At 57.9% G+C, this 253,853-nt stretch overlaps 62 protein-coding genes across 62 annotated transcripts in view; 30 read left to right on the forward strand and 32 right to left on the reverse strand.

Annotated features, from left to right (window-relative positions):
- The window catches only part of BJ171DRAFT_221151 (uncharacterized protein), a 2,965-nt gene extending 2,932 nt beyond the window's left edge, over positions 1-33 (reverse strand). Inside the window, exon 1 of the mRNA XM_053106483.1 lies at positions 1-33. This exon is cut by the window's left edge and continues 315 nt beyond it. The gene's annotated coding sequence lies outside the window, so the exon portion shown is untranslated.
- A 1,503-nt stretch (positions 34-1,536) lies between these two features.
- Positions 1,537-8,003, reverse strand: BJ171DRAFT_570694 (uncharacterized protein; the record flags this gene model as incomplete). The annotated part of the gene is made up of 14 exons (XM_053113651.1): positions 1,537-1,806; positions 1,949-2,113; positions 2,297-2,417; positions 2,628-2,929; positions 3,084-3,259; positions 3,389-3,456; positions 3,643-3,820; positions 4,043-4,294; positions 4,502-4,585; positions 4,777-5,102; positions 5,360-5,676; positions 5,832-6,314; positions 6,438-7,157; positions 7,422-8,003. 14 exons carry the CDS (start codon positions 8,001-8,003, stop codon positions 1,537-1,539), a joined length of 4,044 nt encoding a protein of 1,347 aa, XP_052963123.1.
- A 4,725-nt stretch (positions 8,004-12,728) lies between these two features.
- BJ171DRAFT_602098 (uncharacterized protein) lies at positions 12,729-16,044 on the reverse strand (the record flags this gene model as incomplete). Its single annotated transcript, XM_053115138.1, has 4 exons — positions 15,590-16,044; positions 13,663-15,462; positions 13,097-13,412; positions 12,729-12,937 (listed from the first exon to the last, which is right to left on the reverse strand). Exons 1-4 carry the CDS (start codon positions 15,884-15,886, stop codon positions 12,729-12,731), a joined length of 2,622 nt encoding a protein of 873 aa, XP_052963124.1. The 5' UTR covers positions 15,887-16,044.
- Positions 16,045-16,501: 457 nt separating this feature from the next.
- On the forward strand, positions 16,502-19,036 carry BJ171DRAFT_221192 (uncharacterized protein). Its single transcript, XM_053106484.1, has 2 exons — positions 16,502-16,946; positions 17,251-19,036. The coding sequence occupies exons 1-2, from the start codon at positions 16,752-16,754 to the stop codon at positions 18,886-18,888; spliced, it is 1,833 nt and encodes a 610-aa protein (XP_052963125.1). The 5' UTR covers positions 16,502-16,751; the 3' UTR covers positions 18,889-19,036.
- A 172-nt stretch (positions 19,037-19,208) lies between these two features.
- BJ171DRAFT_445839 (branched-chain alpha-ketoacid dehydrogenase) lies at positions 19,209-21,903 on the forward strand. The gene is made up of 7 exons (XM_053108180.1): positions 19,209-19,526; positions 19,881-20,072; positions 20,353-20,439; positions 20,746-21,114; positions 21,269-21,388; positions 21,522-21,557; positions 21,740-21,903. The coding sequence occupies exons 1-7, from the start codon at positions 19,319-19,321 to the stop codon at positions 21,853-21,855; spliced, it is 1,128 nt and encodes a 375-aa protein (XP_052963126.1). The 5' UTR covers positions 19,209-19,318; the 3' UTR covers positions 21,856-21,903.
- Positions 21,904-22,888: 985 nt separating this feature from the next.
- On the forward strand, positions 22,889-23,694 carry BJ171DRAFT_519644 (uncharacterized protein). The gene is made up of 2 exons (XM_053112365.1): positions 22,889-23,367; positions 23,492-23,694. Exon 1 carries the CDS (start codon positions 22,913-22,915, stop codon positions 23,219-23,221), a length of 309 nt encoding a protein of 102 aa, XP_052963127.1. The 5' UTR covers positions 22,889-22,912; the 3' UTR covers positions 23,222-23,367; positions 23,492-23,694.
- A 5,877-nt stretch (positions 23,695-29,571) lies between these two features.
- On the forward strand, positions 29,572-30,572 carry BJ171DRAFT_477829 (uncharacterized protein; the record flags this gene model as incomplete). Its single annotated transcript, XM_053108889.1, has 2 exons — positions 29,572-29,619; positions 29,718-30,572. 2 exons carry the CDS (start codon positions 29,572-29,574, stop codon positions 30,570-30,572), a joined length of 903 nt encoding a protein of 300 aa, XP_052963128.1.
- Positions 30,573-31,342: 770 nt separating this feature from the next.
- On the reverse strand, positions 31,343-38,840 carry BJ171DRAFT_477830 (uncharacterized protein; the record flags this gene model as incomplete). The annotated part of the gene is made up of 26 exons (XM_053108890.1): positions 31,343-31,549; positions 31,588-31,720; positions 31,927-32,123; positions 32,230-32,297; positions 32,411-32,496; positions 32,676-32,707; positions 32,790-32,912; positions 33,061-33,382; positions 33,509-33,678; positions 33,837-34,110; positions 34,146-34,351; positions 34,488-34,697; positions 34,878-35,010; positions 35,082-35,172; positions 35,321-35,448; positions 35,633-35,722; positions 35,906-36,117; positions 36,254-36,355; positions 36,494-36,763; positions 36,900-37,078; positions 37,240-37,468; positions 37,598-37,712; positions 37,869-37,928; positions 38,001-38,152; positions 38,256-38,465; positions 38,631-38,840. The coding sequence occupies 26 exons, from the start codon at positions 38,838-38,840 to the stop codon at positions 31,343-31,345; spliced, it is 4,209 nt and encodes a 1,402-aa protein (XP_052963129.1).
- Positions 38,841-39,465: 625 nt separating this feature from the next.
- Positions 39,466-41,684, forward strand: BJ171DRAFT_221240 (HotDog domain-containing protein). Its single transcript, XM_053106485.1, has 9 exons — positions 39,466-39,566; positions 39,701-39,795; positions 39,956-40,085; positions 40,184-40,475; positions 40,547-40,591; positions 40,662-40,709; positions 40,849-40,993; positions 41,189-41,242; positions 41,364-41,684. The coding sequence occupies exons 1-9, from the start codon at positions 39,527-39,529 to the stop codon at positions 41,520-41,522; spliced, it is 1,008 nt and encodes a 335-aa protein (XP_052963130.1). The 5' UTR covers positions 39,466-39,526; the 3' UTR covers positions 41,523-41,684.
- Positions 41,685-41,995: 311 nt separating this feature from the next.
- Positions 41,996-44,567, forward strand: BJ171DRAFT_519688 (26S protease regulatory subunit 6B). The gene is made up of 6 exons (XM_053112366.1): positions 41,996-42,201; positions 42,552-43,144; positions 43,376-43,652; positions 43,834-44,002; positions 44,097-44,173; positions 44,267-44,567. The coding sequence occupies exons 1-6, from the start codon at positions 42,160-42,162 to the stop codon at positions 44,357-44,359; spliced, it is 1,251 nt and encodes a 416-aa protein (XP_052963131.1). The 5' UTR covers positions 41,996-42,159; the 3' UTR covers positions 44,360-44,567.
- A 1,271-nt stretch (positions 44,568-45,838) lies between these two features.
- On the forward strand, positions 45,839-46,598 carry BJ171DRAFT_221328 (uncharacterized protein). Its single transcript, XM_053106486.1, has 2 exons — positions 45,839-46,208; positions 46,318-46,598. The coding sequence occupies exons 1-2, from the start codon at positions 45,932-45,934 to the stop codon at positions 46,554-46,556; spliced, it is 516 nt and encodes a 171-aa protein (XP_052963132.1). The 5' UTR covers positions 45,839-45,931; the 3' UTR covers positions 46,557-46,598.
- A 5,955-nt stretch (positions 46,599-52,553) lies between these two features.
- On the reverse strand, positions 52,554-53,573 carry BJ171DRAFT_221342 (uncharacterized protein). Its single transcript, XM_053106487.1, has 4 exons — positions 53,463-53,573; positions 53,246-53,320; positions 52,824-53,032; positions 52,554-52,717 (listed from the first exon to the last, which is right to left on the reverse strand). The coding sequence occupies exons 1-4, from the start codon at positions 53,521-53,523 to the stop codon at positions 52,682-52,684; spliced, it is 381 nt and encodes a 126-aa protein (XP_052963133.1). The 5' UTR covers positions 53,524-53,573; the 3' UTR covers positions 52,554-52,681.
- A 1,755-nt stretch (positions 53,574-55,328) lies between these two features.
- BJ171DRAFT_428056 (uncharacterized protein) lies at positions 55,329-55,738 on the reverse strand (the record flags this gene model as incomplete). Its single annotated transcript, XM_053107839.1, has 2 exons — positions 55,329-55,468; positions 55,573-55,738. The coding sequence occupies 2 exons, from the start codon at positions 55,736-55,738 to the stop codon at positions 55,329-55,331; spliced, it is 306 nt and encodes a 101-aa protein (XP_052963134.1).
- Positions 55,739-58,584: 2,846 nt separating this feature from the next.
- On the forward strand, positions 58,585-61,287 carry BJ171DRAFT_221365 (kinase-like domain-containing protein). Its single transcript, XM_053106488.1, has 10 exons — positions 58,585-58,673; positions 58,816-58,900; positions 59,091-59,212; positions 59,401-59,509; positions 59,750-59,873; positions 60,029-60,191; positions 60,368-60,469; positions 60,606-60,718; positions 60,838-60,944; positions 61,053-61,287. The coding sequence occupies exons 1-10, from the start codon at positions 58,617-58,619 to the stop codon at positions 61,214-61,216; spliced, it is 1,146 nt and encodes a 381-aa protein (XP_052963135.1). The 5' UTR covers positions 58,585-58,616; the 3' UTR covers positions 61,217-61,287.
- A 2,196-nt stretch (positions 61,288-63,483) lies between these two features.
- Positions 63,484-65,066, forward strand: BJ171DRAFT_519703 (uncharacterized protein). The gene has a single exon (XM_053112367.1). It carries the CDS (start codon positions 63,866-63,868, stop codon positions 64,814-64,816), a length of 951 nt encoding a protein of 316 aa, XP_052963136.1. The 5' UTR covers positions 63,484-63,865; the 3' UTR covers positions 64,817-65,066.
- Positions 65,067-65,378: 312 nt separating this feature from the next.
- Positions 65,379-69,772, reverse strand: BJ171DRAFT_562705 (uncharacterized protein). Its single transcript, XM_053113279.1, has 10 exons — positions 69,531-69,772; positions 69,059-69,209; positions 68,669-68,930; positions 68,387-68,528; positions 68,014-68,199; positions 67,787-67,878; positions 67,243-67,437; positions 66,847-67,125; positions 66,332-66,706; positions 65,379-66,036 (listed from the first exon to the last, which is right to left on the reverse strand). Exons 1-10 carry the CDS (start codon positions 69,643-69,645, stop codon positions 65,791-65,793), a joined length of 2,043 nt encoding a protein of 680 aa, XP_052963137.1. The 5' UTR covers positions 69,646-69,772; the 3' UTR covers positions 65,379-65,790.
- A 439-nt stretch (positions 69,773-70,211) lies between these two features.
- Positions 70,212-72,681, forward strand: BJ171DRAFT_519707 (S-adenosyl-L-methionine-dependent methyltransferase). Its single transcript, XM_053112368.1, has one exon. The coding sequence runs from the start codon at positions 70,365-70,367 to the stop codon at positions 72,183-72,185; it is 1,821 nt and encodes a 606-aa protein (XP_052963138.1). The 5' UTR covers positions 70,212-70,364; the 3' UTR covers positions 72,186-72,681.
- A 160-nt stretch (positions 72,682-72,841) lies between these two features.
- Positions 72,842-74,667, reverse strand: BJ171DRAFT_585597 (acidic fibroblast growth factor binding protein; the record flags this gene model as incomplete). The annotated part of the gene is made up of 4 exons (XM_053114372.1): positions 72,842-73,544; positions 73,778-74,112; positions 74,347-74,432; positions 74,589-74,667. The coding sequence occupies 4 exons, from the start codon at positions 74,665-74,667 to the stop codon at positions 72,842-72,844; spliced, it is 1,203 nt and encodes a 400-aa protein (XP_052963139.1).
- A 337-nt stretch (positions 74,668-75,004) lies between these two features.
- On the forward strand, positions 75,005-84,232 carry BJ171DRAFT_519710 (proteasome stabiliser-domain-containing protein). Its single transcript, XM_053112369.1, has 25 exons — positions 75,005-75,090; positions 75,277-75,575; positions 75,841-75,930; positions 76,069-76,247; positions 76,405-76,702; positions 76,795-76,846; positions 76,960-77,091; positions 77,231-77,295; positions 77,470-77,623; positions 77,721-77,911; positions 78,069-78,669; positions 78,896-78,999; positions 79,091-79,261; positions 79,341-79,730; positions 79,868-80,239; positions 80,358-80,412; positions 80,575-81,130; positions 81,252-81,489; positions 81,578-81,737; positions 81,874-81,962; positions 82,097-82,909; positions 83,026-83,284; positions 83,459-83,652; positions 83,764-83,824; positions 83,934-84,232. The coding sequence occupies exons 1-25, from the start codon at positions 75,075-75,077 to the stop codon at positions 84,068-84,070; spliced, it is 5,676 nt and encodes a 1,891-aa protein (XP_052963140.1). The 5' UTR covers positions 75,005-75,074; the 3' UTR covers positions 84,071-84,232.
- On the reverse strand, positions 84,233-87,556 carry BJ171DRAFT_519711 (P-loop containing nucleoside triphosphate hydrolase protein). Its single transcript, XM_053112370.1, has 4 exons — positions 87,468-87,556; positions 87,182-87,202; positions 84,979-87,033; positions 84,233-84,863 (listed from the first exon to the last, which is right to left on the reverse strand). The coding sequence occupies exons 1-4, from the start codon at positions 87,468-87,470 to the stop codon at positions 84,414-84,416; spliced, it is 2,529 nt and encodes an 842-aa protein (XP_052963141.1). The 5' UTR covers positions 87,471-87,556; the 3' UTR covers positions 84,233-84,413.
- Positions 87,557-89,642: 2,086 nt separating this feature from the next.
- Positions 89,643-90,876, forward strand: BJ171DRAFT_427932 (ubiquitin-like protein Atg12; the record flags this gene model as incomplete). Its single annotated transcript, XM_053107833.1, has 3 exons — positions 89,643-89,780; positions 90,510-90,572; positions 90,817-90,876. Coding segments are annotated over 3 exons (261 nt in total), but the record flags the coding sequence as incomplete, so codon positions are not given.
- An 856-nt stretch (positions 90,877-91,732) lies between these two features.
- BJ171DRAFT_519724 (uncharacterized protein) lies at positions 91,733-95,638 on the forward strand. Its single transcript, XM_053112371.1, has 5 exons — positions 91,733-91,809; positions 92,001-92,544; positions 92,714-94,297; positions 94,523-94,773; positions 94,967-95,638. Exons 1-5 carry the CDS (start codon positions 91,790-91,792, stop codon positions 95,241-95,243), a joined length of 2,676 nt encoding a protein of 891 aa, XP_052963143.1. The 5' UTR covers positions 91,733-91,789; the 3' UTR covers positions 95,244-95,638.
- A 322-nt stretch (positions 95,639-95,960) lies between these two features.
- On the forward strand, positions 95,961-100,788 carry BJ171DRAFT_462763 (MCM2/3/5 family-domain-containing protein). Its single transcript, XM_053108526.1, has 14 exons — positions 95,961-96,320; positions 96,458-96,613; positions 96,778-96,915; positions 97,179-97,341; positions 97,500-97,746; positions 97,871-97,918; positions 98,027-98,293; positions 98,373-98,514; positions 98,684-98,825; positions 99,010-99,198; positions 99,295-99,498; positions 99,584-99,650; positions 99,759-100,141; positions 100,321-100,788. Exons 1-14 carry the CDS (start codon positions 96,094-96,096, stop codon positions 100,702-100,704), a joined length of 2,757 nt encoding a protein of 918 aa, XP_052963144.1. The 5' UTR covers positions 95,961-96,093; the 3' UTR covers positions 100,705-100,788.
- Positions 100,789-101,199: 411 nt separating this feature from the next.
- Positions 101,200-104,156, forward strand: BJ171DRAFT_519726 (uncharacterized protein). Its single transcript, XM_053112372.1, has 7 exons — positions 101,200-101,227; positions 101,288-101,478; positions 101,739-101,791; positions 101,899-102,000; positions 102,256-103,682; positions 103,761-103,817; positions 103,934-104,156. The coding sequence occupies exons 2-7, from the start codon at positions 101,396-101,398 to the stop codon at positions 104,027-104,029; spliced, it is 1,818 nt and encodes a 605-aa protein (XP_052963145.1). The 5' UTR covers positions 101,200-101,227; positions 101,288-101,395; the 3' UTR covers positions 104,030-104,156.
- Positions 104,157-104,366: 210 nt separating this feature from the next.
- Positions 104,367-106,633, forward strand: BJ171DRAFT_221515 (Alpha/Beta hydrolase protein). Its single transcript, XM_053106489.1, has 8 exons — positions 104,367-104,511; positions 104,712-104,982; positions 105,092-105,172; positions 105,259-105,366; positions 105,524-105,610; positions 105,757-105,859; positions 105,979-106,061; positions 106,289-106,633. Exons 1-8 carry the CDS (start codon positions 104,425-104,427, stop codon positions 106,360-106,362), a joined length of 894 nt encoding a protein of 297 aa, XP_052963146.1. The 5' UTR covers positions 104,367-104,424; the 3' UTR covers positions 106,363-106,633.
- Positions 106,634-106,763: 130 nt separating this feature from the next.
- BJ171DRAFT_221525 (uncharacterized protein) lies at positions 106,764-113,046 on the reverse strand. Its single transcript, XM_053106490.1, has 14 exons — positions 112,979-113,046; positions 112,435-112,741; positions 111,707-112,011; positions 111,456-111,535; positions 111,185-111,374; positions 110,934-111,051; positions 110,679-110,800; positions 110,299-110,566; positions 109,925-110,134; positions 109,002-109,757; positions 108,403-108,846; positions 107,625-108,181; positions 107,055-107,306; positions 106,764-106,887 (listed from the first exon to the last, which is right to left on the reverse strand). The coding sequence occupies exons 2-13, from the start codon at positions 112,648-112,650 to the stop codon at positions 107,075-107,077; spliced, it is 3,498 nt and encodes a 1,165-aa protein (XP_052963147.1). The 5' UTR covers positions 112,651-112,741; positions 112,979-113,046; the 3' UTR covers positions 106,764-106,887; positions 107,055-107,074.
- A 3,905-nt stretch (positions 113,047-116,951) lies between these two features.
- BJ171DRAFT_407663 (Sec23-binding domain of Sec16-domain-containing protein) lies at positions 116,952-117,338 on the reverse strand (the record flags this gene model as incomplete). The annotated part of the gene is made up of 1 exon (XM_053107253.1): positions 116,952-117,338. A coding segment is annotated over one exon (387 nt), but the record flags the coding sequence as incomplete, so codon positions are not given.
- A 6,712-nt stretch (positions 117,339-124,050) lies between these two features.
- BJ171DRAFT_221569 (uncharacterized protein) lies at positions 124,051-125,567 on the reverse strand. Its single transcript, XM_053106491.1, has 2 exons — positions 124,599-125,567; positions 124,051-124,422 (listed from the first exon to the last, which is right to left on the reverse strand). Exons 1-2 carry the CDS (start codon positions 125,517-125,519, stop codon positions 124,162-124,164), a joined length of 1,182 nt encoding a protein of 393 aa, XP_052963149.1. The 5' UTR covers positions 125,520-125,567; the 3' UTR covers positions 124,051-124,161.
- A 140-nt stretch (positions 125,568-125,707) lies between these two features.
- On the reverse strand, positions 125,708-130,233 carry BJ171DRAFT_519735 (terpenoid cyclases/protein prenyltransferase alpha-alpha toroid). The gene is made up of 13 exons (XM_053112373.1): positions 129,801-130,233; positions 129,406-129,650; positions 128,930-129,148; positions 128,723-128,858; positions 128,453-128,561; positions 128,221-128,339; positions 127,653-128,059; positions 127,334-127,482; positions 127,079-127,184; positions 126,779-126,925; positions 126,362-126,560; positions 126,096-126,164; positions 125,708-126,017 (listed from the first exon to the last, which is right to left on the reverse strand). The coding sequence occupies exons 1-13, from the start codon at positions 129,948-129,950 to the stop codon at positions 125,922-125,924; spliced, it is 2,151 nt and encodes a 716-aa protein (XP_052963150.1). The 5' UTR covers positions 129,951-130,233; the 3' UTR covers positions 125,708-125,921.
- BJ171DRAFT_519738 (uncharacterized protein) lies at positions 130,234-131,897 on the forward strand. Its single transcript, XM_053112374.1, has 5 exons — positions 130,234-130,656; positions 130,859-131,008; positions 131,144-131,194; positions 131,333-131,379; positions 131,533-131,897. Exons 1-5 carry the CDS (start codon positions 130,468-130,470, stop codon positions 131,690-131,692), a joined length of 597 nt encoding a protein of 198 aa, XP_052963151.1. The 5' UTR covers positions 130,234-130,467; the 3' UTR covers positions 131,693-131,897.
- Positions 131,898-133,374: 1,477 nt separating this feature from the next.
- On the forward strand, positions 133,375-135,022 carry BJ171DRAFT_428009 (kinase-like domain-containing protein; the record flags this gene model as incomplete). Its single annotated transcript, XM_053107837.1, has 3 exons — positions 133,375-133,511; positions 133,901-134,271; positions 134,394-135,022. The coding sequence occupies 3 exons, from the start codon at positions 133,375-133,377 to the stop codon at positions 135,020-135,022; spliced, it is 1,137 nt and encodes a 378-aa protein (XP_052963152.1).
- A 311-nt stretch (positions 135,023-135,333) lies between these two features.
- Positions 135,334-142,813, reverse strand: BJ171DRAFT_519741 (uncharacterized protein). The gene is made up of 14 exons (XM_053112375.1): positions 142,679-142,813; positions 142,462-142,528; positions 142,039-142,348; positions 141,895-141,935; positions 141,113-141,716; positions 140,156-140,995; positions 139,601-139,979; positions 139,208-139,421; positions 138,675-139,079; positions 138,360-138,512; positions 137,829-138,192; positions 137,211-137,594; positions 135,620-137,048; positions 135,334-135,461 (listed from the first exon to the last, which is right to left on the reverse strand). Exons 1-14 carry the CDS (start codon positions 142,775-142,777, stop codon positions 135,411-135,413), a joined length of 5,340 nt encoding a protein of 1,779 aa, XP_052963153.1. The 5' UTR covers positions 142,778-142,813; the 3' UTR covers positions 135,334-135,410.
- A 127-nt stretch (positions 142,814-142,940) lies between these two features.
- BJ171DRAFT_221667 (4'-phosphopantetheinyl transferase superfamily) lies at positions 142,941-144,408 on the forward strand. Its single transcript, XM_053106492.1, has 4 exons — positions 142,941-143,206; positions 143,341-143,532; positions 143,649-143,996; positions 144,164-144,408. Exons 1-4 carry the CDS (start codon positions 143,138-143,140, stop codon positions 144,347-144,349), a joined length of 795 nt encoding a protein of 264 aa, XP_052963154.1. The 5' UTR covers positions 142,941-143,137; the 3' UTR covers positions 144,350-144,408.
- A 285-nt stretch (positions 144,409-144,693) lies between these two features.
- On the forward strand, positions 144,694-146,794 carry BJ171DRAFT_519743 (MRG-domain-containing protein). The gene is made up of 8 exons (XM_053112376.1): positions 144,694-144,814; positions 145,052-145,131; positions 145,354-145,549; positions 145,701-145,802; positions 145,920-145,999; positions 146,084-146,262; positions 146,409-146,493; positions 146,606-146,794. The coding sequence occupies exons 1-8, from the start codon at positions 144,740-144,742 to the stop codon at positions 146,691-146,693; spliced, it is 885 nt and encodes a 294-aa protein (XP_052963155.1). The 5' UTR covers positions 144,694-144,739; the 3' UTR covers positions 146,694-146,794.
- A 2-nt stretch (positions 146,795-146,796) lies between these two features.
- Positions 146,797-149,158, reverse strand: BJ171DRAFT_519749 (phosphatase phospho-type). The gene is made up of 8 exons (XM_053112377.1): positions 148,875-149,158; positions 148,712-148,775; positions 148,281-148,325; positions 148,086-148,163; positions 147,805-147,906; positions 147,592-147,730; positions 147,359-147,464; positions 146,797-147,141 (listed from the first exon to the last, which is right to left on the reverse strand). Exons 1-8 carry the CDS (start codon positions 148,913-148,915, stop codon positions 146,985-146,987), a joined length of 732 nt encoding a protein of 243 aa, XP_052963156.1. The 5' UTR covers positions 148,916-149,158; the 3' UTR covers positions 146,797-146,984.
- Positions 149,159-149,250: 92 nt separating this feature from the next.
- On the forward strand, positions 149,251-155,054 carry BJ171DRAFT_570720 (uncharacterized protein). The gene is made up of 4 exons (XM_053113652.1): positions 149,251-150,335; positions 150,421-150,561; positions 150,747-153,595; positions 153,766-155,054. Exons 1-4 carry the CDS (start codon positions 149,382-149,384, stop codon positions 155,024-155,026), a joined length of 5,205 nt encoding a protein of 1,734 aa, XP_052963157.1. The 5' UTR covers positions 149,251-149,381; the 3' UTR covers positions 155,027-155,054.
- Positions 155,055-155,782: 728 nt separating this feature from the next.
- On the reverse strand, positions 155,783-159,953 carry BJ171DRAFT_221722 (muniscin domain-containing protein). Its single transcript, XM_053106493.1, has 12 exons — positions 159,718-159,953; positions 159,412-159,495; positions 159,036-159,249; positions 158,804-158,846; positions 158,629-158,708; positions 158,402-158,500; positions 158,123-158,210; positions 157,955-157,997; positions 157,761-157,815; positions 157,469-157,590; positions 157,093-157,233; positions 155,783-156,942 (listed from the first exon to the last, which is right to left on the reverse strand). Exons 1-12 carry the CDS (start codon positions 159,870-159,872, stop codon positions 155,976-155,978), a joined length of 2,091 nt encoding a protein of 696 aa, XP_052963158.1. The 5' UTR covers positions 159,873-159,953; the 3' UTR covers positions 155,783-155,975.
- A 174-nt stretch (positions 159,954-160,127) lies between these two features.
- On the reverse strand, positions 160,128-161,126 carry BJ171DRAFT_519758 (uncharacterized protein). The gene is made up of 4 exons (XM_053112378.1): positions 160,995-161,126; positions 160,654-160,888; positions 160,491-160,561; positions 160,128-160,395 (listed from the first exon to the last, which is right to left on the reverse strand). Exons 1-4 carry the CDS (start codon positions 161,031-161,033, stop codon positions 160,285-160,287), a joined length of 456 nt encoding a protein of 151 aa, XP_052963159.1. The 5' UTR covers positions 161,034-161,126; the 3' UTR covers positions 160,128-160,284.
- Positions 161,127-161,319: 193 nt separating this feature from the next.
- BJ171DRAFT_519760 (uncharacterized protein) lies at positions 161,320-166,223 on the reverse strand. The gene is made up of 5 exons (XM_053112379.1): positions 165,822-166,223; positions 165,307-165,539; positions 165,145-165,223; positions 163,884-164,892; positions 161,320-163,764 (listed from the first exon to the last, which is right to left on the reverse strand). The coding sequence occupies exons 1-5, from the start codon at positions 166,163-166,165 to the stop codon at positions 161,335-161,337; spliced, it is 4,095 nt and encodes a 1,364-aa protein (XP_052963160.1). The 5' UTR covers positions 166,166-166,223; the 3' UTR covers positions 161,320-161,334.
- Positions 166,224-166,385: 162 nt separating this feature from the next.
- Positions 166,386-167,455, forward strand: BJ171DRAFT_519762 (uncharacterized protein). The gene is made up of 3 exons (XM_053112380.1): positions 166,386-166,519; positions 166,810-166,905; positions 167,081-167,455. The coding sequence occupies exons 1-3, from the start codon at positions 166,403-166,405 to the stop codon at positions 167,156-167,158; spliced, it is 291 nt and encodes a 96-aa protein (XP_052963161.1). The 5' UTR covers positions 166,386-166,402; the 3' UTR covers positions 167,159-167,455.
- On the reverse strand, positions 167,301-169,326 carry BJ171DRAFT_221809 (uncharacterized protein). Its single transcript, XM_053106495.1, has 8 exons — positions 169,100-169,326; positions 168,805-168,894; positions 168,646-168,693; positions 168,294-168,533; positions 168,027-168,127; positions 167,888-167,945; positions 167,703-167,776; positions 167,301-167,612 (listed from the first exon to the last, which is right to left on the reverse strand). Exons 1-8 carry the CDS (start codon positions 169,169-169,171, stop codon positions 167,438-167,440), a joined length of 858 nt encoding a protein of 285 aa, XP_052963162.1. The 5' UTR covers positions 169,172-169,326; the 3' UTR covers positions 167,301-167,437.
- Positions 169,327-169,844: 518 nt separating this feature from the next.
- Positions 169,845-172,748, reverse strand: BJ171DRAFT_221778 (uncharacterized protein). The gene is made up of 8 exons (XM_053106494.1): positions 172,480-172,748; positions 172,219-172,322; positions 172,062-172,142; positions 171,695-171,874; positions 171,337-171,583; positions 171,049-171,121; positions 170,861-170,932; positions 169,845-170,781 (listed from the first exon to the last, which is right to left on the reverse strand). Exons 1-8 carry the CDS (start codon positions 172,619-172,621, stop codon positions 170,058-170,060), a joined length of 1,623 nt encoding a protein of 540 aa, XP_052963163.1. The 5' UTR covers positions 172,622-172,748; the 3' UTR covers positions 169,845-170,057.
- Positions 172,749-173,135: 387 nt separating this feature from the next.
- On the forward strand, positions 173,136-176,004 carry BJ171DRAFT_221852 (uncharacterized protein). Its single transcript, XM_053106496.1, has 6 exons — positions 173,136-173,852; positions 173,948-174,068; positions 174,254-174,508; positions 174,638-174,735; positions 174,885-175,184; positions 175,284-176,004. Exons 1-6 carry the CDS (start codon positions 173,335-173,337, stop codon positions 175,894-175,896), a joined length of 1,905 nt encoding a protein of 634 aa, XP_052963164.1. The 5' UTR covers positions 173,136-173,334; the 3' UTR covers positions 175,897-176,004.
- Positions 175,979-176,878, reverse strand: BJ171DRAFT_221856 (uncharacterized protein). Its single transcript, XM_053106497.1, has 3 exons — positions 176,491-176,878; positions 176,176-176,361; positions 175,979-176,095 (listed from the first exon to the last, which is right to left on the reverse strand). The coding sequence occupies exons 1-3, from the start codon at positions 176,708-176,710 to the stop codon at positions 176,061-176,063; spliced, it is 441 nt and encodes a 146-aa protein (XP_052963165.1). The 5' UTR covers positions 176,711-176,878; the 3' UTR covers positions 175,979-176,060.
- A 7-nt stretch (positions 176,879-176,885) lies between these two features.
- BJ171DRAFT_570724 (meiotic recombination 11-like protein A) lies at positions 176,886-180,133 on the forward strand (the record flags this gene model as incomplete). The annotated part of the gene is made up of 9 exons (XM_053113653.1): positions 176,886-177,234; positions 177,338-177,495; positions 177,627-177,714; positions 177,882-178,324; positions 178,437-178,692; positions 178,815-179,125; positions 179,260-179,341; positions 179,459-179,533; positions 179,699-180,133. Exons 1-9 carry the CDS (start codon positions 177,034-177,036, stop codon positions 180,131-180,133), a joined length of 2,049 nt encoding a protein of 682 aa, XP_052963166.1. The 5' UTR covers positions 176,886-177,033.
- A 293-nt stretch (positions 180,134-180,426) lies between these two features.
- Positions 180,427-183,004, reverse strand: BJ171DRAFT_221883 (kinase-like domain-containing protein). Its single transcript, XM_053106498.1, has 11 exons — positions 182,854-183,004; positions 182,685-182,748; positions 182,410-182,540; positions 182,148-182,250; positions 182,014-182,066; positions 181,860-181,887; positions 181,738-181,784; positions 181,532-181,660; positions 181,303-181,372; positions 181,102-181,239; positions 180,427-180,981 (listed from the first exon to the last, which is right to left on the reverse strand). The coding sequence occupies exons 1-11, from the start codon at positions 182,905-182,907 to the stop codon at positions 180,713-180,715; spliced, it is 1,086 nt and encodes a 361-aa protein (XP_052963167.1). The 5' UTR covers positions 182,908-183,004; the 3' UTR covers positions 180,427-180,712.
- Positions 183,005-184,362: 1,358 nt separating this feature from the next.
- Positions 184,363-185,720, forward strand: BJ171DRAFT_221919 (uncharacterized protein). Its single transcript, XM_053106499.1, has one exon. It carries the CDS (start codon positions 184,584-184,586, stop codon positions 185,427-185,429), a length of 846 nt encoding a protein of 281 aa, XP_052963168.1. The 5' UTR covers positions 184,363-184,583; the 3' UTR covers positions 185,430-185,720.
- Positions 185,721-187,104: 1,384 nt separating this feature from the next.
- On the reverse strand, positions 187,105-190,485 carry BJ171DRAFT_585625 (uncharacterized protein; the record flags this gene model as incomplete). The annotated part of the gene is made up of 3 exons (XM_053114373.1): positions 187,105-188,100; positions 188,449-188,982; positions 189,121-190,485. The coding sequence occupies 3 exons, from the start codon at positions 190,483-190,485 to the stop codon at positions 187,105-187,107; spliced, it is 2,895 nt and encodes a 964-aa protein (XP_052963169.1).
- A 2,433-nt stretch (positions 190,486-192,918) lies between these two features.
- Positions 192,919-199,099, reverse strand: BJ171DRAFT_602137 (WD40-repeat-containing domain protein; the record flags this gene model as incomplete). Its single annotated transcript, XM_053115139.1, has 18 exons — positions 192,919-193,197; positions 193,317-193,580; positions 193,844-194,278; positions 194,400-194,524; positions 194,699-194,946; positions 195,086-195,210; positions 195,413-195,516; positions 195,683-195,765; positions 195,926-196,463; positions 196,738-196,970; positions 197,091-197,187; positions 197,368-197,433; positions 197,546-197,771; positions 197,871-197,968; positions 198,108-198,272; positions 198,525-198,717; positions 198,880-198,925; positions 199,071-199,099. 18 exons carry the CDS (start codon positions 199,097-199,099, stop codon positions 193,072-193,074), a joined length of 3,201 nt encoding a protein of 1,066 aa, XP_052963170.1. The 3' UTR covers positions 192,919-193,071.
- A 138-nt stretch (positions 199,100-199,237) lies between these two features.
- BJ171DRAFT_632482 (uncharacterized protein) lies at positions 199,238-204,330 on the forward strand (the record flags this gene model as incomplete). Its single annotated transcript, XM_053115653.1, has 20 exons — positions 199,238-199,282; positions 199,419-199,556; positions 199,713-199,892; positions 200,017-200,268; positions 200,524-200,548; positions 200,642-200,733; positions 200,844-200,918; positions 201,020-201,100; positions 201,193-201,224; positions 201,374-201,512; positions 201,665-201,754; positions 201,864-202,093; positions 202,249-202,373; positions 202,466-202,503; positions 202,575-202,740; positions 202,998-203,065; positions 203,168-203,243; positions 203,360-203,446; positions 203,565-203,826; positions 203,917-204,330. 20 exons carry the CDS (start codon positions 199,238-199,240, stop codon positions 204,008-204,010), a joined length of 2,295 nt encoding a protein of 764 aa, XP_052963171.1. The 3' UTR covers positions 204,011-204,330.
- BJ171DRAFT_445895 (uncharacterized protein) lies at positions 203,861-205,116 on the reverse strand. Its single transcript, XM_053108181.1, has 3 exons — positions 204,827-205,116; positions 204,292-204,617; positions 203,861-204,162 (listed from the first exon to the last, which is right to left on the reverse strand). Exons 1-2 carry the CDS (start codon positions 205,003-205,005, stop codon positions 204,293-204,295), a joined length of 504 nt encoding a protein of 167 aa, XP_052963172.1. The 5' UTR covers positions 205,006-205,116; the 3' UTR covers positions 203,861-204,162; position 204,292.
- A 1,366-nt stretch (positions 205,117-206,482) lies between these two features.
- Positions 206,483-207,666, reverse strand: BJ171DRAFT_221985 (uncharacterized protein). Its single transcript, XM_053106500.1, has 3 exons — positions 207,478-207,666; positions 207,015-207,173; positions 206,483-206,895 (listed from the first exon to the last, which is right to left on the reverse strand). The coding sequence occupies exons 1-3, from the start codon at positions 207,589-207,591 to the stop codon at positions 206,632-206,634; spliced, it is 537 nt and encodes a 178-aa protein (XP_052963173.1). The 5' UTR covers positions 207,592-207,666; the 3' UTR covers positions 206,483-206,631.
- A 248-nt stretch (positions 207,667-207,914) lies between these two features.
- BJ171DRAFT_477864 (uncharacterized protein) lies at positions 207,915-208,383 on the forward strand (the record flags this gene model as incomplete). Its single annotated transcript, XM_053108891.1, has 2 exons — positions 207,915-208,092; positions 208,214-208,383. The coding sequence occupies 2 exons, from the start codon at positions 207,915-207,917 to the stop codon at positions 208,381-208,383; spliced, it is 348 nt and encodes a 115-aa protein (XP_052963174.1).
- A 358-nt stretch (positions 208,384-208,741) lies between these two features.
- On the reverse strand, positions 208,742-211,052 carry BJ171DRAFT_222008 (subunit 17 of mediator complex-domain-containing protein). The gene is made up of 7 exons (XM_053106501.1): positions 210,734-211,052; positions 210,409-210,607; positions 210,141-210,321; positions 209,795-210,031; positions 209,582-209,673; positions 209,245-209,361; positions 208,742-209,089 (listed from the first exon to the last, which is right to left on the reverse strand). The coding sequence occupies exons 1-7, from the start codon at positions 210,958-210,960 to the stop codon at positions 208,934-208,936; spliced, it is 1,209 nt and encodes a 402-aa protein (XP_052963175.1). The 5' UTR covers positions 210,961-211,052; the 3' UTR covers positions 208,742-208,933.
- A 634-nt stretch (positions 211,053-211,686) lies between these two features.
- Positions 211,687-212,920, reverse strand: BJ171DRAFT_519795 (NifU-like N terminal domain-containing protein). The gene is made up of 3 exons (XM_053112381.1): positions 212,750-212,920; positions 212,213-212,519; positions 211,687-212,095 (listed from the first exon to the last, which is right to left on the reverse strand). The coding sequence occupies exons 1-3, from the start codon at positions 212,876-212,878 to the stop codon at positions 212,007-212,009; spliced, it is 525 nt and encodes a 174-aa protein (XP_052963176.1). The 5' UTR covers positions 212,879-212,920; the 3' UTR covers positions 211,687-212,006.
- A 668-nt stretch (positions 212,921-213,588) lies between these two features.
- BJ171DRAFT_445900 (S-adenosyl-L-methionine-dependent methyltransferase) lies at positions 213,589-216,698 on the reverse strand. The gene is made up of 10 exons (XM_053108182.1): positions 216,572-216,698; positions 216,348-216,415; positions 216,105-216,178; positions 215,914-215,992; positions 215,325-215,669; positions 214,952-215,075; positions 214,722-214,799; positions 214,488-214,617; positions 214,185-214,319; positions 213,589-214,027 (listed from the first exon to the last, which is right to left on the reverse strand). Exons 1-10 carry the CDS (start codon positions 216,624-216,626, stop codon positions 213,808-213,810), a joined length of 1,308 nt encoding a protein of 435 aa, XP_052963177.1. The 5' UTR covers positions 216,627-216,698; the 3' UTR covers positions 213,589-213,807.
- A 144-nt stretch (positions 216,699-216,842) lies between these two features.
- Positions 216,843-218,908, reverse strand: BJ171DRAFT_222055 (uncharacterized protein). Its single transcript, XM_053106502.1, has 3 exons — positions 218,282-218,908; positions 217,315-218,007; positions 216,843-217,195 (listed from the first exon to the last, which is right to left on the reverse strand). The coding sequence occupies exons 1-3, from the start codon at positions 218,487-218,489 to the stop codon at positions 216,954-216,956; spliced, it is 1,143 nt and encodes a 380-aa protein (XP_052963178.1). The 5' UTR covers positions 218,490-218,908; the 3' UTR covers positions 216,843-216,953.
- Positions 218,909-219,105: 197 nt separating this feature from the next.
- BJ171DRAFT_445902 (P-loop containing nucleoside triphosphate hydrolase protein) lies at positions 219,106-223,205 on the forward strand. Its single transcript, XM_053108183.1, has 9 exons — positions 219,106-219,676; positions 219,837-220,244; positions 220,435-220,813; positions 220,941-221,091; positions 221,204-221,303; positions 221,463-221,741; positions 221,843-222,326; positions 222,492-222,565; positions 222,635-223,205. Exons 1-9 carry the CDS (start codon positions 219,188-219,190, stop codon positions 223,010-223,012), a joined length of 2,742 nt encoding a protein of 913 aa, XP_052963179.1. The 5' UTR covers positions 219,106-219,187; the 3' UTR covers positions 223,013-223,205.
- Positions 223,206-224,496: 1,291 nt separating this feature from the next.
- BJ171DRAFT_427982 (uncharacterized protein) lies at positions 224,497-232,373 on the reverse strand (the record flags this gene model as incomplete). Its single annotated transcript, XM_053107836.1, has 22 exons — positions 224,497-224,640; positions 224,734-224,886; positions 225,016-225,075; positions 225,226-225,350; positions 225,442-225,682; positions 225,808-225,920; positions 226,041-226,497; positions 226,631-227,079; positions 227,183-227,338; positions 227,414-227,616; positions 227,728-227,867; positions 227,969-228,100; positions 228,406-228,712; positions 228,813-229,091; positions 229,241-229,453; positions 229,555-229,880; positions 230,063-230,336; positions 230,457-230,626; positions 230,711-231,017; positions 231,236-231,420; positions 231,525-231,670; positions 231,899-232,373. 22 exons carry the CDS (start codon positions 232,371-232,373, stop codon positions 224,497-224,499), a joined length of 5,055 nt encoding a protein of 1,684 aa, XP_052963180.1.
- A 721-nt stretch (positions 232,374-233,094) lies between these two features.
- On the forward strand, positions 233,095-233,355 carry BJ171DRAFT_405477 (uncharacterized protein; the record flags this gene model as incomplete). Its single annotated transcript, XM_053107234.1, has 1 exon — positions 233,095-233,355. A coding segment is annotated over one exon (261 nt), but the record flags the coding sequence as incomplete, so codon positions are not given.
- Positions 233,356-233,550: 195 nt separating this feature from the next.
- Positions 233,551-236,308, reverse strand: BJ171DRAFT_222078 (armadillo-type protein). Its single transcript, XM_053106503.1, has 11 exons — positions 236,141-236,308; positions 235,947-236,028; positions 235,783-235,848; positions 235,495-235,668; positions 235,206-235,316; positions 234,838-234,925; positions 234,405-234,694; positions 234,128-234,229; positions 233,948-234,040; positions 233,778-233,798; positions 233,551-233,677 (listed from the first exon to the last, which is right to left on the reverse strand). The coding sequence occupies exons 1-11, from the start codon at positions 236,148-236,150 to the stop codon at positions 233,668-233,670; spliced, it is 1,047 nt and encodes a 348-aa protein (XP_052963182.1). The 5' UTR covers positions 236,151-236,308; the 3' UTR covers positions 233,551-233,667.
- Positions 236,309-237,442: 1,134 nt separating this feature from the next.
- Positions 237,443-239,541, forward strand: BJ171DRAFT_222270 (uncharacterized protein). The gene is made up of 4 exons (XM_053106504.1): positions 237,443-237,737; positions 237,947-238,456; positions 238,555-238,911; positions 239,054-239,541. Exons 1-4 carry the CDS (start codon positions 237,480-237,482, stop codon positions 239,309-239,311), a joined length of 1,383 nt encoding a protein of 460 aa, XP_052963183.1. The 5' UTR covers positions 237,443-237,479; the 3' UTR covers positions 239,312-239,541.
- The last annotated feature ends 14,312 nt before the right edge of the window (positions 239,542-253,853 follow it).

The raw sequence follows: 253,853 nt of genomic DNA on the forward strand, positions 1-253,853 counted from the left end.
GGAGAGAGATTCCTCCGGGATTGAGTTTCCGGGCATGCCATCACCCAGTACTCCGATAGTATTCGCTATTTTCAGCCACATCGAATTACCAGCGGCCTCCAGTGTTCGCTGCGGGCCGGTGCTTCGTTGCTGGAGAATCAATTGGCGGGCTGGCGACGCGTCGACCCAGACCTCTATCGTAGTCGGAATGTCGTGAGTCGCAGTGGTGAGCAGACAAGCGGCTAGTCTAACGGCAGCGCCGGAGCACCAAAAGCAGTCTCCACGGGAGCGCGAGAGGGCATGGTCTCTGGCCCCTGCCGCACTCCAACTGCATCGGATGTGCTTGCGGGGCGTAACGGATGGTGCTGGATGCAAAACGAATGCGCGTGCGAACCTAGCGAAACCATCACGGTGCCGTCTGAGAGGCCATCCCAGTTGTAGACCGAGCATGTCGGACAGCTCACAAGAGACACTTTGTATCCCAGCTGCTCTTCGAGGATGATCTTTGCAATCCAGTTGGTGATATTTCCGGAACTCCAAGTGTAGTCGTCGATGGTGACGATGCCAAGCAGAGGATTGAAGACGGGATCCGTGCCAAGACAGTTCCATGCCGCCGCCAGAGGCAGCAAAAAGGAGGCCATCAACAGCATGGCTCTATGCGCTGACTCCATTTTCTTCCCGGCAGACGTTCGCGTTGAGCTACCCAGGAGAGAAAAGAGTAAAATGATGAGGCGACAGGCTTGCGGAGGCAAAGGCGTCTTGGTGAAAGCGTGGCCACTGCGATGCTCAAGCTCCCACGCTGCCTCGGTGTTGATTCGCAGCTCCATCAGGCAACTCCCTCGTCCGGAAGATGAAAATGACCGACACACGGGTCATTTGTGGATGCTACTGATACGAAGAAGGAGCTATGTAATCTAGTCACCTCGACTGATTGGACAAGTATGACATCACCATACCGAGATCGGATCATGCAACGGAGCACATGCGATGAAATGCACCGATCGACTGCCAATCTAGTTATTCCAATAAACCCTCAATCTTCCCACCGCCTCCGCTGTTGCTGTGCATACGCGTAGGCATCTTGCGCCAGGCCAGCCGAAATAGCTGTACTTGGACCCGTTGATAGTCACTGAGGCATGTTCTCATGTGCGAGCATGATGAAGTGCCCTGTCTTGACCGATACTATCACTGTCCCGAAAACACCACAGGTGCAATCTCGAATTGCACTATCAACATTTCCCAGAGCACAACCGGAGTGCGCTCGATCCGGACTCCAGAGGGATCGGCCAGTGTTGTCCAGATGCATGTCTCCTGCGGCGCTACGGCAGCGGGGACAATGCGCCAACGAACCTTTCCTGGATGGGAATCACTCTGATACATCCGGTATATTCTGAACCTGACGCAGTACCCCGCTTCCTCTCGGAGCGCAGAATAGTCTGGTGCACATGCAGGAACACTCGCTGTTTGTCTCCTTGGACACAGTACGCCGAGAGCAGCCGCAGCAAGACTGTGGGCGAGGGGGTAGACTGGGGAAACTGCCGCTGTTTCATTGAGCCTCTACACAGCTGACCCCGAGTCTTGTGGCAGTGACTTTTGGGTGTTTGTGGATTTTTCGGGGCGCAGATCGGCCCTGGTGTCTGATTGCACCTCGCGGTATCGGATGATGAGGTGGCTAAAGATATTGCTGATGCTCTCGAAAACGAGCGATGCAAGCGTGACACACAACGCTGCAATCGAAATCGCCACCCAGCCAGTCGTTGCAGAGACATAAATTTGCAGGCCAATCTGTGGAAGATCTTGGATAACCAGCGCCGACAATGATAGTATCTGGAGGAACCAGCGCGGAGTGTCAAATTGCCATCATGGCGCTTGCAAGGCAGAGTGTCCCACGACTGCTCGCCATCGTGCATTCCCACCAAAACCTCACACTCTCGAGACACTTGATGTGGCTCCTCGCAGGACTACGCACCTTGATCTGGCCCTCGAACTCGATCGAGTACGGTGCCCCAAAGCCCTTCCAGTTGGCAATCTTGGACGAAGATAGATATATGGTGTTCGGGCTCAATGATGCCAGCATCATGATGGCGCACAGTACCAAATTATGGCCATCCATGTACTTCCGGAACGAAGAGTTCTGCAGCAACAGTGTTAGATCAGCGACAAGGTTAATTGATGGGAGCACATGGAGCGAAGCAACAGCAATGCCGCCCAAGACCCAGCAGCATATTCCTCAGTGCTGATTCTGTACCCGTGTCCGCCTTGGAAGTCTCGATGTCGGCGGACCGCAACCCTGTCCAGCCCCTTGCAGACCTCATACCTCCTTAAGCTCGACACTGAGGAGCATCGACAGTACAATGAAAAAGAGTAGCGCTGGGCCGGCTATGAAGAGCACACCAAGTGCCAGCACATAAACAGACTTGGTCGTGAAGCTTGCATAGCTGCAAGCGACACCAAGCCAGTCGTGCCCACCGACGAAATGGGAATCGCATCCAAGGAAGCAAACAAGGCCAGATGAATGTAGAATCAGGTTTTGGTTGCTGGAGATAGCCAAGGGTCATACAGAGGCTCGTTTGCACGGAGTTTATAGGGAAGGAGCTGCAGATGATGACCAGCAGCAGCGGATGAAGCCCGAATGCGAGGAAACCTACCGCATCCAGAACCACGCATCCGCGACGTACTTGCAGATGCTGAAGCCAATTGTAAATACAATCGCGTTGTTGGCGTCGTTATTGGTGCGCCGCAACAGCACATAGACCAGTATCAGGCCGGTTAGGTAGCACACGGCCGTTACGATGATGGGCGTCTGGTAGGTGGGTTCTGGGATCGAGCAGTCTGAGCCGGACCACTGCCCATGACATAAGCACTGGTTGTTGAAGCAGAGCCCATTCGGAGCAGTACAATTGTTTGGGCACTGGCGAAACCACAACCACTGACTCCAAGTTTGGCGGTGCTAGGAAATCGAGGGTAACGGAGGAGCCAGCGTCGGGGGGGGGGAGCAGTCGTCAGTAGCAGCCCGCATCCATGTTGACAGCGTCAGGTCGTTCCTACGGCCAGAGTCATGCTTTGATGCTGTCTTCGTCGGCGTGTCGGGCAGTGCCACTCACAGTTTTGACCCATAAGCATGCCGCGTCTCGGTCTTCCAAACCGTCGTCGGAGCCAAAGGCCAAGAAGTAGTCGACATCGGCGTTGGATATCGTCCAGAAGCGAATCAGCCAGTAGATTTCTGGATTGGTGACCGACAGACCCGAATTGACGATCTTTTGCACGACGTAGTTGGGGTCTACGGAACAAATCGAGGTCGCAGTGCGCCGTTAGCGATTGCCCTTGTCAGACGAGGAGTGTGTGCAGAGTATTGCATCTAAATCGTATCCAGCATATGCCCTGCGTTCGGCAACCACTGCTAACGCACAGGCAGAGCACGAGTAGTTGCACATCTTTGGGTCGTATTCGGGCAGCGACACTTGTGATAGTCGATATCTGCACAGCGGAGGCCCGAGAGGGAAAATGGAGATGAGTGTGTGCTGCACCGTAGTATCGATCCAGAGCCCTCGCTCGGCCAACGATGTGAGATCCCAGACTGCAAATACACCGCACTGCTTTCTTTCTTCTCTTCCACAGGCACCAGTATGATGCGCCCGCTGCAGTCGCCGATCAAACACTCACCTCGAGTCGTTTCTGGCGGTCCATAGTGTAAGGATATAGTGTGGGTTGGGCAAGGCGAGAAGAACGGGCTGGCCTACGTTGTTGAGCTTCACAAAAGTGTCGGCCAGAGCAGCTTCGCTTCCCGTCCATTCCGTTACCAGGCTCAAGTTGTTGAGGGCGATATGCGACTGGAGATCACCTGAAGAAGAATAATCAGCAAAGCGCAGCCGCGGATCCTTTTCACTTGCCCCGGTGTCTGCTCTATGTCTGCTTGTGTATGTCGCTCAAACAACTGCTGCCATCGCTGCTTCCGCTATTGCCTCTGCTGAAGGCGGCAAGAAACCGCCAAGGAAGCGCCGATCATGCGATGCGTCCTGTGTACCAGCCCCGTCGTGCGGGTGTACCTGGATCCGTTCCTCACCTGCCCAAGACGGATCGACTGCAAAAAGCGCTCCGTATCCAGATGCAGTGGTATTCCATACACGGGCCCCACAGTCCGGACAGGCGTCTGGGGGGCCAAGGCCCGATGCATTGAGAGCCGACGATGTGAGGGCAAAGCGAGCCGATCCATTGAACTGCCGCTGCAGCCCGCGATAGGAGGCCAGCTCGGGATATGTGTCCATGGTCCACATCTGCGTGAACCAGCCGATCTGCGAGATCAAACCAGAAGGACCTGCAAACAGACGGATCAGTGTTTGGGCATCAAACAGGCTGCGGGTCATGGGAGCAGAGAGAGGGAGAGAGATTCCTCCGGGATTGAGTTTCCGGGCATGCCATTCGACATTGCCGAGCAGCTGGGATCTGTAACCTCTGCGTCAAAGTGACCCCTTCGCAACACAGTTTTGCTCGGAGCCAGAGCCAGAGCCAGACCGCCACTCACCGGCCCCTTCGAGCGTGCGGTACGGCCCAGTACTTCGATCGAGAAAGATTTGCTCACGATCGGGCGACGCGTCTATCCATACTTCTGCACTTATCGCGGGCCGGTGTGGAGAAGGAACAAATCGATCAGCAGATGGCTGGCAGTCAGGTCTCATAGCCACAGCCATAGCCCCGAGAAGATGGGCGCATCGGCAGGCAAAAGTAAACGACAACACATCGTCCAGCTCAATCGGAGGGACGAGTCTCGTCTCAATGAGTCAAAGAGCGTCTGCAAACCTAGAGATGCCATCACAGAACCGTCCGAGAGCCCGTTCCAGTTGTAGATGCAAGAGTTTGGACATGGCACGATCGTGGTGGGGTATCCCAGCGCCTCTTCCAGAATGATTTTGGCAATCCAGTTGGTGACGTTCCCCGTGCGCCAGTTGTAGCCGTCGAGGGTCACCGTCCCCCATTGTGAGTAGACACTGAGGTCGGGATCAGTGCCCAGGCAATTCCAACCTGCGACCAGTGGCAGCGATGCAAGCAGAGCATACGGCCTCCAGAGTTGCATTTGTCGTTTCTTCACCCGCTTTTTCCGATGTGTGGTCTCTCCCGACCGAGAGCTATCGTGGAAGTTGGAGATGGATTGGCGATGGAGATGGAGAGCAAACGGAGGCTCCTCGTCCTCTCCCTTCCCCAACCGATTCTGATGTCAGAGGACACCAGGACGATCCAATCGTCGCCAGCATCCCGAGTCGCCTGTCCGATCCTGGCGCAGCTCTCGTCAGTGCTCCTTGATTCGATAGCAGTGTCACAAATGGCATGTGAGCGAGGCTGTTCAGATGCACACATCTGCCGACGGAGGCAGCGGCTTCCGCACGATTGGAACTGCATGAACGACGCTGATCGAATCGAATCTGGCCCTGCCTGGCCCAGATATCGACCAGCAGAATGGCTGTAGCCCACATCTCCGTTGGTCCTGGATTGAGCACCGAGCGCTTGCCAGGCCGAGGACAGACGGGCGACAGAGAGGCGGGGGGGGGGAAGCAGCGGACTGAATCTGCATAGGCTCCAGCGGTATCGAGTCCCCCACGGAGGCGAAAGCTCAGAGCGATCGAAGGCTCGCAGCGGGCCACGCATGCGCAAGTACCGGAAGTACTTGTGCTGTGTTCGTGCAGACAGGAGTCCAGGAGCGATCTCGATTGTGGTATGCAGTACAAAGCAAATGCTCCAAATCTTGTTTCGGCAGATCATGCAAAAAGTCATGGTAACCTACTTCATGACGACGCATCCATGACAGCCCATTTGTCACTCCCCACTTTTCACTCCGTTGCAACCACTGCTCAGTGCACCCGTCGATGGCGCTTCTTTCGCTTCCGATGCAGCACCTCTGCCGCCCCAAGGACTGCCATATTCGCCTTTTTCAGTGTCGACGGAGCGTCTCTGGGTGTCGTCTGCTTCGAGTTGATCTCATGTCGATCCGGCGAGTGTTGCTTGACTGCCAAGAGTCCGTGGGCGTTCTGGGACTTGTGCTGGGGTTTTGTGGCTCTCGAAGCTGTGCGGGTGTTCTCAGGAGCGACGGCAGTCCGGGCCGCTCGAGTAATGGTCCGATTGCCGGGTGCCCTGATCTGTGCCATGTGCTCAGGGTCCAAGGACGATGGACAAGGTTGCCCCTTCGAGTGAACTCTCGAAGGAACGAGATCTTCGACGTCCCACCCGTTGCTCACAGCCGGAACGCTGGCACATGCGTCGACTACAGAGTCAGGGCGACTCGAAACGAGCACGCTGGACATGTGCATGACTTTGAAGTTGTCGATCTTGAGTTTGTGGTATCGCTGTGGTCACGGAGGCACCATGATTCAAGGAGATAGAGCAGAGCATCAGCCGGCAGAGCCCATTTCCTCCCCCCGAATTATCCGATTGCCATCGAGCGATTTGCATCACAGAGCGATATCCACCTTGTAATCCTCCTTGGCCAAGCTTTGGAGGGCTGCGGCAAGCACCATATTATGTGAAGGCTTGCGCTTGTGCGGCGATGGGCCCTCGTGATCGCAGGGTTGCGATTCGATTGCGCCGTTATCGTGCAGACGCTGCGGCCCTGTCGATAGTATCGAAGCTGTCAGGGAGCCCCGCCCGAGGGCAGGATGTCGATCGTGCGTCTTCGGAGGACCGATGCTGCTGTGGGTCGACATCGATGGATTGATTCTGGGAAGCGACGTTTGTAGTCGGTTGAGCTCTGGTGAGGTGTATGCCCGCGAGTTTTCGACGAGCTGCTTCACCATGTAGGTGATGTTGGTCAACGCTGGGGTGCCGTTTGAGGGAACCAGCGCATAGTACAGTCCACAGTGCGGGTTGTAGAAGGTCATGTTGTTCATGACACTGTTCATTTCCTCCTCCAATCGCTGTCGCTGTCGCTGTCGCTGGGTCTCTCGACTCCCCCGTCGCAAGGCGTCGTCGAGCGGTGGGGCCTGGGTCTTGGGAGTTGCGGGCTGCCGGGCAACCGGGGGGACGACGTGGGCGATGGCTGAGTGGACCCGGATCTGTGCTGCCGCTTTCCTCGGCCGAGTGCGTGCTGTCTTGGGCCGTCGATGAACGGCCTGTCGCGGCTTGTTGAATATGACCGGGAGATGTGACTCTCTGCGGTTCATTGTCGACGGAGTGGGGATCTCCCGGCTGAGCTTTGGATTGGGTCCAGTGACCGATTCCGAGCCAGACGTTTCTGCCGCACTCAGTTGCTGTTGCTGCTGCAATTGCTGATGCTGCAGTTGCTGCTGCTGCAGTTGTTGATGCTGCTGCTTTGGATGGTCGCAGGTTGTGGTTTCAATTGCGGGCAGCAATCCACTACCGGCCGAGGGTAATGGCTGGCGCTGTATAGCTTGCTGACTTGCAAGCGATTGGACAGCCAAAGTGCCGGTCTGAGACAGAGAGGAAACATCGGTTACGATATTGTGCGGGAACGATATCGTCGTCGAGGGCGTGGGCTCGGGAGCAAAGCGACCGTCGCCGCTGGCTACAACCATAGGGAAGTGCTTCGATACTGGAGGCCCCGGTGCCTCATTTCCCTCCCATGCTTCGGGATGAATCGAGGCATGGAGCTCGAGATCAGCAGCCGGTCTTGCGGGTACCACTTTGGCCGCAAACGTGGATGGCGGCAGGAGTGGAGGGGGGAGGGTCAGCGATGGCGGTGACATGGACGAGGACTTTGGCTTGGTCAAGGACTGCTGTCGCCCCTGGACGAGTTGCTTGGACCTCGGCCGGCGCTTTGCCGAGGAAGGAGGCAGAATGTACATCTTGGAAAGGGTGGTGGTGCCCTGGATGGCCGGCAGCGATGCGTTTGGTGTTGTCTGGGAGCTGCGCGGCGGATGCGGCGGCGAGACTGGCGGGGAGACCGGCAGGGTGGCTCGGATTTTGGTGACGGAGCGGAGGCCACAGAGCTGCCGGCTCAGATTCTGGTAGAACGGATCGAATCCATGGAGCTGCAAGCCCGGGAGGCGCGGGAGCTCGTAAGTCTGCGGGCTGAGCATGGCTTGAGGTTAGGGGAGGGAAATACTTGTGGGAACGGGGTCGTGGGAAACTGCAGTTGGATTGCGGGAATGTGCAGAGCAGAAGCCAGGTCGGGGCGGCCGAGGACGAGCTGACTTGGGCAGCAGCCAAGAGCAGAGTCAGCGCATGAACCTGTCGATGATGCACTGTCCGAATGAACGGGAGTGACCCGGGGACACCAGTTTTATGAGATGGATCTCGAACCGACGATGCCGGGCCGGGGGCGACTCGGACCAGGTTTGGCAGCCGGCGGTTGAGGCGACTGTCGCGAGGGTTTCACTCCCTCACCTCGTCAATCACAAACTCCCAGCAGAGGCACCTAATGGACAGAGCCTGTCTGAGAAGCAGGTCGGGTCTGTCGCTGCCCATTGCCACGTCCCAATCAGGTCACCGCCACTTCTCCCATGTGCGATTGTTCAAGGCAAAATGGAAGGCGTCGAGTTCCTCACTCTGTCGCGAGCAATCACAATGACCGGCTGCAGCCCTGCCTGCCCCCACGACGGCATCCTGGATGGAGCGACAGACCCGTGCGCTGAAAGCAAACCCCTTCATTTTACAGGCAATCCAATAAAAAACGGGACACCCGGGTTTTTGACCATTCATCGAATATTTTGTTACCCAATGTTATCGCACGCTGGCCATGACCATTCGCCACACATCCGACTTTCGCACCGCCGCATTGCGATGCTACGCCCTCATCCATAGCCTGCGTAAGGTCGCCTCCATATTCAGTGTATCCAAGAGCACCATCCATCGATGGCACCGAGGATGCAAGCTGGATGACCCATCCCGGGTCCCAGCTCGCAGATCCACTTTCTTCGAGCAGGCATGTCCAGTCATTCGCACCCTGATTGAACAGGATCCGTTCCAGACTGGTCCTGTGTTGCGATGCAAGCTCGAGTCCATCCTCCAGAGGAAAGTATCACTCTCACTCTGCCACACTGCCATCCACCGAGCAGGTCTCTCACACAAGAGGGCAACACACCTCTACAAGTCCAAGCGACTGGATGAGCGAGTGGCACAGTTCAGGGACCAGGTCCGCTCCATCGACCCACGACGATTCGTTTTTGTCGACGAGACAGGGATCAGGAAATCCATTTTCCCCCTCCATGGGTACTCTGAGAGAGGTGCCCGACTGCAGAGGCGCCACAACATGAAGCACAAGTCTGTCTCGGCTGCATTTGCCATCAACCACTCTGGTGTGCTGCATCGCATGTACATCCCCACATCATTCAAGACACACTCGATGGTCGAGTTCTTTGAGCGAGCGAGCTTCCCAGACGACTCTGTGGTTGTGATGGACAATGTCAGCATGCACAAGACAAGGGCTGTCCTGGACTGCATCGAGCGCCGAGGATGGTCAGTGATCTTCACCCCGCCTGCCTCGCCCGACTTCAATCCCATCGAGAACTTCTTTGGGGTTGAGTCCCCACCGATTTGGGGTTTAGTCCCCATCAATTTTGGGGTTGAGTTCCCTCCAATCAAGCCGCCACTTTCACGTTCACATCCCTGTCTTGAACCTCTCGGCGATTTTTGAACAGGTCACTTCCCCAACCAGCCCGCAACGACGGGCTCCTGCTCTCGGGTATAAATGCCACACCTTTGTCCTGCTGCTTTCTTCCCTCATCTCGCCTTGATCTGATCATCGCGCTATTGTACGATAAAAAAAAGTCTCTGCTCTGACCAGTACCACTGGCAGACATCCAGCACCCTCTGCCCCCATGCCTCCGAAGCGTAAGGGTACCGGTGATGGCCAGCCTCGGCCACCCAGGCCCAAGAAAGCCAAGTCACAGTCGGAGCCTGTCTCTGGTTCGTATTCTGACCCCACGCATGCTTGTTTCTCTGTTGCTCCGTCGCTCACCACCACTGCTTCTGCAGATCCAATGGATGTCGATCCCACCGAGCCTGGTCCATCCACTTCCTCGAGTACCGGCAAGCGATGTCGCCAGTGCGATGGCACCGATCACGAGCGAAGCAACACTAGCAAGTGTCCCAAATACCGGCCCCTCAAGAGCTCTGTCGTCTCACTCGTGGATGGAAGGTCATCCGCCCCTCAATACAGCTGCTTCAAGCAGACGATGGATGGCTGTTGTCTCAATCCCGCTCTCCGCGACAAGATCCAGGCCACCGTCGAGGCCATGACACAGATCCAGTTCGAGGCATCCAGGCTGCTCAACCTGCACATCCTCCGGTGCATCGAGCAGGATATTCCCATCCCCGTCATCTCCAAGTCCACCCCTGCTTTCATCCGCCAGTGCTTCACGATTGTCGAGGCCGGTGCCCTCTCCCCGACCGGGGACAATGAGAAATACAACGAGCATCTGGTCGCTTCCTTTCGCGACTACCAGACCACTCGGCACGCAGACCTGCCTCCGGCCCCTCGTCTGCCTGATGGTGCTCACAGTCAGCTTCTCACCCTGGCTGTCAATGCCTATGCCACCAACTGCACCACCCACCTCAACCTGGCATACTGGCGACTTCTTCGCCGCTTCTGCGCTGCCGTCTTCCCAGCCAACAAGCACAAGCACGAAGCCATCGAGGCCTGTCTCGAGCTCTTCGAGAAACCAGGGCAGACACCACCCAAGGCCGATCTCGAGTTCCTCTACCTGGACTTTGGCCACATCCTGGACGAGTTTCGCTACAGCAACGACCAGGACCGCTTCCGGGCCCTTCATCGCCTCTCACACCATGTGGGAATCCTCGCCCGGGACAAGATGGTCGACGATGTCCACAAGTGGATCGACTGTGACATGCCCGCCCTCCGAGTCACCGAGCTGCAGCGCCAGGCCAAGCTGGACAAGCTCACTGCCCGAGGTATTCCCTCCGACGACAAGAGGTTCACCAAGGCCAAGTCTGAGCTCGGCACCACCAAGGCCAAGATCAACAAGCTGGCATCCAGGATCAAGTGGGCTCTCAAGCAGCTCTCTGTCGACACTCCTCCGGCTGTGTGCACGATGGTCCCTCTGTGCACAGCCAAGGCCAAGTACATCAAGATTGATACGGTCACTCTCCGGCAACTCCTTGACACCGATCATCGTCTTGACCTCACCTGGGACATGCTCAAGGAACAAGGTGATGACGGCATCAACAACCAGGATCGACTCTGGCGCAGTTGCTTCAAGCTGCGTAGTTCCCTCTTCCAAGAGCGGGTCAGGGACAAGAAGCTGTTCAACTACGAGATCAGCACCGATGGCATTGGATGCACCATCGGTCTCGTCAAGTTTGTGCGTCGAACCGATCACACCGAGACCATCGAGCCTCCTCCGACTGCCGAGCAGCGTATCCAGGCCCACATTGGCGACCCAGACCCCAACCGCACCACTTGGATTGGCATCGATCCTGGAGTCGGCTCCATCTTCACGGCGGTCATCCAAGCACCGGGCCACCAAGACGAGGTGGTCTCGTTCTCCAATGGCCACTACCAGCACATGTGTGGCCATACGTCCAACACAAGGTGGCACAACACCATGAAGTATCGACTCGACATCGAGACCTGGATGTCGACCACTCCCTCGCCCAAGGTGTCGTCCTCGGAGGCTTTCAAGGTCCATCTCACCCATGTCCTGCGACCGGAGCTGCGAGTGCAGCTCGACTTCCACCTTGGCAAGAAGGCCCGTCACCATCGATTCACAGGCCGCAGGAGACGCCAAGTGGCCGTCGACAGGATGTGCAAGGCCGTCCTGAAGCACGCCCCGATACGGACCGATGTGGTGATCGCCTTTGGCAATGCGTCATGGCGGCAGGGCAAGGGCTATGCATCCAGCCCGAGGAGGCAGCGGTTTGCTCAGTACTTTGAGCAATTCGAGCACCACCGACGCCGTCCCAATCACCCTCATGGAAGCGTCAAGGTAGTCTCGACGAACGAGTTCAACACCTCGCAAGTGTGCTCCAAGTGCCTGGAGCCAGTTCGGTTGGAAGGACTCGATGCGCCCAGTGTTGCGAATTCCCACTTTGTCAGGAGCTGCAAGAATCCCAGCTGCCGGACAGTGTGGAATCGCGACGTCAATGCGGCGCGCAACATGATCACAGTATGCAGGTCGATTGTGGAGATCGGAGAGCGACCGGTGGTCTTCACTCGGAGGCTGCCAAAGTGATCTGTTTTATTTCTTGTGGCTTTGCTTGACGCATGCCATCACATACTACATGTTCATGGAAACGGCTATATTGTCCCGTTTTTTTCTGAATAAAGTGTACACATGAGCAAGAGACACTCCAAAACCTCCACCATTGTGTGTTTGAATGATGTGTGGCGAATGATCATGGCCAGCGCTCATTGGTTTTGGATGGATGACAATAATCGATCGATGCTCAAAACCCGAGGCGTCCGTGTATTATTGAATCGCATGCATTCCAGACGACGGATCCTTCAGGACAGTGCACCACTGCCTCCACCAGCGCTTCCTCCACTCAGTCGGACAGCGAATCGGCACCATCGCCATGTACAGTCGCGAGATAGGCGCAGCGAGGAGCTCGCTTCCGACTGTGCGGGTTCAGCGTCATCAAGGTCGACCGTGCTCGCGACCAGGGCTATCGGCAGAGCCCTGAGGCAGTGGAAATCCGACGCCGCGGCGACGGTTGCTCGGATATTCAAATCTGCGGCCATCTCAGGACGAGCGATGCAGTGTCGAGATGTGGACCGATCGGGTATCTTGTCGACAAAGCCTGCCACACAGGAAAGTTGAAGGGCAGATCCTCGGTGCCCGAGACTACTGTGAATCGGGATGCCTCTTGTGGGGATTGCTGGGGTGATGATATGGCTGCAGTGCCGGTCGCTGGAACGGATAGTAGGGCATTGGCGGCTGCATCGGATAGGTGGGATGCGCGAGCGGGTTTACCACGGGTGACAGGCCTTGGGTTGGAGGCAGTGGGCGCAAAGCCGGTCGCGGAGGGACTCCGGCATGGCCGACAAACCGGTCTATTGAAAACGGAGCCGGTGCTGGTCGTTGCGGCAACGAGGCGGGTGCGGCCGTCGTCGAGGGAAAACGGGGTGGTGCTGTTCCTGAATGGCTTGCTGATGCTGAGGTCCACAGGGCATTTGTCCTGGGGCGCTTGTGTGGTCTGTTCCTATCGCCACGAGCGTCATCGCGCTTGGGTTCCGGAGCCCGCTGTGCCGGCCCGGGGATTTCGTACTCGGTGCCGACCAGATCAACGAGCGCACGCTGGGTCGCATGATTCTTGGCATCTTGCTTGCGCACAAAGTCGGTGTCGCTTCGATACTCCCTCTCGCCGATGCGGAGGATGCAGCCAAAGGAATTGAGACGACGACTGTGGAGAAACTCAAAGTTGGCAATGTAGTTGTGGGCCCGAATGTATTCTTGCAGATATCCTCCGATAGGTTTCTGAGCCATCGGGGTGTGCTTCGCCTCAAGGCCAAGGCTCTTACACGCCACCTGAGCGAGGACGATCGGCAGCAAAACAACGATGAGCGTTAGCGTGGGTCCAGCAATGTGCCAGCAAGACTCCGCACGGAGACCGTGTGAATGCACAGATCCGCCAAGGGCGCTGCCAAACAGCACACGATGCGGATGCATCTGACATGGCCGTGATATCTCTGCATGCGCACACACAAGAAACGCCATGGCACGATCGAGCCGATGATCTCGCATGGGCTACGTCCAGCAAAATAAGGCATCTCAGTACCTTTGCGGCACTCTCTCGGGCCAACTTGTTGGTTTGGAGGGCTCCGATCGAATGAAAGACATCGCGATTGACAGTGAGCGTGCACTTGAAGCCCTGCAGTCGGGAGCCAGAGCACTGAAACGAAGGAGTAGCTGTCTTCTCGGACTTGGGTAGCTGGCGCCACCACGACATGACCGTCTCGATGTAATTGGTTTGCACCGTGACGCCCTCGGCCAGAATCTTGGACTTGTCGACATCATGCGTTGAAGAGAGGCTCGAGCCGGGGTGTCCAGGTGGATCGTATGTCGGCTCCACGATCTCGCCGTACTCAAGATCGTCCTTGAAGAAATCCTCGAGAGTGCCCCGGAGGTTTCGGGTGCGCTTGGCGGCTTCGAAAAAGACCTGCATGAACTGGCAGGCCAGCCGCGATGCATCCTCCTCGGCCTCGATGACGGTCTCGAAGGCACGCGCATTCTCGATATGTTGGTCGATCACAACGATGCTGCAGCGATATAGCGTGCGCGGCACAGCGGACCACGACAGCAACGAGGAATCGGAGGGGACGAGCTCGTAGCGCGGGGGGTCTTCGTTTGGATAATGGACCGACATGAACTCGAGAAGCTTTGTTTTGAATGACGATGATGCTTCGTGGGTTGCGTGTTTCTCCAAGGATGAATGGGAAACGGAGTCGACATTGGTTGGCCTGATGGTCATGCTGACATCGACATCGGCACCGGCATCGACATCGGCATCAGCATTAGCATCAGCATCGTCATCGTCATCGGCATTCGTGTCCCTCGTGTCCAGCATCTTGTCGATGCCGTCCGAGTCTTTGCCGGCATAGAGACTGTCTGTATCAATCGACGCCCCCTCCCACACATCCGAGTCGGCAAGTGGAGGCGAGCCGGGACTCTCGTCCTTTGGATGACTGGAGAACGCCACTGACGGGCCCGATACAGGAGTGGGATCTCTGTGGAGATCGATTACAGCTAGCGCAGATGTGGTCCCTGGATAATGTTCTGCGGTGGTCGATTGCGCTGCAGTGTCGAGTGGATCCGGCGCACCTGATCGATGCCATGACTCGGATCCGCCGATCGGATGCTCGGTACCTAGAGCATCATGAAGAGTCGGATCTCCAGGAGAATGGGTCGGCAGATTCGATAGAGGATGTGCATCCTCGCCCGAGACGGTGGTTGAGGCAGCAGTTGAGGCAGCGGTTGAGACAGCGGTTGAGACTGTGGCCGTCGCTGCAATTCCGCTGTGCTGATCTGGCGAAACCATGCGGCTGTTCCGCAGATCCAGGGTCGAGTGGACAAGATGAAGCAGATGTTGGAGACAGGCTCTTGATCCAAAGCGATATCGGCGGACCCGATCCCAGCTCTCGGCGAATATCAGGGCTCTGTGGACGACCAATCGATTGACCAGGAACGCCCAGAGATTCGACGCATCATCGAGCCCGGATGCCGATGCCAGGCGTGTGCAGAGACTGACGATATCGAGTCCGTCGAGGTTGAGGGCATCCGTGGGGTTGGCTTCGAACAGCCCCAGAGCAAACTGACAAACCAGGATGGTATATCGATCGAGGTCGGTAGACTCGTCTGGCCGCAGTGCCTGCGTTTCAAAGTGGGCAGGGAGATTCTGCCAGGGACTCGGTGGTAGGCAGTCTGGCTCGACAATCGATATCGAACGAGAGTGGCTACTGGAGGCGACCTGGTACTGCAGCGTCTTTTGGAAGTCTGGAGAGCTCTGGGAGAGCAACACGACAAAGGACACCGAAGCCGGGGCGATGAGGTTGAGAGCCGAGATATGGATCGTCATCAGCTGCGGATGAGGGAGGTAATTGAGTCAAACGAGGCAGACGAGGATGTAGCCGATGCAGTCGACAGCGAACAATCTGGCGAGTGGGCGATTGGGATTAGAGGCGAGTTAGCCTCAGGTCGATACTTGCCTGCTCGGCGGATTGGGTGGCATCGGTGGTGAGGAGAAGAATCGTGGGCGAGTCTTTGAGGGAGGGGGGCGTCCGCTTCAGCGAGGCCGAGGCAGCAATGCAGTGGTCCAGCGGGACCAGTGGATGGGACTCGGGCGATGCGTAGACGAGAAGGACGATATGGGGAGGGACAAAGCAGGAGCAGGCGAGGAAGGCAAGAGCCGCTGGAGCCGACTCGGACGGGATGAAGTAGAGACACCGGATAGTGGACGCATCGGGGCGGGCGAAGAGGCCAAAGACCTGGTGATGGAGGGCCATCGGCGGCTGGGGAGGATGGGCTGGAGAAGATGACGGAAGGGAGATGACGGGAGGGAGAAGATGATGGGAGGGAGAAGATGATGGAAGGGAGAAGATGATGGGAGGGAGAGGGAGCCAAAGATCGCGGTTGGCGGATGGGCTGCCATGAGATCAACCCCGGGACCTTCACTTTCAAGAGATGCATCCGGAGATACGTCCCGAGACATGCGATACGCTTTTATTCAGAAAAGAAACCGGGACACCACAGCCGCTTCCATGAACATGCAGTATGTGGTGGCATGCGTCCAACTGAACCATAAGAACGCAGAATGGTCACGGCCATGCACGATATTTTGAGGCAACAGAACATTCGGTCAATGACCAAAAAGCCAGGGTGTCCTGTTTCATTCTGTCTGTCAATGAACGATCGAGACATCCGATTTACACGATGCAGTTTAATGCGATTCAGCTCAATGCAATCGCTTCTATCGTCGCCTGGAATGCACATCCGCTCGCAGCGACCGCATCCCTTGCACCCCGGCACAGACCCTGCGCTGGCCCTCACAGACCCCTCCTCCCGCAGAGGACTCCTCCCGCTGCTCCCGTCGCTTCTCTCCCGCCGTTGCCGCCATTTCTCGGGCATGCATCGGAGCATCTCAGCCGGCGGCAGAAGCGCTCCCCGGGGACGGCCAGCACCCACCGCTGCAGACCTTCTTCCCGCTCGTCGCCGCTGCTGCAGGCGCTGGACTTTCCTGGGCTGCTCTGGACTGCTCCGCGATCCAACTCTTTCCCGGCGGGACAAGTAACTGCCTCTGATCAGCTCCATCAGCTCCATCAGCTCCACTTGCTCCATCAGCTCCACTTGCTCCATCCGCCCTCAGTGATCATGTCGCCAGACTGCAACTCGGACGATGAGGGCCAGGCTCCTCGCTCCGTCTCCAACCCGCCGCCGTCCCTCGACTACTGCCTGGTGCCTGCCATAGCCAAGGCATGCACAAAGCGCATTCAAGAACACATCGACGACACCGTCCGCCTGGACCCAGCCTCGCTCTGCGTGGACTTGGACTACCCTACCGAAAAGGTCAGTTTGGCTCTCGCATTGGCGTTTGCACTTGCAGATTGGGGCTCGCACTTGCATATTGGGGCTCGCACGGACATTTGCTTCATGTCTGCACGTCGCCCTGCAGCATGGCATGGCCTCGCTCTCTTCGGGCTGCTGGATGCACTTTCCTTGCGCTTTCTCTTCCCGAACCTCCAACAACCCCTGGCATATCCCCACCCTCAAACGGCCCCAAAGGCTTCTCTCGCACCAATCATGCACTCGTTCTGGCCGGTTGCATCTGGCCCATCCTCAACTTTCCTCATACCGTTATAATATCGCCCAGCACCCAAAAGGAAGATGCAAGACCTGGGGCCGCTTTGGAGCCAGCCGGAGTGCCGTGTCCCCCGCGAATCCCCGCCCCAGCCGAAGGACATGCAGCCCGGATTCCCAGGCTCTCTTCGACCGGCCGGACCCCATTCCGTCGCCGCCGCCTTCGGCACCGGTCTGCTGCTGGATGGAGCCGTCGGCCTCCGCCCCTGGCTGCAGCCCTTTCGACCTGGCCTCGCCGTCGGAGGCGTCGTCCTGTCAGCTCCGGGCGACGCCGGCCATGGATCCGTCTCATGGCCTCCGGCACGACTCGGAGGATCTTCCCCGGGCCCAGCCCTCTCGGATTGCTTCGTTCCCGGCCGAGCTGCTGATGCAAATCTTCCAGCAGTTTGTGCCGCACTACCACGAGTACCACACCTTGATCTCGAGAGAGTCGACGGTACTGTCGCTCTACCACTGCACGCTGGTGAGCCGCCGCTGGCACTCTGTCGCCCAGGAGGTGCTCTGGAAGTGTCCACGGGTCTATACCCTCGGCCAACTCGAAGCCCTGGCCGACTTTTGCAGCACGGACAGACCCGATACCTTGGGCCGTTGTCGTTCGCTGCGACCCGAGCCCACTACTGCCGAGAACTACCACCTCGTTCGCAGCTTCACGCTCACGGCCACCCTTTCGGAACAGCATCGCAATCACCACTCGCTTTCAAAGATCATCCCACGGTTCCTGATGCATCCCAATATCCACCTCACGGTCTTGGACGTCAGCTTCCTGCGGGGCCTGTCCAACTACGCCTTGATGAAGTGCTGCCCGTATCTGCGCTCCGTCGTGGCCCTCAACCTGGCCGGAGGCAACCGGAGCGCAATCTGCATCACCAAGTGCATCTCGAGCATGCCGAAGCTCACCCGACTCTCGGTCGCCTGGAACGCCAACGTCGACGACATGGTTCTTTACGAGATTGGAGAAAAGTGTCTCGGGCTGGAGTGGATCGATCTGAGCGGATGCGTCAAGATCGGCGACTCGGGACTCTTTGGGCTGGCCCGGCTCAACAACTGGACCGAAGGCGCCCGCGGCCTAAGATTTGTGGATCTGTCCTTTTGCTCCAACATCACCTATGTCGGTGTCTTGGAGCTGGTGGAGCGCTGCGTCGGCACCCTCGATGTCCTGAATGTCATTGGCTGTGGTGACGTGGGCCTGGGAAAGTATGCAACCGATCCCCTTCCGGCTCCCGCACAAGCCCAACCCGGCTCATATGTCGCCCCGTCCAAGACTCAGTCCCTATCCAAGCAGGATCCGCACGAGTCCTTGCTCGACCAGGACAGCGGATCCGGCAAAAGCCGGCCTGTCTCTGGCATGCCATCGTCCCCGAGCCCAAGCACAGATCCCAATGCGACGGGAGCATCCGGACAGCCACAGGAGCCCGGTTCTGCCACCAGAAGCCTCGCTGGCCACAAAAGCTGCTCCGCTCCTGCAGCCTCGGCAGACCGAAACAGCCCGGCAGACCGAAATGGCCCGGCTGGAGGCGGCCCATCGCTGGGCGATCAGAGCGCGGAGCACTCCAACCCCCCGCGGACAGCAGCCGGACCTGGCCCCGAGGAGATAGAAGGCGAGGATTGGCGGCGGGTCATTGTGAACCTGCCCGGGTTCGTCCCGTTCTAAGCGAAGGATGGTTGAGCAGAGAGCCATACGACCTCCCTCTCTCCCCACCCACACCCGTCTGCCTGTTGGGAGGACACTTGAATAGACTTGTGGCTACTTCTTCCTCTGTGACTACTTCTTCTTCTGCGGCTGCTTGCCCCTCTGCCTGAGCATTGATATCGGTCCACAGTCCGTCGTGCCTCGTCGTGCCTGTTGCGTTGCCGGCGGCTCCGTATCGGCTGCCCGAGTCATCCGAGTCACCAGACATGACGCCGTCACGTGCGCCGGCTATCGCCCGCTTGTGGCCTTGGGAAAAATGGCTCCTTGGCTCCGAGCCGACTGGCTTCTGTTGAGCCAAGCGCCGTCGCCCTCTCTCCTCCCTCCTCCGGCATCCAAGCGCACGAACGTCCCGGAGCGGCCTCCCCTCGTCGATTCCTCCCTCTCTGCCGCGATGAACAGCCTGCCAAAGGCCCTCCGGACCTTCTCCTCCGAGTCGGCGGCCTGGCACGTCGGTAAAAAGATCGGCCTCGTCGGCAAAGAGCCGACCACACCCGTCACTCTGCAACATCTGATCAAGCTCGGCCAGGCAAAGGACAAGCTCGCCTCCGCGCAGTTTCTGTATGAGGAGCTGCCCAGGCGTCTGGCCCGTCGGGTCATGGGTGCGTTCTGGATCCGCATTTGGGAGTTGCGTCAGGATCGGAATCGAGGATGGGTGGGAGGGAAACGAGGATCGAGAATTGGGATCACGATGAGACTCAGGATCGGTATCAAGGATCAGGATAAGGACTGGGCTGTCTCTGGACTCTCTGTTCGTGCACCTGTCGCAATTGCCCATGCTTGGGCGGCACTGCACAGCATCCACAGCGGCGAATTGGGGAGGAGGAGGAGCATTTTTCTCGCTTGACAGAGCCAAACAGACTCGTGCATGGAGTTTGGGCCGCCGGCTCTGCCGACATCCCTCCTCCTCCACCTTCTCACCATGACCTCTTGGCCTTCCCCCCTTTCATCAACAGCGATCCAGAAACTGCCATTCATCGTCGGCGTGAATCCCTACATCAAGAGCATCTACAACCTCTATAGTCACTCGTTCGAGACCCTGCAAAAGATTCCCAAGCCCGTCGATGAGCCCACTCTGAACGTGTACTCGGAGCAGCTGCGAGAGCTTGTGGATTCGCATCAGGACGTCATCCCGAACCTCGCCAAAGGTACCGTTCGTGAAAGCGCGAGAGAAGGAGGAAGAAACGACGAGATACACCTGCGAGGCTTTGGGTTGCCGTCGGGCTGGATCTTGGAGCACTGTCGGAGAGGAGGCTCTGGATTGCAGGCACGCACACGCCAAGCAAGATCACCTCCGATCTGCCGAATGCGATGCAGTTTCTGCGAGGACACTGCAGCATCCCCTGTGCTTGGCAGTACCAGAGTGCCCCCCCCCAGCGTCTCATGCGCAACCGTTCATTATGGGCTGATCCCCTGGGTACGTCACAGGTTTCTTGGAGTGCGGCAAGTACATGGACAAGCAGAGCGTCACCGAATTCCTGGATGGCATGATCAAGGCTCGCATCGGCATTCGAGGTGGGTTTTCTGGAGACCACCCAGGCACTTGGCTGCAACTGCAGTGGCAGATTCTCACTGGTGACATGCTCGCTGGATGGGCTTGTTGGCTGGATGTGGTCGTTCGCTGGATGGGCTTGTTGGCAGAAAGGATTGCCACTCTTGCAACTCGACTGCCTCTGCTGTCTCTGCTGCCTCTGCTCCTCTGCTGCCTCTGCTGTCGCCCTCCCCGCACTCACATCATACATCATACTGTTTTACCAATGTCGCTGCTTGGATGGTTGTCTTGCCTCGTATCGCCTCGCCTCGCCTCGCTGCTGATCGCAGTGCTTGCCGAGCACCACTTGGCCATGACCGAAACCCACCATAACTGGGTCGGCGTCATCGACACAAAGCTGTCGCCATCGATCCTCATCCGCTCGGTGGCCCACCGGGTCTCCGACATTTGCGAGATCAACTACGGAACCGCACCCGAGGTCGAGCTCAAGGGACACACCTCCACGACTTTCAGCTACCTCCACGTTCATCTCGAGTACATTCTGATGGAGCTCCTCAAGAACTCGATGAGGGCGACGGTTGAGCACTCCATGAAGCTCCGCCGTCGGGAGCAGCCGCCGGTCGAGATCACGATCTGCGAAGGCAAGGACGACATTCACATCCGCATCCGCGACCAGGGCGGCGGCATCTCGTCGGAAGGTAACTCCATCGGCTGTCCTCTCGATGTACTGCTGGGGAGGGAGAACGGATGAAGGCGGTGTGAATCGGGACTTGGCCACAGATGCGTCCGCGGCCTCCTCCCTCTCGCGAGTGACACTAATGTCTGCTTTGCCGCGGCCGATATACCCATTAGATCTGCCCAAGGTGTTTGATTACAGTTTCACGACCGTTCCAAAGATCAACGAGGACGAAGGCATCTTTGAGACGCAGGCCAGACTCGCGATGCAGTCGGGCGTTGGCGGGCCCATAGCCGGTAAGCGCCTGGTTGACTGGCGGGGTTGGCTGACTTGGCTTATTAATTGAGTGATTGGCTGGCTGACTGACTGACGCTGGATGTTCGATTTCTCACCCACTGTCTCTTGATGAACTCGAACCCCAATGGCCAGGCCTGGGCTTTGGTCTGCCCATGTCCAGGATCTATGGTGAGCATCCGCTGCATCTCGTCGCACCCGGCTGCATCTGGCATCATCGAATGGCAGCTAGCACTGCTTGCCGCTACATCGGGCCAAAACAACCACAAACGCTAACGCTCTGATTTTGTCCGTTGGACCTGCCCGCCTATCTCATCCATCTCCGCCGCGCATATCTGCCACGCGCCCTGCAGCCAAGTACTTTGGCGGATGCCTCGAGCTGATACCGGTCGCTGGCCATGGCTGCGATGTGTTTCTGACGCTGCCAAACATCAGCGGAGCCGCCAGCGCCCAGAATGTGAAAATCTAGTCATGGGCAATCCGTTCACAATATAGAGCATCGCATGTCTGCCCCCCCCCTCCTACACTTTCTCCCTCGTGTCCAGCCACAGCTTTGAATCGATGAGGGAGTCTGCCCGATGAAGGCCGAGTGAGTAATGAGTTTCCCCGAATGACAATCACAAAATGCCCCCCCCCTGTCTCGAATCACACCAGGCGATCTTTCAAGACAACTGACTATGTACACACGGATGGTGGAAGCGAGACCACCGGCCGCCTTGAGTGATTCGGAACTCGGCTGTGCAGCTCAAGAGCCTGTGGTGATTGAATGAAATGGCTGAATGATCTCACCAGCGACCAAGGACAAGTGACGTTGCCACCGGCAAGGAACTTTGCCGAGAGGGAATCCGTATTTGATCTTGCCGCTGTCCTTGCAGCTGCCCTTGCACTTGCCCTTGCTTCTACCCCCCCGGTGATGTCGAACCATGTCGTTCCCGAACGAAAAGTCGCAGGAGCCCCAAGGAGACAAGGCAGACAAACTTGCGCTTCCCACGATCCCTGACGGCGATGTTGGGCCGGCTTTACCAACCGAGGACGCCCATGCCCAAGAGGACGCCCATGCCCAAAACACCAACCCGAGGCCCTCAAACGTCATGGAGCAGACGCAGCGACGGTCCTTTCTCAGCTGCCTGTACTTTGTGGTCAGATACACACTCGCAACGTCGCTGATGGTGTCGATCGCCGCCGGCCTGATCGTCGCCGGGCTCTATACTCTGGAGCGGCAGCTTTCGGCCGGCCCGCTACCATTTTCCGGGATCCTGGTGTTCCGAGTCCATCTGCTGCTCTACTTCAGCATGGCAATGGGGACATATCTCAAACTAGGGCCCCTCCACAACATCCATCTCCTGCGGGCATCGATGGCGGTCGAGGTCATGATTGTCGCCGCGATCGTCGGCGCCCTTGGCTTGACGGTCGAAACGGCACTCATCATCCGCCCTCTGGTTCCCGTGGGGCGATGTATCGTCGAGGCTTTTATTATATTCCGGAAGGACTGGAAGTCGCTTGTCGGCTGGATCGTGGTGTGGACCATGCTCGCCATCAACATCGAGGTGGCTGCCTATGCGATTCTCGGCTGCTTCTACTTGTTTCAGCAGTTCAAGAACAGTCCCCAGATCATCAATGTGCTGCTCATTGGGCTGGTCTATCCCCTGATTGCGTGGTTCCAAGCGCTCTTGGGAATCATTCTGTACGAGAAAATGCCAGGGTCAAATCGAGTGCCCAAGGTCTGCGAGGACGAAGACTTTCGAGGCAGCCGGCAGAGCTTCATCTACACAGACTCGGGTATGCGCTCCGGGCATAGACAGCGGGCCGTCTACTCGCCGGTACAGTTAGATTGAGTGCCAATTAAGACGCTGGCTGACTTTCTGCGTTCAATCGCCATCATCCTTCCGTGCCTGTCGGTACCCATCGGACGGATGGGCGACGATGAACTCTGCTGCAACCGGCCATCGAACGGGTGCACCCACAGAAACCCTAAAGCGAGGTACATACTTTACTTTGCTCGCACTTTCAACGTGGCTCGAAGCAATGCATGGGAATGCAGCCAAAACGAGACCGAGCCAAGGCATAGCTAACAAACGGCTATGCTCCCGCTGGGTACGCATCAGGCTCGGTGCTGGTTCTCACCACCATCAGCCCGTTCATCAAGCTGATTTCCATGGAGTGGACGACGGCGTCGTGGATAATATCGCTGTTCGGCATGGGCGCGAGCCGGGTCCTGATTTCGCTTGCACAATACGCCCTCTTCCGGCTCTACCTTGCGAACGAGATGGAGCAACTCGCTGCGAATCGCAACCAGAGGCCGACCAGGACCGGAAACCAAACCAACAAGAGCAAGGACCTCGAAGCCAATGCCAATGCCAATCCCAATGCCCATGCCAACGCCAGCACCGACCCCAACGCCGATGCCGATGCCGCTGCCAGCGTCAACGTCCATTTCGATTCTAAGATGACAGGTGGCTCGACCAGCCAGGCGGGCGTTGTTTCCGGCAGATGCGCCGCCATGCTGAGCCAACCGCCCAGCAGGAGCTTCAAGGAGGCAGCAGAGGCATCCACAAAATCCAGAGGGGCACAAAGCAGACCCGATCAACGCTCTATGAATGAATTGGCTATAGAGGACACCACAATCGAAAGCCGGAAGAGCACTGCGTCGTCGCGGACCGGAATTTCGACCATCCGATATTCGATCGCAAGAGGAGGAGAGCGGCTGGTCAGCCAGGCTAAGGCGGCCATGGTGAAGACCGTCAGTCGAGATGGGACCAGTGAAAGCGAGGGCATCACGATCTACATGAGAGTGTCGATCCGGGCTGTGCAGGAAGTGGATGCGTGCATCATCGAGCAGAGCTCGATCTTGTGCAGCATCTTTGGCGTTGCAGCAGTCGGGCTGATTCCGAGCCTCAACTTTACCGACAACAACTCGGGCTGGGGGCCGTTCCTGCTGGATCAGTTTGTGTCCCGGGCTCTTTCGATCATCATCACGGAGATCTTCCTGGGAGCAGCGATCATGTATGTCAACGAAATGTATGGATTCCGGTATCTCCCGGGGATGGCAACAAGAAAGCGACTCGAGCGGATCGACTATGGAATCATGGTGGCGCACGGCATGGGCATCATATGCCTGTGTCTCAAGGCCCAGCAGTTCTGGCAGAGCCTTCTCCAGCAGCCCGACAGGACTTTCGTCAAGTGAAGCAGGGTGATCTGCATAATATATTGGGTACGGTTCGTCGGAGATGGACTCATCGATGCTGTCCACCTGTGAATATATCCTACACTTTATTCAGAAAAAAACGGGACAATATAGCCGTTTCCATGAACATGTAGTATGTGCTGTGCTTGCGTCAAGCAAAGCCACAAGAAATAAAACAGATCACTTTGGCAGCCTCCGAGTGAAGACCGCCGGTCGCTCTCCGATCTCCACAATCGACCTGCATACTGTGATCATGTTGCGCGCCGCATTGACGTCGCGATTCCACACTGTCCGGCAGCTGGGATTCTTGCAGCTCCTGACAAAGTGGGAATTCGCAACACTGGGCGCATCGAGTCCTTCCAACCGAACTGGCTCCAGGCACTTGGAGCACAATTGCGAGGTGTTGAACTCGTTCGTCGAGGCCACCTTGACGCTTCCATGATGGTGATTGGGACGGCGTCGGTGGTGCTCGAATTGCTCAAAGTACTGAGCAAACCGCTGCCTCCTCGGGCTGGATGCATAGCCCTTGCCCTGTCGCCATGACGCATTGCCAAAGGCGATCACCACATCATTCTCCCTCGGGGCGTGCTTCAGGACGGCCTTGCACATCCTGTCGACGGCCACTTGGCGCCTCTTGTGGCCCGTGAAGCGATGGTGACGGGCCTTCTTGCCAATGTGGAAGTCGAGCTGCACTCGCAGCTCCGGTCGCAGGACATGGGTGAGATGGACCTTGAAAGCCTCCGAGGACGACACCTTGGGCGAGGGAGTGGTCGACATCCAGGTCTCGATGCTGAGTCGATACTTCATGATATTGTGCCACTCAGTATTGGACGTATGGCCACACATTTGCTGGTAGTGACCATTGGAGAACGAGACCACCTCGTCTTGGTGGCCCGGTGCTTGGATGACCGCCGTGAAGATGGAGCCGACTCCAGGATCGATGCCAATCCAAGTGGTGCGGTTGGGGTCTGGGTCACCGATGTGGGCCTGGATGCGCTGCTCGGCAGTCGGAGGAGGCTCGATGGTCTCGGTGTGATCGGTTCGACGCACAAACTTGACGAGACCGATGGTGCATCCAATGCCATCGGTGCTGATCTCGTAGTTGAACAGCTTGTGATTGATATCTCGGTCACGGAAGAGGGAACTACGCAGCTTGAAGCAACTGCGCCAGAGACGATCCTGGTTGTTGATGCCGTCCTCACCTTGTTCCTTGAGCATGTCCCAGGTGAGGTCAAGACGATGATCGGTGTCAAGGAGTTGCCGGAGAGTGACCGTATCAATCTTGATGTACTTGGCCTTGGCTGTGCACAGAGGGACCATCGTGCACACAGCCGGAGGAGTGTCGACAGAGAGCTGCTTGAGAGCCCACTTGATCCTGGATGCCAGCTTGTTGATCTTGGACGTGGTGGTGCCGAGCTCAGACTTGGCCTTGGTGAACCTCTTGTCGTCGGAGGGAATGCCTTGGGTAGTGAGCTTGTCCAGCTTGGCCTGGCGCTGCAGCTCGGTGACTCGGAGGGCGGGCATGTCACAGTCGATCCACTTGTGGACATTGTCGACCATCTTGTCCCGGGCGAGGATTCTCACATGGTGTGAGAGGCGATGGAGGGCCCGGAAGCGGTCCTGGTCGTTGCTGTACCGAAACTCGTCCAGGATGTGGCCAAAGTCTGGATAGAGGAACTCGAGATCGGCCTTGGGTGGAGTCTGCCCTGGTTTCTCGAAGAGCTCGAGACAGGCCTCGATGGCTTCGTGCTTATGCTTGTTGGCTGGGAAGACGGCAGCGCAGAAGCGGCGAAGGAGTCGCCAGTAGGCCAGGTTGAGGTGGGTGGTGCAGTTGGTAGCATAGGCATTGACAGCCAGTGTGAGAAGCTGACTGTGAGCACCATCAGGCAGACGAGGGGCCGGAGGCAGGTCTGCGTGCCGAGTGGTCTGATAGTCGCGAAAGGAAGCGACCAGATGCTCGTTGTATTTCTTGGTGTCCCTGGCCGTCGAGAGGGCACCGGCCTCGACAATCGTGAAGCACTGGCGGATGAAAGCAGGGGTGGACTTGGAGATGACGGGGATGGGAATATCCTGCTCGATGCACCGGAGGATGTGCAGGTTGAGCAGCCTGGATGCCTCGAACTGGATCTGGGTCATGGCCTCGACGGTGGCCTGGATCTTGTCGCGGAGAGCGGGATTGAGACAACAGCCATCCATCGTCTGCTTGAAGCAGCTGAACTGAGGGGCGGATGACCTTCCATCCACGAGTGGGACGACAGAACTCTTGAGGGGCCGGTATTTGGGACATTTGCTAGTGTTGCAACGTTCGTGATCGGTGCCATCGCACTTGGGACATCGCTTGCCGGTACTCGAGGAAGTAGATGGACCAGGCTCGGTGGGATCGACATCCATTGGATCTGCAGAAGCAGTGGTGGTGAGCGACGGAGCAACAGACGACCAAGCATGCGTGAGATCAGAATACGAACCAGAGACAGGCTCCGACTGTGACTTGGCTTTCTTGGGCCTGGGTGGCCGAGGCTGGCCATCACCGGTACCCTTACGCTTCGGAGGCATGGGGGCAGAGGGTGCTGGATGTCTGCCAGTGGTACTGGTCAGAGCAGAGACTTCTCTTTATCGTACAATAGCGCGATGATCAGATCAAGGCGAGATGAGGGAAGAAAGCAGCAGGACAAAGGTGTGGCATTTATACCCGAGAGCAGGAGCCCGTCGTTGCGGGCTGGTTGGGGAAGTGACCCTGTTCAAAAATCGCCGAGAGGTTCAAGCCAGGGATTTGAGCGTGAAAATGGCGGAGTGATTGGAGGGAACTCAACCCCAAATCGGTGGGGACTCAACCCCAAAGAAGTTCTCGATGGGATTGAAGTCGGGCGAGGCAGGTGGGGTGAAGATCACTGACCATCCTCGGCGCTCGATGCAGTCCAGGACAGCCATTGTCTTGTGCATGCTGACATTGTCCATCGCAATCACAGAGTCGTCTGAGAAGCACCCTTCGGTGAGTATCCGTAGAGAGGAAAATGGATCTCCTGATCCCTGTCTCGTCGACAAAAACGAATCGTCGTGGGTCGATGGAGCGGACCTGGTCCCTGAACTGTGCCACTCGCTCATCCAGTCGCTTGGACTTGTAGAGGTGTGTTGCCCTCTTGTGTGAGAGACCTGCTCGGTGGATGGCAGTGTGGCAGAGTGAGAGTGATACTTTCCTCTGGAGGATGGACTCGAGCTTGCATCGCAACACAGGACCAGTCTGGAACGGATCCTGTTCAATCAGGGTGCGAATGACTGGACATGCCTGCTCGAAGAAAGTGGATCTGCGAGCTGGGACCCGGGATGGGTCATCCAGCTTGCATCCTCGGTGCCATCGATGGATGGTGCTCTTGGATACACTGAATATGGAGGCGACCTTACGCAGGCTATGGATGAGGGCGTAGCATCGCAATGCGGCGGTGCGAAAGTCGGATGTGTGGCGAATGGTCATGGCCAGCGTGCGATAACATTGGGTAACAAAATATTCGATGAATGGTCAAAAACCCGGGTGTCCCGTTTTTTATTGGATTGCCTGTAAGACGACGGGATACTGATATCATGTTCCCAGCTGGTGGAATACTGGTGGGATACTGGAGTGATACTGGAGTGTGGTGCATGTATTCGACTTTCAAGTACTCCGTGGTTTCTGGATATCAAGATGGTCGGGTGTCCGTTTCGCTTTGGGTACTTTGCAGCGATTCCAATCGTCAATCACACATCCGTGCCGCCGACGAGAGAGCCAGAGAGCCTTTGAGCGGTTCTGGCGGCCAGGTCCGCCGTATCCGAGCGATTGACCGGGCAATCGACCGGGCAATCAACCAGTGCGAGGGAGGCAATGGCGGGAGTATGCATTCGAGACCGCCGCAGACGGAACATGGTGCGGCATGACGATAGCCCCGAGCAAGTCGAATAACAATCGATTGCCTTCCCCGACCCGCCCTTTGCCCCATCTCTGATCTCGGCATTCGCATTGCATAACGGCGCACTGCATCACGGCGCATCGATCTGCCGCCGTCGGGCCGATTGTTGCGTTTGCCGCCGTCCCCCTTGGCCTGCTCAATCTGCGCTGCTCTCGTCATCCTGCTCTCCGCGCTCGCTCCTGGCCCGGCACTCGCCGCCTTTCCCCAGGGACATTCGCTGACGCATCGGTGCATCGTCATCCAGTCGGCTCTGCGACCCACGGCCCCCGATCATATATCCGCGCTGGGCACCCCGGTTGTGATCTCATTCCCCCCTCCCTGCCTCTCGACCGGGAGATCATCCCTTCCGCCTCAGCTGAAACGATCGCATCTGCACCGTGGCCGGCAGACCCGTCATTGCGGTCCAGCAGCAGCAGCAGCTCCTGCTTCACTGTTTTCGCAAACTGCTTCGTATCTCGCCGATCTGCTTCGTTTCTCGCCGAACCTGCCTTCGCGTCTTGCGTCCTGTCTTGACCCAAGCACATTCTGGCACTTTCCGGCACCCTCCCTTCGCCTGATCACATCCCCCATCTCGACCCACTACCCTTACGGATTCCATCGCCGGGACCTGATTCTGCTGCCGTTGCGCTGTGCTCCGAAACCGGCCCTGTCGGATCGCTTGCTCTGGCTCTTGGGGACCGCACATATTTCTTTTTCTTTCCTCTGCCCGCTACTCCATCCAACCACCTGCCCCACACACGCACCGAGAATCGCCAGCGAATGTCGCATCACTGGATCGGAACTGATCTGGGAAAGGGATTTTCAATCGTTGGTCTGCGCTGCGACTGTTTTGTCTGAGTATCTACTTTGCTTTATCTCTGCAGTTCCTTCTCTTCCTCCCCCCCCTCCTCATTTCCACCTTCCTTCTACCTTCCTTCTACCTTCCTTCCACCTTCCTGTTCGTACCCTGTCTTCTCCATCTTTCTGGCTCTGTCGATCCGCGTTCCGTCACAGGAATCCCTCGGCCCTTGTACGAGCGACGGACAGGTCGGTTCACCCGGTTTCGTCGCAACTCTGCTGGAAGATGGACTACCACATCGGGTGGTGTCTTGTCTGCGAACAGCAGCTCAAGGTAAGCCCGTAGAACCTATGTCCCGTTGCCTTCATGCGAGTTGCCCTGCAAGGGCTTGGGGCTGGACTCTGTGTCGTCGAGATTACATCTCGATCCAGCAACGGCAACCGCAACCGCAACCACAACCACCGCAATCCCAACCCCAATCCCCAGTTCGCTCATCTGTCCTTCCTCTCGACCGCCGTTCCCATCGCCATCGGTCTGTTGTCCTTGCTGCTCGCATCCCTGGATTCGGCCTCAAGCACAACCAGTTCGTCTACTGCTCCCAGACTTGCCAGCACCGAGACCTCTATGCCGCCGCCCTGCTGCCCCCAGGCCCGGTGATGCGGCCGCGTGCCTTGTCGTCCAATGCCGCATATCCAACAGCCCTTCCTTTCCATGAGCCCCAGAAGGCCATCAAAAGGGCCGATGCTGTTCATATCCCACGCCAGTCCAGCGATCGCTGTGATGTCGATGCCGCGCTGGCCGACCACCCACATCGCAGACCAGCCCAGCAACCAAACCATGGCCTGTCCGATGATCTCCCGCTCGGTTCTCTCATGGGCGAATCCGCCCCAATCGGCTCTGTCCACCGACTTCCTTCGCTCTCCATCCATCCGACTCCCCCCCAGATGCAAGAAACTTGGCCCAGCAGCCCGCCGTCATCCTACAAGGGCATGCAAGAGGCTCCCTGGCTGGGCGACCTCGCGACCAAGCTCTCGCTGACACCCACGGCGTCCTCGACCTTCTTCCTCTCGCAGTCGCACTTCAAACGAAGCTTCAGCATGTACGATCTCGGGAGCATCTGCACGCTCCCGGTCACGGACCACTGCTTGAAGCGCTACGATTCCCGTCCCCTCAAGCGACACTACCATGCCAACTCCAGGTCCGAGCTGGACCTCGCTAAGCGCAAGTTTATTCCGTTTTCCAAGCTCGTCACCGACGACCGACTCTGTGTGGGCGGTTGGAGCTAGCTAGTGGTTTGTGCTGTCTGCCTGTCGAGCAAGTCCCCCCCCCATTAGTTGGCAATCTTTGTTATCCGCCGAATCAGCCCTCGGTCGCCGGCCTATTCGACCACCATTAGAGCTATTCCCCTCTGCTGCCTGGAGTTCCTCCGCTGCTATGAGCTCAAGCCACCTCCGTCACAGCCAGCCAGCCAGCCAGCCAGCCAGCCAGCCAGTCCGGGCCTCGTTTCAAACAGCCCACTCTCGTTTCTTTCTTTCTTTTTGCTTCTCATTTTGGACGCTCAGCAATCCGCAACTGCGTCACCCACGAGGACAAGCAACCGCCTCGATTTGCTTTCAATTTTGTAATCGGCCTGTGTGTGTGGGGGGGAGCGTTTTTTGGGATATTGTTCTCCACCTGTTTTGATCCATAGATTCATTTTTTGGGGGAGGGGGTTGAAGGCGAATGCGTCGGGCATGCCAATAGCGATGAAAAACCCTGATCCAGATGAGAGCCCGCGCCAATCAACAGCCAACAATCAGCCCAAAGCGGCGAGACAGAGGCGGGTTTGGATGTGAGCCGGCTGGCATGGCGGGCTCCGGGCCTTGGGCGGGAGGGCGGTCTGTTGGGATCCGAATCGGGGCTGGCAGCTGGGAGACTGACTTGACAGGCCAGCGTCGTCGTCGTGGGGGAGTGCGGAGAAAGTGCATCGTCTGCGACTGCTCTCCCAAGAACAGAGCGCACCGCCGCTGTCTCTCGATTGCAGCGGAGCACGCCAGCCGCAGTTGATCCAGAGAGCTCAAAACTCGGACACGATCGACTGCCGATGGATTTCGGAGCAGCCGCTGCGAAGAAAGGGTCCGCCGGATTGCAGGACCGATGCGAAATCAATGTTCCGGTCGATGACGCAGCCAAGGAGACAGCGAGGGGAGGGCAGGAAGAGGTGTGAGTAGCCGAGACATATGGGCAGGTCGCCGAACGAGCCGTCCATCAGCAGGACATTGTGCTATGAACCACAGCACTACACCAGTGCGGCACAAATACATACTCGCTGTTCTTCAGCACCCGCCAGTAATGGTCGCAGAACTCGGATTTGCCCAGCAGCTGCATAAACTCCTCGTCATGGGTGATGATGATCAGCTGGAAGTTGGACTGGAGCCTCCGCATCTTGATGATGCTGTTTCAGCCCGAGATTGCAACCGCAGCGATGAAAAGTACGCGTGAGAACAGGAATGCTGGCCCCACGCTTCAACGAGTGCGGCTCTGGTCCACGACGCTGAGCGGGCTTGGATCGTGCGCCCCTGAAATCGCACGGCAAATGCCGCAGAGCATGAGCTTCCTCACCGCTACGCTCGGCTCCTTGGCACCCCGCCCCAGACCTACTTGACCAGGCTCTCTGCCAGGCTCTCGATGTTGGCGCGATCGAGGTTCGTCGTGGGTTCGTCCAGGGCAAGAATGCCGCAGTTCAGGCAGAACGACTCGGCCAAAGCCAGTCGGATGATCAAGGATGCCAGGACCTTCTGTCCGGCGCTGCACCGTCCTCGCATATCGAGTTCGATGTCGCTCTTGATCATGACAACCTGGACAAGAAGTGCCGCGTCAGCACATGGATGCCAAGCTTGTCACTCACGGATCGCTGGCTCGACAATGACGGGAACGACCGCAAGAGGAGCACTGGCAGCTTACTCTGTAGTTATAGGACTGGTTGCCTCGTATGCCTTCGTTGTCAGAGCGGATCTCAATCGTGTCGATGTCTGTTGCAAACACTTGTCGCTCAGCAAGCTGCGATGCGCATGCAACACTCCCACCACATCAAGGCAGCATAACAGTGCGGTACCACACCGCCATAGCACCGCGGGATACTCACCCGCCCCTTGGTAGGTATTGGTCCAGAGCTCACGGATCGTCTTGTTGATCTCCTCCATCTTCATTGAATGATACTTCATGATTGCGCTGCACAGCGATACCATCCGGAGCCGAGTTGAGCAATTAGCCGATACGATCGACACGTCCATAGCCACTCCATCCGCTTGTAGCGGCGCCGCCAGTTCGCACTGATCTGATAAACCAGCGTACGGAAGCCCTCGTGCTGCACACCCCAGATCGGTTACCTGTCCAATGCCTTTGCGTACTTTTCCAGATCGTAGTAGGCCAGCTCTTCGGTCTATGGGCAGAGTAATAAGCAATCAGACACATGGCGAGCAGATACGAGGATGCGCGTCCGAGCATGGAGAAGCAGATCCGACCTTGAGCTTGATTGTGCCCTCGTGGAACTCTTCGTCAATGTTCTTGTAGTCGCTGTCAAGCTGCTCGAGAAGATGCCGCTCTTGTTCCTCCAGTTGCTTCAGCTCGCCAAGAAGCGTGGCTCGCTAGTGTTGGTGGCGACAAGAACGGCGAGTGTAGCGACGGCAGTAATGGTCGTCGGCGATAGTAAGAATCAAAATAACCTCGACCGAGTAGCACAGCGGATGTCCCCTGTTCCTACAATGGGCTCAACCACCTATCCATCCACTTTACCTCGCTGATCAGTTGATCGTGCTTCTTCTTCACCCGCGCGTAATCCGCGGCAAACTCGGCGCCTTGCTGTCGCTGCAGCTCGGCCTTTGCAGTGTCCAGACTCCTGCTGATCTGCTCGATCTTCCGCTCCATCTGGCGGTACCGCAGGTTGTCATCGATCCCGCGCTGTAGAACCTGGATCTGGCTGTTGACCTTGAGGACCGACTCGATCTCGTTGCTCAGGCCAGCGATTTGCGTCTCGATGTTCCGCTTCTGGGTTTCTACGGCTCGGACTTCCTTGATGCACCGCTGGAGCCGCTCGTCGCCCCGGGAATTGACGTATCTAGCTCGCAACCCACAAAAGACCACCATTAGCCGCGGCTGGCGCACATCAGGGCCCGGCTTCCAACCCCAAAATCGGGCCTGGTATACAGCTGTGCCCTGTCGGTATGCGCGTCGATGTCCATACCGTTGGATATCCCGCTCGATGGCTTGGATTTGGTTGACAGCGTCACGGAGCTGCGCAAGGTCCTTGACAAGCACGCTCTTTTTGGCCTCCAAGTCACTCCGGAAGCTTGAGAGCTCCTTCTCAGCCGCGCGGATCTGGAGCGAACTGCTGCTGATCTCGCGCTCGGCGTTCTAGAAACACCATCCCGATGCCGATGTAGCAGATGAGGCTGTTAGATGTGTATCCTGCGCGTAGTGCTGCCTTTTGCACGACATCGCTACGTTGCCATCACTACGCTGTCAGCACTACATTGCCATCACTACTTGCCATCACTACGCTGGTACCGTACCTCAATTTCACGATTAAAAGCACTCGTCTCCTTCTGAAGCTCGTCCATAGTCTTGATGAGTTGAGCCTTCTCTGCATCTTTCAGCTGCTCCGCATTGAGCCGCTCGCGCAGATTGCGGATATGGACTTCTTTCGACTGGATTTCTCGCTGCTTAGCGCGAATGTCCCCGTTGGCTTGTTCGAGGCTCTTGCGAAGTTGCTTGCTGCAGGTTGCGGAAATGCGCATTAGAGCAGGTGGCTCTCGAATAACTCGGCAGCTGGCTGATGGGCACATACTGCAGACGCGGCCGCATAGGAAAAAACACAATACCATCGCGACGAGCACTCCTCTTGCTCCTGCTGGAGCTCGTCCATGGTCTTCCCACTACCACCAGCCTCAAGGTCCTTGGAGAGTCGATCGACCTCCTGGCCCAGAGCAGCAAGTTCGCTCTTGAGCCGCGTGTGCTCTCCGATTTTCGTCTTCAGGAGTATCAGCTGGTCGTGCTCGACACCGAGGAGCCCCAAATTGCCGAGAACCTGACAAAGTATGTGGCATGAGCAGATCGCCAATCTTATATCCTCCCTTTCCAGGCTCCGTGGCCAGACGCCAAGGACTGGCAGAGAGGTCGCACCGATCTGCAGCACACCTCCATCTCTTTGTGCACAAGCTCACATCGTCGTGGTCTGACCGACAGGCTTCGAGCTCTTCTTCGCACTCGCCGATCGATTTCCTCAATTCCGGGATCACGCTTTTCTTGAGCTTCTCGACCTCGTCGGCAACTCCACGCAAATTCAGCAGCTGCGTGCGGTGCTTCTCGAGACTGGCTAGCTCCTCCTGTGCATCTTTGACCTGGCCAGGAACCGCTTGAATGACTGCTTTGAGCTGCAGAGCCCAAGAGAGTCGTGCAAATCAGTCGAATGGCCCGTTGGGAGACGAGAGGCTGCCTTCCACGGTGCGTATACATTTCGGATGCATCAAACGATCACGAAATGCGCATTTCCTTGCATCGTTGGTCAACCCATGCGAGCCACTGTCCGCCCGAGCCTCTTCGCAGCTACATACTCGGGATGTAAACTTCTTTTCCTCCTCGCGGGTGCCAAACTGCCTGACGCACAGCGGACAGTGTTTCTTGGACTCGAACACAGCCAGAAACTGCTCGTAAAACTTTGCTGCACTCGTCATCGACGACGAGACCCTGGCAGCGAGATCAGTCAGCACAACTCAGCCAAAGTCGCAAAAGCGATGCTGCTGCGACACAAAACATACTCAAGATAGTCCTGGTACTCAATCTCGGCCTTCTCCATGGCGGTGGCGTAGTCGCTCTCGCCGCAGGCTTGCTTGAGCTGGGCCACCTTATCTGAATGCAAGTCCCAGCCCGCCCAAGCAAAGTAGGATTAGACCGGAGTGCTCTCCAGGGCGAGGACAGAGTGGCGAGCGATAGGCAAAGCGCTGGACAGTGCGACGAAAGTGGCACTCTTTGGCGCAGTTCTTCCGGAGACACAAACCTCGCAGTTCGCCCTTGGACTTTTCGTAGCTGCCTTTCATGATACCGAGCTTGGTTTGACACGCCGTCATTCGCTTCTGCTCCTCCTGCTCTTGCTGCTCCATTTCCTTGATTGCCTTCTCGGTTGTGCTGTATACACGGTACCGGGCCGGGTATGCAATCGCAAACGATCAAAGCACACAGCCAACCATCGTCAGTGTACCAAGTCAAAACGCTCGGTGAGATCGGACCGATTGACGACTCTTTTGGACAGCAACTAGCCGCATGCCAACATCTGTGTCGGCCCAATCGACCAGCTGGCAAGGATACCCACGCAATCATTGCCAAGACCGACTGCTCCATGCTGCTGGGGTCGGCCGGCGTGCCGAGCTGTCGCTGGTATTCGCCCGAGAGCTGCTTGAACCTGCTCCAGATAGATGCATGGTGAGTGCATGGTGAGTGCGTGGTGAGTGCATGGTGAATGGCATTGCCGTGAGCGGTCCATGTTTGACGTGACCAACTGTCGGATGCGTCGATGCTTATGTCGCATGGAGCCACAAATGCATTTGCCCCACCCCTATGGCCACGAGCATCAGCCCAACCATACATCTTTTCAAGAGCATCGGACTTGCGCTTGTGCTCGCTCTTCTTGATACCAAGTCGGGCGCGCGTGTCGGATTGCATGTTCAGCATCGTGAGTTCGTCGGCGAACTGGTGGAGCCTCGCTTCCTCGGCCGCGAGCTCACGCGACTGCTTGACAATGGCCTGTTCGAGGTCCTGTATCTGATCTGAGTGACCAGCCGCTGACAGCATCGATTCCTATTGCACATCCAAGTCGGGGTCGCAGCGACGGGTATCAGCACAGGCCACCACAGATTGTGCACCAAGGATACTGAAGCAGCGGAGGCTTAAGCAGGCCACAATTCGATAAAACCCAGTGGCTTGTCACGCATACCTCTTTGGCCAGGGCAGCGGCAATCTCCTCCGCCCCCCTGCCGGAACCTGACACAGCCCTCAGTCTGCTTGACGCCGTATCAAGTTTGGAGCGACTAGCTTCCTGTGGGGCAATTCGGTCGTCAGCAACGAATGTTATCGCCATCACGGGGGAAGGACGATACCGTGTGATCAGCACTCGAGACTGCAAGATCACCACTCGACCACTCGACCTCTCGCCAACACAGTGCAAGCCTCTCACCAGCTGTTTATGAGTGAGGTTTTTTCTTTCGATTTTGATGGACCACGCGGTTCGGTGATCGTGTATCGCCGAACGAAGTGCTTCTTCCTTGGCCCTTCCGTCCGTCTCCAAGTCCTTAAGGGCGCGCTCTTGAGTCTCTAAAGCTTCACGGGTCCGTTGGATGAACTGAGGCGTCGATGCCGAGTCAAGGCCCTCGATTCCTTTGAAGCAGCTTTGAGCGGCCAGCTCCTGGGCCAGATGATCGCGCTCCTTCATTCGTCGTTGGAAGGCCTGGCGAGACAGTCCACATTTTAGCCCATGAGGTGACCTCCCGAGTCGCGCTGCTCCAGTGCGCACACAGCAAAGTCCAGCAGCCTGTGGGGACGAACAGACAATGTCGTTGAGGAACCCGCGCGCCTATACTAACACTTTGCTCGGCCTGCAGTTGCCCTTGGGTTGTCAGCTTGAGCGACATGTCTTGCTGAAGATGTGATAGCTCGGCGGTCGCAGAAGCCTTCTGCCGCTCCTTATCTTCCAGGTCTTGTTTCTCATTTGTGATGCGCTCGCTGTAGGTCCGGAGCAGTGCCTGCAGTTCCTCGTCCGACTCTGAGGCATGCAATTCATAGTAAGAAACGACGTATCAGAAGCACATCGGATCGAGCCGATGGATTCTCCGCCCGCAAAGCCAATCGAATCCATCGGGCAGCTTTGTGAGAAATCGAATCTCCAGCCCCGGGACATCCGCTAGTCGGCACAAGTGCACTCACCGGCGTACTCCTCGAACGTGCCCTTCATGCCCTCCATACTCGCCACAACCATCTCATGCTCCTTTGCAAAAGTCTGGATCTCGAGCCGAAGCTGCTCTGTGCGGCTGTCTTGGGCTGCATAGTCCTTGAGCTGCTGCAGCAAAACGTTGATTTCGCTCCCTTCGATTCGGTCATACCGTTCTTTGGCGATGCGAATGTTTGTCTGGATGCCGCTAAGCAGGACCCGGGTCTGTTTCGGGATGGAAAGGCGGCGTATCAAGAGGCTGCTGATGGCTCGAGACAACTTTGCACAGCACTCGCAGACCACAATGCACTCCCGGCACACCGACCGACTCGCGAGAGGAAGCATGTCGCTCACTTTGTTGGCTTTGTCTCGGTTATCTCCAAGGTGCTGGAGCCGCTGTCGATCGAGCTTGAGGTCGACGGCTTGGTCTTTTCGGAGGGCCTTGATGTTCTCGATTGCTTTGGTGTATCTGCGTCAGCGGCAATTGAGGCCGTCAGAGTCTGCCCATGACACTACTGTCGCAGCAATAGCGGACAAGCCGGACCTGCCATCCTCCTTCGCGTGGCAGTGTCGCTGTGCCGATCGAGTCGCTACGGAATATGTATGCAGTGGGCAACAGACAAACCTGGTCGCCGCAAAGATGGCATCGAACTTTTTCTTCAAGACCGAGGGCTCGGAGAGCGGCCTGAATGGGACGACATGGCCAGATCAGTCGACAAGCAAGCGGCTGCCTGTTGCGTGACTTGCGATCGGGGACTGAGAGGACAGCGCTGCTGCAAAGTCGTCAACTTGCCAGAACGAATCCTCCTGGTGGCAAAAGATGACGTTCTCCAGGATGGCCTTGGAAACACCCAAGCGATCGGGCATCTCGGCATCCATGTCGGCGCAGCGGTTGCTGATGCTGATTTCCTGTTGAGCAACAGCAGCACCTGGGTGAGCGGCATGGCCGAGACCTGGTCCATGCTCTGGTCGTCGGATCGGCCACCCTCGCCGTCAGATCGGCCATCCTCACTGGATCGGCCGAGTTCCATCTGCTCGCCACGGCCAGGCCATTTACCTCCCCGTGCTCGTTGACCATGTGGAGGATGTTCTCGAGCGTCTTCATAGAGACAGTGGCCTTCTTTTGGGTCAGCGACAGCGATCGGGTCATGTCCATAACCTTGCCGTCCACCGAGCGAAAGAGCAGCTTGACCTGCGCCTTGACCTCGACTTCCTTGGCAATCTGCGAGCATAGCAAAGCACAATAGCCATTGAGAAATGTGGATGCTCAAAGGAAATGAGCTGATCGCTGAACGGGTCCGTGTTGGCTTGCAGCTTGCAGCTTGCAGAAACAGCACCCATCTGCCGCACGAAGACCGCGAAGTGCTTCAGAACCCTGCAGGCATACCTTGGGATCGTGGATAAATGCGCCGCTCTTGGAATTGGGAGGCAGGTCGCCAGTGGTGGCATACTTGAGGCACTCGATGACGGTAGTCTTGCCGGCGCCGTTGTGGCCGACGATGAGCGTCAGGGGGGTGTAGAACCGGATCTTGCTCCCTCGGCCGTCGGGTGAGAAGGAGCGGATGCCCTTGATGACGAGCTCTTCGATGGACGACATGGATGCGGATGCCGGTACAGAGCAGCTCTGGTGCGGTTCTGGCGATGGGAGTCGGCGTTTGGCCGTCGTTCGCTGGGGATGCGATGCAGGACAGAGCACGATCGGAGATGGTGCTGCATGTTCCCAGGGCTTTGCCCAGAACCGAATCCTCCAAAGCAGACTCTGCCCATGGCTGCCCAAACCCGCTGCTGATGTCCTGGGGCATCGCCGGGCTACTCGGATGCACCATGCAGACGCTGCGGCCTGCGAGCAGCACTGTCGATCCTGCCCATGCTGATCCCGATGCCCAGGCCCATGCCAATCCCGATGCCGATGCGGATGTCGATGCCGATCTCGATGTGTCAGCCCGCCCCAAAACTAACCCATGCCCCAAACGCATCAGGCTGGTTCGGCAGCTCCCGCCGCCTTTGGCTCCATCTCGGCTTCGATAGCCCTCCAGACACCTCTGCACTCCTCTACAAGCATCCGTCTCCGAACACCATGGCCGACCAGCAGCCCCATTCCGACAGCTTCGTTGTCGATCCCGCGCGCACCTCGACTCCGAGAGAGGCGTCCAAGTCGAGGTAGGCGATCGTCGGACGCAGCAATCCGGCTGTTGTCACGAACGAAATGCTATCGAGCCGTGCGGGCACTCATAAGCCTCGCCTTCCAACCAACCCAACCCTCGCAATCTTCCCAGAACAACCATGACCCAGATGATCCGCCCAGAACACACCGATAACCGAGGCAAGTCGTCGGGTGGATTGCTGCCGGACTCGAACTGATGCAGCCTCAGCTCTCCGGATCGGCTCTCCGGATCGGCTCTCGGTGCAAGGCCTTCGGATCGCCTCGCTCACCCACGCCATTTCCTCTGCTCCCAGGGTTCTGCTACGGCGGCACGATCCTGTCCTGGGTCGACATCTGCGCCGGCATCGCCGCCAAGAGACATGCCGTATACCCTTGCGTTACTGCCTCGGTATGGCCAAAGGCGGACCCGCATACGAGTCTGCTGTAGAATGCCAGTCAAAGTGCTCGGATTGGCGTTGCCAATTGATGCCTTGGCCCCTACCTGCATGTCTACGACGGGTCTGATGGACCCTGGCCTGCGGTCGCTGATGCCCACTTGTTCTTCAAAGGTCGATGCCGTGCACTTCCTCCATCCCGTCAAGTTGGGCGACATCTGCAACTTGGTGGCCACGGTGAACCGCTCCTGGAGAAGCTCGATGGAAATCGGTGTCCGGGTCGAGACAGAGGACATGCTAACTGGTAGGGGCGCATACTTCTCGCATCCCAGCCATCCTCGGTCGAACGCCATCGTAGCAATCGGGACTCATCACAGCCGTTTCATTGTCCGGTTTATCCAGGCGAGCGCAGATACTGCTGCCATGCCTATCTCATCTTCGTGGCCATCAAAGACGGCAAGTCTGTGCCTGTGCCGCCGGTTGTTGCCGTCACGCCCAACGAGATCCGCCGCTTCGAAGAGGCCGATATCCGTCGCATGGATCGCACGACCCGCAAGCGACTCTCGCAGGCCCATGTTCCCAAACCGATCACGGCCCCAGCGCAACTCGAGAGCACCGAAACTCCCCGCGACTCGACCATCAGAGCGCCGGTCATCGCATCGACATCGCAGTCCGAGCGCACTTGCGACGAAAGGTGGGACTTCCTGAATGATACTGCCTTGACTTGCACCTGACTGACCAATCCTGACGCCATTCTACAACCAGCTATACTGAGGTCGTCGAGATTGTGTTTCCAGAGCACGCCAACAGGTAAATCGGCGGTGACAGCCTGTACTTCTTGCTCGAGCCCGTACTAACGGCCAACCCCGACGACGCGTAGCTATGGAATCACATTCGGTGGCCAGATCATGAAGTGGATGGAGTATTGGTATGGACCCGACTACTTGCTCTGAAACAGCGCTGATCTGCTGTCTTTGCCAACAAACCATGGACCCATCGGCCTGCTTCGCGATTGTACAGACGGCGGCTGATTCAGTGTATCTGCTTCTTGAATCATCTGTAACCAGTGCTGCTATGGCTGGATATCGCCACTGCCGATCGCATCTCTTGACTGCCGGACTGGATAGCCTGACCTTTATGCGACCAACAAAGGTCGGCGATATCGTGTGCATCCGCGGTATTGTGTCCAAGGCTTTTGATCACTCCGTCGAGGTTAGTATCTACTGATATCACCGTGGTTTGAGAAGCCTATGTGCGAATGAACAGTGCCATAGCCATGGCCGTTCCAAACGCAATGTCAACCGCCGGGAGCAAGCCGCGCAAGAATTCACATTGAAGCCGCCCACACACTCCGGCGTCTGAGGACCGCCAGTACGCTGACTTTCAGCCAATGTTGCTCGCCCCCAGGTCTACGTTACGGTCGAGATCGAGGACATGCACACCGGCGAAGGCGTGATAACTGTAAGCGTCTCGGGACAGGATTAACGAGCAGCTTCAGGGCACCGCTGCATGCAACACGCGGCCCTTCTATCGCTGTCGAAAGCCCTGCTAACATACTCCTACAACCACATCGGCCCGTCAGAATGATGGCTGGCTCACCATGGTCGCAGTCAACGACGCCGGCCAGCCCCAAAAGATCCCAGCGACCGTCCCAGCAACCGAGGAGCAAAAGTCTCGATTTGCTCGTGCTGGCGAGCGCCGCGAGCGTCGTCTCCAGGAAAAGGCCAACATCCGGGGATAGCCAAGTCGCTCGGAACAGGGCGACCTCGGAAAGTCGATCGCCTGACTTGCACTTGGGATGCTGCCGCTTGCTGATCATCGCCATCGACCAATGGCTCCTCAAGTGTGCCGCGATGATACAGGCACCTCTAATACAGTCCTTCCACAAGCAAGTGGGGCAGAGCTGTGATCGCCGGTGGATCTCGTCGAGATGCGGTCTGGCTCGTGGTCCTGTCTGGTTGATTTGAGCGGGGCACAGCGTTGCATGAACCAGGGCCGAGGCTCGTTTGTTTCATGGTCCTGGGCAACGCGAATGCTGGCCGAGCCAGAACTCCGTGATTGCCACGTGGCATCACGTGGAGTTGACCAGGGTCGGTGCCTGTCTGGGTGGTCGGCGTCCTTGCCTGCAACCTCCATCGGCAGCGAGAGAAAGCTCTGCTGCCAATCTGTCCACCCAGGAGCGCAAACACACAGGTGGGCGAGGCGACCGGGCCGGCAATGCCGAGTGCAGGGCACAGGAGCTCCAGCGTTGCTGCGACGGCTCTCTGCAAGACTGCTGACCCTCTTTGTCTGGCATATGCAGCGGCGGCAAAGAACACTTGCAATCGGTCCAACGGCGTATCACGCAATCAGCGCTCATATTCAAGCCCAATACTACGATGGAGGAAATTGGAATCAAGATCAGCGCCTCGGGCTCGTTTGTATGTGATTTTTTGCAAGGCTTGGCGCCGAGGAACGGAGCCGGTGGCATGGGTCTCGTTAGCGATCAGGGACTTGACGAACGGCGACTCCGAGGAGCAGAGCTGCGAGTCTGCTGCCGATTCGAGTCGTCCAAACAAACAGCCATCTTTCCTATAGCCTGTTGGATGTCGGATTGGCTGCATCTGTCTGCACATCTCAACAACACAGTCACCGGGATAGCGGTGGAGGCCCCGAGGCCGCCGCTGGAATATGTGATCTGCTCAGATACCGCCGATTGACCCATCTGCTGACGCTCCTCCGATTCACTCGGTTGTCGTGCCATCGGTGGTCGTGCCATTGGTTCAACTAGCTCCCGGCGGGCGACGCAACCCCAGTTTCGGGCTATGCTGCCGAACTCGATCTGCTATCCGAGAAGGATCTGTACATGAAGCTCAAGAAGCTCCAGCAGCATATTGAGTTCCTGGCACTCCAGGAGGAGTACATCAAGGACGAGCAAAAGAACCTCAAGCGCGAGCTGATCCGAGCGCAGGAAGAGGTCAAGAGAATTCAGTCGGTGCCCCTGGTCATTGGCCAGTTCCTCGAGCCCATCGACCAGTACACGGGCATTGTCGGTTCAACCTCTGGATCGAACTATGTCGTGCGCATTCTGTCGACGATCGACCGTGAGCTGCTGAAGCCCTCGGCGTCCGTTGCATTGCACCGACATTCGAATGCCCTTGTGGAGGTCCTGCCGCCCGAAGCCGACTCGTCCATCTCGATGCTCTCGGACCAGGAGCGACCCGATGTGTCGTACCAGGATATTGGCGGACTCGACATGCAGAAGCAGGAGATCCGTGAGGCTGTCGAGCTCCCCCTCACGCACTTTGATCTGTACCGCCAGATCGGCATCGACCCTCCGCGAGGTGTCCTGCTCTACGGCCCTCCCGGAACGGGCAAGACAATGTACGTGTCGTTGAGCTTGGATCAACTGGATGATGGCGGGGGTTGAGCCCGTGTGGATCAGGCCGCTTCGGGATTCTCTGCAATGCTGAAGAAGGCGCAGCCTTCGAAGCGAGTGGCACGCGATGGGCATCGCATTTCTAGGGCCCTCTGCAGGGGAAGGTTGTGGTTGTTCTCGGTGGAGGCGCCGATCGTGTTGGACACGCCCCTGCTCACACTCGCTTGCATTCTCAGGCTCGTCAAGGCTGTCGCTCACCACACCACGGCATCGTTCATTCGTGTTGTCGGCTCCGAGTTTGTGCAAAAATACCTCGGCGAGGGCCCTCGCATGGTCCGCGACGTCTTCCGACTTGCCCGTGAAAACTCGCCGTCGATCATCTTTATCGATGAGATTGATGCGATTGCCACCAAGCGTTTCGATGCCCAGACAGGCGCTGATCGCGAGGTCCAACGTATCCTGCTTGAACTTTTGAATCAAATGGACGGATTCGATCAGACTTCGAACGTCAAGGTTAGTTTGATCGTCGAGATCGAGGGGAACGATGTTGTCGCCTCAGGGCCAACGGCTGCTTCTTGAGCGGCGTGGGGACGGAGCTGTAAGCCCATCCATTGTCCACAATCAGGATGCCACCCGTAATGCAGGCACTCTCGATGACTGGCCCCACAACTGACGACCGGTTTCCCCATCTCAGGTCATCATGGCCACAAACCGTGCCGATACGCTGGATCCGGCCCTGTTGAGACCTGGACGCCTGGACCGCAAGATTGAGTTCCCGACGCCAGACCGTCGGCAGAAGCGGTTGGTCATGTCCACGATTACATCCAAGATGAACCTGGCCGACGAAGTTGATCTCGAAGACTGTAAGTTGTCAAGCATCACAGCCTCGTACTGCTGGCATGATGGTCCAGACCGGGATCGCTAATATCTCATCCATCGAAACCGCTGCAAATCCAGTCGTCTCCCGCCCCGACAAGCTCAGCGGTGCCGAAATCGCTTCCCTCTGCCAACAAGCCGGCATGCTTGCTGTTCGGGTAAGAACGAAGGATGGATCGATGATGTGGTTCTTGGGTGGGATTGTGATGGGCCACTAACCTGCATTTGCCGACGCGGCTTCGCCCCTCAAGGCCAACCGATATGTGATCTTGACCAAGGATCTCGAGGATGCCTACAAGTCGATTGTTAAGAAATCGGACAACGAGCACGAGTTCTACCGCTGAGCGACAGATACAGTCGGAATCGGTGGATTGGCATGGATACAGTTGCCCGAGACCGATGCGGGGAGAGGGCGCAGTGCATTTCGAAATATAAAGTGCCCAGAAGATATGACATGCCTATTTCGGCCAATCCAGAAATGAACGGGATGCCCTGGTTTTGGTCGTTGACCGAATATTATGTTACCCAATGTTATCGCGCGCTGGCCATGACCATTCTGTGATGCGGTGATACACTGCCATCCATGCCTGAGAACCGTTGCCTCCATACTCAGTGTGTCCAAGAGCAGCACTCACCGCTGGCACTCTGAGACCAGTGTGCAGGTCGGTTGTGGAGACGGGTGAGCGACCCAATTTCTTCACTCGGAGGTGATCTGCTGAATTGCATATGGCTCAGTTGGACGCAAGCTCATCACATACTTCATGTTCATGGAAGCGGCTGTGGCGTCCCAGTTTTGTTTTGAATGAAATGTAAAGTGCAAATAGGGCCCAGTAATCAGCCTGGTGATGGTGGTGGTGATGGTGGTGGTGATGGTGGTGGTGATGGTGAAAGAAGAGTTCCTTGGAGAAATGCATCGTCTGTGAGAGCATTGCCATTGGTATCCCGGTCGTTCTGCACTGCTGCGATATGAAGTTGTGCCAGTCCGTTGTGCCAGTCAGCTGTCAGCTATGTCATAATGCACTGTGGCTGCCACCTGTCGAGCAAGACATCCGGGTGACTCCGTCCCGAGCAGATACAGGGTTCATGATGGTCCATTTCCTGGGGCAGCTGGCTGGAATGCTCTTGGTCATGAATGCACGGCACTTCCTGTGCTGGTCGGTACTTGTGCTGGGGGTGAGTGAGTGAGTTGCCCGATACAGACACCGGCCGCTGCTGCTCCTGCATGATGGTGATTCTTTGCTGTTGAGGTTGATTTCGTGAGATTGACGCCGCCAGAGCGAGCCGGGGAACTCATTCCCGACACCATGATTGCTGGGACTGCCTTGGATTCGACATACTTTGGCTCCCCAGCGTCGACGCTGCTGCATTCGCCAGCTGTAGATACACATACCTGAGCCGCAGACGAGCGGGCGTGCTGCCTGCAGTACTGCCCGGCAGTTCTTGACATTCCCGGCTGCCGTCGACACAAGCTGCTTGCTCACTCGCTCGCAGGCATCTCAACTCCCGATCCGCGCCTTGGATGGCCGCGCCATTGTCCTTTCCCCTCATCTGCCCAACCGTTCCCCGGACTCGTCCCTCCCTCGGATTGGCTGCTGATCGATGCCCTGGCTGTCCCCAGCCCCCTTCTCTGAGGCAGGCTACCTGCAGCCAGGACCAGCAGAATGTCCGTATCCTGCTCGTGCTCTTGCCACAGTCCCTGCTCGGTCCTTGCTGTGCATTGTTGCTGTGATGTTGGCTGTCTCGTTCGATCCAGCGACTCTGGCTGGTCCGAGGCATCGTCTGCTTCTCATCGACGATCAGCTTGCTGTGCGTATCCTCTGTGCTCGAAAGATGCTCGCTGTGGTCCTCGCTGTGATCCTGAATCATCTTGATTGGCTTCTGGCGAGTCTGCCGTCGCCGGCGGTATCCTGTCCTTCATGGCCCGAGAGAAGCACCACCCCTTCGAGCCCACCCTCAGCACCACACTGCAAGCCAGACAGGGCTACGAACAGTCCAGATGGCTCGGAAGGCTTCGGAGACATACGGGTAATGTAATTCATATGCTTGCTCGTGTTGGAAGGCGGGAAAGGGAGGAGGGGTTCCCGGTCGGCCATCGTGGGTTCAACCGCAGCTTCCTCCAGACATCGAACGAGGTATGTCTCTCTAGATCTAGACTGTCGCACACACGGGCTGCCTCCACAAGCAGAGGTGAATGTAAGTGATGCAGATGGGATGCTGGTGCAGATTGAGGCGGCAGTAGTGGCGGTGGCCGGTATGAGGGTGTCGATGGGCAACTGACAGCGAGTGCGTCATTGCGTCCCAGCATTCGGCCTCGCCTGGGAGTACTACCGGATGGGATCCAAGCCACGATGGTTCAGAGAGGCAGATGCGATGGCCACGGAAGAGCAGCCCTCGGTGAACCACAGGGTTTGTGAAGGTGAAGGAGTGGGAATGCGGGTGAGAGACAGATGTGGACTTGCTGGCCAGGGTGGTTCAGTTCAGTCGAGGATTGAGAGGCATGGTCGATCTGTTTGGATTGCAGATTGCAAGGATGCATGCTGACGCTTGATCGGAAACGAATAGCTCCGTCTTGTGGTTGTTGTTGGGGCTGGATGTGGATGAGACTGGGAAAGCGAATGGCAGGATCACCGGCGATGCGGGTGAGATGGATGGCGACGATTGTCAACATGCCCAGATGCCATCGTCAAGCACCAGCACCCCGGCTTCCACAAGCCAGGATCGAGAGATGGCAGTCGAGGGACGGCTTGGCTCTATCCTCCACCCTGCATCGGGCCAATGCGCTGATATCTGGCAGCGTCGACCAGGGTCCTGCTTGGATGTCTCGCGTTCACAGTGTCTGCTTGGATGGTCCGTGCTGCTGGTGCCTCTGGAAGATTCGGAATCAAGATCAGGACCAGGATCAGGAACATACCTACTTGAAGATGCACATCGAGCGAGTCTGTGCCGGCCTGTCTGGCGCGAGTCAAAGCCGGTCGTCGGGAAGGGTGGTCTTGATGGTGCTCCAGCCGGACGGCATGTCGGTGCCATCGACGACACTCGGATCCCAGTCCGCCATGGCCATGCTCATCAGCGAGCCCAGGTCGACTGCTGACCCGGCAGCGGCCACGTCAAAGACGCTCGGGTGTTCAGAGTAGCAGAGACCGGTGGGTTTATTACTCGGACCAGTCTCTCTGTTAGTCTGCATCAGAATGGTGCTGTCATGGCTGGCTGGGACGACGGCGCTGTCGGCTCCATGTCCGTTCACTTTGTCCGGGATACGATCAACGAGCCCAGAGGAAACTGGAGTCTGCAGCCCTTGCGGCAGATTGATGGCTGGCATCTGGCCGACCAGGTTGGTGTCGACGTTGGCAGCGTCTTTGAGACTTGGTTGTTGAATGCTGTCCTGACGAGAGCCGATATCGTCCGTCGCATCCGTGGTACTTCCCATACCAGCTGCCACGGCCGTCTTGGCTGCTGGAGCACCAGGGATCGTCGACAGAGAGTGTCTCGATGAATCAGGGGTGCTTCTTGGGTCGATATGGATCTGGTCGTCGCAACCGCCGAGTACTTCACCGACCTCCATGCTGGATGCATCTCCAGCAAAAGTGCTTCCGAGAACCGATCCAGTGCCGATGTGGGAGCTGCTGTAGTTGCTCAGGCGGACAGCACCTGGCATCTTGTTCCAGCTCCTGCTCGGACCGACTTGGTTGGTGCCTGTGGTCGCATTGGACAGAATTGGTGACGATTTGAGATGATGTGGTGCTTGTGCAGCGAGTGGGTTGGCATTCGACGGCGTTGATACACCCATTGGGATCAATGGTGTCAACACTCGCACTGGAGTCGATGACGATATGCTGGAGATACCAGGCTTGGACACATGATCGGAGGCAAGAGGCGGCACCAGAAAGCCTCCATGGCCAGCGAGCCTGGTTGCAGTAGTATCGATAGCTGCCGAGAGCCGACTGGAGCCTGTGGCTCTGGTGGTGTTGCTGAGATGCTGGAACAGGGCCAGGTGATTTGGTGGATATGCCTCGGAGAGATCATGACCAAACCCTGGCGGATCGCTTGGAAACGAGCCAGGAAGCCAGTGGTGCATTTGATCAAACGAATGGACTGCCTTGAAGAAGAATCCGTTGGCTTGATCGCCAGCACAGACAGATCCGGCGTTGAGAAGGCTGTTGCTGTTGATACCAGGGTCGTGGATGGACTGACGAGGCTGCGACTGATACGGATGTAGCTGATGCTGAGCGGGATGCGAGTGGCGCTGAATATGCTGCGATTGATGCTGAGTATGCTGAGTATGCTGCAATGGTGTTTGGCCCTCGATGGAGTGAATGGGGAGCGAGCGGCGGCGATAGGGATGAGGATGGAGTCGGGAGTGGCGAGTGATCGACTCGACAGCTACAGGGTCGGGTGCTGCAGTCGGAGCCATCAGCGACGATGCCGGCCAGGCAAGCGAGTCGTGGACAGAGTGTGGATGAGAAGCTGTCGGAAATGGTCCAGCAGCAGTGGGACATTGTCCAAGAGTCGATGCCGGGATCGAGAATGGATTCATCGAGATGTCTCCGTGGCGAGCAGCCATTGTCGTCGAGAATAGTGGCATCGTCCCTGGTGATGAGACTCCATGAGCAGGGAGCCTCGACGGCCGACCAAGCACCAGTGTCTCTCCCAGCGGCGACACATGCTGGTTGCTGTCTGGTGCCGAAAGAACAGCACCGATCGTGGGTAGAGTGGAATGACCAGGGAGAAGCCAGACGAACTCATCCAGATGGCCGCGAGGATGTGCATCAGACACGCCGACGGCCGATCCTGCAAGCGGCATTTGCAGACCGGCGGCATCGTGGCATCCAGATGGAGGCAATTCAGCGGCAACAGAAGCAGCAATGTCCAGGATATGTGCAGCGGGCCGTGGTCGAGATGCTGTTGGCGACAGAGTGGGGCGAGCATGAGCGGAAGAGGCAGCGCCGATGCCAGGCTCGTCGGCCGACGTCATTGCGAGCCCGCCAGGCCATAGCGGCGTTCTTGTGCCAGGACTGACACTTGCACCTGCATCTCCGCCATTTGTCGGCGGGCATGGAGACCGATGTGCATTCTCAATGGTCGCTCTGATCAGGCGAGCATATGTCTCGCCACGGTGGTGTGCTTGATCGAGATAATCGAGGATGGAGTCCAGAACCGAGAGGGCCAGATTCCTGTCGGACGAGTGGCCCAGTGTGTCCAAGTACACCGTAGCGGCGGTCATGACAAAGTAGGACATGCCCGGGAGGAGCAGGGAGGATGGGCCGGAAGGCATGTTCTCCTGGAGTGTGCGATCAGAATCAAGCAGACCCGACCCGAACGACGCTGATGTCGATCCGATGCCGACGCAGGAGAGAATGTACTTTGCGCTCTCGAGGGCCCTTGTGTGGTTGACGGAGACACTTGCCCGAGTGCTTGGATGCGTCTCATTCGACGAGAGAGTGCTGCTTCCCGTGGTCTGGTCGCCGATGGCATCGACCGAGGATCGGCTTGCCGAGTTCGCATGCGTTTCCACGGACTCGGCACGCTCTTCCGACGAGGCGCTTGTTGGGGTCGCAAGACGGTTCTCCAAGAGATCGCCAGCATCGAGTTCAAGAGAGCGACGATCTGCTACCGACGAATGGATGATGGCGGTCGCAGTGGGTCTGTTGTGGAGTGATGCCGGTGCTTTGCATGTGTCGGGCTCGCCAGCGACCGGGCTCGATCCCGACACCGTCTGGGGCAGAGGGCTGCTTCTGCTCTCGAGCATGCCACCCTTTGCTGCTTCTCCACGGCCGCTATGATGTCGTGGATGTGGATGTGGATGTGGATGAACCAGGAGCCCTGGATCGGCGTTGGTCTGCTTTGGGTGTGAGCTGAGCGGTGTTGTGTCGCTGTTGGTCCTGTGCAATGGCTGGCCGTGGGAGCGACCCGCGAGGGCCGTCGAGGCGAGGCGCTGGGCAATGATGTTGAGGGAGTGAAAATACGAGTGCAGGTGGTGATGGAGGCCGAGGGCACCTTTGGGCGATTGCTGGTGCTCGGGCGAGAGACTGCTCCACCACTGGCGCAGACCGACAATGACCTCGGCGGCACCCATCTGCCGCTGGTGGCTCGTCAGCACCGGGGACACCATCAAGGACGAGAGCCTGCCACTGATGTGGGCGAGGTGGACGTATATGCACATGTCCTCGTAGAGCGAGTCGAATCCATCGAGCAGGAACGACGAGTCCCAGCCTGGTGCGGGCGCCGATGGTCAGATGTGCGGGTCCGGGATCAGGACAGGGTTGGATGGCCGATGCACCGGCACGGTGTTGCAGCGACGGTGGTTGGCGAGCGGAGCCATCGAGTCATCCAGAGTGTTGTCGCCGAGTTGCACCGTTGAGCGAGGCGATGGAGGAGACAGGATCAGCGGGATGGATCAAGGGGAGCAAAGGCATCGGCACGACCGAGACGCCTGCCCGCCTGCACCAGCAGAATGCATCTCGGACCAGCGTGCGCCACACCCCATCCGTGCCTGCATCTGTGCGGGAGCGATGCAGCAACGGGGAGCCAGGGCCCTGGGCAGCAGCAGCACCGCCAGCCCGCCCTGGCCGGCATCCTGGCTCATGTTCGCAGCGACAGCCAGGGCCGTGTGGCGTGGCGCATGCGCCTCACGGGGTGGTGTCACAACGCGACGATCCCTTGAGGCGCTGCGTTTCAGGGGGAATGGTGCAGGGGAATGCTGCCACAGAGACCCAAGCGACGGCGACGAGGCAGGATGGGGGCTCTGTGGTTGCTCGCAGACTAGATGGCGCTCGGTGTCGGGCGGCTGCGTCCTTACCATCGTCGGGAATGGCCGGGCATCGCCCAGCCATCAGAGCTCCGAGACGATCAAACAGAATCAGGGCGAGAAGCGTCATCCGGCGATATCGCAGCTCCGAGGACACACGGCTTGTCGTTCCAGATCGTGCCATGGGAATGGATAGTGACTGGCATTCTGGGTCGGGGCGTGCAGACTGCGAAGAGGCGGATGCCGTGGGTGCTTGTGGCAGTGGGGTCTCGGATGGGTGACTCAGGGCCGATCCTGTGTGGTGCGGACCCGGAGCAGTCCAACTGCCGTGGCTGTCGAGACTGAGATGCAGCCCGAGATCCTGGGCCATGTTCCAGGCGAGCCCTGCATGATGGGGATCGAGTCACTCCCATGAACAGCGAGGCATCGCGAGCCAGGATCCAATGATCAGCAGTGTGTGTTACCTGTGTAGTAGGTGTGGCCGGTGCTGGCGCCGGATCCAGTCGACAGACTCGTTCCACAGATGATGACCACGGCTTGCAAGACTTGCAGACACGGGTGGTCGTGGAGTCGCTGGGTGTAGATGCGGCACTGGTCGGCCAAGGCTTTCCGGGTGTGGGCGGGGTCCGAGAGGCCGAGGGATGCGCTGAGACGGTCGTCGTGAGCGACCGCCAGACACATGGACCAGACGAGGAACAGGAAGGGCTTGAGTGTGCGTGTGGATTGGAGATGCAAGAGAGTGGCGAGTCGTCAGTGTCTGCTCGGGAATCGAGGCGCATGGCGAGGCAGATGGAGACATGGGTGGGCTTGTGGGAGAGGCAGTCGAGGACGTTGCGGCTGTCGATTGGCTCCCGACCGATCACCGAGACAGCGACGCCATCCAGATCCACAATGCCATCCTGATTCGTTCCACAGCATCGATGCCGTGCTCTGGTCGTCCTCTGGATCGCCTTGCTGTTCAGAGCGGCCGCCGTTGCCTCCATATGGCCAGATGTGTGCTCGGTGTCATCGACGACTTCTGCATCGCGACCATGCACAGCATCCGGCGGGCATCGATCAGAGCGACTTGCTACTGTCTGGCTCGCCAATCACACACCTATCTCCACGACCTCCGTCTCCGTCTCCTCCTGCGAATCGTCGTCCAAACCACCCGCTGTCGCCCTGTCCAGAATCGCCTGTACCTCGGAGTAGCGTTCCCTGGCCAGCTCGGCGCGGAACGCAGCCGGGTCGACAAAGTCCATTGTCAGTCCGAGGTGCTCAAAGAACATCCCAGTGATCTGCCCGGTGGCATTTAGTGGGAATGGAAGGACCTCGGATGTCGGTGCCTCGGGCTTGCCCGTCGGACGGCATGCGATGTCAGAGTCAATGTCGATGGCTCCTCGTGCAGACCGAGGAACGCTGACGACGAGGGTGGCTCCGCCCATGGCAGTTGCCCCCATGAGCACTGCCGAGTTGCTGGTCGTGCTCTTGACTGTGCGAGCGAGCGGTGAGTCCACCGGCATCGATTGGATAGTTGTCGGTGTGGATCGGGTCAGGCAGGTCCGATGCCAGATCGACGAGCACGATTCCGGGTGGCAGCCAGGGGCGGTATCCGATCAGCACGTTGGAGTGCCGCCCAATGATGCCGAGCGTGATGGATCAACGGCGAGGCGGCATTGGTGGTCGGAGCGGGCCAGGACAAAAGCAAGTCGGGTGAGTGGTCGGCTCCAGCGATCACGGCTTCCTGGTCGTCATGGCAACTCGCGGTGCACATCAGGCAGCCGGCGCCACACCCACTCCCACCAGTATTCATTCTGCCACAGCAAGCCGATGTCGATGCCGATGCTGATGCTGATGCTGATCTGCCCCAGAGGCCGATGTCGTCCGTGCAGCGCAGGCTTGGGCCATCCGCCGCAGCACCATCTGCAGCATCAGCAGTCGGTCACATACCCCAGTAAATGCCGAGGGTGTTTTGGCCCTGCATCGGTTGAGGATTCCGTTGCGAAGACGGCGGGTGGTTAGTTTTACATCCTCTGCTTTGTCCTTGGTCGAGCCAAGCGAGTGCGATCGGCATGGAGGCGCACCATGGCCAAACGGCGTCGATCGATCGGGAGCAGCCACGGCGTCCTGTGCGAGCCAATCTGCCAAGGCTGCATCAAAGACTCGGATCGAAGGGCTTTGATATCCGGCAAATTGGAGGCCGTCGCGCTGATCCACGAGTTGGACGAGTCTCCTGCAGCTGGGTGATGGCGAGTCTTCTGCGGTCCGCGTTTCCTCGGAGGAGTGTAGTAGGCTGGAGAGCAAGCAGGCATGCGGATCAGCGGGGACGCAGGCCAGCATGGAGATGTGCACAGTATGAGGAAGATGTCTGGCTGGTGCCTGCAACTCGATGCAGCTGCACGTCGTGAGCAGTGATTGCGAGGGCCCAGAGCCAGACACCTGGGTTGACGTCGTCGCATCGCGATCGATGGGATGGAGTGAGGCTGCTCGCCTGCTCGATACTCACTGCAGAGGATTCCGCTTGCCCGACAGGCTTCGCATGGGTATTCGCCGATGCACTTGACCCGCTTGATGCGGCAGACTGTGCAGATGCAGATGCAGATGCAGATGCAGGCGTGTGGTTGTGAGCGGCGACTCGCGGCTAATCTGGGCGTTTGGCAGTCGACGGACATATCGGCAACGGGGCCGGGAGCGATCTGGGGGCAGATGGGATCGGCACATACCATCACACGCCCGCTTGGTTTTCGGGGTGGGGGCGGGCTTGGGAGGACCCGGTGGGTCCATGCTGGATCCGGTCTGGAGGGCAGCAAGATGGAAGAGGAGGGCTCTGGGACGAGGCCTGAGGGCGAGTCTCGCCAGCGCTGCGAAACGCGAGGATTTGCTCAGAAATGCAGGTGTCGGAAGCGGCCTGCACCGTAGCCAGTTTTGCGGTACACCCGCCCAGCCAGCCAGCCAGCCAGCAATCAGCCTGGCAGCCCAAGACTCACAGTCAGCACACCGCACAACAGCATCGACAGCATCGCAGACGACAGAGAGTCGGCGGGCTTACAGCGCAGCCTCGTTTGCAGGGCAGTTGGCGCGGGATCGGCTGGGGATGGCGATACTCGGTCCAGTTGTCGCTGTGCAGTTACTCCGGTTCAACCGAAGAATGCCCATGGCCGGAGCCAGTCTCTGGCTCACAGGCCCGCTGGCCCGCAGGGAGCGCACCGTGATATATGGCGGCCGCACTCAGACGGCCCAGCACAAACAGCCAAGCGGGTCTGCTATATGCGGCAGATGATCGCTGATTGCCCAAGGCATCGAGTGCTCAGCCCAGCCCAGCAAGAGGCATGCGAGCGAAGCGTTATGCGCCAGCACCGGCTATTCCTGGGCTCAGACGACTGCCTGCTTCAAAGCGGGTAGCCGAGGCACCTGCCGGGCGGAAGGCGCCAACAGTGGCATACAAGGGTCCAGATGCTGGTGCTGTTGTCGCTCGACGACGAGATCGCACGGGTATGTCGGGGAGAGCAGGCACCCGATCGTCAACAAAAGGGGGTGGATGTTGGATCGCTGGGAGGTGCCAGGCATGGATGCAACTGCACCCGACTCAGCCCACAATCCCCGGCGGTGTGATGCACGAGGATGTGGGGGGTGGATGTGCATTTGTGGTGTCAGCTGGATTCAGGGGGAGGGGTGGAGAGGAGTGGTCGGCAGTGGTCGATAGAGTTGGGCCAATGCCGGTGTAGTTGGTGCTCGGCACAGGGCGCTGCTTGGGCTGCTGGTGTGTCCTGGGTGTTGATGTTTGTGTTGGCCGCGAGACAGCAACGTGCTGGCGGGGGCTTGGGTTGATGTGGCCAGAGTTGGACGACAGGGGTTGTGGCCGCCAGGGGTTGTGTTGTCGAGGATTGTGGCTGTCAGGTGGCCGCTGTCAGGGGGTGGATGCATCTCGGTCACCAGCACCAATGATGTGGCTGGTGTGGTGCTGGGGAATAGCTGGTCAGAGGGGTTGCTGGTCTCGAGCTGGATCGAGAATGTGGACTGGGTGTGGATGGAGAGACAGTCGGGGTGTCCAGATGGAGTGAAGGGAGTCAGTGCGATCCAGGGTGCAGCTAACTGGCAGGGACGAGTGCTGGTGTCGAGCGGGATGCAAGAACAGGTCGTGGTAGCTTCGTTGAGTACAGATGTTATGCTGATGTTGTGCTGGTGTTGTACATGAGTGGACCAGGCTCCAAGACGATCCAATGCGAGACACCCGCTGGATCGAGCATAGATTCGGCGCATCTCGTACAGTCCAAGGCTGGGGATACACATACGACCAAGTCGGTATTATTATCTCTGCTCCATAGTGTCAAGCCCAGTATCTGCCGCCCATATCCCACCAACCCAGCACATCATAACCGTGTGAGTGCCCATCAACGCCATTCAACCAAGCGGCCGAACAATATTATCCGTGTCCAGGCCGTCGTCGAGTACAAGCGATCACACTCCGCATCGAATGCATCCACCACAACGAAAGTTTAGCAGGCCTCAGGCCACTGATGTCCATAGAAAGCGGGACGCTGTCCCGCATTCTATGGATTTGACTATATTACTCAAAAACTTTAGAGATGTTACTCGAGGTCTGCAGCAGCCGTCCCGCACTGGCGGAGGACATGGCGAGCAAGGGCATCCTTGCGTGTGAATTCTTTGTCACAGCTCTCGCACTTCCACTCCTTCACCTTGGTGTGGACAGTCGAGTGTCGCGTCAGATCTGGAGAGGGCAGCAGCACAGCAGCATCAGTACCAGTCGAGGCAGAATCGGGCCGGACAGGGAAAGAAAGCTATCGTGTGAGGCTGGACGGAGGAGAGACTCACCATGATTGCGGAAGAATCGCTGGTTGCAGATTGGGCACTCGAAGGGGCGGTCGCGGCAATCTTCGTGGGTCTTCTTGTGCGCCTTGAGGTTGAACTGGCGCGAAAAGGCACGGCCGCAGCCCTCGTAGTCGCAGGCATATCTGCGTTCCTGCAGCTTCTCCTTCATCGCAGAAGGAGCGGCAAGGCGGGTGGACTCTAGAGGCGACATGGCCACAACAAAGTCGTCGGCGCTGCCAGGTTCTGAGGAGGACGACAGGGCAGCTTCGGCGGCAGAGGTGAGCTCCGCGGTCTTGTCCTGGAGGGCCTCGATCACAAGGTTGTTGAGGACGGTCTGCAGCCTGGCCTTGACCATGTTGTCGAGCAGGGCGCCGAGGGACGGGTTTCCAATCAGGCTGGAGGCGTCGATGTTGTAGGGCACGCTGGACGAGCCGGCAAAGGCCGGGAGGGCCGACACCAACGGCGTCACCATGGGGGTCTCGAGGCCGGTCATCAGAGGTGTGTCACTCAGGAAGGGCAGGAGGCCGGTATCCGGGGTGGACTGCGACGCAGACAAGGCGGCATTGAGGGCCGACAGATCGTGCGAGGTATAGCACGGGCCCGGAATCGACAGGGGCAGAGTGTTCTGGGACGGAAAGACATCGGAGGGAGCAACAAAGGGGGTCTCGACAATGTCGTCGATAGAAGAGAAGAGAGGAGTGCTGTCGAGCAGAGGCGTCGACAGGACGTTGTGGCGGAGCGAGTCCGCCAGGGGCGTGGCGCAGGCCGAAGGAGCCCAAAACAGGGACGACGACGCCGAGGCCAGAGGCGAGGCGCAGGCCGGAGCAGCAAAGTCAAAGAGCGGGGTGTCGGCGACGGCGCCAAAGTGATCCAGGGAGGCGGCGAACGGGGTGACGGCTGGGGTGAGGTCCAGAACGGAGGCGGCGGGGGTGGCGACGGTCGAGGCAAAGGGCGAGTTCAGAGCGCCAAAGAGATGGGACGGGTCATCGAGCGAGGGCTGCTGCGAGGCAAAGTCGGTTTCGAAGGAGAGCAGCGGGGTCAGGTCGACGGCGCCGCCGGTGCCAAAGTCGGGCTCGAGAGCGTCGGCAGGCGAGGCGTACAGGATGCTTGGGTCGAGCGACGGAAACTTCAGGATGGAGGCAGCGTCGCCAGAGTCCGGGATAATTCGAGGGGGGAAGAAGTCATTCAGATCGGTAGCGGGGGTCAAGAGCATTGCAGCGGTTGCGATCGGGTTTGTGGCAGGCTGGATGGCCGACACGGGTTCGGCGATCCGGCCCGCGACTAGAGCGGCGGCGGTTGTGGCGGCTGAAGATGAAGATGCTGGAGCGGCGAATCCTCCAACAGAGACCACAGGCCCGCTTGTGCGGGCGAGCAGGTCAGCCAGACGGAGTCGCTTGAGGTCATGCAGTTCATGAGGCCGCTGCTGCTGGAGGGAGCCGGCTTGGGGCTCGCGCAGGGAGGAGGCATTTGAGTAAGAGGAGACATTGCTGGGGAATGAAGAATAGCTACTAAATAAAGGGCTGTGGTTGCTTAAAGTCTGGGCAGATACGCTTTTTAACGAGGAAGTAGGATTCGTCAGAAGCGAGTACGACAGGTCTTGTGAATTATGAGAAGAAGCAAAGGGCATAAAAGAATCAACGACGGGGGTAGAGAGGGAGGAGGTGGAGGAGGAAATGGTGGAGGGGGTTGGGAGGGTGACGGTGGCGGGAGTTGCGGTGGTCGATGGGATAGTGTGCGTTGAAGCTTGGGGAGACGGGAGGAAACCGGACAGCGGGCGGATTTGGCCGGACGAGCTGGTGGTTTGGGAAGCCTGGGGAGCGATTCTTCGGGGGGGAGCCGATGCGAAGAACCGCGACGAAAGCGGCGGAGGGAGGCGGACTGGCTGAGCTTGTGCTTGGTGGGAAAGCGCAGGAAATGCGGCTGGACAGAGCTCTGGAGTTCCCTCGAGACAGAAGAAGGGAAAACAGGACCAGCAGAAGGGCGTCAGATGGGAAATGAGAGAAAGGAGGGCGACTGCGGCAGGCTGGGCGATATTTATAAAACAAACGAGCGCAAGGCAAGCGAGGGGCGGTGGCGAGGCGGGAGCGGGGCGAGAGCGCGGCGAGAGCCAGCGAGAACACGGCACACACAGCGGCGAGAGCAGCGGAGAGGCAGCGGGAGCGAGCGGGAGCCACCGAGAGCCACCGAGAGCCGCCGAGAGCCGCCGTTCCCACGCCGTTCCCACGCCGATCTGGCTAATTGGTCACGTGGCGGGTGGGACAGCACGTCGCACAGACCTTGGCGGGCGGCGATTGGCCGGCGGGCACGACAACAGGCGTGTGCAGGCCGCGGCGACACAAGGGCCTGTCCGCCCGGCGGCCGCGTCCCACGGCCAAAGCGGTCCCGGCTTGTCGTGCAGGGCCGCGACGATGGGGCCGTGTGGCCGTCCATGGGCGGCACCACCATCCCATGCTCGCGAGCGACAAGCTCCCCAGGACAAGGGCCCCGCCATGAACAGCAGGCGGCCGCGACGGGCGGAGCCTGGTGCGTGGTTCGCGTGACACGGCGCTCCAGCGCGGGCTGTGTGGTTGTTGGCGTGGCGCTGCTGGCCAGCTTGTCGATGTCCTTTGTGCATCTCCATGGCCATGAATCGAGGGACAGCGATGCCGACAGCACCGGCAAGCACTGCGAAGCACAACCAGAGGACGCATCGCATCGCATCGCATCGCATCGCATCGCATTGGGTGCTGCTGCTGCGCCAACGATTGGGGATGGCGGTCGGGCTCTCGTGATCCGGCAGAACGGTGTGCAGTGCCGCACATGTCAATGTCCGCAGCGGCGTTTGTGATGACGTCCGTACAGCCGCTTCATTTCGGATAAGACTGCCCGACACTTCTTTCTTTGCCAAAACTCACTTCCCCAAACCGCCCCTCTCGCGACTGTCTCTTCTTCCTCCCAATTGAACGCGTTCCAGTCTCGTGCCGCTCTTCCCGAGGTGCTTCTCCACCGCAACCAACCTTCGCGACAAAATTGGATACTCCGTCTGGATACTGTTCATTCGCCGGCTCATGTCGACGCGTCACCGCAAATCCTTTTCCAGCGGCTCGCAGAACAAATCAAGCATCGTCCGTATCTGATGGTGCTGCTGGTGGAGCTGCTCGCGGTCCATCCATCGTTGGCAAGACTCGGCTGTCTTTCTGCCGATCGTTCTCGTCGAGCCAACTGCAGCAGCCGCACTCATCCCAATTCCTCATTCTGCATGTGCAGTCGGGTCTGTTCCGAAACAAGACTCAGGACGAGCCAGTGCACTTTTCTTCTTCGATAGCGGATTATGAGCTCCTTGGCGACATTGGTAGGCTGGGCGACCAAGTGGACTGGTGGCGATGAAGGGGTCTGGATAGTACCCACAGGCCAGCCCACCACCGTATTCGGGAATGAGATCGTGGGATCTTGGTTGACGCCGACTCGTTTGACGCCGACTCGTTTGACGCCGACTCGTTTGACGCCGACTCGTTTGTCCCCTCCCGGCCCGGCCACAACAGGGGGAATCGATGATATCTCGTATCTCTACCTGGCTCGGTTCAACCCAACGCAGGAGCTGGTCGCTCTCAAATACACCGATCTGACGCTGTCGCCCGACTTTGAATTCGTCGAGGAGCTGATTGTATGGCATGCGCGATGTGTCTGGATTTGCATCGGCAAGCCATTCGTGGCGCACACCCTGCCTCGGCATCCAATTCCTTGGGATAGCATCGCATTTCGGTGGAAGTATCGATCTGTTGGCGGAAGCATCCCCGCTGATTCACCAATCCCATTCGCCTGCCTTTCGTTTCCCCTCTCTCCGCTCCGCAGAAAACCATTCGAAATGCATCACTCTGCCGACACCCCAACATCCTGCCTTACTATCGTTCGTTTGTCGAGAACGAGCGCCTCTGGACCGTAACTCTGCCGATCAAAGCAGGTTGGTCGTCGATGTCAATGATGATGTCAATGATGATGGTGGTGGTGGTGGTGGTGGTGGTGGTGACAACTTCATGTCGATGCGGATGCCGTCCCGACACCGATAACGATGCCGCATCAATACCACATCAATACCACATCAACGACACGGCAAACCAAACCGCTTTGTTTGCGTTAGTCCCTCCGGAATCAGATGCGCAAGCAATACTCATGCTATTCGAATACTCTCCCGTTGCATCAGGATCGTGCCGTGGAATCATGAAGAGCTACTATCCCAGTGGCTTCTCTGAACCTGTTGTCGCCACCATCTTGCTGGAGGTTCTCCGCGCCATCCAGTATCTGCATGCCAACTACATGATCCACAAGTGGGTGACTGTCGGGTGCTGATGTTGCGGTCGGTGCCTGCTGTTGCGGTCCTGTCCGCTGTTGCTTTCTGTTCTCCTCGGCTCTGATTGCATCGGCTGTGTCCGTCCGACGGACACCTTCTGACCTTGCCATGCAACTTCCCGTGTCGCGGCAGCGATGTCCGTGCCGACAACATCCTGCTGGACCTGACGGGCGAGGTCCGCCTCTCGGGGTTTCGCCAGCTTGCCACCCTGAGTCGGAACGGAGAATACCAGCAATCGGTCTTTTCGCTCGTCGGCGACAATATCGAGTGGGCAGCGCCCGAGGTCATGGCACAGGTGCGTGCGCTTGCCGTTGTGAGCCAGGCGACTGATGTGCTGTGATGGGCGAGCGGGGATGAGTCTTGAGTTGGAGTGAGCTGGTGGGGACTGCGAGATGGCAGCCACACATTTGCTGATTCGGTCCTGTTGCGCAAATACGTGTGGGTGGTGTCTCCTCCCCTTCCCATCGCTAGAATTCCAACTATGATGAGAAAGCTGATATCTACAGCCTGGGCATAACCGCACTCGAGCTGGCATTCAACCAGACACCATTCGACGACTGGCCGCCGATGAAGGTTCGCATCGCTTGAAGGGGAGAAGAGGCGCCGGCTGGGCTGTGTGGCTCCGGTGGGAATGCCTCGCCACCAGTCGAGGGCTGCACACAAACTGGTTGGCTGACCGGCAAGTGGATTGTGTGCGGAGCGGCGATAGGTGCTGCTGAGCAAGCTCGAGTATCCCTGCCCGGGCATCGCAACCGACAAGATCATGTCCAAGGCCTTCTTCCAGATGGTGGCAGCTTGCCTCCACAAGGATCCGGCCAAACGGTACAGAGCAACAGGAGGGGGATGGGGACAGCGCAGCAGCGGGCGCCGAGGGCTGCTGAGCGGGTGGACGGAACACAAATCGAGACTGACGCGAGCTTCTGGGTGGATGCAATCTACAGCTCTTCGGCCCAGGAGCTGGCCGCACACGCATTCTTCAAGAACGCCAGGAATGCGCACTATTTGGAGACGCACCTGGTCAAGACCTGCGATCTCGCTGTCAAGCACGGTGCGTGCGGGCTGGGCTTGACGGACGCCTCTGATCCCGACAGCGCTATCGACGCTGGCGCTGACGCTGCGACTGACACGAGCACCGACGCCGCTGTTCTCATCGCAGGGGTCGCTCTGGGCCAGAAATGTCTCTCGGCGCCGAACAACAACTTCAAGACCGAGAGCAGCCACAAGGGATCGCCCTTGCGCGATGTCGACGACGAGAGCCAGATGGTACCTCGAGGGCGCGGCAGCTCATTGGGCGGCGGGAACAGGGTTGTGCCAGTGTGAGCGACACAGGGCAGCACCGGCTGCGGCTGTGGCTGTGGCACGGGGTGGGGGCGCTTGCGACGCGCTTTGGCTGTACGACTGCGCCGTGCAACACGGTGCGCGGCACAACATAGCCAGCGCCGCACAGCACGCGTCGGGACGCACTGCATCGCCACAACGCGTGTTGGGTTTCAAGAAGGTGCGCGGCCACGGCGACCCGGAAACAAGGCGGCCAGGAGGCGAAGAGGAAAGGCTGCGCGGCAGTCTTGTTGCCGGCTTGTTGCTGGCTTGTTGCTGGCTTGTTGCTGGCTTGTTGCTGGCTTGTTGCAGCTGTGCCTCGGCATGGATTCGGCGTGGACTTGACATGGACCCGCCCCTTGCCGGAGTGTGCATGCTGTTTCACTTGCTGTTTCACTTGCATTGCTTACTTGCATTGCTTACTTGCTTGCTGGTCGTTCGTGTCCCTCTCTTCCTCGCCCTGTGCGAGAGCGGCGGCGTCGCGTCCACCGCCCTCTTGTCTCGGCCGCCTCCTGTCGCCGATCGGATGCCGATCGATCCGCCGAGCTTGGCTGCTGTTTCTCTGCCGAGGCCGCTCCTGTCGCTGCTGCTGCTGCTGCCTGAGCCCTGGCCTGAAACACCACCACCACCACCACCACAAGTTCCACCACCACCGCAAGCATTCCTCTTCCCCCACTCGCTGCCGCCGCAATTTGTCTCTTGGCCTGTCGGCTCCCCCGCCGCTGCTCTCTTCTGTCTCGCTGCGCTGCTTAGACCCGCTGTCCTGCATCGCTCTCTGGTCCCGCCCGTCTGCCGTTGCTGGCCCTCTCTCAATCCCAACAGGCAGCGGCTGTGTCAGCCTTTCCGCTTTATTCGGGTCGTCCTGGGGCTCCTCCTGGGCTCCTCTGCTGTCCTTCCCGCCTGGCCTTCCTGAGATCGCTCTGGACTGGTCCCGCAGCCTTTTGTTGTCCTGCTGCGAGCCGCCTCGGTCATTCCCAACGTTCCCCTCATCTCTCTTTCTCGCCCGGGGCTTTCGCCAAGTTGCTTCGTGTTCGCTCTCGCCCCCTCGGCCTGCTTCTATGCACAACTTGTACATCGATTTTCTCGTTCGTCCAAACGCACTCTAATCCGTCGCGAGGTACTCCAGTGTTCTATCGCATGCATGGAAGGATGGGGAGGCCACGGCGTTGTTTCTGTCCTGCCTTCGTTGCCCCATTGCTCCGAGGAGCGGCCGGCTCTGGCACCGACCCCCATCCTTGCACTTGGCCATTCTGGTGTCCAGCAACAACACCCGGGGGCGCTTCCTGTGCCCCTGCTGCTGCTTCTGCTCGGCCTATCTGTCCTGCTCCTCTGCTCCTCGCTCCTAACCTGCATTTCCACTATCCCCTGTCTTCCTCGCCAGCGCCCTTGCTCAGACGCTTCTCGTCAGCCATCTAAGCCTGTCCATCGGCCACTCGCCCACCTCCCGCTCGTCTCTCCACACTCAATAATCCGCGTCCGTTCGGGCTCTGTCTATCCCATCTCGCCCACCTCGAGTCTCCGTTTTTCGACCTGCCACCAATGCGTCTCTCTTCGCTGTGGCTCGCCGGGCTCGCGGCATTCATCCCAGGCTTGACACGAGCCGCCAATGTGCAGCTGACCGTAAGTCATTGTTCCACCATTCCCCATTCCCGCTTGGCTTATCTACGCATCGAATGGGGTCCTGTCTGCCCCTTGTCCCCTGTCTCCATTCCGTGGGTATGCTCAGGCGCCTGTGGACGATCGTGTCGCTGATCCATGCTTTTCCTGCAACTGCGCAAATCCTCCAACGTCCATCGGTTCACACCATTCTCACGCCCGACACGCCCGACATGCCCAACTCCCAAACCGTCGAATTGCTTGCTTGGTCCACAATCGGACGGGTGTCTTGGTGCCTCCCTCCTGCAGTCGCCGCAATCCGGAGCCATCTGGACCCTCGGTGTTCCGTACACCGTATCGCTCGTCGTTGATCCCAACAGCGGCCCCCTGATCATGGGGTCGCAGTTCGATCTCCATGTCGGCCTTGTCACCATCGCCGAGAACCAGATCTTGGGCGGGTCCGAGTCCTATACCGTCACCTTTGGACTGGGCGACCTGCGCGACGGCACAACCTATTCCATCGTCCTGGCCAGCACGAACCCCGACGGCTCCCCCATCCGCCTCTCGATCGGCTCCATCTACTTTGTCACGACACCACCTCCTTCCCCTCCACAACCACCACCTCCACCACCACCACCACCACCTCCTCCTCCTCCTCCTCCCCCGCCGCCACCACCACCACCGCCGCCGCCGCCGCCGCCAGCTGCATCTTCATCAGTCGCTCCTCCGGAAAATTCATCAACATCGGCCCCGGGATCCGTTTCCCACACCTCCGCCACAATCTCGGCTACGGCCACGACCTCGTCCTTGTCCAGAACTGTGGCTTCGTCAGGGGCTTCGTCCAGAGGCTCTTTGACAGATCTCCCTACTTCCAGCACTGCCATCCTCGTTGGCAGTGCCATCAGCAGTCCCAGCGCTCCTATCCCATTCGTTACATCTGACTCCTCTGCCGCCATCAAGATCATCGCCATCGTCTGCTCTGTCCTCGTCGCCATCATCATAATTGTCGTCATTGTCTATCTGCGTCGTCGCCGACAGTCGCCTGGGTTCCAGAAAATGTCGTCGCCAAACGAGTTCACCCCTCTGCCCCTGGACAAGTACAGCCTGGCGGACGATCTTGCTGCGCCCCAGCCCCCTCGACCATCGCACCAAGGCAGTGCTCAAAGCTCAGTCCGGTCGCCGACCTCGTTCCGATCGACGCTGCGGAGTCCCGGTCAAAGTGAGCCCTCGATGCCCACGCAGCCTGTCCCGTTGGTCGTCCAGGCGCAAGGGGCCACCAGCTCTGTCTACGAGTCGCCAGAGATTGTGCTTCAGCGACACACGCCGAGCTCGACCAACAACTCGCAGGTTGCTCTGAACAACCTCGGCGCGAGCCCGCTTCGCAATCCCTTCGAGTCGCCCAGCACCACGCTGTACTCGTACGGGATCACAGGTCTCACGGCCTCGTCCGCCTCGGCATCCGCCTCAGCATCCCCGGCTGCTCCCACTTATCCGGCGCCTTTCACGACCATCACCGCCATCATGCCGCCTTCCCCGGCCGAGGCCACTGTTGCCAGCTCCACCCTGACCCACGTCAGCCTCAGCCTCGACCAGTTCTCGGCCGATGAGACCGCCTCGACAACAAGCAGTGGATACAATAATCGGCTCCGGAGCGACTCGACCTTTGGCAGACCCCTCTTTGCCAACCCCGAGGCCATCTCTGCAATCGCCCTGTTCGACCCGCTCACCACGACCCCCGCCAACGCTATCACTGTCACGGACGTGTCCCCTCAGGTCATTCCCAGCGCCCCCATCCCTGGCTCGGGCCTGTCTGCTGGCCCGCCGACGCTGGACATGGGTGCTCTCTATGCCCGCCACCTCTCCCAGCCGATCAACACCGTCGACGGCTTCAACACCGTGTCGATCGTCAACCCGAGCCCGATCACCGACGGCGCCTCCTTCACAATCGACCAGGCGACCGCTTCCGAAGCAAGCCGGACCGATGACGAAGGAAGCCCGAAGCTATGAGCTCTGCTACAAGGCCTGTCCTCCCCGGACCCTATTGTTTCTCTACTCTCTCTTTTTTTTTTTTTACCCCCTCCCCTCCACTCTCTTCCTGCCATCTTTCCTGGTTGCTTTCCATTTCTCTCTCCCTTCCCTTTTCCTTTCTTGTTCCTTGTGTGCCGCTTCTCTGTCGGACTCACTCGAGAATACCACCCTCTCCTCTGATCTTCCATATACATATATACAAAAAAATATATACATTGCCTCCCGTGTATCTTCATCGATCATTCGCGATCCACAATGGTCATCTCCCCGTCGAGGTCAGGCAAGGGCGTCGCACCCCAAGCTGCTCGCTTGACCCGGCCATCGTGATGTCGAGAAATGGAATTGTGTGTGGGACTGCCCGAGTCGTCGAGTACACGCCAGATGTCAACAGAATACTGTCCCGAGACCTACAACGAAGCCCCTTCCCGGCTGTCAACCAATACGAGAGACAATCGCACGGGCACATGCTGCTCCCATCCCCCCCTCTCCCATCTCTCCCATCCCTTCTGCACACGTTCGTTACGCGGTTTACGACCAGGAATGAATATGAGCTCCCGCCAGCATATATTGAGAATCAAAGAATGTAAAGTGATCACATAAATGGTGCAAGGTTGGGCCGGGCAAAATCAAAGGAACACCGCAAGAGGTTTATCAAGGACAAAGATCGGTGGGGACTCAGTCGTACTGGCAAAGCAACAAGTACGGAAGCTCTGGCATGGTCATGTCTCTCCCCTCCCCACTCTCCTCGGAAGAAGCTGCTGTATGGCAAATACTTCCCCCCGTCTCGGACTTCTATCCTCTCAGCACGCTCCATTACCAGCCACTGGTCTCCCCACCCTTCTCCACAACCCAAAGCTTTCCCCTCACAGACGATGTGCACATAATCGCTATCAGCGGGTTCGTTCGTGGGAGGGGCGTGGCGGGAAACATGCCGCCCGTCGCCGCAGATCCGCTTAGGCGGTTGTGACCGACTTGGCGAGGTTGCGAGGCGAGTCCGGGTTGTAGCCGTACTGGGTGGCCAAGTGGTAGGACAGCAGCTGCAAGGGAATGATGTTGATGATTCCTTGGAGGGCGTCCACGGTGCGGGGGACTCGGATGGTGGACATGTTGTGGAAGAGAGAACTGTCGTCGTCTTCGTTGCAGATGACGATGGGGTTGCCGCCACGAGCCGTGACTTGCTTGAAGGCATTCTCGACGTCCTGGTGAGGAAAGATGCCGGTGTTGTTGTGAGACCACATGAACAGGACTGGCCGCAAGCAAGCGCCTCCGTGTTGGATGACGAGTCGAGCGGCTAGACAGCTGAAACAGGCGGGATGAAGCAGGTATGGGATCGGAAGCAGGGCCTACTGCCGACTGCGGATCTCCCGATCCCGAGAGCCCTGCAGAGTGCTGGTGCAATCGATTGTGTGATTTCAAGGGCACAGCCGGTGGTCTCCCGCCCCTTGTCGAACAAGCACCACTCATGACCCCGGTCATCAAAAGCCCCATGCCTACCGAGTAGTGTCTGTCCTTGTTCATGACCAAAATGATGGGCATCGTGTTGTCGATCAGCGCGAGGGGGCCGTGCTTGAGCTCGCCAGCGAAAATGCCTTCGGCGTGGATGTAGCAGACCTCCTTGATCTTCAGCGCTCCCTCAAGGCAGGTGGCACCTTGGTAGCCGCGGCCAAGCAGGATGAGGCTCGTGGCCGACTTGAACTGCTGGGTCGCAATCTTCTTGATCGTCTCCTCTTGGGCAAGGGCTTTCTTGATGTTGTTTGAGAGGGAATAGAGCCCCTCGATGATCTCCTTGCGGCGCGCGGTCTTCTGGTGGCTGTCATCCGAAAGCTGCAGCGCAATCAGGGTCAAGGCAATGTACTGCGAGGTGTACGCCTGTTTTTTTTTTTGCATAGAGACCATAGAAGCATATCAAATGTCAGCTTCGATCTTGGCACAACAACGACAGCAACGACAGCAACGACAGCAACGACAGCAACGACAGCAACGGCAGAAGCAGGTAAAAGCGTCCTTGCCTTGGTGCTGGCGACACTGATCTCGGGACCGGCATTGATGTGCACACCACAGTGAGTCTCGCGCGAGATGGTCGAGCCAACGGTGTTGGTGACTCCCACGCAGAGAGCGCCGCGCTCTTTGCAGTACTGGAGCGCCAGGAGAGTGTCCTTGGTTTCGCCCGACTGCGACACAAAGATGCAGACGTCGTCTCTGTAGACAGGCAGTCTCTCGTCAAGGAAGGTCGAGGAGAGCTCGAGCGAAATGGCCATATCGGTCAGCTCGGCAAAGAGCGACTTGGTCTGTTGGACAAGAAGATGGGGGAGGGGTATTTCCAATCATTCGTTAACAGAACCAGTCATGATGTGGTGGCACGAGAACCATGGGAGGAAAAACAAAATCTACCCCACACGACTTACCGCAACGCAGCTATGGAAACTGGTGCCACAGGCCGAGAAGATAATACGGCGCGACCGACGGATGTTCGTAAGCTGGGAGCGCAGACCACCGAGATTGACCGAGAACTTGTTGAAGTCAACACGGCCACGCATGGTGTTGATCACCGACTCGGGCTGCTCGTGAATCTCCTTGGCCATGAAGTGGGCATAGTTGCCCTGGATATACGCATCGACCAAATGGTGTTGTTGCAAACGCATAAACGGCACGAACCACGTTGCCCGAGAGCAGCAGAGAACGCATTCGCGGATGACGGCCGCAGCAGGAGCGATGCAATGCAAGATCAATGTGACCCAACAGGGAAACTCGTCAGTGCTAGAGTGACGGCGACGGCATCGGCCCTGCGTAGCCTGCCTGGGATCGAGTGCGGGCACGGACTAGCTAATGAAGACTGCCCTGCCCAACGGCGTCCAACGCAACCCACCAAAGCGTCACATATCCAAAGCGATCTATCCCAGCAACGTCATTTCCTCCCTCCCTCCCCCCAATGGCTGCCACGGAACCGACCTTCTGGATCTGGGCAAGCTCCTGGACAAGGGTCTGGATGGTGCGGATCGACGACATGTTGTCATCCCTGCGGAGACGGTGGATGTGGAGGTCTGGCATCGGAAGAAATAGCCTGGCATCAGATTGATGCATAGCGAAGCGTTTTTCCACCCAACATTGTCGAGCAAAATGGCAATGCAGCTGGCGTGCTGAGAGCAATGGGTGTGCACAACCATACGGTATCTTACCGCCAGCGGAGATGTGGGCGACATCGTCATCCTCGAGGTACAGGACCTTCTTGGTGTGCTCGATAATGGCCGAGGCATCCGAGGCAAGGATGTACTCGATGGGCTGCGGAGTGGTGTCCTCTCCAAAGAAGCTGCGGGACTGCACTCTTCGGTAGTTTTGCTGGTTGCCGACCTGGTCTTCACCAACTGCAGGGAACAGAGACGAAAGGTTAGGTCGGGAAGAGTTTAAGTGGCATTTCAGTAACCTTCGGGCACCAGTCGATGCAATTGGGCATGGGTACAGGCAGAACGCGGATGATCACGCCGAGCAAGAAGCAAATCGAGCTATCACAGAGGTGCCTGACCGGCCGACCAGCCTGCCAGTGATGCTTACGGACGACTTCTTCGACATCGACAAAGTCCACCTTCATCTTTTTATCGGTCCTGACGCCGATCAGCAGAGGCGAGCCTCGGCGGGCCGCGACCATCTCGTCGGGATAGTGGACGCTCTTGAAGATGAGGGCAAAGGCACCATCCTGTTGTATAGGATATGCATGCAGATGGCCGGATGGGCACAGGGTGGCGGTAGAGTTGCTGGTCAGCAAACAGTCAAAGCAAGGGTCGCCACAGCGCAGGCTGGCTGAGATCACTGCATCATTCGAATCGAGCGACTCACCAGCTCCTTGCACACTGCCTTGACCAACGCCGTGAACGACAGGGGATTGCCGGCCTTCTTCTGGCTGTCATAAATGTATTTGGCCAGCTTTGCGACGGCCTCGGTGTCGGTGTCGGACTCAAAGACAAAGCCATACTTTTCCAGGATGGCACGGAGCTCCTTGTAGTTGGTGATGATGCCGTTGTGGACGACGAGGAACTCGTTGGAGGGATCCGAGCGGTGCGGGTGGGAGTTTCGCTCGGAAGGCACACCATGGGTTGCCCTGTGGGTTCAATACAAGAGCTGTGAGTGTCACTTGGCACATACAATCGATCCCCTGTATTGCCACAGGCCGCAGCTGGTATGTCTCCGTGTCTCCGAGTCATCAAACAGACGCGGCGATATGCTCACCAGCGGGTGTGGGCCATGCCGCTGTGGGAAAGGAAGGTCTTGTTGAGATCAAGATCCTTGTCCTCCTCGATCTTTTGGCGGAGGGCCAGGACCTTGCCGACCTGCTTGTAGATGAGGATCTCCTGATCATTCTTGCCGTCGATACAGAGTCCTGGCAGGATACGGAGGGTGGGCCAGATGAGCCGGGTGATAAGCCAGGAGCCGGATGATGAGCCAGACGAGCGCGTCAAAGGCAGCAATAGCGATGCACCGAGGACTCATTCATTGAGCTGTGCACGGGCCGCTCCCTGCACCGCTGGATCAACATCTCCAACTGATCGTCCTGATCAGTGTTCACCACGGCCCTCGGTTCCCCAGATCGGTCGACGACGGCGGTCACAGACTCGAAACGGCCCGAACACGCGTCCAGCACAAGTAACGATCGTGCCGAGACAGCCAGAGAGTCAGCATCGAACGGCCACCAAACCCATACCGGCAGAGTCGTATCCGCGATACTCCAATCGCGACAAGCCCACGAGGAGGTTGTTGAGAATGTACTTGCGATCCCTCTCGACCAGGAAGTTGATATAGGCAAAGATACCGCACATGGCTGGCTACAGAAGTGGAGACGAGGAGGGGCAGAGAGCGATGCCTGAGTGGCCGTGGACGGAACGGAGACGAGGCGGGCGACGTGATGGGAGGGAAGAGAGCCAGAGGAGCGGAGCGAGGACGGTTGGAGGCGGGCTTGTATTTAAGAGGCTGGGACGGAGAGGAAAGGCGCAAGAGGCTCGACAAGAGGGGCGAGACCACGGTGGTTCCCGCCAAAGCGAAAGACAGCCGGGAGAGGGGACCGGGAAGGGCGGCGCTGCGGATGGCCGAAACGACGATGATAACCAGAGCGATGGCGAGTGGCACCGAAGCGACGAACGGTTAATGGTTACGAATGATGGCGCGAATGGCCCGAGTATCATTCATCGATGTGATTTATCAAACATAGTTCATCGATAGGGGTGATCAAACATAGTTCATCGATGCGAATGATCAAACGCAGTTCATCGATGTGAGTTATCAAACGCAGTTCATCAATGGGAGTTATCAAACGCAGTTCATCGGGCGCATGTCCTCCCACGACCGGCTTCATGGTCGCCCCGCAGCCAGTCCGTTTCGGCCCGAACAAACCGGCTGCTCGGCCGCGTTTTTTTCGGCTTGGTCCTGCGATCGGCTGGTGCTGGCCGTTCCACTCTTGTTGCTGCGGATCTGCGCTGGCTGGGACAACTCTCGCCCGATCGCATTCCTGGCGCCAGTCGCTGAAGCAAGATCGCTCCAAATGTTCGCCGCACGCATCGCCCAGTCCCTCCGGCACCCGGTCCTCCTCTCGTCGCCGCCGATCGCCATCAGGCCGAAGCGGTTCCAGCACAAACATGCTTCCTGGCCAGCCGGGATTTCGCAGCTCATCAAGGAGTCCATTCTGCCCTCGGACTTCCTGTCCAATTTCCGACCAGGGCTCGCATCGCTGCCGCCGCCTGTCGCCCAACGGCAGGAGATCGACCTGGTCATTGTCGGGATCGGGCCGCGCGGCGATGGCTTTGGGTTTGCCTCCGAGGCCGCAGACGCACTGGTGGTGGTCCCGACGACTCTACCGGGAGAGCAAGTTCGAGTGCGGGTCGTCAAGATCGCCCGGGACTACATCTACGCCGACCTCGTCAAGGTCATCGGCCCGTCGCCTTCTCGGATCGAGCCCAAGTGCAAGCACTACGATCTCTGCTCAGGATGCAATTTCCAACACATGTCCTACGAAAACCAGTTGAAGCACAAGGCCAAGGCCGTCGAATCGACCTTCAAGACCATCCGGAACATGCGCGGCATCGACTCGACCGGGGGCCCAGCCGTCTCGCCCATCGTCCCGTCGCCGCTCACGTACGGCTATCGCACCAAGATGTCGATCCACCATCCGCCCGTTCGCCCAGGCGGAACCGTCACGGCCGTGGGATTCAACCGGCGAGGGAGCTCGAGGGTCGTCGATATCGAGGAGTGTCCGATCATGACCCCGGCGATCAATGCCCGGCTGAAGTCGCTCCGCGAGCTCCTCCTGAATACTCCCCAGTCAGAGGGCTGCTCCGGAGACACCCATTTGCTGCGGCATTCGCTCGTCGTCGACACCTCTGACCTGAAGCACATCACCCAGACCGAACGACTGTCGAGCCCGGACGATATGCCAACGCCATGGCCTCCCAAGAAAGCCGGCTCTCGGGTGATCACGAACCGCCGCCAGGCTTCGCTCGAGATCATCAATGGCATTCTGTTCCAGTTCAACTCCAACTCGTTCTTCCAAACGAACCCGTCGATCCTGGGGTCCTTGACGCAGCACATTGCCCAGCAGATCGAGGCCTGCAAGAAGATTGTGTCGGCCGCTAGTCTCCCGCCGATTCGGTTCCTGGTCGACACCTACTGCGGCACAGGGTTCTTTGGGCTGCAGCTGCACCACTACTTTGAGCACGTCCATGGGATCGAAATCGACCACCATGCGCTGCAGTCGGCCCGGTCGAGCGCCACCATCAACGGCATCACCAATGCCACCTTTTACGAGGGCAGCGTCGACCACGTCTTTGGAACTGTGCCATGCAATCCCGACGAGACCGTCGTCCTGGTGGATCCGTCCCGCAATGGCTGCAGCCCTGATTTCCTGTCACAGCTTTCGATCTACGGGCCCAGGGCAATTGTCTATGTGTCCTGCAATCCGGTCACCCAGGTCCGGGATCTGACGACGCTGCTCGAGGCACCCTTCACCGGCATCAACAGCAAGGGTGTCAGAGTCCGTGCTGCCCCGTGGCGCAAGACGATGCTGGAGTCCTTCACCACCGCTCCAGATGCCTGGACGAGCCCGCCACTCAAGAACGGTGCCCTGTACATTGACGGCAAGAGGATATCGTTGAAGGGCGTGCTCCTCCCGCACGACGAGGATCCGCTTCCCGATCCCATCAAGACCCGCTCCCACTGGTACCGAATGCTGTCGATCCAGCCGTTCGACATGTTTCCTCAAACGGCCAGCGTCGAAAATGTCGTGGTGCTGATCCGCGAAGATTGCCCTGCCGTCGACAATAAGGACGGATCTAAGGAGCTTGAAGGCATCACAGAGGAGATTCGATAGTGCCGAGGAGATTCTATCAGGGGTGCCGAGCAGGTCACAGGACAAGGAGAGGCGATAGCGCCACTGCAGTCAGAGACAACCGCCCTCTCCTCTGTATTCCAATCCAGAGACCTTCAACGACACGGCTGGGCAATCCGACACCTCTAGGCTGCTCATCACTGGCCCATCAGGAGGGCCGGCTCAACGGGGTCGTGGAGATGGTCGTGCCACCCGACGAGGCAGGTTTATGGAGTGAGACCATGATAGAGTGAGACCATGACGGAGTGAGACCATGATGGAGTGAGACCATGACGGGCCGGTGCCCGACACGCCGAATGCGATGATAATATATAGACTGTTCGTCGGGGTGGAATTACAACAAAATCGAGAGATGGGACCTCATTGATGGGCGACAGCCACGACCGAACAAGGGGCGGTCGAGGAAGGTCATGCTGGGAGCGGGGGAAGGAGACAATAGTGAAGCTGTGAACAGCAGACGAGGAAGAAATATTATGGTCACAGTCAGCGGGAGTGAGGAAGGTGCGGCTTGCGGCAATTGGGACGGCACCGAATGGAGGGCCAAAGACGAGTCTGGTGGCCCTGGCCGTCGCGGTCGTGATGATTACGGTCGGTTCAGATGTAGGTGCGACAAGGCAGCGGGGACAGGAAGAGACATTCTAGTCCGCTTCTGGAGGGCTGGAGGGCAACTCGGGCTCTGACATCGTGTGGGTTTGCTGTCCGGTGATGGACCCGGTCCCGCCGTCAGTGTTGCTTCGGGACAGGAGCGCAATGGTCACCAGCCGAGCAGTACAGAGCTTCATGGCCGTGACCAGACGAGTGAACGACTCGAGATACTTTTTCCGAAAGGTTGGGTTCACGGTCTCGAGCAGCGGAAAGCAGTCCAGGACGATGCCAAAGACCAGGCCGACGTACTCAGAGTCCCAGCACATGGTGAAAGTACAGGGATCGACCACCTTCTCGACCAGGTTGGTGAAGAGATCGCGCAGGTTGCGCCCCTGCGATAGGTTTTGGCCGATGGTGAGGATGTTTTTGATGATGCTCTTGAACGCCGCCGAGGAGTTGCTTGGGTTCTTGCCGAGCTCGAGAATGTTGCCGAGGCCCATTGCTTCGAGTCTCGTCTTGACGAGCTGACGGTATTCTTCCATGACCTCTTTGTTGTTGAACAACAGATTCTTGATGTAGGTCGAGTCCGACACCAACGCCGGGTCCAGGTCCTCGAGAGCCGAGGCGGAGGGCAAGGTAAAGTATTGCAGAAACACCGATGCGCAGTACTCAAAGTCCGAGAAGCGCAGATGCGAGAGGCGCTTCTTGGAGGTGTCGAGCCGAAAGTTGTTGATGAAGATGATGTTTCCGTATTGTCTGCGCCAGCGCCGCGGGAGGCAGGATGCACACGCACGGAAGCGCGGGGGTCGAGAGCAGAGCGTTAGGATCGAGTAGATTTGCCAGACACAGGCCTTGGGTCCTGTTTTGACTCGAGCTTGCCACAAAGCTTGGCTGGGTCGATGCGTATGGCGCTCGGGTGCGTGCCAGTGACTTGGTGATGAATCGCACTGCTGCGTGCGGCCTGCACGGTCAAAGAGCGTCTCTCTTACCTCGCGAGATGCTCAGGGAGCAAAAAATCGGTTTGGATGATGGAGTAGATGTTGCCGTCCGAGTCTTCCACTTTCTTGGTGATGCGCTTGAGGTTGTCAAACATGCGCCTGCATCCGCCAAGTGGGACCCGACTCTTGAGCGACACCTCCTCGAGCTCCTTTCTCGACCGGGCCGTCATCTTCTTGCCCAGGATTCCTCGCATCACATTCGGGTCGAATGAGTAGTACGACTCGATCAAGAAATGCTTTGTCTCGGGCGTGAGCTGGAAGATGAGCTGGCCCAAGAGATGCTTGGGCCGGTGCAGATACGTCTCGAGGAGCTCATAGTTTCGATACTGTATTCGAGGGGAGAAGGGCGTAGGGTTGGCTTTGGGTTTGTCGAGCGTCTGCATCCCCTGCGACAGCATTGACCGTGCATGTCATGGTCCACCATGCGAGTCGGCGATGCGAATCCCGGGCTCTTCACATCGGCCAGTCGCAGTGATTGGCACGGCGCTGCACACGATATCGAGACAGGCGGCAAGCACCGCATTTCTGGGCACTCCAGGGGTGACACTGCCTTTGCTGACCTGGGATATCACAAAGTTGCGAACGATGGCCGGCGACATGTCGGGCAGATTGGCGCGCTGGGTGGTGTAGGATGCGGCTTTGTCGACTGCCATGGCGCGGGACGAGATGGATGAATCGCGGAGCGCATCAGCAAATGCGTTCGAATCGACGGCAAAAGACCGCCGCAGGTCGCCAGGTGGCTGCCAGGGATCGTTCGTCGATACGTTGGGTGCGAGCGACGAGGTAGCAAATCAGTCCTCACCATTGAGACCCATCAGCCAGAGATGCCATATCGCCTTGTCGAGGACGACGGTGTTGCCGACAAAGACAGAATATTCCATTGCGCAGGCGGGTCTGTTGCGGGATTGTTTGGATCGGGCGTCGGTCGGGAGGGCAAGCAGTCGCAGGACGAGCCGGTGGTCTGTCCTGAGCGATGGGGGATCGACTGGGTTGGGTTGGGTTTTGGGTTGGGTTGGGCGAGATCGCATCCAAGCCCGACTCTGAAAGCCCGGCTCGGCCAACCAGAACACAGCCTCGGTGTTCCGTGCGGCTGTTCTGTGCAGTCTGCCGGGACGGATTGCATCGCGCCGGTTCGATCCGCCACGTGTGACGTGGAGCATGGGTCCCTGGCGGCCATCTCCGACCAGGGCCAGCAGCCCTCCAGCACGTCGCCCTTGGGTCGTCCGTCCTCCAGAGTCCACCCGTTGCCCACACAGCTCTCCATCTGCTCGACAGCGATTCGCCCGTCATGTCCAACGAACTCGGTACGTGGAAAGTGCTGCATTCCGATGTGCGTCGGCGGCAATGTCCGCTTGCGCCTCCTCAATTGTACCGCCCCGATTACCGCACATCGATGTCATGCGCTGCTGCTGCTGCTCGCTCTCGAATCCACTGCGCTGGCTGACATGCACGTATATCTCACCGATCCGCTCGCAACAACCCGTCTCCAGCCCTGCTCGAGACAGTCGAGCTCCGTCTCGCCCTTGCCGATACGGACGAAAAATTCGAAAAGAATGTGGCGACCTTCCTGGCCCCCGTCATCCTCAAGCTCGACAGTCCCAACGAAGCTGTCAGAAACAAAGTCATGTCCATCTGCGTCCACATCAACAAGCGCCTCAAGTCCTCCAGCGGCATCAAGGTGCCCATCGAAGCCGTCCTGAAGCTCTTCACCGATCCTGCCACCTCGGCGCTCGTCAAGAACTTTTGCCTTGTCTACTTGGAGATGGGCATGCAGCGCTGCAAGATCGAGGCAAGTGGAGCGAACCCAGGTTGTCGTGGCTGCGAGTGATGATCCGTCAGCTCAGATGAGGATAGTTTCATCGCAGCCTCCAGCCGTATGATCAAGTCGATGAACTCGATCGCAGGGTCTCACAGTCCATCTGGCGTAGAGTGTCCGTCGCTCGCTGCCAGCAGCGACGGGGATACGACACAGCCTCGCTGTGGACAGGGGATCGACGGGGCTGGCTATACAATCCTTCCTTACACATCCAATCCATCACCTACTTTGGCCCCAGGACCTGCAAAGTTACGTCCCCCAGCTGCTCGCCAGGATCGCGGAGAGACCCCTCAATCAGCAAACGACCTTGTTCCAGATAACGTTGCCGGTGGGTTTCGGGCGACGGCGCTTTCGAAAGTCGTGCAAGCACACATGCACAGGATAGTAACGGCAGGGAAGCGAAAGCGAGCCCGGGACAGGGATGCTTTGGAGCTGAAGGCTTCCCTACCGATACTCCTGGATGCAGATCCTTGCAAAGTACACGATTCCGACCAACGTGAGCGCCAGCGGCAAGATTCTTGAGCCCACGCAGGATCCCCTTGGCTTTCTCCAGAGCCCCAAGGACGCCAAATTCCTCCTCGATAAGATCCTGCATGTGGTGCTGTACACCGTTCAGCCGAGCACGCCAGCGCCAGGCACTGGAGGGTAAGACTGTTGTGAGGAGGGGAGCCGAGATTGACGCATGGCGCGGCATTTCTAGGGAGTAAAGGCTTGTGGGCGGAGCGGTGGAATCACCGATCAGGTGGCCTGTCGCTTTGGCGAGTCGTTACAAGCGGAAAGTTGACGCTGATACCACCTGTAGTGCCTCCTCCGACGCGCAGGCCAGGGCGCTGCCTGCAGGCTTGTCTCAAAGCGATGTGCAGTTCGTCACATCTGGAGGCAAGGCAGCCTTTACGAGCGCCCCTACAGAGCTCAAGGTCCTCAAAGTCTCCTTGGTCAAGCTTGTAGCAAACAGCGCTGTGTTTCCCGAGTCCCTGGCCCTCGAGACTGAAAAGTATCTGATTTATCTTTTGGCCCAAGCGGATGCCAACCACGAGGTCATCTCGGCCGGCGAGGACGCCATGAAGCGCCAAAGCAAGCCCGACTTTGAAAGCGACCATGTAAGGAGTGTCTGCAATCGAGCATCTCTGGCAGATACGAGCACATCCCAGATGGCTCTGAGAGATGCACTGACGACACCTACGCTTTGCAGTTTGTTGCACGTCTCTACGAGCTCTATCTTGGCACACAACAGGCCACAAAAGGTGTGTTTGCGCGAGGTTGAATGCGAAATGGAGCTGGGCTTGCTTGCTTGCTTGCGAGCAAACCGTTGCATGCCAAGGTGGGCTGAGCCATCCATGTATCCATGTGTCCACAGGCCAGGAGGCAAACGTGCGTGCGGGTGCGACCGTCCAGGCCAAGCACAAGATTTTGGGCTGCCTGACCAAGTCTGCCAAGGCGACCAACAAGTTTCCCGCCGTCATTCAGGTCATCTTTGACAGTCTCTACCGTAGGTCTTTTGTTTGCGGCGGAGGGTACGCTTGGCGGAGCGAGTGCATATCACGCACAACAACACATTACGCACATATCGCATCGTACATCGCACATACAGCCCGACATTGACGCTGATTGTCGCCTTATTTGTTCAGACGAAAAGACCACCGCGAGACTCCGCAATGCCGGCATGTCCTTTGTCCAGTGGGTTGCCAGAATGGTCAGTATCCAGGGATGGCGAGGGAAAGTAGGCATGCGTGTGCATGTGCGCGTGTCTGTGCAAAGTGCAGGCGTATAATCACAGCTTTGGGGGCTCTGTCGGAGGTATTCATGCCGGTATTTAGTTGGTGCTGACGTTTGCAACCTCTGTCTGTGTCTTGGGGGTGGGGCTCAGGCCACTGACGAGGTGATCAAGCCCGTCGCTCCAATTGTACTGTCTGGCCTCCTCAAGTTTATTGCTGACCCCGACGAGGGCACCATCGCTGCGAACGAAAACGAGAACCTGCGTGGATTTGCTTATGAGGCAATCGGACTCATCTCCAAACGAGGTAGTGCACTTGCTGATGCCTTTGGCAGTGGATGCGGTGGGCCATAAACTCCCTTTCGAATGGCGTTCTAATGCGAGTGCTCTTGCGGACTTCGCAGCTCCCGAGCTGTTCATGGCCGACGCCACGATTCTGTTCAATCTCTTCAAGGCCGTCTCGACCGAGCAGCGCAACGTCCGTGTGTCGGTGCAGGAAGCACTTGCGAGCATGATCCCGGCGTATCAGAATGTCGTATCGGACACTGAGAAGAAGCTCGTGCTCGAAGCACTCTTGCTTGAAAACATGGATAAGGTATAGTTCGAGCACGTTGGTCTCTCTGGCTCGTGTGGGGAGATATACTTGCAGCACTGAACAGGTGCCGCCTTGAGCATGCTTGTGCATCTGATATACCAGCGACGGACTAAACTGCGCCTGTTGAACCCGCGATGTGATTGCACCACGTCACTAGCCCGAACACCAGGCGCGATACGTTGCGGCAAAGTACACGAATGCCCTGTTCCCGTTCTCCTATCCGCTGGCTCGCTACATCTGTCTCCAGCTCTCGAGTGACCCCAAGCTTGAGGTCCGAGAGGAAGCGCGCAAGGGCTTGCGGTTCCCGGAGCCCCCTGCTGTTGCTGCTGAATCCGATTCCGAGTCATCGACCGCAGCCGAGGTCGTGCGCGAGTACCGCGCAAAGTTGGTCGATTTTGAGAGCATGTGCAAGCTGCTTCTCGAAAAGTCTCGTAAGAACGCATCCACGGCGTCCAGCGGGATCGGCGGTGGATCATCGGCCGCCATCAAATATGTGGGCAGTCTCAGCTCCGAGACCTACTCCAACGCGCTGGGGTTCTTGAGAAACATGCTGATTCTCAGCGCGGATCCGAGAGCCACGCTTCAGGAGTTCACTTCGTCCAGCACCAACAGCTCGATTGTTGTCGAGCGAATCGCAGACTATCGCACCAGACAGCTCTATCGCAGCTTTACGAACGACGCTTGGCGCGGTGAGAAAGCCGGGGGTCTGGAAGCGTACCTGGAGCTAATTGAACTGGCGCTCAAGTCCGAGGCCGCAGGTAAGGTGCACGGTGCGCCATGTGACGAGCTGAGGCCGGAGCTCGGTTGTTTATTAGAGCAGCCGGAGGACATCTGGAGCGGCAGCTATTGATGCCAAGGATGTGGTCCGACGAGCGGCACTCCGCATGGGTGCAGACGGGGAGACTTAAATGCAGCAACAGGGGGAATATGCCACCCATGGCTGTGGCCCGGAAGACCCTATGCTGACACTCGACTGCCACATAGATTCTGCTTTGAAGGCCGTCGCGGCGTTTTGTCTGCAGGAGCTGGTCTCGATGTGTTCGACGTCCCTTACGAAGACACTGGTCCTGAGCACCGAGTGGCTTGTTGTAAGTTTCGCTGTCGTTGTGCTGCCGGTCACGCATACGCCAGCACAATCTGATTCTTGCCTGCGTTGTCGTGGCACTCTGGCGACAACAGGGCTATCTTTCGGCTCTGAAGGTCGAGACCAGGACTTCCATGGCGCATGTGCTTGGACTGGTTGCCACGGCTGATCTGGGCAACGCAGATGCCGAGTCGGAGCGGCGCCGGACCGAGCTCAAGACCTTGATTGAGAGTCTGTGCGATACCATCAAAGATACATCCAAGCAGGTAAGCGACGCTGCCTCCGCAGCTGACTCGCAGGCTTGGCCATGCTTCCGCCTCTACCTTACACGGACTTTTGCCTCAGGTTACGCTTGAGTCGCGCAGTGGGAGCGTCCTTGCTCTGGGGTACATCATTGGGCGGCTGCACTATCGCTACCGGGAAGAAACGGCCTCCATATTGCCCGCTGAGCTCTATCAACGTTCAGTGGAGACGATCGCCGATGAGCTCGAGTACGCGTCGACATCAGCCAACATCCGGATCACCGGGGCTGCCGTGGCCCTTGGCGAAGCAAGCCGATACGGCCCGTTGAGGATTCCTATGCAGCTTGAGGGCGAGGGCTCTGATGCCAGGGCTGCCATTGCGGCTGGCTCTCCGGCGGTCCAGTCGCCTCTGGTGGCGACCAGTCGCAAGTGGTCGCAGCAAAGCATTCGAACAAAGTTGATGAATCTGGTCAAGGGAAGCAACGACGCCAAGGTGGGTGGGTCATTTCAAGCCGATGGATACGCTGCACGTGCAGTGCCACCTATATGTACCTAGACAAGGACAGCGCTGCCGAGACCGATTAGGCACTGCCGAGCAGCGATTGACGTTAACGCTGTGATTCTATTCAGATCCAGGAGCAATGTGTCGCAACCCTCGGACACCTGGTTGCCGGCAACCGCGAACACAGCGACGCCGTTCTGTCTTTCTTTTACACGCTGGCCTCGAGCCTGTCCAAGCAAATCGAAATCCACTTCAACATTGGCGAGGCCATCTGCGCGATAACCTGCGGCTGGGCATCGACCGCGATGAGCGAGTATCTCGATGTTCCGGGAGCCACGCCGATCCAGTCGAGCGACGAGCAAAATGCCGAGACATTGCAGGCTGTCTTAAAGCATTGCTTCAAGGAGGTCCAGCCCTCTGCGAGCCAGGCATCCAAGAAAACCGTGTGCGTGTGGCTCCTGTGCCTGGTCAAGTTCTGCGGCAAATACCCTCTGGTTAAGGTTGGTTGCGATCGCTCTCTGGGCACTGGCTTCTGCATGTTGCTGCAGTGTTTGCGTGCTTGACAGGATCGCTCGCCCTTGGCTGACAGACAGGAAATGGTGCCGATTGCAATTGCAGGAAAAGCTCATGCAAATCCATGGCGCATTTTCATCGCTCCTGGGTGACAGAGATGGTGAGTTTTGTCTGTGCTCGACTGTGTTTGCGGAAAATGCATAGGAAGTGGGACCAACTCGACGAGCCAAATCATGCCACGGGCTCAGTCCGCGGGGCTCTGGTCTGTGCTCGAGATACGACGCGTACCATCGAGCCTAGCTTGCTGACGCTGCTTGATCAGATTTTGTCCAGGAAGTGGCCTCCAAGGGCATCGGCCTTGTGTATGAGCTCGGTGACAGCAGCATCAAGAAGGAGCTTGTCTCGACCCTCGTGTCGACTTTCAGCGAGGGCCGCCGGATCGCACCTGAAAGTGTGACGGCCGACACCCAGCTGTTTGACGATAACACCTTGGGCACGACCCCGGTCGGTGGATCGCTCACAACCTACCAGTCCATCCTGTCGCTGGCTTCGGACATGAATCAACCCGATTTGGTCTACAAGTTCATGTCCCTTGCGTCCCACAACGCCATCTGGAACTCCCGTCGTGGCGCCTCGATGGGCTTTGGCATGATCATCTCGTCTGCAGAGGCAGAGCTCAAGCCCTATCTGCCTCAGTTCCTTCCCAAGCTGTATCGCTTCCAGTATGATCCCAACGTCAAGGTCGCCGAGAGTATGAAGTCGATCTGGAGCAGCCTCGTCAAGAATCCCAAGAAGGAGATTGATGAATACTTTGACGTGATCGTTAAGGATCTGATTCAAGGACTCGGCGATCGGATGTGGCGAACACGCGAAGCCAGGTAAGCCTGTCACCGGCAGAAGGGAAAAGTTACACCGAGTATCATTGCTGTCGAGGAGAACAACCTGTGCGTGGCGAACCACTCGACGATGCACTGACGGCCCCGATGTCGCTACTCGCAGCTGCCGTGCCCTCGCCGATGTGCTGGTCGGACGAGAGCTCCACCAGCTGGAGCCTTATCTCCAGGAACTTTGGATCATGTGCTTTCGAGCTCTTGACGATATCAAGGAAAGTGTCCGAACGGCCGCGTTCGCAACCTGCAAGGCTTTGACAAACATAACCCTCAAGTACTGCGACCCCGAGCATGTGTCCCTCAAAGCTGGGGCCAAGATCATGGACACTGTGATTCCGTTCTTCCTGGTAAGGACTATGGGGTCACGCGCAGCGCTTGCTCGAATCTTGTGGTGCAGCGTGTCGACGAGCACTGACAGCTACGACCACTGCACAGACCAAAGGCCTTGGATCGATGGCCGAGGATGTGCAAAAGTACTCCCTCAGCACAGTGCTCAAGATCTGCAAGCGAGGCGGGGTGCTACTCAAACCCCACATTTCTGAGATTGTTGGCGTTCTGCTTGAGAGTCTCAGCACCCTTGAGCCACAGGCCATGAGTAAGTTGCTGCGCTATAGCAGGTGCAAGCGTGTGCGCCCGAGTTGCCTCATTCAGTGCCGATCGCAAGATCGCTCTGCGACAGAGCCTCCACTATTCGGCTAGATAGAGACTGACTGAGGCGGCGGGCCGCACAGACTATCTCTCCTTTCACACAGACAAGTACAACATCAGCCAAGAGCAGCTGGATACCACCCGACTGAATGCCGCAAAGATGTCTCCGATGGCAAGTGCAGACCCGCTGTGAACGGGGCTTGTTACGAGTAGCACGTTTGGGCACTCCTGCTGACAGGAGGGCTTTTGGGTGAATCGAGACTGCTGCTGACCAAAGGCGCACTCGCTCGCGGGCAATGTCTGCAGATGGATGCCATCGAGGTTTGTCTGGAGCAGATGGATCAGGCAACGATCGATGGGTTTGCCCCCAAGCTCGTTCAGATCGTCCGCAGAGGAGTCGGGCTTCCCACGAAGGCAGGCAGTGCGCGCATCATCGTCTCGCTCACGATGAAGCATTCGCGCGAGCTCCAGCCCCACGCCGATGCACTGCTCAAGGCACTCAGTGGCGCCATCCTCGATCGCAGCGCGGCCCTGCGCAAGGCTTATGCTGTGGCATTGGGATACACTTGCCGCATCTGCACGCAGCCCGCGCTGAGCCGGCTGTTGGACCACCTCCGCAAAATCTACCTGGAGGACGACGACGAGGAGAAGCGATCGGTGGCAGGCATAGCGATTCTCGAAGTCTCGCGCACCGCATCTGACGCACTCGCTCCCCTGCGCGGCGAGGTTCTACCGCTGTCGTACTTTGGCTCGCACGATGCCAGCCCGGCCCTCAAGGACATCTGGAAGGACATTTGGGCAGAAAACACCGCGGGCACGACCGGGGCGGTCAAACTGTACCAGAAGGAAATGATGGAGCTCTGTGTCGGGCTGCTGCGCGAGAGCCCAAGCTGGCCCATCAAGAAGCAAGTGGGACTGATGATCTCGTCGATGGTGCGCCAGATCGATGCTGGGTTCTCGTACCAGATGGACGTTGCTGTTCCACTGCTGATTGAGGCTCTGTCCGGTCGGACCTGGGATGGCAAGGAAGCCGTTTTGGAGGCGCTGATGGTCGCCAGCACCACATGCAAGGAATGGCTCAACGCCGAAGGCAAGGCCAGGCTGAGCGAAGTGACCAAGGTCAGTTCCCCCTCCCCGCACAGCGCTGTTGGGAGGAAGGACGAGGATGGGGAACAACAGTGATGGAGATAAGCTTTTTGGTCGACTCACATTGCTTACTGCGGACGGATGGCCAGGTGATGATCCGCGAGGCCAAGAAGAACAACAAGAGCTATCGCCGACTCAGTGTCGAGTACCTCGGCAAGTTTGTGGCGGGCCTCGAGCTCAATGTGCTGGATGATGTATACGACCACCTGGTTGGGGTTGCAGCCATGACCGACGCCGACGAAGACATGGATGGCGAGGAACCTCGCGAACGTGCCTTGATTCTGCAAACCCGGGCAAATGCATTCAAGGCTCTGGGCCAGTGTTGGCCCAAGGACGCGCAAACGCAAGGTGAGAAGCGAACGGGGTGTGCGAGCAGGATGCGGGGATACGGCGAGACGAAGCGAAACGAAGGATGGATGGAAGTAATGTGTGTCCCGATCCGTGTGCTGGACAAACGTGGACCGACCCGCTCTGCTCGATCGACCAACTTGCTCTGATCCCGCCATGTCTGGACATGTGCAGCCAAGTATTCCAAGGAGCTCGCCCGGCTGCTGAGCAAGCACGTTGATCAAAACGTGTGGACCGTGCGCCTTGGTGCGCTGGAGGCCCTGCACGACTACCTTGAAGCGGTGTATATCCACAACCCGCTGATCTTTGACGGCACTGTCGTCGATGCCATTGCCGATGCCCTGGTCGCGTCGTTCCAAGATAGCAAGGTAAGGCGAGGCAAGCCCCTTCTTGTACGAAAACAATGTCTGGCGGGATACTGATGCTGCTGGACTTGCTCTCTCTTCGGGCCTGGCCTGTGTGTGTGTTGACGAAACCAGTACACTGCCGTACGCGAAAGTACCGTTGCCGACCTGAAGCTGCTGGTCGAGCGCATCGAGGGTAAGCTCCGGGCGGCTGCGAGATACGGGAGGCGAGATGGGAGATGCCAAGGCGGCGATGCGATGACACTAACGTTGGGGCTGTGTGGGCGATACGGATCGCAACGCAGGAACGGATCTGCTCAAGGAGCCGGCGCGAGAGAAGATTCTGTCTGGGATTGCCCAGGTCCTGCAGAGCGAGCCCACAGGCGCAGCTGCCGAGACGCTCAAGGAAGTGCGGTCGACTCTGTCCAAGATGCAGGAATAGGAATATGGGTCCACGCACAACACGGATCGAGGGGGAACGGGATGGCGGCCGGCTGGTTGAGGAGTAATACTGGCCACAGCCCGAGAAGCCACCGCGAACATACAGACTCAATACACGCCCATCATGGTTTCGCACAACCTCGGACGGGGGAGGGACGCAGTGTGGGAGTGTGTGCTGTGAGTGCAACTCAGTGAGCGTGTTGTGGGAGGTGTCCCGTTGGCACGAGAACACGCTGTAAGTATGAATACATCAAGAGCATGTCCCAATTACAGATTTATGAGAAAGAAAGAGGCAAGAGGAAAGATAATCACAGAAATGGAACTGATGGCATGCTGAACACGCTTTAGAGCTTGTCGTAGTAGCGGTCGAGAGGAGGGATTTCCTCGGGAAGACCCTTGCGCTTGCGGACGGCCATCATCAGCTCCTGGATCTTGGATCCCTTCTCGATGGGCGAGCCACCCATGAGCTGCCAGTGATCGAAGATCATCTGGGGGAAAGCCTGACCACCGGTGGCGGCACGGAGATCGGCGGTGAAGCCGAAGGACTCCATGACGGGGAGGTAAGCCTTGACCTGGTAGAGAGGGGTTCCGGGGGTGTTCTCCTGCGAGACGACGTGGCCACGGCGGGTGTTCAGGACACCGTAGATGCCACCCATGGCGTTCTCGGGGCACTGGATGTCAACCAGGAAGACGGGCTCCATGATACCGGGCTCGGCAGTGAGGACGGAGGCGTAGCAGACACGTCTGCAGGTGGGGATGATCTGGCCACCACCACGATGGATGGCGTCAGCGTGCTACAGGGGGAGGGACAGAGTGGAGAGTTAGGAGCCGTCCTACACCGCAGCAAATCACGGACCTGAACAAGCAGAGATATGGGCAGCCAAGCGCGGACACAGCAGCAGTACATACCAGGACGACATCGAGGATGTTGAAGCGGATACCGCGCATGTTCTCTTCGGCGATACAGCCCTCCTTGGTGGCCCACTGGAAGGCAGCAACGCACGAATCCTTGATTTCGTTGAGGTACTGGACACCCTTGGTGACATCAACAAGCATGTTGGGGCCGGTCGAGTCGGGGCCGAAACACCAGATCTTACGGGCATCGGTGACGTCCCAGCCGTAGGTCTCGGCGAGGTAGCGGGCACGGGCCTTGAGTTCATCCTTGGAGCTGACCTTGCCCTCATCAATCTCGCGGCTGAGGTCCTCCTGGAGGGGAAGAGCCTTCATGAAGATACGGTTGTGCTTGTTGGGCGACTTGGACAGACAGACAATGTTGGACTCGCCAGTGACGGTCTCACAGTACTGGACGACGGGGTCACCCTTGCGGAGGGGGATACCGGCGTGGTCCTCCTCGAGATCCTTCAGGCAGATTTCCAGGTGGAGCTCACCAGCACCGGCAACAATCATTTCACCAGAATCGGAGGTGTAGCAGAGGACACAGGGGTCGGACTTGGCCAGGCGCTTGAGACCTTCGACAAGCTTGGGGAGATCAGAGGGGTTCTTGCACTCGACGGCGACACGGACGACGGGCGAGACAGAGAACTTCATGACCTTCATGTTGTGGGCGGTGGTGGAGGTGGTGATGGTTCCGGACTTGAGCAGGAACTGGTCAATGCCGACAAGACCAATGATGTTACCGGCAGGGCAGTCGTCGATGGTCTCGACCTTGCCACCCATCATGAGGACAGTGCGCTGGATGGCCTTCTCGAAGAGATCCTTCTTCTCGCCGGGAATGAAGGCGGGGCCCTGGATGCGGACCTTGAGACCACCACGGACGGTGCCGGAGAAGACACGGCCAAAGGCGTAGAAACGACCCTTATCAGAGGTGGGAACCATCTTGGAGACGTAGAGCATGAGGGGGCCGTTGGAGTCGCAGTTGCGGATGGCAACAGCGCACTCGTCGTCGTTGGGTCCCTCGTAGAGAGCATCACCACGGTACTTCTGGGCGGTGGCGGGGGAGGGGAGGTGGATACAGATCATCTCAAGCAGGGCCTGGCCGGCGGGCAGGAAGTTGCGCATGGCGGTCTTGAGGAGAGCCTTGCCTTCCAGCTCCTTCTCGTCGGACTTGAGGGCGATGCCGAGCTTCTCGAGCATGGTCAGGACCTCCTCCTTGCGGCCGTTCATGGTGGCGTCGAAGATCTTGAAGATGGGGTCGAGGATGAACATGTTGAAGGCACGCTCGAGGGGCTTGCCATCGGCGCCCTCGGCCTTGGTGGTCCACTTGCGGGTGGCGGGGTTGAAGTAGTTGTCACCCCACAGACGGGTCATCATCTTCTCGCGGTCAACACCGAACTTCTTGGAGTAGCGGCTGGCAAACTGGCGGAGGGTGAAGGCCCAGCCGTGGAGACCAGAGCCGAAGCAGACGGTGCCCTTCTCGGGGTAGACCTGGAGATCGCCGGTGACCTTGTCAAAGTAGGTGGCAATGACGACGTTGACGTTCTCGATGGTGCGGCGGAAGGTCTGGTAGAGATCTTCCTTGGTGATCTGCAGCTCGAGCAGAGCACGATCGACCTTGTTGATGATGACGACGGGCTTGATGCGCTCACCGAGAGCCTGACGCAGGACAGTCTCGGTCTGGACACAGACACCGTCGATGGTGTCGACGACGACGAGGGCACCGTCGGTGACACGGAGGGCAGCAGTGACTTCGGACGAGAAGTCAACGTGGCCGGGCGAGTCAATCAGGTTGATCAGGAAATCGTTGCCCTTGGTCTCCTGCTTGATGTCGGGGAGGTCATCAGGGTTGAGCTGGAAGTACATCGAGATGGCAGTCGACTTGATGGTGATACCACGCTCCTGTTCATCGGCACGGGTGTCCATAGCACGGGCAGTACCGGCCTTGCCGCTGGAAATGATACCAGCCATACTGAGCAGGGAGTCAGTAAGGGTACTCTTTCCGTGATCGACGTGGGCAATCACCGACATGTTGCGGATGTTGGTGGGATGGTCCATGAGACCACGGATCTGGAGGGAGAAGCGGCGGCGAGACCAGCATCCGATTAGCGTCTGAGCGGCCCTGCGAGCCGGGTGTGCCTCCAATGCAGCCGCAGGCAATCGGCGCAACCGCGGAGCACATCATCGCCAAGTCGACTCCAAATGACACTGTACACACCTCTTCGATAGTGAAGTTGACCTGCAGACATCAGCAGAGTGTGCGGTTAGCGTTTGTGTGAGTGTTGCGAGCGCTGTGCAGCGCAGGCCGCAAGCAGCGAAATGCAGAGAAAACCATCTCGGAATCGCGCGTGAGGCCAGATGCTGAGCGAGATTTTTTGAATTGCGAGTTCCGACGCCGATCGGATGGATAGGCCGATGGATAGGCCGATGGATGCATGGATGGACGGATGGATGGATGGATGGATGGGCCGATGGATGGGGGGTGTGCGCTCGCGGCAGCTTACCATCTTTGCTGATTTCCGTCGGGGTTGGGCAGATCAAGGTGGATGCAGATTGCCGACGAGGCGTGCTCGCGGTGCTTATATTCGCGACAGGCGGCGCAAGCCCCCGCCCGGCTCCAGCCAACCGCCGCGCTCGGCTGACTGCGACCTTCCATATCGGGAACGCGCCTGCTGGCTGGCTCGGTCGCATCAGAAAAATTTTTTTCTGATCTGAACGACGCGAAGGGGGGGGGCAGCCAACCAGCCAACGACCCCACAGCGCATCGTGAATCAGACGGGCTGGGGCGTGGCATCGCCAGCCAGGCGGGAGGGCCGACGCAGACGGGACAGCGAGGGCAGGACGGGCTGGAGAGGCTGGAGAGGGTGGAGAGGCTGGAGAGGGTGGACGAGCAGAGCCATCGGGGGCATCCAGACACCGCCGCGGGTGGCCCAGCACAATGCGACAGGCTCCGGCAGGTCAGCAGGCGGGCCTGGGAGGCAATTGTGCTCTGAATCGCTCGCTGGCGGGGCTGCAAACGCAATGGCGGCCGAGGGCGAGCCACGAGGACCGTCTGCAAGCGGGACAGCGCGGGTCGCTGCGGGCTGCGGCCTCGGCGGTTCTGCACGGCAGCTGAATTCCATCCAGCATCGGCACGGATTGCTGTCCCTGGCAACGGCGTCTCACTACTGCCCCACTCAGTTTGCAGAGCGCAACACACATACGCGGCATTGATGGACGAAGCCTGATGCTGACAAGCCGGCGCTGAGACATTGAATGCGACGACGCAGTTGTATTGACCCTTAAGGATTTACAAGCCCATGCGATGGCAAATCGAGATACGCCGCAGCAGACATGGTGGTTGAGCCTGCTGCGGCTCCCGACGACCCAGCACCCGCAATGCCGCGCTCGGTTTACCTGCGACGCTTTGAGGGGCGATCTTCCCATCCAGCAACCAGAACCAAATGCTGTGCGTGCAGCTGACAAAGCGAGCAGAGCGTTAGCATCTCATTCCGAGGAGTGCCGCAGCAATCGCCAGTCGTGCTGGCTGCATATCAGAAATTTGGGTTTATAAGAATAACATTATCGCCCTAGTAGAGGCTTCTAACTGACGTGCAAATGTCTTGTGATCATCAGGAAGCAGCCATGCCGACGCGGTCGCTGTTCGCAGGGCGGGCACCTACCTTCTGGTTGCGGAGGAGATGGATGATGACGGAGAGACCTGGCGAGAGAGCTGTGCGCTGACAAGAAATACTCTGCGAGCGCCGATCACACCCATACAGCGGGTGTGAGAAAAAACGGGACGCATCGTCTCATTCAGACAAACACGGCGCAGTCGGATCATATCACACACCCGGTCAAGTGTCAAGTCATTTCCCTGGGTGTGAGGGAGGAGGACACAACGCAAAGAGAAAAACGCCAGAGGAGCAGATTTTATAGGGACTCCAGCGCCAATCACGGTCGTCTGATTCACACAAGCCACGCAGGTTGTCCGTGTGGAGGTGTCTCGTTTCGGAAAGGCGCGTCGTAATGAATTTCATCTGCCGGTGCTGCGCGCCCACCGGCCAATCGCTGTCCGCGGCCATGTCTCGCTTTCGCAGGGCCCTCGCCACCCTGGCAGCTCCGTTCGTGCGGCCTCCAGCCCGTCGCATCGCCGTCGCATCGCCGTCGCATCGCCGTCGCATCGCCGTCGCTGTCCAGGGCAACCCACCCCCAACACCAGCGACTCTGCTACGAGAGACAACGGACGGTCCTGCCCCTGCCAACCAACGAGCCTCGGCAACCGCGCGGATACAGCAATATTACCACAATACGACAGTATCCCATCGAAATCCGTCCGAAACCACCACACCCGGCAAGCAGACCTTGGCCCGACCTTCCCAGAACTGTGTCATGGACAACCCAACCGCCCCTGGAGCAGTCTCTCCGCCTCAGCGAGAAGGGAGCCGAGAAGACATTACCACGCCCTCCTCCGCTGCCTCGGCGTATGCGGCTGTGCCGGTGCCTGCCAAAGGTGATCACTTGGCCAAGCGCTGCTCTCGACGGCGATGGCCCAACATGTGCTGCAGAAGGATGGCCGGTCGGCTCCACACTGCAAGAGTGAAGAGGTGGAATGCCGTCGTGGGCATCGTAACGAGTGCTGATGTAGCTTCTCTGGTTTGTCGGGAACGCCCGGGCGGCCCGAACACCACAAACGACCAGTTGTCGTCCGGCTCCGAGCAACAGGGAATGCGCCGATCCTGAAGCAGAACTCGTTCAAGATCACGTCGTCGCAAAAGTTCCAGATCGTCATCAACTTTCTTCGGAAAGAACTGGGTTTCAAGCCCTCGGATTCGGTGGTGAGTCAGCGATGGCTGCGACGCGGCGATGCAGATGGATACCAGAGGGTTGGCCGTGAGTCTGGAGGATGGAAGTGTGCTCGTCGCAGGCTTTGGAATCGAATAGAGTCGGATTTCCAGAATCTGGAACAAGCCCACACCACCAGGAACGCGGCGCAGGATCGAAGACTTTGAATCTGAGGACAAGCAAGCAAAGAGAGCCACAGGCAAGACGCAGCGACGTGGACAAGGTTCACAGGGGAGCAGGATCCGATGCAACAGGAAGATAGCGATCCGCCACGGTCGGTGCAAACGGCAAATGTATGATATCGAGGAGTGCAGAATCAGAGGCTGCCATCAGGTGATGCTGCAAGTCATTGGGCTGTGCACCGACACAACATACATCAGGAGGCGGCTACCCTGCCTTTGCCATGTCATGGCGACATCCCGGCGACGACCTCTCTCCACGACTAAGCCATACAACCATGACGGTCTCCGAACCAACAACATCGGATCGCGTCGATGATGCAGCGCCGCCGAGAGCGTTACGTCTCGCCACGCTTCGCCACTGCATGGACCAAGTGCAGTTGCATCGCCTGCCAACCGCCCCCTCGAAGGCCGTGCACATTCGGAGTCCCCCCACCAACAGGACATATACAACCGGGCGATTCGACGGGACAGCCGTCTCGCCGCCGTTGCGCAGGGACTCGACCCACGACGACTCAGCCGGCTGACGCTTCTGGGACACAGTTTCTCTACATCAACAGCTCGTTCGCGCCTGCACCAGACGAAGTCGTCTCAAACCTGTACAAGGTATGGACGATACGTATCAGTCAACCGACTCGCGGCTGCTCGGCTGATTCTGGCTCTCCGGAGATCCGTGTCGCACCGGGCGGGCAGGAGTCCCATCACCCCTTCGCCTCACCTCCGCCGCTGACGCTTTTGTTTCTTGGCCCACTCCAAACCCGATCGCGGGCGTCTCGTCGGTTGCCGTCGGCCCGTGCTGTTGTACTTGCCGGGGGGCGGGGGCAACACTCGCAATCCGCGGGCGATCCAGTGTTTTGCCGTGGACGGAAGTTTGATAGTCAACTACTCACTTACCACGGCGTGGGGATAGCGCAACTGCCAGATCGGCACGCGAGCCGCCCGCCTGTGTGGTTTTCGGTGGCGATCGAGGCGAGGCGGGCAGCCCACGACGGGATGGGCTTGTGCTTGTGCTGCTGTGGGAGGAGGCGCTGCGGTACCAGTCGGCCCAGATGCAACGCCGACAGCCCGCCAGGCTCATGGCCAACGGAGACAGGAAGCCGAACCCGCTCCACTGTCGCCAAAACCATGGCCATCAACACGAAGCCAGACACCGAGCACGCGCTTGAGCCAGGGAAGGCGGGGGGGACAAGGAGAGGGGCGAGGGTATCCACAACCACAGCCACAAAGCGCGGCTGGGGCTGCGGCTGGGTCGGGTGTCGCGCTCGTGCACCGGTGCAACACGGAGATACGTGGCGTGGCGACACGCACGCGACGATTGGACAGCGACGCGCCGTGTGACGTGCCAAAAGCCACAAACGCGTCCACGGCGACTCCATACAGCGCGCCGTGGCTGTGGTTGTTGCTGTGGCTGTTGCTGTGGTTGTCGTTCGGATTGCATTCCAGTCTCTCACCGATGCACCGGACCGACATCCGAATTGCTATCGCTTAACATTACGCCATTTCACAACATTCTTACCTTTCATACCATTCTCACCTTTAACAACTCTCACACCTTTCACACCACCGACACCACCGACACCACCGACACAAACAAACACAACCACCACCACTGGCCCAACAAAGAAGGCACACCGCCGCGCCCGCGCGCACACCCGCACCTCTGCCACCGGCCTCGCCTCCCTGCGACGGATACAACCGCTCCACCCGTTCTGCTGCTATATCTGGCCTGCGTCCCCGCCGGCCTTGGTTTTGTGTCGACCGCTTCCAACCTTCCATCATCTGCACTCAGAATCCTTTCCTCCTCCTTCCCGTCTTCGTCGAGCATGCCGCGAGCCCCCAAGAGGTACGCCCAGATCGCGCACCGCCCTTTCGCACTGATATTTGCCTCCTGGTTTCCATCTTTCCGTCTCCCGTCGATCGCTTCATCGTCCGTCGATCTCTTCATCCTCCGTCGAGCTCTTCATCTCTCTGTCCATCCACCTTCCACCAAATATCCTAACGCTTCGTCTCACCGTTTCCTTCTCCATCCTACAGTGCCGACCGCAGCTCCCCACTGGACCTTGAGCAGCGGCGCCAGCGTCGACGAGAGTATCGTCAGCGCTATGAGCATGCTCGCAAGCTGAATGGCATGCGCGGCCACCCCGTCAACCTGAAGCCGCAGCAACGCCAGCATTTTGAACGCAAGGCCAATAGCAACGGTGGCGAAAGCCCAGAGAGCTACTCGAACCAGCTCGAGAATCTGCTCGACCAGTTTGTGCAGATCCAGACGGCCTCGGTCCGCTACCGCTTTACCGACATCTCGCTCAAGAAAATCCGCCAAGACCCCACCGACCAGCCCGAGACCGAGGACAGCAAGAAGCCGTGGCGCCTGTGGCTCAAGTCCTCGGTCCTCCAGAAACTCACCCTCCTCAAGAAACACTGCTCCCCACCCGTGGGCTCGTGCCAGAACAAGTACAAAATCACATACTCTGAGTTTGTCGAGCTGCTCATCGAGTTCAGAAAATACGGCGTTGACGAGTCCGTGAGGGTGCGGCTTCTCGAACCCCTCCCGGACGACACCCCCGATTTCGTCACCGAGGTAAGGCGGCTCTCGCAGCACCACCCGCTCGTTTGGCCGTTGGGAGAAGCACCATGACCTCTCCCTCCCCCAGCGCACGCACATTCGTATGCTCGGACAAATGCCGTCGTCGCTGTTGCTTTGCTTGCCGTACTCACCTCGATGCCTGTCACCTCCTGTTCTCCCACAGTATGAAGCCATCATCCCGACCGGGCCTTCCGACACCATGATCGACCCCAGCGCCGGTGGCACCCAGCTCTTCTTGGCCGAGACAGAGGTCGATATCGGCATTGCTCCTCCGTCTCCGCGGACCAGCCCCACCACCGCCGACTCCAAGCCCATCTCCAACCGCGAATCCTCCGTCAGCTCTTCCACCAGTACCATTTCGTTTCCACATTCAAATACCCCCCTGTCGCCCCAGTACTCGCCATATCCCTCCGTCTCTGCCCACTTTCCATCTGCCGCAGCCACATCTCCCTTCTACCACCCCGCCCCTGCCTCGACTCTGCCAGCTGGGTTTCAGCTCTCCGAATATCCCGTTCCCTTTTTTCCTACCACCACCGCCGCCGCTGCTGCCGCCGCCACAACTGGCGCATCCCCTGCCCTCAGCCTCTACTCCCACCTCAACACTCCTCTATTCCACGAGTCACCCCACGACCACGCAGTGGGATGGACCGATTCGTTCGCCTATGCTGCCCCCACCCACAGCGTGGCTCCCACGCCCTTTCTCCCCCCCGAGCTCTCCTCTGGGGCCCTTGACTCGGACTATGTTGCCGCCTTCTCGGCCGCTACCAAGGCTCAGTCCATCCCGTCCTTTGCACTCGTCTCGGGCCTCGCCAGCACCAAAGCCTCCGTTCCCTCCCACATCATGACCCCGCACATCACGGCCGAAACCGTGTCGGACATCACCAATGCTCACCTCTTCAAGGACATGCAGCCTGTCCACTTGGTCTCTCTCGGGCACCCCAGCCCCATCGACCAGTCGCACTTCACCTCGGTTTACTCGGGCGATTACCCCGACACTCACCACACGCTCTATCCTTCCCAGGAAGATGTCTTCTCGTCCGGCGAAGTCTTTCTCGGTGGCCTGCCCGTCGATCAGCTGAACAACCCCATTGACTATGGCGACGAGTTCCCGAGCTTTGTCGAGCCGAGCGACAGCACTGGCAACACGTACATGGCCATGAGCCATTCGGGATCCACCAACTTGGGCCTGGACCCCAACAGATACATTAACGGCCTTGATCCCCTGCAATCGGGACTGCCGGCTTTTTCGATCCCCGCTGGTTTTGCGGCCATGGGCTCTTCCTACTGCCCCCCGTCAACCTGCTTCGACAAAAACCCCCAGTCCAAGACTTTGGCGCAATCACGAGTTGCTCGCCAGCAGCCTGCAAAGGCAAATGCCGTCGACACAGCCGCGCCGCGACAAAAGCCCGAGATCCCCAAGATCCCCGAGGCCTCCAAGGCCTCTGAGCGATCCAAGGGTGGCGAGCGGCCCAAGATTTCCGAGCGCACCAAGCCTGTCGAGCCACCAAAGGCTGCGCGGTCCAAGGTCTCGCTCAAGTTGGATGCCAAGGGCCAAGTGGTTGAGCGCCGCCCGGGCCTTGCTACCAAGCCTGGCCAGAAGAGTCTGCCCGTTGTCTCCAAGAGTCCCAAGAGGGAGGTCCGCCGTGAGCGCTCGACGCCCCTGTCTCCTTCCGCACAAAGCCCCTCAACTGACGAGAAGCCTGCCCCTCCCCCTGTCTCTACTGCCCCCGCCGCCGGGAGCGAAGACGTGAGTAACTTTGTCAGTGTCCCAGCAGCTGGGCAGCTGGACTAAGGGTCGCCGTACAACCCGTCGCTAATACCGTCCATCCGTCCATTCGTCCATTCGTCCATCCGTCCATCCGTCCATTCGTCTTTCCTTCCCTCCCTCTATTCCTATTTCCATTCCTCTATCCACTCCTCCTCTCCTCCCCTATCCCTCTTTCCATTCATCCCTCTATCCATCCACCCACAGGCCCTCGTCGCCCAGATCCAAGCCTTGTCCATCGATAGCTCCAAGCAGGTCTCCCCGACCACCGAGAGCACCTCCTCGTACGAGCTCATCATGGACTATCTGACCGTTCTGACACCCAAGGATGTTGGCGACAACAAGAACTGTGTCATCCGGGACCACGAAAAGTACTTTGCCGTCTATGAGTCGATTATTGCAAAGATTACGATGCTGCGGAAACTCCGCACTGTCACCGAGGCCGAGATTGCAGAATGGTACCCGTCGTTCCTGGTCCGCTGCAGCATCTTCGCGGGAGAGGATGCGTATGATTTTCGCTCGCCTGAGAGTTGGGTGGGCAAATCGACGGACTGCCACTCGCGCTCCGCCGTGATGCCAGTGGATACATGGTCCTTGGCAACCACCGTGCCATATGAGAGCTAACCATCCCTCCGCCCCTTCGCTCCACAGCTTGGCCGACTGGATCATCATCCTGATGGAGACGTTCAACGAGTCAAGCGAGGTTCTCGAGCCTTTCAAGTTCTTGCTCTACCAGATGAGTCGGATTGATATGGTCCGACCCAGCCTCGTGAGCTCGTTTGTCGAAGAGTCCAGGACCCACGAGCCGGAGGATGCTCCCCAGAGAGGACTGCTGTCGCCCCAGTGCATCCAGCGAGTAGCTTCACCCGCGTGCTCGGACTGCACGTCGCCCCCGCCCGTCACCTACGGCTTCAGCGAGGACGACTGATCTGATCCCGTCCGATCCAGTCCGATCCAGTCTGATATGGCCTGATGTGTGCCGGGCGATCCCCCACATGCGCTGTGCGCTTGTGTTTGGTCCGGCTTCCCCCTGTGATTCTGTCTGCCCGTCTGTGCAGTGGGTCTCCCTGTTTTTTTTTCTCCTTTGGCCTTTCTGGATCGATTCCGATGCGCTCAAACCCATCGGTGCGCATGGCTCTCAGCCAGTCTGTAGCCAATTCGTCCAACTGTCGTCGCCTGGAGCCCCCACCCATCTTTTTTGTACCTTTCCTTCCTCCCCCCCTCACTCACTACTACTACCACCTCCACCACCCGTCGCCGCTGCGATCGTAGCGTCCTGAAGTTATATGGATTGAAACAATACAGCATTCTCTTGTGACAAAATGACAAGTGTGCACACGATCTTTGGACATGATGATATTTGTGATCGTGAATCGTGAATCGATATCAATTGTGGGGCTGGTAGTATAGCACACCTCATTGCGTCGGGGCTGGCACTTTGGAATCCATACCGCCAGAGGGCATCCAAGGACCAGAACATATGACGAGCGACTCCCTCGACCCGACGATCTTGACGCTGAGAAACGGCTCTGTCCAAGGAACCTGACTTGCGGTTCATGGCGCCGGCTGGTCGCTTCACTGACACGTGGCCACAATGTATCCAAAATAGGCAACTCGCGTCCTGCCGCATTTTCTGCCGCCGATCCATCGGCACCCCAGCGAGCCGTCCGTCTCTTGCTCCTGCACTCCTCCTTCCGCTTGATCGCTGCCCCGACGAGCTCCGAGCCGCATCGCCGACAGACCCCACTTTTCATCTGTGCTGGATCAACGCACCCGCCATGTTCTCCGACAATATGGACATCAACCTGGACGACACCGCCTCGGTCCAAGGCGGCCAAGCCGGTCCGGGCGGCCCAGGCGGCCAGAACCCTGCCTCGTCCTCGGTCATGGGTCGGGCTCGTGCCGTCAATCCCATGGTCCTCGACTTCCTCAGGGACGACATCCAGAAGGTCAAGGACACAACCGCCGAAGAGGTCCAGAATGCTTTTGAGCAGTTTCTGGAAAGGTTAGTCTTGCTTGAGCCCCAAGACACATCACAGCGGCGGTCAAGCCCTCCAGCATCGCCAGCGGTGACCGAGGATGAATGTGCTGTCAGGCCGATCAGACGCAGACACGAACGCTAACACTCTCGATCAACTGCAGATACGAGCAATTCGTCGATGACGAGCCGCAAGCCTTCTACATCAACCAGATCAAGCAGTTCGAAAACCACTCCATTACCACAATCTATGTCGACTGGGTCCACGTGCTCGACACCAACGAGACCCTCGCCGGCCTGATCCAGGAGCAATACCACAGGTGCGACCTCGTCGCCTTCACGATCTTGAATCTTGCAGCGCTGTCCTTCACCGCCCTTGCCTCCCTCTTTCCTCCGCGACCCCTTGGCCCTAACTTGCTTTATGCGATCCTCCTGGGGTATGTATGCGTATATACATGCATGTGTGCCACATGCTCTTGTCTAGATTCGAGCCCTATCTGAAAAAGGCTGTCCAAAACCTCGTCAAGAAGCACATTCCAAACTACCTCGAGAACAAAACTGGCGGCTTGAATGTCGTCAAGGAATTCTGGGTCAGCTGGTACAACACCCGGTCGCTCTGCAAGTAAGTTTGACCCTTGGTTCGTGCGCTGGCTCAGCCCAGATGCGCTCCGGAAGGGCGGTCGAGCTGAACAGACACACGGCATGCTGCAGGGTCGCGGCTTGCACCGTGGATGCGGCGATGCGTTAGGGGTGTGGGTCAATGCCACGGCGAGGCCATGGGACGCAGCCGTCGTGGTTAAGCGATGAGCAAATGTCACGACATTTGCATTCGTGAGATGTGGGTGTCCAAGCGTCTGACTTGGACGTATGTGACTTTCACCGCAGCCTCCGCGCCCTGCGGACAGACTCGCTGGGCTGCCTGAAGACCATCACTGGCACCGTCACTCGCACGTCCGAGGTCCGGCCCGAGCTTCTGTACGGCACCTTCAAGTGTGCCGACTGCAACTCGGTCATCAAGGACGTTGAACAGCAGTTCAAATATACACAGGTACGCATCACCATCCTTTGGTTGGTCAAAGTGTTGGCGATTGTACCTCCCGCGAGATCGTATGCAGGCATAGGGGGATCATGTTCATACTGATGCTCGTGTTCAAGCTCATGCTCATGCTCATCCTCATACCCGCTCCCGCCTTTGTTGGTCTGCAGCCCAGCACCTGCAACAACCCCATCTGCCAGAATCGCACAAACTTCACTTTGATCGTCGAGCAGTCCAAGTTTACCGACTGGCAGAAGGTTCGGCTGCAGGAGAACGCCAACGAAGTCCCCAGTGGCGCCATGCCCCGGAGTCTGGACGTTATCCTCCGCAACGATATTGTTGACCGAGCCAAGGCTGGCGACAAGGTTCACATCATCGGCATGCCTATCGTTATTCCCGACGTTGCCCAGTTTTCAGGTACGGAAGGCGCAGTTATGTTTCCGCCACTCGGCTCGATTTCCAAAGTCCAGCTGCGCTCTGCTCGATCTCGCTCTGTCGGGTGGTATGGCTAATCTATGTGCCCTGTATTCCCTCCCATCAGGCACCCGAACTCACTCGGTGCGCGATGAGCAGGGTGGAAAGCCTCGAGGTCGGTAGCTGCCGCTGTTGGGCCGACTGGATCGAATGCTTGTTGTTCTGTGCTCGCCTGTGCTCGCTCGCGCTTACCGCTCCGCCTTCACTTCAATTTGGTTGTCAGACGGATATGCCGCTGATGGTGTTTCCGGTCTGAAGGCCCTGGGTGTCCGCGATCTGTCATACAAGATGGCCTTCCTTGCCTCTTTTGTCCAGCCCGCCGAGGCCAAGGACGCCCTCAGTGCCCTGCATGACATGCTGCCCGAAGACACCGAGACTGGTGCACTCATTCACCAGTTTTCGAGAGAGGAGCTGGACGAGATCGACACAATGCACCAGGACAGACAACTCTATGGCAAGCTGGCGCGCAGCATTGCTCCCCATGTCTTTGGTACGTAGGCGGCCCGATCGATCAAGTGTAAGCAGCCCTCATATGGCGGTTCTGTCTAACAAAGCTGTGCTGCTGGTAGGCCACGAGGACATCAAGAAGGGCATGCTCCTCCAGCTGCTCGGCGGTGTGCACAAGGTCACTCCCGAGGGGATCCATCTGAGAGGAGACATCAACATTTGCGTCGTCGGCGATCCCAGTACCGCCAAGAGTCAGTTCCTCAAGTGAGTACCGCTGCCGGCAGGGTGGTCGTATCGAATTGGCAGCCTCGCCAAGATTTGTCGAGCCAACCAGATCTCCATATATCCGGCAGTGAGATGTAGAGTGATATGTACTGATACGCCCCCCCCCTCAACCCAAATCGGGTCGTGCTCTGGTCGATATCGCCTCCAGATACGTCTCGAGTCTGATGCCCCGAGCTGTCTATACATCCGGCAAGGCCTCATCTGCCGCGGGCCTGACAGCCAGTGTCATCAAGGACGAAGAGACGGGCGAGTTTACCATCGAAGCCGGTGCGCTCATGCTTGCGGACAATGTAAGTGCCCTTCCGCCGACGTTCGCCCGTGCTGCGTAGCGATCGTGTCTGGATACCAAACGATTGTCCTCTCGACCTGTGGCAGCTTCGTCGAGCAGCCATGCAACTGCCCCTGCGCTGATCGGCCTCACAAGCTCCCCTTTGAGCTCGAATTGACGCTGTCGTTGTGTTCTGGCTCGTACAGGGTATCTGCTGTATCGACGAATTCGACAAAATGGACATCTCGGACCAAGTCGCCATCCACGAAGCTATGGAGCAGCAGACCATCAGTATCGCCAAGGCTGGTATCCAAGCGACGCTCAACGCCAGAACATCGATCCTGGCCGCCGCCAATCCTGTTCACGGCCGATACGACAAGACTCTGTCTCTGAAGGTGCGGTTTGTGATCTGTAGCCCCGCACTTGAACAAGATGTTCCTGGGGCTATCTGGTGCTCTATACTGACGCTGACGACATCTTTAATACCACAGCAAAACATCCAGCTGTCGGCACCTATCATGTCGCGCTTCGATCTCTTCTTTGTCGTCTTGGACGAGTGTGAAGAGACCACCGACTTCAACATCGCCCGGCACATTGTCACATTCCATCGCTCGGAAGAAGTTCAGATCGAGGCGCCGTACACGCAAGAGCAGCTGCTGCTGTTCCTCAAATATGCCCGTGGACTCAAGCCCCAGGTAGGGATCCAGTGCTGAATATGCCCCAGTCATACATGGGATGAGGCTTCAATGGACCAGTGCTGACTACAGACTCCGCTTGCAGATGACCCCCGAGGCCCTGGAGCTGCTCGTTGCGCAGTATCGTGCTCTGAGACAGGGCGACGCCTCAGGTATGCCAATACAGCCTGTCTGTTGCCCATGCACTTTGTCGTCTCCCGCAGCTGGATAGCTGGCCGAGCTTGCACTGACGACTGCTCGGCATCCCCGCACCGATGAAGGCTTCAACCGGTCCTCCTATCGAATCACGGTCCGCCAGCTCGAGAGCATGATTCGCCTGTCAGAGGCCCTTGCCAAGCTGTTCTACGAGGGCGGCTATGACGAGGAGGTACAGGAAGAGGACGACGATCAGGATGACGGACAAGACCCCACTCTGCCGCGCATGAAGAGGACAAAGGTCATTTACCGCATGAAGCCCGTGCTGGTCAAGAAGGAGCATGTTCAGGAGGCCGCCAATCTGCTGAAAAAGTCGATTGTCTACATTGACCGGGGATCGGTCGAGCTCGAGGATGAAGAGATGGCGTCGTCACAGTCCGGCATCCTGCGGGCGGAAGATGTGGGCAGCAGCGACATGGATGTCGACCAGGCCGGTGCTGGAGAACTGGTAAGGCTTCGTGGTGGCTGGTGGCTGGTGGCGTTGATGGTCATTGTTGTTCCAATCACTGGCAGTCGTCTCGGAGTCATTCCTGACCCTCTCATGCTTGGCTCCCCCTCCCCTGCGCATTGGCTGTTCCGCACCCATGTGCAAACTTGCATGTGTGCACTGCGCTGCATGCACCTCAGCCCTCCACGGCCGAGGAGCTCAAGAACAAAAAGGTCAAGATCAGCGCCGAGGAGTACCAGCGCATTGTCAACGCAGTCATCTTCAAGATCCAGCAGAGCACCGCAGAGGACGACAAGATTGCGGGCCTGCGCCGATCCGAGATTGTGCTTTGGTTCCTGGAGACGATGGAGGAGGAGATTGGCGACGAGGATGCGTTCAGGTACCAGGGCAAAATCATCAAGAGCGTGATCAGCCGCATGCAGAACGTCGACAACATCCTGATTGCACTCCAGGAGGAGCAGGAGTCGCTCGGGACGCAGGACGCCGACGGTGCCAGCGGCGGTGCCATGTCCTCGGACGACCCGATATTGATCGTCCACCCCAACTACGTTGTCGACTTTTGAGCGCACATTGTTTCGTGGCGGATCTGCTCGCCGCATAGGCAGCGCCTTTCAGCAATACAACCCCCCCCCATTGATATCGCGCAAGCCCCGCTGGCCCCCGAGCGGAGACTTGGCTGCCAGCTCCTCCCCCCCCCGCCGCAGCTGCCGTCGGGACGACAGGATCCGCCGCACGGCAGATGTGCAGCCGATTCCCTTCGCTCGCCTTCCAATTCCCTCCTTGTGCGGTGGCATCGTGCGCAGCACGCAGGGAGCGATTGCCAAGACGGGGGCGAACATCAAAAGCGAGCCGGCCTGCTCGTCGATCGTCTGGTCCCAGGAAAGCATCTCCGCAGCAGCGCAGCGTAGGTCTCGACACAGCACGCCCGTGCGTGCGTCGGATACGGACTGGACTCGCTGATGTGCATTGGCGGCCCACACCGAATCGGCCTTATTATCCAGCTTTGCCAAACTGCTCTGACCCAAACACCTCCTGCCCGCTCTCCCCTTCATCTCCAGCCCAGCAGGCGTTCGTCCATCTCCTCGGCCACATCCACATCCACATCCACATCCACATCCACATCCACATCCACATCCACATCCACATCCACATCCACATCCACATCCACATTCGCATCCGCATTGGCATCCGCATTGGCATTCGGTCTCAGTCTCATCCTCAGTCCGAGTCTCAGACCCTGCACTCATATCGGCCATGGCTAGCCAGTCGTCCTCCATTCCGTTCATGTCGGTGCCCGCTCTGGTGCCGGTATCTACCGTCTCGCAGTGTGCCTGTGGGTAAGTCTCATCGCCCATCTGCCACCCGGTTTCCTTTGGTCGGCCCGGGCGTCCTTCATCCAAACAGGTCGACCCGTCTGGACGAGCCCCGACTACCGAGTCGGATGCATCGCTGGGGGCCTTCGTCACTGAGTCCCTGGTGGATGAATGACTGAATGGACGGCGGATGGGCAGCTGCCATTCCTGAGACCCCTGCTCTCAAGCGATATTGTCCACGTTTGCTCCAGAGCAAAGTCCACTGACACATGTGGTTGCTCCAGCACTACATTCTCGCCCTGGAAAAAGAAGATCCACTGCCGCAACTGCGGAAACGGTGAGTCCGGCCAACCCGGTCCTGCAGATAGCTGCCAAAAACGACTGCAGCGACTGCCTTTCGCCCGGTATGCTCACAGCTTCCCCGCTCTTCGCTCCAAACTCAAGTGCATTGCAGCCAGTGCATCAGCGAGGAGATGTTTCCGCTGCCCAAGTTCGGCCTCTTCAGCCCCGAGAAGATATGTATGATGTGCCACACCTTGATTGAAAGTACGTTCAGCCGAGAATGGCTCTCTGCCGGCGGTCCTCGTTGCCCTGGCTGCATCTGGCTCCTGGAATTGCTGGAGCGAGCGCTGGGCAGCAAACGATACCCTTTGAGCCACCCGCATATCCATCCCCTGGTCGTTGGGCTGTATCGATCGCTGGGCAACCCCTTGATACTCTGGACATTCGTTTGGATGTCCATTCGGACACTCGCCCAGATGCTTCTGCCCCGTGGTTGACGCCGCTCCTCCGTCTTCTCAGTGAAACGCAGTGACATGACTACTCTCATGCGGCTGTCCATCAAGCAACTCAAGCTGTACATCCAAGCTTACAGCCTGCAAGCCGAGGGCATCGTCGAGAAGCAGGAGCTGGCCCGGCTGATTCTCGACACGGCTCTGACGGATGCGATCGAGTCGGGCTTCCGACAGCGCTCTGCGCAGATCCTGGCCGCATCGTCCGGCGCCCGCAACTTTTCCCTGCTCTTCAGAAAGGAGCCGAGGGCCCCGCCTACACCGCACGATTCTCCCCAGATGAACGATGGGCCTGATACCAGGGCGAGCCCCAAGCGCGACTGGTTTACCTGGGACGGCCTTGACAACTTCATGGACGGCATCGACAACGTCATGGAGCAGCTCAACAAGGGGGTTTCCAAGCTCGGGACTTCTTCTTCTTCGTCTGGCAGCAGCAGCGCCAGGCCCGAGTCCAACCCGCTCGGTCGCATGTTCAACGAGCGAGGCGCAAGTGCTCGAGCACCCGGAGAGGCACCGTCATCCTCCGGATACCCGCAGCCCGCAGGCTCATCGCCCCGTCCAAACGGCACCTCGACTTCAGGGAGAGCCTCGACAGCCACAGCCAACCCGACCCCACCGGACATGAGCGGCCGGTCGACCTCCACCCAGCCATCGGCAATCCCAAGTATCTCCCAGATCATCCTGGACGAGATCGATGTCACCAGCCTTTCCATCAAGACCCTCAAGGCCATCTTGGTCCAGAATCATGTCGAGGTCGGCTCGGTGATCGAGAAAAGCGATCTTGTCAATGGCGTGTACCGTCTAATCGACGAGTCTCTGAAGACCTGGGCCGAGCGCGGAAACGGGCCGAGGAAACAAACCCCACCAGCGGCAACACCCCCGCATACTCCTCGTCCAACGCCCCCGCCTCCTTCGAATCGGCCAGCCACCGGTGCGAGCGCCTCAAGCTCCTTCGGCCAAGGAGCGGGTCCGGCGCCAAGGCCCTCGTTCAGCTTTACGCCAGCCCCCGACTCGGGTGGGGCCTCATCCGATCGCCAAGTCCCTCGGCCATCACCTCGCCCATCGCCTCCTACTGCGCGCGAGCCCGAGACCCCGCAGCCTGCATATCGGCGTCCCGCTCCCATGTTCTCCCACGCTGGGTCTGCAACTGCCTCGTCCTCGTCTGCATCGTCGTCGCAATTGCCGACGCCACCGTCAATGAGCTCCCGGTCTCCTTCCATCACGCCTGTGATCCCGCCGACCGTCGAGGACATTGTTCGGGACAACATGGACTACACAAAGTTCTCTGCTAAGACACTCAAGGCGATTTTGTATGCCAACAAGGTCGATTACAGCCACGTTCTCGAGAAAGATGTGCTCATCAAGCGGGTCGAGAGTCTCGTGAACAACTACAAACTCGACATGAAGGCAGCAGACAACGAGGATAATCTATGCAAGGTGAGCTCAGTGGTCGGCATGCCCATGCGGGCTTGGTAAAGGCTGGGCTGTGGCGACTAACAAGCTGCTTCATGACAGATCTGCTGCGATGCGCCGGTCAACTGCGTTATTCTGGAGTGCGGACATCTCGTCACGGTGAGTTTGGGGGAGCGGAAATGCAGAGCACACGCATCGAGACGGAAGCGATGCCTCAAGGGCGAGCCACGGAACATTTGAGGATGTGGGCTAACGTCCGTGCTGCCGCATCACAGTGCATCGAGTGTGCCCGCGCCCTCGAGCGATCGACCAAGGAGTGCCCGATATGCAGAAGCACCATCACTCGGGTTGTCCATACCTTCCGGAGCTGAGCGACGCAGCGACGTGCTGCGGTCTTGGACGAGAGAGGGGTGAATGCGGGCCGAGGCGCCCATGTCACCGCTCCTGGCCCGGCAATACACACAGCAGACCGTCGAATGCACACCGGCCTGCTGGGCACAATGTTCCTCCTGGACATGATGGTCCTTCTCTGCCCAATGTTCCTCCTGGGCATCCACCGCGCCACAGCGAACGTGCTCGGGCCCACGCGCAGATCCACCGCGCCACTCGCGGCCTTGTGCGCCGTGCCGTCCCATGCTCTCGTGCCACCCACCCCGCCGTTCGCCGTTCGCCGTTCCGGTCGGCCAGCACATCCATCCGCCTCGTCCTGCTGCACTCTCCTTCCTCGTTTCTCCGCGTCTGCACCTCATCCCGCATCCTCCTCGCCATGACTTCGTCCAGCGCCTCAGTCACCATCGACACCAAGTGGTTCCAGGCCAGCGACGGCACATCCATCTTCACCCGCACCTGGATCGTAAGTGGCTCTGCGTCCGGGTCGGAGGAGGAGGAGGGCACTAATAGGCCCGGCTGCGGTGGCCTTTGCTTGCATGGCCAACAGCTGCAGCTGCCGGGTTGGTCCACTCTGACCCGCCCATTCGGTTCTCTTCCTCTGCTACATTCGCCTCGTTCGTCGCTCCCATTTCTTCTCCGCTCCCCGGCACGTATTCGCACCAGCCCTCCACCGAGCCCAAGATCGTTCTCTGTCATCTGCACGGCCTTGGCGAGCACTCGGGCCGCTACACTCCAATCTTTACCCAGTATGCCCAGCACGGCATCAAATCCTACTCGTTCGACCAGCGAGGTTTCGGCGAGACAGGCCGCAAGTCCGGCACCCTGGGCTACAACGACGGCATCAAGCGTGTCTATGCCGATGTCGACGAGCTCCTCGCCCGTGTCAAGAGCGAGCACCCTGAGCTCCCGATTGTGCTGAGCGGCCAGTCTATGGGTATGTCCTATCTGTATTGACTCTATCATCCGCCGCGGCCAACCAGTCGGGGGCGGATTGGGAGCTGCTCGAGTACTAACTGCTTACCCACTGTCTCCGCCATGTCCAGGCGGCGGACTCGCCCTGGGCTATGTCGTTTCCAAGGTCACCCAGTCCAAGCCTGTCGATCTGGCCGGCATCATTGCCATGTGTATGTTGTCGCTGCAACCGCTCCAGTCTACTCGAGACGTCGATATTGATGTATTTCTGCGCCCTCGTCTCCATTCTGCCGCATAGCCCCGTTCATTCTGCTGCCCAAGGAGACGGCTCCCGACCCGTTTACATATTGGGGCGGGCGCATCCTCGCCCCTATCGTGCCATCGCTTCCGATCAAAAAGGTGCTCGGTAAGTCTCTGGTTCCTAGAGAGGGGGAGTTGCCCAGCCGAGCGGGAGCGGTGTCGCTGGGGATGGACGCAGCGGGTGCGCAAGAACATGCCCAGCGCCATTGCGAATTGTGATGCACCATATCATCTACTCACTCTCACACATCCGTTCTTGCCAGACATCCGAAGCATCAGCCGAGTCGAGAGCGTCCGGGTCGACTACCTGAACGATCCGCTGAACCACCAGTATATCTCGGTCGGAACAGGTGAGAGCCCCAGGCCGTTTCAGCAAGTCAGATGGCTCCCGGTGCTGCCCCTCGTCCCAGCCGCTTCCCGCATCTCTCGTTCCAGCGCCGGTCTGACTGTATTTACTCTCTGGTTTGACGCCGGATCCGACACTGGGCTCGCCAAGGAAACGACATTCTCTCCAACGGCGATAACCTCCACAAGTCGGGATATCAGCATCTCCACATTCCGCTGTGCATGGCCCACGGCGAGGCGGACATTATCACCAGGTAGCAATCGATCTCTTCTCACTCTGCGCCAGTCCCTGTTGGCCGATGCGTCCGCGATGTCCGCTGTGTTGTCTCGCGGCACATTCTCATGGCTCCCTCACACTCCCATGGCGATCCAGTGCCCCGGCTACCAAGGACTTTTTCGAAAAGGCTCCGTCTCAGACGAAGGTCATCAAGCTCATCCCCGATGCTGTCCACGAACGTATGTAGCCGTGCTGTCTCCTGAGCCTGATCTCGTCCTGTGGTCCAGGATGTGCTGAAATGGGGGGCGGGGTGGAGGACATTGAGGAGTTAGTCCGGGAAGCGCAGAGGCGGACAGATATCAGCAGACCGGTTGTTTGTGGCTGACATGCTCATTGTGTTCCTCTCATGCACCACTCGCGTCCGCCGAATCTCGCTGCTTTTCACATGGGGCGGACATGGAACCAGTGCACAACGACCTCTGCCGGGAGGATGTCATCGACTTTTACACCAAGTTTATGCTTGGCCTCGCGGCCAACTGATCGGGTCACACCTCACTTGGCTCGGTTTTCCCATCTTTCAAACTGCCTGCTTTTGTATCTGATCGCCTCTGCCATTTGCCGAAAAGAATGCATGCGAGTCCGTCGTCGCCCCTGCCAAACCCCATTTGTGCCATGGGCTGCTTCAGTGCTTCAGTAAAGCGCCAGCGAGACCGTGTGTGCATCAGATAGCTCGGGAGACACTGCGAGGCGGAGCGAGGACGGCGAGAAAAGAGAGAATGGGAAAACAAAGCGGACATATGCAGTGGTTCTATTGGTCTTCAAACGATAAAACTGGACATGAACAGGAAAGTAGGATAGGGAATCCGTCGTGACAACCGCGAGCTGCGACAGGAGGAGTGCCTTGAGGAGGGGGGCGAATCCAACGCAGCGCTGGTTGGACACAGCCGGCAGAGTCGCCGACAACGGCACAGGTGGATCGGACTGGGGACCAGAGCGGCTGGACAGACGCATGGGAACTTGCAATCCCGCTGGCTGACCTCCATGAGCCGACCCAACTGGTTTCCACTATCGCCAAAGCCGCATCATAGCAAAAGCATCGCATCACGCCAAATCACATCAAACAAATCGGCATCCAGAGTAAGCCACACAATCAGGGAGGGGGCAGCGGCGGGCCAATGCCATTCTCGACGACAGAGCCGACCAAGACGCTTTGCTTCTGGCAGCAGCCTCACCGCGCGCATGGGGTTGGGCACTACATGCCCGTGGGCTTTCGTCGGGTGGTGTCGTAGACACGGATGAGGTTGGCCTGGCCGCTCTCGTTCTGCGAGAAGGCAAAGCCACGAGTGCGCTGCAAACGCTGGATCTGGCGGACCTTGTGCACAGCCTTGCGGAACCACTCCTGGCGGGGCCGGTAGTCTGGAACGTTGAACTTTTGGATCTCCTGGATGATGTGATACGACTTGGGGAAGTACGTTCGTCGGACGCTTTGTTTCATGAAAGAAGGGTTCGTGGCAATGGGTGGGGAAGTCGGGTGAGTTGGGTGAGTTGGGTGAGTTAGGCGAGTTGGGTGAGTTGGGTGAGTTGGGTGAGTTTGGCGATCCCGAGCGCACAAGGGCAGAAGGCGGCCAGATTGCAGACTCGGTGCTGGATGACGCTCGTGCATGCGCAAGCAGGACATCCAGCTTCTAGTTCATGAAGCAATACGACACGCACCCCCCCCCGAGCGAGTGCGACTCTAGCCTCTTTCAGTCAATCCCATCCTTCAGTTCCATCCACAAAACGAATCAGAAGCAGGCACTTACTATCGCCAGACAAAGTCACGCAGCACGGCGGCAATCGGCACGACCAGGATGGAGAACCAGAGGCTCGCATTGCCAAACATCGGGGCAGCTAGACCAGTGAGCTCGTCGCTGATGCCGATGAGTGGGCCCACCAACGACCACAGCGGGAAGCCCGTGAACCACAGACCGATACTACCGAGGTAGGCAATGTAGGTGTAGCTGACCCAGGTGTCTGTGATGATCGCTGCCTTCCATGTGATGGTCAGCAAGTCGACGGTGTAGACCGACTGGCCGAGCAGCCACAGGTTGCCCATCAAACCCGATCCCAGCAGGTTGCCTTCGCCGTAGATGCATGACATCATCCAGTAGAGCACGAGCGAGTGGAAGAACGAGTTGATGATCCAGGCCCAGAAGGTGCGGTGGTTGTAGAACTCGGATCGCTGGCCGAGCTTGTAGATCTGGGGGTACTTGTCCAGCATACGGGCGCTGACGTAGCAGTCAAAGACACCCAGGACCAGGGGCTGCAGGACGGCAAAGGCAACGTTGTAGGACGCCTGGGTCCAGGACTCGAAGAGGGTCTATGCAAGGGAATATAGGCGGGTCGAGTAGGATGAGTGTCGCGAAGCGCAGATATCGCGCGGCAGCGCAGCTTGAATCTATGGCTCCGAGAGCCTCCCCACGACACAGACTCATTGGTGATATCCAGTCAGGACAGAGTCATCTGCTCATAAGGAAGCCGGCGGAAACAGGGCGACTCGACAACCGGGTAACATCAGCAGCGACGGCAGGCCCGCCCTACCTGTCCAGAAAAGCCGTTGTCAATCGCAAACCACAGCTGAATGGTGTACATGGTGATGTTCTTGTAGAAACTGTACAAGATCAACTTGCTCAGGCGTGAGTAGGCCCATCCGCCGTGGACAAGCAGAAGCTTGCGCAGGAATCGGAACTGAGCGATGGCAAAGTCAGCGGCACGAGCGGCCTGGAGTCCCTCCATGCCCGATATACCGATGCCAACGTGTGCAGACTGGATCATGCTGACGTCGTTGGCGCCGTCGCCGATGGCGAGCGTCACAGAGCCCTCGACATTGCGCTTGACCAGCTTGACCACCAAGGCCTTTTGCAGCGGCGAGACACGACAGCAGATGACGGCCTTGCATAAGGTCGCCAGCTCCAGGAAGAGCATCTCAATGTCCTTTTCAAGGGCAAAGTCCAGGGTGCGGCCATCGATGATGAGAGCCAGAGGCTAATGGTCGAGTTCAGGCCAGGTGCGGAATAGGAAGGGTGTGGCAAAAAGGCAGGTGGCGGGTTAGCGACGTACTTGACACCCGAGCATGATCGGAAGGCTCTAGTTCGGACAGTGCACGAACAGTCCGCAGCCAGGACCCTGTACAAACATACCTCCAAGATCGTGTCAATGTCCTTTCTCATCTTGATGCCTCGCTTGACACCGAGAGTCGACATGAGTTTCTGGTAGCCCGAGGGGTTTGTGTAGTGACGCACGTTCTCGAATCCAGGCGAGGGATTGGGTCCGCGAATCATCTCGAGCTTCTTCTGCAGGTACTGCTTGGTGTCAAAGTGCGTCTCCTCGTTGCAGACAATAAGCTGCATTTCCTCGGTAATGAGCTTGCAGCTGTATCCGATGTTGATGGCCGTTTCTTGGCGATCGCCCGTCAGGACCCAGATCTTGATCCCGGCCTCCATCAGGGTGTGGATGGTGTCAGGGACGCCGTCCTGGAGTTTGTCTTCGATGGCAGTCGCGCCGATCAGGAAAAGATCCTTCTCAATGAGCTCGGCCGCGCGATCGAGCTCCTCCTGCCGATTGGTGATGGTTGTGGCCGCGCGGTCGTAGATGCTGCTCCACTCGCTGTATTCGGCTTCGGAGACTTCGCGGTATGCGATGCAGAGTGTACGGAGACCCTCACAGGCGCACTCTTCCAGGTGGATAGTGGTGATGTCGACAAAGGGATTGTTGGGAGCAAGTCGCTCCAGGATCACTGTGTCGGCACCCTTGGTGAGCAGCTTGATTCGTCCGTCAGGGCCACGAACAATGGCACTCATGCGTTTGCGCGTCGAGTTGAACTCGCAGATGTTGAGGATCTCAAATTCCAGCTCCTGGCCCTTGGCCACGATCGTGACAGAGCGGGGGCGGCGAGTCTAAGCCGGAGGGAATATAGACGAGGGATACGTGATCAGCTACCAATTCGCATTCAGATGCAGATTCAACTGCAGGTCACGCGTCACGACGGCCTCAAAGGTGCGACCACCTGTGGACGGAGAAAGCGTCGGATGCACCTCGACCAAACAAGGTGCGTGAGACCCACCACAAACTCATAGCCGAGTGAGCGAGCGCCCTTGACCAGGGCAGCCTCGTCAGGAGAGGACGCTTGGTAGACAATGCCACCGGGCTCGGTGTCGCTCCGTTCGGGGATGACGGTGTGGCAGACAGCCAACAGAGTCAAGAACTCATTCAAAAACGCAGAGTTCGGGCCTTCCTTGAGATCGTTGTTGAGCTGGAGGAAGTTTTTGTACGACTGTGTCCGCATGGAGTGGATGGGCGCCGATTATTGTCGGAGGGATGAGGGATGTGAGAGGGGTTCCGGGGTGAGCACATATCCATGAATAGCGTGCCAGACGAGCAGAGAGCATGGACAGCTCAATGGTTGGCGCAAACAGGCTGGCAAGCGGTGCGTCCTACCGTTCCGCCATCGTCTCTGGACTTTTTGTCGTCGGGAACAACGTCGGCATAGACAACTCCGGCAACAGAGCACATGCGGAACTCCATGATGTTGCAAGTGAGCGTGCCGGTCTTGTCCGAGAAAATGTAGTCGATCTGGCCCAGCTCCTCAACCAGCGACGACGTGCGAGCAGTCGCGGGTGTGTTCGAGGGCTCGTAGAACATGTCCAGGTCCTGGTTGATCAGCGCGCTCAACATAAGCTTGACGACTTCCATGGTGACGATCAAACTGGATGTAGATGTACCATTCATGAAACCGTAAGTACACATGCACGGATTTCGCACGGAGCATCGCCGCATGCGCGAATCAGTCGGCCATGACATCGCGCTATGGTTGTTACCTGAGAGGAATGAGATTATTGAAGAGGATGATGAAGGTCAAGATGTTTCCACCAAAGACGTTCAAAGAACCGATCAAAGTGGTGTCGAAGAGGAGAATGCGGCTTTCGAAATTGGCGCTGCGCTATTGGTGTGGGTGTTTGGGAAACAAGATATCGCTGCAGTTAGCGTCGCGTTCAGCAGAGCCTGGGCGCAGAAGCATTCATGTTGGAAAAAGTCTCGACACGATGGACACCCCTGTCGGTCAGGATACTCACCGTGCGCACAAACATGGCACCGGAGCAGATCACCGACATCACAATCAGAATGCAGAACAGGAAGATGATCTGTGTGTTTACGAGTCCGTCGACCTTGGTCTTCTTGATCGGTGTGGCACTGGAGCACGGACACATCGAATCAGATCAAATGGAGGCGAGTACAAGGGGCGCCAAGGTGCTGTACGGCACCATGATGCAAGCAAAAAGGAAATGCGGCAGAGTTGCAGCAGCAGCTCCCCGGAGCAACGTACGTGGCATTTCGCATCAATTTGGTTTCGTGGCCAGTAAAGACAACAACGGCGTAGATCCAAGGGGTGTTGCGGAGTTGGGCGCCACGCAGCAGGATCTGGGTTGGGTTCAAGGGCAGGTCGCCCTGCGCGGTTGAGAGCGTACCCTCGTAGGTGTACAGTCGGTTGTTTGGCAGCTCGGAGCGAATAAGGCCTATGTAGGAGCCAGAGACCGTTACAACCATGGCACGATCATCCGAGGTGATGCAGCGGCGAGAAACGGGACGATAAGTACCTTCGAATCTCGCAATCTCAGGCGGCGAGATCATGTGGGCTGTCTCGGGCAGGGCCTGACGGATCTTGAGGTTGGTTTCGCTGGAACGCAGGTAAAGCGGATGCAGAATGTCAGCGTTGGGCAAACAAGGCCACAGCTGGGATGAGTCATCGCCTGATGTTGGGCAGCATCCGGATAGAAGGGCAGTGGGTCAAGCGCATGGAGACGGTGAGTCCAGCACAAAGCCGACAGTTCACCGGAAGGGTGCTCACCCGTCCAGGTTGCTTGTTTCGATATAGCAGATGCCATCGGGCTCTGACGACGAGAGCAGGATGATGTCCGCGGGGAAGAACTCGGAGTTTTCGATGCGAACGATATCGCCGACTTGGATATCGCTCCACGACTTTTTGACAAAGTGCTGGCCCTGCAGGGCCCACGACATGCGGTTGTTGACCTCAGTATCTTGTCGGCGACGCTTGACATCCTCAAAGATCTCCTTGATGGCGGAGAAGATGATGACGATGGAGAGTGGAATCGCCGTGCCGGCTTTGTTGGTGGGCGAGATGTTTGGGATTTGCTGGTGGTGGAAGGGCGGGGACGGGGGCGCACGAAGGCGACCACAGCGGGGGGGGGGCGATTACAGAGATCAGCCATTGGTCACAGATGTATTGCCAGAAGGGGAGGGCACCAAGCGTTCGACATCGTATCGAGTGGTGGACGTTGGATCGAGTGGTGGATGTTGCGTTGAAATGTTGAGAGGCGGGTCGATGATCAGCAACTGGGCCAAGCCGAGGCGACGACACAGTCAAAGCCGGCTTTCAAAGAACCGTCGCCGAGGCGGCCATCAAGAGCAGTCTCGAGCCCGCTTGTGCCAATCACACTCGAGAAAAGTCCAGTGGCATCCTCAGCGTCGCCGGTGCGACATCTCGAGAATGCCGACGGCCTCTCAAGACGGCAGCAGTAGCAGATGTACCGGTCAGAGCAGGTGGCCAGAGCATACCTGGATGCACGACACAAACAAGAAGAACATGTTGGCATATTTGGTGAACTGCTCGTAAAGGAACTTTGGCAGGAATGTGACGGCGTTGTACTTGGCCGTGGAGATTCTGTTGTGCAGGAACTTTTGCTGCTGGTTCTTGATGGGGTCGTTGAGGTGGATGATTCGCTGGCCGTGGGGCTCCCTCCTCAGCGTTGATACTCTCGAGAACAGGCCCATGATGGCAGAACTGGGCACGCAGTCAGGCGGCGGCGACGGGCAATCAAGGGCAACGAGGAGTCGAGGTTTTTGACAATGAGCACGGGACTTTCTGCAGAAGCAAGTGTCGTGGAGGCGTAGCGGTCAGTGATAGCAGGGCCTTGACTGGCCGCAGGATTCCGAAAGAGAGAGCACCTCTCGCACTCGATGACGACCAGAGCCGACAGAAGGCGAAACCGCCAAGCGGGCGCAGGCGGCTTGGTGACGAGGATCTGATGGCCGATGCTGCGACCATGCGCGGTTGCGGAGGCCGGGCCAGCCATGAAAGCTGGACCAGCCGGCAACGTACCAGGTGACGAGCAGCGGGCGATGTGCAGGGACGGCGATCCCAAGATCCAAGATCCAAGCGAACAAGACCGGGGGCAAGAGCTGGAAGGCGATGGAAGAGCGTTGGATGGCCAAAGGAGAGGCAAAGACAAGACACGGGGGTGGCCGAGGAGCGCCGAGAAGCGCCGAGAAGCGCCGAGACGCGCCGAGGAGAGAACGGCGGCGAGGGTGTGTGTGTGGGCTGTCCGGGGCCAGCGACAGTTTGTGTATTGCTGTTGTGCTGCGGTTGGGTTGCTGCTGTTGTGGAATTGCCGAGTCCATTGTCTGCACTGTTGCGTGCTGCTGGGGCGCTGCCTGTGTCGGACAGGCGGACACTGCCTCAGGGAACGGCCACAATGTACAGCCTCACTGTACAGCGACGCTGGACAAGATGCCGCGGCGTCTGGGTCGTTGGAGGATCCTGGCCTGTCGTGGCCTGGGCGATCGAGACGACTGCGATGATCTCGATGGCCTCGATGGCTTCGATGGCCAAGAAGACCGAGGCAGCAGGCCATCGCAGCAGCAGGCCATCGCAGCAGCCTCGGCCCTGGTGACAGCCCGCAATGCCGGCTGGATGTCTGTGTCGCCTTGGCGCACGCGTCCGTCCCAAACAGGCGAGCAGCACAACTCTGCTGTCCTTGGCGCGCAGCCCCTGGGAAACGGCTGTCTCGGTCCCGTCTGGACAGTGTTCGTCCTGCTCGAAGCAGTTACTGCTGCCCAAGCATCTGCCGGTCGGTCTCAGGCCGATTTTTGGTGTTGTATATTGGAAATAGATGCTCGGCGAGATCGCGGACAAACAACCGATGAAGTCAGATTCATGCTACCATACTCGTACATGCGCTCTCGCCAGGAGCGCTACTCGTTCATTTCACTTCATTTTTTTTTTTTGGTTTGGCTTGGTTTGGCTTCCCACGGTTCTTGTTTTTTTTGGAGGGGGAGGGAGGAAAAAGGTCCTCAGGCTGCCGCCGTCGCTCACACATCCGACATCCCTTGCTCGGGTGAACATTCAACTTGTCTATCTCGGCCTCTAGCGTCGTGTTGCTTTCATTAGAAGATCGTCGCCGACGCCCAGCTAACTGGGCAGCAGCCGTTGGCGGTTAAAAGTCTGTTGGCGGCAGGCCTTGGTCCAGCGACTGCGTCGACGTCTGGGACACCCGAGGCGATTGTGTGTGTGAGGAGTGGTAACCGCTCCCCGCCGCTGATCCGTGTCCACGATGACCCGCAATCGGTCCGGACGGTGCTTGTTGCAGCAACAAGCTACCCGAGCGACTCAGGCCGGGTCCGTCGCTCGGACCAGACATGGGCGGCTGGTTAGTCTGCCGCAGCGCCGGTGATGACTGGAACCCGCTGCCGCCACCCGACATGCCCGTCGGCCGCTTGAAGTTGGGCTGCGAGTACTGGGGACGCAGGGTGCGATCCGGCCGGGGCGAGGCGGTGTTTTGGCTGCTCAGCGTCGGCGAGTGTTGGCCATAGCGCGCGACCGCAGGTGGTGTTGGCGGCTTGCCCCGGGGATCATAGACGTACGGCCGCACGCCCATCTGGGGAGTCGAGGGCTTGCCGGCTCCCGCCGGTGCCAGGGACTTGACTCCGCCGAGGGGGGCACTAACTGCTGCTGCAAAAGGTGCTTCCGGCACCGGATTTGACGGGATCAACGATGCGGGTGCGCCAGCAGCTTGATTTGAAAACGGTGCTTCAGAGGACGGTGTAGCAGCGTCCTCTCCCCAGCCCGAGCCGTACTGGCTTGGAGGGACGGCCATTGGCTTCAGTGAGGAAAGAATTGCCGGCGAGGTGAGTTGGGGCCCAGTGTGCAATCTGGCAGGCCTCGATGCGTATGTTCCCACAATGGGCACAGTGTTCCCGCCCTCCACCGGAAACGCTATCGGAATGACCATACCCCACAGCTTCATTCAGGCCCATCACTTCATCCACCACTGCCCGCTCCCGACTCCCCATCTGCACGTGCCTACCTTCATCGTCTGTGCCTCACCCCCGGTGACGGGTGTCTGCGGTAGGAAGCTGTTCACGACTGGGCTCTGGGTCAGATCGCTATTGTTCAGGACATCCACGTACTTGCTTCGGGCGCTGCGACGGATCGAGCCGGTCGACTTGGGCAAGCCCACGTTGCCATAGATCGACTCGCTGGTCGCCGTCGGAGCCGGCACGTTGGCAACTGACGGGCTCGGCTGACGCGAAGGGAACACGCTTGGGGGCCCGCTGGGGGGCCCGCTCGCGGGAGCACTCGACAGCCCCGCTGGTGTCTTGGGCGTGGCCGGGCCGGGTGGTGGTGGCGGAAGCTCCGGGGTTTCTTCCACCGGCGCTCCCTTCTGTACCCATCTCTGAAGCTTCTCGTCAAAGATTAGCGGATTGTCGCTCTCGGGCGGCAGTGTTACCAAGGTCACACTCGGATCTCGCCTGCCGCCGCCAAAGAACCTCATCATCGTGCCCACAATCGAAGGGCGCTGTCCGGCGTTCTCCTCGGGCTTGACCGCTGCATCTGCAGAGGCTTGGGGTTTCGCAGCCGGTGCGGGCGCAGAGGGTTCCTCGGACCCGGCTGCGGGTTGAGCCGACGCCTGGTTCTTACGTGCTGACAGCGAAGCGTTTCCGAGTCCGAAGTCGTCATCGAGGTCGCCTTGAGGAGGAGCCGGCTGCTGTGGGGCTGGCAAAGCAACTGACTCCGTCGGCACTGGCGTCGCTGTGAACTGGGCGGCCGGAAGAGGGGCAGAGGAGTCGCTAGCATTGACTTCGTATCCATATGATCCATCGGCGCCCGCGACTGCTGGCCCAGGGACTCCGGAGCCCGAGTGCCCAAAAGGTGATTGGGTCGTTGTCGCCTTGGAGGGCTGTTTGTATCCAAACGGCGAGGTCTGGTAACTCGACGGAGGCTGGGGAGGCTGGGGAGGCTGCGCGGCTGATGGCTGGGTGTACGTGGACTCGGGATCGGCGTAAGTTTCGGTGAGTTGCCCAGTCGCTGGATTGCTGGGATCATAAGGTTGTTGGCTGTAGTCGCCTGGATAACCAGTGCTGTCGCCTGGATAACCAATGCTGTCGACGGGGTAGCCAGCGTCGACGGAGTAGCCAGTGTTGTCGACGGAGTAGCCAGTGTTGTCGACTGGATAGCCAGTGTTGTCGACGGGATAGCCAGTGTTGTCGACGGGATAGCCAGCATTGTCAGTTGCGTACGTGGAAGTGTTGGCTTCATAAACTCCATTATCGTATCCAGGGGCATAGCCGTTGCCATCAACAGGGTACCCGGCTCCTTCAGTGGCGTATCCGCCGCTGTCGGTAGCGTATCCGCCGTTGTCCGTTGGGTAGCCAGCTGTTTCAACAGGATATCCCATACTGTCCGTAGCATAGCCGGTGGTTTCAGCAGGATAGTTGGTGGCTTCGGCGGGATAGCCGGTGGTCTCGGTGGGGTACCCTGGATAGCCTGGATAGCCTGGATAGCCTGGATAGCCGTATGTCGATTCTGGTGCCTGGGCCGTCTTGGATCCAACTCCAACCAACGAGGCAACGGCCGAGATCATTCCGGGCGGTTTCGTCTGCGGCAACGGCGGCGGAGGCAGATGGCTGGCAACGTCTGCGGTGTGTCCGACCGGCACCGACGAGCGTGACTCTGAGCGAACCAGGCTGGGCGAGCCAGATATCGAACGCCCCGGTACCAGCGTGCTTGGGGGTCGGGGGATCGCAAGGGCATCCTCTTCGCCCCCAATATTCTCGCCAACAGCAGCGCCCATAAGATTCTTGATGCCCGTTCCAATGGCGTCAGTCAGGTTAGCAGAGCTGAACCACGCACGGATGCTGCTCGACTTGGTCTGGGCGGCAGAAGATCCCGAGGTTTGCTGCGCGGCGCGGCTGTTACCGATGCGGTCCCACAGATCACACAGCGTGCCAACCACAGTCTTGTGGAGGTAGCCGCTCTTGTGTCCACTCTTCTCGAAGGCTTGGATCAGGTCAAAGATGCTCTCAAAATACGAGAGCGCTTCGTCGACGTATCCGAGGTCGGCAAGCAGCGAGGCATACACGAGCTTGTAGGCTTGGAAGTGCGGGAGGCAAATAGCGCCGTTGGTGATGTGGATGTGCTCGAGAATCTCGGTCGCTTGGATGGCCTCGATGTGCCGGTGAACCGCTGCGGAGCTGTCTGCGCCAACGAGCGTCAGCTTTGCCCCAGGCTGGTCCCAGCCCGACAGCAGCGATTGACCCGGGGTCATGAAGTAGCAGATGTGTGCGGCCATCGAACATCCATGCATCTTGAGGAGGTCGCCAAAGGCCGAGATCACATGGAGGTCTCCCGCCGTGCGATTGGACAAAATCATGGCCACGGTTTCCTTCCAGGCGGCAAGCGCACGCTGACGGTCGTCGGCCGAGATCGGCAAGAACTCTGAAACAGCGCCCTTGCCCTGGCCCGAAAACAGGCCGTAGAGAACACGCATGCTGGGGCGATCGATGCGGTGTGATAGGCTGTTGTGGCCCTTGGATGCTTCTGCGAGGAGACTCTGGTGGCTGAGGTTCAGCTCGCCGAGCTGCGAGTGGAATTCCTTGCGCGAAAACTGGCGGATGACTTCGCCGTGGGTCTTCATGTCCATGTTGCTTGCAATGATCAGAGCGTGGGGCCATAGCTCCGAGCTGACGGCGAGCTTGCAGGCTGCGCTACGCTCGCCACGCACCAAATGGCCTTCGACTTCGTCCAGAGACGTGGTTCCCGTGGACGCAGGCAGAGACTCGATGAATGCCTGTCGGTACGATGGGCCCGACGGCTCAGACTTGCTGCTAGAAGGAGCACACACCCGGTGGGCAGCCAAGTCAGTCAGGTCAGTCAGGCCAGTCAGGCCGGTGATATCGGATTCAAATGGGAGACATGTTGTCGCCACCGAGCCGCTTGCCCAAAGCTGAAATGCAATCTTACCTGCTCTCGAGACTCCCCAGTCCCACCTCGGCAGTAACCTTCAAGAGCTTCATCAGCAAGATTCGATCTTCGACGAGGCGCAGGACAGCAGCATCGGAGAGGCCGAGTCGCTGGTCCTCGGCATGGCGAATCAGCGCCTCGCAAATCTTGGGCAGGTCCTTGGACTTGATCTTGCGCTTCGATCCAAGCAATGGCCCGTTGCCGATGCGCTCGAGGTCACTCTGGGCTTGGGAATAGAGCCAGGATTTGACGTTGCTCACAAGCACCTTGCCTGGATAGGCCCTCTCGATCTTGGTCTGGCCACCATACCCGTCGCTTACAAAACGCTCGATACGCTGGGGGCGGATGCTGACCAGCTGGCCACCGGGACCAAATGCTACGATACAGTGCCCACGCAGGCGCTCCTCTAGATCCTGATCGACAGGAGGAGCGGCTGCTTGCTGATAGTCGTATCCAACAGATTGGTCGTAGGACGAGGGCTCGGGGTACTGATCGTATGACGGCTGATAGCCAAGATAGTGGCCAGACTGGGCATCATCCACAGGAGGCATCGGGTCTTGGTATGCCGAAGCGTAGGCCGCGGGTGGTGGAGGATAGTTTTGAGCATACTCGTCGACGGCAGCCGGAGCCGGGGGAGGCGGAAGAGTCACCGGAGGCTCCTGGGGCAGGGCAGGCCCAGCAGCAGGCTGAGAGAGCGCTGCCAACCGCTCTTTGGGAATCGGATGAGCGCAGTTGGTGCAGAACTTCATGTGAAGCTCCAGATGAATCGCGAACCCACAGGGACACGTGTATCCTCTATCTGCGACAGCCGAACCTGGGGCCGCGGTCACCACAGATGGCGGAAGGGATGCAGGGGGATGTGATGCATATCCAGGCTCCCGAGAGGGCGGCAGTGGAGGCTTGTCAATAGCAGAGGGTGTCAATGTGTCTGGGTAGCTGGAGGCCGGCGGAGGGGCGGAGACGGCTCCGAGGGTGTCCGAATCCTTGGCTGGGATGGGCGGCGGGATTTCTGAAGCAGCTGGAGGAGCCTCTTGATACGGTTCGTAGGTCTGTTGCTCGTATCCTTGCTGATCATAGCCTTGTTGATCATAGCCTTGTTGATCATAGCCCTGTTGATAGTATCCTTGCTGATCATAGCCCTGTTGGTCATAGCCCTGTTGATCGTAGCCCTGTTGGTAGTACTCTTGTTGGCCATAGGCCTGCTGGTCGTAGGTCTGCTGCTGCTGCTGATCATAATTCTGCTGCTGATCGTAATTCTGCTGCTGATCATAGTTTTGCTGCTGTGAATAGTCCTGTTCATGGGAAGCTTCGGGCAGAGGATTAACTTCGGGCTGTGGGAACTCGAGCGGCTGTGTGCTCTCGGGCTGTGGCTCCTGGTAATATGCATAACCATGCTGGACAGACTGGGAGGGATCTTGTTGATAGTAGCCCTGTTGCTGGTACTCTTGCTGCTGGTACTCTTGCTGCTGGTACTCTTGCTGCTGATATTCTTGCTGCTGGTGGTCTTGCTGCTGGTAATACTGTTGCTGGAAAAAGTCGGCTTGAGCCACATCTTGCCCGCTGCGAGCCGTGTCTTGGAAGTATCCACTTTGGTCAAACTCTGTCGACGCTAGAGCCGGCTGCTGAGGCTGTTGAGGCTGAGCCGCATTGGACTGCGGCGTCTCATAGCTGCCATATGCGTAGTCATTTGGAGCAGCGACTGCACCATCGAGCACTTCGCTTGGAACGCCTGTAGCGGTCGCAGCTGCATGCCCCAGATCAGAGGGAGGTTGTCCATATCCGTACCCGACAGGTCCAGGTTGTGTAGGCTGGTCCTGAGCATGAATGTCGCTGGGGAGGCCAGAGAGACCATCAAAGAGACTGGAGGGATCGCTTGCTTGCGCGAGCGGGATGGGAGGAAGCTCTGGGACAGCAGACGCGACGTGGCTTTGATGGAGCTGCGATGGGGGAAGCTGGGTTGCAAAAGCCGGACTGCCTTGCGTCACGGATTGACTTGAAGGGAAAGCCCCGCTGCTGGCGGAAACGGTGCCGTCTACAGACACATATTGTCGGCCCTTCTTGCCTGCTCGTGGCTTGTCGGCAGGTTGAGTCTGATTCGTGGTGGGAAGACCCGAAAGGGGCTGTGATCTCGGACTCCATGACGGCGCATGATCCTTGGTCAAGGGAGGAGGGGGCAAAGCAGCTCCAAGGCCGAATGGCGCACTCGCGTCCCCCTGTGATTGTGCAATAGGCGGCGGTGGCAGGGTCGGTTGCTGGGGCGTGGTTGTCGTGACGGGCTCGGGGATAGCCGGGATATCGGGTTTCGGGAACGGGATCGTGAAGGGGTCGGTTGGTTCGGTGGTGCTGGCTGGAGGAGCAGCCAATTCAGCAGGAGCGACTGGGTGCTCTTGATGTCCCTCAAGAGACAGACTCGGCTGGATCTCCTGGCCGGTCTGAGTGTGCTCTGTGCCATTGTCATACGCCTGCTCGCCATACTGGTGCCCGGTTTGGTAGTACTGGGTCGTGTCGGCAGGATATTGGCTCGCTTGAGCATATCCCGTCTGCTCCGTGCCAAAGCCCGACTCGTACGTGTACGGATCATATGCGTTTGGATCAGCATAGGCGGCAGCGCTCTCAGCGCTGTTGTAGCCAATGTTGTACGGGTCGGCTGGCACGCCGAAAGCATCAGTGGGTTGAGGGGCGCTTGAATCGATAGTTTCCTGGGGTTGGGCAGCTGCATCAGGGACATATGACGCATCGACGGCGGCGCCGGTGTTCCAGTCGTACTGAGCCGGAGCTTGCTCATGAGGAGCGTAGTACCCGGTCTCGGAGAACCCTTGGGCGCCTGAGGCAAAGGCGTCGGCTCCGTTGTTGGACAGCTCGGCATCGAAGGAGGCAGGATGACCAGAGTCGTAAGCAGCCGGTTGCTGAGTATTGTACTGGCTCGGATCATAGCTCTGGGCGTAGGCTTCCCCATACGACTGCCCGTAGCTTTGCGTGTATCTTTGGTCATACGATTGGTCCAGAGAGTATGGATACGTTTGTTCGTGGGATTGCTCGTGGGTTTGTCCAACGAATTGGTCGTGCGGTTGCAGAGGCACCTGGTCGTGCGACGGGGGGAGCCGCTGCTCAGCGACGGGCAGATCTGGCCCACCCTGCGGCTGCTCAGAGCTCGGCTGACCGAACGTATCAAAGAACGACGTGTCTGCGGGTGCACCGAACGAGAGACCCTCGTCAGCCACTGGAGCAGCAGGAGGGGCGACTGCGGCTGAAGCATGCTCCTTGTAGTCGTCGACAAAATCGAAGCTGTGTTCGTCGCTGGGAATCTGGGCCGGATCGAATTGACCTGGGTTGAATGCGTCGCGTCAGATCGACTTTCGCATACCTATGGTGAGGAGCCAGCAGCCCGTCTCCCTCGAAGATGCTTACCGTGGTTGCTGAGGTCTGCCGCATGTGGCTTCTCAACGATTTCGAACGAGTTGGCGTTTTCTGAAAGGGAAGGCAACATACCGCTACATTAGTTCATCTGCCCCCGAAGTCACTGAGCTGCCGCAATTCGCCCAGCGACGGGTGTGATGGCCACGCATCAACTTACTGGATCCGAGAACGAGGCTGTCCAAGTCATCGAGGATGGGGTTGGGCTCGCTGGCAACTGCAGGGAGCTCAACTGCTCGGATGGGCTCAGAGGGCTTGCTCAGGAAGCCGAAATACGAGCGCTTTTCCTTGGTGTCGACATCTTCAAAGTCCTCGTGTGACGACAGAATGCTCTGGGGCTTGGGAACAGCCGTGGGCGGGGGTGGCAACAAGCTTTCCACAGCAGATAGCGACTCTGGAGCGCCAGGGAACGCAATAGTCTCGATGACACTCGTGACATCCTTCTTGGGAGAAAAGCTGTCGTCGAATGGATCCGCATCGAATCGGACATCGTCTGTTACCAGCTTGAGGACCGAGCGCTGCACGCCGTCATCCTCGTTCACGGGATTGAACTTTGGGGGGCTTGAGATGTTGCGCGGAGGAGGGACCACTGCCGGCCTGGGGGACTCTGGGGCCAAGACAGATGCCATGTGCGGCGACTTTGACACCAAATGCGGAGATCTGGCAACCGTTTGGGGCGGCGGACGGGAAGCCGGGCTCAGCTTTGGCGAGGGAACGGGGGCCAGTGACACAACAGCAGCGGCAGCAGTGGCCTGCTTGAGCAGGGGCGAGGCGCCGCCCTGAAGCTCGGACGATTTGGCCAGGGGTGATTTGACGGCAGCAGATCTGGGTGATCCGAGAGGACTGGGGCGGGCTGGTATCGGCTCCGGATTTGGTGCCAGCGGGTGGCTTGGCGAGACAGAGCCCAGGAGCGACTGTGCCAAGGTTGCAGGCAAGGGCGAGCGCCCTCCGGTGAGATTTCCAGGAGCGTCACTCAACTGCGGCGAGCGAGCTTTGACTGACATTGGCACGGGCGACGCGCTGACGTTCACACCCTCGTTGGCAGGGGTCGTCACTGCAGTGGTGGTGGTGGTGGTGACAGTGGCGGTTACATTGGTGGTGGCAACAGTGACAGCTTGAGTAGCAGCCTTCACAGCCGCCGGATCCTGGCTCGATGTGCCCTTCGTCTCTGCGGATGTGAGCACGGGGCGCGTGATCTTATTGTCGAGCGGCGCAGGCTTTGGGCTGCTCTGGGGTTCGTTCTGCTTGGCAAGCAACGGCGACGATCCATGAGGTCGGTCGCTTGACGGCGACGATCCATGAGGTCGGTCGCTTGACGGCGTCGAGCCTACCAAAGTCCGGGAGAGCACAGCCTGGCTCGACATGGCGCTTGTCGAAGCCACTCTGCGCGCCGAGGGCCGCGAGTCGGTCTTCTTGAGCGATGCAAAGAGCTCCTCGGCCTTGGAGGGTTTCTCAAGAGCGAGGCTGCGGCGACTGGCTCCGGAGAGGATCTGATCGAGGGGTTTGGCGGCGCTTGGGCGGCTGGGAGTGCTTGCGGCGGGCTTGTGAGGCGCTGATACCGACGAGACACCATCGCTGCTCAAGCCGAACGAGTCAAAGAACGAGTCTCCGAGGGGCGGGATCGAAGGCGACGCTGCTGGTTTGTCCGAGACAGGAGAGATGCCCTGAGACAGCCGAGGGCTTGGGGCCACGGCCGAGGCAGGGCGCGAGGATGCCGGCAGCTTGCTATGTGCAAAGAACGGAGAGGGAGCCTCGCCGATGCTGGAGGCAGACTTGGGGACGGGCGATCCAAACAACGAGGCGGCATCTCCGGCAGCCTCTGGGTGATAGCCGCGATGCGGAGAATTGAAAGAGCCCGAAGTGGTGCCCGAGGAGCGAGGCGGCTGATGCTGAATGGACGGAGAGGACGAGCCCTGAGCACTCTGCTGGAAGGAGGCGAAAAAGTCGTCGCCCGAGGAGTTGCCGCCGAATGGTGGCGCGGACGAGTCGTTGTGGTGGCTCGCTGTATTCCGGTGGTACATCTGGAAGAGCCCGGATGCTGTAACGGTGAGTAATACGGCCACGACAGCCCGAGTTGGCGGAAGATGCAGGCAGATACAAGGAAGGTGCAGGGGCATCGCTCACCACGTGAACCTCAGGAAATCAGCACAACGGAACCCACGACAACTTGCGGATACGACTGTGGGTGAACAAGAACGACTGGTCAGCGGATGGACGAGTCGACCGAGAGTTGATGCGTGCACTGCGGGTCCTGGGCGGGTTGTAGCAGCGAAACCAGGAGACCGATATCGCCGGGACGGGACAGAGCGAGGCCAAGCAGAAGACACTCGATGATGCTGCCGAGACGGAATTGCAGCAAGGAACCAACAAGAAGCGCCGGGCAATCCAAGACGGGCTCGCTGGTATCGGGGAAGGAGCAAATGTCCACGCAGTCAGGCAGGAACAGGTCACTCACTTGTATCACAGGCGAATGCTGATTGGGGAGGTGAGGTGGGCACTGAATCAGAAACGAAGTGCAGGCCCAGGCTGGCTCTTGAAGTGTTGGGGGGTGGTGCAGACAGTCAAGTCTCAGCGATGTGCGGGGCAGGCAATGCCGGGCTGGGATGAGGTGGAAGGGGTGCCAGGGCAGACCGATTTGCGAGATGGCAGAAAACGACGAGATTTCGATCGAACAGCCAAAGTGTGCGCGGCACAGCCGGCTCGATCCAACATCGAACCAACGGGATCGACTGACGACATGGAGCAGTTCACCACATGGATCTATTCACCACATGGATCTATTCACCAGAAACGGACAACAAGCGAATCGCCCAGCAGTGGATTCAAGAACGCATCGGATCCGCTGCCGCTTAGCGGCCACCTCTGGCCCTTCTCCTTGCGCCCTGGCCCACATTCGGCCCGACGCCGGCCGGGCTCTGCTCGGCAGCCAGGTGCGATTCATGCTCGGCAGTCGGATGCGATTCAAGCGCGGCGTCGGACGGCAGCGTGGTCTCGATACTGCTCAGCAGGCCCTCCCGCAGCGCCGTCTCAAAGACATCGCTGGTGAAGTTCGAGGCATCCTGGGCCATCTGGTCAACGTTGATGTGTCGTAGGGCCTCCTCGCGCGTTTGCTAGTGGAGTGGAAACAGAAGCGGAGGCAGGGGAGTGGAAACAGAAGCGGAGGCAGGGGAGTGATCAGAGTCAGGCTCGAGGCGCAGGAGCCGCATTCAGCGAGGCATCGGACGACGATACTCCGTCATAATCAGCCCTCGCGCCAGTGCGATGTCGCTGTGCGATCAGCGCTTGCCTGGAAGGACTCGTCCCGATAGATGGCCTCGTTGGCGATCTCCTTCTCCTTGTGGTGCTCCATGAACCTTCTTCGCAGGTTGGTTTCCGACAGCAGTGCGGCCTGAGCCAGCCGCACGACGAAAAAGTGCTTGTAGACCGCCTGCTGTTTGGCAATCGTCTCCGCCATGATCTCGATGCTCGACCACTCGTTCTTGCGATCGATCAACCAGATGGCCAGCAGCACGAGCGCCACGCCAGCCCGCCGGATCGTCTCGCCAAAGATAAAGGGCGACGGCGTGATGATGATCGAGTCCGGGAAGAGTCGAAAGGCATAGATCTCAAACAAGGCCAGGGCCACAATCACGACGGTTCCGTAGATCCGCCAGAAGGCCTTGCGAGCCGTGCTGGTGGAGAGCCCCACGATAATCAGAGCCATGGCATACTCAGCCAGCATCGGTGCCAAGGAGAATATCATATAGTCTGGCGGCGAAGTGCACCACGAGCAGTCCAGCAGCGCAAGCTCGCCGAATTTGAGGTAGATTGCTCGGTTCTCGATCGACGCCAGCAGCTCTAGCAGACGCTCTAGTCTGGCGATACTCTCGAGGCCCGACGCCGTGCTTCCGGCAGCAATCTCCTGGGCGAGATAGTCCTCGGTCCATCCCGGGAACGTCTGGGCCATGTATCGGAAGAACGAGCGGCGGAGGATGCTCTGAGGGACATTTGGAGCTGCCTCGAGCGTAGCGAAGATGTTGTTGGAGATTGACGTCGCGCTGAAGATGATCCAGAGGGCCAGCGCACCAAGGATGAGAGCGGAAGCATAGGTGTCGTACTGGGTGCGGGGTTTGGGAGGCCGCTGGATCTTGCCGGGCGAGCGATATTCTTGATACTTGCGGTAGAGATAGGGGCCGACGACGGTGGCCACAAGAAAGAGCCACGACATGCTGTCCAGGGGGTGGGCGATGAGCCTGGCGATGGCGATGGGCGATGGCGACGGGCGATGTGTCTGGAGACGGCAAACCAGACGAGACAACCACGAGCGAGGGCGCTCTCGCTCTGGCCCCTCTCTCGTCTCTCCCGCTCTCGCCTGCCCATGAAACCATCAAGCTCGAGGGGTTGTTCCATGAGCACTGAGTAAAAAACGGTGCACCCCGGATTATGAGCATCTATAGATGATTTTTTCGGCCGAGACCAATGCGCGCTGGCCATGGTCATTCGCCACACACTCGACTTTCGCACCGCCGCATTGCAGCTCATCCACAGGCATGCAATGCCCGCCGACTGCCACTCAGCATAGCAATGTCCCAGCCACTACAACACACAGCGCATTCAACGATTGCATGTTCTAAGCGAGCTTGGGATTGCCATAGAGGCGAGCGTATCTGCCCAGGGCCCAGATCGTGAAGGCAAACTTGTAGTTCGGGTAGGAGATCATGCAGTTCTGGGAAGTGAAAGTCGCGAGCGGTCCATCAGTACGCTGGGTGACATCGAGGAGTGCGATCGATCCGGCGATACTCACGTGGTTGAAGACTCCCTCGATGCCTTCCTGAAGCCACTCGCCGTTGGGCTGCTGGCGAGACATGATAACCTGCATATGCACCGATACAAGTCGTTAGGTCGCTGGGGCCGTCGAACGACGCACATGGATGCGACAGCGACTCGGACAGCCAGTGCAGGTCAAAACGGCATCGCACGCTCATCATCGACCCCGCTAGTCGTCGTGCTCTGGTCTCAAGCTCTTCCCCAAGCGACCGAGCTGCATCGCGCCGACAATGATAGTCAGACCTTGATGCCCGCCCGGATGACGGATTCATCCGGATACTGCGCTGCCATCAGCGACATCACGGCCCACGAGGTCATCACGACCTGCGAGGTGTCGTGGTGGACGTAGGTGTGCAGCTCGCATGACTTGTACTTTTCGCCCCATCCGCCGTCCTTCATCTGCTTCGAAACCAGGAAATCACAGGCACGCTTGACATTGTCGCTGCATTGGCGGCGATGGTGAGGGACGCGGCGGGTCAGAGAAAAGACCCAGTTCGTCACAACAGATTGCCACCAGTTCATGGCGCCGGTCAGATGTGTATGTGTGTGGCAGGACAGAAAATAGCCGGCTTGCTTTGCTGGGTGGGCAATGTCTGCCGCAGCGGCGCCAGTCGATATGTGTGAATGCATGTTCCCGATACAACAGCGATGGATACACACCTGTTCTCGTAGGATTCGCCAATGCTGCTCAGACTCTCGATGCCAAACCAGGTGGCATAAGTGAAGCAAATGGCCCACGAGCCGTACCAGCTTCCGTCTGGCAGCTGGGAGTTCTTGATATACTGAGCAGCACGCTTGATCAGATCACTGCTCACGAACAGATTGTGGATGGCAAGCCAGTCAGTCAGCTGGTCGGCCAGTCGGCCAGTCTCCAGAACGGAGGGGAGCGACTCATTCCTTGTGCATGGACACACAACCCGCAAGGTAGCTCGCTAGAGAGCACCCTTGGGCAAATCATACTTGATCTCTTCCGATTGGTGGTCGGGGAAGTGCTTGCGGAAGGTGGTCAAGCCAAGGAGCACGGCCGTGGTACATTCGGGATAGCAGTACTCGATCATGATGTTGCCTGTGGGAGCATCACGCCAAGCATTCGTTGCGGTCAGCTCGGATTACAGCTAAGCTGCCCGCCCATCCAGGGGGCCTTTGAGTGTGCCCAAAGTCCGCCTCGGAGGATGTGCCAGAGCAGCCCAAAAGCAGAATATCTCGAATGCCTACCAAAGACCTCGGCTGGGTTGAGCCATTCCAGCAAGTACGATCCGCGCCGGCGCTCGTAGCTGCAAAAGCCGCCGTCAGGGTTTGTCATGGAGAAGAGCACGTTGATGGTGTCGAACAGGCGCTCGTCCGAGATCAGCTTGGGCATGGATCTGTGTGTAGGAGACGAGGAGCGATCGCGAGTTAAAATACGACAGAGTCTCTGGCCGCCATATGGCTGTAACTGGGTCCATCACGCGGCGACAGCACATCCATCACAGCCCTCCCTTCCTGTGTCGTCCCGGACTCGGCCAGGATCCATGGCCACGAAAGGAACACCCACGTGAGCTTGTTTTGCAGGAGGAGAGTCGACTTCATGGCTTCGGCACAGCAATCCGAGACAGGGTAGCTCTGGTCGCGATTGCTGAACCCCCAGCCGCCCTTGGAGATTTCGCGGTAGGAAAGGGCCCAGCGGTCCTCGCAGTCCTCCTTGAACTGGCTGGCGTCAATGTACTCGAGCGCTCGGACCATGTGGGGCTTGAAGCTCTTCTCCTCCGCGAGGCCGGACTCGACTAGGGCCTGGACCATGAACGCCGTGTCCCAGAGCTGGCTGCCGTTGGTGCCGTTGCACATGATACCCTCGGCGCCGAGCCAGAAGCTGTCCTGGTCGCGATAGCAGTGCTGCTTGAAGGATTCAGAGTCGGGACCATCGACGATCCAGATGACAAGCTTGTTCATGGCTTTGTTGACCTGCGGAAGTGAAGGTATGAGACAAAGCATTCGTATGGGCCAGTGGAGAGGCGGAGCTTGCGCCTGGAGAGGTCGTGCTCGTAGAGATCCGCGACAATCAAATGCGGGTGGCACAGACGGACCAGGGGTGTCGGTGCAGACTGGGGCACAATTCAACGTACGGGTGCGAGATCGCAGTATTTGGTGTTCTTGTCTTCGGCGCGGATGTGCTTGAGGGACTGGTCGAGCGCCAACTTCCGGAGCCAGCCGTTGGGAATCTTTTCGTAGATGCTCAGAAGGACTGGGCAAGAATGGCGATCGCATCAGTGCAACACGATGCATTACAATGCAATGCGATACAATATAATAAAGTGCATGGCTGGGTGGATGGGCTATGTGGAAAGCAGATCCTACCGTTGAGCATGTCAAAGATCTTGGTGTGGGGACAGTAGACGTCGACGGGACAGACGTTGTTCCTCTGCGCAGGCCAGTAGATCTCCTCGTACGGCGTGACATACAGCTCCTACAGAATCCGAGGCAAACGAGCAAGTGCGTGGTGCTGTTGGTGGCTCTGCGGAATGACCAGTCACAGCCCCAGGCCACAGTCCAGACCATGACGACAGCTCCGGAGTTGTTCATTGCGTCGAATGTTCACCGATAGAAGACCAAGGAGGGGGGACTCACCTGTCGAAGCTGGTGGATGAGTTCGGTCTCTTTGGCGCGGAAGCGGATGCCGTAGAGATAGCCCATCGGGAGATAGACCATGCGAGTATGGATCCACATGCGGCCGGGGTGGACGGGCATCCAGTAGGGCAGCAGCCTGGGGAGAGGATTGGCAGTGGTGAGCTCATGCTCGTCGTGAGAACACTGAGCGGACGAGTGGCGACATACCACAGCTCCGGCGGGATAGGGTTGTTGCCTTCCCAGTCGTAAACGTTCAGGATGGACAGCCAGAACTTGCCCCACGACGGGATGCCGGTGGCGCCGCCGAGCCTGTGCAGTGTCGCTCGGGCTCGAATGCAGACGGGATCTTCGGCATCGACACCGAGTAGACGCAGCGACACATAGTTCAGGGCGGTTCCGAAGACGGTCGAATCGCTCTCGATGTGGCTGCAGCAACGGAGAACCGGGGCGGGAGCACGGAAAGTAGAAGCGGATGCGGGTCAGAAGAAGGTGCCAAGGAGCTGTGGCGCAACAGTGCGATATGCCATCTCGACAGGGTGCCGGCCATCGGCCATGATCTGACTGCTGGATCATGAACATGGACCAACAGCCAGACCAATCACGGGGTCGATCGGCCGGCTCGAAGCCATCAGCAGCGCAGAGTATTGCCTCAAGTCAATAGCTGGCGTTGCCCGAGCGCTTACATGCCCCAACCACCGTCGTCGGGATGAGCTCGGTTCTTGATGTAGCGGATAATTTCTTCTCGCTGGCCCTTGAGCCAGGGAGTGCCGGTGACATAGTTGACGATGACAAAGCCCGGAAGCAGAAACATCGGCCCGCCGTACTCGCCGGCCCAGTGACCCGACGGCGTCTGGAGGTGGCGGTAGAACTCGAATCCGTTGCGGGCGCTGTCCAAGGGTGTGCATGGAGATGGGAGCTCTGGAGCCTCCTGCAAGGGGAGCCAACGAATGACAGTGAGTGGACGGCTTGCCTGAGCAGATGGGGCTATCGGGGGCTCTCTCGTGCAGGCCCGGGATGAACATGGCGGAGGCTCTCGCTGCTGCACCGCGCCGTTGGAAAACAGGGTCTTTGCACTCACATTGTAGATGCCGAGCCAGTACCGGTCATAGGGAGTCTGGGGCCAGTTGGCTCGCTCCTCTTCGCTGGCGAGATAGACCCAGGTCTGGCGGCCGTCCTTGTCGACGTTGAGTCGCCAGTAGTCCAGATTGGTGGTGGACTTGTACTGCATGGCGGCGGGTGGTTGCTGGAGCGGTCAGGAGCAGCGCACGGCAGAAGGCAGAGGGCAGATGCTGCTGGTCGAGCGAGGCAGGCCGGCGATCGTCGCTGGTCATATATCTCGGGCGGACTGTGACGCTCCAATCAATTATTCGACCCCACGTGATGCGCCGATTCCTGGGCAGCACCGAGGTTGGCGAAATCTCTGGCTATCCGGCTGAATAGGCGGATGACCGGCAGATTTGGCGTGCAGCGACAGAGGCGATGGAGGGCGCAGAGAGGATCAGGCAGTGGAGACGGAGGGGCAAGAGGAGGACGAAGAGGAGCAGGGCCCGGCAGACCATGAGGGACATGGCAGCAACGCCGCAATCGAGAGTGTCACGTGCGGCTGCGATGGGGATGCGGGACGAGGCCACCAGGCGAGCGAGCGAAAGCAGGGGCTGCCGCGATCGCCGCCAGAGCAACAGGACAGCGACAGAGCAACGAGCGATAGCAGCGGCAACCACCGACGCAACAGCAACCACAGAAGCATGTACGAGCTCTCGTTTACGGCCTACTCCAAAGTGCTCCTGCACGCCGCAAAGTATCCGACGGCAGCGGTCGGCGGGCTGCTGCTTGGAACGCAAGCCTCGGGCACCCAGACGGTCGTCGTCTCGGATGCGATCCCCCTGTTCCACCAAACAGCACTGGTTCCGTCGATCGAAGCGGGTTTGCAGCAGGTCTGTGGCTGCAGATAGGCGGCGCCTGAGCAAGTGTCTGGCGACGGGCAGACTCGGCCGCGACGCCGATCGGGCTGGCCGAATGAATTGCTGGCGGATGATCGCGAGCAGCGCATACGGCCGAACGAGGCGAGACGGCATGGCGAGAAGATGCAGCGCAACAGGCTGAGAACAGCTGCTGACGCTGGTTTTGCGCACCCAGGCCGATATCTACGCCCAGCTGGTAGGATCCAAGGTCGTCGGATTCTATTCGGCGAACGAGTCGCTTGCCAACAAGAGCGTCTCGCCCCTGGCCGCCAAGATCGCATCCAAGATCAGCGACAACTTTGAGGGCCGCGGCCTTCTTCTGCTGGTACGCAGCGATTGAGCCTGGATCGACAGGACGGATGTGGTTTTCCAGAGGCATCCTGCTGGAGCGAAAGCCAGGCGGGCGTGAGATGCATTTGGAGCGCTGACTTGAGCTCCTCCCCGCCATCCATGGCCCCAGCTGGATCCATCCAAGGCTTCCGAAGAAGGCGCCGCACTGTCTTCGATTCTGGTAAGCGGACACGTCGATGCAGGGATGGAGGAGGTGGACAGAGGAATGTCGAGGCACCCCCGAAGAGAGCAGCGGCCCTTCTGAAACTGACGGTGCTGCAATATGTTCTGGGGACTTGGAATCCGTCGCATCCAACAGCAACCTTACGTGAGTCAGAATGGAACCTGGGCGCCAGCGGGCCAGCGGTAAGTCGTCTGGATATGCTGCATCCGCCGTTTGGTTCGTCGCTCGTGATGTGGAGTCACTTTCGTTGCCATGCTGTGTCGGCTATGGCTGTGTTGTCCTCTGCCGGTGACGATAGACAGATGAATCATGCTGATGTGGCGATTTGTCTCCAGGTCTTCGCTCAAGGTCGACGCTCGTGGCGAGAAGATCAGGTCCTTGCTTGTGCCCAAGGTCTACGGCGCCCTGAACGACTTTGACAACCACCTCGACAACATCGAGCTGGACTGGATCGAGAACGCCGCTGTGACCAAGCTGATTGCCGACTCAGCATAGGCTGCCCGGAAGAATGCTGCAACGAGGACACGGACCCGTAGCGAATACACTGCGCTAAGCTGGAGAGCCCGTTCCCCGCCCCGTCGTCTGACTCGATGCTCCTGGGGGGATGATGTGGGATGACGCAGCGACGACGGTGTTGGGCACGCCGGAGACAGAGAGCAGATTCGCCGCGGTTGCCGCATTTGCCAGATCCAGCTCTGTTCCGGCGCCTCGGAGCAGGATGACCCACGCCAGCACAGACCCAAAGGTCGTGGATGCATTTTTTTTTTCTCTCCTTGGCGAGAGACGTCATGGCTCGCCCAGGGCGCCGAAGCAGAGTGGGCATCGTCTCTCTCGGGCAAAGCACGCCGTCGCCGGGCCATATCACACCGTATCACACCGTATCATATGGCATCATATGACATCATATCATCCACCCGGCCAAGAACGGCCGAGCACACTGGATCGTTTCCCTGGGCGCCCGTGTCGCATCGAGTCCGATATCGGTCGCTCCAACGGACCAGGGTCGCGGTGGCAGGGTCCGCAGCCGGGACGGCTCGCAACAGCGCACAGCACAAAACAGCGGCGCAGCGCGTCCACGTGTTGTGCTCGCGCAGCCGTGTTTGTGTGCCGCGCCTTCTGCGCCCGCGGCTGTCCTTGTGCGGGCTCTGGCCGTGGGACGCCGCCCGCGGCCGCCAATGGGATGCGGCGGCAACACGCGGCCGCAGCACGCTGTGCGTCCACATGACTTGCGCCACACGACCCCACCAGCCCCCCGAGTGTGTGTGTGGGCGCGTGTGGGGAACGACAAGCGGCGGGAGGGCACAGCGACAGTGCGCCAGCGCAGCTGCGGGACGGTGGTGCTGCGGGACAGTGGTGCGCAGCCACAGTCTCTGTGCGGTGGCTGGCCAGGAGGCACCGCGGTCGCACACCCGTCCCCATCCAAACCCAAGCCCTGGCCGGCGCTCCGCCCGCGAGCCACCACCACCCCGTCCGCCTCCTGCCTGGGCTCATCTCCATCGGTTGACCATTTCGGCTGGCCATTTGGGTTGACCGATTGCTGCCGATTCAAGGTCTACCATCGATTCAAGGTCTGCCATCGATTCAAGGTCTGCCGTCGATTCAAGGTCTGCCCTTGCCATCTTCCGTCCCCGTCCCCGTCCCCGTCGCCCTTCGGCTTTCTCCTCTGCATCTCCCCAGCTCCCTCCTTTCCGCCGGTCGCTTCCGCCGCCGCCATGGCTCCCTCCACTTCAAAGTTCCAGTCGTTCCTCCAGAAGCTCGAGTCCAAGCTCGAGCACACCCTGCACATCTCTCAGGACGATGCTGCTCCCGATGGACCCGCTCCGTTGCAGCATGAGTACTCCAAGCCCTCCATCTTCCTCGTCTCGCCCGAAGGCACCCCCCTCGGCAGCCCCGTCCAGTCCGAAGACGAGCGCAAGTCGTCCGAGTTGCTTGCATCGCCAGCCCTCCAGCCCTCCGCCAGCAGCAGCCGCTTCGACAAGAACGCCCTGCATCCCGCAAAGCATTGGTGGGCAACCAACGTCCTGCGCTCCCAAAACTCGACCGAGGACTACCGCCCTTCGCCACCGTCCTCGCCGCTCCTGGGTCCGTCCAAATCCGCGGGCGATCTGGTTGGCCTCAAGAAGACAAACTCTGCATCCGATATCCAAGGCGGCATCACCCGCAAATGGTCCTTTGACATGCTCAAGCGCCGCAATTCCGGCGACCTGAAGCTGGCCAAGCTGCCGCGAGGCTCCGTCGCTCGCGCGTATCCGCGGGCCCTCTTTGGCGCCCCGCAAGCCGTTACCGACTGGGAACACTCGCAGGTCGACTGGCTGTACGTATCGCCTGTCTGCCCGGTCTGGTCACGTCCACGCTCATGTGGTAGTGTCGGTGTATCTGTGCATTACTGGCGAATGCTGCCGATGCTGTAATTGCATTGGTAGAGATGCTCCGGAATGCCTCCTGCCAAAACCAAGTGGTGCATTCCCACTCGCATCGCCCATGGTGCTATCGTCTCTCCAATCTTGGGGTCCAATTGGAATCGGGATTCAATTCCATGGATCGGCCCCGCCAAGAGCACATATGTGCCCAGCAGCACCCCTCCAGCAATACCACTTCAGCAACACCTCTTCAGAGCACCACTTCAGCAACGCCTCTTCAGAGCACCACTTCAGAGCATCTCGTCATGATCACTAACCCCGCACTTGTCCTCTCCCGCCACAGCGACCACAATCGCTTCGAAAAGGGCGAGCTCATTGGGTCGGGTAAGTTCTCGCAAGTCTTTGCCTCCATCGATACCGAGAACCGCGACCGTCCCATCGTCGTCAAGGTGTTCAAGACCGGCAAGGATCTCAAAGTCAAGCGCGAGATCTTCATCCTGCGCTACCTCGAGAACGGCCCCAACATCATCGAGTACTACGGCTGCTTCCAGCTCCCGACCCCCGAGAAGGAAGCCTGCCTGGTCTTTGGCACAGTCAAAGAGACGCCCTGGCGAGAGCTGATGGACGCCATCAACTACCAAGACATTCAGCACTACATGTACCAAGTCCTGAAGGCCCTGGACTATGCCCACTCCAAGGGCGTCATGCATCGAGGTGAGCCGGCCAAGGCAGCTGCCCCTACCTGTGCTGCCTGTGTCGGCCTGTGTCGGCCTTGCTGAGCCCCGCCGCCTGAAGCTCACTATGCCTTCTGTGCTGCTGGTGCTCGGTTCCGACAGACATCAAGCCCCAGAACTTCATCGCCGACCACGGGTCCCGAGTCATCAAGGTCATTGACTGGGGCCTCTCTGACTTTTACATCCCCGGCCGTGACTACAACGTCTACGTTGCCTCGCGCTTCTTCAAGGCTCCCGAGCTGCTGCTGCACTTCAAGCGATACGATCACGCAATCGACATGTGGGCCTTTGGCTGCACGCTGGCCGCCATCATCTTCAAAAAGAACTTTTTGTTCATGGGTGACGACGACCTGGACCAGCTCTCGGTCATCACCGAGCAGCTGGGCACGCAGGAGCTCGTCAACTACGTCAACAAGTACGACATGTCCTTTGGCGGTCGCATGGAGATCTCGGGCTTTGTCTTTGGCGGGGCAACCAACTACCGACGCAACTGGGACTACCACGTTAACGACTCGAACCGCGACTGGGCCACCCTCGAGGCCCTCGATCTGATCGACCGGCTTCTTCGCTACGACCACCACGACCGCCTCACGGCCCAGGAGGCCATGTACCACCCCTTCTTCAAGGACTATACCGACCCCGATGCTCCCAAAGACACGGAGTGCGAGCAGGTCTCGTCGGACCCGAACGAAACCCCATGTGCCGATGAGATGCCAGCCCTCCAGATCTAGAGAGAGCCTCGAGTCCTCGAGTCGGCCGGAGGGATGTTCCGCCGTGGCTGTTCCATACATCATCGACTCCTCCAACCCTCCAATCCTCCAACCGATCCATGTCCCATGGTCCATTGTCAGCCAGATGGCCAAGTGACTGACCGACCAAATGCCCTCAATCCACTCCTCCCGCCCTTGATTTCTGTCCATGCCGGCTGTCTTCCTGCGACTATTTCCTCCCCTTAAATGTCTCCTCCAGCGTCGCTTAGAAGCGACTGCCTGAGCCCCCACATCAGTGGGTTGCTGCGTCTGTGGATGGTCGCTCTCAGCAATCAATAGATCATCCTCTTTTATTTGAATCACATTCAAGCCAAGTAAAGTCCGACTGGGACTGGGGCTGGCACCGGACTCAGACCACTCCGTCTTGCTTGAGGACGCCAATCAGATCCTTGAGGTAGTTCTGCCATTCGCAGTCGCATGTGTCGGCGGATTTCGTTTGTCGAGAAGGACGAGGGTTAGCTCACGATCCATCAACCGACCCGCACAAACGCTTTCGTCGCGACAGTGGCGGCTGCGCCAACCAGCCCATCAGAGTCTGCCGCCCCAGTGCTGGCTCACCTCTGCAAAGCTCGAAAAGTAAAATTCGTGCTCGCTGTTGTGCTCGCTGACAAAGTTGTGGGCCAGCTCGTGGCAGGTCACCATGAACCAGTAGTAGTACACTTCGTCTGGATGGCGCTGAGCCTTTGAGTCGCCCCGGCGCACGAGTGGATAGTGCAGGCCGAGGTAGAACCGGAAGTTGAAGAACAGGGTTCGGCGGCGGTTGAAGGCGACGGTGTTGCCCTGCGGATCCCAGTAGATCGTCACCGACCGAGGATTCATCTTGAAGACTTGGCCGAGCCGGAGCAGCAGATCCGCAAACTGGTCGAGGGCGCCGTGCGACTGGGCAAGCATCGCCAGTCCTTGGTCCTGCTGCGCCTTGTCGACATAGACGGCAATGTTGCGGATGTTGCTCACCCGGATCAGCTCGCCGTCGGAGAGGATCCGGCAATGGTTCGCCGCCTGTGCGCTTGCTACCGCCGGCGGGTCGTTCGGAATCGTCGCCCGGAATTCAGATTCAGACTCGGGCTGTGACTGCAGCGACCCGATCGACCGCTCCAGATGGCCCTTCAGGTTGGAAGTGAACGTTGGGTTGATTTCGGCAACCGCATGCTGATGCCCTGGCTGAGATTGCCCCTGGAAGCCCGGGGGCGGCTGCGCAACGGTGCCGGTTGTCCCGGGAGGAGCTTCCTCGGACTCGTATCCTCCGGTCGATGCAGTCGCGGGCTTCTTTGCCGATTGAGGTCCCACCGGCCCTCTGCCACCCCACAGTTGATCGGCCAGACCGCGCCATCGCCCATAGACCTCCTCATTCATGATGTTGCTGAGGGTCTGGTCGATGAAGCCGCTCGGTCCGCTCGGCTTGCTGTTACTGTGGCTGGCGGAGGCCTCGTGCCTGGTCTTGCTGTCGCGATCCTCGACCTCATCCTGCTCTTGCAGAGTCGAGCCTATAGTCTGGTCCGAGAGCGACTTTGTTGATGATTGGCTGCTCTTTGGAGGCCGCTTCGGATAGTCATGGTCCATCATATGGTTACTGACGGTCTCGACTTGGTCGCGGGTGTGCTTGGCCAGTTCTTGGCGCAAATATTCGAGATCGGCGTCCGGGAAGATGGCCGAAAGCTGGCTAAGCATCGTGCCCATTGATGCGTCGGTGGGACCGTTGGTCGGGGGAGAGGAGTTGGTTGAGTGAGGAGGTGGCGCGGGCTTGGGCCCGGTAGATGCGCTTGCCTCGCGGGCGGGCGACATGGACGCTTGCTGGGCGGCTTTCTGCTCGACAGGTTTGGGTGGGGGTGCAGGGACGGCCTGCTTCAGCTTGCTGGCGGTGAGATTGAGGATGCGGTCGACGGGGAATCCCTTGCGCTTGAGGTTGACCAGAGAGGTGGACAGCAGGGTCGACAGCAAGAGCGAGTCGTTCAGCCGGCACTGACGGAACAGCACCTTGCCCAGGGAGCTGCAACGGAGAGTGTCACCGAGGCCGCAACCTCGACGCATCAGCAAGTGTATCCGAGATCGTCGCGGGGTGATATCGCAGCAGTCCAAGGCCGCCGTATTATCGGCAGCACCACCCACCAGCGTTGTCACCAGCTGTGCAGCTGCTCTCCCTGCGACCTACCTTGCAACATCAAAGTAGTCGTACTCTCCGGCAATGAAGAGGTACGGCGTGCTCCACAGGCGATCCAGCAGCAGGCACGCTGTTGTTTTCTGGATCCGGGTTTCCTTGTTGAACGTCCGGGTGATCTCGATCTCAGAGACTTCCATCACCTGCAGCTGTTTTAGCACCTTCTCGGCGCCCTCGACAACGTCCTTGCTGGATCGGGTCTGCTGCCCGTCGTACATCAGAAGCGGTGCGCGCTCGTGAATGAGAGACTGCAGCGCCTCGGTCTTGGCGGTCTTGCGGGACTGGCCAACGGGTCGGGTTGCCTCGGTGACCTGTTTCGAGAGCCACTTTGCGCCAAGGTCGAGATACATATCCTCCAGAATCGCCTCCATCGGGGCACTGCGACAGCAGGTAGTTTGCGCATGCGTTTGTACATGTGGATGTCCATGGATTGAGTTGCGTTTGTGCATGAGTCGTTAGATGCGATGGCTGCGATTCGAGTGCGGCAACACCCTGTCCGTTTCGCTCAAGAACCATGCTGCTGTGCAAGGAGCGGCTTATGGTGACATGAAGGGTCTGGAAATCGGAGCGAGACAGGACAGAAACAAGAACCGAGACAGAACAGAAACCTACGACAGAGGGTTGAAGATCTGGCCGAGAACCGTATCGTCGATCAGGTAGACATCCCCGGCCCGAGTCAGTTTGTATCTCAGCTTGTCGCTGCTGCCATACTCGCCGGTCTCATCTGTTGCCTGTCCGTCATTGACGACGCCAATCAGGAAGGCGCTGCTCTTCATATCTCGGACGAGGGTGCGATTCTGCTTCAGAGTTGGGTAGTGCGCCGCCAGTTGCCGAAGCATGGCTAGGTAGTCTTCGAACCCTGTTTTCTCGAGGAACTTCTCGGGCGAGCGTGCGAGTTGCTGGGCTAGTTCGAGCGGTGTTGGCTGATCCTTGACACCACAGGCTCGCAGGAACGCATTCGACTGGGTGCCGAAATCTAGGTGCCGCCAGAGAGACAAAACATGAGGTCGCATGTACAGCAGTCAGCGCCCAGAAAAGCGATTTGCGACTGAAGGCTGTGAGAGTGGCAGACTGGGCCGTTCGTTCCAGTCCACGGAGCCCAGTCCTGCGCCACTCTGACTGCCAGTCACACGATAAACTTACCAACAAACACAAACAGATCCCGGTACTGGCTCTGGTCGCTGCCAAAGTAGACGCTCGAGGGCTCAAAGTAGCTGTACGGCACCGAGGATTTGCTCTCGTGTACCGGAATGAACTTGGATGTCCGGAGCACTCGCCAGTGGTCGTTCAGGAATTCTGCGCACAAGAGCCAGGGTGAAAACAAGCTTCACGCCCCACCCCGATAGGGGCTGGCCTGCACCGACTGGCACTGCAGTTGAAGTGATCACGGCAGCTGAAATGATCACGGCAGCCCAAACTCTCACAGAGAGCATCTCCCGTCAGATATCCGTCACCTACCAGATTGGCGACTAGAGAGATACGCAAACACCTCTCGGGCCCTGTCCAGGGGCGGCGGATGGCTCACCAACCGACTCACGAGAGTTTGGCTCGAAGGGTTGGGCTGAACACCAAACTTGGCCGCGTGCTCTCGCAGGTCTGACGACAGGATGGCAAAGCCCATGACGGCACACTCCGGCTCGGCAAAGCAGTTGGCAGGCGTAAACAGCTTGGTGGGGTCGGTGCTCGGGAGGAACGGAGTCGTGATCGACCCAGCCCGGTAGAGATCTTTGTAGTGCGCCTTGTAGTGATCTAGAAAATAGACCAGCAGCGCCTGTCGCTTCGGAACATCCGAGGCCGCACACAAGCTGATCAGCTCCGGCAGCTGGATGTAGGTCCGCAGTCCAAGGAGCGCCAGGAACTTGGCTTGAAAGGTGTGAAAGCATGTGGTGAGACTTTGGTGCTCCGTTGCCTGAATGTCCGCGGCGGCGGCGTCCGAGACACATCCCGGACACCAAACGCACCCACATCATCCAGCAAGCGCAACGACCTACCCTCGTCGGTCGAGGCTTTCCACTTTCCCTTCCAATCGATGAGTTTGAGCCCAAAGCCTCTCAGGGTGTCATTGGGCGCATGCAGTTCCGAGGCCTTGTATCTCTCGGAGGAACTCGAGCCGTCGGACATCTCTGGAGGAAACAAAGGCGTCATGCGCAGCTGATACAACTCGCTCTCCTGCAGCTTGGTCTGCACACTCGCAAGATATTTGACCTGAGGTCGATGTTTGGTGAGGTGGGCGTGAGTGACAGCACGATAAAGAATGGCCGGATCGACGCCAGAGTCGCACGGTGTCAATGTATGCATATACAACATATGGCACCGCCGTCGCCAGCGGGAGTGCAAGTTGCATCGACCCATGGCCGGCCCAACGCTTGCAGACCGAGGCTCACCAGCTGAATATGGTCCCACTTGAGATCGTTCAGCCGATCAAAGACAATTTGCAGATCGACATGCTCTCGGACGCCAATGACCTTCAAAAACGTGTCGCTGACCGACTTTGGGCTCGCCAAGTTCACTGTTGGAATGTCCTCGAAGAGCGTGACCGTCTTGAAGTAGCTCTCGGTGGGCAGGCGCAGGCCAGCATTGGTGGGGACGCATTTCTTTTGGGCCAGAAGAGAAATCAACTCGGTGCGAGACAGTACCGTGAGGTTGCCAAACGCACGACTAAACACCGCCAACACCTTCTCGACGAAGTGGACATCCTCCTGGAACAAAGGGTCCGCGGTGATAAACTTGGCCCATTCGACAACGCTCAGTTCGGTCCAGCCCCTGTGGGCGAGCGCATCGGCATCAAAATGCAGGAGGATCAATACACCATATCGTGCAGGAGGCAATTGCACATCCAGCAGTGTCGAGGATACCTCCATAGAGGTATAAATGCCCACCACATCCTGTGGAAACAGAGGCAGCGATATGCCCTTTGCTCGGATAGCAAAGCCACTCACCGTGTCACAGCTTCGAGTTCGCTCTTGGTGAAGCTCTTGCTGATTTCGATCGGCAGGGCCGTCAAGGGAAACTTCATGTCCGGCGGAATCACCTTGACATTGACAAAGCTTTGGATCTGCGACAGCCGAATCTCCCTCGAGGCAGCGTTTGCGGTCCCATGATCGTCAGGGGCTATAAATCGAGTTTGCTGGAGCAGCCGGTCGACTTCATACATCTCCACGGCATTTTGGAGGCGGAATCCCAGCCACCAGCGAAGAAGCGCGGCAACCTCGCTCATCTCCAGGACACGCTTCGAAACCTCGACAAAGACATCATCCAACGACAGGGCACGAATGGTACCATCCTTCTTGAGCTGGCGGAACAATTCGCTGCAGCTCTGGACGATGGCTTGCGGGACCACAGGAGTCTGCTTGATGAAGGCCTCCATGCTGGCATCGGGCAGGCGTGCCAGAGCCACAGACTGGACGCCCTGAGACGTCATGATCGAGAGCGGCTTGTTGGCCATCTTGAAGAAAAAGGATTTGCCGATGGTCCCGACTAGAGCAGCAGGTGTTGAGGCTCGGAACGTAAAGGACGACATGGCGTGCGAGCTGCGGTTCCAAAGCCATTCTCGGGACTCGGCAGTCAGACCGTCCGGGCCCAACTCCGAATGCATCTTGTGGATGGCATCCATTTCGTCGTCGTAGATCAATCGGGCAAGCAACCCGCACATGGTCAGGATCTCCTGGTTCCAAATGTTCAGGGTGCGATCGACAAAGTCGATACTCTCGCGCTCCACAGTCGGAATCAGGTGGGCGCCCATGTGAATCGAGCAGCCAGTCGTTTGGTGGGTTGGAAATCTAGCGTTGAGCACAGCGACAGCCGCGTCGCTCAGTCAGCAATGGCAGTGCACTAGAAGCGCACCAGCACCACATGGCAAACAAGCACATGCACCGTGCTGCACCGCGGGCGCTTACCCGATGAATACGCGGCCCTGCTGAGATGGCGATGGCACCAGTTCCTCGAACATCGAGCTCTGGCCTCGGACGCCGGATGAGCTCACGAATTCGTCGTAGCTCGCGTACAGGACATGCACCTTGGTGGTCGATGGCGGCGGCTTCTTGGTAGTGCGCTCCATCTCTTTGGCAAGCTGTACAGGCAGCTTGACGCCAAAGACAGCTGTCGACGTGCGCATGAACAGATCATATCGAACCTCTGTTCCGCGGCAGGACCGAGACTTGTCAAAGTCGGTGTAAGCCACGACGTTCAGCTGCACCGGTCGGATGGAGACATCCTGGAGAGTAAAGATTTGGTTGGGCGACTTGAGGTTGTAGACACTGCTCGAGAACGCAAACGGCCGCGGAGGAGCTGCATGCTTCCGGAAGCTGAGCACAAGATCGGCGTCGATGTGGACCGAGACGCTCCCGAGGTTTTCCGTGAATGCCAGCGAGTTTGCTATGAACCGCCCAAGGTCGCCGAGATTGGGGACGTCGATGGGCTCGCGCAGATTGAGCAGGAACGTTGTCAGCGCCGAGACCGACTCTGCCGGCACCTTGCCTTTCTTGGTGAACAGCTGGTCGCCTAGAGGAAGAAACGGGGGTGGGTAGACGATACGGAGGGCCCGAAAAGGGTGAGACGGAGCATGCTTGAGGATGCGGTGGCATGTTGGAGGAGGGTGCAGTGATATAGGACAGGACAGACAGAAGAGACGCCATGCAGCGCTCGAAGCGGTGGGCCAGACAGGCCGAAAGCCACCGACCTTTCCAGAAGAATGCCATGCATTCGTCGCCCGAGGAGATGCTGCGAGCCACAATCGCAAGCAGAGCCAGCGTTAGAGCCATTTGCGCCACCATACTGCCGGCATCTCCATCTGTAGCAGCCTGAAGATCCATCCTTGACTTACAAAGGCTCCTCGCAAATCGAAAACAGGCTGTAAAAGCCCACGCCAAAGAAGCCAATCTTCTGCTCGTCTGGGTTGCCCTCGGCAATCTTCTTGAGGCGATTCCAGTCTGCATCGGAAAATGGCCGCCCGTTGTTCTTGTACTCGATGGTTTCGACCTCGACCAGCAGCGACGGATCCTGCTGCCTTCCGCCGGCGAGACTGCCGCCCCAAGCCGTGGCCGCAAACAGCGACGAGAATATGGATTTCGGCTTGCTCTCTGGGACGACCTCGGTCGTTCGGGTCCGAAAGTGGATTTCTGCCTCGGTCGCACCTGCAGATGCACAGCACCGTGCGTTCAGATGCCGATGCCAAGGACTTGCCGACGGCTGCGGTGCCGGGGCCGCAGGCACTGGCAAGCAGAGGAGCCAGCGACACTGTACTCACCGGCATCGTTGGAGTTTTGGAGGAGCTCTCTGAAGATGGTAAACTCTGCCGAGTATCTGGCGAGAATCTGGTGGCATGCCACGGCAAGTAGCTCTGCTTAGCAGCGGATGCGAGCAGCCCCGTCGCTGCTTGCGTGTGGGGTCGACCGAGGTTGTCTGCTGTTGTGCCAGGTTCAAACAAGCAGGTTCCCTGAGCCGAATTGCAGACTGTCACCCACCTTATCGATGAGATGCCGCTGGTTGACTTCGACCCGCTCCTCGGCCGACGTGTCGCTGATGAGAAGGTTCTTGAGCTGCTGGATGTCTTGGCTTGCCATTGCGTCCTGTTGCTGCCTCTGCGCCGATGGGAGCGGAGAGAAAGCAGAGACGTCCGGCCTTGTCCTGGCCCAGCAGTGTTCTGCTGGATCGTCACGTGGGCGGCGTGGACCAGCCAGGGAGTCGCTGTCGTTTGCAGAATCCGCCGGCCCGAGGCCAAGCATCTATCGGTCAAGCCGAAGCATCTGTTGATCAAGCCCAGGCGTCCGTCGGTCAAGCTCAAGCATCCGTCGATCGCAGCACTGTCAGCCGGCTGTGGCCATTAGCAGACCCATCAGACAATCCACGCACTCCGCCTGTATCTGTCGGCCCATTCTCCCTCGGCCAAGCCCCAGGCACAAATTCTATCTGTCCCCGCACACATGTCGCCAACCAACGCTGTAGTCGTCAAATGGGCCGTCAAGGTCGCCAACTGGAGCCCGTCTACTGAGGTTTGTGTCTGTGGGCTCTGCCCGACCCGGCTCTGGCCCCGCATGAATTGACAACGCCGATCCCGCAAGGCATGTGTCTCCGGATAGCCTGTTCTTGCTTCGTCTCATGTGCCATGCCCCTCCTCGCCGAACAGGAATTCAAGGCTGCTCTCTCCGAAATCCAGACCGACGAGCATGAAAAAGTGCTCAAGTTTATGCTCCCGGTCGACCGGAAGCGGGCTCTGGTTGGACGACTGCTTGCCAAGCGACTGATCCTGCATTTCTTCCCAGACCAGCGATGGGACCAAGTCCGTCTGTCGAGAACAGAGTACCAGAAGCCGTTTTGGGTATGTCGGCGCAAGCGGTCCGGAACGACTCGCCCCCAAGTGTCCTTGCCAGCTGAACTATGCGGCAGTTCGCAGCTGCCTCCGCTCCTGAATACTTACCACCAGCTGCTACCCAGGCACCCGGGCTGCAGATGAGCCCAGCTTTCCACTTCAACTACTCGCACCACGGCGACTGGGTTGTCATTTCAGGGCACCTGGGCGGCCCTATCGGCGTCGATGTGACCAACACAATATGCCCCAGCAACACCACCGTCGAGGCCTATCTGGGCGACTTTAAGAGCTTTTTCAGCACCCGCGAGTGGCAAAAGATTCGGGCAGGCAATCCATCCGAAGCCACGCTGATGCATCGCTTCGCTTGCCACTGGTGTCTGAAGGAAAGCTACACAAAGGCCCTTGGGGTTGGACTGGGCTTGGACTTTTGGAAGGTCGAGTTCCTGTATGATGGCCTGCTGTCGCTGGATGAGGTACGAGTCGGCAGGACTGCACACTTTGCCGTGGAGGACAACAGCAGCGGTGTGCATGCAACAGACTCGCCGAGCCAGCCTTCTGACGAATCATTCCGCCCCTCCCCCAACCGATTGCACATCGCCATTGCACATCGCTATTGCGACGGCGCTGCTTGCAACCGCAGCCGCTTCAAAGCCGCATCAGCGTCTATGTCAACGGTGCTCTCCAGCCTGGGTGGATCTTTGAGCTGGGCTCTGTTGATGCGACGCATCCTGTCTGCGTTGCATACAGCGGCAGCGAGGGAGTCGATGCAGCCTCTCGGTCGCCGAGTCCGTTCGTCGTCAAGGATATCTGCGATCTTTTGTCTTGAGACCAATAGATTGACTTTCTGTCGCCGCCCGCCCCCGTCCCCCGTGCGGCATGCGATCCCGAGATATCCGTTCCCTCATGCTCCGTCGCCGTCCACATCCGCTCGCCACCGTCCTCCCGCTCTCCGTTCGTCGCTGCTGTCTCCCATCCCCTGCTCCATCTTCGGTTCGGTTCAGTCCCAGGCCGTCGTGGATGACAGCTTTGCTCCTTGTGGCCGTTGTCAAGGGCCTCGCTGCCCTCTCGCCCGTGTCTCGGCGCGCTCTCGCCGGCGTCTCGCCAGCCTGCTGCGCTCGTCCGCTCATTTGCCTGCTTTCAGGCACTTGCGTGCACTTCCGCCCACATTCGCCAGGTCAGACCCACACCAACGCCCTGGCCTCGTCCGCATTTGTCGATGATCGCAATGGCCTCCTTCCAAGACAACGAGCATGTGCTGTGCTTTCACGGTCCTCTCATCTACGACGCAAAGGTGCGCCTGCCCGCCACACGAAGCCAAGGGCGACTGCGCTCCACAAAGACCACAGCGGCCCTATGAGCCGCCGTTCGCTCTTGGATTTGATCGTTGCCCACCATGCTGGTGATCACTGCTCCTGGAGGAGCCATCGATCGGCGACAGATGCAGCGCTCGTCGCCGTGCCTTTGACCCTGCCGCATTCCGGCCCGTCTGACCACTTCTCCAACCCAATGCCTATTTCCATGGGGACAGATCCTCAAGTCTGAAATCCGGGATGGGTCCGAAGGAAGCAGCCCTTTCTATCTGGTGCATTACAAAGGATGGAAACAAACGTAAGCTGTCCCAAATCGAGCCCGGCTGTCCAGAGCACTCCAGCTCATGCAGTGTCGTCTGGCGATTACAAGATATCAGAGGAGACATGCCATGAGCAGATTCTCAGGGGCACGTCCATAATCCTGGATTTCAAAGCATCATGGAGCAGTCCCGCCTCCCAAGTCAGTCGTGTGTGCTGCTGCGACGTTATATACTTATTTATTATTTTTGACTGCGACAAGCTGGGATGAATGGGTTCCCGAGTCTCGCATCCTCAAGAACACTGACGAAAATCGCCAGCGTGCCGATGACCTGAAGAGGACATCCGAGAAGAAGGCCTCCACCAACAAAAAGGCGGGGACGATTGAGAAGAAAGCCACGCACGATAACGGAACGGATCGCGGGAAGAAACGAGTCCGAGACTCGCTGTTTGACAAGGTCGGCATCGGGGTCGCGGATCCCCCTTCCTCCAGTGGATGAGCGAGCAGCAACATCAACGGCCCCTCAGAGACAAGCCCTTTCGCGGTGGATTAGCTGTTGCGGTTGCTCACTCCTGCTGCTGCTCGGCGGTGTCATTCTGCACATACAGGAAGAAGACTTTCTCAGGCGACTGGAAATCAAGATTCCCATCCCAGACAAACTCAAAGTCCAACTCGTGGATGACTGGGAATACGTCACAAAATCACAAATGGTGTGTTGCCGGCCTGAAGCCGATATCTACTCAACCGGGCTCCGTCGGTCGTTCGTGTGGCATGGCTTGGCGCGTTTAGATGCATTAACGCTCACCTCGTCACCTCTGTGGACCCAGCTTGTGTCGCTGCCTCGGTCGCAGAATGTCGTCGATGTCCTCAACATGTACCGAGACGAATACCGCAAGACACATGAAGGGTAACAGAACCACCGGACATGAACTCGCCATCATCCCTGGACCAGCTATTCATACCGTTCTCGTTTATGTTCCTCTCCCTCCAGCCGGATGGTTGAGATCAACGACGAAGTCATCGAGGGTCTCAAGATCTACTTTGACAAGGCCCTCGGCAACATCCTCCTGTATCGCTTTGAGCGACAGCAGTACGTTGATCTCAAGAAAAAGTACAGCGACAAGCCCATGTCGGAGCTCTATGGACCCGAGCACCTGCTGCGTCTGTTTGGTGAGTGCCGAAGCCCGCCGCTGGGCTGCCGCAGCAGTATCGAAGTGGCCCGATGCGCTGGCACTCTGTTTGATGATCAGTGCGCTCAGTCTGATTATCAGCACGCTCACGCATGCCTGCGCTCATTCGCTGTGTTGCCGCACCAGTTCAATTGCCTCAGTTGATTGCACACACCAACATGGACCAAGACGCTGTAAACTTGCTGCGAGACCAGCTTGTCGATATCCTGGCGTGAGTTTCCGTCCCATATGCTTTCGGTGGTTGGTTGGCTAGCGGTGTTGGTCTGGCAGCCCCAACAACACACGACTTGTTGTCTTGACGCTGGTCATCCCTCCACGCTCAGGTGGATGAACAAAATGCACGGCACTCTCTTTGCCCCTGCCTACACGCAAGCAACTCCTGGGTATCTGATGACCCAAAAAACCAACTGAGCCCCGACAGATCGAGCGCATTCAGCGGACGAATATTCATGGAATGGTGGTACCCGTTGATTGCTGTTTCGTTTTCCCAATACACCTTCTCTCCGCAGTGACTCTCCGGCTCAGCCCCGACGCTTGCGAGCCCGCTTTCACTGTCCAATCCAACGAAGGGCCGTGAAAGCAAGTATATTCAGCCACCGAGCAAACTCATCTCGCCCGATGGCCGTCTACACAAACCTGGTGGCGATTGGGCTTTGCATTCAAACTGCCGCCCGATCGAATGCATCTGTGCCACACTCAGGCCTAGTTGGCGTCAGTGTTGAGGATCTCTTGAATGATCTGGAACATCTCCGAGGGCTCTGTCCACCAACGCAGCTCGGCGCTGATCTGGGCCCTGTTTTGCTCGTTCTCGAGGCACTTTGCGAGAGTGCGGCCGGTTCGGGCCAGAGCAACATCGCGCCTGCGAGAAGCATGGGCTCAGCAATTCCAATTCGGCAATCGACCCTCTGGACGTTCAGGAATCATCCAGGAATCATCCAGGAATCATCCAGGTGTCGTCGTAGAAACCAACAGAGAAGCCATAGACACAACCGTTCCAGAAACAATCGCGCCATCACACTATATCACCGCAATCAGCATGGAAACCAGCGCTGCCAACGTCAAGAGATCCGACTTACGGTCCGAGCTTGGTCATTGGGCAAAAGTCGTTGCGGCCATCTCCGGTGAACACCAGGCGATCGTATTGAACCCCACAGCGCTGGATGAAGCCCAGGAACTCTTTGCCTGGCCGAACCAAGAGCGAGGACGAGGCGAGAGATGGTTGGAATTGTGCGGTCGGCGGTGGCAGGCAAGCATCAAGCGGAATCACCCCAGGCGCCTGGTGCCGACTCCTTCAGGGGGCCATCCTTACCTTTGCAGAGGTTGGGCGAGCATCGAGAGCAGCCGTGAGGCGGCTCGGTCGTATGCCGCTTGACAATGAGCTGCCCCTGCTCTCCCCAGCTGGCTGGATTGGTGATGATCTCCGAAACATAGTCCCGCAGACCCTTGGCCTGCCCACCACCGCAGAAAACTTTGTTACCATCGAGCTACCGCATGTGCACAGGCTGGAGGCCAAGCCCCGTACCTTCAGCACTTCGTCGATGTAGAAGGTGTTGGCGTCCGAAAGGATGACAATGTCGGCGTTGTTGCTCTTGGCGAACTCAAACATCTGCCGAACGGCGTCGTCCTGGTGATGGGTGCATTCTGTGAGCCAATTCCGTCCCTCAAAGATCCAGGGCCGCACAAGGACATGAACAGTGATGTCGCTCATAGTGGATCTGCTGACAGCAACGATCTCAAGCCAGCGGCGATTCTCGGTATCTGGCGAGCCAACAAAGCGCGATTCACCAAAGCAGCGGGACATACAAACGGAATTGTCTTCAAAGCCTCCAGGATCTGAGACGGACCAATGCCTCGCGCATGCAAGTCCAACAGCGAGGTTGCCTGTTATCCCGTCCCCGCGGAGAGCGCAAGCTGGTATTAGAGGACGGCGCTCTCAACGACGGGCATGCGACGGAGCACCGCCCAGACTCTCGCTGAAATCAAGCATTCGACACTGACCACCGAATCGGTAAACTGCATCCCGGCATCGTACAGGCTCTGAAACTGATGATCCACGCGGTGCAATGGGTTAAAGCGAGGATTGGGAGGATTCGGATTAGATGAAATCCCGTGCGGACCCAAACGATGCCGGTTGATTCCCAAGGCAGACAAGATTGGTTTGCGTCGACGGGCAAGCCGCACGGATGGCATCATCCAGATCCTCTGTTTGATGAATCCGACACGGACAGCCAAATTCGATCAAGGTGTCTTCCCTCGCTCGTCGATCACAGGGCCCGAAACGGCAGAGGCAAAGCGACGCATGCTGTCTGCTCAAGCGAGTCCATATCCGACGCAATCGGCGTGTATCGTGATCGAGGGTGCAGTCTGCTGCGGGGAGGAGAGTGGTTCAGGCGCAAACGAGGCAAAGGCATCTCGGCTCAGACGCTCACCTTCTGGTGTGTCTCTGGGACGAGGGCAAGGATGCGGTGGTCGCTATCCTGCTCGACCAGGGTGCTTTGGTGCAGCGAATGGGCAAGCGAGCGAGGGATGTGCGGCGGTAAGCTCGGGCGACACCGCCAACGCTGGTCGGCAGGGATCACCATCGGCACTCACAGGTCAAAGTCGAATCCCAGCAGGGTCTTTCCGCGAATCATGGAGGTGACGTCGAGAAGAGGGGGGTCTTGGATACGTTGTCGAATGCAGTGTCGAGAGCTGCCTGGCCCGGGAGCCGCCTTCTTTATATCGGGGGGCTTGGCCACACAGCCTTCGAGCGACCCTCTCGACTCTCAACACCTCTCATTCCGATCGGCCAACCGAGACACCCTCCTGCCTCGCCGATTCCCACGACGCTTCTGCATAGGCAGCCACTCGCCGGAAACACTCTGCTGCTTCGTGTTTGTCGGACAGAACTCCTTTGGCAGGCCAGCCAGCACGCCGAGGCTGAAGTCATCCGCCCTGCCGCCTTCTGCCTTCTGCCTTCTGCCTTCTGCACGAGACAACAATCTCGTTCCCACGCGCCGGCTTTGCAGCAAGCACCATCCGCTGCTGTCCTCGACGGTCACTCCGGCAGCCCTCCCCGGCAGACAGCAGACGGCAGACAGCACGCCATAGCTGAAATCGATGAGCTCTTCCGCAAACATTGCCGATGTCGAGGCTGCTCCTGGCGAGGTGCCCCAGTTCGGGAGCACCACGGGGCTCGATAGGCTGGGTTCGTTGCCGCGCTCCGCTCGGTCGGGCTATATCGCCGACCTTGGCGAGGACGACAACCCGAGCAGCTCTGGAAACGAGAGCGACGAAGACCAAGAAAACAGCGAGGAGATCATCGAAGGGAGCTCTCTCGAGGTCATGGTGTTTGAGACGCTCTTTGCCATGGTCCACAAGAACGACACCATCTGGCCAACGATCGAAATCGTGTTCCTGGTCTTCGAGGACATGCAGTTTCTGTCCTACGTACTGCAGGACAACTTTGGCATCAACTACACGTCCACCTTTGTGCTCAAGCTTGTCAAGACGATCCGCATCACTCCCGACACCTGGTTCCTCTACATCGTATATCTTTCCGTGGCGTTGCTGCTGGTCTGGGGCATGTTGGCCAATCTGCTCTACACGGGCCGAAGCCTGCGCGACTCGACAGGCGCCGTTTGGCCATTGCGAACGCTCCGACTGTTTGCTGGCACAATGACTACCATCCTCTACATCCCGATCGTCGAGATTCTGACCTTTGGCCTAGCTTGTGACTCGACCACGGCCGGCACTCCCCTGGCTCTGCTGCCGTCGTCATCCAATCCGCCCTCGTGTCTCTCAGGCGGCCAGGCAACGATCGCAGCCTTCTCTGTCTTGAGCTTGATCATGTTTGTTCCGCTCACGCATCTGTTCAGTCTGGTGTATCTGGATGCGGACCCGTCAAGCCACCATCCGACTGCTCGGGCACACGGACGGGTCGAGTGTTTCTACCTCGCCGTGCGGACTTTTGTGGTCGTTACCGGCTCTATACTCTATGTTTATGTCGGCTTCCGGATCTACAGTGTCTTCATTGCCTTCCTTTTAGCCTGGATATCGTTCTTGCGGATTCAGGTAGGGCAGGGGGGTACTCAGCTTGCCGGACACGCATCCAACGGCTTTGACACTCACCATCCGTATCTCCACCTGCTGGATCCAGCCCTTCTACAACAGCATCTTCACAGACATTCGCTGCGGTGCCCTCTTTGCCGGTGTGCTCACATCCTTGCTGGAGTTGCTGGTCTACCAAAGCGCCATTCCAGCATTCGGCTTCGACAGTCCGTACTTTTTGACCGCACTGGTAAGCAGCTCAATCGCGATATCTATTGGCAAACAAATCATTCATTGTATTGCTTGGGTGATGGCGGCAGCAATGGAGCGATAGCTGGCTCTGCAACATGAGCTTGATGGGTGGCTCCGTGGTGCTTTCTTTGGGCGTACCGCGCTCTAAACCTCCGCGCTAACCTGTCTATTGTTCTCGACAAGCTCGTCCTGATACCGATTGGCTATGTCGTCGGCGCAGCTACCTCGTTTTTCTATCGCCGGTATCTGGTTCATTACTACGCTGTCCGCGAACAGCGGAGCTACGAACAGGAGGAAGAGGCATATGCCAACATGAGTAGTTCGGACAAGCAAGTGTCATATCAAGGCTCGCAGGATGTTTTTGGCTTGCCAAGCTTACACGGCCTTTTTGAGCGATCCGAGTCCGTGTACTGGCGCTGGACCGATGTAGAGCTCGTTGCACGAGAGTCAATCGCCGACATTCGCGACCAGAAAAGCATAATGTCGCCAGACGACTTTCTCAAGCTCTACCGGTCGTTTAGCTGCGAATTCCGTGACCGCCCCAATCGCGCAGAGCCGCACTACCATTTTGCCCTGTACGCACAGACCTTCTATGGGGACACGCCACTGGTGGCCAAGCACATCTCCAAAGCCTGGCACGTGAAGCCGGCGTCAGACATCCGCTTCTTTATTTTTTATCTCAAGAGAATTATCCAGCAGAAGCGTCAGAGTGCCGACCAAACGGGCAACTCGAGCATGCAGGTGGTAAACATGTTCGAATTCAACAAGTACACACGCACGGCCACGCACCACCACCAGTCAGCAGCAGCCAATATCCTGGCAACGTGGAGATATGTCCTCGAGAACGAAACAGATCTACGACTCCTGCCAAACTATGCACAGAAGATCTCGCTCGATATCGAATATGCTTCCGAAGCCTATGAGATTCTGCTGGCAAAGTTCCCGCAGAACCAGAGTGCACTCATGTCGTATTCCAACTTTATCCGGGACATTGTCGGTGACAAGAAACGGGCAAAGATAATGCTGGAGCGAAAATCGAGCTCGATGCTCAGCATCGGGGGCGGGCGAGATATGGACGAGGGCTCCGTGTCAGGATCCAGCTCCACTCGTGAAGGGAGCGTCGCTTATTCCATGAGCTACCGTGGCTCAATAAGCTCTTCGGGGAAATCCTCGACACTGACACGCATCAATAACACTGCTCGACGGATGAAGCGACGACCAGCCGGCACCAAGGCGAGCGCAAAGGAGGTGCAAGAGGAGCTCATCAGCTCGTTCAATGATCGGCAACACATGGAGCTGACGCTGATGAAAAGGGGACTTTGGGTCATGAGCATTGGCTTGGTGCTCTTGATCGCTATCAACATCGGTCTCATCATGAGAACAGTGGGTATATACCAGACGTATATGCAGTGGGAAACCACCACCGCCATTGCGCAATACTTTATCAACCGAGTTTACCGGAACACTCTGCGTCTGTCAGTCTCGCTATCGCTCCAACCGCCCAACATGATGGAGGCTTCCGAATGGGCCGACTCGCTTGCCTATGACAGTGCCCAAGCCATCACAAATGTTCAAGAGCTCTACATGAGCTCCATAAGCTTCTACTCATCCGGCAACCCGTGGCTTGCAAACACCCTCGTCAATGGAGTTCAGACGCCAATATACGCCGCATTAATGAACCTCGCTTACGAAGGATCGCTGCTGGCTTACAGCATCAAGTCCAAAGGCGTTGGCCAGAATGTGTCCGCGCTGATCAACACCGACTTTTTGATGGTGCTCTCGACCGGGTCCTCGTTAGGGACTCTGTGCGATAATGTCATCAGCCAAGAGCGCGCCAACCGCCTGGCTGGGCTGCAGCTTCCAAGATTGTCGACAACCGTGGTGCTGGCTGTATCGATCGTTCTGGAGTATATACTGATCACGCAGACCATCATACCTGCACTGAGGCGTTTTCATGATCAGCAAGAGAGCATCACCAAGCTGTTTTCCAAAATACCCAAGGCCACTGTCAAGTACCTCGTCACCAAAATGCAGACAATCAACAATGATATTTTCATGGCCAATGGGGTCGACAAGCTCGAGATTCCGATGACCGAAACCCAAGGAGCGGAGCAAGCTGGTAGCTCGAATCCAAGAGAGCCAGAAGTCGAGGGGGAGAGGTCGCTGGCCGAAGCAAGGGTGCCGCCGCCTCGGCCGGAGACTGGGGAATCCAAGTACATTCGGAAGTCCTTCGGGTCAACGCGGTTCAGCAATCTCAAGGCCAATGAAAGTGACATGATTGAGGAGGACTCTGAAAGCGAGGATGTCCAGAGCAATGATCGATCCTTGCGCTCTCCACAAGGCACCGACATGAGAGCTCCGCTTTCCATCCCCCGAACAAGAAGGCCATCATGCAACATTGAAATATCGGTCCAGCCTTCCAAATCTGCGACCGATATCTCGGAGCCCAAAAGCCCGGATAAACCCATTCGGTCCGCCCTTCGCCGTGCCAATTCCGTGAGCCGGCCAGGGAATAGTTTGGGTGAAGCCAATCAAGGGAGGCTGACTGTAGGCTCGGCAGCCATCCATTCCTACTCGGCAACATCACTTCGGATCAGCGCGGAGCCCGTTGACCTTGAGGAGACGACTGAATCCGACCACGCACTGGCCCACGACGACAAGAACGCCAGTACTAATCAGCTTTCAAAAGTTGATTTGTCCTCAAAAGGGTCGAACAAGACGATCGGGTTTGCTATCACCGAACCAGCTCCGCAAACCTTGAAGCCCGAAAAGAGCCCGCTCTCGAACCTCGTAGCACAGGGCGCAACAACATTGGCCACGATGCCCTTGACGACTCCCCAGGGCGCTCTGCCAGGCCAAGGTGTATCAGGCGACAATGAAAACAGCGATGCAGGAACGAGTGCTACCGTCGAATCAACGGTCTCAAGCACGATGATCAATCATATGTTGCTCTTGATGCTATTTTTCGTTGTCAAGGAGCTCTTGCTGCTGAGCATCATGAACGGCGCCTTTGACCCGATGATCTTGAGCAAGTAAGGAGGGAATATGGATATGGCAAGCTCTTGCTGCTGGCTGTCCGAAAAATATGCACACCGGAGATTTCCCTCGCACTGGTGCGCTGTAGGCATGGTATCAGAGTGGCAAGGATAAGCTGTGCGATGTTTGTCAGCCGTACTGAACGCCCTCCTTGATGTCATCATAGCGTCGCCAAGATCTGGGGAATATGCGACCTCAACGGCGATCTGATTCGCCATCAGAGCATCATCGTCGAGTTCATGATTGCATCCATCCCGTGGATGGCTTCGATCGTCAGCGACCAAGAATCAGCTATCTCGGACATGTACTCGTTTGAGATGCTTGACACAACCCTCCCCGACCTCATGAGCTACTCCACAGACCTGTCCGACTTTCTATGGACCGACCAGACACCGTCTTCGTCCAGTGTGCCACTGATCTGGTACGCTGGATCGTGGGCCGATAGCGGCGTCACATGTGCATACCAAAACCCGGTCATATCGACAGGCACCGACCCATACTACTTCAACACAACTGCGCGTCCGATGCCGAACTCCACGGCCCTGATCTACGCCTTCGAAAACATCTATTTCGAGTCCGAGACGTTGCTCCATTCGGCTTGCAAGAGCATCTCGATTATTCTGCGGAATATCACGAACATCTGCAGCTTGTCGCTGAATCCGCTCGGCACCATTCCGCCAATCACATACAACCGCACGCTCCATGCCGGCTCAGGAATCACAGCCTCCGTCGTCACGAGTCTGGATCGGATGCTTCTGTCGCTGCTTCTTGCCCACGAAAGCTTTACCATGGCCAACTCCACCCTCGGTAGCTGGATGGGCCCGCAGTGGTCGCTCATTGATGTGCTCACGGAGCCGACGTCGCTCGTGGGACTGATCGCCTGGAAGGAATTCAACATCCAGACCTTCAACAGCATCATCACCGCCTTCACTATCGTGTTTTCCGTCATCTCGGCCTTGGGTGTCATCTGTATCGCTTCCGCATTGGTTGCTGGCACCCGAGCCTTCCACAGTCTACAGCGGCAGACCCTCCAAATCAGCGCCATGTTCATGATGATCCCGCCACATGCTCTCGATCACATTTCCGATCTCGAGCAGTCGGTCGACACTCGCATCAGTGGCCCAGTGAGTATCATTCTCTATTGGACCTGGTTCTTGAGTTGGCTGAAAGAGGCTCTGCTCGTCACAGCGCTGAGCCCACGCGAGCTCCGAGACCACGACCTGGAACAAGGCCAGACCTTTGAGCAGGTTTCGACCACGATCCAGCCAAAGACTGCCGCAAAGATCAACTCGGTGTCCAGGCAAGAGAAATCCAAGCGCGGGTTGTCGCATTTCGGACAATCTGCAAGCATTCAGGAAAAGAGCGAATCGCCCGAGACCGATCGGCCCCAAAAGAGCTGGCTCTCGAGATTCAAGGGCTGGCGTTAACTTGGTACTCAGTGTTTGTATTCATCGCAATGTCTGGCCCGATGGATAGTCGGTTGGCTTCCCCAATGGGCGAGCCTCCATTTACAGCGCTTGAAACGGGACACCCTGTCTTTCGACCGTCGCTGCTGTTTGTGAACTGGAATACATGCATCTGCCATTCACAATGACAATCCACCCCATGGAGGCAAGGCGAGACGGTTTTTGCACCCAAGGGACTCGTTCGCCCCGACTATCTTGATACTGTTCCAAAGGGTCGATGATCGCTGATAGGGATGAGCTGGATGTATTCAAGAGCGTGCTCCCAAACCCACTTCGACACCTCGACTGCCAATCAAAACTGGGAACAGGAAATGGCTTGGGCTTTCAAGTCAATCGTATTTCTGGGGAGGACCGATGGCCTGCGGCAAAACCAACCTGGAGCCAGAAGACAGCCAAGTAGATGCATGTGGTCCTGGCGAGTCACAAAGCTAAAATACAATGAGGCATGGGCCTGGGAGCCAGGTGCACTGACAGAGCCGAGTCATGGCCCGTGTCGGATCGGCAAGGGCAAGCATATGAGATAAAAGTATTGGAAAGCAAAGAAAGGAACAGGGCCGGCGGGGCGGATGAAAACAAAAGGGAAGGCGGTGCAGAAGTTGAAGAGAAGTCAATCAAAGCAAAAGCACAATCAGGCGGCGCCAACTGGACGCAGACGAGGGAGGTGCATGGTCAAAGCAAGGCGATGGGTGGGCAGCGTTCGTGTTTGCCACGATGAGGACAGGGACAGCAGTGAGTCTTCTGAGGCTGTAGGTCTAGCTGTGGCAGAGACGAGCAAAGTTTGGTGGGATCTCTAGGCGACCCAGAGACAGGAATATCAGCTTGCCCTGGTGATGGAGGAGCGCTTGGGCGATCGACCGTCAGTGATCGACATGGTCGGCATAACTGGTAATGCATGGGGACAGGATGTGATTTACATCACAACGTATTTCCCGGTCGCAACGGTCTTTTCGACGCCAGTGAGCAGCACAATGGGCTTCTTGCTGGATTCCGGGTCCACCAATTCGATGCCAATGCCTGACAGCAGAGCACCTTGGCTCTGGAACTTGATTGCCGTGGAGCCGGGCACACAGGCGCCCTCAGTCTCAAACCGGGCAAGAAGCTTGATGGGCTCGACAGCGCCGGCAGCAGCATCGGTTGGTGGATGCAGACTCTCTGCCTTCCACAAGATCAGTCGGCGTTCGGGACTCCAAGCTCCAGTTGGCTTCATTTGGACGGAGTGAATCGGATTGTGACACGTGGCCAGGCTGGTCATGAACATGAGCTCGTTGACCTCGACCTTGCTTGAAACGGTGGGGTTGTACTGATAAGCCATCAAATAGCTCGTCACGCCCTCTTCGCACTTCCAAAGCGGGTTGGCAAGGATGGGGATGTATCGATGCGCCGCGTCGGGGTCGATCTTCACTTGATACTTGAGGATCGGGACATGTGTGCCGACTTCGGCCGAGTCCACGAGGGCTTCGAGGTCAATCGAGTACTGGCTTGTATTGAAGGGCGAGGAGAGCCGAGCGTAGGTTTGGTTGGGGACGACTTGATCGAGGCGGTCGCGGCCATTTAGATTTATAAAGAACATGCCCATCGGGTCCTGGTCATCCGGCACCTCCTTGGTGATCGAAATCGCAACGTCGCCGGTGAGCAGGATTTTTTCGATCGTGCCTCGTCGGATGAGCACATTCACAACTTCGCTGATTGTGAACTGGATCGAGACGGGGTCGGCGCTGAGGACATCGGGCTCCTCACGAACGGAGTTGGAGTTCAAAATGGCGCCAAAACGATCGAGTGGGCCACCTTGAGCCGCCGAGCGGCCGGTTGTGCCAAAACCGTCTGTAAACGTGCTGTCGAACGACCTGCTGTCTGCCATTTCGGATGCCTTTCGGGTCCTGTCCGATTGGAATTCGGAATCCGGTGGTGATGCCATAATGAGTCAGTCCATCACACCAGCACGCAGTGATATCACACACAGTCGGCACACAGCGTCGCCTCCAAACCCAGACTGTGCAGGTGGAATCGGTGCCAAGGCAGGAACCTACCCCCGCTTTCGCGAACTTGCGATGCTGGGCGTTTGGCTAAGGGTGGCTTGGACGTGTTTCAGGGCTTGAATCGCTGTCTCGCGACTCTCAGCCATGGGTTCTTTTTTGATGGCAATGTTGAATCGAGTCGAGGCTGCCATACTGCAGGCATTGTGTTCAGAAGCGCATGATCAGGATCGCAAGTGGTGCAGTGTCATCACGCGCGTGGTTGTGGTGGATCTGCACAGGCCGCCACGCATGGATCTACTGGTGCTCTCGATGCCGAAGCGCACGGCGAGGGGAAAGTGCAGGCCATGGGTTTCGAGGGCACAGGACTCTCCCTTGCAGCAGGACGGACCAGTCGCAGCGCCAACTGCAACAACCGGGACATACATACCTTTCGCCATCACCGTCTTCATCGTCGCTAAAGTTGTGCGAGGAGTTGCCGACGTTGTCCCAAGGCGACGGTCCTGTGGTAACGGGGCGAATGGTATATCCTTCTTCGTCCACCTTCGGAACCTGGTAGATGGCGCAGGTGTTGGAAGTCAGTTCGGCGCAGGTCAGCAGTGCGCCGTTTGTAGAGGAGGACGGGGGAGGGTACGATGAATGGGAAATCCACAAGCCGTCTATTGGCAGTCTGTTGACAAATACACATGCAGTTCATTGACAGCCCATCGGTGGCTCACTACCTCGTCGACCGATGGCTGCTCGACCATTACAGCGGGACCCGGACCAGGGCCAGGACTAGCATCATGTTCGGGAGGACGCGAGCTGTGTTATTGCAAAGGACGAGTGCAGGGTTAGGGGAGTCAAACAGCGCAAGACGATCAAGCCCAGTAAAGTGATTCTGGAAAGCCAGCAAAGCCAAGTTGAAGATGCTTACGCTTCAGTCTCTTCTGGAAGTTCGCTCACGCTCCCGGTCAGCTCTGTATCGGGCAAAGGTCATCAGCCAGTATCGCCACCAGTCGCCGTTGAGCGCAATCATCAATCCAGCCACAGTTGCATCGGGTGCTCAGATTCTATACACCATATATACGGCCAGATGTCTCACCTTTTCCTCCGCCGCTGGCGATCATGAAAGCATGGGTGTTATCCAATCCATCGAAGGTAAGGACTGACGCCAGCACCTCGTCCGGAACCTGCGGTGGACACTGGGTCAGCGCAAGGAGTCAACCGAGAACAGCGATGGGCAAGCACCCGACACAACCATTCCACCCCGCCGAGGCCAACTCAAGAGAAACAAAGCCAAGGCGCTTGTATGGCTCCTCATAACAATCCAGCGGCTGTTGCAACACTTGCGCGTCCTACAGGCCGCTGAATCAAGACTTACACCCTGGAGACCCTGGATCGCCATCGCCTCAAACGAAACATAGTTCTGCAACACATCCTTGACGACGCCCCACCGCTGGTGGTCCATGCCGACGAATTTCTGCAAAACAGAGGTGGGACGACTCATCAACACAGCGCAGTGACATCTTCAGAACAGGGCCCAGCGATGCCGTTTCGGCTACTCGAGCTATTTGGCTCCTCGCCGACAGCCGGCCGTGTCCGCTCTACCTTATTGAAGCTTGCGACATATTGCTGCCACTGCCCCTTGGAGTTTTCGTAGGCACTCTGGGCCTCTTCAAGCTTTCGTTCTGCAGAGAGAGGGCGATTGGTATCATGCTGTCTGACGATCTGAAAGCATGTTGGTTCAGATGCATTGGTTCATTGAGCCCCGGCTCATCCTTACGCTGGCGCGAGTCACCCGCTTTCCTCTTAACTTTGCCTTCAGCCTGCAAGTGCGAACAGCGATCCAGTTAGCATACCGAGTGTGGGACGGGGTCGATAGCTCGACCGGAATGTGGCAGATGCCAGTCAAGTCTCTGTCTCTTGTCTGGCTGACACAGCTCAGGGGCGGCTTCTGCGCTTCCAGCACGGCGCTGCAGCGAGAGAGCGTTCGCCTCAAGCGCGGCCATACATACCTTGTGACATTTGACGACCTTGTCGTCAAAATCCTTGGCCACTCGCTGGGCATCGATCTCGAGCGTCTTGAGCTTGCTCCACTCAGCGTCGACGTCGGCTCGATGTCGCAGCTTCTGTTCGATCTCGTCCTGAAGTTTGGTTGACAGCTTTCCGTGGGTCTCGGACAGCTTGATGGTGCTGCTGATCAAGCTGCCCCAGACCGACGCAAACGTTCTGGTTGTCCGAGACATAGAGTGCTACGTTAGCGTGGCGACAGAAGGTCGAGTGCATCCAGTATCCCCCGGCAGCACGCAACGGCGAGACTTTGGTGGCTCGGCTGTACACCGACGAGCGGACTGACGACCGTTCCTTCTGGCAGGGTATCGGCAAACTCACCCAAACTGCGACTCGTCGACCGTGCCTTGCCGGGTATTGGCGAGGCGAAGGAGATCTTTGGCATAGCGATCTTCAATAGCAGCTCTGGATAGCGCGGGATGCATTAATTGCTTGCTCCAGCGAAGCGAGAAAGAGAGGTGGGGGGGGGGCTCCATGCTGGGCTGCTGTTGGTGAGATGCGGCCAACCCTTGCACCAAGAAACAACCTGGTTGCTGACTCAGGTGCATCTTTGGCGAGCATCCGCAGCAGCCCACGCTCATTTTTGTGTGTGGTGGCATGGACACGGCGTCCAGACGGCGGGAATACCTTTCTTTGAAATAATCTGCGAGCTCGTCATCGAGGGCCTTGCCTCGCTTGAGCCGCCGCAGGAGAGACTCCACATAGCCCCTTGGACTCGAGGTGTCGATGCTACCGCTGCTCTCGGTTCGAGAGCTTCGGACATTGAAATTTCCAAAGTTCATCGTGAGAGCTCCTCCGGGATCGGTGTTGCTGTGGGTGCGTGCCAGCGACGGTGCTCGACGATGCCTGGCGGTGCTGGGCCGAGCAGGGGGGAGTTCTTCAAACGCAGAGACGGACGAGGGCATGTGGCGGCCACCTGGCTCGAACCACGTGTGTGTATGTGTGTGCTCTCGCCGGTTCTCTCCTCGGCGAGAAGGAGCCGACCGAGCACCTTTGGGATATCGCGGGTGGCATGGACGACGACATGGACGACAACATGGGTTGCAACATGGACGACAACATGGCCAGCAGCATAGACAGCGTCATGGACATCGTGTTTTGGGACCGACACGAGCAGTCTGGATTCAAACGGACCCACAGATCCGATTACAGCGTGTTTCTGGCAGCAGAATAACTGTGTGCTCGTCGCCATCGCTACGATTCACGAACAATTTCGTTGTATCGAGCCGCCAGACGACGGTCATAGGGCATGATCGAAGCGGTGCTCTGGCCAAAGCCGCAGAGTCCGCATTCCATGGAGCTTTCCTGTACATTGCACGTTGTGTGGGGTGAGAACGAGGCTCCAAGTGGCGGTCGACACAGATCGTGAAAACAGGGATCAGGTGCAAATGATGTCTCGCCTGATAGGCAGCGGTTTCCTCGAATCGGTGGATGTGGGTGGCCACGATATGCTTGCAGTTCCGGCAGACATCTGCGGAGTTGCCAAGGAGGGACGCTTCTGTTGTCAGTGATGGCAATCGTATGCAGTTCATTCTGCGGCTTGTCGTCTGCGCATGTCCTTACGCTCAAAAGTCTCTGCACCCTCCTCGTCGGAGTCGTCAGCCTCGTTGGGGTCGTCGGGATCGTCGGCGCCGTCGATACTGTCGCTCTGTGCCCCATGAATCGGAGCGTCCGTTTCAGGCTCTGACTTGGTGGCTACTGGCTTGCGCCGCAGGACAGCGTCGAGCTCCATGTGCATGCATTTAGCGCATCCTGCAAAGTTCAGCATATATGCGCCATTGTCGGCCACGAAGGTGCCCTGAGCAAGCAAGCCAGAGTCAATAAGATATAGCCCCGGCCAGACGCCCATGTGGCATCACCGCGCACCAGGGACATGGCCGTATCGTGCTTTGCACTGGTCTTACTCGGTCCGGCATGTAGCTACGAAGACACCTTTTGCACATTCGTTCAGAGGGGCACAGATCACAGACGACGGATGCGGTGCGATCCACGCCGTGGCGAGAACGACAAAACCCCACCGAGGGCGAGGGCAGGAGATCTCGCCCGGTTCTCGCCGGGGAGGGCCACGCCATGAACAAAAATGGGCGGCCGGTTGCTTTCATGGATTGCGAGGCAAGGTGCATCTGAGAGCACGCGAGATGCCGATTCCCTTGCTCAACAGATGGAGTAGGAACACCCCGGTCCGGAATGGCCGAGCGTATCGGTGCTCTTGGGGAAACTGACACTCCATTATCCTTCACGACTTTATTGAAACCGTGCCAGGGTGCCGGGTGAGATCATCCGACCAAGAGCCAGATGCTTCTTCTGATACGGCCATTTCTCGTAGACTCGCCCCACGACCTGGGATATGTCAATCAAGGCTGCAGTCCTGTCCAATGATCGATCGCCTTCTGGGTCGCTGCCGGCCCGACCGCCTTCCGGATCCAGCGAGACGCAGAGCACCTTGGTCATCTTTGTCGTTCGGTGGAAGCAGAACATGACTATCTTCTTGAGCAACACAGATCCCTGCTCTGCGACCCAGATCCGATCGGTGGTCCACAGAGTCACTGGCCCAAGTACGAGGGCTCTGTAGCAATCCAGCTCTGCCATGACCGAAGGCGTCGCACCTGTCACGCCCGCGAGCGGTAACGGGAGCTGCAATCGGCTGTACATAATCAGCGATGCAGAGAGCCGCTGATAGCACACGTGATGGGCCTTGAAGTACATCAAGAGGACCGGGTCGATTTTTCCAGGACGTTGAATGAACTCCGAATTCATAAATCCAGGAATGACGACCGAGTGCGGGTAGACTTCAAGATATGGAAGCAGACATAACTCCGGTAGACGGATGGCGATGGACTCGCACTCGAACAGCGACAGTTCGTAGACGTACATATCACTCTGATCGATGGACAGGAAGACCTGGGGGGTGTGAATCTGCACATGCACTCTTTGTTTCTGGAGCCCAGTGCTGCTCGAGGGCACATCCGGGGCTTGCTGCACAATCAAAGGAGTCGTCCAAACCTTTGCTGACCTTTGTCCATGAATCTGCCGGACTTGTGCGGGCCAGTATAGGCGCTGATTCTCGAGAGAAGCTGGATCCCAGGGGGCGCTCATGCCTGGGCGGATAATCGGGGCCTGTTCGAGGAGCTTCAAATATACCGGAATGCACACCACATCCATCTTGCGAAAGAGGGAGGGGGTTGGCCGATCACCAGTCGGGCTTATTGTTTTGGCCTTTTTGTCACTGTGAGTTGCGAGACTGGGCCACTTTCTCTTGGCTGTCGAGCTGGTGCCTTGGGGCCCAGTCTCCTTCTTACTTGGGGTCGTTGTGGGGGCCGATTGTTCTGCCACGGGGACGGATGTTGATCTCTGCCCGCGTAGAGATGGATGAACTACCGAAACGGAAGTTGTGCCTCTCGCCGGGGTCGGATTGGCAGTTGGGTGCACCACTGTTGCATGCTCAGCCGCGTTCGGGTTTAACGCGCCGCTGATGGACGGGGAGACAAGTTGCGCGCTGCCAATTGCGACAGCAGCAGATGTACCGGGTGTAGGCACATGCTGGCTGCCAGGTGGGAGCGGCAGCCTTCCTTGTGTCATTCGAGCAGCCATCGGCACAGGTGTGTGCTGGAGATCGGCCAAGGGTTGCGGCTGCAGCACAAGACCAGACCGGCCGATCTGACCAGTGAAAGGGGGTACGTATTGTGGCGGTTGGTTTGGAACCATGTCCGGTCTCGGACGAGCAGGCGTCCCAAGCGGTACATGGGGACCGAGTAGCGGATTGGTGGCCACAGGGAAAGCCGAGGGAATTGCTGTCCGAGAGGTTGGGTCCGATATCCACAGGGGGCCCGACGGTGGTGGAAATTCATATTTTGGAATGATGCCTTGTGGCATAGGCGGGTTTTTGGGCTGTAGGAGAGCAGACCCTGGCTTGAATCCTTGCAGAGCTGCGTTCAATATCTGCTTGTTTTCGGGTGATATGCGGGCGCCGGCCGATTGGATGGCTGCCAGAGTCATGGCGATGATCGGGGTGGCTGTGTTTGAAAGAATATGCTGCAACAGCATCCGCTTGGTCTCAACTGAGTGGGCTGATCCCAAGATTTGAAAAGTTTGTGCGATGAGGGTCTTGGCGCTCTCCATATTCGGGTCCTGATTGGCGGCAGGCACTTGAGGCATGGGGCCGGAAACCGAGGGGTTGGCGGACGCACTGGCGACATATGCAGCTTCTCGCGGATCCGGGTGTTGATAGGGACGGCCTATGGTTTGGATCCATGTCTGTTGAGAATGCAAAGGTGACATGGCATCGCCTTTGGCCGTCGCAGAGATATTGGCCAATGGGCTCGTCAGCGGTACGGAAGTCGGTCGAGGTTGGTAGAGCTGTGGAGTTGTCGATATGGGTGGAGTCTTCTGCTGTTGTTGCAGCTGTAGCTGCAGTTTCTGCTGTTGCTGCTGTTGCTGCTGTTGCTGTGCTCTTTTCCACATCTCTTGCATTTGCTGCACTTGCTGGATCTGCCTTTGTTCCGCCTGCTTCATTTCTTGCATCTGCTTGGCCAGCTGTGCTTGTTGAGCTTGCTGAATTTGCTGCTGCTGCTCCAGGGCTGAGAGCGTCTGATAGTGTCTCGCTTCCATTGAGGCACTAGGCCGAATACCAGCGGGGCTTTCAGTGCCCCGAGCGGATGTCCGTGTGTGAAATCCCTTGGCACATTCGACGTCCCATTTGCTATCTGTTAGTAGCTGTGCGGAGTAACTCTGCGATAGCGATAGCGATCCCAGGCCGGCATGCATAGTAAACGAATGAGTGGATGCGAGTGTACCTGTCTGGAGAGCGATGTTGCACTGTCGCTCAGCACATTCTCTGGGTTGTGGTGGCGAGCCCCTTGCGGATACGCTGGTTGGAGCTTGGCAGCCGTCAGCCCCTCAACTTGGTTGGCTGTCTGTTGTTCTTGATTCGGCTGTGGAAACGGTATATCGTCGGGCTTTGTGGCAGCCGTTGCAACAGAGGACGAAGCGCTGTTCGAATCTTGATACAGTACATGACTCGTTGCAGGGGCCGAGCTTGCCGCAGAGGCCGAATCCAGCACAGGCGCAGGATGCGGTGCAGAGGAGTGAGAGGTAGCACTTGCGGGTGCGGTGCTATCAGAGGTATCGGTGGATGTTTTGGCGGTCAGCTTGACAAAGCTCTCCAGTTGTGCTGCAACTGTTCGGTACTGCTCCGCAAGGAGTGCGAAGGACTCCAGAGAAAGGACTGGGTCGAGCGACGCCCGGGTCAGTGTGCCTCCCTCAGTCAGTGAAGTCAGCTGGCCGATGGCGTCCAGTAGTTTGTTCGCTGGAGCGGCGTCTATCATATCGATGGATGTTCGCGTTGCTGCTGTCTGAAACTGGTCTCGATCCGACGTGTCCAAAGCTGGCCCAGAGTCGTCTGCTCCAGTGGATGAACCCGCGATGTTCGAAGCTGTAGCACCACCATGGGAGGACGAGCCAGGTTGAGGCAAAGCCGCTTCGTCACGCCATTGGGGCATAGGCTTTGGAGCCGGAGACGGCTCTGGAGGTGATCTGGAGCTGATGCGTGCGGAGGGACTCTCAGAGCTGGCACTTGTGACTGACAGTCCTGCTCGCTGCAAGGCCGTAATTCCAGTTGGTGCCGACACAATATTTGAGTCATTTGGGGCTGCATTTTCCTCAGGTTCCACGGATATCTCAGCGGAAATCTGGGGCGTCTTTGGCTGCCTTGGGGTCGGCGGCGCAGCAGCAGGTTCAGTGGAAGAAGGCACTGGGCCACCGGGGTCGGAATAGCTTGCAGCGATTCTGTCTGGCTGAGACAGACTTGGATGGCAGAGGAAAGGGTCGATATGTTAGGAAAGCGGCTCGTGAGATCATGGACACGATGCCGCCCGTCGCTGGCGGCAGCATCCCAAGAGCTTGACTGCATGACGCAGCAGGCGGGACAGGTCCAGAAGATCCGCTGAGAGCCACTTCAAGGTTGCCCGGCACTCACGGCAATCGAACTAGGTTGTTGTTGAGCAAGAGAGGAGAAGAGCATAGCCTCGATTGGTCGTTCGCGGAGCGGATACATACCTGTCGGAGATAACCCTCCTATGGGGAGGTGCTGAGCTGGCAGCAGCATCTTTGGTTGATTTGGGGACTTGGCTCGGCCCTGTGAATACGGGAATACAGTGTTCCGAGTTACGGGCCCGAGTCAACAGACACCAATCACAATCCAGCAATCGAGCACCATACCAGCCGCTCCGGGTGCTGTTTCCTCATGTCTCAAACTATGGGTTCGATCGGGATCGGGTTTGATCAGTAGCGTTGGAATGTGTGCCTTGGCTGTTTGGACCTCTGCTTTCTCTGGATTCGCGGTTTGTTTCAGGGTGCAAATGCGGCATAGACATGGTGCGTGCGGCGTCATTGATCTGTAGAGCCACTGCAGATGCTCCGCAAATGAGCCCAGGTCTCTGAAAGGCACACGGCTGTGGAGCCAAGGGATGGGAGCATATGCTGTCAGCATTTCAGTTTGCATGTTATGTATCAGGATCATTGCCGCCAACACTTCCAGCTCAAGCCCATTGATGGTGTCCCCCTCGATAGTCGTTCGGTGAGTCCTGGCTACATCGCCCGACCCTTGCCGATCACAGGTCCTCGACCGGATCCTCTGGCCCTGGGAGAACTGCCTTGAGTGGATGGTACCAGGCACATCAAGTTTGATGCGGATAGAGTCGGTGTCGCCCAGCACCGCCAACAACGGCACTCACAAGCGGTGGCCATATATCAATGGCATCGATCCTTGCAAAGCCCCGGGGGTCTTGATCATCCGGTATCCACTGGGAAGAGCCTCCAGTCCATCAATCGAGTGGATGTCCTTTTCGAAATCGACTGATGCTCGAGGCACATTGAAGTCTATACACGATTGCAGCCTTGGATTTGTGCTCGCCTGCTTGAACATGATCTTGCCGAGTTGCTGCAGGACAGCCTTCTCCTCGGCCTCTGAAGGAAATGCGCCCGGCTCGCCCAGGAATGCAGCCCATGTCGATGGATCGCCGTCCGAGAACCGCGGTGCTCTCAGCACAAGCTTCCTGGCGCTGGTGGTGGGGGCCATTCTGGCCAGTGGTGCTGGCGATGAGGATGGTGCAGATGGTGCAGATGGCGCTGGTGGTGCCGACAGCGCGGACGGCGCAGACGACCCCGACAGCAGCGGCTTTGGGCAAAATTACAGCGGGTCTCGTGATGCGCAGTCCACGTGGCATCCCCGTGCGGCGGTCTGGCGGCGTTGCGGGCCACAACACAGGCGGCGGGCGTGGCCGGCTCTGTCGAGCGATCTGCATATCCGCCCACCATGGAGAAAGGTCAGGATCTGGCTGTCGAGCAGCCTCTGGATCTGGTCAGGCTGTCCCTCGACGAGCGCATCTACGTCAAGATGCGCGGAGACCGGGAGCTGCGCGGAAGACTGCATGTGAGTATCTCGGATGTGGCCGATGGCCGATGGCCGATGGCCGAGCCGGTCCTGTCCGGCATTTCGGTCGGCATTTCGGTCGGCATTCCAGTCGGCACATCAGCGCTGCCCTGTCACCGGTCATGGCAGGCACCTATGCAATAGCTGTGCTACGAAATTCGGCTCGTAGCCGTGCTGCGACCACAACCCAGCCCGGCATGCAGATGGGGCGTCTTGGGTCCGGGCTGCACAATGGCAAGTCGACCCCTGCTCGCCCTGCACCCGACTGACGTGCGCTTTCCGATCGTCAGGCATATGATCAGCACATGAACCTTGTCCTCGGGAACGTCGAGGAGACCATCACTGTCGTCGACATCAACGAGGAAACATACGAGCAGAAAATCCAGGCAAGGACTGGCACCGGCCTTTCGATTGCGCCGCATTGATCGGAGTCGGTCCTGCGCTGATCTGGCCTTGGTTTGCATCGACGATCCACTCGGCCTCTGTTCCTGCGAACGCCCGAGCTGACCAATATCTGCACGCTGACTCTTGCAATCCCTGTTTCCAATCCGTGGCCCACAGACGGTCGTCAAAAGCCACGACTTGCTCTTTGTTCGTGGAGATGGTGTTATTCTGGTTTCGCCTCCGTCGCGAACGTGATTCATCAATCTTTGACAAAGCCGTCTTCATCCCCCAAACCAACGCCCAATCATGGCGTGTGCATCACTCACGAAGTCGAGCCGAGGGCTACTGATCTAGCATGCTCGAGCGCTGCATCTGGCTCAGTGCCTTTGTCCAGCGGCAGCCGGGCCCTCGATGAAGTTTCCAAAGGCTCCGCACTGGAGAATAAAATGAACGGGCACCATATGCTGCATCGTTATAGTATTGATCGCCACTTGCAACGGCATTGCACTACAACGAGCTGTGACTCGACCCCGTTCAAACCGCAGCACTGGCACTTTCAGCGACAGCCCCAGCATCGGAAGACTGGGCCGAGTCTTGGCCCACAAAGATCACCCAGTGGTTTTGGACGAGCTCCTGTCTGTTTCGGCACGCCGCATCGAGGTTTTTGTATGAATGGCAAGCGGCCTCCCACTCGACACTAAAGTCGTTGCTGTGCCGGAAGAAGCCAAGGTCGTGAGCAAGCCGGGCGAATGCACAGGCGCCCATGGGATCAGTATCGCAGGACATGCTGGTGACTCACCGCACGATATGCCGTGGATCGCTGGAGAGATGCTGTCCAGTCACGCAGTGCGTAATGAGCACCGGCGAACCAGGCTGGTATAGAAACAGACTGCACGTCAGTCAGGCTCTCCGACCTTTGTGCAGCAATAGCCCACCTTTCCAAGACGCTGCTACTGCCTATCGTGTCGGAGTGGATGTGCCCACCTCGATCAATTGCCCCTCCATCTCGAACCGGATGTTTGGATCGATACAGTCGATTTTCCTGCATGGGAGCCCGATTTAGCGCAACGGCCTCTGGCAACCAAGCCGACGTGCTCACAAGGGGCAAAAATCAGCAACGCACCAGAGAGCGGCATTGCTCTTGTGAAAGGAGACATAGGCTGGCTGTTGCTTGCCGTACTTTGAGAAGCTAGAAAGTGTCTTGAGGGTCGATGACAAGTACATCTAGCACCAAGGGTGAGTGCCCCCCCCCAAGAGCAGAGGTACGTGTTAGTGATAGTCGGCATCTCGTTGGATCAATCGCTGGATCAATCGCTGGATCAATCGCTGGATCAATCGCTGGATCAATCGCTGATGTCCATGTGCTTGCCCTCTGGATTCAGAGACCCACCTCGCCCTGTACGAACTCGCGGTTCAGGACAAGGTAGAACTTTTGGCCATATCGCAGCTTCTTGTCCTCTTCGGGGTTGCCGGTCCTGTACTCGTCTTTCAGCAGGAAGCGAAAGCAGTTCCTTGCCACGGGCACCCCTTCGACGAGGGACGTCGTGAGATTAAAGGTATCCTGGTTGGTGACACTGTCAGGGTAGTTATCTGGGACGTCGATCGACAAGAAACCCTCGGTATGCAGGTTCTGTTGGTTGGATGTGAGAGGAAGGGGCCAAGAAATTGATATGCTGCAATCAGCGTCGCGGGAGTGACGGAGATGCTTTGGCGGTGGAGGATGCAACGCGTTGTCAAACTACCTTGAGCATGATATTCTGGTCGTACTCCATGACATCGGATAGCTTCACCTGTCCAATTGACGGCGTGAGTGAGTTTATCAACCGCTCGATGCTCGCTCCGCTTTAGCCCGCTGCGGATTCCATCAAAATGCTGCCCGCGATGGACACTGGGTACTCTACCGGCCGTCTTGATCCGCGAATCCTCCTTTCGACCCTTTGGCAGATCAATTCGTTTCGAGTGCTCTTTCCGAGGAATTCACGTAATTGGTTCTTTTCCAAGAAGACCGAGTAGATCGACAAGGTCAGGGGCGAGTGTTTGGGCCTCAATTCCCTCGGAGCTGCTCATTGCACGAGGAGGGCGGCGAAGCCTTGGGTGGACATCAAAAGTGCTCCGGGGTTCTGGCGACTCCCACGAGCACGGCTGAAATCGGCTCGACGACACCAGTTGCACAATCGCTCGGTCGTATTACCGCACCTCTTTCAAAACCATTTCTTCGCACCAATTGCCGATGCGGTGTGGAACAAGCGTAGGCAGCCCGTCGAGCATGATGGCGTTTTGGAACGGATGCGACGTGCAAAGCAAGAGTGCAATTCAATGAACAAGGCGGTGATGTCCGAGGAGCCAACAGCGGAATAACGAGTCGGGAAGCGGAAGAAGGGCAAACAAGCGATCGGCAGAAGAGGTGGGCGTGGGCCGAGGCGCTCTGCTGGCTGTCCCGGCCTCCCACGCCCCATCAAGCGGATTCCATATGTTGTCCAGCCTGATTGAGGACAGACAGCCAGGTGATCGCGATCGACCCGGGGAGCTGTTGCCGTCGGCACTCTCGACTTGCATTTACAGTCAAACGGGACAGGCCTCAATGGGCGAACCGTGTAGTTATATCCCGTCCTGGTTGGCAATCTCTTTGATTTCGTTGGTTGGTCTTGAATACACTTGGTCGTTCCCCTGTGTCGACGATTGACTGGTATGGAGGCATTCGATGTGTGAGTGTGGTGCATCCATTCGAAGTGTGAGTGTGGTAGATCCATGCGAAGTGTGAGTATGGTGCATCCATTCGAAGTGTGAGTGTGGTGGATGCATCCACTCGACCATCTGGACAGCTCCATGGTGTATCGATATCAAGATACTCGACCTTCTCGAGTCGCTTGGCTTCCCAGCACTGTGAGCACACCTGGAGATCGAGTCGCTTGAATCGCCGTCGCCGGGTCAGGCTGAAGTACAGCTGTTTGTCCAGCATGTCTCCATCGAACACATGGCGAATGTATCGCAAGAGGGAACGGCCATGGCCAGCGCGATGTTTTGAGGCAACAAAGCATTTGTTCAACGACCAATATCCGGGGTGCCCCGTTTCCCCCTGAATACAGTGTAACGGCATCTTTTGAGCACTTTGACTTTGCATTTCTCACTGGCACAGATGCACATCCTCATTCTCTCACGGATGTTCGTGTCCCATCGCGTCTGGCTTTTGCCGTTTGGTGCCCATCTGCTGCCATTGGTGATTGGGAACGGGAGCGTTGCTACCGCCCGAGCATACACTCGAACTGGATCCTTGCGATGCCGGCACCAAGCCCCGAGCGTTTGGGTTGAATGATGGACTGTGGCTTCGTGACAGCTCGTGTACCGGTGGAGCCATAATGGATGGGATGTTGCCTGGGATGCGATTCTCGCCTGGCCCCAGTTTCCGCTTGGTGCCAGGCGAAAAATTGCCGCCAGCACTGGAGGCAGGTACGGTAGGGCCCTGCGCTCGCTGCAGCAGAGGCGATGGTGCAGATTGATGGTTGACCATGCTTACCCTCGCTGGAGATATCGAAGGAGAGTTTTGCGGAGCGAATCGCTCATAAGGCTGCGCTGAAGTGGCTCTTGGTATGGAAGTGTCAGTCAAGCGCGGTTCTGCGTGGGAAAAGCTTGGGGTGGGCTGTCGCTGGGGCACTTGGCCAAAGGATGAGTTGCGAGCCGCTGGGTTGTATCCCAGCGGCCGCTGCGCCTGGGGGCTCTCGCGCTGTGCCCAGTCCTGGGTGCCGGTTGAGATCGGTCTTGGTTGGGCCATGAGCCTAAAGTTATTGTTGCCATTGTACTCGCCAGGCTGGACGGATGGCATGTTTTGCCGGACTTGCGCTTGGGCAAGTGTGCGTTGGTTGTGGGCTTGTGCTGGATTTCTGTCGAGAGGCTTTGCGAGTCAGTACCGACCGCATGCCGAGTTATCGAGAGTGCTTGCAACAGCGTCGATGATCTCACCTGCCCACTGCGTTCGGGATCGTATTCGAGGCGTTGTACGGCTCCACGGCAGCCGCTACAAACGATGGTATACTTGCAAGATAGGGGGGAGGGTTTTCAGAACCGGTGCTTAGCCAATTCCTCGGAACAGGGGTATTCGCTACGAACGTCAAGACAAGGACATGATTGCCGCAAGACAGCCCACTTACGTTGATTCGTCAAGTTGATACATCGTTTCGGTAACGAGATCGGCATCCCAGTCCAGTCCAGGATCAAACATATCTGTGAATACAACGACGCCGTTAGTATCGATCGACACCGCTCGCAGCGGCGGCGGCGGCGTCGGCGGCTGACTGAGTCGCCACACCAACAGATAAACTGCTACGAACTGCGAGCTTTGGCCATCGAGCGGCACTCGAGACGAAACCACCAACAACTCAATGTGTCTTGTCGGCTGATTCGGCCGATGCTTCAGAGCAGCGCTCCTATAGACTCACCATCGACCTGGCCTGGGATATTTGCGACCGAGCCAGCAGGAGACCTCGGTGGCTGCGGCGCTGCAAAGGTGGGTCTTGGTGCCGGATTCAGGACTCTAGGAATTGGGGGCATTATGCCTGCTGGACCCCGATTGAACGAGGCTGCCTGAGGCGCGAGCTGGAATGTTGTCGAGCTTGATGCACCGCCGGTGAGGAGGTGGCGGTTCTCGGGGGAGCGATAGAGATCGTTCAAGTCGATTGCCCGGAGCTGATCGTGAGCAATCTCGTCAGGACCAAGGCGACCAGGATCAAGCGAGACAGACCTGGACGGCCCACCAGAACCAACCGGGCAGAGTCGAGTCGCTCGGCGTTGACTCACCCCAACGGACTTGACTCCTTTGACCTTCTTCAAGTACTCCTTGTCGTGCAGGCAGTTGCCCAGGCAGTTTCCAAAGCCCCGCAGAGCCCGCTTCAGGCCGTCGGTAACGGCCTCCTTCCTGACTTTCTCGAATGCAGCGGTCTTGGTCCTGGCGTTGTCAGTAGAGCCAAAGCCGACATCCTTTGCACACACATCATGGATGAGAGCGATGATTCAACGAACGGGCAAGCGTGCTGATGTGCATCCCCCCCCCCGCGACATGCCTTGATGGCCGGGGAGCAACGTCGTCTTGCTCGAAGCGTCAGGCCACGCATAACCGAATGACCCCGGTGTTCCGTGAGTCTGCCCCGGCATTCTGGGCGCATACCTCGTGGAAAGTTCCATCCCTCAAGGTCACCCGGACGACCGCCGAGACGCCAACCGATATCCGGCCATCGACCATGTCCATCTGCGCATGTGGGTATTGTTAGAGGGCAAAGCGAGCGACAGCAAGATCCTCGCAGATGGATCCGCGAGATACTCACAAAATCCACACTCATGTTGACGATGTTGTAGGACCAGCCGTTGAAACCAAATATCTCGTTGGCGATCGATATGGCCTTCCACCCCTCGAGGTAATTCAACTTCACTGGCGGGTGATCGGCCATCATAGCGATCACGGAAATCAGCGACAGGAGGGCCGAGTTAGAGCAGCGGATCGGGCGGGCCCGCAAAGGCCAGAGTAGCGTCAGAGCGCAGATTCAGATCAAGATCCAGCTGTGGACCAAGGTGCGTTGTTGACTCACTGCTGCCGGGGCCGCTCCGCTGGCTCACATATTCGGGACCCAGGTACCGCTGTAGGTTGGCATTGATGGAGACCTGCTCCTCGGAGTCGAAAGGGATGCCGCCAAAGACAGGCTTGGTGGGCTGAGCGCTGGATGAGTCCATTGCTCCGATGCAGCTCTCGTTGACAGGCCAACTGCAGCGCCAACCAGGTCGGTCGCCGGCTTGATCGACAACAGACCCGACGGCAGACAGGCCAGGGCCAAAGCAGGATGGTGTTGGATGCTTCGCCTTGAGGCCGACTGCGCAGATGTGCGAAGCCAGGACGGCTGCGTTGACGAACAAACCGGGAGCACATGGCCTTCCGATCCTACACTGTATTCAGGGAAGCGGGACACCTGCCAACAACCCATTTGTCGGCATAGTATGCGATGTCATGCGTCAAGCAAAGCCATAAGAAATAGAACAGATCACTTTGGCAGCCTCCGAGTGAAGACCACCGGTCGCAGTGCAGCGATGCGGAAATCGAGGGTGCTGTGTTTGGCCATGACTGCAATGAGTGGGTGGGTGTATTCAGGTCACAGAAAAACACCCTGTCATAGCTCAAAACGGGGGTGTCCCATTTCATTTTGGAAACGCTGCAAGGTGCGGCTTTCCCGTTTTCAATAGTGTGTGGTGGGTGAAGCCTGTGCAGGAATGAAGAATATGCAAGTGTGAAATACGCCAGTGCGTCCTTGTTGCCGCATGTTCCGGCACTGCTCCCGCCTATTGTCCCATGGGTCCGCTTCGGTCTTGTCCCTCTGGCCAACCCGCACTCAATCACAACCGCCGGGATCGGTTGACATCACCCAGACGGTGTGGTCGAGACGTTGCCGGGCATGTCAAGTTCAAGGCCCTATTACCTCCACATCGTCCCCGTCTTCTCGCCCCATCCCTCTCCACTGCAGCAGAGCCCTGCCACCGCCAACAGGCCAAGGTACTGCTCATGCAAAATGTCTGCGCTTCCGCCGATCCCACAGCATCTTTCCTTCAGCCAGGTCTCAGGCTCCACCGAGAGCTTCACACAACTGTCGCAAGAGACCCTCGACCGGCGTCTGTCGCTCTTCAACCAAAGGTCGTCTCTCTACCGCAACAAAACAGCAATGCTCGAGCCGCGCGAGTCCCTGCTCGAAGAAGACGAAGCTGGCATCGTCGGGGCCCCGGCCTCAACCGATGTCCTGGTCGACTCGGTGGCTCTCGGTGATCTCAATGAAAAGCACAACCAAGTGCTGCTCCATGCCGTCCAGGTTCTGAAGAATCGCTATGTGCCGAGACGAGAAAGCAACCTTCCGGGCATTGTGTCGGCATTGACCAAGTTTCAGATCAGGACGGCAGACAAGCGGACAGCCCGGGACAGGTATGCAGTGTCGTTGTCTCGACAGCAGTTGGCGAGAGGAATGGCAGTCCACGGCCATCTACTCAAGCCTGTCTCGTCGACGTCGGCTCAGCAAGGTGGAACTATGCCATCAATTCGACTCTGGCTGCCATCCGATCGATCCAGGCATTCCGGGTGGTTGAGCCTCGCTTCGTGTCTGGCAAGCCCGTCGGTGCCTTCAGTACCGGAACCTCATATGTAAGAAGCGAGCCACCGGGCGGCTCGGAAGTGTTGTGAATCCGTCTCAACAGCGGGGGCGACCACCGGTGTCGTTTCGATGCTGGTTCCATTAATCTGAGCGAATCCAATCTGGGGCACTGTTTCGCCTGTCCACATATCCCTCACCCATCGATATGCGATTGCCTGCCGCATCTGCAACCCAGACCGCACACAAGATCGGCTTCTTCATGGACGACTATCGCACTCAGAGCCATCAGTTTGTCTGCCATCTCTCCAACGAGACACGCCATGCCCTGCAAAAGGAACCCAGCGAGTACACCAAGCGAGACACCGAGCTTATATTTCGCCTGACCTCGACCATGCCTGCCTTTGCAAAATATACGCTGCCGGTGCGCAAGGCCCTCAGCAAGGTTACCAAGTTCGAACTGTACAAGCAGGGTCGAGTGATTGTCCGGGAAGTAAGTCCGTGCCCGAGGCATTTCGTGTGGCTCGTTGGGACACATGTTATCGTCGTGCATGCACAGCGTGCGTCCGATCTACAGCATCGATGGCTCAGCTCTATTGACTGTCGATTTGGCCGTGGACAGGGACACGAGGCCGAGAACTTTTACTTCATCATCAGCGGGCAGGTCGAAGTTCGCAAGAATATGGAGGGCCAGTCGGTGCTCTTGAACATATTAAAGAGGTATCGGTCCTCCGCATCCGATGGTGTGAATGATCTGCATGCCGGAGCTAGCGATACGAACAGGGAATGTATCGACAAACACTCTGCAGTATCGGGCCAGGGCACTGATCGGGGTTCTTACTGCTTTCTTCTGGATGTGGCATGCACAGCGGAGACAGCTTTGGCGAGCTTGCTCTGCTCCAGAATGTCAAGCGTGCAGCGACAGTCATTACCCTCATGGACACTGAGTTTCTTCGTGTCAACAAAGGCGACTTTCTTGATGTGCTGAAGAGTGAGTCCGAGCGTGATCTGACCGAGAGGCTGGAGCTCCTCGAATCGATTCCGCTGTTCAAGATGTTCTCCAAGTCGGCTCTCATTCATCTGGCTGCCACCAGTCAGTCACGAGACTACATGGCCAACCAGACAATCATTACCGAAGGCGATTTCCCCCAGAGCATCGTCATAATCAAGTGGGTATATCGTGTGCACGCATTTCCTGAGCAGGGGGGGGGGCGCACTGTCCAGCGACCAACAGCATCTCACACTACAATCTTGTTTGCCGCAACTAGGGACGGCCATTGTCGACTCCTGAAAGCAGTTCGTTTCCTCAGCATACCCTGTTCGAAAGAATACCCAGATCGGCGGCAACTCATGCCCTTTCCCGAGGAAGTCGAGACCTCGAGCCGATCAATCCAGACAAAGGACCCGCACACCGAGACCTTTATCACCGGAACCAGCTTCATCGAATCCGGGCCACAGATTCGGTCCGTGGACAAGATACTCAAGATAAAGGACTGTACAAACGGAGACTACTTTTTTGACGTTGCTGCCGTCGTCGCCTTAGGGGCCCCGAATGTGATCCGAGCCACGGCCCTGAACTTCCGGCAGCAACTACACGCCAAGCGAAGCCCGTTTTCGATTGTGTCGTCCACGAGGGTCAAAGCCGTCTTGGTCAGCCAAAACGAGTTCATCCGCCTGGTGGGCACTGAAATAGCCTACCAGATCGGGCACAAGTACCTGTCGGACGCTGTCGATCTGTGGTCGATCCAGAAACTGCAGCGCGAGTACTTGCGGTCGCGCGGATGGAAGCTCTACAAGCAACGACTTATGGATGATCTGCTGTGGCAACGGAAGCTCAAATCGCGGCCCCGAGAGCACGAAGCCCTTCCCCGCATTGCCTAGAACTGATCAGCAGTCGGTAATCGGGTCCGCACCGCTTCTCGGAGGCGGCATTCGATTGCAGATAATGGAGCGGGGTATTCGATCTCGGGATGCTGGAGGATAAACACATATATTCACGAGTCGGAAGCAATGCCCGGCCCAAGTCTATCCAGCAGCGCTGCTTCTCAGCAGTCGTTTTGGTAGATCCACACCCATTCGCCTGCCAAAGTATCCAAATCACATTAGAGCACTCTTTTGGGCCATCTCCACAGGATGTGGCTGTCGATATGCACAACCCACCGTTCGGATTCTGCTGGCACTCAAGATACTGATGGTCGTGGCAGATGTTGGGAGACCCCTTTTCACAAATATCGCCGATGGAATGGCCGTAGCTGCCGCTAACTTCTGTGTTATACGAGCAGAATTGCCTGTATTGAGGATTCTGTGTGCATTCTTCGCCGCATGTATTTTGCCTCTGCCAGTGGCCTGCCATCAAGTGAATCAAGTCAGTTCGTGGCTGGGCCGAACCGGGCATAATCGGGTAGAACAGAGCACACAGCCCATGTCTGCGTTGGTGATAGAATCGCTGTGGCAGAATCGCTCTGAGAGCCATACCTGATTCATCGCAGACGAGGAAAATGTCCTTCCAGCAGGCATAGTAGTCGGCATTCCCCACACAGGCGCTGTTGCTCGAAGAGCAGCATTTCCCACCGAGGACTGGGGTGTGGGAGTGTTCGCATATGGCCGAGACGGCAAGGAGCGCCGGGACCAGGAGAACAGAGATGGCCTTCATGTTGCGATGCAAGAGCGATCGGCGTGGCAGCAGGGAGGGCATCTTTTATAGATGCCGCATCCGTTCCCGCCAGCGCAAAGCCGTGCCGCCAAAGCCCGGGCACGGCCGACCGGGGTGACAGTGTCGAACGCTTTCCATCCTTCGGCGGCTGCGGGCTGCTGGCACTCTATCGGGATGCTTCGACATGGAACGGAGCACCAGCCATCGAGGTCCGCCACAACAACCAGGGCTTGGCTTTGCGCAGTCGCACCGATCGGATCTGGGCGCGGCTGGTGGGCATCTGCCTGTTCGCCTGCTTGTCTGTTCGCCTGCTCGCTGACCCGCATCGCCAGCAACCCCCCTGCAGGACCCTGCCGATTTCGCCCATGACTGCCCGGGCAGTCAAATCCGAGCCGACCGACGACGTCGCTGCCCCAAGCGACAGCGCCAACGCCGACAACGCCAACACCTTCCGCATCCTGATCTCCACCGACAATCACATTGGATATCTCGAAAAGGACCCTGTCCGGGGCGACGACTCGCTGCGATCGTTCGAGGAAGTGCTCAAGCTCGCCAAGAGCCACAAGGTGGACGTCTCGAGAGGGCTGTTGCGAATCGGGTTGGCGCAGACATGGTGCGGATGACGACCGCTGACCCCGTGTCGTCAATGCACACAACTTCTTTCGCCAGGTCGACTTTATACTGCTTGGAGGAGATCTGTTCCATGAGAACAAGCCCTCTCGAAAGGCGCTGCACGAGGCCATGGTGATGTTCAGGCAATACTGCATGGGCAGCGGCTGCCACAATATCGAGCTACTGAGCGACCAGTCGGTCAACTTTCGGGACAGGTCAGTTCGCCGGATCCTTTGTGCCCGAAGCGATGCCTTCGACACCGACCCTGCCGATTTGGCGGATTACGGTCTGTGGAGGACAGTCGAGCATCTTGCCGAAGACTCACGCTGCAGACGGGCTCGAACAGGTTCAACACGGCCAACTTTCTCGATCCCAACTTCAACATCTCGATTCCGGTGTTCTCCATCCACGGCAACCACGATGATCCCTCGGGGGTACGTTTTGAGATCCGCCGCCCCTGTTCGATCTTCTGGCTGCGTCGTCAGATTGCCTCGATTTCGACCTCGCCGGCGTCTCCCAGTCGCATCGGTGTCCAATGCCGTCTGCAGCTCGCCCACAGTCTCATTTCTTCGGAAACAATGGATCCTTGTGCTTCACCCAGGACGGTGCCTTGTGTGCCCTGGACCTACTCAGTGTCGCCGGCATGGTCAACTACTTTGGCAAGTACGATCGTATCGACGACATCGATATCGCCCCAATCCTACTCCAGAAGGGCAGCACCAAGCTGGCGCTCTATGGCCTCGGCAACATCCGAGACGAACGGCTGAACCGGACCTTCCGGAAGGGTTGCGTGCGCTTCCTGCGCCCGGACCAAGATCCAGACGGATGGTTCAGCCTCTTCACCTTCCACCAAAACCGGGTGGCTCACGGCCCATCCAACTACATTCCGGAGACACTCCTGGACCCGTTCCTGGACTTGGTCTTGTGGGGCCACGAGCACGAGTGCCTGATCGACCCCGAGAAGAACGAAGAAACACAGTTCTGGATCACCCAGCCTGGCAGCTCGGTTGCCACCTCGCTCTGCGAGGGAGAGTCCAAATCCAAGTGCGTATCTTTTCTCTTTGCTCGATCAACTCGCACGACCGGGTCGATGACTCGGTCCGCCGTTGTGAGAAATCGGACCAAAGCACTCGCGGCTGATTCTGAGCCCATTCAGGCATGTGGGCATTCTCAGCATTCGTGGCCGTGACTTTAAGCTCGAGAAGATTCCCTTGAAGACAGTGCGGCCTTTTGTGATGGGCGAAATTGCGCTATCGGAGGCCCGCCATTTGTCCACAATCGACACCAAGAAGATCTCGTCCTTCCTGGCCAACAAAGTCAACGAGCTCTTTGATCGTGCCTTTGACGAGTGGAAGGAGAGCAATCCAGAGCTCACCGACGAGCACTTTCCTAAGCCACTTATTCGCCTCAAGGTAGGGGCACTTGTGAATGTATTGCGCTTACCAGCGATAGACAAAGAAACAGACTGTTCATGGCTGGCGGCTGTCTGATGGCTGCTGAAAGTAACCACGCAACTGAATCTTTGCCTGCACAGGTCGAGTACACCGGATACACCACCATCAATCCACAGCGGTTCGGGCAGCTGTTCATCGACCGCGTCGCCAACCCCAAGGACATCCTGCTCTTTTATCGAAAGCGGACAACAGCCCATGTCAGCAAAGAGGTCAAGATCTCGACCGACGTCGACCTCCCGCCCAATCTTCCCGACAAGCTGGAGTCGGGTCAGGTCGAAGATCTTGTCAGCGAGTTCTTGACGTCGCAGAGCCTGAACATCCTTCCCGAGAATGCACTCTGCGAGGCAGTTCGGCTCTTTGTGGACAAGGACGACAGGGATGCCATCAAAGAGTAAGTCGATCGAGTCTTTATCACGCCATGGAATCGGAGGGACACGCCAAGCGATGCGCTTTGCAAGCAGTCCTGCCGGTGATGTTGGCCCTGAAGTTCCATGCCAAAGCTCATGGTCATGATCTGTGCTGCAGTTTTGTTGCCGAATCCCTCAAGCACACTCGGAGCCACCTCCGCGCCATCGATACCAAAGACGACCAAAAGTTGAACTTGGAGGTACATGCGCATGCTGTGTCTGTGTGTGTCTTGCAGTTGCTTTCGCATCTTGTCGGCACAGGTTACCGGTGTGCATTGTCGTCGCCATGTTGCTTACTGGCTGTACTGCCTCGGTAGATCGAAAAGTTCAAGACCGAGAAGGAAACCGAGTTCCAAGCTGATGGCACCTCGATCCTCTTCAAATTCCTGAAGGTATTTGGCTTGCAGTGCGCCATTTGCCTCCCTCCCACCATGGCGGAGCTTCAGCACCCACCTGGACCCCCGATTCGCCGTACCCATGCTGATTTGCACGGTTTTCATCTGTGTATTTGGACGTGAATGATGGCCGTATGACATCCTTCCGGTTGGCCATCAAAGGACAAGACACGGACTTCGATAGCTGCACCCGCGACCAAACGCGATGATGGCGGATCTTCGGCCAGCGACACTGAGAACCCGTTACCGCTGCCTGTGCCTTCGGCGAGTCGTGGCCGTGGCCGTGGTCGTGGCCGTGGACGAGGCCGTGATGCCGGTACAGCAGCAACTGCCCGGCTTGCCTTTGTCGATGATGCGAAGAAAGGGCTGGATGCCGCTCCAAAGCAGCAGCCGCGCTCGCAGACAGGGACAAGCCAAAACAACGTCAAGAAACACGGCGAACCCGCCGAACCAATGCAGGAGGACTCTACTCTCGACGACGATATTCTCGATCTGTTGCCCGCAAGTGCCAGGCTGCCAAAGCGGGGGCGACCGGCAGCGATTTCAGAGTCGAGTACAGCCTCTGCCTCCGAGGAACATCCATCGAAAAAGAGGTGAGCTTTGACGTTTCCGCCGTTGATTGCAGACAAGCTTCGTCGCTGGCCATTCAACAAAGCGCAGAATGCTTGATTAGTGGCGCTGTGCCTTTCTAACAACGTGAGTCTTTAATGGACCCCTGGTCGTGGCAGCAAAGCATCGGACTATCGCCAAACCAAGATCGATCTGGCGGCCCTGCATCCGCCTGCACGACGAACCAAGCAAGCCGCGCCGGCCGCTGTCAAGGTCAAAACCGAGCCGGTCGACGATCATGCCGCTGTCCAGGTGATCAGCAGCACCGACGAGGACGATGAGATCCCGGAGGCGGCCGGTGCTGCAGCAATAGCCGCGGCAGTCATCCCTTCTTCCCAACCGACGCTATCGCAAAGTACATCTCGAAGACTCCCACCGCGATTCAACGAGACGGGGGCCAAGGGCAAGTCTAGGAAATAAAATGCAGTGCAACCGCGACAGGGTGATCATTGCACTATACAACGCTTAGAGCAGAGGGAGCATCTGGCAGTGGTCTAGATGAGCCGGAGATGTCGGATGCGAACGGGAGCATTCAGGGGATGTGCAGGGTGGCGGAAAGCGGGTAGCTCAGATGACCGGCCGTTTCCGCACATGCGGCGATACGGTGGCTGAGGAGTCATGCATCTCATCGAATGGTCGTTTAGGAGCTGCAGCAGAGTGGCTCGAAGCGGCGCTCTCGACGGCTTCGACGGATAGGCCGCACTTTTCCAGCATCTTCTGGTACAGTTTGGCGAGCAGGTCGCGTTGGCTCGCAATCCACGGATGCTCAAAGATCTGCTCGATCGATAGCCGGTCCTCTGGATTGCTGCGCAGGAGCGAGCGGATCAAGTCCTTGGCTGGCGCGGCGATGTCGATGGCAGTTAGATTACCTACCCATGCTCCAATCGTGACGGCCCGAGCGCCACAGCCGCGCCAGACATGGTCAACTTTGCTGCCACAGGTGCGAGTCCACATACCAGAGTCTGTGATCTTGTCCCAGCCATCTTTGTCCGGGAATGAGTACAGCCCATGCTTGACCCGGTGGTTGAGCACCGCAAGGTCCTCGTCAGAGCCAAACGGCAGCGTCGCCGACAGCATGGTGAAGAGCAAAACCCCTGTCGTTGATGCGCGTCAGCTTGGGGCTGCACACGGCATTTGCTTACAGACTCGGTACTTGCCTAGCGACCAGCAGTCCACCCGGGCCGAGTATCCTTGGCAGGTGTTCTTGACCTCGAGCACTTCCGGTGCCTGACAGTTATCACCGTTCAGCCGTTGAAACGAAACGGCAGATGCTGGTCAATACCAGCACACCACAACTAATACGCAGCCACCCCCATGTCGGCCCGGCCTGCATCTAGGTCGATCAGCCATCAGCGATGAGCACGGGTGGAATGCGATTCAACCCACCAAATAGCTGAAAGTTCCGCACTTGGTCTTCATCCGGCCAAGGTAGTCATTGGTCATCTTGGCCAGCCCAAAGTCTGTGAGGATGAGTCGGCTGAATGGCTTGGGGGACTCAAACAGGAAGTTTTCCGGCTGTTGTATCAAATAGTGATGTGGGGGGGAAATGTCAGAGCTGGCACACGGTCCGAGTGATGCTATGATGCACCCACCTTGAGATCACGGTGGGCAATGTGTCGGTTGTGCAGATACTCGACAGCTGGGGCAGTAGTGTAAGCCAGGGCGTTAGCGGAGTGTGATTCACAGACGAAAGGCGTGCTACAGCTTGCCATACCAACGAGCGCTTGATAAAAGATGAACTTCTGCAGAGTGAAATGAAGAGGACTTGTTGGTCAGGGAGCCGCATGTAGCCGCGTCTCGGGGTTGGCCGTGTGCTCGGCGTCAGATCCGTGGGCGCAAGTGAGCGGGATGAGGGGAGCATAACCCACCGCTTCATATTCGGGAATGCCGTTGTGGTTGATGATATAGTCGAACAGCTCGCCTGGACGGCGATGCGGCCAGTGTCAACGAAGAAACATATTTCCCATGGTGGCTGCACATGCCCGAGATGGCGCGGACCTACCGCCTGCCATCCGTGTCAGGAAGATATATGCTGCCTGCTTGTCTTCGATGTAGTCGTGGATCGATACGATATTGGGGTGGTTGATCTCCTGCAGGATCGAAATCTGAACGGATCGATGGCGGCATGGAGCATGAGTGAGCATATCCAGGTGAACTCTTCCTGCGTGGGGATACACTAGCACATTGGGTTGCACTTGGATGCTGCCAAGAACTCGATTTGAGATGAGCATCTTCAGAGTCCCACACTTGACCCCGAAGCCAACCTCCTTTTGGATGCTCTCCGTCTGAGCAGAGGAAGCTGCGTCTCCTGTTCTGATTGAAGCACCCGGCCTTGTCCTTGGAAATATCTTGCATGCCAGCCGGAGCCCTGTCTTGACGTTGATGGCCAAGTAAACTAGTCGCGACGAAGTCAAGAGCGAGTCGGTGAGGTTCCGAGAGGTCTGCGAATACCTTTGCGAGAGGTACAGCTGTCGCATCAAACATGCCATGTGCAGCGCGCAACGGACTGCATAGTCAGGACACGGACTGAAATCGGCACCTTTGGCAAATGTCCCTTCCCCAAGCACGTTTGACTTGAAGATATAGTAGCGATTGTCGATCATCTGCGTGCATTTCGAAGCGGCACTGGCGCCATCAGAGGCTGATTCGAGAGGCGTCCAGCGGCCTGAAGTGCCGCTCGAGCATGAGCTTCGCGAACAGACACGTACCCCCCTGTCGTCCGAGGAAGTCAGAGCGCAACCGGCCTGATTGTAAAACACCATGACTGCTCAGATAACCCAGGGGCTCGCGTCAGCACCGTCGCAGATTCGCCTGATGCAGCCAAAAGGGGGGCATGGCAGATGCATCCGAGTGGCTGACTCACAGAGATCCCACTTGATTTCGATTTCAGCTCGGTCTGGCAGGGAGATCTGGCGGAGATGCGTCAAAATCAACTTGGTATGCCGTGGGCGGTGGTGTGGCGGTGATGTGGATGGCGGTGATGTGGTTGCACCCCTGACTTACTTTGCGCTTGTGGATCTTGACACCGTTGACGTAAGTGCCGTTGCTGGACATGTCCTGGATGCACGGCATGTCATCGACCTTTGGTCGAGTTGCAGAGTCAGCAGATGGAGCGCTTATGCGTCAGGCACCGACTGCGGAAGCAGTGCACGGTATGCAGAAGGCGCACCATGAAAATGCGAAAGTGGTCCTTTGAGCAATGAGGTGAGTTGATGACGACATCGGCGCTTCGGGATCGGCCCACGGAGCAGACTGGGCCAGTGAGGACTGACAGACCGGAGATAGAGGGAGAGACGGATATATCTATCAGATACATGGCAGGTGGCATGGCTTCCGCTGCGGGGCTGTGGATTCTGGATTCTGGATTGTGAATCGTGGATTGTGGATCGTGACGAGTGGATTGTGACGAGTGGAAGCGGCGCAGGAACACTTGCCATGCTCAGTGGCTGGCCCGTTGAGGACAAGTAGTTTGCCCCACGGGGTCGCAGACGCTGGGGACTGTGCTTGCTGGGGCATCGCCAGGATGGTATGATGCACGGAAAGAGCGGCTGGGCGATGCTCTGCGGGATGCATTGCGGGATGCACTGCGAGATGCATCGCGAGATGGATCAAGGAGCGGCTGGTGGCGCTGCGAAGCCAGCCCACCGGGGCGGATGGCTGCATCCGGCTGCATCCGGCTCGACCCGTGCGCCTTTTGTCGCCGCCATCGCCGCTCCTCCGAGATTTCTGCTCTTGGGCTTGTTTCTCCCCACCGAGAAAGGAGATCCGTCGACGGATGTGCAGAATGCTTTTTGGTTTGTCTCTTCTCCCGCACGTCGCCCTGCGCTGCTGTGGCTGCTGCACGAGCGCCGTGTGGTCGGCTGGGGTGGCGGAGGCCGCTTGTCTCGGCTCGGCGTCGTCCGGTGTTGACCAGGCTCCCCTCCCTCCCCATCCGAGGCTGGCTGTCGGTTGCTTGACTGCCCGACAAGTCGCCGGTCGCCTGCTCCCTTGATCGCATGATCTCTGGACTGGCTCGATAATTGCTGTTGATCTCTTTGCTGCTCAGGCACGCGCTACCGATTCCACGCCGGCTGAAGGCACATCTGGGGAAGCCTCGCACCCATCGCCTGTCTGTTGCTGCTCCGTAATCAATCCGCCGATTTGCACGATGAAGAGGAACGCCAGCAGATCCGCTGTGGCATCAGCCCGTCGTCTCCTGCATCGCATCGCAGCGCACCTGGTCTTGCTCTCCTTCCCTCCACGGTCATGGGCTGAGCTGGGGGCTGTCGTCCCTGCGACGGCCCCTTTGTAACCCTGACTTCCTCCCCCTCGCTCTCGGATCTTGGCCGGCGTTCTCGGGGGGCTGTCTGCTCACCGAGCCCGCCGGCCGAAACGATGAGAGCGGGTGCTACCCGCAGCGTGCGGCGGGCGCCTCGGCCCACCCTCTGCACGTCCGCGGATGCCCTCCCGACCAGGCTTTTTCGATGGGCTTTCCACTGGTCATGGGCTGGTTCGCCAGCCCGTCTCCCAACCCCACTGCTGCCCCACCCTATCCAGAGAAAGCCAATCTGCTCCTCATGTCGGTGGATGGCGAGGCATAGCAACGACCCTGGGTGCCCGCCGATTGCTGCGAGCGACGGTGCTGTTCCTTCAATCTCATTACACTGCTCGAGTCCGGAAAACAGGATGCGCGACAGACCAGACGATTGGCAGGGGATCTCCCAGGTATGGCGCTGATGCCCACCGTTGTGCTGGATTCTGCTGCGTGCTGCATGATGCCGATGGCTGGATCTTGGTCTCCTTGCCCCTGGCGCAGAGCCTGTCTCAAGAGCAGCCCACGTTGCGCGGCGGGGTCGCCCTCAGTCGTTTGCGTCTCGACGTCCGCTTCACCCAGTCAATGTGCTGGGCAGAATCAACATGGCGGCCAGTGCGGCGCCCATGGTTAGACGATCCTCCCCCAACTCCGTTCAGGCTCCCGTCCCAAGCCCTTGCCGGTCGGCTCAGGCTGGCTCTGCATCTGTTTGGATCCAGAGACATCGGCAATAACTCAATGAGGAGAATGCCGATGAGAGATCGCTCGCGCTCTGGGTCCAATCGGTGCCGATGCTTGCTTGCTTCCCTTCCGCAAGACTGGCGACCGGGTGCTGATCGTGGTCGGGTTGGCAAGTCTCCGAAGTTGATGGTGCGACCCTGGTCATTTCTGGCTGGTAGTCATTCGCTTCGCGTCTGGTTCATCGGCAAAGGCTGTTGGCGGCTTCCCCCCAACGTCGATCCTTACTGGCACGGATCGAGACGCTGTTTCTGAAGACAAGCTCGGGAGCCAAGCCTCCATCTGGTTCATGCTGAGGCTTTGAAGGACATGATGGCCGCCGAGATGAGACACACGGAGCTCAAGCATCAGAGCCAAACTTCTGCGCCCCACCATCCGTCGTCGTATCTTCCCCCCATTTTTTTCCCTTCTGAAGCCAGTGATACGGTGGATCTGAGATGATGCGCATATCGCGAATGCCATGCATCCCACATCCCTTCCGCATCTCTGGCTCTGACGGGTATGCCACAACGGTCTTTTATCGTCAAAACGAAACAGCAAGCCATCAAAGGAGCACATCGATGAATCCCCCTCTGCGACCAGCATAAGCCAAGCAGCAAGTGGCAAGTTAAACAGGCAGTGTTTGTCTCCGATCTGCCCCCCTCCCTCCCTCTGACCTAATCGCAAGGGACTACACACGGATCGCCCTCAAGCGGACCCAGCGACCCAAGGCCATAGCTGCAGTCATGGCCCTTGCCCTGCTTCCACGGACTGAATGTGCACACTGTCGACGACGCATATGCGGATTCCCATTCAATAAAATAAGGGCGCCCCAGTTCATTTCGCAAGCGCGCTGTCCTATAAAACTACATACAAGCAACGAAGAAGCAAATGGATCGCATGGGAGAGCAGTGCACACAGTATCACATCAGACGCAAGAAGTGTAGATAACTCGATGAGCCAGCGATGAACAGCAAGTCGATCACAAAGCAAACGGCGGAGGCTGTTTGGAGGCCACCGACAACGAACGATGAAGGGAAGGGGCAGATGGCCGGATGGCTGGATGGCAGGCAGCGGCATCGGATGATCGGAGTGACCAGGATAAGATAAGAAAAGGGAGAGGAATACAAGCGGCTGTGCTCAAGCGAAAGAGGACAGGGCGCAAGGAACAAATCTAGTTTCAAGAAGGAACGGGAAGGGCAGAGGAAGAGCGGAAATGAATCAAAGCCGACACAGCAATAAATTAGCCGGCTAACAACGATCGTACGCTGTCAGCGAGGCGGCAGAGGCTCCCCTCCCGGGGCTGAGAACAGGTCAACCACCGGAGAGGCAGCAGTCTATGGGTTAAATGGGAGCAAGCGCAACAACAAAGGATGGAGGGGAGGAAGGGAATTGCCAAAAAGAAATAGTGAACGAGAAAAGGAATAGAGAAATGGCAAGGGACAAGAGCAGAAGAGCATGGGCGAGATCCGAGGGGAGGGGCTGTCCGCATCTCGTTGCCAAACCATTGGTCGCCCTTGCCCAGCGCCATCCAGTCCGCCGAGTTCCTGCCACAGGCAGACTGCACGGGGGGCAAGGGAGGGGGGGCAAAGTTGGAGTGAAGAGAGTATAGAGCAAAACGACAATGTCCGGATGGCATTGAGTAGATCGGGCGCAACTTGGCTGTGTGGGGCGAGTGTGGAGGATGTGCTTGGAGGGAGGGGAGAAAGGCATGGGGAAATCGGGTCCACGGTGACCGGCTGGCTGGCTGGCTGGCTGGCTGGCTGCGATTGAAATCGAGACCGAATCTTGATGAGCAGGATCTCGTGCAGGATGGGTTCCATCGGGGTTGCTTGTCACCGCACAACTGTCGAGGCCAGCAGCGACTGCGTCAATTGGAACCGTGTGGTACACACACGGACTAGTCGTCACCAGCACTGGCATTAGCACCGGCGCCGGCATCGCCGCTTGATCAGACTCGAAGCGGTTGCGGCTTGTCCACGGGGTCGTCGCCAGAAAAGCCGTCAAGAGATTCCTTCTTCAAGTTGTTGAGCGAGCCCGATGCATCGGTCAGATGGATGCTTGGCGGCACAGCACCCGGTCGCTGGCCGTTCGGATCGGGGGCCCCGAGCTCAATCGTGGCCCGGCGAGTTTTGGGCACCGCATCCTTGCGAGTGTGCACGGGCGCGCCTCCGAGCTCGCTCAGGATCTCTCCAAAGGTGTCGATCAAAGTCTGCAGGCCAAGCAGATATCCCATATCCGCGTCCTCGGGCGCTGGCGGGTACGGGGCCGAAACATACTCGACATTGGGCTGGATGTTGCGGCCGTCGGCCAGGTCGCTTGGACTGCGCAGGCGATCGGCGTTGGAGATGCAATGGGCAAAGTCGATCATCCGAATGTCGGCCTCCCGGGCCTTCTTGTGCGGATGCCAGTCGGGCGACGTCAGGGTGCTTCGGCGTCGGGTCTTTCGGCTATAGTTGAGCTCGGACCCGCCCATGCTGGTGCTGGGCGACTCGAGATCGCTGAGCGAGTCGTATCCGTCGTTGCTCGCGCCGACCCGGGAGCTGCCTGTATCTCCTCGGCGATGAGGGTTCTCGTCTCTGCCATCGTCGTCGTCGTCGTCGCCATCGCCGTCGTTGTTGCTTTCGTCTTCATCCTCCTGCGCATATCCGTCCGCGTCGCTCGACTCGCACGACTGCTCGGCCTCCTCCAGGATCGCAGCCTCATCGGCCCACGCGCCATCGTACAGAATGAGCAAGCTGCTGGCATAGAATCGGTACGTCGGCATGCTCTTGACCGTCTCGTAGAGCTTCTGAAGCTTCTCGACGATGTGCGGGATGTATCCCAGGAGATAGCATTCGCCGTTGTCGAGGTACGAGAGAAGCGTCTGCTTGAAGTTGACGGCATTCATCTGGCGACCGACATACTTGTCCAAAAAGGTGAAGGTGTGGGTGACGGTGTTGTAGACCTGTGGCATGAGGCGAGGGAGTTCGTGAGGGAGACAGAGAGTTGATCTCGAATCAGAACGGCATTCTCAGCCGGAGGACGGACGTATGAATGGACGTATGAATGGACGCATAGACGGATGTATGGATGGATGATGATCCGATGAAACGCCTGTCTCTCAAACATCGATTTCCACCGACACTCGAGCAGATCATGCTCACTGACACACGCCAACTAACAGCAACGTCGTTGAGCGAGCCAGGCAACGACCATGTCGTGCAGATGCTTCGGGCACTTGCCATCTCACCACGCCCACTGTCCCGCTCCGGCAATTCAGCTGCGCTCAGCTAAATAATGGTCGGATACGTACCTGCATCCCGCAGATGCGCACGCCCAGCTTCTTGCTCGTCGAGCGCTCGCACTTCTTCTCCTGGGAGAGCTTCTTGGCCTCGGTGGCATTGACGCCGTACTGGCGCGTGCCCATCTTGAGATCGAGGATGCACGGCGACTTCATGCCCTCGGTCAGATCCTCGAGCAACAGGAACTGGTGGAGCTGATCGCTGGTCGATCGTGACTTGGAGAGCCCGCGTGTGTTGTAGACCCGCATTGACCACGGGTTGGCCGACCCGGCAACAAACGAGTGACCCTCGGGCTGGGATAGGGCGTAGAGGCCGCTTTCAGTCTCGGCGTGGGCACTGCCCTGGGACGAGACTGCTCTGGGACTGTCGTCGGGGGGAATCGAGGAGGCGGCGGCATGTTCAAATGGCCGATTCGTGGGCAGGTTCCGAAAGTCTTCGTCCTCAGACATGTGGAAGACCATGGGCGATGTCCGACCGGTCTGGTCCTGAGCGAGCGAGCTTGCCGGCGGCGTGTTGCACGTTGTCACAGCAGGTGTACCAACGGACTGTGGGCGCGAGCGTGAGTGTGGATGCGAGTGTGGGTGCGGTGTTGAATGCGATGGCGATTCCGACTGGGGCTGCGGCTGCTGCTGAGGTCGAGCCAGTAACGATGGTTCTCCGTCGCACGAATCGCTCAGATGAACCTGGACAGGCAGCGAGACAGCCGCCTTGGTAGACTGACTCTTGTGTGTCGATGTCGGAGTCAGGGCCGAATGCGCGGCTGCAACCGGAGCGGCGTCGGTGTCGCTGGCACAGGCGTGGGCCTTGAGGCTGGACTTGAGCTGGGCAAACCGAGCCCGCAGACTCTTGGGCGAGAACGCCTCGCGGATAACCTTCTGCTGGAACTTGCGGTTGAAGCTCCGAACAAAGCTGATGGACTCTTCCGAGGCGTTGTCGGAGGTGGCCAGGCCGGGCGAGTTGGAGAGGCCCAGGAAGCTGTCGGGCAGAATATGGCGGTTTTGGTCAAAGATCACCATGGGCGTGGGCTCGGACGCCCACGAGTCCACGACGCCATCCGGGAGCTCGCTCTTGACCTTGCGGTAGGTGACATTGACGACACCCAGATAGGTCGCGATGAAGGGCTTGAGCTCGGGATGGTTCAGCTCGACGTTTTCGTAAAAGTCGCGCTCGACCGGGTCCAGAGGCTTGCAGAGGGCTCGCTCGGAGAAGCGCAAGAAGACGGCATGACCTCCGACCTGGTTATTGAAGGGGGTCAGGGGCAGCGACGGCGATGCTCGGAAGATCTCAATGTCGCTGTCCTCGTCGTCGTCCATGATCTCGCCAAAGGAAATGGACCGCGAGAACTTGGACTTGCGCAGACCCTTTCGGCTGCCGGTGCTCTTGCTCAGCTTGCTCTCGCTGTGTCGCAGGGGCGTCGAGTCCATGTTTTCAGAGGGGTTGAGCGAGAGCGAGGCCGAAGAGGTGGGTCGCGGCGGCAGCGAGTAGTTTGGGATGGTGATGGGCGTCGAGGCCGAGGGATTTCGGGCGGTGACCGAGGTGCGGGAGAAGACGGACGAGTCCGAGGAGCCGTTGGAAGAGGAGCGACTCTTGGTGTTTGGGAGAGTCGGCACCAGCCTCGAACCAACCAGGGCCGGGGACTGGGGCTGGGACTGCGACAGCGACTGGGACTGGGACTGGGACTGCGATTGCGATTGCGATTGAGATTGAGATGGCGGTTGTGTCCGAGAGTGGGACTGTGAATGCGAGGACGCCTGCGAACGAGGGTGAGAGTAGGAATGCGACACCAGTGGAGGACCGAGACTGTGCCGGCGATCGTGTCGGACAGACGGCGGTGTGGTGGTGCCGTTGTCGGCACCGGCTGTCGATAGAGCGATGGCCTCGGACGTCCGTGTCGTCGAGATGGCGGCGGCAGCAATCTGTTGAGCCAAGGCCGAGGTCGAGTAGAGGGGGGCGGCTGGAGGTTGGACCTTGGTTGGGACGACGATAGGAGCGGCGCTGGCGGGTTGCCGTTGGAAGGCGTCCCTATTCTTGTCGGAGATGGGGTTCATTTCGTGCAAGGGGCTGGTGTATGGACGGGTCTGGGTTGGACAGCAGCGCCGGCGGTGGAGGAGCTGGTGCTGATGGGGGTGGTGGTGGTGGTGGGGGCGCTGGATGGGATACCGACGCCAAGGGCGGAAAGGGAGGAAGCCCCGACGAGATGGTCCGAGCAGCCGGGGGAATGGCGAGGGAAGCGATGGTGTATTTGGGGGAGGGAGACGATGCATGCAGCGAAAGGACAGCAATGGTGCCAGAGGACCGATACGGGGGGATTGTTTGAATAAAGGTGAGCGGATAAGAGTGAAAGGTTAGTCGAGGAGCAACCACTCGATTGCGACGATGGATGAGAAAGAACAGCACATCCAAGCAAAACACATCAGGCAAGACATATCCGAGTGAGGCACATCCATACCGGGAAAGATTGCGATCAGAGGTCAGGGATCCGCCTCAAATCCGAGCTGATGGGAGAGGCGGAGGAGCTTGGGCAAAGGAAGAGTGTCGTCCAAGCGGAGAGGACGAGAGGAAGGCTGGATTAAGGGCGGTTGGATGCCTATTTTTGAAAGCGAGGATCTGCGTCGGTCGTTCGGTAGCGAGTTGGATCCACGATGGAGGAGACGAAGGGCAAGGAGCCAGCACAGGCGGGTGGTGGACACGGGAGAGCGAGTGGATGGGGCATATACAGAGAAATTAGCGACGGTGGTGGTGGTGGAGAGCGGCAGACAGGCACAATATCGAGTGGATCTCAATCAAGGATGTGCCGACACAGCCAAGTGTAGATCAGAAGCCAGGGAGAAAGCGAGACGGGCCAGGCAGGGTGCGGGATACAGGAGCAACCGAGAGTCGATGAGTGGCGATCGAGGGCGATCGAGGGAGGGGGGTGGATGCGAGGTGAACGAAGGATGGCGAAGGGGCAGAAGCAACTGGCGATCAAGACAGGCTGATGGCAAGAGAAAGTCAAAGGGTTGTTTCCAAATGGCTTCCAACGGCTTCCAATGGTGTCCAATGGTGTCCAATGGCCCCGGATGGATTGGAAATGGTTACAAAAGCTTTCCAAACGGTTTCCAAATGGTTACAAGCGGTTACAAGAGGTTGCCGTGTGGTTACAAAGATACAAGCGTCACAAGAGACAGGGTCGAGATGGAGTTGGCGAGGAGGGAGGGAGGAAGGGAGAGCCGCATCTAATATATGCACAGATCTTGGGGGGAGCAAGGCCAAGCGATGGCAAATGCACCAAACAAGAGCACACCAAGCAGACAGGATCCATCTCAGCCCAGGACAATTCGCACCAACGAGAGCACCGGACGATGGCATCGGAAGGCACAGCAGGCGGGACAGTGCCCACGGGGACAGCGATGCACGGCAGAGGCAGAAGCGGACTCACTCTGGATTGGGTCAAAAGCCAGGGCAGGAGGGTGGATGAGGACGAGAATGGGCAAAAGGTGTTAGAAGCACTTTGAGGGGTATGGATGCGCCGCCGGAACAAAAAAACGCAGATCGGTGCTCTCATTGGCCCAAAGGGCCACCCGATCCACCAGCCCGGAGGAGCAAAGCGTGTGGGGTCGGAGGGCGAGCCGGAGCCCTACTGGAAATCCGTCAATCATGCCGCGGATGCAAGGAGGGGATGGACAGGTGAACAGAGGGATGAACAGAGGGATGAACAGAGGGATGAATAGGCGAATGAATAGGCGAATGAATGGAAGTCATGGATGTGCGGCATGGCAGGGCAAGCGATGAATGGCAGGGCAAGTGATGAATGGCAGGGCAAATGATAAATGGCAGGGCAAATGATAAATGGCAGAGCGAGACAACACATGACGGGCAAAGCCAACAGACCATGAACGAGACACTGCCGGAGCAGAATCGGGGCACGGCGAGTTGGCAGAGATGCCGATATCCATCATGGGGGGGGGGTCGCGAACGCAGTAGATGCAATGGATGTAATAGATGCAATGGATGAAGTGTGTGCAATAGACGAAGTGGTGTAATAGACGAAATGGGTGTAATCGACGAAGTAGATGCAGTGGATGCGATCGAGTCGATGATCAAGTCGAGCAATGCCGAGCAGTGCCGAGCAGTGCCGATCGCCGTCGCATTCACTTTGCTCCGGGTGGTTTCGACAGCGCCCAATGCCCCCCCCCTTCGTACCTTTTGCAGAGCGAGGCCAGCCGGGGCAAGCGGGAGAAGAGCTGCCAAAGCCGGTTCGGGGCTGCTGGTCCTCAAAAAGCCCAGCCGCCGATGGTCGTCCCTCCCCCCCCCCAACCACCCAACCACCCAGCCGCACCGGACGGAAACGTGGGCGTGGCCGTTCCCTCCTGAGGCCCCTTCAGCTCGGTGGTCCTGGGACAACGTGCGCCGATCGAAGGATTGCTGATGTGGCGGGCAGCACCCCGGCGCTCCCACGCCGCTCTTGCCAACGAACGCACGCGAGCGCTGGGATTGCTGGATCGGCGGGTGCCGCTGGGATTGCGGCCGAGCGGCTTTGTTGGGTCGGCGTGCAGACCGATGCAAGACATGCGCAGATGCAATGTACTCACTCCGCTGGTGTACATCCGCACCATCCCCGACATCCACCCCCTGCATCTCCGTCTCGCCGGCGCTCACAGCATCTGGCCGTCGCATGCCAGCCGCTCGATCTTGGCGGCCTCCTCCTCCCGGCCAAACACCGTGGCCAGTCCGTAAGCCTGCATCGTCTCCTCGCCCTTGAGCAGGATCGAGATTGCACCCTGGGATTGGCAGAGCAGCATTGCCTGGTCAGCGTGCGTCCTCTCCGATCGGCAGCTTTGTACGCCGCCGGCCGCCTCCAGCTCTACCTCCATCTTCATCTCCATCATCCCAAACCCACCTCGAGGTCGTCGATCGCCAGCTTGAATGCGGCCGCGAGCTTCCATTGTCGTCGCTGGCACAGCTTCGCGGTGCACATGTCCACCGTCCATGCTAGCAGCCCGCTGCCGTGCGTCGGCGCTGCCATCTCGATAGCGCTGTCTTGCACTTGCACCTCATTCTTGCGGGTTTCGTTCGAGTCGCATGTCGCCTTGGCTTCGTTGCTGGCCTTTGCGACCAGGTAGGCGGCTTCGAGTTCAGAGTTCTGGACAAGAAAGCCAATCCACTGGCCCCGGCCACCGGGGATCCAGGTGGGTAAGCACCTATGCCGCTGCATTGTCGCAGCCCAGCCCAGCCCACCCGGTCCAGTCCAGTCCAGTCCAGTCCAGTCCAGTCCAGTCCAGTCCAGTCCAGTCCAGTCCAGTCCATGTCTCGGGATGTCGGCGGGGCGGCTGGTGGTGGCTGATTCCTCTGTCCGCTTGCCTCGGGCGACAATGTCCAGCCGCACTCTGGCAACAACCAGCCCCAGCAGCCGGGCTCTCTGCTTACCTCCTGAACCATCCCTGCGCTGGCGCACCAGCCTTCGATCTCGTCGTTCTTGGTCTCGGCGCCCTCGCGATATTCCGCCAGCATCTTGGCTGCATATTGCCGTATGAGCTCCTTCCAAAACTCGATACCCACATGCGGCGCAAACGCAATGGCACTCTCCCACCTGCCGAGCGCCACCAGCAGCTGGCAGTACTCCCGGAAGAGCCCCAGCCGGATGTACTGGCTGGCCATGCGCTGAAGTCGGCTGCGAGTGGATGGCGACAGGATCGTGGACCCGACCGGAGCCGACACTGATGCGAGCGAGTCCTTGGCGGCCTGGACAATCCGACTGTGGTGCTGGATGAGCGTGCGGCTGCTGGACGGGTCATTGTCGAGGCTCTCGTCGTCAGCGACGGATTGCACAATCTCCCATATGTCCCGAGTTCCAGTCGAAGGCTGTTTGTCGAGTGGCGAACATGTCAGAGTGCTGGCCAATGGAGTTCCCATCCACCCATCCATCCATCGGCAATGTGGTCCAGACAGTCCCATCCAGCCAACAAGCCCGTGTCTTCCTCACCATGATGAAGTCAAAGAATGCCGCCCATTTTTTGGAGATGTGGACGGCATCGTTCGTCAGGATCTCGAACAGCTTCTTGGACTCTGTCCCCGAGAGCCGGAACGGACCGTCGTCGAGCTCACGTCCTTTGCATTCAAGCATAGAGAAGGTTGACGAGTGACTCGGATCAGATGAATTGAACACTGAGCAACAACCATCACTTGCGGCGCTCGGCCAGCAGCCAGTACCATTCCGCGCAGAGTATAGCAGCACAACAGCGTACTTCCGACGTTGCCGCACGTCGCCTCAACTGGACTGACCTGACTCGCAGAGCATCAGCGCCCGTATCTTCTCCCGCTCGACACCGCCAACGTCCCGGCCACGGAGCGTTGTGCCGAGGCTCTTCATGATCTTCCAAGAGAGCGAGCGCACCAGATCATCTGCATACCAGACTCTCAGGGTGTTGTCGCGCGATGTCGATACAAACCCGAGTGGGATGGACGGGTGTGTCGATAGCCCGTAGACATCGGCGTGGTGGTGGGTGACGATCTGGATGCACTTGGCCGTCCTGACGGTGTCATCGAGACCGGTTAGGCATAAGGATGGGCGAACCACCAAGGTCGTTGCTGGCGCTGGCATGATGTCGGGGCTGCCAGAGAATCCTCCCTCCCCCCGGGCAGCCGCTCTCGAGGGCCACGGGTACTCACCGAATGTCCCAGATCCGGATGGTGCTGTCCCAGGAGCCGGACAGCAGGACATGGGCGATCTCGCTGGACCAGCACAGGGCCCGCACGTTCTTGGTGTGCCCTTGGAGAACGCCTGTGCACTCATTCTATGAACAGAAACGTCGATCGGCGTTATTGCATGCGCAGGGAACGAGGTCCGCCAGCGCAGAGTCACAGACGATAGCGCAACCATGGCTCTCGAGACATGGTCCTTTGTCCCGGTGCATGCAGCCCCAGAGCCGGGCATATCATACACAATGCAACCATCGCTCGGCAGCAGATTGCAAGCATAGTCCGTGCCCGATCTACCTCGTATATATCCCAGATCCGAACGTCTCTGTCGTCCGACCCCGATGCCAGGATGTTTCTGAGTATTGGTGACCAGACAACCCGGAACGACCGCTTCGTGTGCCCTGCACATGGCCCGAGTTCCCATCAGTCACAAACCGGAACGATACAGACAACGAACGTCCTCGCACGACACCACCATGACGGTGCCCGACTCCCCAGACGCCATCCAAGCCGGTTTGCAAGCCGCATTGTGTTCAGATTTGGCGAGAGCTGGGCTGCAAGTCGTACCTGAGAAGGACCGCAGCACCTGCCCGGTTTCAATGTCCCAGATCCGAATGACGCCGTCCATGCAGGTTGTCGCAATCACATTCCTGGGTGTATCGTGAGTGCAGATTCTCAGTTACCTGCAAATCCGTGAGATTGCATTCGGGCATTGTTTTGGGGGGGGGCAGCGACAGACAATCCACGACTTTCACACCAAAGATCCCACACCTGCCTGCCTCCATAGCATCCACCTCCGCAGCTACGTACCTTCGGGTGGGCGACCAGTCACATCCAAACACCTTCTCGGGATGTCTCAGGCTCAGGAACTTCTCGTAGTTGGACTCCACAGCCCACACCGCACACTCGCAGTCTCCGGCGCTTGCGACGAGCTGATTTGACCCCCACGTCACTCGATAGACTGCTTCGTGATGGGCCTGGATCTTCTTGACCTTGATGCATCGTGTGGCGTCGTAAAAGACCAGAAAGCCGAGCGCAGTCCCAAGGACCAGGATGCTCTCTGTCGGCGACCACGACACCGAGTAGATCGCCCCAAAGGCCGTCTTCATCTTGCCCTTGGAGACCTTTCCATAGTCTAGCGCCGGAAAGGAGTCCTGGAGGGTGATTCGGAGGCCCGACTGGCTGCCGGTCTCGTACCCAAGAGAGGTATCGAGGGTCCCTATGCACAGCTGCGACAGTGACGGCGGTCGACTGGGGGCGGTCCGTCCATTGACGACCCTTCGGGCGCTCTCGCTGCCAGAGGTCCCGATGCCCCATATCTTGACAGTTCCATCAAACGAGGCGGTGGCTGGAGAGCCCGGACACCGGGAACAAACGTGAGCATGGCAAAAGATTGAACTGCAGGTTGTGCTCGACTGTGTTCTACTGTGCTCGACTGTGCTCGACTGTGTTCTACTGTGCTCGACTGTGCTCGACGGTACTCGACTGTGTTCTACTGTGCTCGACTGTGCTCGACGGTACTCGGCGTCGCTTGCTCCTGGTCTTCACCCTCCCCTCACACTCTCTTATCACTCATAACGAGAGGGTCAAATCTCCGCTCCAAAACCACAGCCCAAGCTTACCCAAGAGCAACTCAGCGTTGGACGTGTTCCGCTTAAAATCGCATTCAAAGATCGTTTCCGTGTGTCCACCCTGTTTCAGGAACAGCCACGACTCCTTCTTGAGATTGAAGACCCCGATCGATCCGTCCAGAAAGGCAATCAAGAAGAGTGGATCGGAAAAGTTGAGGCTCGACGGAATCGCGAGGATGGCGTGGACTGCGGAGGGGAGTAGTCGGTGTAGTTGCTTCTCGGTACTTGGTCGAGCACGAGTTGGGGCATCAGCAGTTGGAGGAAGAGAGCCAGACGTCCAAGCATCAGGGAATGACGCAGGTGCAAGTGCAAGTGCAGGTGCAAGTGCTAGCGGTGTTGCATACCTCGATGAAACCGTCCAGGTCCGGAGAACACCGGAACGCACGTCCGTGGTCAAGAAGCCGCCCGGTATAGACGGAATCCACGACAGTGTGCTGATCCCTGTGAAACGAAGGGAGCCAGCGGCACATTGTTGGGCAGAGCAATATAATGTGAGTCGATAGGCGGATGGTTGCGCTCTAATGAGGACCACACGATCAGACAAAGCGCTGTTGCGCTGGTCCAAACGAGCCTGGTCGCATCCAAGCTTGGTCACTTTCCAGGAAGCACACTGCATCTTACCTCCACTGGGGATGTCAAATATCGACAGTGTGAGGCAGGTGTTGGAGTCGATCAGGACCACCCGGCCTGCGAGCCAGGGAATGTTAGTCGCATGCTGCTGTGCGGCTGACCAGCATGTTTCCACGGCCTTGCCGCAAACCATTCTATCGAGCGAGCAATGCCACTGTACTCCTCATACCATTCCGGAACGCTGCCAGGAGATAGCAGTCGCTCTTGACGTCCCACTTGAGGTCGGTGACCTCGCCCATGCCACCGCCCATGAGAGACGCAAACGGGTTGGTCTCGGAGAGTGTCAGCGCGGACGAGGACAGATCGATCTTGTTCTTGTGTGGCCGCTCGCTGTGATGTAGATCTGATATGTACACTCGCCCTTGGCTGTCGCCGAGGGCAATCTGATCCTTCTGCTGCAGATACCATGCCGACGCGACCGAGCCATATGCAAGTTGTGAGTGAGTCGAGCGTAGGATCATCGACTCAAGACCCTGCTCGGACGGCCACATTACCTTGCCGGGGTTGAGTGCGCAGACAGCAATGTTGACATCCATGTAGTAAACCGCACCCTGGACATATGCGGCGCTACCAACCGTTTGTATGTAGGTTGCTGCGAGAGAACAGTGTCGGTGGGAATGTCGATGGGTGAGGAAGGCTCTCTTCTGCTCCACCCCGACTCCAACTCCGGTCGATGGCCGCCATTGCAGCCTGGTGGACCTCAAGCCCAAGAAACGGGTCAGATCGCTTACCGTCTTCTTGCAGAAACAAAATCATGCCCGGGACCGAGTAGCTGTACTGCATCCACACGACGGGCGCAGAGATCTGCACGGGGTACGTGCGCACGAACTCGCTCGTGAGAACGTTGACGACAACGATGGTCTTGTCGATAGAGGCCACCGCGAGCAGATCGTGGTCTGTGGGATGCCTGGAAGCATCACAGGCGGTCGATTTGTATCAGCAGATCACAGGCGATCGCAGAGAGTACCAGCATACGTTCGAGACTCGACTTGCACCAGGCATACTAGAGCTGGATCCGCCGTGCGTCGCGATGACAACCAACCAACAGATGCAAGTGATGTTCTGCTTGTGCTTGGCGATAATGTTGATCAAGCGCACATGGCCTGCGAAAGGCTCTGGTTCGTTCGGCTGGAGGAGCGAGCGCATACTCTCGGCGCAACTGCCCAGAAACGGAGTCGATGCCGAGGCAGACGAGGCAGCTGGAGCCGGATATCCTGCTGAAACCGAGTGTCCTCCTGATGCCCGAACATCGCTGGCCAGCGCCGGCTCGGACTCGACGGCATATATGTACAGCGCCAGCGTCGAGCAGTAGGCAAACCGGATGGCATCTGCAGGCTTGCGCTGTGTTGCCGAGGATCGCACCGTCGGCGCTGTGCTCGTTCCTTGGCCTGCGATACTCGGCTCGGCGAGTTTGGGCAGTGTAGCTGGCGGCCCTCTATCCCGAATCGACGTTGCAATGACATTGCGGTGCCAGGGAGCACATCCCGACGGAAGCAAGGCGACCTGTCGCATGAGCGTGGCTCGGAGGCTGCTCCAGAAGTTCTTGGCCCTGCAATTCGCCACCGGCGAGCGAATAGAGAGAGTACCCTTGGTCGGGGGGAGGGCTCGTTGGTCTGAGACAGTTGCTTCGTTTCCCACCACTCGCCTGGGCGGCGGATGGCGCGCAAACGGGCCAGATGAGTTCCGGCTCATACCCACGGTCGCATCCGGGCTCTAGCTGCATTTCGGCAGACAGATATCAACGCATTCTTCCTCAGGTCGGCAGCGACCCCCCCCCATCCGGTGCCGCTATCGCAGTGTCTCCAGCGACCAACACAGCACACGTTCCGGAATCGATCGGTCGCGGCCACAGCTCCAGGTCATGGATCCCGCGACAGAGATCGACGTCAATGGAGCCATCCGCGAGGTGCGGTGTTATTCGGCATCTGCCCTGTTTTAGGCGATCTGTCGGCTGCGTCGCTGTTCTGCTGTGGATTCTGAGCGCAGGACGATGCATCCACAAAGACTGAGTACACCGACTCTTGTTCCTATCGATGATGCAGTACCTGTTGTTTGCGGACTATCGATCGACCCTGGCGTCCTTCGACTTGGAGTGCACTCGCAAAGGCCGATCGCCCCAGAATCCCGGTCTCCATGATCATAGCCACCGCGAGCGGATGGACCAGATTCAGGAAGACGTGGTGGGTGCAAGTATAGCTCCTAAATCACACTGTTCGCGCATCCGATGGGCGAAATCCATTTCTGTTGGTCAGATCAGTGCCTGAGCAAACGACCCATGGTGCTGGGGGGGGGATCATGCAGACTCGAGCCAAGTCCTCACTATGCATCCCACGCAGGATCGATTCATGATCTTTTTCCACGAGGGCAACCGAGCCGATTTTTTCCAAAGCTGGAACCAGGCGTTTGACTCTGAGACGCAGCTCTCCGACCCAACCTTCCAAAAGCTCGAGTTCAACCTGCATGTGTATTTTGCCGTCTTTGCCATCCATCCTTTTGTGGGTCCGACCCATGCAAGAGTAGGTACCTCCACTCTACTCTTTAGTGGAAGCAGCGTTTGCGATCGAGCTGCAATCTAGTGGCAATCGACCATTCGCATCGTGCAGCTGATCCATTCGCATCCCCTCCCTTTCCACGCCCAAGTCCGTCGACTTGGCGGTCGAAATGGATGCCTTCAAGGGCTTCCTCGAGAACCGCGGCCGCGAGCTCTGCAAGACCCCGCAGTTTCTACCCTTCTACGCTCTGCCATATGTCGTCAGTCCCAAAGATCATCCGTCCTTCAGCGACATATTCGACCAAACCTGGACACAGAATCTGCAGGAGCGACTGAGGCACTTTCTCGAAGGCGCTCTGAGATCCCACCAACGCCCTCGGCTCCTGACCCTGGTTGCCATGGTGCGTTACAGCCCAGTTTGCGGGCTGGTTTTGCGGGCTGGTTCGCAGGTGTTCGTGAATTGACGACCAGGCTGAGCCGCTTCTCGGCTGCCGGCTGATTCTACGAGTGCCAGTTGGATGTGCTGGTTTCTTGGACGTCAAGTATCATGCCATGTATAGATCCTGTGGGAGCAACGACTACACACCCCGGCCAAGGGACGAAACAGTATCTAATCTTGCCAACGCCACTGCTTCTTCCGTGCTACATTCGTTCAGGGCGATACCGGGATTGGAAAGAAAGGTACTCGAGTTTGAATGATGGGCACCCGACTCGATCGCGGTGCGCACACGGCGGCATCCAAACTAACCCTCCTCGCTTCCCATCTTGAGGAAGATTACTACCAGGAGTGCCGAGTCCTCCGGCAAAAGAACCAGGCTCTGGTTGATCGCGAGCAGTTTCTTGTCATCAAGCACCGGGGTCTCCAGGTTGGCAGCGCCTCGTTTGGCATCGGCCCCTTGGCATCGATCGCTGCCCAGCGCCATCGCTCTGATGCAGTTATGTTCGTCAATGTGAAAACTGACGCCAATAACCACAGGGCGACTACCACAATCTCATCTCGATTGCCTCCGAGCTCGTCCAAACCCTAGCTTCATGTATCAACGGAGAGCAGGTGGGCATCTGACACCCTGAGCTTGTCAGAATACCTTGAGTGCTACCTCTTTGCTCATCAACGCTCTGCGAGGCTGACTGGTGTCTCGCTCTTGTGTGAAGATCACGGCTGCATATCTTGCCAATATTTGTGCGCGATTGAACTCCTTCAAGGCTGATGGAACCACACGGCAGCTCGAGCAAGTGAGTTGGTAGCCCAGAGCACAATCCATTCCGAACTGAGCTCGCCCGCCCATGTTGCACACTGAAATCCACATTCCTTCAACCATTTGCAGTCCGGCACCAATCCTGCCAAGATGAAGGAGCTGTAAGGAGATGCAGTCGAGTCCAATGTCACTCCGCCTGTGCTGGAGCTGACTGGACCAGCGTCTGTCGGTCCACCGCGGTGTCTGTTGGTTCGTCACGGCGCATCCCAGCTGCGAGTCTTACCGACTGACTTGCTGCTTCTCGACACAGACAAGAAAGGGAGACAGCTGGATCGATGGAGATGCTGCTCCAGCAGCTGAACTACAAGCTCTTGCTCGAGGACTTGGATTTGGGGAGCCAGCGAATGCCCGCCAGAGACAAGGCGCTGCTTATACAGGCCGTGCGGATGGTACGTTTGACACCCCTGTCATGCACATGCACACAAACCTGGCCTGCAACAGTTTCTCTGCCCCCGTTTCTATGCGAATGCATTTTCCTGAGCTTCCCAGCGACCACAAACGATCAAGTGACTCAGTACAAGCCATCCTCTGTTCATCCTAGTTGTTCATGAAGCACATCAAGAGCCATACATCCGCCCGGATTCTGAGCGCTCTCATTTCACGCGACTTTCTCAGCATCCGCTCCAACCAAGTAAGCCTGAAGGCAGTATGCGTTGATGGGACACGGGTCTTATGGTCATTCATCATTGTCGGCCGTGTGCCACGACTCAGCTCGGCAACTATCCCTTTGTCAACTCTAGGGTGTCCTGCCGAACCTCGCCGGCACACCGCCGTTGGTGCTCAATCAGCTATCAAAGCTGCTCAACGTGGTGGCGTCGCACTATTCTGGTCGAGAGTATCTTCTTGGACAAGGACAAGAGGGCCGGGACAATCCAATGGTCTGCTCCCTGGTCGAGCTGCTGCAACAAGAGGAGCGTGACACGGCGACCCGGCAGAATCTGCTCGGGACATTGCAAAAGCTCAGTCTAAGGTACAGACCAAAGTCATGCTCTTGCCCTCCAACCCTTGGAATCCACACCGGCATGAGACGGCCAACAAGCGGGGGCTGTCAAGTCGGCGTGTTGCCCATGAATGTGCCCACCAACGGCCGTATCGTGCCTGACAGTGTCGGTTCCCAACACACAGACGCTGTGCACAATCCACGATGAACAACCTCAATGTCGTCTTGTATCTACACGACATGCTCGAGGACCTGGAGAATCTGTCCGAGTATAGCATCGAATACGGCACGGCGCTGCTGATGAACCTGTGTTTGCGCTCCGGTGGCAAGCGCCAGTGCCTCGAGGATCCAGGACGGACGCTGCGACTGTTGAACGAACTGATGGAGCACGATAATCTCCAGGCAAGGAGCAATGGTCCAAGCATCTGCTCTACTTTGCCGTATCTCGACCAGAAAACGGCAACGAGGCTCTCGCTGTACCAACTGACCGCTTGCAGGATGGCTTGTGCAGGTCAAGACATACGTCAACGGCGCACTATTCAGCATCCTAGCCGAACCAGCGATCCGCGAACATGCCCGGGCCATGGGAATGGGCCATATGCTCGAGTACATGAAAGGCTCGCTGGATGAGCAGCTCGTCAAGCAGGTCGATTTCATCATCGACCAACTCAACTCTGGTAAGCATCCGACAAGCAACAATTGGATGTGTCTTGCTCTTGCCTTGTATCTGCGTTGCTCGCTGGCGACCATTACGGGCTAGACAGAGTAGTATTGGATTTGGCTGCCAGCTAGAATGGGTGGGATGATCAATGCCAGTTCGGCACACATTGGCGCCCGTGCTGCTCCAGATGCAAGGTCGCAGCATCTTGACCAAGCGTGGTGGCCGTGTTTCCGGGCTGTCTGCAATACTGACTCTTGTTTTTGGATAATATAGAGGAGCAGGGTGAATCCAGTGCCGATGCCGTCTCTGAGGACGGAGAGGAAGACGACTTTGAAGAAGAGGTATGCCCCGAACCAGTGCGCTCAAGACCTCGCACGGTCCGCATCGGAATCGACTGTCCGACCGCTAATCGCAGTATTCCTTGGCAATTCTGCCCGCACCAGGATCTGGACGACGAGTTCGAAGAAAGCTTCGAGGCAGATGATGCCAACGTGCTGGCAGCGCAGCCGAACGAGCTGTGTGGGGAGGAGCTACTGCACAGACGGTATCTCCTCTCCGATGGCAGCGGCTCTTCATCGGCCGGAGGACTAGTAGGCCACTCGGACCGTCGCAGTGCCTCTGCTCGAGCCCCACAGGCCCGACCATCGTCGGTAGTCGATCGCCCAGTGTCTCGACCGGGATCAAGGGAAATGGACGATCATTTGAGACGGTCTACCAACGAGGTAATGTTTCCGATGCCCGCAAGTTAGAGCTGGGGTATGCTGCACTTGCGACTAAAATGGTTGTTTGATCAATCTCTGTCTCTCACCCTCTCCTCCGTCACGAACAAGATTCTCGCAGCGACTCAAAGGCGGTCGGTGACGCCCTTCTCTCGTCCTGTGACGCCCTCGAGGGAGCGCTATGGACCCAAGGAAGAGCTGATGCGCGAGTCCATCAAGCCCGCCGCTCGCAAGATGGATCCATCATCGCTCCGACCAATACAGAGCCCGATTCCAACGACGGAGCCACCGCCGTTGCCAGCTGCACTAGAGAAGGCGCTGCCGCAGATCACCCCGGCCTTTACACGGAAGGGCAAGCCCATGGAAGATATGTCTGCGAGGGAGTAAGTGTCTTGCTGGCAGTCGGAAACGATGGTTGCCAGTTGCCGAGAGAACAAAGAGGGCTCTGCATTGACTTTATTGACCATAAACAGGGTGCAGGAATTCCAGACTGCGTTTGGCACTCGCCCCAAGATCCCTCGGACGCCGCTGACGACCTCAATGAACTCGGTCACCGAGCAGCAGTGAGCAGCCGCACAGGACAGCGCCAGAGCTGCCGCTTTGGCTCCGGCGCGCAATGAATACAGGCAGCCATCATTGGCGTGCGTGGGAAGCAGTAGAGCCGGTGGCATATTGCGCGCCGCGGATTGGCCAAAGACATGTCTTCGCGCAGCAGGCCGCTGACGAAGAGAATAGCGACGACGATCAGAACGTGGGTAACAGCAGCAGCCTGCAGGCCACGCCAACATGTGCAGGGCGGCGATGGCGGAGAGGGGGAGCCGCGGACAGTGGCTCAACTGTGCTTGTACCTCAGAGCTTGGCCTTGGACTCGGAATTCACATGAATTCCGGTTCGCTCCAGGAACCTCATCGCCTTCTCGACGCCGTGGGTCTTGACGAACACGTCCTCGATTTGCTGGGCGACGACGAGGTCGCCGAGGATCTTGATGCGCTGGCTCACAAACGCCTTGACTCCCGTGAGGCCGCCGGTGATGAAGTTGAGGATGTCGGCGTCCTCAATCTCGACCAGGACGATCGGGAGCGTGGTCTTGCTCTTGCCCTTGCCCGAGGCGGGCAGGACCGGCCGGGTCTGGGTGACCACAGGCACGGCCTCCTGGCCCTGAAAAAGAATGTACCTGGCGAGCGAGGCAGCCGCGATGAGCGTAGCCCGAGTGTGGGACGCGGGTATTTGCTCGGTGGTCGGCATGCGAGGGCGTAGTACTTGCTGGAGAGAGCAACCGCATCTGGTACACTTGCGGGCGAACCTCCCCTCGAGATGTGCTTGAACGGAAGGGCTGCACGCCAAAGCCGCAGAGACCATGTATGTCCATCTCACGGCACTTACCACTCCTCCTTCTTGATGCCTTTCTTGAGGACGGTGACGATGAAGAGGCCCTTGAGACTCCCAATCAGCTCAGGATGGGCTTCAAGCTCCTTCTGGAGCTCGGGAAACAGGATGGACGAGATGAGCAAGCGCTCAGGCTTGGCAGGCAAGAACTCTGCGAGCTTGTCTCTGCTGCTCATGGCTTCGATGCGTGTGGGCGTGTGGGCGTGTGGGCGTGTGCCGGCGGTGCTTTCAAGGACAGAGGTCGTTCTGGGAGCGGCGCTGTCGGATGTGTCCAGGGTCTGGTCGGGAACGGCGATGAACGAAGTTGAACCGCTCCGCGTTCTGGGTTTGGAAGCGCGTGCCAGGAGGCGGCTGCAGCCGGCTCGATCCGGCTGGGATCCTGGCTCGAGGGTGCACGTGGCTGCTGGTAAGACCCGGCATCAACCTGGCATCAACCTGGCGTCAACCTGGCATCAACCCGGAAGCAACTGAGCTGGGGTGTTCACCATGCCAAACCCAAACAGAGCGTCTGGTGTGCTACGATGCGGTATAGTTATATTCATAAGATCCACGGGGCGGCTTGGCATCGACGAACAAGTGCCCTGCAAGACCAACTCATCCCGTCGCAGGCACACGCCTACAGTGACCGCTGCAACTGCTCCCTGGCGACTTTAAAGGCCTTGGTCGCTTTTGCTACTTCCAGAGCAGTGAGGTCGCGATCAAGGAGTCTGCTGCAGAGCGAGCCCACAAGCGTGCTGCAGTCTTCGACGTACTGCCGCGCCTGGGCAAGTGTGACTGCACCGAGATTCCGCTGCTTGGCCCGCTCCCACGACGAGTGGAAGGCCTTGATTTTGGGTATGCATGCCCGGAAGTCAGCCTGGTGGTAGCGTGAGACTGCTTCCGACAGCTTGCTCTGATGTTCGGTAACAAGATCCATCATCGCGACTGCTTGCTCGAGCTCGCCTTTGACCGTCTGAGATACCGACACTGGGCGGTCGGGATACGACTTGGCCAGCAGCACAGGCACGAGGACTTGCAGCCCCCGGGCCAGAGCCTTCATGCATTTCAGACATGGCGCATCCCAGGGGTCGGCTTCGATCGATCGAACACCCGGTTCCGGATAACTCTCCGCTGCAATGCACCATGGCCACCGACTGTCAGTCGCTTGACAAAAGCCTTGGGTATTCTCCCAACATCGCTGTCGGCACTGGTCCCGCAACGATCGACTTACGGATGGCATCAATATGGACCGATGTCCCATCGCAGTAATCCATACTGTCGTCGTATGGGAGCGCGGCGTAGTCGTCCGAATCGTTTCGGAGCTCGGTCTGGTGAAAGACGGCAAACGATGAGGAGAGCTACGGACAATATACCTATAGCCGGAGAAGGGACACAAACCTGCTTGGTCTGGACCAGCGCCCGGAGCGACGAGTCTTTCGAGGCTCTTGTGTCAGGAGCCTGCAGCAGCAACTCGCCAAAGTACGACGGAACAAGCCCGCCGTAGGGAATAAAGTGCCGAAACGACTCGTCATAGAACTGACGTACGGTCCCAGAGTAGTTGGAGATGGTCAGGATTCTTGGCACTTCGATCTGCGCCTTGACGCACAGGTTCTTATCTGAAGATCCGCCCGGGAGGAGATGCGGTCCAGCGTCGTCAGAAGGATAGCGTCGTCAGAAGGACAGCGGATGACCAAGGCACACTGTCTTTCGAAGTCGACCGATCGATGCTCTCGCCGCAGCCATAATACCGTTTGATAGCAGGACAACCCGCAGGACCGACTCTGCTACCCAGCGGCAACAGTCCACTATCCGGTCGTCGTTGGTCATGGCCTGCCAAGATATGGATGGGATTGGAGATGATCGAATCGCAATGAGGGCTGCATATTCAACAGGCTGTGTGCGGCGACCATCTGGATCGATGCAAGGGCTCTGCAAGAGCAGCAGATCCGCCGACAATCACACACCTGGCCAAAGCTCTCCTGTTCCAAGGTTTGTCCCCGCAGGTACGGCGTCTTGGTCTGCAAGGCATTCAGCAGAAAGTCGTTTGCTCGCCGGGCCTCCTTCGAAACTGGGCAGCCTGGGTTCGACTGGGATGTCAAATCGCCGCAGGACAAAGCTCGAGAGGGTGAGCGGCTACCACGGAGCGGACACATTGGCTCGAGAGCGACGGGCCCTTGGACTGCTCTCGGCAGGATCGAAGCTGTACCTTCAGAGCATCCAGCTCCCGGACGACGGCTTTCGGAATCAGAATGGTGGTGAAGAAGTGGTTGGCGCATTTGAGCACCTCGCTGACGAATCCGATATCGCTGATCAGGTAGTTTGTGTCGATAACAATGACGCACTCTGGATGGACATCGACCGAGTCCTGGCGTCGGTTCGCGAGGGGCAGTTGCGCATCCGACACCACGGCAAGGAAGGGAGGCAATCGAGTAGGAGAGAAAGGCACTGGTGAGTATCGGCGGCTGCCGCTGCGAGCCGATGTGGGCACGATTCCATTTCCAGGCGACTGGTTTAGATCCGTTCCGTTGCATCAGGCTCTTCTCGCGGGGGGGGGGGCGATCTGCAGAGGAGATCAGCCCAGCGAGCGGCATCCAGGCGCTCAGTCTTGAAGCGGCCGGTTCAGGAACCAGGAGTTGCCCACTGCGAAGCCCTCGAGACGATCAACGCACCAGCAAAACGACGCCGTGACCTGTGCCGGGGACCAGCGGATGTGCACGGAGCGTGTGGATGATGTCGTTGACCTGGTCAACGTCCATCATGTCCATATCCCCGCTGCCAGACATTGCGGCTGCTCTCGGCAATGCAGACGGAGCGATGTCGATGCGGTCCGTGGAGCCAAAACGAATCCCGAGACGGCCGCTTCCAGAGCGGCGTCACGTGGCGTGAAACAAGTCGGCTCAGGGACAGGCCGGCTGCGGTGGAGGGCGGCTCCATGCAGCAGTGCCACCGGAGATGAGCAGCGGTATATTTGCAGGATATGAGCAGCTATGCACGGCTGCCGGTGCATTACACCGGATTTGCCTCGTTCAAGCGCATGAGTGTGTCCACGAAGCCCCATACATCGTCCAGGAGCGTCGCCTGCGGCCGTTGGCTTGCAAGAAAACCAATGGACCTGTTCGCACTGGCACTGGTGCTTGAACTCGCAGAGTGGTGGATCCATAGTTCTTGCCTCAGCTTCAGTGACGGGACCGAAAAGACATATGACATGGATTCCAGCACTGAGCCCTTTGCCTCGATGACATATCTGCGCATGAGTGAAGCAGTGGGAATTGATGCAGAGGCTGGTGAGAACGGTAGAATGGATATCCACAGGCCCGCAAGCGCTGCAGCAAAAGTCATTCGTCACTGACCTAACAGGTCCAAGTTTTGTTGGTAGCTTGCCACTGCGGACCATGCTTTCCACAGTGATCCAATCCTCGCCGATCGACAGGCTCTCGAGCTTCACCTTCGAACCCGAACCATTCGGCTGCCAAATCGTCGAACTGGCTGAGCACCATCCAGAAATAGTCCTGTCGAATTCGTCCGCAAGGAGCCCCAACAGGAAGTTTTGGAGCTCTTGGAGCAGTGTGCTGTAGAGGCTCGAAAATGGCAAGGGCGTTGATTTGTCCCTTGATCGAGGCGGTGAGTCTGATCGGCCATGGGTCCTTGACATGAACAATAAACCCTGGGTTGACAGACTCACTTCCACAAAGTGGCTGTGGACACAATGAAAGCCGCTAACACATCAGCACATCGCGTAGAGATAGAGATGGAGCCAAGCTGTTTTTCAGGTGGGAACTCGTACCTGCCGAATACCGAAAAGAGCCAGCTCGTATCGTTGGATCCGCCGCTGTGGGTGGTGCGCCTCAGCCGAGCATGTAGTCTGCTCTGGATCCCTCGGAAGAGTGTATCAAAGACATCCTGGATTGCACTGCGCTGTCTACTGAGACACACCTGTCCGATGACATGGTTGAGAACACCCGAGGAACTGCCGCTGCTAGTGCAAATGTGAGCCCAGCCGACAGGAATAGTGTGGTATCGCAGAGAAACCGAAGCGTAAAGATGTGGTGTTAGCCACGCGTGCCGAATGCCCGAGTTTGTCGCGAGATTATTACATCTTGATACAGCGCACGGAGCAGCGCCGGATCAGTGGGATCGCACTTGCCGCTTTGCACCGCTGAGGCCTGGGATAATGTGCTGCTGGCTGACAGCCCGCTGGGTGCGATGGAGCTTGCGAAGAGCTTGCCGTGCGTGGATCTCCAACAGCCGTGAGCGGTCATTGACATTGTCTTGGGTGTCTCGCTGTCCCAGCGGCATTGGATTAGCTCCTGCAGCTTCCCGAGCTCCTCTAGCGCTCTATGCTACACCATCTCTGGCTCACGCTACAACACCACCTCGGATCATTCCACAGCTTCGAGGAGCCTGCTTGCGGTCGAGTCAGTGGTGCAGCTAGATACCTGATTTGTCAGTTTGATTTCCACGGTCGAGGCGCCGTCGATGGCGATGGAAATGGAGTTTGTGGCCACAACTGAGTTGCGAGCCAGACCCAGTCCCCCAGCGGCATCCCGCGAGAGCTGGAGATTCACAGTCAAGGTCGGCATGGGACCGTCGCAAGTCGATTAGTGATGTTCGTGTTGGAGTTGGTTGGATCACAGTCGCCAGCCATAAACACCATGCCAAAACTAACAGCGAACCGTGTAGCCCATGGCCGAATGGGAATCGAATGCCATCGAGTGCCAACGCTGAGGAGCACCCTGCTCTGCGGCCCTGGGCAGCCTGCTTCGGACAGCTCACCAAATGGAAGAGCTCGGCTTCAAAGATGCTGTTACGGCCCGTGAGGAGTTTTTGATGGATCCATTCGTCGGGGCAGGTGGTGCAAGGGGATCCTGAAGTCACGTAGACTGGCCGTTAGGCATTTCAGAGTGCGGAGAGTCTGACATGCCAGAGGTAATCAAACGTCTGGCTTGCTTGCCTTTGCCACCGCAGTCCAAGCGCTGCAAGCACTACCTGCTTCATCGCCGATATCATCGTCGTCCATGCTTGACATGTCCCTCGAAACAAACGGCGGGGCAGTCGATGCTTCTTTGCGCAAGCTATGCTGCCAGTGGATCGTCAGCCGTTTATCGATCGTATGCGGCATCACGACCGTCACATCTTGCACAGATGTGTCCTGGCTTTCGCCGTGGCTGGTGCGGATATCGCGAAGGATGTCGGCCTCGCCGATTTCATAGTACGTCGATCCGGCTGCAGCGGGGGGGGGCGGCGGGATCTCAGTAAGTTCGTTGACCAAAGACAGCGAGACCACAAAGAACTGAAGGTACAGCCGTGGGTCGACGGCATCCAGCTAACCCACCGTTGCTGAAGCCATAGTCGATAAAGAGCAGTCGGCCGCCATACTCGCCGCGCGCCTGCAGAATCCAGCTGTTTTGTCGGAGTCGCAGGGCAGTCTCTCCATAGAACTGGTTCTCGCGAGTGAGGGCTTTCAGGATCCGCACGGAGGAGTCGGAGAGCCGTTTGGCAGTGTCGTGGAGATGCTGTTGATCCAAGTGCGTCAGCGCCACACATCAGCTTTGACTGTTCGATTGGCATGATTCCTTCCCATCGCCCCGCACTCAACGCACCTCCTTTTTGGCGGCTAGAGCATATTGCAGATCGTCGATCTGCTTGTAGATCGGGGTCTCGAGCTTGCGCGGAACGAGCCCGAGCTTGAGATGCGCCTGTGCAGGAGGCGGCAGATCGCTGTACTTTGATGCGGCGGGAGTGTTGATGAGCAGCCGGCTGACGATATCGTGCATCAGCTTGGTTTCTTCCTTTGCCAAACTAGGATCGGAGTGGAGATACCATTGCTGTCAGTGCGGATGGCTTCTACTGCTTAACCAACGAGCGAGCGAGCGGCTTGTCCGCACAACCAGAGAGCGGCAAGCATGAGACCAGTGTTGGACCTACAAGATCCTATGCTTCATCGGTTCGAGAGGATGGACAGGGACGGGAGGCTGATCGGGCTGGTCCTTTTTGTCGGCTGTTGTGGCGGCCGCCTCGCTCGATTTGAGCTTTGCAACGTTGCGGGCAAAGAGCTCGGACGGAGACGGGCTCGGCTGGAAGATCAACTCTCCCGCGACCGAAAAGTCAAATGGGAGCGACTGGGTGCCTTCGAGGCCGATTCGGGTGTTCATGGCGACGGCCGCGGATGCTGAAGCGTAGACAGCGACACTGCGAAGATTGCTCCAGCCACGACCGAGCGAGCGAGCGATCTAAGGCAACAGCAGATCGATTGTGTGTCCTGGCTGCAGAGCGGACCAAGAGATGCGGGACACAAGCCGGAGAGCTGGAGACGGACGAGGATCTGGGCCAAGCAATATCAACCCAGCACCGGCGCGAGATGGGTTCGAGCCGACAGACGAAGCATCGCCGTGATCTTGCCAACGATGGCAGACGACAGATGGCCGTCAAGACAGGAGCGACGGATGATGGTCGGATCGCACACCTGCCGCTACGGTAGAGTAGGAGCCAGGGGAAGCATCTATACCATCGGCCACGAGCCAGGCCCTCGCTAGAACCACCTTTGAGGCCCAAAACTACCGCAGCAGCCAGCCCGTCGCCTTGGAAACAGCGGTACCGATGCAACCCACACGCAGTCGCCATGAAGGACGACCAAGAGCACACCGGCAATGGTCGCAAGCAACTCCGAGGAGTGTCGGCATATCAAGAAGAAAGGGCATTCGTCGTGGACTGTGACGGGCGACAGTCGACACCAACCGAGATCGTCCTCACACAATCAAAACACGACCCAAGCCGGTCTTGGGACATCGACGGCAGCGATAGGACCAACAGACCAACAGACCAGAAGCAAGTGCAGGACCCAGAGGCGCTCTGGCTCTGGCAGCGGTTGGACGAGCGATAACACTTCATATCACAGACTTCATTTGGGACCAAGCGCCCGGCTGGCTCTGTGCTGAGCGTAACATGGATGTGCAAGGTGGAGTACAGGGACAGCAGGACCTTCGCCGTGGCTTGCGGACGGGAGAAGCCCTATCGGCAGGCTACTTGAAGTGTGCGCTGCGTGGCGGGACTAAGGGCAAGGACCGGTCTGAGTCCTCAGGGCCGGTTGATGGAGACGACGCGGTGTCCGCCAGCGACGCAGAGGCAGCTAACGACACTGTCAGGCGCAAGCCCGCGGCTTCAAGAAAGAAAGAAAAATGAATGGGATGCAGAGTTCGATCTACGAGGCCTCGGAGGGATCCGCCGTTCTCTTTGCCCGCTTGGACTCCCAGTCCTTGATCGCCGACTTGATGGCGTCTTCCGCGAGCACTGCAGGAAGGAGAATGGAACAGCAGGTCGTTAGATCAAATGCGCAACCGCAGGGTCGCCGAATTGCATTGGGCAGACCACCCCCAGGGCCAAGGCGAGCATGGGCCGTGAACCTACTAGAGCAGTGGAGCTTGACGGGCGGCAGCGATAGTTCCTTTGCAATGTCGGTGTTTTTGATCTTGACTGCATCCCAGACATGCATGCCCTTGATCTTTTCGGTGGCCAGCGACGACGAGGCGATCGCGGAGCCACATCCAAACGTCTTGAACTTGACGTCCTCGATCATGCCCGTTTCATCATTGACGAGGATCTGGAGCTTCATAACGTCGCCACAGGCGGGGGCACCAACGAGGCCGGTGCCGACGTGGGGGCTGTTCTTGGACAGCGATCCAACGTTGCGGGGCTTCTCGTAGTGGTCGATAACCTGGGCCGCCACATATCGGCCAGTGCCGGCATACCCTTGTTAGCACAGTGCCTGCCCCAAAACCACCAAGCTTGGCCGTCTATGTTCCATCGGCAGCAACGACGGCTTTGGCACATCAAGATGCTACCCAAGCCCCCCGCTGGTGCCCGCCTCTGATTTCCGGCTGGTTCTGCCTGCGATTCTCTCCGTGCGCAAGGTGTGCATCCGTCTGCAGATCGATCTGGCTATACCTTCTCGTGGTAAGATCGGAATTGGATGGCGACCGGCGACTGGGCCGCGGCGATGGCGGAGGCCTGGGGAGCAACAGCTCGAGAGGCCGATCGGACGAGGGCAGACTGGTGTGATCTGGCAGCAAACATGGCGTCGATGGGGAGCTGGATGACAGATTGCAGTCGGCAACGGCAGCGCTGGCTTCGGGCGGGTCGACTTGCGCATCGGTTTAAATATCGCTTTTCAAATGTTGATTCCGGCGGGGCTGATACACTCTCGCCGGTGCCTCGCGGGCGTCTCGGCGTGCTCTCTTCTCGCCCGGGTGGCTGCTCGCGGCTGACTAATCCACGTGGTTGGCACTATCCGCCGCACGCGATTGGCCCACGGTTCCGTCCCTGGCGTCATCTCACGTGGCGGCACTGGCTGTCACTCCCGGTTTGCCGCGGATGCAGGCAGGGGGGAAATGTGACACCCCTGTTTTGAGCCATGACAGTGGTTTTTTCTGTGACCTGAATACACACACCCATCCACTCATTGCACTCATGGCCAAACACAGCGCCCTCGATTTCCGCATCTCTGCAGTGCGGTGTGGTACATTCACGCGACTCTCTGGTCTGCTCCATGGTGTCTCGATATCACGATACTCGGCCTTCTCGAGTCGCTTGGCTTCCCGACACTGTGGGCGCACCTGGGATGTATTGAACTCGTTCACCGAGCACACATGGACGTCTATGGTGGCGGATGAACTGCTCAAAGTACTTGGCGAACCCGAGTCTCCTAGGACTGGATGCATATCCCTTCCCTTGCTTCCAGGAGGCATTCCCAAAAGCAGTCACAACCTCAGTCTCCTTGGACATACTTGTTTGGCCATGATGGCAATGAGCGGGTGTATTCAGTTCCCAGAAAAACTACAGTCCTGGCTCAAAACGAGGTGTCCCGTTTCATTCCTGGAACGCTGTAGCCAGTCCATGTTGATGGAGCATCGCTCCGGACGGCCAGTGTTGTCGGGAGGCTGGATGCACCGGACGTGCTGTTTGCTGCATGAGCCGGCTGGCGCCCGCCCAAGAACATCATGCGGCTACTGCCTCGAATCTTTCGGGGCAAAGTACTTGCCACGGAAGCCAGCATGTGCCGGAAGCTGCGCCGTAGCGTCGCCATCGGCAGAGCCTTCACCCGCGTTCTCCGTGCTTCCGATCTTCTCCATGGTGATGAGCCGGCGAGCCCATTTGCCAAAGTTTTGCTCGCTGTTGGCGATCAATCGGAACTGAGGGTGCTGCGGAACATCCTCAGGCTTGTATCTGTGGCATAAAGGTCGACAAATTGCATCAAACAGTGATATCGTTGCTGATCTCCGAGCTACAGGAATTGACTTCAATACCCGCCTCCAAGCCATACGGCCTCCAAGCCATGCGGCCTCCAAGCCATACCACCCACCCTCTCGGCCCAGCTACTTACTCGCTTGTCACTGTGGGCAGCCAGTAGACGAGCCGACCTCCGGGTCTCAGGAATTTCGCTGAGAACTCGACCAGGTCCTCCAGCACATGATGCATCTCGTATGGAACTGTTTGTGGATACCGCGGCTCGCCATTCCTGATGTGAAATCGAGAGAGAATCAGAGTCGAGTCTGATGAAGCTACAGGCTCGCCGGTCCGGCTGTGCCTGTTTCATTGTGGACTGCTATTACGATTGCCACAGCCGGAACGGAGGCAACGTCATCGGTGGCTGCCTCAAATCCCACAGTTCCGCGCACTGTCATACGCTTTGATGGCATCAGCCGTCGGCTTGACCTTGGAGTTGTGTCCAATCTTCTTGGCACCAGCCCGAACGCCGTATGGAGGATCGCACACAATGGCATCCCAAAACTCAGCCTGGCGCCACGGATGGTGTGCTGGATTGGAAGTGAATGTGTTCAGTCCCCAGGGCCTATGAACAGCAGCAGCAGCTTGCATCGCCTCAGGCTCAATTGCAGCTTCTGTCAGTGCACTGGCATACCCATATCCGTCACGATATTGTCGAGAACCCGTCCCTCGAGATTGTACTGCCGAACATTCGAGGATATGCTCTTGTCATCTGGTACACGACATAACGATGGGTTTAGCGGGCAATCCAGACGGAGAGCGTGGTCACTCAAAGGCAAGCACAGAAAAAGCATACTGCTCGATACGTGGCGTGAGCCTGTGCCTGACGCAAGCCTACGTCGCGTTGGATAGACCAACACTCACCCTTGCCGCGGATCTGACGGCCGTCAATATCAGCACCCATTGTGAAGGCCCCAAAGTGGGCACAGGTGAACAGGAAGCTTCCAGTCCCCACAAACGGATCCAGAACGAAGCTTCCGGGCTTGACCTGCACACGAGCAGAGATGAGCGAAAGTTGGGTTATTGGAGCAGCATCGAGATGTCCAACAAAGCCCAAATCAGATGGCAGACCTCGAGGCAAACGCGCCATGCGATCCGGCCGTGCTCTCGATGGTGATATGACGGTCGTAGTATGTGGACATATGGTCTGAAGCTGCGCCCAATAGCGACATCATCGGACAAGACAATCGAGATATCTTGTATCGCCGGCCTGGATAAAGGCACGGCTTTTGCTCACCTGGGCTTGGTTGGCCATGACCAAGGACAGCTCGGCATCCATCGAGGTGATGCCCAGATACTCGCGCTTCTTCAGGTCGTATTTGGAGACCAGTGAACGGTTGCCCGATGACACCAGGACGCCAAAATAGGTCATCAGGGGTGCCTCGGGAGACGGAATGCCATGCAGGGAGTTGTCGCCATAGTCTTCGTAGTATGCAAATGTGACATCTGGGGTCTTGAGATCGATCGGGCCGCGGAAGTCCAAGAAAGCAAAGCGGTTGATCCGCTCCACCTGCACCTTCATTGGGAGAGTGACGCCGAAAGTCTCGACATTGAATTTGAAGGAGACATCCATATAATTCCCCTGATCCGAGAATTAAGTCGCCCAACTGAGTCAGTTCTCTGTTGACGAGCACTACGGTGGAATCGGTACGCTCGAGGATGATATGGCATTCGTATCCAGTCTTGGTTCTGGGAAATGGCTCGGCATGGTGCCACTCTGTCGCCTGTTCAGCCAGCTTGTCGGCCAATTCATCGGATCGCCATCCTCACAGATTGCCCACGAATGCCTTGCGAATCCGGGCAAACAAACAACCGCGGGAACTCACCCATCGATCAGGGTCCGCTTTGACAAGCTCGATCAGTTGATCGAGCGATTCGGCAGCGCCCCAGAGCTCCACGATATCCCTGGGGACAGAGCGGCAGGGACTACATCAGCAAACGAGGAATATCTGTCGCCGCTGCGATCGCTGTATCCAAGGCGAAGACAAGGCACATCCATCGGCGATCGGTCTCCTACTTGATGAGAATCGAGCGCTGGATCAGCTTCCGGGCATCATCCACAGAGTCCAGCTCGATCTTGAGGAAAGGCGACTGTCGCGGCACCATTCGAGCGTGCAAGAGCATTAGAGGGGTATTGCGGTTTGGTTCGTTCGTCAGATACGCCCAAAGAGGCCGACACAAACTGTCCGATCGTCGCACTGCGGCGGAGCGAGACTGGCCTCGAATGGGACAGAGCCGACAACTCGTCTGCGCAACTTACGGATGCAAGATAGTCTCGCGGATCGTAGCTCAGACGAACGTTCTCCAAGGTGGCAAGGGCCTCCAGCTCTACGGAGTGATATAATATGAGCCATCCGGTCGAAGCGCAGGTCACCAATGAAAGTAGTCAAGGGAACAGGGAAGCTTGGCCCGCGGGAGGAATCGGAAAGCAGATCCGAGCGTCGCATCCTGCCATCCGAACAGCGGAGGCGATGATGCACTCACCCGCCAGGCGGAAATCGAGATGGAAATGCGCAAAATGCACCACGAACAGCGGCATTGGTAACGGGGCGACGGGTCGAGTTGCCGAATCGAGATACTGGCTCAAGCGGGCGATGCTCGTCAAGCAGATGATGCAGAGAACCAGATCAAAACCTTTGGAATGGAGCGCAGTGCTTTTTTTGTGGCGCACGTGACGCATGTGTGGCAGTGCCGCCTCTCTGGACCGACATGGACAGGGGTTGCCTCGACGAGCGAACGCTGTCTCGTTTGTTTTTGGATATGCTGTATATTGCAAGCTTGCGACATTGGGCACGCTGGTCCTGGAAATGAGGAGAGTGCGCGAGGCTCCGAGCCCGGCACAGAGTAGTCGGTCTTGGTAGGCTCTTTACAGGAAGGCAACCATCATGACTCCGGCGAGCAGAACGACGGCACCGCCGATCCGCATGGGGCTGATGCGTCGCTTGGGCAGGCCAAACAGCGCAAAGTGGTCGAGTACAAGAGCGGCCGAAATCTGACCACAGACGACGCCGCTCAGAACGGTGGTTGCGCCCAGGTGCGGCGTCAGGATCAGCACCGAGAGCACATAGACGGTTCCAAAGGCGCCGCCGAACCAGGCCCACCAGGAAGCTGCGGGACATTCAATCGATATCGAGTGAACACGGTTAGTTAGTCAGTCCTTCGCACGATCTCCCAGTGCCGACTGCGATTCATTCGTGTGCGTCGGGGATCGATGGGCGAACTAATACCTTTGCGGATCGTCTGGAACTTGAGTGTTCGGCCAAATCGGGTGGTAATTAGGGCACATAGCAGCATGAATGCCGTGCCCGAGGCATATGAGAAGATGCTGGCAAAGGAGCGGCTGCCGGCAACTCCGAGGGCCCCGTTCGAAGCGGCCTGGAGCGAAATGAGGACGCCATTGATGACGGCTGGAATGAACAGGATGGGTGGAATCTGGGGATGAGGAGCGGCCTTGGGCACGGGTTGAGCCTGCTCGGCTTTCTCGGCATCGGCGTCGACATCGGCGTCGGAGAGTGTTTGTCCCGCAGCGACAAGGGCATCGTTCGGGTCTTCGATTTTGATCGATTGGCTGAGGACTTTGACTGGTTGGGCATTCGGGTCACGGTCACTATCGGCATTCGCTGCCGCTGCCTTGGCGTTCGTCTCCTTGGAAAACATGCGCTTTAGGTTGCTCCACTCGGTGGCCAGCACGACGGCAACGACGCCGCCGACAGTGAGCACGACTCCAACGATTCGTCCGGCCGTAGCGCTGCGCTGATGCAGGCCCATGACTCCAAAGTTGTCCATGATAATCGACGAAACCATTTGGCCGAGCACGGAGCAGCCCAGGACCATAGAGGCGCCGAGTCGCGGGACAAGCATCGTTGCTGAAGCGACGTAGCTGCTGCCAAAGATGCCGCCGAGCCACATCCACCAGGGAGCTTCAAGCGACAGTAATGGCAAGTTTCAATCGATAGCCAAGTCGAGATTGAAGTCGTGAGCCCACAGGAAGGTTGAATCGCAGTTTGGGGGGGGGATGAATGGAGCAGCCCGAGGCCCACAGCAAGCCGTGGCGAACAGCGAGTTAGAACATCGATGCTGGGCCAGGAGAGCAATCGGGCGCAAATCGACAGAAGGTGAACATAGCCCAAGAGGCTTGCAATGCAGCGACACCGAGGAGAGCGACATGTCCTCGGCGTTAGTCCCAATGCTTACCATTCTGGATCCAGTCATAGCCCTGCGAACGACCCTCGAAGTCAAAGACCCAGTAGAACAGCACGAGGATGCCGCCCGACAGAAAGTTCCAAAAGGAGCCAAACATGCCTGACTGGGCGACCTTTCCCAGGTTCCCAGTGCACGACGTGCCGGCGGCAAGACCCCAGCCTCCGATGATACAGATGACGATGGTCCAGTCAACGAGCATGGTGTGCGATTGTCAGCCGATGAGGTATGGAAGAAGGATTGAGCGACAGGCTGAGACGACGGCCAATAATAGGGCAACGACCGCGGGGAGGTGGACAGGAGTGCGAGAGGAGTGCAGGACGACGAGGAGGGATGGGGAGGGTGGGCCTCATATAGAAGAGGCAAACGGGCCTGAAGGGAGCCGTCGAATACAAGACCGGCGCTTTTTTTGTCATGGGGCGGAACTGTTTGACAAATCGGAACAATCAGGCTGAAAAGGGGGCGCAGAGTGGCAGGGTGGATGTGCCAGACGGCCAAGCACAGGCACCTATTGGGCAAGCATCCCTGAGAGCCCGCAGGCGTCGTCGGCCCGGCTGTTGGGCTGACAGCGCCCGGGTTGGACTGATGCTGGAGCGATGTCGATGCCGAATTCCTCAGCAGGGCTCGGGGGATTCCGGGAGCGCAGGCTCGATCTCGGGGTATTGCGGAGCATCAACCCTCGGGGCTTCCCGGCAACGGCGCTGGCTCGATCCATGCAGCCACGTGCTGGCCAGCCACGACTGGCTGGACGGCTGGATCCGGGTGCTGCGCTTTTTTTGTTTTTGGTTTGGCTTGGGTTGGGGTTCTTGCTGGGGAGCACCAAGCAGCACCAAGCGCCATCCATCCGCGCAGATCAGCGAACCAGCACCCCGCCCATCAAGCTTCGGCACGCCGCTGACGATGGCTTCCAAAAAGTTCTTCGCGGGCGGTGCCGTATTCGACCCGCTTGCCATCAGCACAATTGAGGACGACGAGGACGTGCCCTTCTACGACGACGATGAGCTGCCTGATGCTGATGAAGGCAATGCTGTCGCCGAGACCGTTTCCAAGCCGACCGAGGCCGTCGAGACAGCAAGGCCCTCCGCTGATGGCAGCGGCGACGACGATGACAGCGAGGAGCGAGAGCTTTCCAAGGAGGAGCGCAAAGCTCTAAAGCGCAAAGCCCGACAGGAGAAACGGCAGCGCAAGCAGCAGGCACAGACCGAGACCAAGGAGGCCAAGGCGACAGGCAAAGTTCCGGCAAAGCCACAGAAGAAGGGCCAGGGCGAAAACGAGATGCAGCTCAACCCGAACTTCCTGTTCCAGGCCGACGGTGGATTCAGTATTGTCGGCCCTGGCCATCCATGGGACTTTACTGCGGCCAAAGCAGCCCTCAAGCTCCAGCAGAAGGTGTGTTCAGCGAGACGGCCAGGGTCGATGGACAGACCAAGTCCGAGGCGCAGATCGGATGGGCGCATCGACGCACGGCTAGATACCGACTGCATACCGGTCATCGAGGTGTGGTGTATGGCGCTCAATTTACAAAACTGACCGTGTTGTATATTCACAGACTGGTCCTGGATACTCAAGTATCGACGACAAGATTGCCAAGGCCCAGCGCCTTGCCAAAGAACGCACAGTCAAGAAACCAAGGGTCTCTGCCGATGCTGCCGATGCCCCTGCAGATTCAGGCGAAGAGCAACTCCAAGGCGATCGTGAGGACGATGACGATAAGGGCAAAGTGGAGCTCGACGATGAAGACGGATTTGACATTGATGGCGAGTTCGAGGCGGGTTCCGACGAGGACGATGAGGAGCCAGATGCCCTCGAAGATGATCTCCAAGGCGAAGACGCGGCAGAGGACGCGGATGAGGACGGCGATGCTGCTCAGGAGGAGGATGGCGAAGACGATATCGATGAGGATGTCGACGAAGACGAAGATGATGAAGATGAAGATGAGGATCTCATCCAGGAAAAGGTTAGCCATCGCCAAGCATTTCCTGTGGTCACGATCAGCAAAGACCATGCGCACCTTGCCCGTGAAGCTGCGCGCTTGTCTAATTGTCGTTCATCCTTCTGCTCGCTCTGGCTGGCGACCATCACGGCCATAATCGTTCGTTGATGTGGCATCAACAAACCAATGTCTGCGCCCATGTTGTCACGGTTAGCGCAAGGCCGAGTTCTTTGCCCAGGATGTGCCGGCTGCGGCAGATGCCAGCGAGATCGAATCGTTCACCCACATGAAGATCTCGCGCCCGATTCTCAAGGGCCTCTCGGCCATGGGCTTCACCAAACCCACAGCCATTCAGGCACGAACGATTCCAGTCGCCATGCAGGGCAGAGATATCTGCGGTGCAGCCGTGACGGGCTCCGGCAAGACTGCCGCCTTTACCATCCCTGTTCTGGAGCGACTGCTCTTTCGCCCAAAGAATATCCCTACCACCCGCGTGCTGATCCTGGTCCCCACCCGTGAGCTTGGCGTCCAATGCCACTCGGTGTGCCAGAACATCGGCAAGTTCACCGATATCCAGTTTTCGCTCTGCGTTGGTAAGTGACCAGGCATGGCACTGATGACCCAACGGTGCGAGCGGGGCTTCGAATGTCCGAACCGAGGGACCACGCTCGCACCCACAGCCTTGGCACTGGGTTCTCACCAGTACCTCGATCCGCCCAGGTGGTCTCTCCACAAAGGTTCAAGAAGTGGAGTTGCGAAAGCGGCCCGACGTCGTCATCGCCACCCCCGGTCGTCTGATCGATCATATCCGGAACTCACAGTCATTCAACTTGGACTCGATCGAGATTCTGATCATCGACGAAGCCGATCGGTACGTGTCTCGCCCTGTGCTCTCTTGAGCAGAACGGCTTCGGATGAAAGTGCTGTCTGCTGATATGACCGACATCTTTCCGCCGTCTCGGCCCTTCCTCCCAACTCACCAGCATCCTCGAAGACGGATTCAAAGACGAGCTGAATGAAATCATTGAAAACACACCCAAGGGCCGGCAAACCATCCTCTTCTCAGCCACCATGACGGACAACGTATGATGTGTTCGATGCAGCGGCGTTAGTGCCTCAGGGCAGGGGTCTCGGTGGTTTGGTCCACTCCGGCGCAACTCGGCCTGACATAGTTCAGTCTTATCGATCTCGGTGGATCATGTACCATACGTCCTGTACCTAATGCTTTCCTATCGTCTCCAGGTTGACGATCTCGTGAAGCTCTCCCTCAACAAGCCCCTCCGGCTCTTTGTTGACCACAACCAGTCGATTGCCAAAAAGCTCGTCCAGGAGTTCATCCGTGTCCGCTCGCACAAGGAAGACTCGCGCCCCGCTATCTTGGTTGCGCTGTGCCGCCGCACATACAAATCCGAGGTCATCATTTTCTTCCGGAGCAAGGCTGCCGCGCATCATATGAAGATCGTCTTTGGACTGCTTGGACTGAAGGCAGCGGAACTCCATGGCAACCTCACCCAGTTGCAGGTCGGTACCTCTGTATGCCGAGTATTGGGGAGTGCGTGTGTTGCCATCACTTGTCTAGGACGCTCTGCCACGGATGATGTCTAATATCTCGATCGCTACAGCGCCTGGAAGCCTTGGAGGCCTTCCGTGATCACCAAGTGGATTTTTTGCTCGCAACCGATCTCGCCTCGAGAGGTCTCGACATTGCCGGCATCAAGACAGTCATCAACTACGATATGCCCAAGATCTATGCCCAGTATGTCCATCGCGTCGGCCGAACAGCCCGTGGCGAGCAAGGCGGCCGGGCGGTATCCCTTGTAGGCGAGGCCGATCGCAAGGTGCTCAAGATGGCCGTCAAGAACTCCCAGGATCAAGTCAAGCACCGTGTCATCCCGCCGTCCGTGGTTGCAAAGTTTGAGAAGAAAGTCCTCGCCCTCACGGACACCATCAAAGACATTTACCGTCAGGAGAAGGAAGAAAAGGAGCTGCGACAGGCTGACATGGAGATGGCCAAGGCCGAAAATATGATCAAGTACGAAGACGAGATCCGCAGCCGGCCTGCCAAGACATGGTTCCAGACAGAGCAGGAGAGGACAAATGCCCGAGGTAAGCCAGCTGCGTTGGTATCAAAGCGAGCATAGACTCGTGAGTTTGCCCCAGAAACCGACTGTATTCTGCATCCATGTCCCAGATGCACTGGCCAAGGCACATAGCGAGAAATACGGCACCAAGAGAAAAGCTGACGACGAGGTAGGACTACGCTACGGCGAGCCATGACTTTGGTATCGAGCCCTGGATGCGCTTCAGCGAATAGCCAGACATCCCAGTTTGAATGTCGAGGGTCGGTGCGTGGCGCCGCCCCGGTGTCGTCGCACTCATCAGCAACGGCCTGACCCGTCTTGGCCCTCCTTCAGGATAAGCCACAGCGCGGCAAGTTCGACGGTCTCTCGCGCCACCAGAAGCGAACTCGGCTTGCGCGCGAGGAGGATGCCAAGGAACTGGGTGCCCAAAAAGCGGCCGCTCGATCAGCGAAACGAGGCCAGAGACAGCCACGCCTGCATGCCATCTCCGAGGGCTCTGCGAGTAAAGCTGGGCCGGCTGCTAAAAAGAAGAAAGCCGATATCTTTGGCGACGAAATGAAGAAGGCATCGGCTGGAAAGAAGTCTGGCAGCGGACGCAAGACCAGCAGCAGCGCGGCATCGACCAAGAGCGATGCTCGAGCCAAGCCCAGGCTCGGCAAAATCAAGTCCAAAAACGCATTCAAGAGCAAGTCCCGGTACAAGCGACGATAGTCTCTCGGCCACTGGTCACTTTGCTCGAGAGAAGCTGCTCTCGGCTCATAATACTCAATGGCAATACAGATCCACCTCCCGGCACATTCCCGCCTGCACCATCGAACCCTTGCCCCATAGACTATCCCAAGGCACTCTTTCACAGTATCCAGGGCCGCACAAAGTGGATTGTGCCCAATCGCGATGAAAAGCAGACTGCGATATGCCAATGCGAACTCATGTGGGAAGCGCCATTGATTGAAGCATATGTATTCATGGGATGGAGCGCGGCGTCTGACTTGCTTCCCAAGAAGCACCGCATTTTGCCCTGCCCTCTGCTGGGGATGCTTGCCCTCCTGCGATTTGCAGCGGGCGCTGATCAGTCGGCTTCTATACGAGCGGGCTCTTTGGTAGATTGGTTTTGCCCTCCAAGCCAGACGAGGGCCGCGACTTGCTCCCAGAGATCATGAGATCCTAGATGTCCACCGCAGGTTGTTGTCGGAAGCGGATATGTTGTTACCATGTGCCCAGTGCGTTTGATGGCCGTCGCAGGAACAAAAGAGAGGAGAGCATGGACGAAGGCAGCTGTTAATTCCCAGCATCGATTGGTCCAGTGCCTCGAGCAAGACTGGTGAGCGACTCGGAGCCCTCAAGTACCTCAAGCTGGAGCACTGCCGAGCCCGGAATAGGGATGCCCTGGGCTTCCAGCGCTTGCATAAACGATTCAAATGTGACGTGGCCGTCGACAGGCAGCCCAGCGTCTTCCAGGACTTTGTTAAGGAACTCGAGCGAAATGATGTCGTCGATGCTCTGGTCGGTACCGAATCTGTTGGTGGTATCGACGAGATAGAACTGAGAGTGGAGGGCCTAAAGTCCCGAAGGATGTGAGCGGAGCTGATCGCAGCTGATGTGCGGCCGAGTGGCTGGCTTGGCATCACCAAGACATACCTTGTAGAGCTGGGCCATCGTGATTCCGCTGTCTTCTTGGTCGGCCTGGAGGGCAAAGAGCTTTTGCAAAGCCACTTTGGGATTCTCGTCCGAACACGCCATCAACAGGAACGAGTCCACATCGAACACCAACGCAGGATCGTCTGGAAGCCTGTCGTGCTCGCCCAAGATAGCGGCGCCCCGGAACTTTCTTGGAGCCCCTGGCGCAACAGCATCAACCTGCGGCGAGTCGCTCGAAGGGGCATTCTCAAGTTTAAAAAGCTCCCCATCATCGGTAGGCTGCTGTTGTTGCTGTTGTTGCTGTTGTTGCTGTTGTTGCTGTTGCTGCTGCTGCTGTTGCTGTTGTTGTTGTTGTTGTTCTTCGCTCGGCTTCTCGGGCATGCTTTCCTCGGGCTCTAGCGGCAAACTGGTGTCTACCGGAGCGGCTGATGGGCTCGGCTCGGCTACAGCAGGCGTGCTGAAAAAGTCTATCGTCCCGCGACATTCAATCTCGATCAGCGTCCGTTCATATGGCGGTCGCTTCCGACCTCGGACAGCCAAGCTCAACACCGCCGCAGTTACAGCCGCAACTCACAGAATAGCGCATGCTTGAGCTTGGAGGGGCGATTGAACTTGGCAGTTGTGCCATCGTCTGCAGCGAGCGGGTCGTCGGATTCGTCCTCGAACCAAAGTGGTGTCTTCATAAAATCATCTTTACTGACCTAGATATACGTACGAGGATATTTAAGCATCGCACCGGACCAAAAACACCCGCAGTCATCGGCATGATTCGAGCCTTCAGAGGCTGCCCCTACCTTTCCGTCTGCAAAGGACGAGCACAATCGGTAAGTCGTGCGCAAATATATGAGCTGGTAGACCGCAGGAATGGGCAGGATTCTGGCGTTGCAGATCAAGAACTTTCTCCAGTTGACATATCCAGTCTGATACGGATCCAACAAAACGGCAACCTAATGTTCGCCCGTGCTGACGGTTAGCGACTGAGATGAAGCCATATCGTTCGAGACGAATAGCGTGCAGACCATCCACAATACGTCAGAAGGATCAATCTTTAGACTCTCCATATGCCAATGGCCCACCTGCTGGAGCTGCGCCATGTCGGCCGAGAGATAGTACTCTGGAAGGATGTCCATTCCAACCTGGGGCACATGGAATCATGAATTAGTACCGCGGCGATAGCGCATTTTGTCGATAACGAGCAGAGGCGTTTGCCGTGATCTCCCCCGTTTTGAGAAAGCTTTGGAGCGATCAGACGATTCAAGCCCGGGCTGGAAAGAATGGGGACGCACCGAAATCATCGCAAGTCGCTGGATGCCGTCGACAAACTCTTTGCAGCTGACAAAGCCTCCTGGGCCAAGCTCATAAAACTGCAAGCACAGGTTGAGCAGCTGTAGGACCGTAAACTGGTCAGGCACTAGACGAGAGAACACAGCAGATTAGTCGTGACTCGTTTCTGCAGCTCGGCGAGCAGACAGAGCATCATAGTGTCCTTGGACGATACGCACGCGGCTTCTCGACCGGGCTCTCGGGTCGGGGCTCAGGTTCGGGTTCGTATGTCATGACGTTGTAGTCGACCTTGAACTTTTCGCCTTCCAGAACGAGCTCGTTGGGCAGGCGACTCTCTGACTCGATTGCATCCTTGATAACAACGAGCATCTCCTTGATGGCATCCATCTCGGCCTGGAAACGCATTCCAATCCATTCGTCGAGCAGACTGTACACCTCGATTCCTTTGTTGCGGAGCTCCTACATGCACAGTGTGCCGCAACAGTGGTGAGCTGGAATCAGCGGATGCTGCCAAGCAGCAGCGACACACCTTTGAGCCGCACAAGTCCCGTGCGCACGAGAAAAACCGATGCGTGCCCACATACCTTCAGATGGTCGCTGGCATGTTGCTTGATGCGATCCATTTTTTTGTGAAATATTGCGTCCTCGATATCAAAGATCTTTTGGATATCTGACGAGAGCTCGGGCTCGGGTTCGACTGAAGCGGTATCCGGAGCACGGACGTGGGCGATCAATAAGTGTCAGAGCAACGACCGGGGTGGCTTCGAGGCGTCGCACCTCTTGCATGAAGCTTCTGCACCCATCCATGCGCTCCTACCTTTCTGGTCGGGCGAGTCTGCGGCTGCCGGTTTCTTCTTGTCGATCTTTTTGTTGCTTTCCTCCTTGGCGCTGTCGTCGTGGTGCGAGAGAGCCGTCATCGCCATCTCAATTGCGTTCTGGATATCAGAGAAGAGACCGACGTCGGCATCGCCAGGGGCGTGGTCCTTATCGACGTGCTTGGCGTCGACGGCCTTGGATGCTGTGCTCGGTGCCAATTTCTTGGAGGTCGAAGAGTTGGGCGGTGCTGCGGCGACGCTGAGGTTTTTTCCCCCTTTTCCTCCGGCACCTGTACTCACGCCACCGGCAGCCGAGGCGCTGGTGGCCTCCCGCTTGTGCGATTTTTGGAGATTGTCCGATGACGTTGAAATCAGCGCTGAGCCAATGTCGATCGGAGGCTGAGAGCTCAGACTCAACATGGGGATCTTGATGGGTGCCTTGGTCGATTCGGACAAGGTCTGATGATCGAGAGGCACAGATGGTCCATCAACTCCTTCAGCAAGCCGCCCGCTTTGTCCTGTCAACCACCGAGCAACTCTGATATTGCATCGTACACTTCACGACCAGCACTGCCACACGCATGTAACTCACCATGGCGGTGCTGTCTCGGTAGTAGTCGAGCACAAGTTGGCGTGTCCCGCAGAATCGGTCCACTTCGGCTTGGATGATGGTGATGTAAATGTTGGTCATGATTGCAAAGTGGTCCTCGACCCATTTGTCCTCGATGATCATCAGCCGCTCGGCCTCGGCCTCGTCCTTCCGCGTATCGCTGATGTCCCAGAGTTTCTCGCGCAGGTCCTCGGCACGCTGGTGAATCTCAGCTTTGGCATCCAGGTCTGACCGCAAGTCGTCTTCGATTTGGTTGTATTCGGTCTGAAAGAGCTGAACCAAGGACTGCTTCCGATCGGGTCTTTCCAGGAAGGCCTTGAAGTCAACTTTGCACTTGTAAAAGTGGCGAATCATAGCCTCGCGCTCGCGCCGCAAGGATCGGAAGGCAAACTTGAGGGCATCCGTATATGTGCTCTCTAGTGTTGACCATTCTGGAATGGGTTTTGGATAATCAGATCGCCAAATCGTCAGAAAGGGCTGAAGAGCACATCGATACAGCGGAGAGGACAGGCACAGCGCCATCGAGATACTTACGGTCTGCTAGGACCTCTGCAAACTCCTTTGATGGCATTTTCTTGCCTTCTGCTGTCGTTGGCCGCGAGATCACCGGGAGAATCGGATCGGGGATGTTCTCCAATATCGCCAAGGGCTCTGGACCCGATGTTCCGGGTGTCTGCACCCGCTTGCCCTCTGTGCCCATGTCGAGAACCCAGCGTCAGCGCGTTCTCCGAAAGTATGCGCCGAGTCGTTGCTGCAGCCACTCACCTTTGTCTTTGTCTTTGGAGGCACTGGAGATGCGACCCTTGTCGTTCGGTGCGCTGCCACCTCTCGAGCCCGACTTGGCGCCTGCGCTGGGCGCACGTCCCTTGCCCGAAGCGGGCTTGCCGTCCTTGGACTTTTTGTCGTCGTCTCTCTTCTTGTTATCGGCGGACTCGGTGTTGGTTTGTTTCGCATCAGGCGCCTCTTCGCTCGGTGCCACTTCTGCTTCTTCTGGATATCAAAGCACAGAGTCCGCGGCGTTATTCGGGGTCAAGGGCATCTCGGTCAATCGGTTCGTCATACCTTCTTCCTTGATGCACTCGGCTTTCTTCTGTTCGGCCTGCCGCTCCAGCTCCTTGTCTCTCTCTTCCTTCTCCTTTTCTTTGCGCTTGATCAGTTCCGCAGTGTACGCATTGACGTCGGCAAACGCCATGTCGAGGTCCTTCGCTGCATCGATATTCTGGGGATTGGTCGCTACTTAAGCAAGTATCCTCATCCGCACGCTCACACATCCACGCCGGTCAAAGCGAGGATATTCCAGTCGTATTCTGTCAAACCTACATGGAGATTGTTAAATCGCGAGAACCAATCTTTGAGCAGCTCCTCCTGTTCCTCGAATGCTGCGATCTGGTACTGCAACTGTGTGTCGCTGTTTCCCTCGCTCTCGGACACAAAGAGTCTGTCGTACGTTCCCTGATAGAGAGACCAAGAGTTTGTCGTCAGTTTTTCGCAGAATCGATCAAGAGACAACCCAGCAATATTAACAGATTCACACATTTGCACAATGTCAGCTTGGCGGGGCTGGGCTGGGTACATGCGACAAAATGGTCGACAACAACCAAGGAATCGCTCCGGAAGCGCAAAGCCGATTCGCGATAGTTCCATCGAGAGACCGAAATACGCAACCAGAAGACTTTGGTGACACCGTCAAGGTTCCCACGACTACTATCGATAGGGCCATGATACGGCGGTACCCAGGAATGGACAGCGTTGCTTACCGGATTGTTCACCGGAGGCGCATTCAACTCGAGATGGTAGTTATCCCCCGTTATGGTGTCCACCCGTCGGCCGGCCATGCGCTTGAACGATGTTTCGTTGTCGATGTCAAGCAACAGGACGGCATCGATGCCGCTCACTGCTGCTGGCAGCTTGGTCTCGATCTTGTTGTCCGTCAAAGGCGCAATCATGGAGCGTCGGCGATCCTCCTTGTCGCCCTTGGACTTGGCTTCCTTTTCTTTCTCCTTTGTCTTTTCCTTTGGCGTTCGCTTGAGGTTGCCCAGCTTGACTGGCTTGGGATCCTCATAGCTACATGCCATGGAGAGTTTGGCGTAGGTAAGTCTCTGGAGGTCACAGTTTGCTTTGTCTCATCGTGCTATCCACCCTCGATGCTTAGAAGGAACCCTACCCAGAGAGCTCCTTCTCGAGAAGCTGTGCCTGATTGCGATTTGCGGGAAAGTCCACCAAGACCCAGCCACCAGAGGAAATCGGATTATCGTCGCTCGGAGTGGCCTTGCGGATAGCATCAACCACAAGGGAGACCACAAGATTGTCATCCGCCGTCCCGCCCTCGAGCATCGAGAGCTGTAGCTTGGCCCCAATCTGGCCCTTGGAGGCCGCTGGCTTCTTGCCGCCTTTTCGATCCATACTGCTCAAGGGTCTCGGTTTGTCGCTGACATCGGCCAGGCTGAAACACGAACCGGCACTGTGAGCATGCATCGCCGGACTCATGGGAAGCGGCACAAACCCGCCGAACAGCACGGAGTGCTCTGTAGTCACTCTCCATAGCCTCTGAAAATTCCACCTGCATGGAAGCCACTCGAAAGCAAATCATACCGAATGGCCTCTTGGACCAGCTCGTCAACCAGCAACACCTTGAGCGAGTAAATGGAGGCTAGTTTGCGGGCCATTGTGTGCTTGCCAGCAAACGGCTTTCCCAACAGAGCAAGACGGATGGGCACAAGTGGCAAGATTGGGGTTTCGTTGGTCGGCTCGGGGGCCATCGTGCTTTCCAAGATATTGTTGACCAGTACGGCGAGAAGCTCGTTGCTGATTTTTGCGTTTTCGGCGCTATGTCCATTCGGCCGCACAAACGTCAGTCGCAAATAATCCCGCTTGCCGTGTGCCCCACATTGCCCGTGAGCGAGAACGAATACCTTTCTGAGATCGGGAACATCCAGTCGCCCTCGCCATGGAGATAGTCAGTAAACTCTTGTTCGTCCAGGATCTGGACACCCTTGATAATGTCCGGATCCACATCGCCACCAATATCCGTGGTGCTGACGGTGGGGAGCTCGATCGATGGAATCTCGTTCGCCATCGTCTGTGTGGGTTCCTGGATGCTGATCCTGTCCACTTCGATGACGATTTCATATCGATTCTGGACCGGCTGGCTCGATAGGAACAAAGTCTTCCACTCCCGAAGCAGCTTTTTTGGGAGTTCGTTGCGGTCGTTGTAGGTTCGGTACTCGGAGATCTGGATTTCGGCACGTCGCCAACAGAGTGTGATCAGCAATCGGTTACATCGTTCAGGATGTGTCAAGTACGGGTGTTATATGTCAGCAACTCGGCCACCAGATAGAGCTGCTTATACGATGGCGCCACATGCTTGAGAGCGCATTCTGTGAAATATGGGGCGATACATCAAGCAGAACATACCCTGACGGACAGGTCGACGATCTGGTTCACGATCTCGAGACAAATCATCGTATTTTTCCGATGCTTCTTCTCTGCCTTCATGTTGAGGATGCTCTTGTGCTGCTCGAGCTGCAGCGCCGTTTGGCGGTTATACTCCTGTCGTGCCAGCTCGGCAAGCTCGTACTCACGCTCAAGAGCGAGCTCATAGTCCCGCTGGCGCCGTTCAGCGTACTGGTTCTCGCGGAATATGCGGTTGTTCTTCATCACTTCCTTTTCATGCCGAACACACATCAATCTATGGATAAATCATCCGAGTCAGCTTTGCCTATACCTCGAAGGAGCCTGTGGAGATCCATGGCTCGATCAGTGCTGCAGACAAGGGCCCCGTCGATAGCTAGCCGGACGCACTACGTACTGCTCAGCAATCCTCCTCTCTTGCTTTGACTGACGCATCAGACTCGACAGGATGATTTGCTCAATCTGGGTCTTCTCGATATCTTCTTGAATCTTTTGCTGGTTGAGAAGGACCCGGCGACGGCGCTGCTCGCGATCCTTCTTGGCCACCTGTTCCTCGAGCTTCTTGATCTATGTGGTGGTGTGGAGAGTCTCGGCTCAGTAGGCGGGAGGATCATTTGCAGCGCAATATGTGTTTCGCGATTCGCCACTTACACGGATCTTTTCGAGATAGGCCTGGCTTTTGAGCTCGCTAGCATCGCTCGAGGGTAGCAGGCTGGCTAGAGTCTTCATGTGGATGGATGGCTCCATGCTTGCTTTGAGCGAAATGAACTTTGAGATGTCATGGGAGTCACCCGGGGTCTCGGGTCTCGACGACTCGCCATTCTCTATTCCGGCGACATCGGCCGTCTCGACAAGCGCGGCCGGATCTTTGGGCTTGTACATGTGCTGCAGCTCGAACCGGTCAATGTCCCGCTGGATGGCCCCCATCAAATGCGCACGCCGTGCCTGGAAGGAAAGGCTCACAGTCAGCGACAAGAGTAGTCCGGGAGCCGCTCCCTGGGCCTCCAAAATCATTCAAACCGCAGTGTAATCAAATGAATGCAGATGACTCTGGCTCAAGACTGCCGCCATGACAGCAGACCATGGCGGTTCGGGAGATCAACAATGGGTACCTGTGCGATCTCGGCATCGCGCTTGATTTTGGCCTCAGCACGCGCACGCTCCGAGAGCTCAAACAGAGTCGTCGGCGATGTGCCCACAGGTTTGATGGCCTTGACCGGGAGGGCCGGGATCTCATCGTCGGCCACCGTCGCAGCCGGCCGGGGTGACTTGCGGCCCTTGTGGGTGTTCTCCTTGATGACGAGCAGAGGCTTCTTGATCCGAGTTGGCTGTTCGCGAGGCGTTCGTGCCGTCAAGACGTCCTGCCCGCAGATCACATCGTCAGGGAAAGTAATCCATATTCGTGTCCGCGTTTCTTGGAGAGCTTGTGCCAGGGAAGTAACGAGCACCGCTTAAGCAAACTCACCTTGGACTTGGGCTTGAGTTTGTAGCCCGCGCGGTCGCAGTTCCGCAGCTTGGACCGCAGCATTTCGGCGAAAAACTCGTGCTCCTTTTCGTTGTAGAGTCGCTTTGGATGGGGCTCAGGATAGACGCTGGTTGGCACGCCGGTATCTGCGGGTCGCAGCGATCAACATGATGCTCGGTCTCTCGCGCGTTCCCACGGGTGCTCCTGGCTCCGATGTCTTCGCCCAGCCGCTCCTGCTTTGGATGTGCAAGGAGCCGCATGCTTGCAGACCCTCCATGCCACATAGGGCCATCTTATCCCCAGACAGCTGCCGCACCCGCAAAACGCATGAGCAATGGCACGCCGCGCTCGTATCCGCTGCCGGCAGTGCTTACCCTGTGGACTGGACGGGTAGGAAGCCTCGGCAATATCGGCATCCAACGGCGACATGAAATACCCCGAGTCGACGTGCCCGTCGACGGCCGACGAGGCCTTGGCCTTGCTTGCAGCGAGGCTGCTGCGACGAACCGCATCGGGATGCGCCTTGTATCGCGAAAGCGCAACCTTGATCTGGTAGAGCAGTTTCGCAGCGCATCCGGGCTTGGCCTGGATGAGATCGTATGCCTCGTTCGAGGACAGATGGATGTCGAGTTTCTCACGCAGGGCCTTCTCGAGGAGGGTAAAGTTCTTGATGGACGACTCGACCGAGTACGTCGAGGAGAACTGATTGTTGAGTTCGATGAGATCGAACCGGTTGAGCAGCTCGGCCAGAAGATACCCCGAGCAGAATGCGTCGTCGAGCCCGGTCGGCGAGACCTGCACGGACAGCCTGATGTCCGAGTTGAGCCACCGAGACAGCAGATGCGACATGACGTTGAACGCTCGCGGATGCGACGAACAGTGCGAGCGACGGTGCGGGTGACGGTGCGAAAACGATGGCGAAAACGATGGCGATGGCGATGATGGCGATGGCGATGAACGAAGACGGGCGAGCGCCGGCGGCTATCCTGCAGCCGCTTACGCTTGGGCATTTGCCGCCCAGGCACTACCGGGCCACATCGCTCCTGTGCCGGAATCAAGCATCCCTGCCAGAGAAGATCGGCGACACAACTGAGCGAGGCGACGAGACCCGGGCCGTCGTCTGCGAGCTGCCTCTCGCCCTGCAGACGCCCAAAGGCTCCGCGACGATGCCGAGCATATCGGCCGGCGGTCGTTCGCCGGACGACACCCAGAGCGCATGATGGCCCAGCGGGCGGTCGGGCGGGCAGGTCTCGGATCTCGGGACTTGGTCGTCGCGCCTGGGCGGATTTTGCGTTTGTTGTCCTGGGGCGCCTGCTGGATCGATCTGCCTGCGTTTGCGCTCATCTCCCCGCCGCTTTGACCTGCCAGCAAGATCCAGGCCGATTGAAACGACACTAGCCCCATTGCCACACGCACATCAGCATCAACGAGAATCTTATCCATCCTCGCCCGAACCCGAGACGGAACCCGAACCCGAACCCGAACCCGCTACGCATCGCTCACCCCCCAACCCCCGGCCATGTCGATTCCTCGCTCGTTTCGGCGGCACATTGCACCGCTATCGTTCTTTGGCACGATGGGCATCGGTATATGGTACTACATCTACTCCCGGTCGGTGAACTCGCAGCTGGTCGGCTCGACCTTCTTCAAGGGCGTTCTCTTTGCCGTTCAGAATGATCCCCGGGCCATCGAGTTGCTCGGCTCCAACATCCGCTTCGATCCCGCAGTGGCCCCTGCGAAAGGCTTTGCCAACACCCTGAAGGGAAGAGCCGAGATGACCTTCCCCATCGTCGGCAACAACGACATTGTCGCCACCGTCAACTTCAAAGGTACCCAGCTCAAGGACATTGTGACCTCCGAGGTCTTCACCGTCACAACCAAGGAGGGCGTCGTCGTGGATCTGCACTGAGATGGCTGTATTTTCCACCCAGCCCGGCTCGCACGAGATGCGGCCTGGATGTCCTTGGCTCGCCAAGCCAATATAACGACGACTCTGATGTCGCATGTATCAGAGCGGTCTGATCAGTCAGATGCGAATGAACGTAGACGCCCCAAAGGCGGCGAGCAGCATTCAGCACAGCGAGATCAGGCACTTCAGAGCGAAAGATATCGCCCTCGGCCCCATGTGGCACCGACAGAGTCCTCAGTACTCCCTATGATGCCAGGGGGAGCATGCATGAGCATGCAAGACAGAGTCAGTCTCGGTATATGCGTCATCGCCGCCCGAATCCGGTGAGAATGCTCGTCACTTACCATGCGTGCGCCATGTATTTCCTGAACGGCCGGCCAAGATTCAAAAGAAACAGCTCAGTTAGATCAGGAGCACGCGAACTGTCGGCATGGTTCTTTGCAAGAGGCGTAGGAAAGCATCGCAGGAAAGCATCGCAGCCGGGCCCACCCCTCCGAACGGAGATAGCACATACTGGACGGCCAGAAGGGCCTGGTAGCGCACATCTTGGTTCTCGTGCGCCATGAGCTCCATGATCTGTGTCTTGGCGCCGATCTCCTGCACATGCCTAGAAAAGAGACCGAGGCAAACACATCAAGATTCGACCGCTGTCAGTGCTGTCGGACAGCAGGGGTTGCAGGCGACGCATTCTTACCTCTTGCCGTTGGTCGCATACTTGACATACTGGCCGATATCGTGCGCGGCGACAGCAAGGACGACCGGATTGGCAGATGTAGCGAGCAGCCTCGAAAGCATTCTATAGTGATGATGCCCCGCCCCGCAGTACACAGGTCAAGGTGTCAGACAGGGCGATCGGTTCCCAAGCCTTGTCATCGTGGTATCCACGGCGGAACCAGGATTGGTCATTCAAAGGGCGGTGCAGTCCAAGAGCAGTCCACCAACAGCTGCCAACCATTCATCCGCAAAGGTACCTCAGGAGTTCAAAGTCCTTGTCGTTCAGTCGCGATGCGTTTTGCTTCCAGAACTGCTCCGAAATATGGGGGGGCGACCAGCTCAGGGCCCCCGATCGCACCTCGGCAGAGTACTCGTCAAAGGTGCTGAGGTTGGCGACGTTGGTCTGAAGCTTTTCCTTGATAAACTCCAGATCGTCGGCAATCTCGGTGTCCGACCACTTGCGCGAGCTGAGGGTCTCAGAGAGATTGAGCACCTTGTGGGCCAGCATGGCCATCAAGTTCTCCTCCGGTGCCTTGACAAGCAGATTCTAAGGGAATCCAAAGTGGAGTGAGGACCCAGCGTAAGCGCGGGCTCGATGGGGCACGGCCGCGACAACAGATATCGAATCCATTCAGGACTATCACTCGGGTATGGCGCTCTTCGAGAGCCAGTCACTGTCCGTATACATACCACAAACGTGGAGATGACGACTCGGACAACCTTTTCCTTGATGGCACTCTTGGCAATATCAATCATGACGGGCACAATGTCATGCTTTCTGTATGAGTGCCAAGAGCAGCAACACAGCAGAGCAGAGCGGAGCAGCGTCAGCACCCATGATCCACCGAATAAGCTTGCTCCCCGCATCGACTCAAGTCGTGAATGCGTCCGCTTATCGGCCCCCTGGCTGTGGCCTCGGTTATTGCCCTCACAGCTGGCCGTATCCATGACTGGCAGATCCTCTGACCTGTCGATTCGACATACTTTGGAAGCTACACACACCGTCCAGCACCAGGAGCCCGGCGCTCCAGGTGCACTCAGCTGGAAACCGTGCCTACCTCTGGATCTCCGCGGCGACATCTTCGTCAAAGGACAACAGCCAGAAGTTGTAAATGACTTGATACTGCATCTGCGCACTGGGGTTGCCTCGCTTCAAGATGTCGACCAGGCTATGTTGTCGAAAAGAGTCGAACGGCAAGTCGCATGGGGTCGAGAGAGCGGGTTTGGGTCGGATGGGACCGGCCGTGAGTTAGCACCACAAAACAGCAGCACAGTCGGCCGGGCTAAACAATAACATTGGAACGTGCGCCGACACAACACGGCCGAGAAATAGTCGCGACGGCTTGCCTGCTAACACCACGCTGGGTCTGGAAGAACAGAGGCCGGTAGTTGACAATTGAGAGGAGCGACTGGACCAGTTGCACAGCAATGTCGACGACGTTCTGGTTGGGCGCGCTCATCTGGTTGATAGTCCACGCGAACAGTTCCGACGGATCGTACTTGACGGGCGTCGTTTGCTCACTGCGGAGCCACATATACAAAGATTTTTCAGTGCTATCCTTGCAGCGCTCTGGCGCCCAGCAATCCTCGCAGTGGCGGTCCGCCAATATGGGAGTTTGAACGAATTCAACTCACAGCAGCAAGAACGTTGCAATCTTGGCAGCCTTCAGCTGGAGATACTCGTCGTCCTTCTTGAGGAGTCTATCGATATTGTTCGCCGAGTTCGGCATGAGAGCCCGCATCTGGTGCAGCTCCGCATGACGCAACGGAGGGTGCGGGTTGGTGGCCATCACACTTACTTGACAAAGGGAGCGTACGGCAGATTCGAGTCATTGGCCTGCTCTGCAATCTTGAAGAAGATCGATGCTCGCTCGCTATCCTCTGAGGAGATCGTAGGTAACGTGGCGAAGACAGGGTCGCGAAATGAGACTTCCCAGCTTCGCGGCCAGATTAGCACGATATGTGCCTTGGATCGCTCGCGAATACAACTCACTCTGAAGCATATCGTCGATGATCACCAGAATGTTCTGGATGGTGTCGGTGCGCACGAGCTTCTGCAACAGGTTCAAGAAAAGCAGCACATAGCGCTCGCCGGCCTGGATTCGGGCGGGGTATGGATTGGCATCGCGTATCCGGCCAGGAGATCGAGTCCGAGACAGTCGTTAGCCACTTGTTCGCCCCCATAAAAACCATCCACGGGTCACCACAGGCATGGCAAGCATCGGATAGCCGCCATCGGTGCGAAGGTGTGAATCAGGTGTGATGGCATGCATCAACAGAAGGGCATAACGGCTGTGGGGCAGAGGACGGATGCGGTGATCATTTGGAACAAGAGCCGAGGCCACACGATTGTCCCGGATGAGGTTTCGGATGCAAATCCATAACATCCGCGAAATATCGAGCAGCTTCCATAGAGCCACGCGCCCGCAAGTACCGAGGGACTGCAGCACCTGAACCACCTGAACCTGAACCACCCATGCGCTGCTGCCAGTGGAATCGTAGAATGCGACGGCGTGGATTGATGCGCACCTCGGCAAGGGCTTTATCGGGGTTCTTCTCGTACTGCCGGATCTGCATCAACTCGTCCTCAGTGATCAAGGATGCGCGTTGGTATCCCTGTGGGCCGGAGTGTCGGGTGCGAGACACATGCCAGAGCGCCGTCGAGAAGGAGGTATAGGTCAGGCATCTGGCAGCATGTTCGGGCGAACCCATCGAAAGGCACTCGGGGAGGACTCGTTGCCACGACCGCCTTCTGATATTCGAGGGCAGCCCAGGCCCTTGCGATGCAGTGGCTGTGTCGACGTGATGCACACACGATGCAGCATCGACTGATATACCTCCCAGGGGATAACTCTGGCTCGGATAGCCAGTGTCTGCTCGTCCATGTGGCTGTTGTGAGAAGCCACGATGGGCGCGATGATCGACACATCGGCGTCGTCCGCGTTTGCCATTTGTGCGGGAGTGCCGGGGCAACAGCGTCAAAAAAAAAACGGGATGCAAAAAAAAGGACCGGCCTGGACCAGCGTGTGTTTGGCGGTGTTGTCCTGCGCTCGGATTCCAGAGGAAGCAGTCTGCAAGCCGGCGCACAGAGGCAGATGGGGCCTGGGTGGTGGTCGTTGATGCCGGCAAAAGGCGGAGGGCGAGCTTGTGCAAGCAAGTGGGTTGCGCGAGGACGCAGACAGAGGAGCCGGATCCAGCCGCGGATCCAGCCGCGGATCGAGCCACAGATCCAGCCGGGCACGTGATGTGATATATAACCCGCGCTGCTCTGCCGCTGCTTGGCCAAACAGCGCACCCTCGATCGTCGCCCAGACCCCGACACCAGACCGAGCATGGCCGACCAGCGCGATCAGCCGAGAGCCTCCGGCAGCCGAGGGCCCCACAGAGATATCCCGCCCTCGAGCAGCTCCGGCCGGACCAAGGACGCCGACTCCACTCGCCGCGACCACCAAGACACCGTCGACGAAGCGGCCTCAGCCAGAGCCGAGCCAGCTTCGGAACGAAGCGAGGACGAAGATGGCTACGAGGTTGAGGCAATCTTGGACGAGAAGAAAGACAAGCACGGGCGGACTCTATACTACATTAAATGGGTGAGTCCGATCGGGATGCGTCTCGAGATCCCATCGTCCATCGACACGAGTGTCGGTGTTCCTCCAGACGGCCCAGATCGGCAGGCCCGATTGGTAGTCGCGGGCCAAGGCTCCTCCCATTGCTCACAAACAGGAGTCCTGGGTATGTGGTGGAGATCAAGTGTGTTGCTCATGCTGAAGACCCTATTCGTGTCTTCATTGGTTTGCAGAAAGGATGGGACGAGTCGTGGAACGAGTGGATTCCCCACGAAGACACATCCTGTCCCGAGCTGATCGCGGAATTCAGGCGCTCCAAGCTCAAGAAGCGCAAAAAAGAGAAAAAACTAAAGAGCGAAGACAGCCAAACCCCGCGCAAACGTCGGACACCCGATAATGCCGCTGAGGAGCAAGAAGACACCGCGGGTTCGTCCCGGGCCAGCAACGGCGCAACCCAGCAAGCCTCCAAGTCAAAGCCTTCTGCTGCGATTGTCAATCGCTGCCGCAATCCGCCCGATGAAGAGACGATGGCTTTGGATCGACTGCGCCCCTACCCACCCAGCGACTCTGTGTCCAAGCCACCTCGGCCTCCATCGCCGTCGCCACCAATGTCCGTCGTCGAAGCACCCGTCCCAGAGCCAGTAGTAGCCGAGCCAATCCCGGTGAAGGTCTTGACACAGCGGTCCACCAATATCGGCGACGCTTTCTACTGCGTCCTTTGGTCCGATGGCGTCGAAACCTGGGTGAGTCTTGGAGAAAAAAGTGTGACTACTCCTCCGTCCGCCATGCTGTGGGATACCTTGCATCTTGAGCTGACCCCGTTGATTCTCCCGACCATCAGGAGCGGATAAATCATATGAACAAGTATGTCGACCTCCTGATTGAGTTTGAAACAGCTGGGCCACGGAAAGATCGACGCGAACGCACCACGGTTCCATTCTCTGTAAATGCGCCGTCTCGACTCGGCGGCTCTGCGGGTTCCCAGCGGCAAACTGCTGCAAATCCTCTGTCGAAGAAGAGTGCGCCAGATTCTGTGCAAAAGAAAGCCGACCCAAGGGCCCTGTCAAAGGGGGCGAGTCCAAAGCCCTTCCCAAAGCGAGCCGGCTCTCCTGCAGGCACACCTGCAAAAGCACCGCTTCCGAAGCGTCACAAGTCGCTCCCCATCAGCTACGAATCTGATGACGAGGACCAGGCAGCGGTAGATACGCATACTGCCCAGCAGCACCCAGAAGCTGATATGGATGTTGATATGCCTGGCTACGTTGCGGACTCGGACCCTGGATTCATGGAGACCGAGGTGGTTGATTCAGGACAGCAGGTCATCTCAACTTTGTCAGCAGCAGGAAATCAGCGCAGCCAAAGGTCGAAGCCAACGGTCAAGCACCGCAATATGGCTGTCGTCTCGGACTCGGAAGACGACGGGGCTTCTCCAGTCAGGTCGATCGCTGGCCGTGTCCACCAGAACGACCAATCGTATTCTGATGCTTCGATGTCAAGTGAAGAATTTGAAGGAAACCGTCGGATGCTCTTGCTGGATTCATCTCAGGAGCAGCCTCGGACAAGTGCCGGCTCGTCCAGACGCAACCCTGCAAAGCTGAAGAAGTATCAGGCGGGCACCGAGGACCACATGCGCGTGTGCTACTACTGCAACTCAAGGGACTCGAAAGACGAGCTGGACGTTGTGTAGGAGATGGTATCTCCGACGCTGTGCTGCGCGTACTGCGCGTACTGCGCGGCGCAGTGGGTCGTGACCTGTGCTGCGCTTTGCGTTTTCACGCACCGCAGGCAGGCCACCGCAGGGTATACCTGCGGGTTGCCCCCGTTCCCCCCGTTTGTCTGGAGTTCGGTTTTATCGTGAATAAACGTAAGTGCTCCCCGAGCTCACCCGTCCGCTAGAGTAGCCTAGCACCGCCCTGTTCTGCCCCGTCCTGTCTTGTCTTGTACCCCCTCCCTCCCCGTCTTGCCCCAACGTCCCAGTAGTGGACGTTACATGGTAGCATCGGAAATCCTCGTCTTGTTTTCGTCCTGTTTGTCCTCTTTCTAGATCCTCAAGCTGGATCCCGCCTCTCTTGCCGACCGACTCTCCTCTCTGTCCCTGGAGCCTGCCCCTGCCATGAGCAACCCCCGCCCACTTCCGGAAGCCTTCCTCAAGACCTTCCGTGCCCCAGTGTTTACTGGGAAGAGCCGCTCCTCCTCGGTGGAGGACTGGCTGCAGCAACTCGAGGACTACCTCGATGCTGCCCAAGTCGCCCCCACCCACCACATCGTCGCCGCCAAGCTCTGCTTAAAGGACCAGGCGTACCGTTGGTACCGCCGCCAAGGGTTCGACGAGCAGAGCGAAGGTGTGTTTGACGACTTCAAGGACCGCCTCCGTCGCCGCTTCGGCAGCCCCAATGCTGAACTCATTGCCCGTGACAAGCTATACTCTCTCGTGCAGCGTGGTTCTGTGACCCGCTACATCGAGGAGTTTGAAGACCTCTCCTCCCAGATTGAGGAGCTGGGCTCTGCTGATGCGATGTACCTCTTCCAGAAGGGCCTCAAGCCCAAGATCAGAGAGTACATCGCCAGCAACCCTGATGCCCGCAAGTCCCTGGACGTGATGATGGACGTTGCCGAGAACCTCGACAACGTCCAGTACCATGGCCGCCAGTTCTACCCGCAGCTGGCAGGCGGCCATCGGTCTCATCACGTCCCAGCCCGTCCGCCTCGCCCGGCCCCGCCCGCAAGACCCATGCCTGAGCCCATGGACGTTGACGTCAACGCCATGGAGGCTCGTGGCCCTCCCCGCTCCCGGTTCCAGCAAGCTGCCACTGTCTCCCCCAAGGACAGACAGAAGCAGGAGGACCTCCGCCATGGTTCCTGCTTCTTCTGTCACCGACCGGGACACCAGGCCAAGGAGTGCCCCATGAAGTCGGGAAACGGCCGACCCTACTAGGTGGCTCTGGAGCCCTAGTAGGAGACCAACGCCGTGGATTGCTCAATGCAGTCCACGCGTCTCCAGAGGAAGTTCACCTCGCCCCCTCCCCCGAAGGAGAAACAAACCAAGTGTTGTGCGTCGTGCGAGAGGTGCATGGTGGCGCAAGCCGCCTGCCTCTCCACGAACGTGAAGAGAAAACCAAAATTGAAAACCAAAACAAAAAAGAAAATCAAGAACCCTTGAGGGACAGGACCGCCTGTGCCCTCACCCCTGTCAAGTCGTGTGTGTCGGATGCTTCCGACATGTGTCCGCAAGCCGTGGACGTCGTGTGCAATGGCGTGCTGACGCCGCAGGCCCCCGCAATGGCCGAACCCTATCCAAAATGTCCGAGTGGCCGTGATGAAGCCAACCAAGACCAAGTGTCGCCCGTTCCCCCAAGTCAAGTCATGGTGCAGGAGGCTGTGCAGGAGGACCATGAAGAGTCCCTGCTGTACCTCCCTGCCACCGTCCAAGGTCACACCGTCCGAATGATGGTGGACTCTGGAGCAAGCTGCAACTTTGTCAGCAGACGCTTGCTCCAGGAGCTCAACATACATGCAACCAAGAAGAAGTCGCCGATGAGTGTGGCGCTTGCAGACGATCGTGTGCAGCAGTGCACACACCAAGTGGTCCTGCGAGTGGCCCTCCATCCCAAGTACCATCCTGTCCTGTTGTTCCAAGTGATCGACACCAAGTTCGATGCCATCCTCGGCATGAGCTGGCTTGCTCGTGCCGAGCCGACTCCAGTCGTCGACTGGAAAGGCCGCACTGTCCGTGTTGGCCCTGACATTGTCCTGCAGGGCATGGCCTCACCCAACATGCCACCTCTCCTCTCAGCCATGCAATTCAAGAGGCTGATCAAGAAGGACACGTCGTTCCTCTGTGTCGTGCGTGAGGTCGACGACACCGACCAAGCCGGTCCCGGTCCCCCGCCTGTGGTGACCAAGCTGCTCGACGAGTACAAGGACGTATTCCCCGACCAGTTGCCACAATGCCTGCCACCCCAACGCACCGTCGATCATCGCATCGACATCGAACCAGGCTCGTCGCCTCCGTCAAGACCGACGTACCAACTGTCGCTGACGGAGATGGACGAACTCAAGCGCCAGTTGGATGACCTCCTCGCCCATGGGTTCATCCGCCCGAGCCAGTCACCGTATGGTGCACCAGTGCTCTTTGTCAAGAAGAAAGAAGGTGATCTCAGGATGTGCGTCGACTATCGCGCACTAAACAAACAGACCATCAAGAACACCTACCCGTTGCCCAGGATCGACGAGTTGATGGATCGTCTGAGTGGAGCAAAGGTCTTTAGCAAGATAGACCTCCGCTCAGGCTACCATCAGATCCGCATCCACGAGGATGATGTCCACAAGACCGCCTTCAGGACTCGCTACGGACTGTACGAGTTCCTAGTGCTGCCGTTCGGATTGACGAACGCACCTGCCACGTTCATGCAGCTGATGAACGATGTGTTCCGCCAAGAGCTCGACAACTCTGTCATCGTGTACCTGGATGATATCCTTGTGTACAGCAAGGATGAAGCGACCCATGAAGGTCATGTCGCCCGCGTGCTGGCCAAGCTACGCGAGCACAAGTTGTATGCCAAACTGTCCAAGTGTGAGTTCTTCAAGAATCAAGTCCCGTTCCTGGGACACGTTGTCTCAGGAAGAGGAATCGAAGTCGACCCCGCCAAGGTCAAGTCTGTGGTCGAGTGGCCGCCGCTCGCATGCGTCTCTGACGTGCAGTCGTTTCTCGGTCTCGTCAACTACTACCGCCGATTCATCCCCGATCTGGCGCGCACTGCCGGTCCACTCACAGACCTACTCCGCAAAGAGTGCCCCTTCGTGTGGGACCACCCACAACGCCAAGCGTTCGAGACCCTCAAGCACGCCTTGACGAACGCTCCTGTCCTCGCTGTGTTCGACCCGAACACGGATGTCTCCGTGCACACCGACGCCTCCGACTTTGCGGTGGGAGCTGTTTTGATGCAGGAGGGAAGGCCCGTTGCCTTCGAGTCGCGCAAACTGTCCCAACACGAGATCAACTATCCCGTGCACGAGAAGGAGCAGCTTGCGATCATCTACGCGCTGCAGAAGTTCCGAGTGTACCTCCACGGTACCGCCAAGCCCTTCAAGATTGTGACGGACCACCAGTCACTGCGTTACCTCGACACCAAGAAGAACCTGAGCCGACGCCAAGCGCGATGGATGGAGTTCCTCGCCGAGTACAACTACGAGGTTGTATACCAGAAAGGCAAACTCAATGTGGTGCCTGACGCACTGTCCCGACGCCCCGACTACCAATTGGCGTCACTGTACGAGTCGACTGTCAGTGTCGACAACACGATGCTGGATGTTGTCCGAGACAACATCGCCAACGACAAACAGTTCGGAGAACTGTTCCGAAAGGTGTCTAAGCTCCCCAAGGACGACGAATCATCCGAGTACACAGTGCGTGATGGCCTGCTCCTCCTGAAGAAGGACAGCCGTGTCTGTGTGCCGGACATTCCGTCGTTGAAGACCAAGTTGCTCCAAGAGGTCCACGACTCGCCCCTCGCTGGACACTTTGGAGTCGAGAAGACATACGACCGACTGGCCAAAGTCGCATACTGGCCTGGAATGAAGCGCACCGTCGAGAAGTACATCGAGTCCTGCCATACCTGCAAGATGGTCAAGTCACGCACGACCCGAGAGCAAGGATTGCTGCAACCCCTGCCTGTTCCCGACCGCCCCTGGACCAGCATGTCCATGGATCTCATCACGCATCTACCGACGACCAAGTTGGACCACGATGCAATCGCTGTCTTTGTCGACAGGTTCAGCAAGATGGCACACTTTGTGCCGTGCCAGACGACATGCTCCGCGCCTGACCTTGCACTGCTGTTCTTCAAGCATGTGTTCAAGCACCACGGCCTCCCAAAGTCCATCGTCAGTGATCGAGACCCCCGATTCACCTCCTTGTTTTGGACAAGTCTGTTCGACCATCTCGGCACCAAGCTGAACATGTCAACCTCGCACCACCAACAAACGGATGGACAGTCCGAGCGGACGATCCGCACCCTCGAGCAATACCTGAGGACATACGCCTCGACCAGCCAAGACGACTGGGACATACAGCTGAGTCATGCAGAGTTTGCATACAACACCGCCAAGTCGAGCACAACTGGCTTGAGCCCCTTTGAGGCGCTCTACGGATTCCAGCCTGATGTTCCCACCTCCTTGACACTGACCGAGTCCACGGCTGGATTGCCTCCCAAACCAAGTGCCTTTGTCAAAGATCATCAAGTCCGACACAAGATGATCGCCGACGCGCTCACGGATGCGCAACAAGTGATGGCGAAGTACTACGACCGCCGACACCAGGATGTCTCCTTTGAAGTTGGAGACCTTGTCTACCTGGACGCCGACAACATCAAGGTCCCCGAAGCCCAGTCAAAGAAGTTGTTGCCCAAGTACCGAGGACCGTTCAAGATAGCGGCCCGACCCAGTCCCCTCAACTACCTGTTGGACTTGCCACCTGGAAGCAAGCTCCATCCTGTCTTCCATGTGTCCAAGCTGCGTCGCCACACGACCCGCAGTCCAGCACAGTTCCCCGACGCCGACGAAGGTGTCCCGGACGACGCACCACTGGAAGACGACCTCGGACAATACTATACTCAAGAATATGAAGTCGAAAGGATCGTGAGGCACAAGAAAGTGGCTGATGGGTCACTTCGGTTTTATGTCAAGTGGGTTGGTTACCCACACTCGGGCAACACATGGCAAACACTGGAGGACTTGTCCCATGCACCCGAGGAGCTGAGTAAATACGGTAAACACCTCGAGGAGCCCCAAATAAAGAGCACACGCAGGGCTCCTCGCAGGAAGCCTTCTTAAGTGTGGGAGTGTAGGAGATGGTATCTCCGACGCTGTGCTGCGCGTACTGCGCGTACTGCGCGGCGCAGTGGGTCGTGACCTGTGCTGCGCTTTGCGTTTTCACGCACCGCAGGCAGGCCACCGCAGGGTATACCTGCGGGTTGCCCCCGTTCCCCCCGTTTGTCTGGAGTTCGGTTTTATCGTGAATAAACGTAAGTGCTCCCCGAGCTCACCCGTCCGCTAGAGTAGCCTAGCACCGCCCTGTTCTGCCCCGTCCTGTCTTGTCTTGTACCCCCTCTGTAGGAGATGGTATCTCCGACGCTGTGCTGCGCGTACTGCGCGTACTGCGCGGCGCAGTGGGTCGTGACCTGTGCTGCGCTTTGCGTTTTCACGCACCGCAGGCAGGCCACCGCAGGGTATTGTTAGAGTCCAAAGGGGACTCAACGGCAAAAGAAGAAGTGAGCTCGAAGTGAGCTCAGGGAAAGCAAGGGTAGAGTCCGAAGTGGACTCGGAGAGGGAGCGAGGGAAGCAAAGATCCGTTCAAGATAAGACTTGTCTCGAAATGAGACGTGAGGAACACTCAGAGAATAAAGTAGAAGGCACTTTATTTAGTCCTATTTTGAACGCTAAGGTTCGACTACACATCGCGGGGGTCAGGCTATTTATAGACAAGTCCGGACTTGGCAGCGAAGGGCGGCCAAGGGAGGGAAAAGTGGGCGATCGAGCAGGGCGAAGGGGGCGATGCACGAACGAGGGCCGAGAAGGACCACCGAGACAGGCAGAGAACCAAAGCGAGAGAGGCGCAAGCAAAAGCGAAGCACCTGGCAGGAGAAACGTGCAAAGGCGAAGCAATGTGACTCAACGTCCAAGAAGCGGATTGGTCAAGTATAAGGTTGGGGCAAATGCATGCGAGATGAACAAGAGATCGGGGCGGTCAGGCAGGTCATGAGTCACCGGTGGGGGGACACATGACCGGCAGCCGAATTGCAACCAATCGCAGCAAGGCGCGTGCACAAACAAACCGGCGCGTGCGAAGAAGACAAAGGAAGCGGAGCAGCGCGGGAAAACGGAAGTGCGGAAGGAGCGGAAAAGACAGGCAAAAGGCGGAAAATCGGAGGGGAACTGCAAGGCTACACACAAACAAACAGAAAGGCAAAAGAATAGCCAAGTGTGCAGTCAAAGTGGAGAACAAGCAGGAGCTATCCCTAACATCATCCCCTTCCTTAGCGACGAACTCCGGACGTCGCCTTCGGCTTTGAGGGATAGCGAAGGTGGAAGTCAGCAACAAGATCAGTGGCGTGGGAAACATTGGCAGCGGGCTCCCAAGACCGGTCAGTCTCGGAATAGCCCTTCCACTGAACCAAGTACTGTAAGCGACCACGGAAGAGCCGAGAATCGAGAACAGTCTCGACCTCAAACTCTTCCTGGGAGTTAACAAGAATGGGAGGTGGTTCTGGTTGGGTGAACTCGGGAACAATGTCCTTCGTTCGGGGTTCAAGGAGGGATACATGGAAAACGGGGTGAACTTTAAGTGTGGAAGGGAGTTTAAGCTCAAAGGCAACGGGGTTGATGCGGCGAAGAACTTTAAAGGGGCCAAGCTTTTTCTGGTCAAGCTTGTTGGAGGGACGAAGGGTGCGAATGTGGCGACGATCCAGAAAAACGAGGTCGCCAACGGAGATGTCGGGAGTGGGGAGACGGGATTTGTTGGCCTGCACAGTGTAGGACTCTTGGGCAACCCGGAGGTTGGCCTTGAGATCCTCGAGAACGGTCTGAAGTCGGTCGACACGTTCTTCGGCAGAGGGCACAACAGAGGGATCACGAATGATAGAGGGATCGAAAATGGGGTGATGGCCATGGACTGCAAAGAAGGGAGTCATGCCAGTGGAGGTGTTTTCCGAGTTGTTGTAAGTGAACTCGGCAAGGGGAAGGTGAAGGGTCCAGTCGTCTTGCAGGTAATTGCAATGGATACGCAAATACTGCTCGATGACCTGGTTGAGAACCTCGGTCGAACCGTCGGTCTCGGGGTGGAAGGCAGAAGAAAGGGAAATCTTCGTCTTCAGAAGCTCATTGAAGCGCCTCCAGAAGGCCGAAGTAAACTGAGTTCCTCGGTCCGAAACAATAGACCGGGGACAACCATGCAAGCGGAAGATGTGGGAGAGGAAGAGTTCGGCGGTTTGCTCGCCTGTAACCGTCTTCGTGGTGGGCACAAAGTGTGCTTGTTTGGACAGGCGGTCCTTAACCACGAAGATCGAGTCAAAACCGTTCGAAGGTGGGAGATCCGTGATGAAGTCCATCGACAGGTCCCACCAACGTTCGGAAGGAACGGGGAGAGGATGAAGTAAACCATAAGGGGAGTGACGGGACGGCTTGGCTCGCTGGCACGCTTCACAATTAGCAATGAAGCGACGCACAGACTTACGAAGCCGGGGCCAGTGAAAGTCCCGGGAGACGAGCTCAACGGTCTTGGCAAGACCAAAGTGACCAGCGGCAGCGGAGCAGTGACGTTGCTCAAACACTTTGAGCTGGAGCTCGGGGGAAGGGACAACGATCAGGTCTTTAAAGTAAAGGAGACCGTCACGGAAGGAGTAATCGCCATCAAGACGTTTGGCGTTAAAGTCAGAAAGGAGGGAACAAGAAAGGGTGGCAGCTCGAATCTCGGAAAGAAAGTCGGGATTCGAGCCGATAACAGTGATGCTGTCGAGAGAAATAGACTCGAACAGCTGAAGGAAGTTGGTGGAGTGGAGGGAGTCACCAGGCTTTATCTCAAAGTCAGAACGGCGACTGAGAGCATCGGCTTTGGTGTTGAGACGACCAGGGCGGTGGTAAATGCGAAAAGCAAAGTCAGAAAGGAATTGGGCCCACCGGAACTGGCGGCGAGAAAGTTGAGAAGCGGCAGTGAACCGGGTAAGGTTCTGATGATCAGAGAAAACAAGAGTGGGAATATCAGGGTCGGCAGCCATCAAGTAATGACGCCAGGCGGTAAAGGAATCGACAATGGCGAGGAGCTCTTTGTCGTGAGTGTCATAATTCACCTCGGCGGGACGGAATTGCCGAGAGTGAAAAGCAACGGGGTGAAGAGCGCCGTCAGGGTCAAACTGAGAAAGGACGGCACCCAAAGCAAAGTCAGAAGCATCGGGCTCGATGACAGCGGGTTTAGAGAAATCAAAGTATCGAAGAATAGGTGCGGAAGTGAAGGAAAGTTTAAGAGAATCAAAAGCCTCTTGGGCCTCGGGAGACCAAGAGAAGGTGGAGGATTTGGTAGTGAGGGAAGTCAAAGGACGAGCAAGTGCGGAAAAGTCCTTGACGAAGCGGCGGTAAAAGTTTGCGAAACCAATAAAGACTTGGATATCGCGAGCAGAAGAGGGAACAGGCCAAAGGGAAACGGCCTCGACCTTGGCAGGGTCCATTTTGATGCCATCGGCAGAAATGATCATGCCGAGAAAGTCAACTTCAGAAAGGTCAAAAGAACACTTGGCCGGATTGACCTTAAGGGAGTGTTCACGAAGGCGAGAGAGAACAAGCTTAACATGCTCCTCATGCTCCTGGGGATCTTTTGAGAAGATCAGGATGTCGTCAAGATAAATGACAACACAGACACCAAGGAGGTCCGAGAAGATGTCGTTCATAAAAAACTGAAAAGCAGCGGGGGCATTCGAAAGACCAAAGGGGATAACATTGTACTCAAATGAGCCAGATTTGCAAACAAAAGCAGTCTTCCACTCATCGCCCTTCTTGACACGAACCAAGTGGTAAGCATCAGGAAGGTCGAGGTGTGAGAAGACGCGGGCAGAAGAAAGTTTATCCAGAAGATCCTGGAAGAGGGGAAGTGGGTAACGGTTCTTCTTCGTGATGGCATTGAGGCCTCGGTAGTCGACGCAAAGGCGAAGACCACCATTGGGCTTCTTCACGAAGAAGCAGGGAGCACCAACGGGAGAAGAGGATTTGGAGATCCAACCACGTGCGAGGGCGTTGGTCAGATACTCCGAAAGAGCAGATTCCTCGGCCGGGGACAAAGGATAGACTTTCCCCGGCTTTGGCAAACGAGGTTCCTTTCCATCCTCGGTCCGTACAAACTCAATGGACAAGTCATACGGACGATGAGGAGGCAAGGAAGAAGGAGGGTCAGACTTGAGGCTGAAAACGTCGCCAAACTCATTGTATTTGAGTGGGACGCCTCGAGAGTCAACAGGGGTGCCAGACTCGGCATACACCTTCGTCGTGAGCACGGACCTTATCGACACCGTAGGATACGTCTCCGGCGAAGGAGGACGGATATCCATTTGGGCAGCGAAAATGTCGAGCTTGTCTTCCCGTGCAAGACGGAGAAGACTCGCCGCATTAACGAGCTCAATGTCGGGTGAAGATAAAGCCGTTGGCTCTTCAGAAAGCGAAGCAGAGTCAAGGCGGGAAGAAAGGGAAGGCGAAGTGCCAAAGGAGGGAACCGGTGTAAGGGAAGGACCGGAGGGAGGAGGAGTCAAAGGCGAAGTGCCCGAAGGGGGAGGCGAGGAGCCGGAAGCGGACGGAGTGTCCAAGGAAGAAGCAGAGACATCCGCGAGGATGTGTCCATCAGCAAGGCAAGAGGGATCGGAGAATGAAAGGGAGAGGGACTTCCAATTAACAACTGGATTATGCAAGCGCATCCAGGGAAGACCAAGAGTGATGGGAGTGGTGGAGAGTCGAGTCACAAGAAAAGAAATCGACTCGGTGTGGGAACCAATGGTCAGAGTCAAAGGCGCGGTTTGGAAACGAATGAAACCGGCCGAAGAACCATCAGCAAGGGAAACGGAGTAAGGAGTAGAAAGAGGGATAAGAGAGAGTTTATGGAGATCGGCAAAGGCAGGATCAATGAGGGCAAGAGCGGAACATCCATCATCAATAAAAACAGAAAGGGAGATGGAGACCGGGCCAGAAAGACTCATGACGATAAGAGTGGCCGGAAGAAGAAGCTTATCGTCCGATAGTGACGAGTCAGAGGGGGAAGATGTTCGTATCGCCGAACAGACCACCTCGCTTACTTGCGAGGTGCTGCTCGGCTGTGAGCATTTCCCGAGTTCCGTTTGACCAGAACCGGGCACTGCTGAACATCGCGACTGCCGGGACAAGACTTTTCCCCGCAGTACAAGCAGAGACCCTGCTCACGACGTCGCTTTTTCTCGACGTCGGAGAGCTTAGCAGGGCGGACCGAGACAGAGTCAAGGTCCATGGGAGTGGGTGCAGAAGAGGAGGAAGAAGAAACATGCGCGGGAGAATGGTGGTGATGGGGAGCAGAGCGAGAAGAAGGAGGAGGAGGTTGGGAACGGGAGGAGACCTTGAGACGATGGAGGGCATCGTCGTACTCGACCGCTGCCTTGATCAACTCGGGCAAGGAAGCGGGAGCGGGGCGGAGACCGATGAGGTGGAACTTGACCTCAGACTTCAAACCCTCCTTGAAGAAGTGCATCTTGGTGGGTTCGTCAGTCTGGACGCGGGCGGCGAGCTGGACGAAGCGGGTGGCGAAGGCTTGGCAGGACTTGAGCTGGACCAAGCGTTTGAGGTCGTTCAAGGCCTTATCTTGCGAGGAGGCCGTGTCCTCACCGAAGGTCGACTTGAGGGCAACTTCAAAATCCGCGAAGGAAGCCGGGAAGCGGTTGGCCATATAAAAGGCGGCCTCGTACCATTTGAAAGCTTCGCCGCGGAGGAAGGAGGTGGCATAAAGGACCTTCTGGCGCTCGGGCGCAAAGAAGGCAGGATCGGCGAGGAAGACGAGGTGGCACTGGGCGAGGAAGGCCGTCGTCTCGTCGCGGGAACCTAGGAACTCCTTGGGCTTGTTCACCTGGTAGACCTGGCGGGGAGCGGCGGCGGGAGCTTGCAGATCTTGGATCTGACGATGGAGAGCAGCGTTCTGGGTCATGAGGGCGTTCATACGCTCCTCCATGCGCGCCAGGTACGCATTGAGATCTGCCGGGGGTGCAGCAGGCTCAGCCATCGGATCGACGAGGGAAAGAGAGGCGAAAGAAGAAGAAAGGCCGGGAAGCCAAGAGGGAGCGTTCAAAATGATGTTAGAGTCCAAAGGGGACTCAACGGCAAAAGAAGAAGTGAGCTCGAAGTGAGCTCAGGGAAAGCAAGGGTAGAGTCCGAAGTGGACTCGGAGAGGGAGCGAGGGAAGCAAAGATCCGTTCAAGATAAGACTTGTCTCGAAATGAGACGTGAGGAACACTCAGAGAATAAAGTAGAAGGCACTTTATTTAGTCCTATTTTGAACGCTAAGGTTCGACTACACATCGCGGGGGTCAGGCTATTTATAGACAAGTCCGGACTTGGCAGCGAAGGGCGGCCAAGGGAGGGAAAAGTGGGCGATCGAGCAGGGCGAAGGGGGCGATGCACGAACGAGGGCCGAGAAGGACCACCGAGACAGGCAGAGAACCAAAGCGAGAGAGGCGCAAGCAAAAGCGAAGCACCTGGCAGGAGAAACGTGCAAAGGCGAAGCAATGTGACTCAACGTCCAAGAAGCGGATTGGTCAAGTATAAGGTTGGGGCAAATGCATGCGAGATGAACAAGAGATCGGGGCGGTCAGGCAGGTCATGAGTCACCGGTGGGGGGACACATGACCGGCAGCCGAATTGCAACCAATCGCAGCAAGGCGCGTGCACAAACAAACCGGCGCGTGCGAAGAAGACAAAGGAAGCGGAGCAGCGCGGGAAACGGAAGTGCGGAAGGAGCGGAAATGGCAGGCAAAAGGCGGAAAATCGGAGGGGAACTGCAAAGCTACACACAAACAAACAGAAAGGCAAAAGAACAGCCAAGTGTGCAGTCAAAGTGGAGAACAAGCAGAAGCTATCCCTAACAGTTGCCCCCGTTCCCCCCGTTTGTCTGGAGTTCGGTTTTATCGTGAATAAACGTAAGTGCTCCCCGAGCTCACCCGTCCGCTAGAGTAGCCTAGCACCGCCCTGTTCTGCCCCGTCCTGTCTTGTCTTGTACCCCCTCCCTCCCCGTCTTGCCCCAACGTCCCAGTAGTGGACGTTACATGGTAGCATCGGAAATCCTCGTCTTGTTTTCGTCCTGTTTGTCCTCTTTCTAGATCCTCAAGCTGGATCCCGCCTCTCTTGCCGACCGACTCTCCTCTCTGTCCCTGGAGCCTGCCCCTGCCATGAGCAACCCCCGCCCACTTCCGGAAGCCTTCCTCAAGACCTTCCGTGCCCCAGTGTTTACTGGGAAGAGCCGCTCCTCCTCGGTGGAGGACTGGCTGCAGCAACTCGAGGACTACCTCGATGCTGCCCAAGTCGCCCCCACCCACCACATCGTCGCCGCCAAGCTCTGCTTAAAGGACCAGGCGTACCGTTGGTACCGCCGCCAAGGGTTCGACGAGCAGAGCGAAGGTGTGTTTGACGACTTCAAGGACCGCCTCCGTCGCCGCTTCGGCAGCCCCAATGCTGAACTCATTGCCCGTGACAAGCTATACTCTCTCGTGCAGCGTGGTTCTGTGACCCGCTACATCGAGGAGTTTGAAGACCTCTCCTCCCAGATTGAGGAGCTGGGCTCTGCTGATGCGATGTACCTCTTCCAGAAGGGCCTCAAGCCCAAGATCAGAGAGTACATCGCCAGCAACCCTGATGCCCGCAAGTCCCTGGACGTGATGATGGACGTTGCCGAGAACCTCGACAACGTCCAGTACCATGGCCGCCAGTTCTACCCGCAGCTGGCAGGCGGCCATCGGTCTCATCACGTCCCAGCCCGTCCGCCTCGCCCGGCCCCGCCCGCAAGACCCATGCCTGAGCCCATGGACGTTGACGTCAACGCCATGGAGGCTCGTGGCCCTCCCCGCTCCCGGTTCCAGCAAGCTGCCACTGTCTCCCCCAAGGACAGACAGAAGCAGGAGGACCTCCGCCATGGTTCCTGCTTCTTCTGTCACCGACCGGGACACCAGGCCAAGGAGTGCCCCATGAAGTCGGGAAACGGCCGACCCTACTAGGTGGCTCTGGAGCCCTAGTAGGAGACCAACGCCGTGGATTGCTCAATGCAGTCCACGCGTCTCCAGAGGAAGTTCACCTCGCCCCCTCCCCCGAAGGAGAAACAAACCAAGTGTTGTGCGTCGTGCGAGAGGTGCATGGTGGCGCAAGCCGCCTGCCTCTCCACGAACGTGAAGAGAAAACCAAAATTGAAAACCAAAACAAAAAAGAAAATCAAGAACCCTTGAGGGACAGGACCGCCTGTGCCCTCACCCCTGTCAAGTCGTGTGTGTCGGATGCTTCCGACATGTGTCCGCAAGCCGTGGACGTCGTGTGCAATGGCGTGCTGACGCCGCAGGCCCCCGCAATGGCCGAACCCTATCCAAAATGTCCGAGTGGCCGTGATGAAGCCAACCAAGACCAAGTGTCGCCCGTTCCCCCAAGTCAAGTCATGGTGCAGGAGGCTGTGCAGGAGGACCATGAAGAGTCCCTGCTGTACCTCCCTGCCACCGTCCAAGGTCACACCGTCCGAATGATGGTGGACTCTGGAGCAAGCTGCAACTTTGTCAGCAGACGCTTGCTCCAGGAGCTCAACATACATGCAACCAAGAAGAAGTCGCCGATGAGTGTGGCGCTTGCAGACGATCGTGTGCAGCAGTGCACACACCAAGTGGTCCTGCGAGTGGCCCTCCATCCCAAGTACCATCCTGTCCTGTTGTTCCAAGTGATCGACACCAAGTTCGATGCCATCCTCGGCATGAGCTGGCTTGCTCGTGCCGAGCCGACTCCAGTCGTCGACTGGAAAGGCCGCACTGTCCGTGTTGGCCCTGACATTGTCCTGCAGGGCATGGCCTCACCCAACATGCCACCTCTCCTCTCAGCCATGCAATTCAAGAGGCTGATCAAGAAGGACACGTCGTTCCTCTGTGTCGTGCGTGAGGTCGACGACACCGACCAAGCCGGTCCCGGTCCCCCGCCTGTGGTGACCAAGCTGCTCGACGAGTACAAGGACGTATTCCCCGACCAGTTGCCACAATGCCTGCCACCCCAACGCACCGTCGATCATCGCATCGACATCGAACCAGGCTCGTCGCCTCCGTCAAGACCGACGTACCAACTGTCGCTGACGGAGATGGACGAACTCAAGCGCCAGTTGGATGACCTCCTCGCCCATGGGTTCATCCGCCCGAGCCAGTCACCGTATGGTGCACCAGTGCTCTTTGTCAAGAAGAAAGAAGGTGATCTCAGGATGTGCGTCGACTATCGCGCACTAAACAAACAGACCATCAAGAACACCTACCCGTTGCCCAGGATCGACGAGTTGATGGATCGTCTGAGTGGAGCAAAGGTCTTTAGCAAGATAGACCTCCGCTCAGGCTACCATCAGATCCGCATCCACGAGGA

This window comes from Polychytrium aggregatum (genome assembly GCF_025602895.1).
Source record: "Polychytrium aggregatum strain JEL109 chromosome Unknown BJ171scaffold_43, whole genome shotgun sequence".
Classification (NCBI taxonomy): Eukaryota; Fungi; Chytridiomycota; class Chytridiomycetes; order Polychytriales; genus Polychytrium; species Polychytrium aggregatum.

Excerpts from the sequence above, each read along its gene's own strand:
- BJ171DRAFT_519707 (XM_053112368.1), top strand. The coding sequence starts at position 70,365 with ATGTTCGCCGCACGCATCGCCCAGTCCCTCCGGCACCCGGTCCTCCTC.
- BJ171DRAFT_221919 (XM_053106499.1), top strand. The coding sequence starts at position 184,584 with ATGCCCTCCCGACCAGGCTTTTTCGATGGGCTTTCCACTGGTCATGGG.
- BJ171DRAFT_519735 (XM_053112373.1), bottom strand. The coding sequence starts at position 129,950 with ATGCAGTACAAGTCCACCACCAATCTGGACTACTGGCGACTCAACGTC. Across the intron at positions 129,651-129,800 it reads ACTGGCTCGGCATCTACAAT|GAGGCTCCAGAGCTCCCATC; the intron begins GTGAGTGCAAAG and ends CTCCCCTTGCAG. Across the intron at positions 126,561-126,778 it reads GGCGAATCCTACGAGAACAG|CGACAATGTCAAGCGTGCCT; the intron begins GTGTGTATCCAT and ends CCGCCAATGCAG.
- BJ171DRAFT_519738 (XM_053112374.1), top strand. The coding sequence starts at position 130,468 with ATGTACGAGCTCTCGTTTACGGCCTACTCCAAAGTGCTCCTGCACGCC. Across the intron at positions 131,009-131,143 it reads GCCGCGGCCTTCTTCTGCTG|CTGGATCCATCCAAGGCTTC; the intron begins GTACGCAGCGAT and ends CCATGGCCCCAG. Across the intron at positions 131,195-131,332 it reads CCGCACTGTCTTCGATTCTG|CAACCTTACGTGAGTCAGAA; the intron begins GTAAGCGGACAC and ends CGCATCCAACAG.
- BJ171DRAFT_221342 (XM_053106487.1), bottom strand. The coding sequence starts at position 53,523 with ATGGACCCACCGGGTCCTCCCAAGCCCGCCCCCACCCCGAAAACCAAG. Across the intron at positions 53,321-53,462 it reads AACCAAGCGGGCGTGTGATG|TCTGCCGCATCAAGCGGGTC; the intron begins GTATGTGCCGAT and ends GCATCTGCACAG. Across the intron at positions 52,718-52,823 it reads ATCGACGCCGTTTGGCCATG|GGCCAAAACACCCTCGGCAT; the intron begins GTGCGCCTCCAT and ends CAACCGATGCAG.
- BJ171DRAFT_519741 (XM_053112375.1), bottom strand. The coding sequence starts at position 142,777 with ATGGCAAGCCAAGACATCCAGCAGCTCAAGAACCTTCTCATCAGCGAC. Across the intron at positions 142,529-142,678 it reads AGCGGCATCTCATCGATAAG|ATTCTCGCCAGATACTCGGC; the intron begins GTGGGTGACAGT and ends GCATGCCACCAG. Across the intron at positions 139,080-139,207 it reads GAAAGCCTCGACCGACGAGG|CCAAGTTCCTGGCGCTCCTT; the intron begins GTAGGTCGTTGC and ends ACACCTTTCAAG.
- BJ171DRAFT_221985 (XM_053106500.1), bottom strand. The coding sequence starts at position 207,591 with ATGTCTGGCAGCGGGGATATGGACATGATGGACGTTGACCAGGTCAAC. Across the intron at positions 207,174-207,477 it reads GTCACGGCGTCGTTTTGCTG|GACTCGGTCGATGTCCATCC; the intron begins GTGCGTTGATCG and ends AACCGACGCCAG. Across the intron at positions 206,896-207,014 it reads GGGAGCTGGATGCTCTGAAG|TCGAACCCAGGCTGCCCAGT; the intron begins GTACAGCTTCGA and ends TTGACATCCCAG.
- BJ171DRAFT_445902 (XM_053108183.1), top strand. The coding sequence starts at position 219,188 with ATGGCTTCCAAAAAGTTCTTCGCGGGCGGTGCCGTATTCGACCCGCTT. Across the intron at positions 219,677-219,836 it reads CCCTCAAGCTCCAGCAGAAG|ACTGGTCCTGGATACTCAAG; the intron begins GTGTGTTCAGCG and ends GTATATTCACAG. Across the intron at positions 221,092-221,203 it reads ATCATCGACGAAGCCGATCG|CATCCTCGAAGACGGATTCA; the intron begins GTACGTGTCTCG and ends CCAACTCACCAG.
- BJ171DRAFT_222078 (XM_053106503.1), bottom strand. Across the intron at positions 235,849-235,946 it reads CCGTACGCTCCCTTTGTCAA|ACTCCTCAAGAAGGACGACG; the intron begins GTAAGTGTGATG and ends CAATATCGATAG. Across the intron at positions 234,926-235,205 it reads GTCGCCGCGGAGATCCAGAG|AAAGCATGACATTGTGCCCG; the intron begins GTAGGCACGGTT and ends GCACTCATACAG.
- BJ171DRAFT_519644 (XM_053112365.1), top strand. The coding sequence starts at position 22,913 with ATGCTCGCCATCAACATCGAGGTGGCTGCCTATGCGATTCTCGGCTGC.
- BJ171DRAFT_221192 (XM_053106484.1), top strand. The coding sequence starts at position 16,752 with ATGTCGCCAGACTGCAACTCGGACGATGAGGGCCAGGCTCCTCGCTCC. Across the intron at positions 16,947-17,250 it reads TGGACTACCCTACCGAAAAG|CACCCAAAAGGAAGATGCAA; the intron begins GTCAGTTTGGCT and ends AATATCGCCCAG.
- BJ171DRAFT_519795 (XM_053112381.1), bottom strand. The coding sequence starts at position 212,878 with ATGTTTGCTGCCAGATCACACCAGTCTGCCCTCGTCCGATCGGCCTCT. Across the intron at positions 212,520-212,749 it reads TCCGATCTTACCACGAGAAG|GTTATCGACCACTACGAGAA; the intron begins GTATAGCCAGAT and ends GTGGCGGCCCAG. Across the intron at positions 212,096-212,212 it reads CGTCAAGCTCCACTGCTCTA|TGCTCGCGGAAGACGCCATC; the intron begins GTAGGTTCACGG and ends TCCTTCCTGCAG.
- BJ171DRAFT_221667 (XM_053106492.1), top strand. The coding sequence starts at position 143,138 with ATGTCGCCAACCAACGCTGTAGTCGTCAAATGGGCCGTCAAGGTCGCC. Across the intron at positions 143,207-143,340 it reads ACTGGAGCCCGTCTACTGAG|GAATTCAAGGCTGCTCTCTC; the intron begins GTTTGTGTCTGT and ends CTCGCCGAACAG. Across the intron at positions 143,533-143,648 it reads AGTACCAGAAGCCGTTTTGG|GCACCCGGGCTGCAGATGAG; the intron begins GTATGTCGGCGC and ends GCTGCTACCCAG.
- BJ171DRAFT_519762 (XM_053112380.1), top strand. The coding sequence starts at position 166,403 with ATGGAGAAAGGTCAGGATCTGGCTGTCGAGCAGCCTCTGGATCTGGTC. Across the intron at positions 166,520-166,809 it reads AGCTGCGCGGAAGACTGCAT|GCATATGATCAGCACATGAA; the intron begins GTGAGTATCTCG and ends TCCGATCGTCAG. Across the intron at positions 166,906-167,080 it reads CATACGAGCAGAAAATCCAG|ACGGTCGTCAAAAGCCACGA; the intron begins GCAAGGACTGGC and ends CGTGGCCCACAG.
- BJ171DRAFT_519726 (XM_053112372.1), top strand. The coding sequence starts at position 101,396 with ATGGCTAGCCAGTCGTCCTCCATTCCGTTCATGTCGGTGCCCGCTCTG. Across the intron at positions 101,479-101,738 it reads GTCTCGCAGTGTGCCTGTGG|CACTACATTCTCGCCCTGGA; the intron begins GTAAGTCTCATC and ends TGGTTGCTCCAG. Across the intron at positions 101,792-101,898 it reads CTGCCGCAACTGCGGAAACG|TGCATTGCAGCCAGTGCATC; the intron begins GTGAGTCCGGCC and ends TCCAAACTCAAG.
- BJ171DRAFT_519688 (XM_053112366.1), top strand. The coding sequence starts at position 42,160 with ATGGAGGAAATTGGAATCAAGATCAGCGCCTCGGGCTCGTTT. Across the intron at positions 43,145-43,375 it reads CCCGGAACGGGCAAGACAAT|GCTCGTCAAGGCTGTCGCTC; the intron begins GTACGTGTCGTT and ends TTGCATTCTCAG. Across the intron at positions 44,174-44,266 it reads CCGGCATGCTTGCTGTTCGG|GCCAACCGATATGTGATCTT; the intron begins GTAAGAACGAAG and ends TCGCCCCTCAAG.
- BJ171DRAFT_221240 (XM_053106485.1), top strand. The coding sequence starts at position 39,527 with ATGACCCAGATGATCCGCCCAGAACACACCGATAACCGAG. Across the intron at positions 40,086-40,183 it reads GACAGAGGACATGCTAACTG|GCGAGCGCAGATACTGCTGC; the intron begins GTAGGGGCGCAT and ends CGGTTTATCCAG. Across the intron at positions 40,592-40,661 it reads TTTCCAGAGCACGCCAACAG|CTATGGAATCACATTCGGTG; the intron begins GTAAATCGGCGG and ends GACGACGCGTAG.
- BJ171DRAFT_519703 (XM_053112367.1), top strand. The coding sequence starts at position 63,866 with ATGTCGTCGCCAAACGAGTTCACCCCTCTGCCCCTGGACAAGTACAGC.
- BJ171DRAFT_221515 (XM_053106489.1), top strand. The coding sequence starts at position 104,425 with ATGACTTCGTCCAGCGCCTCAGTCACCATCGACACCAAGTGGTTCCAG. Across the intron at positions 105,173-105,258 it reads GGCCGGCATCATTGCCATGT|CCCCGTTCATTCTGCTGCCC; the intron begins GTATGTTGTCGC and ends TCTGCCGCATAG. Across the intron at positions 106,062-106,288 it reads CCCCGATGCTGTCCACGAAC|TGCACAACGACCTCTGCCGG; the intron begins GTATGTAGCCGT and ends ACATGGAACCAG.
- BJ171DRAFT_221569 (XM_053106491.1), bottom strand. The coding sequence starts at position 125,519 with ATGTCGTGGCTCTTTCTTGTGGCCACCGTCGTCGGCCCCTATCTCTAC. Across the intron at positions 124,423-124,598 it reads ATCGGGACGAGTCCTTCCAG|CAAACGCGCGAGGAGGCCCT; the intron begins GCAAGCGCTGAT and ends CCACTCCACTAG.
- BJ171DRAFT_221883 (XM_053106498.1), bottom strand. The coding sequence starts at position 182,907 with ATGGTGTTTTACAATCAGGCCGGTTGCGCTCTGACTTCCTCGGACGAC. Across the intron at positions 181,785-181,859 it reads CTTTTATCAAGCGCTCGTTG|CTGTCGAGTATCTGCACAAC; the intron begins GTATGGCAAGCT and ends CTACTGCCCCAG. Across the intron at positions 181,240-181,302 it reads GGTGGACTGCTGGTCGCTAG|GGGTTTTGCTCTTCACCATG; the intron begins GCAAGTACCGAG and ends CATCAACGACAG.
- BJ171DRAFT_221778 (XM_053106494.1), bottom strand. The coding sequence starts at position 172,621 with ATGGACTCATCCAGCGCTCAGCCCACCAAGCCTGTCTTTGGCGGCATC. Across the intron at positions 172,323-172,479 it reads GCGGAGCGGCCCCGGCAGCA|TGAAGTTGAATTACCTCGAG; the intron begins GTGAGTCAACAA and ends ATCACCCGCCAG. Across the intron at positions 170,782-170,860 it reads ATCCCGAACGCAGTGGGCAG|AAATCCAGCACAAGCCCACA; the intron begins GTGAGATCATCG and ends GCCTCTCGACAG.
- BJ171DRAFT_519711 (XM_053112370.1), bottom strand. Across the intron at positions 87,034-87,181 it reads TCAACTTCACTATCGAAGAG|ATCCGTGGTCTCATGGACCA; the intron begins GTGTGTACAGTG and ends TTCTCCCTCCAG. Across the intron at positions 84,864-84,978 it reads ACATCCTCGATGTCGTCCTG|CACGCTGACGCCATCCATCG; the intron begins GTATGTACTGCT and ends CTCCCCCTGTAG.
- BJ171DRAFT_570720 (XM_053113652.1), top strand. The coding sequence starts at position 149,382 with ATGAGCTCTTCCGCAAACATTGCCGATGTCGAGGCTGCTCCTGGCGAG. Across the intron at positions 150,562-150,746 it reads CGTACTTTTTGACCGCACTG|CTCGTCCTGATACCGATTGG; the intron begins GTAAGCAGCTCA and ends GTTCTCGACAAG. Across the intron at positions 153,596-153,765 it reads GACCCGATGATCTTGAGCAA|CGTCGCCAAGATCTGGGGAA; the intron begins GTAAGGAGGGAA and ends ATGTCATCATAG.
- BJ171DRAFT_221809 (XM_053106495.1), bottom strand. The coding sequence starts at position 169,171 with ATGCTCGACGGGCTGCCTACGCTTGTTCCACACCGCATCGGCAATTGG. Across the intron at positions 168,694-168,804 it reads TTCGCGGATCAAGACGGCCG|GTGAAGCTATCCGATGTCAT; the intron begins GTAGAGTACCCA and ends TCAATTGGACAG. Across the intron at positions 168,534-168,645 it reads ACCAGAATATCATGCTCAAG|AACCTGCATACCGAGGGTTT; the intron begins GTAGTTTGACAA and ends TCCAACCAACAG.
- BJ171DRAFT_221525 (XM_053106490.1), bottom strand. The coding sequence starts at position 112,650 with ATGGGCCTGTTCTCGAGAGTATCAACGCTGAGGAGGGAGCCCCACGGC. Across the intron at positions 110,801-110,933 it reads GTGCCATGTTTGTGCGCACG|CGCAGCGCCAATTTCGAAAG; the intron begins GTGAGTATCCTG and ends CCACACCAATAG. Across the intron at positions 108,847-109,001 it reads ACATTGACACGATCTTGGAG|CCTCTGGCTCTCATCATCGA; the intron begins GTATGTTTGTAC and ends CTCGACCATTAG.
- BJ171DRAFT_221328 (XM_053106486.1), top strand. The coding sequence starts at position 45,932 with ATGGCCCGAGAGAAGCACCACCCCTTCGAGCCCACCCTCAGCACCACA. Across the intron at positions 46,209-46,317 it reads CTCCACAAGCAGAGGTGAAT|CATTCGGCCTCGCCTGGGAG; the intron begins GTAAGTGATGCA and ends ATTGCGTCCCAG.
- BJ171DRAFT_445839 (XM_053108180.1), top strand. The coding sequence starts at position 19,319 with ATGAACAGCCTGCCAAAGGCCCTCCGGACCTTCTCCTCCGAGTCGGCG. Across the intron at positions 19,527-19,880 it reads TCTGGCCCGTCGGGTCATGG|CGATCCAGAAACTGCCATTC; the intron begins GTGCGTTCTGGA and ends TTTCATCAACAG. Across the intron at positions 21,115-21,268 it reads CGGCGGCATCTCGTCGGAAG|ATCTGCCCAAGGTGTTTGAT; the intron begins GTAACTCCATCG and ends TATACCCATTAG.
- BJ171DRAFT_221852 (XM_053106496.1), top strand. The coding sequence starts at position 173,335 with ATGTCAAGTTCAAGGCCCTATTACCTCCACATCGTCCCCGTCTTCTCG. Across the intron at positions 173,853-173,947 it reads AAGCGGACAGCCCGGGACAG|GTGGAACTATGCCATCAATT; the intron begins GTATGCAGTGTC and ends CGGCTCAGCAAG. Across the intron at positions 174,069-174,253 it reads TCAGTACCGGAACCTCATAT|ACCGCACACAAGATCGGCTT; the intron begins GTAAGAAGCGAG and ends TCTGCAACCCAG.
- BJ171DRAFT_562705 (XM_053113279.1), bottom strand. The coding sequence starts at position 69,645 with ATGTGCGGTATCTTTGCCTATATCAACTTCCTGGTCGAGAGGGATCGC. Across the intron at positions 69,210-69,530 it reads TCGCGGATACGACTCTGCCG|GACTCTGTATCGACGGCAAG; the intron begins GTATGGGTTTGG and ends GTATCCTGCCAG. Across the intron at positions 68,200-68,386 it reads CGATGTCGAAGAAGTCGTCC|TTGGTGAAGACCAGGTCGGC; the intron begins GTAAGCATCACT and ends TGTTCCCTGCAG.
- BJ171DRAFT_221722 (XM_053106493.1), bottom strand. The coding sequence starts at position 159,872 with ATGAACTTTGGAAATTTCAATGTCCGAAGCTCTCGAACCGAGAGCAGC. Across the intron at positions 158,847-159,035 it reads AGGTCGTCAAATGTCACAAG|GCTGAAGGCAAAGTTAAGAG; the intron begins GTATGTATGGCC and ends TCGCACTTGCAG. Across the intron at positions 157,234-157,468 it reads GAAGACGGTGATGGCGAAAG|TATGGCAGCCTCGACTCGAT; the intron begins GTATGTATGTCC and ends CAATGCCTGCAG.
- BJ171DRAFT_519710 (XM_053112369.1), top strand. Across the intron at positions 80,240-80,357 it reads GCAAATACCCTCTGGTTAAG|GAAAAGCTCATGCAAATCCA; the intron begins GTTGGTTGCGAT and ends TTGCAATTGCAG. Across the intron at positions 83,825-83,933 it reads GCTGGTCGAGCGCATCGAGG|GAACGGATCTGCTCAAGGAG; the intron begins GTAAGCTCCGGG and ends ATCGCAACGCAG.
- BJ171DRAFT_519743 (XM_053112376.1), top strand. The coding sequence starts at position 144,740 with ATGATCGCAATGGCCTCCTTCCAAGACAACGAGCATGTGCTGTGCTTT. Across the intron at positions 145,132-145,353 it reads TACAAAGGATGGAAACAAAC|CTGGGATGAATGGGTTCCCG; the intron begins GTAAGCTGTCCC and ends GACTGCGACAAG. Across the intron at positions 146,000-146,083 it reads TACCGCAAGACACATGAAGG|CCGGATGGTTGAGATCAACG; the intron begins GTAACAGAACCA and ends CTCTCCCTCCAG.
- BJ171DRAFT_519758 (XM_053112378.1), bottom strand. The coding sequence starts at position 161,033 with ATGTGCAAAAGGTGTCTTCGTAGCTACATGCCGGACCGA. Across the intron at positions 160,562-160,653 it reads GGGTGCAGAGACTTTTGAGC|ATGTCTGCCGGAACTGCAAG; the intron begins GTAAGGACATGC and ends GCAACTCCGCAG. Across the intron at positions 160,396-160,490 it reads AGGAAACCGCTGCCTATCAG|GAAAGCTCCATGGAATGCGG; the intron begins GCGAGACATCAT and ends TGCAATGTACAG.
- BJ171DRAFT_221365 (XM_053106488.1), top strand. The coding sequence starts at position 58,617 with ATGTCGACGCGTCACCGCAAATCCTTTTCCAGCGGCTCGCAGAACAAA. Across the intron at positions 58,901-59,090 it reads TGAGCTCCTTGGCGACATTG|GGGGAATCGATGATATCTCG; the intron begins GTAGGCTGGGCG and ends CGGCCACAACAG. Across the intron at positions 59,510-59,749 it reads AACTCTGCCGATCAAAGCAG|GATCGTGCCGTGGAATCATG; the intron begins GTTGGTCGTCGA and ends CCGTTGCATCAG.
- BJ171DRAFT_519749 (XM_053112377.1), bottom strand. The coding sequence starts at position 148,915 with ATGATTCGCGGAAAGACCCTGCTGGGATTCGACTTTGACCT. Across the intron at positions 148,326-148,711 it reads TCCCAGAGACACACCAGAAG|TTTCAGAGCCTGTACGATGC; the intron begins GTGAGCGTCTGA and ends GTGGATCATCAG. Across the intron at positions 147,465-147,591 it reads CTCGCCCAACCTCTGCAAAG|GCAAAGAGTTCCTGGGCTTC; the intron begins GTAAGGATGGCC and ends TGGTTCGGCCAG.
- BJ171DRAFT_222270 (XM_053106504.1), top strand. The coding sequence starts at position 237,480 with ATGGCCGACCAGCGCGATCAGCCGAGAGCCTCCGGCAGCCGAGGGCCC. Across the intron at positions 238,457-238,554 it reads CCGATGGCGTCGAAACCTGG|GAGCGGATAAATCATATGAA; the intron begins GTGAGTCTTGGA and ends CCCGACCATCAG. Across the intron at positions 238,912-239,053 it reads ATGACGAGGACCAGGCAGCG|CAGGAAATCAGCGCAGCCAA; the intron begins GTAGATACGCAT and ends CTTTGTCAGCAG.
- BJ171DRAFT_221856 (XM_053106497.1), bottom strand. The coding sequence starts at position 176,710 with ATGCCCTCCCTGCTGCCACGCCGATCGCTCTTGCATCGCAACATGAAG. Across the intron at positions 176,362-176,490 it reads CCTCGTCTGCGATGAATCAG|GCCACTGGCAGAGGCAAAAT; the intron begins GTATGGCTCTCA and ends ACTTGATGGCAG. Across the intron at positions 176,096-176,175 it reads GTGCCAGCAGAATCCGAACG|GCGAATGGGTGTGGATCTAC; the intron begins GTGGGTTGTGCA and ends ATACTTTGGCAG.
- BJ171DRAFT_222008 (XM_053106501.1), bottom strand. The coding sequence starts at position 210,960 with ATGAACACCCGAATCGGCCTCGAAGGCACCCAGTCGCTCCCATTTGAC. Across the intron at positions 210,608-210,733 it reads CCGATGAAGCATAGGATCTT|TTTGGCAAAGGAAGAAACCA; the intron begins GTAGGTCCAACA and ends CTCCGATCCTAG. Across the intron at positions 209,362-209,581 it reads AAGCCGAGCTCTTCCATTTG|CTCTCGCGGGATGCCGCTGG; the intron begins GTGAGCTGTCCG and ends GTGAATCTCCAG.
- BJ171DRAFT_462763 (XM_053108526.1), top strand. The coding sequence starts at position 96,094 with ATGTTCTCCGACAATATGGACATCAACCTGGACGACACCGCCTCGGTC. Across the intron at positions 97,342-97,499 it reads AGCAGTTCAAATATACACAG|CCCAGCACCTGCAACAACCC; the intron begins GTACGCATCACC and ends GTTGGTCTGCAG. Across the intron at positions 99,199-99,294 it reads ACAAGACTCTGTCTCTGAAG|CAAAACATCCAGCTGTCGGC; the intron begins GTGCGGTTTGTG and ends TTAATACCACAG.
- BJ171DRAFT_445900 (XM_053108182.1), bottom strand. The coding sequence starts at position 216,626 with ATGCCGCTGTTCGTGGTGCATTTTGCGCATTTCCATCTCGATTTCCGC. Across the intron at positions 215,076-215,324 it reads TCATGGCCAACCAAGCCCAG|GTCAAGCCCGGAAGCTTCGT; the intron begins GTGAGCAAAAGC and ends GCTCGTGTGCAG. Across the intron at positions 214,800-214,951 it reads CCGTCAGATCCGCGGCAAGG|ATGACAAGAGCATATCCTCG; the intron begins GTGAGTGTTGGT and ends GTCGTGTACCAG.
- BJ171DRAFT_519760 (XM_053112379.1), bottom strand. The coding sequence starts at position 166,165 with ATGGCCCCCACCACCAGCGCCAGGAAGCTTGTGCTGAGAGCACCGCGG. Across the intron at positions 165,540-165,821 it reads TTGATATATGGCCACCGCTT|CCGTGTGCCTTTCAGAGACC; the intron begins GTGAGTGCCGTT and ends TTGGCTCCACAG. Across the intron at positions 164,893-165,144 it reads AGGAGGGTTATCTCCGACAG|TCTGTCTCAGCCAGACAGAA; the intron begins GTATGTATCCGC and ends CTGCCATCCAAG.
- BJ171DRAFT_445895 (XM_053108181.1), bottom strand. The coding sequence starts at position 205,005 with ATGAGCAGCAGAGACAAGCTCGCAGAGTTCTTGCCTGCCAAGCCTGAG. Across the intron at positions 204,618-204,826 it reads GGCATCAAGAAGGAGGAGTG|GTACATTCTTTTTCAGGGCC; the intron begins GTAAGTGCCGTG and ends CTCGCTCGCCAG.
- BJ171DRAFT_222055 (XM_053106502.1), bottom strand. The coding sequence starts at position 218,489 with ATGCTCGTTGACTGGACCATCGTCATCTGTATCATCGGAGGCTGGGGT. Across the intron at positions 218,008-218,281 it reads CTATGACTGGATCCAGAATG|CTCCCTGGTGGATGTGGCTC; the intron begins GTAAGCATTGGG and ends TGTCGCTTGAAG. Across the intron at positions 217,196-217,314 it reads GTTCCAGACGATCCGCAAAG|CTTCCTGGTGGGCCTGGTTC; the intron begins GTATTAGTTCGC and ends AATGTCCCGCAG.
- BJ171DRAFT_519724 (XM_053112371.1), top strand. The coding sequence starts at position 91,790 with ATGCCGCGAGCCCCCAAGAG. Across the intron at positions 92,545-92,713 it reads CCCCCGATTTCGTCACCGAG|TATGAAGCCATCATCCCGAC; the intron begins GTAAGGCGGCTC and ends GTTCTCCCACAG. Across the intron at positions 94,774-94,966 it reads GAGGCCGAGATTGCAGAATG|CTTGGCCGACTGGATCATCA; the intron begins GTACCCGTCGTT and ends TTCGCTCCACAG.